This window comes from Xyrauchen texanus, chromosome 47 (assembly GCF_025860055.1).
Source record: "Xyrauchen texanus isolate HMW12.3.18 chromosome 47, RBS_HiC_50CHRs, whole genome shotgun sequence".
NCBI classification, from domain to species: Eukaryota; Metazoa; Chordata; class Actinopteri; order Cypriniformes; family Catostomidae; genus Xyrauchen; species Xyrauchen texanus.
In genome coordinates, this window is record NC_068322.1 from 23,262,054 (window position 1) to 23,499,661 (window position 237,608).

The window sequence follows — 237,608 nt, forward strand, 5'->3', positions numbered from 1 at the left end:
CAATAAAACGCAGTTTGACTTACATTGTGACTGTCTCAACTTGTGTGCGTTACAAAATAACCAACCTCACCGTTGACAGTCACAATGCCCCGCGCTAAGGAGTCGCGCAGCTCACTAGAGCGGAGGTGCACGTCACATTCGGCGCGCGGAGCTACAGTGTGGAGAGATGACCACGCGCTCACGACCCAGGGGCAGCAGGTATGCGCTATTTCTGATTTTTTTTTACCCGGTTTCACCTGTGTCTGCCCCTGAGCCCGTTTACGCATGTCTGGCGCCGTGAACTCTCCACCCCGGAGAGGTTTTATGGCTCTTCGGACGCAGACCAAGGGTTTTCTATGCAAGGCAGCGGTTATGTAACGCATAACCCGCCCTTGACATTATGGAGCCAGCGGCCCGACTATTGGTGTTAGCGTCAGGGAGTCAACCCTTGGAGGTTTTGTGACTGACTTTTGTGCCCTGGCTGACCAGGTGAATTTTGATGAGGTGGCTCTGAAGGACATTTTTCAATGTGGACTGAATGAGCCAACCTCATCATTAATGCCTGGTGGTGCGTTGCTCTCTGAACCTGGCTCAGTTTATTGACCTGCGCCCTACTGTACGCTGGTTCCTCGTTTACTGTGGGGAGGCAGACACTGAACCAGCGCTCCACACCAAGGCCCCGTCTCGAAGCCTACTACGGCCCCGTCTCGAAGCCTTACACGGCCCCGTCTTGAAGCCTTACGCGCCCCCGTCTTGAAGCCTACTACGGCCCCGTCTTGAAGCCTGACATGGCCCCCGTCTTGAAGCCTGACACGGCCCCGTCTTGAAGCCTGACACGGCCCCCGTCTCGAAGCCTTACGGCCCCGTCTCGAAGCCTGGCACGACCAGCGAGCCAGCGCCCATGCCCGCCACGACCAGCGAGCCAGCGCCCATGCCGCCCACGACCAGCGTGCCAGCGCCCATGCCGCCACGACCAGCGAGCCAGCGCCCATGTCCGCCACGGTCAGCGAGCCAGCGCCTGTAGCCTCTACCGCCCCAGAGCCAGCGCCTGTAGCCTCGACCGTCCCCATGGCCACATCCCCTATGGGCGAAGGCGTAGAGAAGGAAGAGGGCCCCTTCTCCCCAGTCTCGTCTTGTGCTCAAGACCGCAGAGGTTCCCCAGAGTCTTCCACGGCTCTGCGGGTTCTGCTCCGCCCCAGAATCTTCCACGGCTCTGCCGGGTTCTGCTCCGCCCCAGAGTCCTCCACGGCTCTGCGGGTTCTGCTCCGCCCTCAGAGTCCTCCACGGCTCTGCGGGTTCTGCTCCGCCCTCAGAGTCCTCCACGGCTCTGCCGGGTTCTGCTCCGCCCTCAGAGTCCTCCACGGCTCTGCCGGGTTCTGCTCCGCCCTCAGAGTCCTCCACGGCTCTGCCGGGTTCTGCTCCGCCCTCAGAGTCCTCCACGGCTCTGCCGGGTTCTGCTCCGCCCTCAGAGTCCTCCACGGCTCTGTCAGCCTCTGCTCGCCCCTCAGAGCCCTCCCGGGCTCCTCCTCTCGAGCCTCCCAGGGCTCCTCCTCATGAGCCTCCCAGGGCTCCTCCTCACGAGCCTCCCAGGGCTCCTCCTCTCGAGCCTCCCAGGGCTCCTCCTCTCGAGCCTCCCAGGGCTCCTCCTCTCCGAGCCTCCCAGGGCTCCTCCTCTCCGAGCCTCCGAGGGCCCCTCCTCCACGAGCCTCCTAGGGCTCCTCCTCCACGAGCCTCCCAGAGTTCTACCCCTCAAGTCCCTCAGGGCTCCGCCCCTAGAGTCTTTCATGGCTCCACCCCTCCAGCCTCTCACGGCTTAGCCTCTCGAGTCTTTCAAGACTCCACCCCTCAAGCCTCTTACGGCTTCGCCTCTCGAGTCTCTCAGGGCTCCTCCGCCTCTCAGGGCTCCGCCCCTCGAGTCTCTCAGGGCTCCTCCCCTCTCAAGCCTCTCAGGGCTCCCCTCTCGAGTCTTTCAGGGCTCCTCCTCCTCTCAAGCCTCTCAGGGCTTCGTCTCTCGAGTCTTGCAAGGCTCCCCCCCTCAAGCCTCTCGAGCCTCCCAGGGCTCGGCCACTAGAGGCTCCTATGACTCTGCCTCCCGAGCCTCCTACGGCTCCCCCTCCAGAGCCTCCTACGGCTCCACCTCCCCAAAGACTCCAGAGCTTCCCAGGGCTCCGCCTCTCGAGCCTTCCACGGCTCCACCACCCGAGCCTCCTACGGCTCTGCTCCCTAAGATGCCAGAGCCTTCTAGAGATTCGCCTCCCGAGCCTCCTGCGGCTCCGCCTCCCAAGCCTCCTACGGCGCCACCTCCCCCGGCTCCGCCTCCAGAGCCTACCAGGGCTTCACTCCTGGAGCCTTCTACGGCGCCACCTCCCACGGCGTCACCTCCCCCGGCTCTGCCTCTAGAGCCTACCCGGGCTTCGCTCCTGGAGCCTTCTACGGCGCCACCTCCCACGGCGTCACCTCCCTCGGCTCTGCCTCCAGAGCCTTCCAGGACCTCACCTCTGGAGCCTCCTACGGCGCCACCTCCATGGGCTCCACTTCCTGAGCCTTCCAGGCCTTCGCCCCTAAAGCCTCCTTCGGCTCCACCTCCAGAGCCTTCCAGGCCTTCGCCCCTAAAGCCTCCTTCGGCTCCACCTCCAGAGCCTTCCAGGCCTTCGCCCCTAAAGCCTCCGTCGGCTCCATCTCCAGAGCCTTCCAGGCCTTAGCCCCTAAAGCCTCCGTCGGCTCCACCTCCAGAGCCAACTCACGGGCCGCCTCTGGCGACTCCGCCTTTCACGGCTCAGCCCGGACTTCCTGACCCTATTCCTGTCCTGTGGTCACCTTCCAGACCCCGGACCCAGTCCCTGTCCTCCAGTGTCCTTCCAGACCTCCTGACCCAGTCTCTGCCCTATGGCTGCCCCTAGATCTCCCGACCACCTGCCTGTCCGCTATGTTCCCCTTGACCTTGCATTGAACTGCCCATTTGACCCCCATGGACTGTTTCATTTTTCCTTTATGCCTTCTGTCCCCATATGGTTTGTGTGTTTTGTGTGTTTCTGTTCCCCATGAGCTCACACGCTCGTTCTGTCCCCTCGAGCTCACACGCTCGTTCTGTCCCCATGAGCTCACACGCTCGTTCTGTTCCCCGCGAGCTCACACGCTCGTTCTGTTCCCCGCGAGCTCACACGCTCGTTCTGTTCCCATGAGCTCACACGCTCGTTCTGTTCCCCTCGGGCTCACTGCGCTCGTTCTGTCCCCTCGGGCTCACACGCTCGTTCTGTCCCCTCGGGCTCACACGCTCGTTCTGTCCCTCGGGCTCACTACGCTCGTTCCGTTCCCTCACGCTCCTCGCAGCCGAGCGGCCGTCAGGAGCCGTCCTATTCAGAGGGGAGTACTGTCACGAACCCCTTTCCTCTGCCCCATCTCAGCTTCCTCACACACGCACACATACACTTCCCGCTCCCTCGCTCCGCCCCTTGAGCTCGTGCGCTCTTTTTTCCTCCCTCGAGCACTTCAGCTCTTTATGCAATTACGAGCTCTCGCTCGTAACTCTCTCCCCTCTGACTCATGTTCAGCATGCACGCTCCGGTGGCCAGAACATTATGACCACCGGCACTTTCTCAATCACCCCTTTATTATGTTCACCTGCACCACTCGTTTGTTCCCCTATATATATCACAACCCTTTCGTTTCACTTCGGGTTGGTTATTGTATTTAGTTTCCGTGCTTTGCCCCCGCTAGTCTCGCCTAGTTCTGAACTCCTCTTGTCTTTCTCTTAGCTTGCCAACTCCTCTTGTTCCCCTGTCTTTAGCTCCCTCTAGTCCCCGTCTTGTTTATATATATACATCCTGTTTATCCCAGCTTTGACCCTCGCTCCCCTCGACTACTCTCCCGGATTTGCCCCCTTTACTCTCCTTGATTCCCCGGCTTTTGACCCTACGCTTCCCTCGACAACGCTTCACTGGATTTGCCCCTTGATTGTACTTTTGCCTGCCTGCAATAAAACGCAGTTTGACTTACATTGTGACTGTCTCAACTTGTGTGCGTTACAGTAGCTTTACAAGTTATTTTTGAATATCTTAAAATGTACATTGAATAGGTGTTATTTTGTGCATGTGTAATGTATATCATTTTCTGTATGACTTGTAATGTCTTATATACACTTAAAAATATCTTATGTATGTTTATAAGACATTGCTTTTGTTACTTTACTTAAAGCATACCTATTATATATATTCAAAATATATTTATAAATCATTATAACTTCTACAGGTATGATTGGATGCTGCTGGTGTTAAAATGCATTATACTCTTAAGGCATACTATGAATAGGTGTAATGTATTAGAATGTAATATAATGTTGGTTACAATTATTTTGTAAGGTGTTTAAACTTTAGACTGGAATTTAGTGCACATATATAATATAACCTATCATTTATTTAATGTATGTTACGTTACGTATAATATATAAAAAGTATATCAATATATACAGTATGTTATATACGGTATAACAATTACCAGTACAAGTTTTTTAAATGAGGTTCAGTCATAAATCGAGATAATTTAAGCATATAATGAAGAGAAGAAAAACGTACATTCAGTTTATGACAAATTAGGTGTGAGATAGTTCTAACTTAATTTAATTAAAAACTGCAGATCCATCACTTTGAAACACGTTCTCATTATTTTCATGATGCGTTTGAAATAGTGTGACATGAAGGAGCACTCGTTCGGTTCATGAACTAATGGTATCTGTTATGTAAGTGTGTATCAGATTTAGTTCCGCATTCATGTCTATTTGTGACACATCATAGCTTGTGCTTGTGGGCAATGACACAAACACTGTTGCTAGAGTGTTTTAACATGCATTTCTTTTTCTCTTTAATGGTGGTGTTTATGACAATGCTAATGGGTGATAACAACATCGGTTTATAATTTAAAAGTACATACTTTAAAAGTAGATGTTAAACTTCAGAAGAACAGGAGAAATGAACTGAAAACAGCTTTTGTTTGTCACACTTGATTTTTCATAATTCTCAAATATATGTGAAAGGACTTTACACTAACAAAAAACAACCATAGTATTTATAGACATGGTGTGATGGGGATACATTGTGTGAATATGTACATTATAGGCAACAAGATAATAAATCATTATTATTATAAATCAATTACTAGTACAAGTGTTTATAAATGCCAGTGTAGTACAAGAGTATATTTAAATAATAATATAAAATACAATAATAAATATAAAACAATATAGTGTTTATCATTAATAAATCTGTACAATATAATTTTAATGTGATTATATAATAACAATAATAATAATATTATGAAATAATAAATAAAACAAATATAGTATTATTATTAATATAATTGTGTGATTACTTAAAACAAATATAAAAAATACTTTTTTATTATTATTGTTATTATATAATCATTATAATTTATATATATATATATATATATATATATATATATATATATATATATATATACAGTGAGGAAAATAAGTATTTGAACACCCTGCTATTTTGCAAGTTCTCCCACTTGGAAATCATGGAGGGTCTGAAATTGTCATCGTAGGTGAGAGACATAATCTAAAAAAAAATCCAGAAATCACAATATATGATTTTTTAACTATTTATTTGTATGATACAGCTGCAAATAAGTATTTGAACACCTGTCTATCAGCTAGAATTCTGACCCTCAAAGACCTGTTAGTCTGCCTTTAAAATGTCCACCTCCACTCCATTTATTATCCTAAATTAGATGCACCTGTTTGAGGTCGTTAGCTGCATAAAGACACCTGTCCACCCCATACAATCAGTAAGAATCCAACTACTAACATGGCCAAGACCAAAGAGCTGTCAAAAGACACTAGAGACAAAATTGTACACCTCCACAAGGCTGGAAAGGGCTACGGGGAAATTGCCAAGCAGCTTGGTGAAAAAAGGTCCACTGTTGGAGCAATCATTAGAAAATGGAAGAAGCTAAACATGACTGTCAATCTCCTTCGGACTGGGGCTCCATGCAAGATCTCACCTCGTGGGGTCTCAATGATCCTAAGAAAGGTGAGAAATCAGCCCAGAACTACACGGGAGGAGCTGGTCAATGACCTGAAAAGAGCTGGGACCACCGTTTCCAAGGTTACTGTTGGTAATACACTAAGACGTCATGGTTTGAAATCATGCATGGCACGGAAGGTTCCCCTGCTTAAACCAGCACATGTCAAGGCCCGTCTTAAGTTTGCCAATGACCATTTGGATGATCCAGAGGAGTCATGGGTGAAAGTCATGTGGTCAGATGAGACAAAAATAGAACTTTTTGGTCATAATTCCACTAACCGTGTTTGGAGGAAGAAGAATGATGAGTACCATCCGAAGAACACCATCCCTACTGTGAAGCATGGGGGTGGTAGCATCATGCTTTGGGGGTGTTTTTCTGCACATGGGACAGGGCGACTGCAATGTATTAAGGAGAGGATGACCGGGGCCATGTATTGCGAGATTTTGGGGAACAACCTCCTTCCCTCAATTAGAGCATTGAAGATGGGTCGAGGCTGGGTCTTCCAACATGACAATGACCCGAAGCACACAGCCAGGATAACCAAGGAGTGGCTCTGTAAGAAGCATATCAAGGTTCTGGCGTGGCCTAGCCAGTCTCCAGACCTAAACCCAATAGAGAATCTTTGGAGGGAGCTCAAACTCCGTGTTTCTCAGCGACAGCCCAGAAACCTGACTGATCTAGAGAAGATCTGTGTGGAGGAGTGGGCCAAAATCCCTCCTGCAGTGTGTGCAAACCTGGTGAAAAACTACAGGAAACGTTTGACCTCTGTAATTGCAAACAAAGGCTACTGTACCAAATATTAACACTGATCTTCTCAGGTGTTCAAATACTTATTTGCAGCTGTATCATACAAATAAATAGTTAAAAAATCATATATTGTGATTTCTGGATTTTTTTTTTTTAGATTATGTCTCTCACAGTGGACATGCACCTACGATGACAATTTCAGACCCCTCCATGATTTCCAAGTGGGAGAACTTGCAAAATAGCAGGGTGTTCAAATACTTATTTTCCTCACTGTATATATATCTACACACAAAAGTTGTACACTTTTATTTTTATACACTTAAATTATGTACAGCATGTGGTAATAATAATAATAATAAATATAGCTGCAAGCAGCAATGCGGATTCCTCCTCAAAATGGCAAATCATTTAAAATTGATCAGTAGAGGGTTGGGGTTAAACCCTCTCAATGGATGAATCCAAAAACCACGTATTTCTGTCTGAATCCTAAACGAAACATTTTCAGTGTACAGAAAAATCCATCAATACAGACCTTATGGATCCTTGAGGCTTTTTTGTTCCCAATGAGAAATGAGGCATGTACACCAAGTTTCAGAAGAATTAGTTAAATGGCGTGGAAATGGTATCACTTTGAAAATATTTTTTTGGGATGTGGCCTGTAAGCGCCACCTATGGGCAAATGTGGGCCATTCTTGGTTTGTGGGTTCCTGTTGGCCTGTAGTATCAATGTACATAATTAGAAAATATTTGACCAGAAAATGGGACTTTTAGGAATTACCTGTAAGCGCCCCTAGGGGTGAATGTTGGCCATTCTTGGTTTGTGGGTTCCTGTTGACCTGTAGTATCAATGTACCAAATTAGAACATTTTTGACCATAAAATGGGAATTTCAGTGGCCTCTAGTGCCCCCTAAGGGCGAATGTTAGCCATTCTTTGTTTGTGGGTTCCTGTTGGCCAGTAGTATCAATGTACCATATTAGAAAATTTTTGACCAGAAAACAAAATTTTGGGAGTGGCCTGTAAGCCCCCTAATGGCGAATGTGGGCCATACTTGGTTTGTGGGTTCCTGTTGGCCTGTAGTATCAATGTACCAAATTATAACTTTTTGACCAGAAAATGGGAATTTCGGCTTGGCCTCTAAGCGCCACCTAGTGGTGAATGTCGGTCATTCTTGGTTTGTGGATTCCTTTTGGCCTGTACTATTAATGTACCAAATTAGAACATTTTTGACCAGAAAATGGGAATTTCGGCATGGCCTGTAGTGCCCCCTAGAGGCTGAATGTTGGCCATTCTTGGTTTGAGGGTTCCTGTTGACCTGCAGTATCAATGTACCAAATTAGAGCGTTTTTGACCAGAAAGCGAAATTTTGGAGTAGCCTGTAAGCCCCCTAAGGGCAAATGTGGGCCACACTTGGTATGTGGGTTCCTGTTGGCCTGTAGTATCAAAGTACCAAATTAGAAAATTTTTGACCAGAAAATGGGAATTTTGGCTTGTCCTGTAGTGCCCCTAGTGGCTGAATGTCGGTCATTCTTGGTTTGTGGATTCCTGTTGGCCTGTACTACTCTTGTACGAATTAGAACATTTTTGACCAGAAAATGGGAATTTTGGCTTGTCCTGTAGTGCCCCCTAGTGGCGTATGTCGGTCATTCTTGGTTTGTGGATTCCTGTTGGCCTGTACTATTAATTTACCAAATTAGAACATTTTTGACCAGAAAATGGGAATTTTGGCATGGCCATTCTTTGCACAGTACTTCAGAGTGATGTCATCTTTAAGCATGTTAGGTTTGAAAAACCATCAGTCAAAATTACATTTGATTTATTGACACGTATATATTGTTAAAATTTGGACATTTACATAAACACGCCCCTTTCAGCCATTTTGTATCGTATTCATTTCTCCTAAGTAACGTTTTCAAGGATGTCCATTCTACACATGTGTACCAAATTTCAATTGGAGCTACGGTTCAGGAGAAGAAGAGTTTTGTAGGTTTTCAGCAAATTTTCAACGTACTGGGAAAATCCATCATGGCGGAAGTTATGGGTTCTTGAGGCTTTTTGTTCCCCATGAGGAATGAGGCATGTACACCAAATTTCAGAAGATTTGGACAAATGGCGTGAAATTGTATCACTTTGAATTTTGTTTTTTGGGCGTGGCCTGTAAGCCACCTATGGGCGAATGTGGGCCATTCTTGGTTTAGGGGTACCCGTTGGCATGGAGTATCAATGTGCCAATTTAGAAAATTTTTGACCAGTGACTTTTTGAGCTATTGGGGCTCAAGGAGAAGAATAATAATAATAATAATAATAATAATAATAATAATAATAATAATAATAATAATAATAATAATAAAACCATCAATTACAATAGATTCCCTCCTACGGAGGAATCTAATAATAATAATAATAATAATAATAATAATAATTTAACATGTAATAATAAATATAAACTATTTATTATTATTATTATTATTATTATTAATAATAATAAAAGTGTATAATTGAATTATTAGATGATTATATACAAAAAATGATGATGATAACAATAATAATAATAGTTAATTATGTTTTAAATATAAAAAATATTCTATTTTTAATAATATATATGTTTTAATGAAGTGTATAAATTAAATATAGATAATTATTTATTTAAAAAATACAATAAATTAATAATATATTATTATTATGAATGCTGCTATTGTCATTCATACACTGGCACAAAAAGTTCTGAATAATGGACAGATTTTGCTGTTTTGGAAGGTAATTGGTACTTTATTTCACCAAAGTGGCATTCAACTGATAACAAAGTATAGTCAGGACATTACTGATGTAAAAACAGTAATTTGATACTAGAAAATCACTTGACATTATATCAAACACAGTTGAAAGATATTTGGTTCATTAAATGAAGCTTAACATTGTTTTTGTGTTTGTTTTGAGTTAACACAGTGTGGCAGGGCGGAGGGTGGGGCCGGGTCTTGATCATACACACCTGGTCCCGTATTAGGCTAATCAAGCCTCCGAGGTTTAAAGGTCGACTGCAGAGTATCGTGCGGGAGAGAGAGATCGTTTACGGACATGTCCGTCATGTGTGTGTTTATGTGGTCTTTTGAGATTATCATTAAAACTATTATTTATATTGAAAAGCCGGTTCTCGCCTCCTCCTTTCCATTGAATACCTTTACACACAGTGTGCAACAGACTGACATGTCTTAAGATCAATGTTAGGTCAACAATGGCAAAAAAAGGAACAGTTTTCCTAGAAACTCGTCAGTCAATCATTGTTTTGAGGAATGAATGATATACAATTCTTGAAATTGCCAAAAAAAATAAATAAATGAAGATTTCATGCAAAGGTGTACACTACAGTCTTCAAAGACAAAGCACAACTGTCTCTAACAAGAACAGAAAGAGATGTGGAAGACCAGATGCACAACTAAACAAGAGGATAAGTACATCAGAGTCTCTAGTTTGAGAAATAGACGCCTCACATGTACTCCGCTGACAGCTTCATTTAATTCTACCCGCTAAACACCAGTTTCATGTACATCAGTAAAGAGAAGACTCAGGGGTGCAGGACTTATAGGAAGAATTGCAAAGAAAAAGACACTTTTGAAACAGAAAAACAAAAAGAAAAGGTTAGAGTGGAAAAAGAATCACAGATATTGGACAACAGATAATTGGAAAAGAGTGTTATGGATCTTAACTCCATTGAGATTTGTGGGATCAGCTAGACTGTAAGGTGTGTGAGAAGTGCCTGACAAGAAAGACACATCTATGGCAAGTGCTACAGGAAGTGTGGGGTGATGTGTGCACATGAAGGGTTTTTGATGAGAACTTTTTGAAGTTTAAAAGTAACAATTTCTTTCCATAAGAGCAAAATCTGTACATTATTCCAAACTTCCACACCAGTGTACATCTTGCATTAATGACAATAAAAAACATATTAACAAGTACCATAGTAATATCTTGTTTATGGGTATAAGCAATTAAAATGTTCGGATATGCAACATAATAGTACCATTATGTACTCTGGAGATTCAGTATCATGGTATATATCAGAGCACCATGGCATTACTGTCTGATGTCATTGCTGGTTCCACCACGGTACTTTTATATAAGGGTCAAATTAGCCAACACACATAAGCAGTCTTATAAAGACAGTCCTTTTTTATTTTTTATTTTCACTTGTTTGCTGAAATTATGAACAATAAGACCTCCTAATCTTAAAAGGTGATCTTCATTATCTATCTATCTCTCCATCTATCCATCCATGTCTCCAGTGCACAGAGAGGATTCTCACCAGGAAGAACAAGGACCTTTGATTTGTTGGACACACTCATCAAGAGGAAAATCATGCTATTTCTTTTCATAATGCGCTTTCATGCACACATATCTCAATGAAATATTTCACCAAGATTTTTTTATATATATATATATATATATATATATATATATATATATATATATATATATATATATATATTAATCAGTACAATTCTGTTAGTATATGGGTTTGGAACAACATGAGGGTGAGTAAATGATAAAATAATTTTTCATTTTTGTGTGAACTATCCCTTTAACTCAACACGCGGTGCCTGTCTCTTAATTATAATATTATTGAAATCCTGTATACTTCCGTAATCCTTACGAAGTTGAATAACTGGGCTAGTAAGAATGCATTCAATTTGAATATTTAGATTGAAGATAGGGTGACGTGAGAGGGTTTGTAGTTTAGCTGGTTGCTGCAGAGAGATTCCTTACAGAAAAGTGAGTTTCTGCTTATACTAAATTTAGATGAGAGCCCTGTGAAACGGAGACAGCAGCTGGCCTTAAGGTGCTGGATGTAAGGACAAGGGTTTACACCATGTCTGCAGGAGACTGATAAATCTAGAACACTCCCATTATGATTAAGAAAGTAGCCTGCGAGTGCACGATTAGGGCTGATGTAACTGGATGATCATGTGTGGCAGTGAAAGAGTGTCAGGCAAACAGACTCACACACAAACAAACTTATAGTTTGCTACTGTGTTTGCTATGCCAAGAATTACTATTACTGTTGCTCCAACAATTAGCAATTTGAACAAACAAATTTTAACTGAAAGGGTTAACTAAAGCGTGTAACTTGTCTCACGCCATTTGTGTTACGGGCATCAGGTGGTAATACGGAGGTACAGAATGATACATATTCATATACCAAGGTAAATGGGTATCTGACATGATGTCAAGCATTGACCGCATGTTTCTTTAACTTCAGGCACTTTCATGTCACCAGGGATGATTTTTTTCTTTCTTTATTAATTAACAACTGTCCGGGACCCTGTCTCGTCTCCTCAGCACAAAATCTGAATGAGTGGTTGCGAGCCAGCTCCTATATTACCCGTATGTCCAGGGGAGTGGCATGCAAATTGTCAAAGATCAAAGGTGTTTGGGGCTCCCAAGTGCGACCCCTAGTGTCACTACATCGACACAACGTCTCGTTCCCTCCATCAGGGAACGGAGGTTATGACAGTAACCAAGACGTTTACCTTTATTGTGTGGTGAAAATGAGGATCTGCTCTGCCGGTGTCACACAGTCACCATCTGTAAGTTCCTTCAGAAAACAGTGGGTGGCGCATTCGGGCATGTTTATAAAATCTGGTTTAGGTTATTTATGAAAACTTGGACAGATAATGGACAATGTAGCCTTCTGTCATTGCAAACATACAAGTTTCCTGTATTCTAGTTTTTGTGAAACACCAGGGGACCCCCATGGCACATCATGAGGGTCCCTTAACTCTTAAGGGGGTCCGGGACCCCCCTAATCCCCCCTCAATTCGAACAGTGGTACAGTTTATAAAATATCTATTCCTCTTTACAGCATTACAGCCTGTATATCTGAAATCAATCCGCTTCACAACTTGCTTGTGGCGCCCCTCTGTGGACATACTGAAAAAGAAGCTCACACGTGCACACACTCCCAACAATAGTTACTGCTTTGGCCACTGGGGGCAGACTTTCAAATTTCATTACGCACAGACCGAATTCAGCTAAAGAAAATTCAACCTACTGTTTCTGATTTCACTTTGTGATCAGCCTGTACTTACTGTAAATAAGCTCCTAACCCAAACCCTACAGGTGCAATGAAATCTCTAGTCACACTTCAGAAACAAGTAACTACTGTAAGTTACTACAATGCTCCATTGTAACTAAGCACACATCTGTTATAGTACAAGAGCCCACACAAAAGATTGTTTTATCCCATTTGTAAGTCCACTTAAATATTTAATGTCTCCATGTCTGTTTCACAAAAGAGCCACTTACATGCAGTCAATTCAGCTCGGCCATTCATTAGGGATGGGCGATACCACTTATTTTCTTTTCAATCTGATACCAATAATTTCAAGTCTAATATCATCGATACCATTACTGATATTTCTATAAATAATTTTTTATTTTTTTGCGATTCTTGGGATAATAATACCATCCATGGATCCCTGTAACCCTGGAAAAATATTAGTCTTAATTTCTCAGATTAAGAGAAGATACATTTTTCTGTTAAGATGTCCATCCTCAGCCACTCCTGCATGGTTTCATCACTATATTGATCTGTAATAACAAGTGTACACCCTTGCATTACTTCTGCGTTATAATAATGCTGGAAATCCATAATTGATGATGAAAGTCAATAATCACTGTTGTTGATCCCTGTAATGGGAGTTGTTCCTGTGTGTTCAATATCCAGCATTGCTGTGTATCCTCATTAATTCAACACAACATTCACCACGGCTTCCCATGTGTAATAACTGGATATATTCAAAGCCTCTTGTAAATATAGTAATTCAACTTGCCTCATCTATTAATAATGCAGCAAGTCTGAAAAGTAAAACAAAAGTAATGGTACTATGATATACTGTATGCCATGGTACTGAATTATTGCCATATTCATAGTCCATGGTTTTTACATGGTATTCCAAGATACTTCCAACAATACAACAATAAATAAAGGAATGGTACATTGTGTTTGCTTCTTGTTAGCAAATCAGTCTGGCTTCAAAAAAGGACACTCAACAGAGACTGCTCTCTTGTCAGTAGCTGAATCCCTGCGACTGGCAAGAGCTAACTCCAATCATCTGGCCTCATCCTCCTTGACTTCTCTGCTGACTTTGACACAGTGAACCACAAGATCCTCCTGTCCACCCTGTCTGACTTGGGCATCACAGGAACTGCGCTTGGATTATTTGAGCCATATCTCACTGGCAGGTCATTCAAGGTCTCCTGGAAAGGAGAGGTGTCCAAGACACACCAGCCGACCACTGGGGTTCCTCAAGGATCAGTGCTTGGACGACACTTTCAGCTCAACTTTGAACTCCTCATGATCCCAACCAACCCATCTGTTCACCACAACCTCACTATTAATCTTGGTTCAACTACACTAACACCAACCAGAACAGCCCGAAACCTGGGAGTGGTGGTAGATGACCAGCTTAATTTTACTGCACTGGCTACCTGTAGCTGCCCGCATCAAATTCAAGGCTTTGACTCTGGCTTTCAGGACAGCCAATAGAACCACAACCTCTTAATTAATTTAACTTCTTCAGGTCTATGCTTTGTGGTTTATGGACTAGCGGCACCTGGTGGTTCCATCACAAAGAGGCCCAAAGTCTATTTCATGATCGTTCACTTTCTCTGCTCCTCTGTGGTGGAATGAACTTACAACCTCCACAAGTTACTTAACTTGTGCTGTTACCTTCTCAACATTCAAGAACCAGCTGTAAACACATCTGTTCCACAAGCACTGAACCAACCCACACTAATTATACTAACCACTGTACTCAAGATGCACTTAATGTACAAAAAACAAATCCTTATTTGTCTCTTTCTTCTGTGCTAGCATCTTTACTACCCCAGCCACTGTGAGAATTTGGCAGTCCTATACTCCAGAGGTTGTTAAACTTTGTATGACAAATTGCTTGCTATGTGTCTCATTTGAATGTCACTTTGGATAGAAGTTGCTCTTCTAAATGACTAAATGTAAATGTAAATTGTATATGATATGATATATGTTTTGAAATGATGTGATATGATTTTATGTAATAATTTAGGTTTTAGGTATAAATATGTATTTTATAATAATATTTATTTTCATAATGTTTTATTAATTTACAAAGCTAAATATAATAAATAGTACTATCATATAATATATACTATTTTATAATATTATAAAATTAAATAATATAGAGCTGCTTTTTTAAACATTTAACAATATTCATAATAGTATAGTATAATATTTAATAATATTTTAGCCTATAAACACATTATTATTATTATTTATTAATATTCATGAATTTATTAAGGTCTTAAGGTATAATTATTTTATATAATAACATTTTATTTTTAAAATTATGTTTATATATTTTAAAAATGTAGAATATAAAATCTAATATTCTATAATATCAAATTAATTTATATAATAATTATTACATTTGTAAATATTTAACAATATTTATTATTATGCTATATTTCTTATATTTAATAAGAAATAGCCTATAACTTTAATAAAGGGATAATTCACCCAAAAATTAAAATTCTCTCATTTACTCACCCTCATGCCATCCCAGATGCGTGTTTTGCAGAACACAAATTCAGATATTTCAAAGAATATTTCAACTGTAGATATACAATATACAGTGCAAGTGAATGGTGATCAGACAATTTTAGCTCCAAAAATTACATAAAGGAAACCATATGACTCCAGTGGTTAAATCCATATGTTCCGAAGTGATATAATGGGTGTGAGTGAGAAACAGATCAATATTTCAAAAGTCATTTTTTACTGTAAATCTCCACTTTAACTTTCATTTTCAGATGTGAAAGTGAAAACATGCACCACATGTGACTGTCAGATGTAAAAGTGGAGATTTAGAGGGACTAAAAAAGGATTAAAAATGTTGATCTGTTTCTCACCCACACGTTATATTGCTTCTAAAAATATATATTTAACAACTGGAGTCATATGGATTACTTATATGTTCCCTTTATGTGATTTTTGGAGCTACAGATGTCTGATCACCATGTAATGGCATTGTATGGTTGTACAGAATTGAGATATTCTTCTAAAAATCTTAATTTGTGTTCAGCAGAAAAAGAAAGTCATACACGTCTAGGATGGCATGAGGGTGAGTAAATGATCAGACAATCTTTATTTTTGGGTGAAAAGGTAAGAGGATATTAATATTATTATTATTCATGCAATAGTAATAATAATAATCTTTGGGTGTAAAAATATTAAATTATAGAATATATCATTTTGTTGCTTAATTTTTTATTATTATTATGATTATTTGAACTGGTAATATGAACTTCCTGGTATTGTTGTTGTATCTGTCACGGCATTGTCAGTGTTAAATCTGTTTTGAGTCTCACGTGAATTCACAGAAGAATTCGCCAAATATGGCATCATTCCTTCTCCAATGCAGCGCCACACACACACACACACACACACACACACACACACACACACACACACACACACACACACACACACACACACACACACACACACACACACACTACTCTCTCTCTCTCTCTCTCTCTCTCTCTCTCTCTCTCTCTCTCTCTCTCTCTCTCTCTCTCTCTCATGGCGAGCATAGGGGACGCTGTCTCTGTTGTGGACTGACATCAGCTCTGCTTTGCTCCGAACAATTTTTCGCAATCACCCATGAACTGACTGGCGTCAAACGGCGTGAGTCTCCACACTCTTCCGTCTAAACAGGATAAGGAGAGCAAAACAGTATGAACAGCTGCGGCTTCCTGAATATGGCGACGATAGGAGACTTCGACCCGCTCAACGCCACTATTCCAGCCACAAAAGTTGAGATCACAGTCTCATGCAGGTGAGGAAACCTTTACGCACCGCTACACACCTTTACGCATGACGGCATTTTGGCACAACTGGTATACTGTACAGTACAAACACTAATCTGTGTTTCTGAAACATCTGCAGAAAACAATTACTCGTGGCATTTGTTTTTGTTGGGGGGTCATGTTATTTACAGATATGTGTCCGTTTATCCTGTTTATTTGGCCAACATTACCGTGTCTAAGTGTGAATATGCGTTGATTAATACTTTAACCGAGTTGTTAGAGATGTCACTGTATTACGCACCAAAACAACTATTGGACACACGACTGCTCCCACCAGCAGTTAGTCAAATACAGACTAGTCTAGAATAAGTTTTGTGTTGTTACTGGTATAACTGCTTAGTGCTTTTCTGGAATGGATTATAAATTCAGAACTGAAAACAAGATATTGTTTACAAAGAATTCAGCTTGCTTGAAAGTGGCTTATGTCATCATTGTGCTTTGCTTTTGTGTGTGAGTGAATGCATATGGAATATTGATGCTAACACGTTTATATCGTTTATATATATGTATATATAATAATAATAATAATAATAATAATAATAATAATTGATTATGAATGAAACAACCTGACTATGACTACTGACTACTTTTATCAAAAGTCATTCTTAAGGCTTACAGTAAATTGAGTAGAAACAGATCCTTTAAGTAATAATTACAAGTTAACACTTTGTACTGTATATAAACTGTAAATACCTGGGGGGGATCTTACCCCCTTATAGACATCATTTATTCATTTTTTACTTTTTTATTTTATGTATTACCTTTATGAAGTGGGGACAACAAATTGGTCTCCATTTTGTTGCTGATTCCAGATTTGATCTTATTTTCAGGACATTTAATTCAAGCATGCCACTTCAATTTCAAGTTTGGAAGTTGTTTATGGTGATTTTAGGAGACGTCCTTTCAGTTTGACACATTTTCTTCTCATACATACGCTTGCCATAATTTAAAATCGCAATCGTGATGATCTCTTTGGCTAATTTCACATGCATTTTTATTAATAAATCATACGCCTAAGTGCGATTACTAATGATTCACCTTTTCAACTCTCTCTCCCGTAAGTAGCACGACTCTTTAGTCATGAGCCATTTGCAGAACGATTATCTATTTTTTCTTCACATCATGTGGTTGTTGGTGTGCTTGAAATATGTGATGATTTACTTGTAAAGACAAAGAATGTGAAGATTGTCTCTTGCTATGTACAGTATACAGTATACATTTTATGTATAGGAAAATGTATGTTTGTTGCATATTGAAAAATTCTCATATTTATACGATTAGTTCTTTATGCGTAGAAGTTTGTGGTGCATCTGGCTTCGCTCACATAAACAAATGCGAGTGGGCAGGAGCTGTCCGCTCAGCCATTGTGAAGAGATGTTGACGGTGAATTACTATGCTCCATGTCCCCTAGGGCAGGCTTGCACAACAGGGAATACACAAACACACACACATACAAGCACAATCTAGGAGCTCTTTTGCAAGACTGCACCGGGCGGGAAGGAATAGTGGTGGTGCCATGGTTACGATCAGGTGCATTCCTGTGCTACAGAGCCACTATACCACTGTCACCATGGTTATCATTGGAGATAAGCAGAGGAGTGCCTTGTTTTCATAGCATAAAATTAAACTGCATAAAATCAGATTAAAATGAAGCATCCACATGAAGCACAAGTTTTCACTGGTGATTGCACGGTGTTGTTTAAAGACCTGCTTGAACTATGGAGTTAGTTCACCCTAAAATGAAATTCTGTTATTATTTACCCATACTCATGTTGTTCCAAACCCTGTCAACTTTTCATTTTTGGATGAACTTAATTTAAGCAACAGGTGTTTTTTGAAGTTTGTTTGTTGCGGAAATTAGCTGGGGTTATTTTAGCCGTTAATTATGTTTCAGTGCGACCAGAGTTCAATTTTCAGCGTGAGCTGTTTCTTGGCTGTGTAATTATCTGATATAGAGGAGTATGAGGGTGTGAGGTCACTGTAATCACATAAAGAATGGTGAATGGTCACATATTGTCAACCCTGACTGGTTTATGCTTGTTAAATACAGTATTTTCTTTTATTTAACCAGGTTATTTGATTGAGATTTCAATCTCTTTTACAAGAGAGATCTGTCCAAGAAAGGCCGCAACCAGATCTAGATAAATACATAAATCATAATATATGTTGTTTCAAATACATCATTTGAAACAACATATAAAAACACAATCGTTAAAAACAGTTACAATCAAAAGATTGTAATTCATTGGACTTAATAATTATAAAAAGAAAACACATAAAATATTAATAGGTTAACACAATTTGTATGGAATAATAAAAGTAAACTCTCACCCTGGTGCATGTTGGGGCTGCTGTGCCAGGGGAATTTCACAATTTTAGCACTTAAATGTTGTTAAGAGTGTATCACAGTCATTTCCTGTTGCCAGTAGGTGGCGCTATGACTATAACTGAATATTGTCATATAGAAGTGTTCAGGCCGTGAGGTTTGGAGCAGATTGGGCATTGTATGTTTGAGTTATAACAACTTCCTGTTTCATGGCAAAACATCGAAATTTGTCAGACCGTCATGGCCGCGCAGCGAAAACTCAAAAGCTTCGCGATTTAGCATTGCCAAGGCCTTTAGATTAGAATAACCAAAGATGAAGTAGATCTGATGAAATCTCTTGGAGGAGTTCTTTAAAGTACGAGGCCTGGAAATGGCAAAAACTGAGCAAAAATTGAAGAGAAAAAATCTAAATGATTGACTTCCTGTTGAGTTTATGGCATGGGTCTAAGAGACTTTTTTTGTAGGTATTGGCATGTTACACATGTGAACCTAATTTCATAAATGTAGGTGAAACGTAGCGTAAAGCGCACATCATTGAAAGTTTGTAGGTGGCGTTATTGAGCCATTCTGCCACACCTAATTCTGAAAATCATATCAGATGTACATTTTCACCACTTCTGATGTGTGTGCAAAGTTTCATGAAGTTTTGAATATGTTTCGGCCCTCAAAAATGCGATTTGTTTGGGAAATAAATAATAAACGCCTAGAGGAACAATAGGGTCCTCGCACCATCAGTGCCTGGGCCCTAATATAAAACATGATTAATGGCATATTACCAGTTCAAACAGTGAAACATTTTTATACAAGTACTCTCTCCATGTGTTTGTGTGTACGTGTGGACAGACCCCTTTTGAGAAGAAAGTATGCACTTTGTTGAAAAGATGCAGCACCCAGCAGAGCAGGTGGGGGAGCTAGAGAACATTATGGGCTAGGCTAGGGGCAAATCTTTGAAAATTTGAAATATTTTAAGTCAGATTTGATTCATAGATGTACAAAAAACTATTTAAAGTTGCAAAACATCAAAAGCCAAAAATGAAAGGCCATAACTGCTTCTTGCCATTCGGCACAAATTTGACCATTTACAGTTAGACAAGAGATGTAACATTAAATATTAAAACAAAACAAAGAAACCTAAATTTTTTATTTTTTATTTTGATGGTCTTAATAAAGTCACAAAGTTTGGTACGGAAAACTGCATAATTTAAAAGATTATTTACCTGTCGCGGGTCAAAAATGACCTGCAAGCTATAGGAGGATTAGAGCAATACACTTTTCGAAAGTAGAGCCACATGACATTCCACATGTTAAAATGAGACTTGTGTGATAGAATCGCTTATTAACATTGTAATTCAGTGCAATTATACACACTAGAGTATGCAACAATAGCACCAAAGTTTACCGTTTTATGAAAGAACAGAAGTCAGAATGCATTTTACACGTCAAAGAAAGGCCTTTTCCTTGAGTTGAACAATCAGTAAGTAAATGTAATTCAATTGTAAATTAACTTGATTGTAACTCTAGAAAGTAAGCAAGCATGTTTGACCTTCTGTTAACGGCTCTAGTAAAGCTGTAGTGAACCATCTTGGAGACTGTAGATAAGAATCCCCTGTTGAGACTGGTCAACAGAACTGCGGCTCTCCACCCTCCATTCACACAGTAGGGGAAATTCCTGCACAACACTGCACATCTCAGATTTCAATAATGTATCAGACCAAGATGCCTGACTTGTCAATGCTACTTTATACACCAAGAGTCCAGACTGATCTCACAGTGAATTTGGTGAACGGAGGTTGAACGTTCTGATGCTGAAATTGATGTGTATACTGAAATTTAAACCACTGCCCCTAGTGGTTGGAGCTGAAAGTGTTGTTGAGTTAAAATGTCCACAGAGTGGAACCAAAAGTGAGTTGTATTTTTATTTGTAAATAATGTAATACAGTCAATACAGCCAACCTTTTACCAAACGTCAGTGGAGTAAAATGGTCATTTTACAGCAAAAACGATACCTCATAATCGCACTCACCATTGTTTCTGTGAACAGTTACTTCCTGGTTTACCAGAATATTTAGAACTTTATTTTTACTAGAAATTCCTGTCGGGCTGGTTTGAGTATTTCTGGAATTTTCACACACAACAGTCTCTAGAATTTACTCAGAATGGTGCCAAAAACAAAAAACATCCAGTGAGCAGCAGTTCTGCGGATGGAAATGTCTTGTTGATGGGAGAGGTCAACAGAGAATGGTCAGACTGGTTTGAGCTGACAGAAAGGCTACAGTAACTCAGATAACCACTCTGTACAATTGTGTTGAGAAGAATATCATATCAGAATGTTATTCTGAGATGAAGTTAGCGCTGTTTTGGCGTCACGAGGGGAACCTACACTATATTAAGCAGATGGTTTTAATGTTGTGGCTGATCGGTAAGTATATATATATATATACTGTACAGTATAGGTTTATAGTGCATTTTCAGCCTTCAGTGTGGGCTCCATGGTTAAAGCGCAATTTCTCCGCCTCGTCTGTCTTCTCACACCGGCTGCAGCACAGAGCACCGCACGCCTCGCGAGCCCAGTTTAAACTGTAACCTGAAGACACAAGCTGTGTCTGAAAACTGGTAAATGCTGCCTTTAGAGCAAGCCTGTCCTGAAACAGCACAACCCATTTGTGTCAGGACTGTTCGCACATATTCATATCCAACTCATTATTTTTAAGTCACTGAGATTACTTCCAGTCTGCCAATTTGTGACTCTCATGTCTGACATCATTAGTAGATGCTCATTAAGGGACGTGTGTAATAAGCTCCTGCTCAGGTGGGGGTCTGGGGGTCTCATTTACTGTGTAACAGATCTGGAAGGGCAGGAGGGCAGCTGAAGAACCAGCTGAGTCCAGTCTCTCCTGGGGTAGACATCCCAATATTTCTGCTCCACAACGCAGAGTCCTTAGATTACTCTGAATAAAAACCCATCCTTAATTTTATACAGCATTTTTCAGGGAATAACTTCACATCAGAAAGTTCATTCACAGGTTCACTTAGGTTTAGTGGAGGCCGGTTTGGGATTTGTTGCAAACTTAAAGTGATAGTTCTGCCATCATTTTCTCACTCTTATGTCCTCTCAGTTCCGTAGGATTTTCTTTATTCCGTGAAACACTACAGGGGGTATTTTTCAGAATGTCTGAGCTGCTCCTTTCCATTCAAATAAGGTAGACATTAACCAGAGGCCGTCAAGCTCCAAAAAGGACAAAACAATTATATAACTGTAGTCCATATTTGTGCAAGATAATGTCTTTGGACTGGTTTCAGAGGACTTGGTCCTCTGAAACCAGCGCATATGGGCTTGTTTTATGGTGTTATTTTTATGTTTTTTTTTTTTTTTTAAAGAGTTTTCTCAACTTGACCATGTAATTTCAAACGTAAATACTTCAAAAAAGAGAACCTAACTCAATCAAGTAAACCCATGACATTTAACATGCCAAAATAACTAAAATAGAACTCTTTTAGTGATATGCTAGCTAGCAAAAGGAAATGTTATCATGCTAAACACATGCTGGTGGGAAGCAAGTTGTGGGAGTGCAATCTGGTCGTTTTCGCTATGGTTAGCACAGCAATTGCTCAATGGATAAATAAATATGCAGAATTCTCCAACCATTTTGGTCCTCAACCTAGGCTCAAGCTCTACTCTTCACCATGATGATAACCCTGAAAAATACAACACAACAGACATTTTCTAAATCTCAATATAACAAAACATCAGATCTCCCCTTTTGTGTTCACATTTGCACAAAGACACAAAACATGACACTTAATTTAATATTTTGGGCTAATTCCAATCGAAAATGTTCATCCCTATGCCCTACTCACTCCGGACAGAGCTCTTGATGTGGGCATTCTGAAGGGAGCATGATATTACTGTAATTATGTTCCCGTTGCTAACAGACTTTCTGGAAGGGACTTTGCCAAAAAAAATAGATTTTCTTACATTCATTTGGAACGACCCTTCAAGGGCCACCCCCCCTCCAGCAGTGGCTTTCAAGGACACAAAAATACAGTTTGGAAAATGCCCTTTCTCACACTGTCGAGTCCCATGGAAAGCATGCTGGGAACTAGAAATCCTTTGGCCAGTTTTAGTTAACCAAACAAAAATAGTCATGTTTTCCCAATGCAAATGGATAAGTAAAGCTGACAAGACACTTTTTAGTTGAATCAACTCATTTAAGTTCCATTGGTTATATGAACATGGGAGGAGTGAGTAAAACTGACGATAGTGAAAGTTTTTTTGTGTGTAATCTGTGTATTGACGCAGTGTATTGGAATTTGTGTTTGTGCAGAAATGTTTGCAAGTGTGTGTGAGTGCATATACTTTTACATTTATGCATTTGGCAGACGGTCCCCCCGGAGCAACCTGGAGTTAAGTGTCTTGCTCAAGGACACAATTGTGGTGGCTGTGGGGATCAAACCAGCGACCTTCTGATTAACAGTTACGTGCTTTAGCCCACTACGCCACCACCACTCTGAGTGTGCAAATACATTTGGAAGTTTATGCGTAATTTGCAAGATTTCTTTCTTGCATCTGTTGGAATCAAATTTCCACATTGTGGTCACCACAGCATTTCTTAAAATATTTCCATACTTCAGACTTTCCCCTTGCAGAAGAGGTACAGTGGGTTTGGCTAATAACCAGCGTATAATTACTCAAATCTGGCGCTGGGCAAGTATTCATTTTGGTTGCTCGTTGTAAGTCTTCATCGTGGATGGAAATTAAGCTACGGTGTGTTCAGAAAAATCTAACCAATGTGGTTAACAGGTTATCTAGATTTCTTTTCACTGAAGTGTCCATGATAACATAACCTGTATTCATAAAATAAGTATACTGTATTACTGAATACGGCGCATGTCTGTCTGTTTTTCTACAGGAAGATTACCTTACCTGAGATTCATTTATTTTAACCAGTGTGTCCTTATTAGAGGTCGACCGATATTGTTTTTTTCAGGCCGATGCCGATCTTTTGAAATCCGGGCCGGCCGATGGCCGATTATTGCTGCCGATTTATTTTGGTCGATATTTGGCCGATATGTGCTTGTTTTTAACCTCTTATTTGAACACATATAATTACTTAAGATAGACAAAATTTCTCAACAAATACATTTATTGAACACTTGACCAATCTGCACTTGTACACTTAAATTAAAAATGTATAATGTAAAAACATATTTTATAAATAATGTATAACAAATATATTAAATAAACAAAGCAGGTGTTACGAACTGCTCCGAGACACGAAGGTTGATATCCAAATGCAGCTTTAATTAAGGGGCAATCCAGACACGTAATCCAATATTCAGAGCATCCAAGAGAAGCACAGGCATAACTAGGGATGGGTATCGTTAAGGTTTTAATGGTATTACAATCTTACCGATACTGCTTATCGATCCGGTACTTTAACGGTATTCTTAACGGTTCTTTTTGTTATATATATATATATTACACAAAGATAAACGTTATATAGGCACAGTGATTTAATTTCAGTAAGGTCTACTAACATTACTGTTCAGGTGTGGTCTAAAAAGAAATCTAATAATCTAGTAATCAATTGTAAAATAACACTGCATAGTTTATCATAGATAGATTAATGCTTATTAATGCAGAAGTTATTCATTCAAGAGCTGTAAGTGATTTTCTCTTTGCCTTTTGTTGTTTGATTCACAGTAATGGCTCAATCGTCAGCATGTTCATTAGACTGCTTCCCCTTTAAGACAGAGTTCAGATCTAATAGGCTCCTGATGCAGCATATTTTCTCCCAACTATTTCCATAACTATGTCCATTTAAGACATAAACTGTGTTTAAGTGAATCTCCAAGCTGGTCGTTTAGACATATTTTTGTGTATATTTGATCGTTTAGACGCGCACATGAAACCCAAAATAGCCTATGCTTTGCTTGTCTCGTTGTGGTCTGTTTCGGAGCGCGCGCCGCCTTGGGAATGGTATCTCTTGCGCTCTTTTTATTATTAAACGCGTCCCGCAATTTAGCAACAGTAGCATTTTACAACAATCACCGATCCTGCTGATTCTGATGTTAAGTTTGAGTTTTAGGGAGAAATGTCAGTGCACCGCTGTGAAGGGAAGGATGTTGTGCTAGACAGAATGCGGCTTATGTATAAAGATTCTTTTTATAATCTTTGGAAGGCGAAATCTAAAATAAAATCAGACTAATATCACAGATCTAAACCAGGCTACGTTTGAATGTTTAGTTCTGCCACTCATTATGCAGGGCTCATGTTGTGCTCGCTATGGCACCGCGAAAGATCTCTCTCTCTCTCTCTCTCTCTCTCTCTCTCTCTCTCTCTCTCTCTCTCTCTCTGACTGCGAATAGCTAAATTGCATCACAGAAAAATGGTTTCATATTATTATACATAGAAATGGCTGGCAAGATAAAATAACTTTCTCTTTATAGCAATAATAAATGTATTTTCTTAATTTCTCCAGTACTGACAGCAGAACCGATAACGTCCAAGCTTACCAAAGCCAGTCCTTCACTAGCCTATAGTGCGTTGGTATATTTTTTATTACTTATTTCTCTGAATTGAGTGACAACACTCTCAAATATAAGACACACAAACAGAACAAATAAAAGTCTCAGATTCACTGTCTGTAATTGCAAAATTCTTGCTTGCTTATTGTGACATGATAGCAACCCTTCTGCTGTGATAATGCAACTTCAACTACGCTATCAATATCCAAAGTAGCCGAAAGTCATGACGCCTATCGCGTTTTTTCTTGAAGTTGGCAGTAACATATCAAAAGTTTTTAATTAACTATAAAGAAGTTATACAAATTTAATCCTTACCGTTTTCTCCAAGGAACTTAGCTCCTTCCTTGAGGTCTGCTCACTCTGCTGGAAAATGACTCTAGGGGCAGCGTGCGTCGAACACGTGTTCCACAACAACACTAGGCTGCCCACAGATGCGCCTGCCTAATAATCAGCTTGATATACTTGGATATTGGCCGATGCCGATTATGTTAAAAAATGTTTAACATAATCGGTCGACCTCTAGTCCTTATTTTGCTTTTGTAGCTTTATATATTTATTGACATATTTATACTTGTTTGAATGGGAGTTTGGGAAGTGTACTATGGCGTTAACCATCATTCTTGAACTTTCGAACTATATTTGAAGGGTAGCAAATTGCTTTATGAATGCCGTGACATTGCCAGCTTTTTGTCCCCAGACAATGATGAAAGATATCACGCACTTATTGAGACTGCATGAGGAATCATGTCCTCTCTGTTTTTAGAAGTAAGGTCTCTCTCAGAGGTCAGAAGAAGAAGTATGCTTGCATTCAGTGGCTGTTGGACTTATTAGTAGCAGAATACATTAAAATATGTAGATAGAAATGAGAGTAGAATTGAAAATGTTGCTCGGGGGCCAGTCTGTGGGAATCAAAGGGATAGTTCATCTTAAAATTAACCTTCTGTCATCATTTACATTTTTTGAAACAACATGAGGTTCAGTAAATGATGACAGAATTTTCATTCATGGGTGAAATATCCCTTTAACGGCTAGAATTTTGTCTGCGCTCCGTTCCATGTCCCCATTTATATGTAATTGTTTGGTGTGTACACTCTTCAGGATGAGATAGGAGCTGTGTTTATTTGTACGGTAGAATAAACATTGTTTTCTCTGAAGCAGTGGATGATGACCTGCCCAGACGGACTGCGTGATTGGCCCCGACTCAAACGCTCGCTGGGTTTCCTGGAACTTACAGAAGTGGTAAATTCTGGTTGCTATGTGACTCATCGTGGTGGTGAACCTTTCTTGGTCTGTTGCTCCTCAGGCCTGATGGGAGATGTATACGGCACTGGATGACACATTACTGTGCTGCTTTGCTCTTTCTGGCAAGCCGCCCTCTTCAAACCAGAAGTCACCGCTTAAAAAAAAAAGGCAAAGGCTCGAGTAAGAGGCACATCTCCAATAAACTTGAAGGGCTATTCCGGGTTAAATACAACTTTAGCTCTATGTCAGTTTATAAAGTAAATAATTCATTTTGTTACAACAAACAAAAATCTAATGTAGAGCGTTACTATGGAAGTCTTTGGGGCAAGGCATTTTATTGTTTAAAGGAATATTCCGGTCAATACATGTTAAACTCAATAAAATCTGTGGCATGTCGATTACCACATAATTAATTTGGCTCATTCCTTTTTCTTTTTTCTATTTTTGGGGGGTTTTCTCCCCTTTTCTCCCCAATTTTGCATGCCCAATTCCCAATGTGCTTTAAGTCCTCGTGGTGGCGTAGTGACTCGTCTCAATCCGGGTGGTGGCGGACGAATCTCAGTTGCTTCCGTGTCTGAGACCGTCAATACGAGCATCTTATCTTATTGCTTGTTGAGTGCGTTACCACGGAAACATAGCATGTGGAGGCTCACACTATTCTCCACGGCATCCACGCACAACTCACCACGTGCCCCACTGAGAGCTAACAACATTATAGCAACTACAAGGAGGTTAACCAAATATGACTCTACCCTCCCTAGCAACCAGCCAATTGGTTGCTTAGGAAGCCTGACTGGAGTCACTCAGCATGCCCTGGATTTGTAATTGTGACTCCAGGTGTGGTAGTCAGCGTCTTTACTTGCTGAGCTACTCTGCAAGTAGCAAGTAGGAATGAGCCAAATTACCCAATTTGGCTCATTCCTAAAAAAATATGTACAGTCATGCATTTACAATGGAGGTCTATGTGGCAAGTGTTCCGGCAGTTTTCAAAGCATAAATGTGAAATTAGTATTTTGGTTAAAGCACTTGACACATGAATTACTCTGTAAAATAATAATAATAATAATAAAATGTTTTTAATCTGTAAAGCTTTTTATTTATTTATTTCACCATTTAAAACAAACTGTGCCTCATTCTTTTATGCTAAATACATTTTATTCAAAATACATACAAGTTAATTTGTGAATACAAATTCTAAAGATTGAGAATTTATTACCTCTTACCCTAAGAATGAAATCAACATCAACTCATATTTTATGCCATAACATACATACATATATATATATATATACATATAACTGGGACAATAATAGAATATTAAGGACTATGTCAGATGTTACAAATAAAAAACAACATACAAATTAATTACGAAGGTGTAACAGATGTAAATATGAACATAATTAAATATGTGCAAAAATTATAAATACATTATATAATTTTTGAAATGTGTAACCAATGTACAAATAAGAAATGAACTTAACTGTAATCTAATTACAATGTAATTGTATTGCCTAAAAAGTAATTAGATTACAGTAAATTATTACTTTGTAATAGTGATGTGCAATGTGATGTTTTGTCATGTTAAACTGCTACATGTTGGAAAATCAGCTTGAACTGAAGAAGCTGCACTGCTTTGAAAACAGCTGAGCTACTGTCACACAACTGAAGCTACATTAGTAGCATCGCTATTAATAGTTAGCTATGCCCCAAAACTGACGTAACGATGTTACTGATGCAAATCTGACCTCCTTTAATAAAGTGATTTTAAATGACGCTTTCCAGATACATTTTAAAGATTTGTGGTATTTCATCAACAAAAACATTTGAAAGCTCCTTTGTTTTTAGCCGCAGTGCTAACATGTCGTTAAATGTGAAACAATGTGCGCTTGAATTGCGGTATGGACGAGACTGCTCTGCGCTGAACGCACTGTGATATTTTTGGCACCGTGATCTGTCACAACAGCAGGAAGCCGCTCCATTGACCTTTAAGGCCATAAAGATCACATAATGGGTCGCATTGAGCAAAATGAAAAGTGTGTCTGAGTGTATTGAGCAGTGACAAGAAACCCGCTGTGCTGGAGCTCAATACGCTCTAAAAAGAAGACTCAAAAGCAGCCTGTACAGCAGAGAGCAGAACACTGCAATACAAACTACTGACAGTATTCAATCAATGTACATTTTCCTCATTGGTTTCGGGCCAAATGCTTTTGGAAGGGCAAACTGCAGTTTACTGTCTTAGATGCAGAGGCCAGCCTCTAGTTTGGGCTTTATCGGTGTGCTTATATATCTGATAAAAACAGAGTGCATGATGGGAACATTCATCAAGTAGCACAATCATAATGGTCAAACATTGCCACATATTCTGTGACCTACTGTATAGTGATTTATACACCTAATGAAATTCCTTTAAACTGTTTAAAAGAATGTTTTGGGTTCAACACAAGTTAGTTCAATCAACAGCATTTGTGGCATAATGTTGATTAGTACAAAAAATTATTTTGACTCTTATTTTAAAAAAAAAAGGAGAAGGAAAAATGGTAGTTACAGTGAGCCACTTACAGTGGAAGTGAATGGGGCAAGTCCATAAACATGTAAATACACACTGTTAATGTAAATCACAAAAGTACATGATAAAATCGATTACTAATCTTATCTGTATAAAAGTATACCCACTATTACAAGTTCATTGCCATGATGATGTGACACTGTAAACCCTGCAATCGGGAACATACTGTACCGGCAGTAAATACCTGACTTCATCACACTGAAATCTTGTTTTTGTAAACCCACACAATGTTTATGTTTTAAGATAGTGCCTTACTGTAAATGCAGTTTTTACTTTTTAAAAGAAAGGAAACTATTTTTGATGGTAATCAACAAAAATCCCACAAATGCTGCCGAGTGAGTGTAACTTGTAAACCTGGAACATTCTTGTAAAACAAGTGTTAAGGAAGCTACTGTAGTTTACCCAGCTAATTTACATTAGATCAACTAGCGTCAAGCTACACTTAAGTAACAACTAGAGTTAAAAAAAGGTTAGCTACACTACTTTATATGCAACTTCCAAAAATTATGTTTTGTCTTTGATAATTATTACATGATAACTGTAAAATGTATATATTTTTCTATATATAATGTATAAATTATATATATATACATTCTGAATCATAAATGTTAGTAGAAAGCTTTAGTTTCTGAATCAGAAAATTAAAGACAAGCATTAAAGACCACATGAAACACATTTGCACCACTTTTAACTTCCATAATGTGACATAATGTGAGTGCAACAGGAAGTTTAATGAAAAACAAAAACATTTTTATCCTGATTTCATCTATTTTGAACTATAATGTTCATGGTCTTGAAAACTCCATTGTCTTTCAGCAGTGTTTTTGGATTAATAAGCCGAATATAGAATAATAGGTAAGCGTGACATTTTATTTTTAAAAAGCTTGTTAAGTGAAGTCAGACAATAATGTTTCATACTGCAAAATATATTTTTCTTAAACATCTTTGGATCTATGAAAATGTCTATGATTGTTGAGAAGCAAAATGCCATAAGTAAGGTTAGATTTAAAAATGCCAATAGGGGAAGAATAATGTACTTAGCCAATATTCAATATATATTCTCTAAAAACATGATTTTAATGTCTTACAAAATAATGTCGATCTTGTCTGAAGGATGTTTAGATATTTTATTCTAAAACAATATAAGATTAAGAAATCATTTGAAGCAGCATCTATCTTCTAGGCACATGTGACATTTACTGTATTATCATCTGTTTTCTCTATGGATGAAACAGTATGCATATGGAAAATATATGCAGATGAGGTTATGCATAATAAAAAACAGGCAATATAAGCAGTGGTCGATCGGTAAAAATAAATTCAAACATTCTTTTTTTGTAGGTAGGCATCACACAAAGATCATCAGTGGCCTCGCGATTGTTATTGTTTTCATTTAATGCATGTTTAACCATGACAACCCATATGCATCATTAGTGCACTCCAGCTTTGATGTTTCGCCACAGTTTTACTATGTCAATTTGGTGGTATATAAGCAAAGAAGTTAATATATTAATGTGCTGAAATTATGCCGCTGTAGGCAGTCACTTGCACACTATATTAGGGAGTTGTTTACAGTTTTGTAATCAATAAATTCAGAACTCAGCTTGAATGCACGTGCTTTATAACTCTGAAATAACCATATGTGGAGCTTACGACATGGGGAGGAGCTGAGGGGATATGTGAGGGGGTGCCATCCCTCTTGTTGAAAGAAATTGAAAAACCAACCCCCATCTTCAAACCACCATGCCCCTCTTACCATCGCCTTTAAATCAATTGTGTCAAGTATTAATCTTAAAACTAATCCTGCAAGTATAATATTTACAAATGTTTATAATTTTTTTTAATAAAAGACACCCAGACGGTCAAAACATGTAAGAAATGCTACACGTCATATCTGTGCTGGATCACACTTGTCTGCCCACAGTGTGAAAGTCCAACACTTTTCCTGGATGCGTCATGTTGCTGTAACCTGTAAAATAGACCGAAGGTGTCTTACAAACATTACTTCAGAGTTAAAAAATCAATGAGAGCTGAAACCTGTTTGACATGCATAGCATGTGTGATGCAACCGTAGCAAAGAAATCACGCTTTGGAACAAAGACATTTATCAGATACAGGGAAGTTATCTTGGCAAACAACTTTATTATGTTGGATCATTATATAGGTCAGTCATATTGAAATAAGAGCATGTTGGCAAAACATTGCACATCTTTACTACATCTTATCTGCAAGATAAATATGTAAAAAGGTCAGGCACAATAAGCAAAGGCTTCAGCCTACACCTTTTTGGTTATTATGTATGTTTTCATTTATTATGAAAAATTGTATTTGAGGACCGAAATACATTTTTGAAATTGAAAAAAAAAATCTGTGCATTCTTTTGGGTTCGAGTCCACCTTAGTCAAGTCCGAGTCTTTAAACAATCGAGTCTGAGTTGAGTCCGTGTCCAAAAGGGGTCGAGTTGGACTCAAGATCATGTCCATAACAGGCCGAGTTTAAATGAATCTGTTCATGAATCTGAATTACAATTTTAACCGTAAACTCAACATCAGTGTTTTAAGGTTATTTTAAACTTCACAACTAAGAAAAACTGTTTGTCAATATATATATATGTAACAAAAACACCTCTGTTGCATTACATGTATACATTTATGATTAATATCCTGCTGAACAAACTTCAAACTCTGTCATCGAATAATACATTTATTTTAGTCTATAATTAAATTAATTATCAAAACATTTCACTGCCCAAAATATCCTAATATTTCATTATGCATGGTTGAATGTTATGAATGGTGGACGAATGCTGTAAAAGAATGTATTTTAAGCAGCTCGTCAATGCTTTGAAAATAGTCAATCAATAATACATTGTTCATCTGTTTAGAGTTGCAGTCTGCTTTAGCATTAATGCTTTTATTCCCAGTTAATTCATCAAGATATTATGGACCAGTTCAAGCTGACAAAACTGTGTGGACCACAAGAGACTACAGAAGCCTACATATGCCTAAAAAGACTGAATATCCAATATTAATACTATTTTTATGTATATGTATATATGTATGAGAGACATGATGTGGGTGACTTGACTCAATTAAGTTCTTGATTTAAGTTTTTAACCACGATGAATCCGCAATGCGAGCAAGTCTTGGCTGCACAAACATCACATGCAATTTTACCAGTCCCATGTCATGTGAAACTGCCTTGTTTAGTTTCTATTACATTGGATATATACCCGTCTTTATGTTTTCGACGTGGCAGCCAACTCGGTAGTCGATGTTATACAGTAGTCTCTATAGTAACATTCAAGCATATTGGTTGACTGATGAGTGTGCCTGTGCAAATGCATATGTGTGTGTGTGTGTTTGCTTAGATGTAGACACAGTTGTTTCACTGTGTTTATGACTACAGGGGCTAATACAGTGGCATGCAGACAGAGACATGTTCATTTATTTCTGTTTTATTTTGTATTCATTGCGTCCCAAATGCCATAGTTCCAAAGGCTCGAGTCCGAGTCAAGTTAGAGTAATAATACATCCGAGTCCATGCATCCATTAAAACTGGACTTGTGACTCGGACTCGAGTCCGAGTCCAAACTGGAGTACCGCAACTCTACTGTGAATAAATGAAGTTGTGTCCTTATGTTACTTTAAAAGTGCTTCGCTAACAGATTGGTGTGAGTCATGTTGACTGTTAAATAAATTAATACATTTTGCATATCATGTAACAGAGCATGTAACGGAAATATGAACCCATTCTCACTCCTGAAGACCTTATTCACGCTAGCGCCATCTCTGAGTTTTAGTAGGAATGACAACGAGGCTGTGAAGGATAGACTTACAGTCTCTTCAATTGGCTGTAGTGCAATTTAAAGTGTTTTTGGATCCGTTCCGTGGTCAAAACAATGATAAAATATCAGTCCAAGAACATTCAGTATACAAAGAACTCCAGACAACATGTTGTGGAAAATCAGATGTGATCTAGGAGCTTTATACAGCTTTATACCGTGCGTGCCATTGAAGACATGGTGTATGTTTTTGTTGGAAACACATCTTTTTCTCTACATTTTTGCCTTCTGTTCACACTGAGACACCATTTTTGTTAGTGAAAACTGAGCTTTTCGAAAAGGCTGTCCCTAATGGATACATTTGAAAAAACTAAATATTTAATTTGAATGTGTTCGCATTGTAATGTGGGCTGGGAAAGCAGAGATATTTGAAAACGATTACATATTTGTTGTCATGTGACGCACTGCTCTGTTGAACATTACTATCATAATCCGTTCTTTTAATGAAATGCTAAACATTACTTACTAACTCAAGAGGTTTGAATGAGTCAATTGCGAATGACGAATCCTTCACTTGATGAACTCACTGAATCAGTCAGAGCGGACTGAATTAATATCTGACTCACTGCAGTACCACAATTCTGTACCTGACTCGAAAATGAAGCAAGACCTGTTTTGTACTTAAAGGTTCATGACGTGTAAATCAGTCACTACACTTGTTGATTTGACATAATGTCATTTTTGCTAAATGACGATTGCAACCACGCAACCCTACTTTGCTGTGTGGTCTATTAGGATGTCAAGTCTACTCTTGAAACCTCTAATTGGTTCTTTATAACACTTGCTCTAACCTTGAAGGTGAATGAATCGCCCTCAGGCCATAGATGTCACGCAACCACCAGTATTAGGAAAAAATAGTTGACCTTTTCCGAATGATATTGAGGGAGCTCTGTTTTCAGCCACATTTTAGAGTTAAACTCAAGTTATACTTTCACCGTATCTAATCCAAAGGCCTACTTCAGCACGCAAGTAAAGAAACAAAACAGCAAATGCTTCTAGAACCCCTGAATGCTCTCACAAGGCTAATTACTATCCTCTCGACTGGCCGCGTCAGCAGCACTTACTACAAAGAGCTTTCGCCTGCCCACTGCCCCTCTGTTCCCTCAAAGAGCAACTCCTGTATTGATTTCATCCTCCATTCTTTCTCTCTTAGCGACAAGATCTCCCTCAAATTAACTCAGCTCTCTCCGACCATTTCAAGTCACCGTTTAGTGTGATATACTGACATTTGCGAGTAGGTGAAATTAAAATGTCACTAGATTACGCCATGTGGCGAGGTATTTTTCTGGCACATGTCAAGCCTGCAAATTGCTTGGCATGATTTTCTTCTGGTTATATGTTTTCAGTAATATGATTGAGAAGGGATATGTTGGAGATGTCACTGACCAGTCAAACATCTTACTGAGAGATATTCAATTGTTTGCAAATGTACCTGTTTTCTTGGCAATCTTTGCATTTATTGTGTATCTATTGCATTCATATGTATTGCCATGTTTTTTGGGCATGGTTCTATAGTAATCCTACATTTCTTGGGACATGTGCCATGGATTTCTGGACATGTAACATGGTAATACTTAAGTTCTTTGGACATGTGCTATGGTAACACCAGAGTTTATGTGCATGGGTCATTGCTTTTTTGACATACAATGTTAGGGATGCACCGATACCACTTTCTATTTTCCGATTCCGATATCGGAAATCTCAGTATCGGCCAATACCAATCTGATACCAGTGTTGTTTTTTGCATAATCAGTTTAGAATATCTTTACATTATTGTGTGGATCTAATTGGGTGTGCTCCTTAATATGTAAAGAAACACAAACCTCTAACTACACATTATTTCATATAAATGTATCGCTTATTAAGAAACACTTTATTAACTAGTATACTGGATAATGTAGCAGCAATATTAACAGTAATTCCAGTATAAGTCATCAGTAGAAAAGAAGCCGTTTTTTATTTTTTTTTTGCTAATTTATTTTCAAGTTGTATCTGGACTTTAAAGGATTCAGATCTCTTTTTTTGTTTAATTTAGTTGTAAGATATCAGCTCACTTTTCATTCGCACAGTTATTATTGGAACACATTCAACATAAATATTATTGTCATTTTTAAATTAATGATAATAATAATATATTATAATAGTAATTAAGAGTAATATATTTCAATCGTACACCTTTTGTCACAGATCCACCGGTCTCTCTCTCTTTTTCTTCCTCACTGCAGACACAGTGCTCACTCTCCCCTGAGTTCTGATTACACACACCTGCATATCATCAGTGGCTAATCAAAGACTGCATAAATACCCTTCTTTCACACACACTCTTTGTCTGTTCTCATCGATAGTATCTCTGAGACTCCAGACTGTTCATGTCAAACATATCTGTGTCTTCATTATTGCCTGCAAGTATCATAAGACCGTTGTGAGTTATCTGTTCATCATGTCTATACCCTGTCTGGATATTACTCACCTTTTATTTGACACTCTGCTCAACTGGATTTACTCACAATGTTTACATCACTGTTTCAATCATCCATTCAATAAACCCTGCTACCGAGTTCATATCTTTGCCTCTGTGACACCTTTAACTTTTAAACCCTCATGCTTTTATTTTGACATTCTGAACTCTCCAGGAAGTCCTGTAAGTGTGTCTGTTTGTAGGCAATTTCACAGTAGTTTAATTCGCTTCTTTTTCAAATTCTGGTAAAAATGCATATGAGTAAACCGAACTATTGAGCATTTACATCTGAGATGTTGTTTGTGAGTAGCGCTCAAATATTGCGCAACGCGTGTAGGCTAAAAATAGCCCTGTGTGTGTGTGTGTGTGTGTGTGTGTGTGTGTGTGTGTGTGTGTAAACAGAGCAGCACCATTCACTGACGTGCTGGTGCTGCACATACTATATATTTACTTATTAAACAGCCTTATGTGATTCATAGGGCTATTGCACGTCTTCAAGTGGCTTTGAATAAAATGCACGAGTCACATGAACTACTTTAATTGTCTTTTAATTGTTCTTTTTTCTGTCATTTTTTGAGCTTGCCAGTAACGAACATGACTAACACACAATATCGGATTTGGATCGGGCTCGTCAGACCGATACCTGATCCGTTTAAAAACGTCAGTGGATCGATGCATGCCTATGTTAATGTTAAATGAACATGTACCATGGTATAACAAAGGATTTTGTTTTTACATACTATAGTAATACCATGCTATTTTAAACATTTACCGTGGTTAAAGCTTGTATATTTGGATGCGTGCCATGGTTTTCTGGACATGTACCGTGGTAATTATTTAGTTTTGTGGACATGTGCCATGGTATTATCATAGTTTTTGTGCAAGTGTCATTTTCTTTTTCTTTTTTTTGTTGACATTAACCATGTTTATTTGGACATGTACCATGGTAATACTATGTTTATTGAACATTTGCCATAGTTATACCATGTTTTTGTAAATATAGTACTCTGGTATAATTTGAAGTACATTGGAGTACCATAAAAATACCGCAGCATATTAATGTGGTAATCATTGAGTACATTCAGTATGGTTTGATATATTAGATATGTTCTTGTTTCTCATCTATGCTGTACAGTCAAGCAGGCCCAAGACAGAACGTTTGTGGGCGGGGCATGTGTCCATCACTGTCAGTGTAAATGACGCGCTCGCCGAGAGACTGCCGGAGTGGCAAACATTCACGTCCACAGATGTTTAGCAACCCCTCATAATGTTCACAATGTTTGTGTGTGGAGCTGCCTTGCTGTCTACTGCCTACAAAGGCAGTATACTACATTCTATAGAAGCATCCTAACCGAAATTGGGATAATAAGTGATCTAGAATTCTCTACAGCCACTCTGTGCCACTCTGAGCCTCAACTTACAATTGATTATTACAATTGTAGTTTTATGTTAGAATGTTGCTATTAGCTAAAACTTTAATATGTATAAAAATATACATTGCTCTCAGAAATATTATGTAATATAGTCCATTTTAATTCAGTTAGAACTATTTTGTTTTGATTCTTTTTTTGTTTCTAAGGAAATAATAAGTATATTTTTAATCAATATTCTCTCAACCCTATCCGCCATCTTGTACGATTTGTTCCATTGAGCTCCTCACAGTGTATTCTGTCATTGCCTTATTCAATAAGGATACAGGGATAGAATTTGACCAAAACAAGGTATCTAAGGTATTAAGATAGAAACTCTGTTTTCAGAAACCTCTGTTTTTCAACATTTATGGAAGTCTTCATTTTCAGTTGAGGAAATCGCCATTCTGGTGTGAATGTGAGGCGTACCACGATGTTCTGTCATACTTTGGATTACATAGTAAATACCATGATATATGACCATGGTAAACATTTAGTACTGTGATAACAGGCTACCATGGTACTATTCTGTACATCACTACAGTACCATAATTCTGACTCAGATATACATTAATTCTCTCGTGGACATCTGAACAGTTGTTCCAGCGCTTTGAGTGCCTAGAAAAGCGCTATATAAATGAATTATGGTGCTTAGTAACATCTGGCAGCCATAAAACAGACCAGTGGCCAAATGCTCATTCTCTGTAGCCGGCTTTCCAGGTTCCTTCCTCCCTGTCTGCCATCATAGAGTCAGGAGGAGTGTAGCAAAACAGACAGGGTGGGTGAGAAAGAGCGAGAGAGAGAGCGAGAGAGAGAGAGAGAGAGAGAGAGAGAGAGAGAGAGAGACGGTTCTGATGAAGTCATCCGTTCTCGGGTCACAGATCTGAGCTCTTCAGTATTCCACTGGGCATGCTTGCGGCGTTCCAGAGCTCAGGAATATCCCATCTTGCACTCGCCATCCTCCCCAGGGCTTCTCACCCACGCTGTACAGAGGAAAGCTGGCAAAGTGGAGAGGAGTGTGGGCCTGTTTTTCTCTTTCAATATGTGTACACACTTGTCCGTGGGATGACAGCTCTACGTCTGTTTAAGAGATGTCTTATTTTTGGTTTCTGTATGGATGGCTCTGTTCCAAACCTAGTGTAGAGTGCTACATAGAAGGTAGCTCCCTATGTTGCCAGTCTTACTTATTATCTTACTCCTTATATGAAGTGCATGGGAGAGTCGATCAAAGTCTTTTTCAAGTCAAGCCTGTCCACTCTGCGGCCATTTTGGGAATGCTCCCGGGCAGCTATTTTCTAGGGTTACAAGCAGCAAAATTACAGCTTCTATCTACTTAAATCATCAAAATTGACTTGCATAAATTAACAAGTTTAAAATCAACAGTAAAATCTTAAATTGTGCTTCCTTATCTCTGATCATGCTATAATTTTTTTTTTTTTTTACATTTCAGGCTAGTCCAACTAATGCACGTGTGACGTTCATTTCTGTACTCACCATATTGTACATTCCAATTTCTCTCATTCATGTGGTCCATCTCAGGCTCACTCCACTGACTCGACTCACAATTGATTTCAGTTTGTTGTTAGCATGTTGCTAAGCTAACAACATGACAATATAATGAGCGTAAAAAATAAATAGCACCCACAAATATTGTGCGAAATAGTCCATTTTAATTAGACTGAACTGTTTTTTTATTTATTTATAAAAAACATTTTTTTTTAATATGTTCCAGATTAATTAATTTATTTACCTTTATTTTACCAGGAAATAGTCCCATTGAGATTCAGAATCTCTTTTTCAAGGGAGTCCTGGCCAAGACAGCAGAATAATAGTTCCATATTAAAAAGTACATATACAAACATTAACAAAAACAAGACAAAAAAATAAATAAATAAATAAATACATTTTGGCAATTTAACATACTCTGAACACAATCACCAGCCGCTCTCAGTAACAGCACATGTGCATCTAGTACTCAAACAGTCCATTATCCTCAGTTTAAATCGTGTCATTGTCGGTAAACAGTCAAATTTTAGCTGATTTTGCAATTTATACCAGGAAAACGGTGCAAAAACTTTAAAGGCACTTTCACCGAAGACAGTTTGCGTTCGTGGGATTTCATACATGATTTGCCCATATGATCTAAGATTACTTTTCCTGGTAGTGACTTTAATTGTCAAAAGAGAGCATAAGTAAGAAGGCAGTTTACAAAGGATGGCCTTAAAAAGAAAAATATACCAGTGCTCCAGCCTGCGATTGTGCAGAGATGGCCAACCAACACTCTCATACATGCTACAATGATGAGTACGGAAACTGGAATTAGTTACAAATCTTAGTGCTGCGTGATATACTGAATCCAGCATTTTCAAAGAAGATTTATTTGCATGCATGTATAAAATATCACCATAATCCAGCATTGACATAAATGTTGTTTGTATAAGTGTTTTTCTTGTACTAAAAGAGAAACAACCTTTGTTTCTATAATAGAAACCCAATTTTACTCTTAGTTTTTTTGTTAGACCCTCTATATGCTGTTTGAAGGACAAATTTTCTTCTAAAAGGAAACCAAGATATTTATAGGCTGATACTCGTTCAATTACTTTCTCATCTAGTGTAGCAATTGGACAAGCATCTTCTATTTTCCTTGATTTAGAAAAGCACATCATTTTAGTTTTATCTGAGTTTAGTACAAGTCTCAATTTCTGCAGATTCATCTGAATCATTTTAAAAGCAGATTGCAGGTCCTCAATAGCAATTGTCAAGGCTGGTGCAGAACAATACAAAACAGTATCGTCCGCATAAAAATGACACTTTGCATTTGTTACATTTTGACTCAAGTCATTTATATAAATAGTAAATAAAATAGGACCCAAAATGGACCCCTGGGGACACCATTTTGTATAAGTAATGAGTTTGAGGACACACCATCAACACGAACACTTTGTGTTCTGCCACTCAAATAATTATCAAACCATTTGACTGCTTTTGGAGACATTCCAATATCCACCAATCTCTGAGACAGGACATAGTGGTCAACTGTGTCAAACGCCTTTGAAAGATCTAAAAACAGTGCAGCACAATATTCTTTAGAATCAATAGCACTTATAAAATCATTTAACACTTTCATAGTGGCAGTGACAGTGCTATGTTTTTTACGAAAACCCGACTGTGAATCATTTAAAATATTTTTTGTTAGTAAATAGTCTTTTAACTGGTCACTTATAAGCTCTTCTAAAACCTTGGCTAAAGCAGATAGCTTAGATATTGGCCTATAATTATTTGGGTTTGATCGGTCACCACCCTTTAATAAAGGAGTGACATATGCTGACTTCAAAACACTTGGTATTAATCCAGTTTCAATAGTCAGGTTGAAAATATTCCAGATAAATTATTCAAAAACACATTAAAAATGCAGTTCACTCTAAACAGTCATTTGAATACACTTCTACTATGTGATCATGTTTTCAGTTTCTGTGTTTAGTCATTTTAATATTTTTCTGGAGATTCTGAAGTGTAAATATTTGATATATTGATTAAAATGCTGTCTATGGATGGTTTTGTAACAGAGCTTGAAAATGTGTCTACATACTTGAGCTCATAAATAACAAAGACTTAATGCAGGTCATGGTGTTATTACACTTACTGTTGTTCATAATTGTTCTTCCTTCATGTGTCTTATTTCACTATAAACGAATGATAAACAATAGCCATTTGTCTGAATATCCCCTATGCCAACATTGATAATTCATTGAAATATGTTCTCTTATCATCACTCTTAATGGCATTGCATTCACAATTAAATTAATTAAGATGTAAAAATGCTTAACATCCAGTGCATGTCAGTACATTCCATTCAGAATGGATCATGTAGAGGTGACCGCCGTTGTCACATAACTTCCATAACATGTTATTCCTGTTTTAAAAACAGGTTTAGTTTGATTGAAATATGATATATTATGCACTAAATGTGCACTCAGTTCTAGTGACTGTTATTATGAAACTCAGTTTTTTTTCTTCTGTTATTTCTCTTTAAGTCATTGTCAGCAATTAGAGGTGAGCAGAAAAAACACTACAAATCCCAGCATCTCTCCTCATGAATATTAAACACGGTCTATTTGCTAATGTACTTAGAAACAAACAGTGTGTAATTACCTCTTGCATTTCATTTAGCAGAGTGACTGATCACTATTACAGGAATGCAAGAATGTATTGAGACATTACAGACTGGAATAGGGAAATTGTTTGGGCCGTGCCATGATTTTTGGTACAAGATGTGCTGGTTTGAGTATTTCTGTAACTGCTGATCTGCTGGGATTTTCACACACAACAGTCTCTAGAGTTTACTCAGAATGGTGCCAAAAACAAAAAAAACATCAAGTGGGCGGCAGTTCTGTGGATGGAAATGCCTTATTGATGAGAGATGTCAACATAGAATGGCCAGACTGGTTTGAGCTGACAGAAAGGCTATGGTAGCTCGGATAACCGCTCCGTACAATTGAGGCGAATGTGCTAAAACAGCACAAAACCACGTCAGGTTCCATATCTGTTTGCCAAGAACAGAAGCTGAGCCTGTAGTCGGCATAGGCTCACCAAATCTGGACAGTAAATACTAAAAAGTATAACCTGGTCTGATGAATCTCGATTTCTGCTGAGAAACACTGCAGGGTCAGAATTTGGTGCCAAAAGCATGAATCCATGGACCAAACCTGCCTTTTGCCAATAGTCCAGGCTGGTTGTGGTGGTGTAATGGTGTGGGGAATGTTTTCTTCTCACACTCTGGGCCCGTTAATACCATTCAATCATCACTTGAATGCCACAGCCTATTTGAGTATTGTTGCTGACCATGTGCATCCCTTCATGGCCACTATTTATCCATCTTCTAATGGCTTCATCGAGCATGATAATTGCATGCCACAAAACATGTCACCTCAAACTGGTTTCATGAACATGACAATGAGTTCACTGTTCTTCAGTGGCCTTCCCATTCACCAGATCTGAATGCAATAGAACATATTAGGGATGTGGTAGAACGGGAGATTCACAGCATGAATGTGTAACTGACAAATCTGCTGAAATTGCGTGACGCAAAACATGGACCAGAATCTCAAAGGAATGTTTTCAACATCTTGTGGAATCCATGCCATGAAGGACTGAAGCTGTTTTGAGAGCAAAGGGAGACCCTACCCAGTATTAGTCAACAGAATCACACAGGTTCAACATGCGGCATTTCCCACCAGAATGTTTTGCATCTGTTTCAGAATGTTTAATTTCCCACGTGGCTCGAGAGCGCATTGCGTCAGCAACATGAGAGACCTGGGTTCGTATCCACGCTGAAACCAGGAAGTAATTGCGTTTGCTTAATCAGTGACTTGGAGGTTGCACTTTTCCCCCTAACATTTCATTTTTACTTCACTGATAGTTAGGTTTAGGTTTGTGTTTGTGTTGGGAGATAGAGCATATACTGATTTTTGCTAAAGAAAAGTCGACTTTCTCTTTGATCAGGCTGTACAAGTATAGTGTTCCTAACAAAGTGCTCAGTGAGTGTGTGCACACACACATATATATATATATATGATCAATTAATCTCCATATCATTTAATTAATTTAAATAAGATAATAATAATAATTATAACATATTGACAGCCCTAAACCTAGTCAAAAACCTAGTGTGCTTCATCCTTCGTTCAAGCATTTTAAGGCATGCATTTTAATTATGCTGCCTGCTAAGATACCTCAATTTGGGTAGGCGATCCCAGAATGCACTTTGATGAGCTCGTGGAAATATAATTCCAAGATGGCGGACAAAGCGAGATCATTTTTTATTATAAATATACTTAGATTTTTGTTTGAGTATTGATAAAGAACAGTTACATTTTTTTACCCCAAATGTGTGTGCTGTGCATATTTATGCTCATTAGAGGATCACGTCGTTTATCTCATGTATCACCTGTATTGAAATCAGCGAGTCAAGTCTCCCGTGTGCTGCACGTGTGGGGCGCTGTTTGAATGATACGCATGGCTGCCGCATATGTAGAGCATTTCAAATCGGTCTCTTATAAGGCTCCATTTTAGTTAGGCTGCTGCAGTAGAAGACAGCTGCCTATATAGGCACTAGGCAGCAGACACCAAGGCAGCTCACTAAGTTTTGGAACAGACTAACAGTCTCTTCTGTTTGTGCAGATCGGTTCCAACAGTTTTAAGTGTCTTTGGCTGTTATGTGTGTTTTGTGTTGGCCTCTTAAGTGTAGTCCGCAAAAGAGAGCACAGATGCTAACAGGTTCCAGGCTCTCACAGCCCCCGTCAGATGAAATTAGGGCAGGTCTCTTTGAAAGAGGCACTGAGAATATTCAAGCCATAGCACGGCAGATGTTCACCTCTCCCTGTGTGTGTATGTATGTCCAACTTGTACATGTAAAACTGCACTTATTGCTAAGTATCTTCCGCATTCGTCATGTTTACCTGTGAGTTACATCTCAAACTCTTGTAAACTAAAAAAATCCAACATGTTGCTCAGATTTAAATATTCTGCCTCATGTTTGTGGCATTATTGAAAGTTTTGCATCAATGTATGTGGATAATTCACAGTCTCAGGCACTTTAGTCCAAGTGTTGAACGCTGGAGTGAAGTACTTGTGTTATGAGTGTGAAGGCACCTCTCTCTCACAGCAGTTTGAATCTAGTTCAGTGAGATGCCGTATTCTCAGAGGAGCCGTTATCCAGGTCACTCTACAGGAAAAGCCAAAGCCAAACACAATCGTCTGGGATTTCACAAAGGTCTGAGGACAACCCAGCAGATGGAGAGCAAATGAAAGAGAAGTAGAGTTGTTCTTGCTGCATTTGCGTTTGCTGTGTCACGAACCCTCGGTCACATCGTTGTGACACACTTTCCATTCCATTTGCTAATACATTCATCTTTTTCTTTGCTTTTCATCCTTCTTTCTATGTCTTTGTCAGATACTCTGTCCTCTCTCTCTCTCTCTCTCTCTCTCTCTCTCTCTCTCTCTCTCTCTCTCTCTCTCTCTCTCTCTCTTATTCAGCGCTGGGAAAAGCAAATATTTTATGTGAATCTGTTCTTTCAGACAGTTCATGTAAATTAACTGGTTAACATTAGTGCTTATTTTTTTATATATATATATTTTTTATGGATTTTCTCCCCAATTTGGTATGCCAAATTCCCAATGCACTCTACGTCCTCGTGATGGCGTAGTGACTCACCTCAATCTGGGTGGTGGAGGATGAGTTGCCTCCAAGTCTGAGACAGTCAGTCCATGTATCTCATCATGTGGCTTGTTAAGTGTGTTACCGCGGAGGCCTAGCACGTGTGGAGGCTCAGGTTATTCTCTCTCACTCACCACGCTAAGAAACTTCATCTGAGCATCTTCTTCTGTGATGCAGACAAGACACGAGATGCAGCGCACAAGCGCCCTCTTGCAGTGGATGAATGTTTATAGTAGACAGCCTTATCAACATCTGCTGGCATGATTACTGAAAACATTTGTCCTGAAACTATGACATGGCCGGGCTGGTATGTGCACAGCCGGTGCTGAGACAACTGATCCTGATAGTGTTGTAACCATGACTGTAGTTACCATGGTTTTACTATAGTGATATTGTTGTAATTATCATATCTACCATAGATTTACTATAGTGATAGTGATGGAACCATGATTGTAGTAACCATAGTTTTACTCTAGATATATTGTTGTAACCATGACTGTAGTAACCGTGGTTTTAATATAGTGATATTTTTAGTAACCTTTACTGTAGTTACCATGGTTTTTACTATATAGTAAAAACCATGGTAACTACAGTAATGGTATATATATACACACACACACATATATATATATATATATATATATATATATATATATATATATATATATATATATCAACGGCTGTAGTTATCATGGTTTTACTATAGTGATATTGTAACCATGACTGTAGTTACCATAGTTTTACTATATTAATATGTTTGTAACCATGATCGTAGTTATCATGGTTTTACTATAGTGATATTGTAGTTATGATGACTGCAGTTTCCATGGTTTATTTTGTGGTTACTATAATTTTACATCAAACACCATGGTTAAAATATGGTTACTGTAGTAAAACCATGGTTAATTTTTCTGAGGGAATGTGATACTAATTAAATATACTGTATAGCTAACAGGTGATATTATTGAATTCTAGATTGTAGAAATAAATATCATCCTATTGATGTACTTTATATTTTTTAAAGAGTAGCTTGACTGTAGTTTAAGTAATGAGTAGCTACAGTTTCAAAGCAGCTTCCCCAACACTTCTTTCTTTCCCCTCATTCTGTCCACTCTTTCTGTTTTCCCCTTATTTTCTCCCCTGCTCCTCTCTTCGTCTTTTCCATTCACTCCTCAGTTCTCCACCTCATTTTTTCCTCCTCTGCTCTCCTCAAACAGAATAACGCTTGACCGTAATCCTGAGATTTAAAGCAAAGAAAATCCAAAGCTAAATTGTTTAAGACTTGTCATGTAATTTGTTGATGTATGATTAACTGTTCCGTAGGAGTTTTCTAGCTACTCTCTTTTCACACAGATCCAATTTGTTTCTCAGCCTGGACCTGACGACAGCTAGGTGAGGTCCCGAGGGGCTATCAGAGCCCAGTATGTCGCCAAGGCAACACTGTCATAGGGCTAATCAGAAGAGCAAGTGTGCTATGCTAAGTAATAGGTATTAAAGTGAAATCTAATCAGAAAACAGGTGTAAGAAAGAGAGAAATTAGATCTCAATATTTTCTTATAAGAGATATCACGATCCCTAAGACACTGCATCATCATTCATAGAGGAGGCAGAGCAGGTGTCACTCATAGCAGCAGATGTGGTTATTGGCGGTTAGTTGTCAGGGTAACTGCCTCTAGTCTCAGTGAGGTCCCACAGGGAGTTTTGGCCATGCTGCATATGGCAGACCTGTCACACTCTTTATCTGTCTCTCTGACTTTATCATCCCCCCATCAATTCATCACAGCATTTAAGTGATGCAAGCTACAATAATAAGCCAGCCGTGTTTGTTTTATTCATTTGTTGCTTGAAAACCCCTCTCTATAGAGTGCAACAGTGCCCCGCACACTTACTCAACGTTTGGGTTCCGGAAGTATTTTTTCCATTCATTTTTTGCATAGGCTTTTCATAAAATCTTCCATAAAAGTGTTATTAGCCATGAATCAAATCACCAGTTCTGAGGTGAATCACAACATCACAAACTTGTTTTAAGGCCAAAAAGTCAAAGGTACAAGGCTGTGTACTTACCAGCTTTCACAAGGGTACAAACTACAATTTCATGAAGCATTGCGAATGATGGAATTAAGGAATGAAGGAATATATCAAACTATTGATTTTAGGTTGTTGATTATAAGTATAGAAACAATATATTTTACGTTTATTGCAAGATATTCTGATATGTACTACTTATCTAATTGTACATTTCATTTTTGATAGCGGAATTCCTGGTAATAAATGACACTACCCATGGTACAGCAGAGAACGCTTCAGCATGCAGAGGACCGTGGTATGGGAGTGGGCAGTCGCTCCGAGGCAAATTTTGCAGGCTTCGTTGACCACGGTCCTCTGCATGCTGAAGCGTTCTCTGCTGTACCATGGGTAGTGTCATTTATTACCAGGAATTCCGCTATCAAAAATGATTTGAAATCAATGAAGTTAAAATAACGCAGACATATGGCTTCAACTGAAGGGTGTACTATCAATAAACAACCTCGGAGCTCAAGGAAGGTCTGTCTTGAAATGTTGTCTTGGAAAAGTTGTTGTTGAAAATCAATTAGTCAATGAAAAATGTTATGGGATTTATACTTCTGGAACCAGACTGTTGCACTCTATCACTGTCTGTGACTCTTTCCTTTCTATATCTTTGATTTGTTTGTGATATCCACACCATGTAATTGGCTTTAAAGGAATAGTTACCCAAACTTGAATATTCTGCTATTTTTTACTCTCATTAGTCGTTCCAAACACTGTTATTTTTTTTTAAAAAGCACCATGAAAGTATGACAAAAGTAGTACATAACACTTGTGCATTATATTCCAAGTCTTCTGATGACATCTGGTTTGTGTGAGGAACAGACCAAAATTAGAAACATGTTATTATTCTCTGAAATTCCAGAATTCAAACATCATGTTTGGTTACTACACACAATAAGCAATGCTATTTCAACATAAATGGCATGGACGTGACTTTAAAAATTTTTTTTAATCTGGACATGGAAGCAGGCTGGAAAAATAAATACTTTTTTTTTGGTCTTACACCCAACTGTCACGCCTCCCTCAGTGTTCCACTCATCTATTCCCGACTTCTAATTCACCACACTTGCACACAATCAGCTCACTCATCAAGGACTGCTTAAATAAGTCACCTCCAGTTCACTGTCAAGTCTTAAGTTCTGTGGGCATTATTACCTGGATACTCACCTTGCAGTTCCTTCATCATCCTGAGATGTCTACTTACCGTAACTTACCTGTTTACTCACCTGTGTCATCTCATTTGTGTTTTGATCTCATCATGCATTTCCTGGGTGTTCTCAACGCTCTCGCACCTTGTTTCAAAACCTAATCTTGTGTGGATTGAGTCCGTAACACCAACACTGTTCTCTATGAACTTTTGTACTTCAAAACATTTTACTATTGTGTTTCAATCTAAAATATTGGTTTGGAATCATATGGGGGTGGGTAAAAAAGCTATTCCTTTTAATGAGGGGAATATTTTGGTGATTTGCAATATATACAGTGGGTTCGGAAAGTATTCAGACCCCCTTAAATTTTTCACTCTTTGTTATATTGCAGCCATTTGCTAAAATCATTTAAGTTCATTTTTTTTCCTCATTATTGTACACACAGCACCCCATATTGACAGAAAAACACAGAATTGTTGACATTTTTGCACATTTATTAATAAAGAAAAACTGAAAGGTCATCCCCGTCTACCTGGATGAGGGAGGGGACAAGGGGAGGGAAACAGAAATAATTAAAATAGGGGTGGTACTTCCTGTAACAGTGTAGTACCCCCCCAAAAACCATGTACAATTTTGAAGAGAGGGAAAAGTCCAACGCGGAGTGGCAGTGAGAGAGAGAGAGAGGTGAGAGAGATGAAAAACAAAAACAACTCACCGGTAATCTGATGCATCGTCGCGTGGTCCTCGATCACTCCTCCACCCTCTAAGGCGGATGGCAGGCGCTCCTCCCCGGGTGGACTGGAGTCAGACCTACGACCCCCGGTAGACAGAAGGCCCCTCCGCGTTCCCGGGCTACTCTTGGGGACACTCCTCCGCCCCTGGCAGCGGCCCTACCGCTCCAGGCAGTCGGGGAGTCGCTTCCCTCCTCCCCTCGCAGACGTTGGTTCTCTCGACCCCTCTGTGTTTCTGAGGGATGCTGGGCACTCCTCCGCCCCTGGCAGCAGCTCCATCGCTCCAGGCGGTCGTGGAGTCCAGTCCCCACTTGCCTTGCGGACGGCGGCCGTTCCGGCATCTGGGCGGCCGTGCAACTCCGTCCCCCGGCGGATGGCAGCGGCACTGTCGCGGAGTCCTCGATGAAAGTGTCGAGGACTCCGCGACGGGCATCCCTCCTCCTTCCCGGGATTCGGCACCAGTGTAAAGGGATATATGGGAAAGGAGGAGGCAAGAACCCGCTTGACAATATAAATAATAGTTTATTGAAGAAATAAACAAAAGACACAAACACACACACATGATGGTCAGTTGACTGTAAACAATCTCTCTCTCCTCGCACCACCATCCGCAGGTATCCCTCTCGGAGGCTTAATTAGCCTGATAAGGGACCGGGTGTGTATAATCACGACCCGGCCCTGCCCTCCGCCCTGTCACAGTATATATGTACTGTTTTATTTAAGATTTCTTTTATTAATTATAATAAGTATAATTGGTAAGTCAGACTGTGAAATTGAAGCAGATTTCGTGGCAATTTAGGTGAACAGGTGTATAATGTAGCTTAACTGTAATTGAAAAGTCATTTTAACCTGAAGAAAAATCACAAACGAGATCTGTTTAGCAGCTCAACTGTTTCTCTTAAATGGAGAGCAAATGGAGACATTTGATACTCGGATATTTCTCCTGAGAATAAGTCTAATGAGCTATGAAAGAGCAACATCGGAGCAATACGTCTTTCTTACTTATGTCCAAAAAGATTGGTTGAGGGTTCAGAGACTTATGTGTGATGTATTGGATACTCAAATTTCATTGTGCCCCAGACTCTGTATTTTAGGCGATGGGGCGGTCATCAATATAGGGAATAAACACGTAAAGAATTGGTCATAACCAGTGTTATAATTGCCAGACAAGTGATTTTAAGGGGTCGGAAGTCAGCTGTAGCACCCCCATTTCAGGAGTGGTGCTCGGAGTTGGGGAGAGTGGTGACTTTCGAAGAGGGGTCATATAGAAGACAGGGAATTTGGAGTTAGAGGGAGTTAAATGATGATTCTGTGTATATATCATTGTTCAATGTATTAATTGAGAAAAAAATGTTATCATAAAAAAAATTATTTAAATGACTGGAAACAACCATTGAAATATTGCTGTAATCTTTACAGGTTATTCCTGGACTGTTCAAATTGATCAGCCTTGAACAAAACTGTTTTTATAACTCAGGAGAAAGAGTTCTTCATTACGGTTGTGTTTTGTGTGAAGGCATGCAGGGCGAAACAGGCCGAACGGGCAACAAAACGGTGCCAAAGATGCCAAAGGGGGTAGCAATGTCCAACTTTTTTTTTGGGAGAACTCTCCCTGTAATATCTTAGTCCTGACCTTACTTATAGCCTCAAACCCTAATTTCCAACCCCAAATCTTTATCCTTAAACCACACTCAGTACACACTTAGTACACACAGTTTAGAAAGCTAAACCTAAAGCAGCTTTGCGTGTAGCCCTCAGTGCACTGCTCAACACCTGCATCAAGCATATCCTCGGTAATCCGTGGCAAGCTTAAAAATAACCGAATGAGCCAGTCCCAGGAACTTTTGGAGTCAGACAGTTTGATGTGCTGCATAGCCAGAACAAGTACTTCAGCTGTGCTTCTTGCATCATCAACCAGTAACTAAAGTTTTTATTCAGTTGTATTTTGTGAACCGGCTCGACCGGTTACTTGCTGAGAATCTGCTCTAAAGAACATTCAGTTTGGAGGCAAATGTGAATTTACTGATATTATCAACAATAAAATCTGTAAAATATCTATGTGAGGCTATGGCAGTAGGACTACTGATATTTCTCGTTCATCAGGATCTTAATTATTAAATTAACTTTTTCCATTAAAGTTAATTAGATCTGAACATATTTACAGAGGAGGAAAAATTCACGGGTGTCCAGGCTTTAAAGCTCTTGCTAAATTCTCCTTTGTACTTGCCCTTATGTACAATATACAAACAATAAAACAACTGCCAGAAAAGTGACTTATATTCCCCTAATATACAATATTTAATATAGGTTCATTATAATTATAGTGACATCTATTTAAAATATATTCAATATTTCTGCCAAAGCACCATAGTTTCTGAATCTCTGAAACTGAAATGCAATACAAATGGTGATTGAAAAGAATATAATTACCATTGTGAATGGCACAATGTTTTCCTGTTTACCTCGTCCCTGCTGTTTAGAATTTTGGGGTTGTTTAATCTGGGTTCAAAGAGCGTTGCCTTTACAGTGCCTTTAAGATCTTCAAATCTCGCGCTGTATTTACCATGGTACTGCACGGTGTGAGCGCAGAGCATGTTCGTCAGCACTGAGCGGGAGGGCCGGTTCGGCTCAGCTCGTGTGCAGGGGGCAGTGCATGCATTGCGCGGGAGGGTTGCACCTGCTCTGCTCTTGAACAGCGTGGTTTAATTGGGTAGCTGCGTTTCTTCATACTTTTGGAGTATTTGGGGTTTTCTATGCACAGCAGTAAGTGGCAGCCCTTATTAGTTGGCTGATGAATCGGCCCAGTAATCAACTGGCCCACCTGAAAAAGTCCCAGTGCGCCAGACAGCCAGATCATCACTGTGCAAGAATGAATTAATGAATCTGTCAAGCATGAAAGTGGGAGGTGTGCACAGTACACTTGTATTTGGAAAGAGGAAAAAAGTGCCGATTGCTTTGATACATGAATTGCAGAAGATATAAGAGGACTCGTTTGCATTAAGGCCTCAGGATGTTCTTGGGAAATTTTACATTTAAATTTGGTCTCAGGAACCTCTGGAACAATCTCTTCAAAAAGCTTGAAAGTACATGTTGCTTTGTACTCTAAAAGAGTGTCTGTGAAAGTCACTAAAGTTTTAAGTTTGACCTGTCATTGCAAAGATAGACTTTGAAAATATGCAAATTGCCCTTAATCACTGGCTGCCATTTGGAAAGGTTAGCGGCAATGAAGATGAAGTTGAAAGTCCAATGTCATGTAGAAGTCCCTTTACTTAACCCCTAAAGTCAGAGCAAAATGTTTTTACTGGTTACACATGCACATTAGAAAACGACTTATTCTGGGGTTGTAGCAGAAAGCGGCCTTCTGAAATGTCATGGAAATGTGAATGACGTATTCCTTACATCGTTTAAGGGCTTAAGAGACAGCAGTTTAACACCATTTGGTTTCTGCCAGAGGACATGGATTCTGTATCCATGCAAACGCATTAGAGGAGTTTTTAATAGGTTTTACGCACAAGCGTACACATGTGCGTTTGTTTTCAAGTAAGAGTTTGTTTTCAGATTATGATGTAAAAGGGAACTTTGCAGCACAATGCTACTGGCACTTTTACACGGTGCATTTAAACATGAACACTGCTTTCTTTCACAAATAGCTTTCTGGTGTCCTTGTAAATGAGCTATAATAATTTGACATGCATTCTATTCCTGCAGAAGTTATCACTCCACTTCCTTCGTGACGTCATAAACGAAAGCTCTACATTGTTAAACCATGTGGTTCGATCGACGGATGTGCATCATAGTTACTACATTTTTGGAAACAGCTGTGACTTGCTAGTCATAAGTGCTGTAACTATTCTATCTTCCATGAGACTGAGCCTTTGAATTAGCCATGCCCCCTTAATCCAAAAACCTTGCGCTTCAAAGATACCGTTGAGACTGACTCAAGAGGTCTGCAACCTGACCCGGGTCCGAGGGGAACCAAGAACCCTAGGGGTTTCGGGCCAGGTTTGGTCAGTTTTTCAAGTAGGACTTCGGGTTTGGTTCAGGTTTGTAATTCATAAAAAATAAACCGGTTTACCGAACTTGTTTCGCTCTCACTCACGCGCGAATGGACGAGTTAGGGACCATTCACACAGATTTTGCTTTCCCATTGTTTTCCAACGTAAACACATGCTGGACAAATGTCTTTGACATCTGCACCACGTCCCGCTTTTTCTTCAGTGTCTCACGCAGGACCGGCACATTTTAAACACTGTGTTAAGTTAAAAAGAACTTCAGATTTTCAAAAACGCATCTTGAGACCCCTGCGGTCCGTTTCATTCTCTGCGCTGCGTCTAGATTGTTTTTAGCACAGCCGTCACAAAGATTCAATGTTCTGAACAAGATCAGGCTGTAAAGAGGGAACTGTTACATTGTTTCATATTATTCCAGATTGTTCTGCACCAAGCAAAGTTTCAGCGAATAAACAGTAATCAATTCTTTTTTCCCCTTATGCTCTAGTAGACCAGGTTTGGGCTGACAGTATCGTTCGGGCCGGGTAGGGTCAGGCCACACGTTCTTGGGTATGGGTCTGGATCGAGTTTCAAGGCCTGTGGAGACCTCTAACTGACACAGAGCAGATGAGAAACATTAGTGCATGTTCTCCCATTTTGAAAAAACAACAGTTGCAAAATAGTGCCTTAACTGACATCTATTTTGAATAAATTTTTAATTAAGTCACAATGATCTGCTTAAAGTACAACAATATTAGAATGTGCAAAAAGACTAACAGGCAAAAGCATCAAAGACTTGTGTCCTGCGGACACATTTTTGTTTGTCGTTTACAGGGTCTAGAGTGGTCACAGAAGCCATTGAAGACAAATCTCAGGACACATATTACAGTGACATCTTTCAGGGAGTAGGAAGGTTTAATACATACCATTCCATAAAAAATGAGCTTACATTTACATTTACATTTATGCATTTGGCACTTGTTTTTTTTTTTTTTTTTTACTGTTTTACCTCTCTTTAAAATGAAGTGTCAAGAAAGCAGAGCAGGTCCACTGTACTGTGACTGTTCAATAATTAAAAGCTGCTGCTACTCTCTGGTTATTCAAACAGCTGCGACTCTGACGAACCGATTCCCTTGTCGTTCTACTCGCCACTCTCCACACGCTGATTGCAGCACAGCCTTGCCGGTGATTAAAGCATGATGGCTGTCCCAGCTGACCAGCACTAAGTACACTACATTATATTCCCATCAGAATTTGCCCAAGAAAAGTGTCTATCCACTGAGCTTTTCTTTACGTTTATTATGTCTTTGGGAGTTTGAGTAAGACGTGCTCAAGTATCAGTAGTTGGGGTTGGGGCTTGATTAGGGTTGTGATTTGGGATAGGGATAAGACTATGTGTATCAATATTTGACAGCAGGGTCTCATAAAATCACATTATTATACTTAAATTTTTGCAAAGTGACTTTTACATGGACTCATGGTGAAATGAACACTAAAGGTACTACAATGACATTTATTCCCTTTCACACAAATCACTAGTAAAACAGCTTTTCACACTGTTCCACAAACAAGAACATCTACTGACATGTAAAGAAATGTACTATAGCTTGTTTGGTGAAACATTTGAACATTTGCATTACATAAACAACTACAAGCTTGTTTATATTCATTAGATCATTACTATTTTGCCAATTTGGATGTGTACCTGGATCAACACCTTTCGTAACCCTAACTTGACGTAAATGTGCCACTCATCATTTTCACATGCAAATGAGCTTTGCAGCAGACTGTTTATTGTCGCCAAAGGTTTACTCCATGTTCACCAGTACAAGTGAAGAAATGTTCTGGCACAAATTAATGAGCATTCAAGTTTTTCAGACATCTCATTTTTTTTTGTAAGGGTGGTTTTGGAAGAACACTGTCAAATAAACATAGTTCTAACCGTATCCTTAACCATAAACATTAACTACAACTAAAGTCATAAGGAAACAAAAGCCCCTAAATGGAGGTTTCTATTTTCTGAGCCGTATTTAACCTGACTAACATCATAACAATTGCAGGTTACCACTTTTACAGTTTATGATCCAACCTGTGACAGAAAGGTTAAGATTTTAAATCATGCTCAGATTCATAGTAAGTATATGTTTGTGTAGTGCAGATTAGACCTACTTGACCTGGACCAGCAAGGATGTTAATCCTGGCATGTGTCCCACTTGCTAAATCACGTTTAATATGGTATTGATTATCGCTGTCCTGTGTTATCAATGAAAGATAAAGCCAGTTCTTCAGAGGCATGAAAATGAAGATGTTGGGATGATGATTGTTGCTGACAATTATATTTTTTATGACCGTTCCCAACGTACTGTGCTGAATTGAACTTCTGGTCTTGTTGAAGCCACACTGAAAGACTGCACAGACTGAATACTTGGCGGTTATTAGAAAATACTTGTTTTCTGGTAGAGCGAGAGAGTGGGTGGGTGTGAACTGCCAGGGAGTGTCATATTTTTCTCTGTGTTTTTTACACAGGGATTCCTAACATGTGACAAGCAGCATCTCTCTCCCACTTTCACGTTCAGCTTTCATGTCTCTCTGGCACTCCTCACTTGAGCTCTGAGGGGCTGCATCTGTCTCCATGCTGTCAGCAGATGAAATAGATGATGGTCGCACAGTGAGCTCTATTATCCTCCTACTCTCTCTTGCCCTGTTATTTACACTCTGGCTTGAGTTTACTCTGCACTTTTGACGCTCCCATGAACTGCAGGTTTAAGCTGACCGATCTATAGACAGTTTATTCTGTGCAGCTAAAAGACACTGGGATGCCACACTCTGTCTTGCTCTGTTAAAAAAAACTAGCATTGTAGCTAACTGCCTTCATAGTTAGCTTCTCAGTTAGCATCCTAACTGAAACTGAAAGTGACTGATTTGGAATGCTCAACATAAGCAGAAACTTTGTGCACCATACAAATAGTGCTGCTCACTAGAGATTCGAAGATTCAGGAGAGTTTGATGTTAGCTTGTTGCTATGCTAATAAGGGCTGCATGATGATGACAGCACTGAAAGAATGCTCCAGGTTCAATACAAGTCAAGGTCAATCGACAGTATTTTGGGGCAATAATATTGATTACCACCAAAAATTAATTTTGAGTTGTCCCTTGTTTATTACAAAAATGAACAAAAAAAAAAAATAATATTGCTGTTGCAATAATGCACTTACAATGGAAGTGAATGGGGCCAGCCCTTAAGTGTCAAAATACACAGCGTTTCAAAAGTACAGCAAGGAAACCAAAAAATGCTACATGCTAACATGATTTTAGCACTTACTAACCTTATTTGTGTAAACGTATGGCATTCACTAAAGTACAGGGGTTTCAGTACAGTGGCGCACAAGGGGCGTGGCCATGACATAAAACAAATTTCAGGTCAGCGCACATGCGCATTATAGTGCCTTCTTTCCGCGGGCGTTTCATATTTTCATCGCGGGCTTTTCATAACAGCGACAGCAAACTGATGGAACAGCCATGGAGAATCTAAGACAAAATAGGGAAATCGGTAAATGTTTTTGTTGATGCAAATTTTGAATTAGGAGAACGCCTACACTACCACGTCACATTTTTACGCTGTACTGAAACCCCTGGAAATAAGTGACTGCCGTAAACGTATATCCAATACTGGGAATATGGGGTTTCATTGTTGACATGTTATATATGTACATTTACACATAATGTTAGTATGTGATTTTATCACACTAAAATCATGTTAACATGTATTATGTTTACATCTTGTGGCTATACTTTTGAAACAATATGTATTTTAGCCTTTATGGACTGGCCCCATTCACGTCCACTGTAAGTGCCTATAGGTGAAAGGAAGTGATGAGTTAAAATAATTTTTATTTGTAGACATTAGCATTCTGCTACAATGCTATTAATTGTGTTTAAGATGTATTGAACCCGGAAAGTTCCTTTAATTGTTGACTCCTTACCTTAATATATTAATCATAATTATCACTGTTGATTAGTAAAATGTACATTACACATTCTCTCCTCGTCTTGTCCTTGAGGTCTTTCCCCTCTGTCAGCTTGCCAGGAAAATTCACTCTACCACATTACAGCTAAGAGAAAGAGCTGCTTTTATTAATTTATCATCCTTTTCCTCTGAAAACTCCTTCAAGCATGTGTCTATTTTATTAGCATGTCAGGTGAAGCCCTTTTTGAGAGCACTGGACCCTGCAAGCTCTGGAAACCCAAGGTGATGTAGCCCCCTGTGTGTAGCTGCCAAGAATTAAAGATTAAAGCAACATTCTGGACTATTTTCAATTGAATGTCCATTTAATGCTTCTCTGGCATATTTAAACAAATATGAAACACATTTACAGCACTACACTCATAATGGAAGCCCAGCAGGCAGTTGTCCTGGTGATTTTAATGCTGCAATAGTAACCTGAAAGTTCTTCAGCAATAGTAGGTTAAAAGTTCTTCATCTGAAATTGGTCTGTATGCACCAAAAGTTTAACCACTGCCCCCAGTGGCTAAAGCTGAACGTGTTGTTGACTGTATTGGCACATGTGAGTTTCTGTTTCTGGGTGAAATATCTACAAAGAGTTACAAAAAGCACCACAGGAAAAGGTAAACTCCGATAACCCCACCCCTAGGCACGCAATAGCAAAACAATCTGTAATTGAACACTTTACATGGCAAACAGACAGCTCACTCTGTTTAATTGGCTGATTCTTGGTCAGTTTAAGCAACAATATGACCCAGATCTTTTGCCATAGTCAAATGTTTTGCTACATGAGACTACTTGAGCTGTACATTTTTCTGAATTATTCTTTTGAAGTGGCACTACTTTTCTAAATGGAAGTTTTTTTTTTAGCTTAATCTAAGGCAAAGAAGCACAATTTAGGATACCAGCGTTTTCAGATTTACTTCTGTTTTACTGCTGATTTGAAATATGTTTTATGATCGTAATCCTGACCTAACGTTTTGGAGATTTTAGTCTTTCCCTTTAAATAGGTAGGAGGTGCACTATTGTGATTGTAAATAGCATTCCGAGAGCATTCAAAAGATTGCTGACAGTGGACTGACTTGCTAGAATTACTTTAGCATTAAGTCATTCCTGTGGTGCTTCATGTGAATAGATGCCATGGTCAGAATGGAATACTACCACACTGCTTTCCTCATTATCTTGCAGGCTAAATTCAGCAAGTGGCGTCCCTGTATCTCAGAAATAAAAATTAGTTAATTTCCATTTTGAATCCAATTATGCTACAGTCTACTTGGACTCTGATGTGTTAAGATTACAGTCATGAGCAATCTCTCCACACTGATAGCGGGACCGCTGCACAATGCGGCACAATCATAGCAGAACTTACTGAATTTTATTTTTAATGTAGAGTTATGAAGAGCGGGATTTGGGATAAATGAGAGTTTGGGCCTGGTGACATCACAGAAATAGAAATTAAGTGATTAGCTAATGCCTTGTCACTTGTTGCTTGTCACGGCTTGTTTGAAGAAAAAAAAACCTGGTTAACATGAATGGTATACCTTTTATTGTTTTTTTGCTTTATTGCATTACATCTGTTTAGGACTCTGTATAATTCTGTGGCACTATTAAAACATTGCTGTGTATGCAAAGCAACATTGGTGGGACTATCTGATTGTACAATCAATGGAAGAAAGTGGGAGATTTCTGGAATCTTTTGGAAAACAGTGATTATTATTGAAAATCGGTTTGGTATGCTTTAAGAGAATACACAGAGAATGGAAGAGATAGAGAGAGAACACGCAAGACATGCAAGACACTAAAAGTCCCTGACAATCCCAGAGATTTGTCCTGCTTGTCAGGGGATATACAAAGCTTTTCCTCATAATGGCACTGTTGTGTGTAAGCTTTACATCAGAATGACTTTACTTTCAATCCCTTACAATGACTTCACCCACTTGGAACAGGAAACCTCCACCGTTAACTCAAGATAACTATATGTTAGAGGACAGAACAGACTTTCATAACACACCAGTGACTCAATTACTCCCCTCACATCTTGGTATAATGTGCACATGTTGATCACCTTTATATGCTTTTATATTAATTATTTTCCCCCCTTGAAGTACGCCCAATGCTAGTCAAGTTTTCTTACACCAAAAATCTTTCTACTTTCCTTCTGAACCTTAAGCCTGCAACAAGTTTGGTACCTAAAAGCGATTGTAATCACATCCTTGCATTGAGTATGTTTCTGGTCTGAAGTCTGTTTTTCTACTGTACCATCCCCATATGTCCTGACTTTTGGTCATAGTTAAACAAGATCACACAGGAAATCAACATGCTGCTTCTGAATGTTCATGTACCCTGAAATCGACCGCATTCTGCCAAAGTTCTGACAAGCGGAATCCCCCTTGAGACATTTTCACATCAATTAAAATGTGTTCACCTCTCCCTGTGGTGCTACTGATAGCGCATTGAGTACGCAATCTGTGCAATACGGCTTCTGTTCCCATGAAAACCACCAGAAAGTAATCCTGTTCATTCCAAAGGGTTTTGGTCCTATGGAAACCAGAAAGTAATCACGTTGAGTCCGATGTACAGATTCTGGCACAGTGGAAACCAGGAAGTAGTCGCATTCACTCTGAGAAACAGGTTCTGGTCCTGTTGAAATCAGGGAGTAGTTGCCTTATCTCCAAACATGTGTTCTGTTCTTGTGTAAACCAGGAAGTAGTTGCGATCTCTCCGAGACCTAAGTTCTGGTCCTGTGGAAACCAGGAATTAGTCGCCTTTACTCCAAGACATGTGTTCTGTTCTTGTGGAAACCAGGAAGTAGTCGAGCTCACCCTGAAACATGGGTTCTGGTACTGTAGAAGCTGGGAAGTAGTCACATTTACTCTGAGACATGGGTTCTGGTCCCTATAATAAGAATGCAATTGTGATCACTCCAAGATAAAGGTTATGGTCTTGCGGATACCAGGAAGTAATCGTATTCAATCTGAGACACGGGTTCAGGTCCTGTGGAAACTAATCGGTTACCTAACGTAACCTCGGTTCTCTCTAGATGAGGGAACGAGTATTGCGTAAGCTAGCTTACGCTACGGGAAAGATTCATCTTTTCTGAGATATTGAAGCCAAAAAATTATCCTTAATTTTGTATCCATTGTCAACGCAGTAGATACAGCTCCCATCGTCACTTCCCGCTGATACCATTCGGCCACTGCCCAGGGCTGCAGAGCTGAGATAGAGGTCTGAGTCACTCTGATCGGCTGGCGGCCTGTGGCCCAAGCCCGGCGAGACGCGCGGGTGTTTAGCCAATGCTGAAGCGGGCGTATGCACAGTAAACCCAGCTGAAGTACTGCTGCGGCTGAGGCCATGTAACCTAGCATTCTCTGAAATTTTTTCAGAGGCGGGAGGCTGTTCATCTGAAAGGACGCAGCTAGTCGCTGAACACGGCGGCGCGCGCTGTGTAGATAAGCGAGCCGTCATCGCCATGGAGTCTAGTTCTATTCCAAGGAAGGAAATTGCCTGACTGGGCTGTAGTGAGCTCTTGGTCCAATTGACTGCAAGACCCAAACTGTTCAGATGACTGAGGAGAACTCTCCTGTGAGACAGAAGCTCCGTATGTGACTGTGCCAAAATCAGCCAATCGTCCAAATAGTTCAGAATTCACAAGCCCTGACTCCGCAGGGGTGCGAGCGCCGCATCCATGCACTTCGTGAAAGTACAGGGTGTTAAGGACAGGCCGAACGGAAGGACGGTGTATTTATAAACCTGGCCGTCGAAGGCGAATCTCAAGAATGGCCTGTGACGGGGATTTATCTGAATCTGAAAGTAGGCATCTTTCAGATCGAGAGAAATAAACCAGTCCCCCTGGCGCACATGCGCGAGGAGTTTCCTGATTGTAAGCATTTTGAACGGTCTTTTTGCGAGCACCTTGTTCAAAACCCTGAGATCTAATATTGGTCTGAGGCCGCCGTCTTTCTTGGGGACAAGAAAATAACGGCTGTAAAACCCCGACTCGCTCAGAGAAGGTGGCACTCTCTCATGGCCCTTTTGCACAGAAGGTTTGTTATTTCTGAACGAAGCATGCAGGCTGCTTCCGTGTTCACAGTATTTTCGAGCCAGCTCTGAAGCGGGGAGGGCGGCGATCGAACTGTAGCAAATAGCCCTGTTTTATTGTGCTTAACACCCATTTGGGTATCCCTGGGATAGCTTTCCACGCTTTGAAGCGTAACGCTAGAGGGTGAATGGCCAAGTCGCCCTGATTGCCGCACACAGCGAGCTGAACAGAATGTGTGAGCGCGCTTACTGTGCTTATGCATGACTGCTCGCAGACAGCAGGGACAGGCTGTTCTGTGAGTGACTTCCCGATTGAGGTGAATGGGAAAGAGTCACATCTGTGAAGTGATGCGCGAGCATAGTCATGGGCATGGGACTTACATACAGAGAGGTGTTTGCTGGCCGTGTGACAGAGCGGGCAGAGAAGGGGCGCGCGCATGGATTCGTGGGCGCGTTTATTGACTCTAACACTCGAGCTGGCTGTGCCCGCTTTATGTGAGTGGGCTCTGATAGGGACATGGGAAGTGTAATGCTTGTGTGTAGGGGTGAACACTGGATTGTGGGCACATTTTCTACACATAAGGCATGTTTGCTTTTTACAAGATTTCTTTGGGTCGCCGTGAAAACGGCATTTGAGTGCAGGCAAGCGGGCAGTATCACCGGCTTGTTGGCTGCTGAATCCACCACTGCAGTAGCCTGAGAGAAGGGGACTGACAGGGGGCGAAGCTTTGACGGTGGTCCGGCCGCGGTGGGACTGAGCCGTCGTTTCCTCAACAAAGCTAGGAGGACTTCGGTTGCTCAGGTTTCAGCGCAATATTAGGCCGAGGCCCGCGGGGCGGCGGTCTGCGGCGGCTGTCTGAGCGCGTTCTAGGGCGGCCGCCCTGTCGACGCTGAGAAGTCTGGCTTTGGTGAGCTGGGCGCTGTGAAGAGGCTCGTGCAGGAGGCTGGTCACGTGGGCGGCCTGCAGAGGAGCTTAGCGACGAGGCAGGAAGAGATTCATGGCTTGGGTGGCTTTCTGGACTTCCGAGAACGGTCAACAATGCCACTCACCGCGGAACCGAAGAGACCGGACGGAGAGAGCGGCGCGTTGAGGAACGTGGAGCGTTCAGCTTCTCCCATGTCGGCTAGCATTAGCCATAGGTGTCTCTCGGTCACAGTCAGCGCGGCCATGCACTTCCCTAGGGCTTGAGCTGCAGCTTTGGTGGCGCGAAGGGCGAGATCCGTCGCGCTCCTTAGATCTGAAACGGCCTCTGGGTGCCTGCCTTTCTCATCCCACTCTCGAAGAAGGTCCGCTTGGAGGATCTGTAAAACGGCCATGGAATGCAGAGCAGATGCGGCTTGGCCGGCGGCGGCATAGGCGCGGCCAACACAGTTCTGCAGGCCTTAGACGGGAGCACTGGCTTAGACCGCCATCTCGCGGAGGGCGGGCAAAGGTGTGCTGCTACCGAATCCTCGACCGGGGGATGGAAGAGTAGCCCCTCTCGGTGGCGCCGTCCACCGAAGCGAGAGAGGTGGAGACATGGGATCGGTTCCTGGCCGAGAGAGGCATGCTCCACGATTTAGAGAGCTCGGCGTGGAGTTCCGGCAGGAAGGGAGCAGCCCGGGCTGCGGGCGCCGCGCGGCGACGGCTCTGAAGAAAGCAGCCGTCGAGTCTGTTGGGAGCCTGCTCGGAGGGCGGTGACCACTCGAGCCCGAGGCGGACAACGGCCTGTGTGAGGAGGCGCGTTAGTTCTTCCTCAACTCCGGCGCGGGTCCTGCTGGATTCCTGGGCCGAGGAGGAGGCTTGGGAGCCTGACCACTCCTCGCTGTCCGAAGCCATGATGGAACAGCAGCCCTTATCCTCCGCCTTGTCATCCGCGTGCGGCCGCTCGGCGGCAACTGCGCGTCCCGGGGGGGCGGGGAGGGTGAAAGCGAGGCTCGAGGGAGAGGCTCCGGCAAGGTAGTCGCTTCTAACACCGGTTCCGGCAGCCTTTGGGAGCGGCACTTCTTTCTGCGTGGCGAAACGAAAGGCAGTGCGGCGGCTTCGGTTTTGAGTGCTTCGAGTCGAGCCCGCTGGGTCGACATCGGAAGCTCCTCGCAGAGGTCGCATCCGACGTCAGCGAGGGCGAGCTCTGCATGTTCCAGTCCCAGGCAGAGAGCGCAGATGAGGTGGCGGTCTCCGGCGCTGAGAGGGGCGCGGCATGAGGCGCAGGTGGTGCGAGGCATCTTTAAAAAGACGCTCGTTGCTCTTTTTGTGAAGTTCGCTGAGGAACTAGCTTGCTCTAAAAAGGATACGTCGCCGGATGGCGTAGCTCGCAGGATAGCTGAAGGTGGCGAAGACGGCCGGCTTCTTCGAGCGCTGTCCAAGCTTGCTAGATGCCCCTCGAACGGCGACGCGGCTTCTGCAGTTCAGAGATGCGAAGAGCTTCGCTGAATAGATGAAAATCAGGGTTCCAGCCTACTGAACTTACGCTTATATGCACTCTAGCCACGCCCATTCTGGCGGGCTTTGATACAGTGACGGCGCTGGCTTCGTCATTGGACGCGAGTTCACTCAAGTTGGTCTATAGGCTGCAGCAGTTGCCGCAGAGCAACCAATGAGCTCGCTAGCTAGCCCGCTCAAGGTATGCAGCTGCTGCACTGCGCTGACAATGGATACAAAATTAAGGATAATTTTTTGGCTTCAATATCTCAGAAAAGATTAATCTTTCCCATAGCGTAAGCTAGCTTACGCAATACGAGAGAACCTCTCGTAAGAGAACTAAGAAGTAGTCGCGTTCACCTAAACAATGGTAAGCATGAGTCAGAGGTTGCATTGTTGCTCTAAAATTAGATTTGTACTCCACTGACAGTTGCGTTGAGGGTTGGGCTTTAAGTTATGGAGTAGGGTTGATAAAATACACATTACTTTACATGATATATAACTAAAAGAACAACTCTCTTTTGGCTCCACCCTGTGGACATTTCACTTCAACAATGTTTCTAGGTTCTACCACTTAACCAAGGTCATGGGTTCAATTTTCTGGGGATACAAACTAGAATCCTTTTTATTTATTTTGGTCACACATTATACACACAGTTTTTTGCATATATACAGTGAAATTGATTAGTTTTCACATATCCCAGCTAAGCTGGGGTCAGAGTGCAGGGTCAGCCATGATACAGCGCCCCTGGAGCAGATAGGGTTAAGTGCCTTGCTCAATGGCCCAACAGTGGCATCTTGGTGGTGCTGGGGCTTGAACCCCCAACCTTCTGGTCAGTAACCCTGAGCCTCAACCACTGAGCCACCACTGCCCCCAAACTGATATAATTTATACTTGAATGTAGTGATGCACAAAGGTATCGGCCAATTCTTCGGACCATCAATTACTTGTCAATCAAAAGGGAGCGTAAAAACGCATCAGACAATCATGCTACAGCTTGTGTCGTGTGCGAAATAAATCTTTTTTTTTTTTTTTTTTTTTTTATTACTTTCAATTAGTTGACAATAACAGCAGTTTATGTTAATGAATTTAGAATGTTATTGTGAATTAACACAATATGTGTTTTTTTTCAGTGTTTTGTTTATAACTGTGATAAATTCCAACAAAGTTCTTTTTTACACCATACTCTCTCATCTATTATATCTTCTTTGAGTTCAAGTTTGTGCGTTGATTCAATTGGCACACATCATATATTGAGGTGATGATTCATACACAGATATATATTTATTTTACTTTATTGAATATTGGGGAAACACAAATGTTTCAAAAATGCGTAAGTGCCGAAACGTCTGTTTCCCCCAATATGTAATAACGTCAAATAAATGTATCCTCTGTGTGGATCATCACCTCAATATTTACAGTATATATGGTTAATAACTGAGACCAGTTATTCTTAACTGTTTTTTAGAGAATAAAGTTTTTATTTAAACTTTCAAAATTATGCAATTAATTATCTGTGATTTTAAACAAGGCAGCATAAAAAAGCAGAACTGAAACACCAAACTATTGCTATTGACAGATGTTGATCTAAATAATCAAATATCTGTATCGGTACGCACATTTTATATGGTGTATCCCTCGTTAATGCGTTGAAAGTTGATTTGGATAAAAGCTTTTGCTAAATATATAAAAGAATGCAGAAATGGTCATCAGTAACATCATTGTTGCCACTAATTTCACAAACACCTATTTCTCATCACAGTCTTTATTTATAACCACATTTCATTTTCCTTTACAGAAAACTGCTCGACATGGACACGTTTTCCAAATCAGATCCAAGTAAGATTGTCTTTATACTTCTTATGCTTTCATAACTGTTGCTCAATGTAAAATGATTGCCATGAAAATTGTTGTCTCATCATTTATTATATGGAATACCCTCACGTACGACAAGTATGATCTACTGCTGTTAGCCTTGTTAAGAGGGGACTATTATTCGTTTGAAAGCTTACACAATCACATGACTCATTGCTTTGTGTTTGCGTTTTCTTACACCGATTGTGTGATGAAAGCCTCAAGCTACAGATCTGCATGTGGCACAGCCTGCAGATATAGAAACAATGTGGGCGGCCATGCTTATTCTAACATTTGCCGTCAACTCCACGAAATCCTTCTGAGCGAAGACTAAATGTCACATGCTCAGCCTTCAATATCACAGTAATCCATATTCCAAAGTGCAGGTGAGGAGAGATGTCTGAGAGATCATACCCAAAGCTTTTAACCTACAGTACTGTTGGTGATTTTTCTGAAACATTACAAGTAAATTAATATATTTATAGAGAGTTTTTGAATGTCAATTAAAAAATAAAAACATTTTATTGGCAGTATTAAAGTGAGCGATACGCATGATTTTTATAATGTATATTCCAAAAGCATGAAGGATTTCATCAAAGCTTTAACAATGATTCTGGTGCTCAGCCTCAAATTGTCCTTTCTTCCTCATGTAGTCACTCATCCACTCACTCTTTCAATTGCAAATCTGCTCGATCATTTACTCATTCAATTACTCACTCATACATGTATTACTAATTGACTCATTAATTTATTCTTTCACTAACGCATTCATTCTCTACGTCACTCACTCATTAATTTTCTTAGTCATTTGCTCATTCATCCATTCACTGACTCATTCACTCAGCCATTCACTTATTAATTCAATCATGCACCGACTTCATCATTTACTCTCGTTTATTCACTCTGTCATTTGCTCACTCACTCATTAATCGACTCACTGACTCATTCACTCACGCATTCGCTCACTCATTTATTCACCTTCACTCTGTCACCCACTCACTTACCAACTCAATCAATTGTGCACCTTCTCAATCATTTGCTCATTCATTCACTCACACATTCACTTAAAAATGTATTCACTTTTATTCTCTCTCACTCTTTCACTCATTTGCTCACTCATACATTCACAAACTCACTCATTCATTTACTTATTATTATTATTATTATTATTCACAATCATTTAATCGCTAATTTATTCACTTATTTATTCACTCACTCTCACTTTCATGTGCTAATCGACTCACCTGCACTCACTCATTTCTTCACTACTTTACTCATTTCTCACTCATTTACTCACTCACTCATATACATCCACTCACTGACTCATTCACTCTCACATTTGCTCAATAATCCACTCACACATTCAATCACACACCTGCTTAATTTACTCATTCATTCACTAAGTTGCTCATACATTCATATACTCACTTTCACACTAACTCATTCATTCAATCTCCTACTAACACACTCACTTACTCACTCACTTACTCATGCACCAACCCATTCCTTCACTTAATCATTTTCTCAATCATTCATTAATTTATTTGCTCACTAACAGTGAATTAATCCATTCACTGACTCATTCACTCACTCATTCATTTAATCATACACCGTCTCACTCTCACTTATCCTTTCACTTATTCATTTATTCACTTGCTCATCCACTAACTCACTCATTCCTCAATCATTCATTCATTTATTCACTCGCTCATCCACTAACTCACTCATTTATTCACTCGCTCATCCACTAACTCACTCATTCCTCAATCACTCACTCATTTATTCACTCGCTCATCCACTAACTCACTCATTCCTCAATCACTCACTCATTTATTCACTCGCTCATCCACTAACTCACTCATTCCTCAATCACTCGTTCATCCACTAACTCACTCATTCCTCAATCACTCACTCATTTATTCACTTGCTCATCCACTAACTCACTCATTCCTCAATCATTCACTCATTTATTCACTCGCTCATCCACTAACTCACTCATTTATTCACTCGCTCATCCACTAACTCACTCATTCCTCAATCACTCACTCATTTATTCACTCGCTCATCCACTAACTCACTCATTCCTCAATCACTCACTCATTTATTCACTCGCTCATCCACTAACTCACTCATTCCTCAATCACTCGTTCATCCACTAACTCACTCATTCCTCAATCACTCACTCATTTATTCACTCGCTCATCCACTAACTCACTCATTCCTCAATCACTCACTCATTCATTCATTCACTCGCTCATTATTAATATACTTTTCTTTTATTAATTTATTTGCATGCTACATATTGTTGGGTGTCACACAAACCAACCCTTAAATCTTTTAACAAATACTCTGCATTTATTGATCAGATGTGTTTATCTCCAGAAAAAAGACAGAACTGAGTTATTGTAAATGAAGAGTTCTTTGCACACAAGAACAATGATCACTAGATGCCAGTAATGATTTCTGTTGTGCTTTGTGTATGTACATACAACAGTAATGAAGCGGAAACAGCTCTGCTATTAATCACTCCACTCTAATTGCCATTGACTGTATTGATTTCTTCACTTCTGTTACTTGTTCTTGTCTTTCTGTCCTGCTTCATTTTTCCTTGCCTATGCTTTCTTTTCTTTCAGGCTGTTTGTCCACATTTCTGCCTCTTTTGCTTTTATGCATAGCAGTAGCTATGTCTGATTGTTTGTAAGTGTCTTTATGTTGTTTTTTGATTGTTTTTATATTATTTGTAGCACTGTCTATCTAATGGTTTAGTAAGCGTGATTACTAAATCACGCTTACTATAAAATAAAATGAAAATAAAATAAAATAAAATGCATAAAAACACTTGTTTTATGATGAAACTGACTTGTACGTAAATTCAGTAATTAGTCATTTTTCTACAATCAGAGCAATTTAACCTTGAAGGACAACCTTCATGTTTTTGCGAGTTCACATTCAGCAGGGGGCGGTCAGCACAGCTCCAGTTCTACAGGCAATGCAGCTTGCCAAACCACATTTGGCAAGATTGTTTAGGATCCATTAACTCGCTAACTAACCAACTTACTGGACGTAGTGCATTTGGGATTTGTAGACACATTTTTTAAAGATTTAGGCTATCTTTATCTTGACACAACATTTTAAAAATGTGCCATTTATGGTACAGATTGTGCAGCGAGGGATATTTATTTATATAATTAATTTTGATTCATTTGATTAATGACTTGTCCTATTAAATAATTCATTCATTACAATTTATTTTATCGATTGACTGCCCTAAGAATTAGTTTTTTGCTTGTCTTGGTCTGAACAGACGTCAGCTCTTCTAGGATCCATACATCTATGCAAGCAGGCACTTGTGCTGAGCCGCAGTCTTTGTAATGCTGAGTGCTGCAGCCCAGTCTCTTAATGTTAATGCTTTTGGTGGGAGCACCTTATGACACACATACAGTAATAAGACACGTTTCGGTAGCTCTGCCCTAGGTTTATATTTTATTATTTCACATTTACAGACTGTACGAATACAGTAGCATATGTACCTCAGAGTTTTGTAGGTCATTTCTGCCTGTTCACACAGCTGGATGGAACTGATTTGCTTGACACAAATCCCAATTAACTTGTTTTTAGCACCACTCTGCGGACATTTCACCTGAAACCTGAAGTTCGCATGTATCAATACTTTTAAAACAACACTTCCTACTTTGGCCTCTGGGGGTGGTGCTTGAAATTTCAGTAAGCACAGACTGAGGTTCGCTCAAGAGAAGTCAACCTACTGTTTCCGATTTCACTGTGAGATCAGTCTGCAAACTTATAATTACAAGTTATAAACTTTGTTACAATTTTATGAAATCTCTGACTTCCACTTGACCAAAAGTGCAACCTCTTCACCGATTTGTTTAATAAAACATTTTTATAATAGTTACTATATAGTAGTACTTTTTGTGTACATCAATGTTTTGGAAGAGGTGTAATGATGTAATGACTTTGCTGTCATTAACAACAAAGCTGCATATTGATTCATTTTGGAGTTTGAGGCTATGAACACCTCACAGAAGAATCTCAATGTCATACCATTACAATAACTTTTACCAACTTGAACTGAGTAAAAGTCATTAGTGTTTAGCTGGTCATGGGATCTGAACATGGCGGCCACCATGCAGGAGTACCACAGCTGTTAGCACAAAAATTCTGATTACCGTGTTATCGCATTTAGTTACACAGTGTTGGGTGCAAGTCTAAGGACCTATTAAGTCATAAGAGCGAAGTCAGTGGGCATAGCCATCAAGTTTGTGTTTTTTTGTGCAAGCATGCATTAAGTCTAGGCACAAGTGAGTTTGGCAAAATCACGTGCACAGCACGCTAATGGGCTGGGTCAAGTGCATTTTAATTCTGAGGTTTTTCTCCGGTTATTGCAGAATCTGCATCCTATTATGTAGCCATTCCCTCAAGCTCCAGCAATATATAAACAAAAATAGCACGTTCATTAGACGTTGGTAGTTTAAATGGACTGAATGCATTGAAGTAGAAATATGGAAATGGTCCTTTTATATGCTTAGAAAATGTTCTCGTCAGGATTTGGATGTATGCTCCGTTACATTATAGAGAATGTACTGTAAGTATTATTAATCATTTTAATCAACTGACACACAAATCATGGCTAGTATAATAGTGATTGTATTGGCACGCACTTTACTTCTACCAGTCGATTTTGAACAATTAAACGTAGTTATTGAAATGAAAAAATTTAACCAAACATATTTCTAAATTTAAATTACACTTCAAACAAAATATATATATATATATATATATATATATATAAAACTAAATGCACATTTAATGGTTTGTTGCAATCTGAAATAATGTTAAATACAATTTATCTGCTGAAAGGGATGTGTATTCCTGCCATTTTACAATAGCTTTGCGGCTCATCCAATGTGATTTTAGAGTTGGACCTATCTGTTTTACAAAATGCATTTCTAATGCATCTGGTTCTAATCTGTTCCTCTCAAACAATAGATGTCAAGATGACACTACAAATCTAAAGCTCTCTGTATCAGCTGCCATTTGAGAAATATGTGCCTTTGTGTAACACAGTCTCTCTGTCTCTTCATCTTCACAGTCTGTGTGCTGTACACCCAAGGCATCAGCAACAAAGAGTGGCGAGAGGTGAGCGCAACAATCTGGCCCAATCGTGCCGACCCCTTGAAGGGCCCGGCAGACCCTTGGTCACATAAATATTCATACATGGAAATGTCGGGTTGAATTTTTCTTCTAATAATAATCTAAATTATTCATGGAGCTCTATTTTCTGTCTCTATCAGTTCTCCTCTTCACAGTTGTGCCTTCTCAGCTAATCATAGGAAATATCAGGCTCTCCAAAGCACCATTACGAGGGTCGTGTATTTATTAACTTCAATCACTAGCTGCTGAAATACGATAAGCCACCCAGAGGATGTAATAACACTCTCAAACACTCATATCCTGACAACTCAAGCACCAATTTTCAAGTTGACTCATGAAATGTTAAAGGAATTGTTAACCCAGGAATGAAAAGTCTGTCCTCATTTACTCACTCTCATGTTATTCATATGACTTTCTCTCCTTTGTGGAACACAAAAGTAGGTGTTAACCAGAATGGTAAGCTCAGGCACCATTCATTTTCATTGCATCCTTTTTTCCATAAAATGAAAATGAATGGTGACTAAGGCTGAGAAGGGGGTTACTTTCTAGCTTTGCACTTTGCTCCATAGAGTATTTATAGTGTAGTACAAAAGTTATGTAGCTTGCTGTATCCTAACCCTGAAATGAATTAATCCAGTCTTCTTGCGTTTGACCTTTGACACATTACTCTTTCAGTTTGGGAGGACGGAAGTCATCGATAACACCTTGAACCCCGACTTTGTCCGCAAATTCTTACTGGACTACTTCTTCGAGGAAAGACAAAACCTAAAATTTGATGTGTAAGTATTATTGCATGCTCTGTTGGCTTTACATTTACATTGTGAACAAATTCTGATTTTACAATGTGTCTAATTACAATGTCTAATTTTCACCACATTTATACTCCCAACACATTTTGATTTTGTAGTGTCGTCTTATTCAGATTCAGATTTTCACAGCATTTTTATACTTCAACAAATTCAGATTTTTCATTGATTTACACTAACTCATTCTTATTGTAGTTGTAATTACACAGAGAACCAATTCAGATTTTTCCCAAGTAATGCTGTCAACCAATTCAGATTTTTCCCAAGTAATGCTGTCAACCAATTCAGATTTTTCCCAAGTAATGCTGTCAACCAATTCAGATTTTTTTCATTGATTTCTAGTACAGATCTGAGATATTGGTATGCATGACATGTTAACTAATCAGATTATCCCATTTGGGCTACTTGTGATTCTAAATTCAATACGTACTGTATCTGGCATTTGTCGAATTTATTGGCAAATTTGATACAATAGCAATAAATAATAATATGTATTTAGTAGTGCTGTCTGTACGTTAACATTTTTAATCGTGATTAGTTTAATGTAGTTAGTCGCACATTTAGAAAATGCTGAAATTTGACACTATATATTTATTTTCCTGTCAAAATGCATTTATTTCCATTTTAGGAAAGAGAGCAAAACAATGCATAACAATATGATGTTTATTAAAATTTTCCAAACAAAGCCTTTCACAGTATAAAGATAGAAATGCTGTAAAATACACCAATTTAAGAAACATTAAACATTTCCCAAAGTCTAAGTTGGAGTTTGACTTATTGAAAGAACTAGTGCCCACATAGGCTGCATATTCATTGCAATGGGCTTTAAATCACTTAACCTCTAGAGGTCTTCACGGGTCAACCCAGGACCCAACCCAGGACCCATTCGGACCCATATTTTAAATGCAATGACTTTACCAATTGACGATTGGCTCTTTTATTTAGAAGGCGGGACTTATTCCGACATATTGGTGTTTGACAGATGACGTAAACCGAAGTGCATTTTTGAGATATTGTGTTAGAGTTCGTTCGCTTTGTATATCTAAAATCTATGGTCAGACACGTCTCAGGGAGCACAGATGACAGCAAATTAGGGATGCTAACATCAGCGGCCGTGGCACTGAACGAGCAATCGTTGTTATATTTCAAAAGGGCAAACAGTGGAAGTTATCGTATTATGCAAGATACCAAAAAGCTGCAAAGTCGCGTTTGTCATCCGCCACCGTGACCACAATTGGACTTTTGAAGCTGAAATAATGAGTGGATTATACATGCTCTTTCAATCAGCAAGAGAGGAACAACGCTGATGTTATTATACCAACTTTCTTGGCAAGGAGGTTGGATTGTATGCGTCATGGTTAGGTACAGGAAAGAAGGTTACTAACGTTACATTAGGTAAGATACAAAGTTTTATTTTCACAACTTGTAAATGAGCACAGCAATTAGCTGTGGGATCTGTGCCGATCGGGTTCAGTCGGGTCTGTGTGTCCCGTCCGGGTCCAGATTTCAAATATTAGATGGATCCGAGTCTGTTCCTGGTAGTACATTTATGGCATTTCTCGGTTCTGCACGGGTCCGGGTCCAAACTTACAAATAATAGATGTGTCGGTTCCGGATAGCACATTTCCGGGTCTCTTCAGGTTCGAGCACACATTTTTGGACCCGTGAAGATATGTGGCTATCCATTTTCCTACAGCAACTGTGAAGCTGCATTCATTCAGTTAAATGTCGCTTTGAACTCCTCGCTTGCAGACAAAAACATCTCATTCTGCATTTTGGTAACAGTTAAGATTGATGGCTTCTGTGGTACAGTAATTAAAACACACCTTACATAGGTCTCATCTCTTTGTACATCAAATAGCCTTAAGAGTTCCATTCTCCATCTCCATCATTTCAAGAAAGTGCTGTTGTGTGTTTTTGGTGTGTCCGTCAGTTTAATGCCTCCAGACAGACACATTACAATGGTTCCACCCTTCCATGAAGTGTTGGTTAATGCTGTATTAACGGTAAATGTGTTAATCGCGATTAAGAAAAATAAATATGTTAAACTATTTTAATTAATCGCATGCGTTAATGCCGACTGCACTAGTATTTAGTTGTGTATTATAAAAATTAATTCACATTTGCATATCAAATGTATTATTACATTGATCCACCCTTGTAGTTACAGAGCCAGTTTTATTGTCATTATGAGCTGTATGGGAAGTCAAAGGTTCCAAAAGAGCGATGAATCTGCCCTACTCAACTGAATCGCGTACTGCTGAACAATATCCACACAACCCACTGGAATGTGAAAGCGGATTAATTAGTTTGCACGACCCAGAGATAGTGAGGCGCACATTTAACCGTGCCGCATAGGTCAATTTGATCAGAGCACTTGGCTAAAAGCAATGTCTTTAAATCTTTTAAGTGAATGTAAACAGACAGGACAAAAAAATTGGATGTATGCATCACAACATTGACTCTTTGCTCTTGCAGTGTAAATCCGGCCTATGTGTGCGTGTATATGTATGTGAATGTGTGAATATCCTGATATTTATTTTTGTGCTGATCTAAATCTATTTGTATGTGTATATTTAGGTATTAATCTGTGTATTTTAGAACAAGTATGAGTCATTCTGTATCCTTTGGCCGAGTGTGTGTGGCTGTAGGCTTTAGCATGAGTGTGTATGTCTGTAGGCAGAGTGTGTGTGTGTTTTCGCTGCAGATCGGTGTCCCCGCTCGACGGCCTGTCACACCGGGTATGTAAATCTGCGGCAGACATAAGAGGGGTTATGAGGTTGTATGGGTAGTGCCTTCGAGACGTGAATGAAACCCTAGTGCCACTGATGAGGATGACGTGGCATGTCGCCATGACAACGAGGGGGTTAAGCTCCGCAAAGGAAGGAAAGAGATACAGAAAGAGATGCGATAGAGATGTTTAAAAATATTAGAGCTGTCAAAATAAACCCTTAATTCATGCGATTAATTTTAATTGTTAAATTTTCTTTAACCAGATTAATGCATTTACAAATTCACATGATTTTTACTCCACTCTGTGTGAGTTCTAAACACTGGCTCGAATAGGGTGGAACATTTGCAATGTGTCCTGGGACATTACACTGTTTGAATTTTGGTAGTAAAAATGCACACGGTATGAATTAAAGTGTCTGTGTACCTTCACTAAGGAATTTTATAATGGAATTGGCCGTATTTGACCACCATTATAAGAAGGATAAATGACAAAGAATTTGATTATTTGTCTGAATAAAATTCTCCACCATTAATATTAATATGTTGTCGACCACTCGTTGAATATGCTCACAATTTATATTTTAAGGAATTAGCTTTAATAAGGGAATTATGATTAATTCACTAACTGGAGTAATAATATTATCATGGCTTATTGAAAATAATATCACAAATATGTTTAGATATGGTTCGAGCTTTGGTGGGCAAATCTTTGAAAAATCAAGTGACGAGATTATTCGTCAAAATATAATCACAGTCAAATTAAGTTTGAATACAAAAAAGACTTTATTGCTAATCTAATATAAAACTAACACATATACAAACATGAAAAACAGGTTGTGAGTGAACTGTAACAGAGTAATGTGAATGAAAATGATGTACACAGAGAAAATGAACTTTTATGCAGTCGATAGACAATGCCTTGAGAACCATTGATACTTAATTCAGTCTAATTCGATTTGCAATAAGGTAACTCGAATTTCATTAGAGAGACACCAATACTTTCAGCAAAGTCTGGAGATATACTTGCGTTTCCTTGTGTTGCTTGGTTCTTTGGATTTTTGTAGAAAGTTCTGGTTGTTTTGTTGATGTTTTGGACCTCTGTTAAGATGTCAGGTTGTTGCTGGAATTATGAAGTGGATTTTTCACATAAGGCTGTCATTTATGTGGATTTCTAATAGATATCTTAAAAAAAATTGGTTTAGAGCTCAAGACCCCTTGGGCAATGGCCCAATTAGCCCAGTGGGTAATCTGTGCCTGACTGACTGCACTAATATATACACATACGTATATATATATATATATATTAGGGCTGTCGATTTAACGCGTTAATAACGTTCGATTAATTTTACATAAAATAACACGTTAATAAAAATTACGCAATTAATCGCAATGCTTTCCTGAGAAATTCCTGAGAAATGCAAGCTTTAGTTCCACCTGTTTACTCCAGAGGGCAGTAAGTGAAATTTCAGCTGTGTGAGTAACTGTTATGAATGGAGGCAGCGAAGCAGACGAGGAGATGCGGATCCAAAAGCAGTTTAAACTTTATTAGAAAAATAAACAAGGCGGGTACACAAAACACGGGAACAAAGGAAAAACCCTCAATGGGGAAATAAAACATAAAACTAGAAAACACGGGCAGGGAACACATACCAGGCTAACAACAACATTCAACGAACGACAAGGAGTGAACAAAAAGCAGGGCTTAAATACACAGTGAGTGATGACTGAATAAGACACAGGTGAGAACAATGAACAAAATGGCAGTGATGATGGCAGGTGGATTCTGGGAAGTGTAGTTCTTTAACAATGACAAGTGAACACGAAGGCTAACAAAGAGACTAAGGGGCTACACAAGGGACAAAAGTGAAAACTAAGGAATGCAAAGGTGACAAAAATGGCAGACAGAGGGCAACAGTGCAGAGATGGGACCAAGTCACACATGTGCAAGTCTCAAGTAAGTCTCAAGTCTTAACCTTCAAGTCTCAAGTAAGTCCCAAGTATTTTTTTCTTGGGCAAGTCAAGTCTAAGTCAAGTCACAGGCTATGTCAAGTCAAGTCCAAGTCAAGTCACAGGCTATGTCAAGTCAAGTCCAAGTCAAGTCACCTTATTATTGTAATTTTACCTGCAGAATCTGATCATAATAAAGTGAAAAGACAAGATATAAGTAACTGTCAGTAAATTACAATACTCATGTTCAGTAAAATACATCATGGAATCAAACAAAATTGTAACTTCATACAATTATTTATTTTTCACTTCTGCCAACAGTGTTTGAAATGTTTGAAATTTTCAACATTGAGTCCATAAAACATATAACAGCTTAACATCCAACAGACTCCTCTCTGAACACCTCCCTCTCTCTCTCTCAAACACAGTTACATACATTAAACTTTGTTACATTTCTCCTCTCTCTCTCTCACACACACTCTCTCTCTCTCTCACACACTCTCTCTCTCTCTCTCACACACTCTCTCTCTCTCACACACACACTCACTCACTCACTCACTCTCGCGCTCACACACACACACTCACTCTCTCACACACTCTCACTCCCACTCGCTCACACACACACACACACACACACACACACACACACACACACACACACACACACACACACACACACACACACACACACACAGAGTATATCCATAAGCCTATTTTTGCAATGTCTGTGAGTGGGAAACGTTGAGGTACCAGCGCGCGTGAACGTCATGGCAACGTACAAAACAAAGTACCTCGCGCGGGAACCACTTAAATGCGCGTAACTGTAAATCAAGCAGGCTAGTATGCAGCATAAGCCACGAAGTGTTGGCGAAATAAAAAATTAATGGACAGATTTTTTTTTTCCAGAAAACTTCTTGCACAAAATAAATTCAAGCACTTTCAAGGACCTGTATCTATGTATGTTTATTTTCAAGAACTTTCCAGGGCCTTGAATTTTATTTTTCAGATTCACAAACTTTCAAGGATTTCAAGGACCCGTGGGAACCCTGCTATTATTACATTAGCTAACTACCAACTAACCAGATAAAATTAACATATTGACAAGCACTTACTGGGCAGAATGGCTCTTCAAATGGCGGACTGAAATTGGAGGTTGTCGTCTGTCCGCGATCTTAACGTTGCATGTCTTGCAAAGCTGTTCGTCTTTTACCATCTTGATAATAATTTTGAAGCCGAAAACGATGACCCTCGGTAACGTTACCCCTCCGGCTGACATGTTGATGTTATCTGATCTAAGTGGGCGTGGTGTGTGTAAGGTACGAGAGGGCATGGCTGATGATAGCCTATAGTGTCGTGATCCAGTCATGACAAAACTATTCTCAGCCTGCGCTCCAGCTGGATCAACTTATATTTTATATTCAAACTGAAAACATGATGTGATTAACACTCAAGTCATTCAAGTCTTCGTCTCTCAAGTCAAGTCAAGTCCCGAGTCTTTAACTTCCAAGTCCGAGTCAAGTCTCAAGTATTTTATTTTTTGTCAAGTCAAGTCACAAGTCATAAAAATAGCGACTCGAGTCGACTCGAGTCCAAGTCACCAAGTCACAAGTCCCCATGTCTGCAACAGTGAAACAAGACAAGGAATTCCTAACAGCAACGCACAGTTTATACAGTGAAGAAAATATTAACAACCCTTCAGCGGACACACAACATAAACATGCGTTACGTTCTTGCGTTCAAAACACTTGAAGGAGCACAAATGTGATCTAAGGGATCTCAAGATATGTTTAAAGATTGAGTATTAAACTATATTTTACTTCACACAGTGACCTAAACATTTTACTTTTATGATACAACACACCCGAGACGCTACACAAGCATGTCTGACGCAGGTCGTATGGTCATTACCTCACAAATATTTAATTACCAACAACTGTTTTAGGTCAGGAGATGTCCTTTAAACTGTTACACCGTTTTTACCCAGTCAATCTTTATTTAAGAAACATGCTGCCTGAAATAGATGCACTTTGCTCCTTCTGTAATGCTGTAGATGAATTTGCCCTCACCTTTTTTGGGAATGTGTCCACGCTGTAGTATTTTGGAGAAACTTTTGTTTGTACGTACCTCTATTTTAACTAGTTTTTCTTTGCTTTATAGAGATGTTTTATTTGGTTTTCACAGTTTTGTTAACTTAAGTTCATATTTTCTGATTAATCTGTTTATTTATCTTGCCAAGTTTTTTTATACACAAGTATAAATTTATGTCTATAAAGCCCCTATTTGCACTTTTTTGTAAAGACTTGAAATATTATTTAAATACTCTTTGTACCTCCAACAACTCCAAAGCATTGAAAACCATTGCACTATGTAATGAATATAATGTCTTGGCATTATTGTAAAATATATCTGTAGTATTGTGCACTATGTGGCTTGTTTCTGAAAAAATAAAAAAAATATCTGACACAGTTGTTCATTGACGGGTCCTTAAACAAAACCTCATAATAAATCTCCAACTGATTGACAAATTCTCTTGTGAAATGGATTGGTGTAAACTGTATGCCAATGACTGACTTATGATCAATAATATGGTAGTAAACAATACATTGTATTCTAAAGCCGCTTTTTGTATTGTCTTATTAATGAATAACTCTTCTGCCACAAGAATGTAATGCATTTTAATTATCTGATTATTTTTTTATTTATATATATATATAGGCCTATATCAAAAAAAATTATATTTAAAGATAACTATGTATCATTATTTAATAATTATATATTGAATTATTGTTATATGAGGGGCTTTCTCAGCAAATATTTGTATATGCGATTAATCGCGATTAATGTAATTAATTCTATTAAAATGTTTAATTGATTGAGAGCCCTAATATATATATGTATATATTCTGGCAGCCAAAATTTGGAATAATGTACAGATTTTGTTGTTTCGGAAGGAAATCGGGACTTCAATTCACCAAAGTGGCATTCAACTTATCACAAAGTATAGTCAGGACATTACTGATGTAAAAAACAGCACATCACTATTTGAAAAAAGTAATTTTTTTATCAAATCTAGACAGACCCCATTTCCATCACTCCAACACCTTAACCTTGAAGGCTACATAATGCTTGAAATTTCCAAAAAACTGAAGATATCATACTAAGATGTAGTCTTCAAAGGCAAAGGACAACTGGCTCTAACAAGGACAGAAAGAGATGTGGAAGACCAGATGTACAACTAAACAAGAGGATAAGTACATCAGAGTCTCTAGTTTGAGAAATAGACGCCTCACATGTCCTCAGCTGACAGCTTCATTGAATTCTACCCGCTCAACACCAGTTTCATGTACATCAGTAAAGAGAAGACTCAGGGGTGCAGGACTTAATTGCAAAGAAATAGCCACTTTTGAAACAGAAAAACAAAAAGAAAAGGTTAGAGTGGACAAAGAAACACAGATATTGGACAACAGATTATTGGAAAAGAGTGTTATGGATCTTAAAGTTCTGAAAAGAAAATTTAAATTGTAATAGTAATTGTTCACATTTTTAATGTCCTGACTATACATTGTGATCAGTTGAATGCCACTTTGCTGAAATAAGTACCAATTTAAGTAGCATTGCCTTTAAATTGTTTAACTTGGGTCAAATATTTTGGGAAGACTTCCACAAGCTTCTCACAATAAGTTGCTGGAATTTTGGCCCATTCCTCCAGACAGAACTGGTGTAACTGAGTCAGGTTTGTCGGCCTCCTTTTTTGCACATGCTTTTTCAGTTCTGCCCACAAATTTCAGATTTGAGGTCAGGGCTTTGTGATGCCACTCCAATACTTTGACTTTGTTGTCCTTAAGACGTTTTGCCACAACTTTGGAGGTATGCTTGAAGAACCATTTGCGACCAAGCTTTAAATTCCTGGCTGATGTCTTGAGATTTTGCTTCAATATATCCACATCATTTCCTTCCTCATGATGCCATCTATTTTGTGAAGTGCACCAGTCCCTTCTTCAGCTTGCAAGTCTCACCCTTTTTCCTCCAAACATAACAATGGTCATTATGGCCAAACAGTTACATTTTTGTTTCATCAGACCAGAGGACATTTCTCCAAAAAGTAAGATCTTTGTCCCCATGTGCACTTGCAAACTGTAGTCTGGCTTTTTTATGGTGGTTTTGGAGCAGTGGCTTCTTCCTTGCTGAGCAGCCTTTCAGGTTCTTTAAACATGACAGTAATTCTCATGCCTGGTGGTGCAATGCCAAAGCTTTGTGCAAGACATTACATTGCATAGTGCCTAGAGTCTAACAGAGCTGTAGGACTAACTGTAGTGAGCCACATTCAAACACTATTCACTCTGTTATCATGGTGTGTCCCATTTAGACCAGACATGGGGGCATGCTGGTGATTTAGTGGGGGGAGGGTGTAGTTTGGGTCATTGTTTGCTTTGTGAATCAGTTGGAATTTATTAAAAGCTTAGTGTGTTTTGACTTTGAACATTCAAAGAACAATTGATCTTGAATATTGTAGGGAAAAGAAAAAGGAGGCTTAAATACTTTTGAACTTTTCAAGAAAAGATAAGGCAATAATATTTTAGATTTAATATCTCAATTGTTATATTTGGGCTGAATTTATATACACAAATTTTTTTTATTAATAAATTGTTAATAAATATTGTTAATTGTTACAAATCTCTCTAGTGTTTAAATTAGAGGGTTATAAATACAAAGAACACACAAGACAAAAAAGGAGAGTTTATTATTTTACTGAGAAAGAAAAAAATATATTATACATGTAGTTTTTTCTTAAATGGAGGCACTGTGCTAATTTAATTGAATTTAAAATCTGAATTTTCCCAGTAGTAAGATTGCAGAGAAAAATCCAGCTAGTTCCCCAGCAAAATACAGTACATGAACAATAGCATACTTACCTGTCACCAGAGGGTTACATTAGTACTGCACATGTCCAGCTGTCTCGCTCCATTGCAGCAATTCATGCGTCCATTTGCTGTTGCTCTTTCTACAATCTAAACACTTTAATTTCCATTAGTCCAGGCATCCAGGGAATATCCAGCCGCCGAACAACATGGTCCAAATTTTTATAATGATATTATATTACAATCGTATTAATGTTAGTAACGTTAATGGTGTTAAAGTCACTATGAATGAAGTGCCTCCCGCTGTTGTTTTCAGTGAGTTTGACATCTAGAAGGAAATGTTCAAGGGACAAAGATGTCACTTCCTTAAACCGACCGTCCTTGTAATGGTCTATAAGCCAAGTTACAAATATTTTCAATAGAAATTGTGTACATTGTAGTTTGACATGTTTCTATGTGTAAGTGACTGACAGCATCTGCCATTGCAATAGTAGAATGACCCATGTAACTCTTTGGTAACCCATTTAACCCTGCGATTTGAAGATCCATCAATATTTGTGCTCTCGTCCTCTGGCTCTCTTTCTGTCTTTATCTGTCTGTGGCGCTGTGACAGGGCAGAAGAGAATGATTCATGATGTCTGTGTTTTAATGATGTTGTTCTTCTACCTTAATGAGAAACAGACAGGCATGTACTACACTCATGAGTCCGTAATCTAATTATAGCCCTGCTAAAATTCTGCCAGCACTCTCTGAACAAATCTCCCTCTATTCTTTTTATTGTAATCTTTCCTAAGAAAGCATCACTATTACTATTTATCATATTTAGGGATTGGGATTGGGATGGGATTGGATTGGATTGATTTGAACAAATCTCTGGGAAAAAGTATTTAATTCAACATGTAGCTTTTCTCACACTGTTTGTGCTACAGATATGAATGATACACTACAAAATCATGTGGCTTGTTGAGTGGATGTATGCTATTACTTTTCATAGAAATCATAGATGAACCCCTATAGACTCGCTTAAAAGGAGGGACAAGAGCTTTATCTAGAGACCCGAATAGAGACTTGAAGGAAGTCTGATTTTGATTTGATCCACTAAGCAGCCACCCAGAACACCCTAGCTACACCTAATTACCACCCAGAATACCCTAGCAACACCCCTGAAACCTCTTAGTATAGCATAGCAATGCCCTTACAACCCCCCCTAGAACCCTAGAAAGCACATAGTAGCACCCTAACAGCCTAGCAACCAACTAGCAATGCACAACAAACTGGTTAGAACATCATAGCAACTCCATAGCAGCAAGCTAAAGACCACTCTGAACACCTTAGCAACTGCAGAGCAACACCCTAGCAACCCCCCAGAGCAACTCCATAGCAACAACACAGAAATTCCTTAACAACCTGCTGGAACACCCTAGCAACAAACTAGCAGTGCCCAAGCAACTAATTTGAACATGCTAGCATCTGCAAAGCAACAAGCTGAAAACCTCTCAGAAAAAACATGTACATTTTATTGCAAGGCCCAAGCAACCAACCAGAATACCCTAGGAACAAAATAGCAACACATTATAGACCACTCGGAACACTTTACTAACCATATAGCAACACCTTAGAAACCACATAGCAAATACGTAGCAACACGCTTGAAACTGCCACACGAGATCCCACTCTCTTCAGTTGGAGGTCTGACACACTTGCTGATTAAGAATAGTGGAGGGTTGACAAACATACCAGCTCACCACAGCTCTCTCTCTCTCTCTGATTCACTGTTACTTGGAGCTCGGCAAAATAACAAAAAGAGTACCGCGTGAGCATAAACAATTGTAAAAGAGTGATTTAGAATGTGATTCATGGAGTAACTTTACCTTGTGAAAGTGTGTGATTGTGTATTTATCTCCTTGAGGCTGGCTGTAGGACACACATGTCCATATGCAGCTTTCAGTTAGTAAAGAAATCTACTTACTGGTTTCATTAGTCATTTTATTGTAGGAGAATTATGCAGGAAAAACGCTTGGTGACAGAATCACTCTGGATTTCAATCAGCATTTGTGATGATATGCAGATGACTGTGATCACCGATAAAAATGTCCAAATCAGCTTGACATCTTGTCAGTTCTCCAATAAGAAGAAGCTTATTGTTCACTAGACCAGAACACAAGAGCTCGCCTAGGCAACAGAATGATTTTTCAAGCAAGCCTGAAGTGCTTTTTCAGTTTTTGAAGCTATTCACTGAGCAGGGAGTCACGACGGTCAAATGATTAACGACCTTCCGGTGGCAGATACTAATGCACGCTTCATGCCCCTCTGCATTGGCAGCGATTATGTAAATGAAGCTTACACCTGAAAGTCCCTGGAAAAATCTGCTAGTGTGGCGCCAGTTATAGCAATGGGAGAGTAACAGTAAAGAGCTAGCAACTATAGTGAAATGCCTGCTGTTGCAACAATCCAGGACATACTAGCAACAGTACAGCAACGAACTATAGAACACTCATAACACTGTACCAGCCACATATTAAAAGCTTAGCAACCACCTAGCAAATACATAGCAACACCTTAGCAACTGCACAGCAATGAGCTAAAAACCACTCTGAGAAACCTAGCATCCACCTAGCATTACAATGTCTTAGTAACAAAACCTCAGAACACCATAACGACTGCACTCTGACAAGTACCCTCAACACCCTAACATCATGGTAGTTACTTTTGCACGGGCATACACCAGTCAGTTTTTCTACAGAAAATGTAAAAATCATGTTTTTCTTTTAATCTGTCCACAAATACAATCCTACAATGCAACCAACAAGTTTGTCTTTATTTGTCTTGATGTCTCAGGTTCATTTTGTAAGTTCTAATGCTAGCATGTTACGCACATGTCATTATCTGGATAAACAGTTAGCAGAACGTGTCATATCAGCGCTGGCGAGCCGTAACATGCTCACTGAAATATGCATGCATTTGTGTTTTAGACTAACAGATTCACATCAGTGCATGTGCTGCTATAAATAGTGTTTGGAGAGAGAAGCCTAATGCGGTTTAGTCAGAGTGTGTAAATGGAACTGTGTATGGATGTGTGTGTGTCATTTCAGGGACTGTTGAGTGTGTGGGCAGACAGCAGACCAAGCTACTATCCACTGTAATGGATGTATTGAATGTTGTTACTTAAACTATTTATTCACCATAACATCTTTTGTCTTATGTCTCTCATTGTAGAGATAGCAAAAGTGGATGTTTGTTTTTTGTGATTTTTTTTTTGTTTTTTTTGTTTTGTGTTTTTAGCAGATTCCAATAGTAAATAATTTGATCAAATTGGTGTGAAATGGCACTGACAGACATTCATTGTATTGCAGATCACATTATAAGACACTTTGGCAGTAGGTCTGTTCCAAAACTAAGTGAGCTGCTGACATTGATGACATTTTAAGGCCTTTGGCAAGGCTGTTTCTTAAAGGTAGACAGCAACATCTGGCCCTAGCTGAGCCTGGTTTCTCCCAAGTTTTTTTTTATTTTTTATTTTTATTTTGGGTACCTTGCCAGAGTTGCCGTTGGCTTGTTCTCTGAAGGCCTTTAGACAAATCATTTTTAAGGCATGATTTCAATGACAATTTTTCATGAAACCGCTCAATGAGGACTTTAAGACATTTAAGGCATTGCAGAAGTTACAGAATAATTTTCTGGAAAGCTGCTTTGAAATGATGAATATTGTGAAAAGTGCACACAAATAAAAATGACTTGACATGCCAACTTTTAAAATGCTTCATTTTGGTCAAATTTTATTGCTAGAATTTTAGAAGAATGGCAGCGTTTTAAGACATCATACTGTAGTTCGCACTCACAAATGAAGCTAGTTCAATAAAAAATGTTATGCTTATTACTGTATCACAGCCATTATCTTAGCAACATGCTAATGCCAAACCAGATCCTTCTATTAGTCGAGCCCACAAACTTAGCCTAAATTAGCATAACGAGGCACTCCCATAGACATTCTATGGAGGTACACTGGCAAGGAGACAAGAGGCTGTTCTTATTGAATGGTTGTCTATGGAGGAGATGTTTCAGTGTGCTGAATAAATTGCTTTTGTGAGGAAACGGCTAATAACTTAATGAACTGTCCACTAATTAAATGTTTTAAATTAAACAATCCTTTTTGAATTAACTATGTGTAGTTTACTGTGATAAATTGCTGTTTTATAAGAGAAGTCACAGAGGAATTTGCAACAGGTTGGTGTAACTTTATGGCTCTCCCCATTAATTTGTATGGTATCTGCAAATGGTGACTTACTGTCATAACACTCTGGTTGACCGTTACGCTCACTTCTATTGTAGAGCTGTGAAGGTTGTTATCTCAATAGAAATAAAAGAATCTCTGGCCAAACTATTGAAATCAGGTGTGAGGCCGAGCACTATTGGTATGCCACACAGAGTTGTTGTTCATTTAGAGTGTTACAAATCTGTTACTTATAACGCTCCATTTTGAGTATTGCATTGTTAGCTTAGCAACATGCTAATGTCAAAATCTAATGGAAACTGCTTTTAGTTGCATATTTAATTCGCTTCATGTGAGAACTGCTATTTGTGATTTGTGCAGATTTTCTGCCTATGTAGAGTGTTCCAAATCTACCACTTTGAACTTTTATTTCAGATAGGATGCTATTTTAGAAGGAAACTGCCTGTGAAGGTCTATGAGCAGACCTTCAAATTATGTGATATTTAGGAGAACTCAGGAGGAGTTTCTTATTAATAGTTTTGGAATTGAGTCTTGAGGTTTGAACATCACTGTCGGGTCACAAATTCTGTTTATTTGTCCAATGACTGAGGCTTTGCGTTTGACTGCTTGTACAAAGAGCCTTTTCAAGTCCATTTGGACAGTACTGGGATGGAAATTTCCAAGCCCAGAGCGTACCAAAAGACAGTGCTTAAAAAATGCAGGGTGAATTAGGGTAACCCAGAAAAAATATGGTAATGCTAACATAGATTTGCCTTTTCACACCAGATCTTAGGTGTCACACATTACCAAAGGTATCTATATTATATTTCAACATATTTATTCCACATCTGACTTTTCTTGTGTTACTCAAAGCACAGGCATATTTATTGTTGCCAAATGTCAACATCAGCATTGCCAACTGTCCCGTATTAGCTGGGATGTCCTGTATTTCGGCCGATTGATGATGTTCCGTATGGGACGCATGTTGTCCCATATTTAAGGGAGGGGAATACCTCTGCCTAAAATTCTTGAGCACACGAAATAATCTCAGATGTTTTAGAGGAGTGAACAGTTGACAAACCTATTCAACACAAAGAATATACTGTATTTTTATATATTTATAATATTATTAAATAAAATTAATAAAAGGGTTAGGGGTTAATTAAAATAAATACAATTTATTTACCAAAAAAAAAAGAAAAATTACAAATAAAGTTAGTATATAATATAAATAGAACATTTTAATATACTAAATATAAGGCTATGTATAGTTGAAGTCTATATACATTTAGTTTATATACATTTAGGTTGAAGTCATTAAAACAAATTTTTTAACCACTCCACAGATTTAATATTAGCAAACTATAGATTTGACAATCGTTTAGAACTACTTATATCTACTTTGTGCCTGACACAAGTGATTTTTCCAAAAATGGTTCACAGACCGATTGTTTCACTATTAATTGACTATATCACAATTCCAGTGGTTCAGAAATGTTCATACATTAAGTTAACGGTGTCTTTAAGCAGCTTGGAAAATTCCAGAAAATTATGTCATGCCTTTGGACAATTTGCCAATTAGCTTCTGATAAGAGGTGTACTGAATTGGAGGTGCACCTGTGGATGTATTTAAGGCCTACCTTCATATTCAGTGCCTCTTTACTTGACATCAGGGGACAATCAAAAGAAATCAGCCAATACCTCAGAAAAACAATTGTGGACCTCCGCAAGTCTGGCTCATGCTTGGGAACAATTTTCAAATGCCTGAAGGTACCACATTCATCTGTACAAACAATAAGTATAAACACCATGGGACTCTGGTCTGATGAACCAAACATTGAACTGTTTGGCCATAATGACCATTGTTATGTTTGGAGGAAAAAGGGTGAGACTTGCAAGACGAAGAACACAATCCAAACCATGAAGCATGGGGAGGCAGCATCATGTTGTGGGGGTGCTTTGCTGCAGGAGGGACTGGTGTACTTCACAAAATAGATGGCATCATGTGGAAGGAAAGTTATGTGGAAATATTGAAGCAACATCTCAAGACATCAGCCAGGAAGTTAAAGCTTGGCCGTAAATGGGTCTACCAAATGGACAATGACCCCAAGCATACCTCCAAAGTTGTGACAAAATGTCTTAAGGACAACAAAGTCAAATTATTGGAGTGGTATCACAAAGCCCTGACCTCATTTTGATAGAACATTTGTGGGCAGAACTGAAAAAGCATGTGCAAAAAAGGTGGCCTACAAACCTGACTCAGTTACACCAGTTCTGTCTGGAGGAATGGGCCAAAATTCCAGCAACTTATTGTGAGAAGCTTGTGGAAGTCTTCCCAAAATATTTGACCCAAGTTAAACAATTGAAAGGCAATGCTACCAAATACTAACAAAGTGTGTGTAAACTTCTGACCCACTGGGAATGTGATGAAAGAAAATAAAAGCGGAAATAAATAATTCTCTCTACAATTATTCTGATATTTCACATTCTTAAAATAAAGTCGTGATCCTAACTGACCTAAAACAGGCAATGTTTTCTACTATTAAATGTCAGGAATTGTAAAAAACTGAGTTTAAATGTATTTGGCTAAGGTGTATGTAAACTTCTGACTTCAACTGTAATAACAGTGTACAAACAAAATGTACTACATATTTTGAGAAAGTTATGAAATTAATAATTTTTATTTAAGCATCTGTTGCATGTCAATTGCATCTGAAATAACCAGCTGTCTTCTCCAAGTCACACAACTGTTTAACAAGTCTCATAACTGCTTAAGTTCACCGGTATGAATAAATGCTCCTGTGTCCCAGAGCATCCCGTTTAGTGCATCAGGACATAATAGACCAAGTCGAACAAACCAGGTCAAGAATGTAAGATCATTTCCAAGGCAATGACTATGCCTGAAAGTATAGTGATATCTATTGTAAAAAAGTAAAATTTGGTACAGACTCAAGTCTATTTGATTTTTGAGTTTGGTTTGTTCGGTTGGTGTGAAGTTTATTATTAAAATATTATTTATGTTGTTTAGCCGGTTCTCGCCTCCTCCTTTCCATTGAACTGTGTTACAATTATGTATATGATAAGTTGCTTAAGTAGTTGAGTTAAAAGCACCTGTCACAGGACAGATCCAACCTCGTCTCATAGAATCAAGCTGCTATACCAAAAGTCTAACAAAATTATTTTTCTGGGATGTCAGAAGGGTGAGCAAATTATGAGAGAATTTTCATTTTGGGGTCAACTATCCCTTTAAACACCTCATCTGTTTGGTAGAAAATTCTACTTGCTTTTAACTCCACACCGTGAACATTTCACCTCGGAACTGCTGCGATACGTGTTATGAACCATATAACAGAAGAGCCAAACTAATCGACCAAGACCGGAGAGGTCAGAGTCTAGGCCGAGACCGAGATCAGTAAAGGCTGTGTCTAAGACCAGAGTTTTTTAATGTATTAAATGTATAATTTAAAGAACTATCGATTCTAGGCGATTCTATGTTAATTAAACAGTATTACCAGTTGAGAATACAAATTTAATAAATGACATGTCCTAGGTTAAGTGATTAAATTGGTATTACAATTACGACATGTCAATGTTAACAAAATGTCAGTGAAAAACTTAAATTAAAGGTTCAAAGTGCATGTGTGGCTCAGCATGGCAATACAAACTACCAGCTTCTGTGTACTACAGTTTTGTATTCCATTCAAGTCAAGTAAACATTTCTGCTTTACAAAATACAGTATTTAGATTTAGAAGCCTTTATTGCGTCGAAATATAACACAATTTCAGAAACTGCTCAGCAGTGCTACAATACATACACCACCATGTAAACCACACAATCACATTCCATTCATAAACCTAAATGCAGCAGGTAAATAAAAAAAATGGAAGTTAAGGGTTTCAAATAGTTATTGTGCAGTCCACAGTGAGTGTCATATATATATAAATAGTGCAAGATCGCCCTTAGTTTTGGGACTGGATGGCTTTTGGATAGAAACTATTCAAGAATCTGGCAGTGCACGCTTTAATTGCCCTGTATCACCTTCCTGAGGGCAGGAGGGCAAACAGGTGGTGGCAGTGGTGAGAAGAGTCCTTAACAATGGTTTTTGCTTTGGATAGGTCGCTGGTGTTTGCAGTGTCCTGTAGTAAGGAGAGAGAGAGCAGCCAGTGATGTTTTGCGCTGTGTTTCTAACCCTTTGTAGAGCTTTTTTGTCAGCTTCTGAGCAGCCCCCATACCACACTGTGAGACAGTATGTTAAAACACTCTCTATAGCAGAGCGGTAGAACGCCACCAGTAGCTTTGTACGCAGATGTTTTTTCTTTAGGACTCGCAGGAAATGCAGGCGCTGCTGAGCCTTTTAAACAGCAGCTGTCGTGTTTGTGGACCAGGAGAGACTGTCAGATATATGGATTCCCAGGAATTTAAAACTGCGGACTCTTTCCACACAGTCTCCATTTATAAATATGGGAGGGGGCTCAGCTCTGCACTTCCTGAAGTCCAAGATGAGTTCTTTAGTTTTCTTTGTGTTTAGCGACAGGTTGTTTTCAGAGCACCACAACGTCTGTTTTCAGACCTCGTCATGATAGGCAGACTCATCGCCTCCAGAAATGAGTCCAATCACTGTAGTGTCATCTGCGGAATGTATAATGTGATTGGAGGAGTTTGTGGAGATACAGCTTTGTGTATAGAGACAGTATAATAGTGGACTCAGCACACATGCCTGTGGGGAACCGGTGCTGAGAGTGAGGGTAGAGGACCGAGCCTAACAGACTGAGGGCGGTTAGTAAGAAAATCCATAATCCAGGTGCAGAGGTTAGCAGAGAGTCCCAGGTGGAGGAGTTTCCTGTTGAGTATGTGAGGTATGGTAGTATTGAAAGCAGAACTATAATCGATGAAGAGCATCCGGACGTATGTGCCTCTGTGTCCCAGGTGCTCCTGAGCCTTGTGGAGGGCTGTGGCAGTGGCATCCTCTGTAGACCTGTTGGCCCTGTAAGCAAATTGATGGGGGTCAAAAGTGGGAGGGAGGCTAGCTTTAATATGCCTCAATACTAGTCTCTCTAGACACTTTTGTGATAATAGAAGTAAGAGCAATGGGTCTATATTCATTTAAACTGTATACAGTAGGCTTCTTCGGGGCTGGGATGATAATGGCTGATTTAAGGCAGGGTGGGATGATGGCTTGTGACAGGGACAGATTGAAAATGTTTGTTAAGACAGCAGCAAGTTTGTAGGCACAAGCCCTGATTACCTTTCCAAGCACTGGCCTGCAGCCCTGACTTGAACACATGTCTCACCTTGTGTTCCTGTACAGTCAGTGTCTGGGCTCCTGTATTAGGAGGAGATGTATGTTGGAGTCCTGTATCAGGAGGAGATTTATCCAGGGTTTCTGGTTTGGAAATACCCCGATGCGCTTCTCTTTAGTGACTGTGTCAGTACAGCTGGCAACATGGAACAGAACAGTTTGTGTATATTCTGCCAGGCCTTGGTGTTTAAATATGTCCCATTCAGTCCTTGCAAAGCAATCTTGTAGTTGGAATAGTGCTCCCTCAGGCCAGGTTTTGATTGTTTTAGTGGTTGGCTTTATCTGTTTCCTGAGGGGAGAATATGCTGGGACAAGGAACAGTGAGACATGGTCAGATAGACTCAGATGTAGGAGGGGCACAGCTCTATAGCAGTCTATTACTGTACTATAACTAAAATGGGCCTAAAAACCAAACAGTCATTTATTAAATGTGATAATGTTTTATGCAGAAAGTGAATATAAACATTTACATTCAATTTGTTAACAATTTCCTTCATTCTAAGTCAAGTAAGCATTTCTGCTCACTTCTGCCTGCAAGATTTCATGTCTGGGTATGCACAGAAAACTTTCAGAATCAATGCAATTCTATGGAAGCCCTGAACTGCAAGGTGAAAAAAAAAATTGTGTCTCAGTTTGTTCCTGAGCTCTTTTCTCTATAAAAAAATTAGTTTTTTTCACTCTTCAAAAACTAATTGTTTTTTCTCTCTTAATTTTTTTTTTCTCTCTTCCAAAAATCTTTTTTAAGACTTGGGCTCAGGAACAAACTTTTTATTTTCACAGTTTTTTTTTTTTTCCACGTTTGTTTTTTTTTTTTATCTTGCTGTTCAGGGCTTCTGTACAATTCTGATGACATTGAGAGAAGTATTTTAAAATTTTCTTCAGCATGTGAAGCATTCATGTAACTAATGGCTGAAGACTAGAGGCAGTTCAGACCAACGCAGTGCAATAAACTCAGATAGCACATGTGCATCTCTGATATGTCTGTTTTAGATCTTTTCATCTGGAAAGTATCAAACATATGCTAAACATCTTAAAAAGATCAGATTTACAATCATTATAAATCAGAAATGTCTCAAAGACATTTGCGAAATGTCTTCTTGACATCCAAGACATATTTATGGTCACATCTTATAGACATATTGCAGAAGAGCAAACAATGTAAAATTGACATCTTCCAGATGTCAATCTCATCAAATAGATGTCTGGGTGTTGTATGTGTGCTATCAGGGAAAAGAGAATAACACAGGTGTCTCGAGACACATTGTTAGCAGTTGATCAAAGTTACCTCTCAATAAAGCAATCTTTTGTTGACTGTAGGTAAATATGCACTTTATCCAACGATTAGTTTGTTTTCTGTTTTCTAAAATGCTGTTTTAATGAAAGAAGCTGCTGCAAATTATTTTGTGAGATAACAGTCCGAGCTAGACTGAAGAGCAAAACGATTCAGACCTTTTTACTAACCTGTTTGGCCAATTCTCTGAAAAGAAAAAAACTGACTCAATAGAATAATTTATTCGTGAATCGGGCATCACTAGTTCGGATTCGACGCAGCAGATTAAAATATGGGAGAAACGTCAAGCTGTCTGATATTGTCAGTCAAAAATGTTTGTCAGATAAATCACTTTCACTGTATATTTTTTTAAAAGACTCGACTGGACTCGGGGTTAAGACGATACGATAAGACCAAGCCCATGAAAATATGTCCGGTCTCAAGTTCTACAATAGTGCCATATAATATATATATATAAAAAACATTTTTTCAGAAATGCCACTATTTTCAGGCAAGTTTCATGAGATCAGGCTGTGATCATAGTCTAAGAGACCCATTTTCAGTCATAACTCCGTTATGTTGGAACTGTGTGAATGTTAAGTTTGGTAGTTAAACCAAAGGAGTATACAAATACATTTATAAAGGTATCCATTTTTGGCCTCTTCTCCCCATGAGTCGTTACCTGGCTACTGTCCTAAACATCCTGTGCTAGTACTCATGGTGGTACTCAACGTACTTTAGACCCTCAGCATTGCCCAGAGGCTTGTCAATTTGACGTAGACCAACACATCACACTAGAAAAAACCTTCATGCTAGAGTGAACCAGGGTGGTTCACGCTTTGGGGATTTTCCTCAGCGGCAGGATCTTGGAAAACTTCAAGATAGAAGGAAAAATGTAATGGTGCTAAGTACAAGAAACTCCTGAGGGGAAACCTGCTGCAGTATGCAAGAGGATAGGGGCTTAGAGTGCAGTTCACACCCACAGGACGATGACCCCACACATACCGCCTAACATTAAAAAGAGCCACACTGTAGTGCCTTAACCACAAATGTCGATGTCCAGGAGTGCTCCACTCAAAGCCCAGACGTCAATCTAGATAAGCATTTGTAGAATGAGTCAAAACTGCCGTTTACACAAGTCAAATTTATTTGTATAGCACTTTTCACAACAGACATCGTTTTAAATAGAATGCTAATAGTTAGATAGAATAGCTAATAGCTAATAGCTAATAGTTAAATAGAACTATTAGTGGTTTAAATGAGTAAACTATGTTAGTGTTGTGAGTCAATGATTAAACAAAATGATTTAGTATGAACTATAACTTTTAGTGTTATAGTCCTTGAAGTCATCCCAAATTAACTGAGGAAATACACGTAGATGCATTTTCCTTTGAATTTGGCTGAAAAGGCTTTTGTTATTGGTTAATTCATTTTCTATGGAGTTTAAGATAGTGTTGTCCCTCCTTTGACCAAGATGATACAGGTATCATTCTGGTAATTTTGGTGAACTCCATCCTGAGCCCATGTTTCAGACAGTGGCACATGGTGAATCCCATGTCTTTGAGTCTTAGTAGACTGAAGTGAAGTCTGGCTGGAACAGGCTGATGTTGGTCATCATCACTTGGTGACATATATCAGTGGGAGTCAGACATCAGGCAGGACCGGAGATGGATCTGGCAGGCTCTGATAACCTCGGGATATAATCCAGCAGTTTAGACAGGGAAAGAAATAGAATAAAATGAGCGTAGATGCCATTCACTTTAAAGCAGGGTTAAAGAAAAAGAGAAGTGTTTCTGGTTCCAGCAGACATAACTAAAGCATAACTGAATTGAGGGATAAATGAGATGTATGCCTGGCTGAATAGATGAGTCTTTAGTCTAGACTTAAACTGAGAGAGTGTGTGTGAGTTCCGAACACTGCTAGGAAGACTATTCCATAGTTAAGGAGCCAAATATGAAAATGATCTCCCTCCTTTTGTGGATTTTAATATTCTGTGTATTTTTAACAGGCTGGAGTTTGCTATCGTTGTGAGAATGATAGATTGATAGAAGATCACCTAAGTACTGCGGAGCTAGACCATTCAAAGATTTGTATGTAGTTAACAGAATTTTAAAATTAATATGGAATTTAACAGTTAGCCAATGTAATGATGATAAAATGGGGCTAATATGATCATATATCTTGGATCTCGTCAGCACTCTGGCTGCTGCATTTTGAACCAATTGAAGTTTATTTATTGAACTTGCTGGACATCCTCCCAGTAATGCATTACAATAATCTAGTCTTGAGGTCATGAACACATTAATTAGTTTTTCAGCATCAGAAACAGATAGCTTGTGTTGTAACTTAGCAATATTTCTGAGGTGGAAGAACGCAGTTCTGCAAATATTGTAAATTAGATTTTCAAATGTAAAATTGCTATCATATATAACACCTACATTTTTTGCTGTAGAATTTGACGTTACAGTACATCCATCAAGAGTCAAATTATATTTTAGCAGCTGAAAAGTCAATTTAGAGGTGGAAAAAAGTTATTTTTTATTTGAAAAACAAACTTGCATTTTATTTAGACTCTTTTAAAGATATTAAAGGAATGATACAGATTCAATACAAGTTAAACTCAATCGACAGCATTTGTGGCATAATGTTGATTTCCACAAAAAATATTTTGACTCGTCAATCCCTTTCTTTAAAAAATAAAAATAAAATAAAATTGAGGTTACATTGAGGCTCTTACAATGGAGAGTTTATAGGCAGAAATGTGAAGCTTGTCATTTTAGAAACGCACATACATTAATTGTTCTGTTAAATGTATTATTTGAGCTGTAAAGTTGTTTAAATCTTAATTTTACTGGGATTACAAGGTTTATAACGTTATGTCATAAAATTGGATATAACTTTACATAGAAAAGGTTAAGCAAATTTTGTCACACTAAAATCATGTGAACATGCATATTATGTTTTTACGTCTTGTGGCCAAACTGTTGAAACAGTGAGTATTTTAACATTTACGGACTGGCCCCATTCACTTGCATTACAAGTTCCACAATTTTATTTTTTATCATTCTTTTTTTCTTCTTTTTTTTTTTTAAAAGAAGGGCAGGGACAAGTCAATATTATTTGTGGTGGTAATCAACATTATGCCACAAATGCTATCGATTGCACTTAACTTGTATTGAACCTGGAATATTCCTTTAAATAGGGAAAGTAAATCTCCATAGACTTTCACAGACAGAGAGACAAAACCATATTTAGACATCAGGGAGAAAAGACCCTTCCGAGACTACATCCTGCCCAGGCTGGGGAGGTCACATGTGGCAAATACGTCACATGGGTTAAAGCGCACGGGTTCACCTCAGAAAAGGCGAAAAGGCGCTGTGTGCAAGCGGTACACCCGGTCAGCTGTCCCGTGTTACCGAGTTCTACATGCTCAGACTTGAAGAAACATGGGCCAGGACCGACTCAACTCTCAGAGGTTATTGATCTCACAAAGGTATTGGGTGTTGCCCGCTGCTCTGCCAATGTCTGCTAGAGAGGCGCCGTTGGCCGGTGCCCACGAGAATGCCGCACTCCTCATAGAACCCGCAAGGGCTCAGTCATGGCCGGGGAGCCGTAGGAACCTTGGCCACGTGAGCGTCTGCCGGACCGGGGCTCCAGGCAAGTGTCGCTGGCACTGGGTGCTTGCAGGTCCCCGACCCTCTTGATGGAAGCGAGAAGAATCAGGAGGGCCATCTTCAGTGGAGGGCATACAGCTCGACTGAGTCTAGCGGCTCGAAGGGGGTTCTCCTGAGGGCACACGGGGGCACAGAGAGACCCCGTGAGGGGAACAGGCATGGCCTGGGAGGTTTAATCCTCTGGGCACCTCTTAAGGGACCTGATGATCAGGTCATGCTCCCGGTCCACTGCATCGTGCTGGGCCGGTATAGTGGCTACAACACCTTCAAGGTGGAGGGGGACAGCTGCCCCTCAGGTCAGGTCAGTTGCTGAGCGCAGTTCCTGCAGCACGTCGGGATCAGGACTACCCAAGTGCAGATCTTATAGCGCCTTGGCCTGGTGAACTTGCAGGAGGGCCATTACATGTAGGGAGGAGGAGGCCTGTCCAGTGGCACCATAGGCTTTCGCCATCAGGGATGATATCGTTCTGCATGCCTTGGAGGGGATTGACGGGCGATCCCGCCAGATGGCCGTGTACCCGTGGGCCGCCCTGCCGTCAAGGGTAGTGAGAGTAGATGAGCGATGAGGTCAGATTTGGGCAGTAAAAGGTGCCCTCCTCAACGGCAGATGTGTTACTCTTTTAGAGAAATTATTGCTCTTTTAGAGGATTTATGCTCTTTCAGAAGTGCTGCCGAAGAAGTGGAACAGTCCTGAAACAACCGTTCAGCTCCAAAGGAAAAATCTGACCAAACAGATGCACGATTCCCTCCTTTTATACCCGTATGTCCGGGGGGGCGACATGCAAATTCTGTTCGCCAATTCTCATTGGCCTTTTCTCAAAGCTCAGAGGCAACTGAGGCTCTCAAGTGAGACCCCTAGTGTCACTTCACCAACAAAATTTTAAAAAGTTAGAGTGGTCAATATAATCTGTAGGTATTTCAGCTAGTTTGCATCTCTGTTGAGACCCCCTCATCCCTGATAATTATTCCACCTCTCAGAACTTCCCTCGGTTGTTGACTTCCTCTCCAGTCCTCGTTCCCTAGAGGGAGAGAGTAAAACTCACTTAAATCACGTCTGACTATGTGTGCTTTTGTTTATTTGAGTTTGAAAGTGTGCCATTATGTGTGTATATTCACGGGGGTTATCCTGTGTTAATTTTAGGGCTGCAACTAACAATCATTTTGATAATTGATTAATCTAACAATTATTAGAATGATTATTTGGCTATTATTGCAACGATTAATCATTAGCCCTTAACCGATTATTCAGCTTATGCCCTGACTGAAAAGGTTGTATTAAACGTGCTTACTAACAATAAAGAGGGCAAAAAATAACTCTAAATGACATTCACTGAATTAAAGGAAAAACTATACTTTTAACATTTAATTCAGTAAAACAATTCATTGCAAAAAATCCTATTGTTATCAAGTGTTTTTGTCTTGTGTTCCATTTAAAATTGTCTAAAAATCCTTAAAACTAGTTAAATTTACTTGAGAAGCAACAGATCAGATATTTAGACTTGCTTTAAGTGAATGTCTCTTAAATATACAGTAAATGTATTTTTTCACTTGGTTATACTTCTGCAAGTGCAGTAAAGACAAAATATACTAATATTCAATAATTATTCTCTAAAAGCAAGTCTAAATATCTTATATGCTGCTTCTCAGGTGAATGCATCTTTTTTTAAAGGATTTTTAGATATTTTAAAATATTTGTATTGTATAAGGTGTTTTAGATATTTTTGTATATTGGAAAACAAGCCAAAACAAAAAATGTATTTTGTTGCAGTGTATAATGGGGCAAAGACTTCCTCTCTCACCTTTCTGTTCACTTCAATCCATCTTTGACTCTCAAAAACAAACTCTCTTATAAATAAACCGTGCCAGAGTGTTCATCAGTCGGATCCAGTTTCAATCTCTCCCCCTTTATATCGTGTTACTTCACGCGACTCATAGAAGCAGCACTGACTGCACAAAGAAATGCCAGTTTCGGAGTTTGTAGTTATTTACATGACCTCCGTCCATTTTATTTGAACTTTCTTAAAGCTGTAACGTCGACTAATCATTTCAGCCCTAGTGAATGTATGTGGTTGTTCTGCTCTGGGGTCATGCAGTATTTATGAATGTGAAGATATATACAGTAGCTTTATAGGGCATCAGAGTCTCCTTAGGACTTCTTATGTAACAAATTCATCTTATTTAAACTTTAAAAACACTCATAAATACACATCAGCTCAGACCTTTTGAGGGAGAATGTGAAGAATCCCATTTCGAAATTTGTCTGAAAAGAAAAGTGAGTTATTCTACTGAAAAGGACAGTTCACTCAAAAATTCTGAACCCTATGAACCCTGCAGAATTGATGCTTTTATGGTGCTTTTGCATCCTTTTCAAACTTTGAATACTATTTGAATACAATTGAATACCCATTCTGGTTTTGTCTTCTCAACATTTCTTCTAACCTTCTATTTTGTTTCTCAGGTACGATGTTGACTCCAAGAGCAGCAATCTCTCAAAACACGTAAGTCTTTGAAACTGCCCCATTTTTACTCTCAGCTTCTTTAGAAACACTCACTCTGATGAACTACTGTAGGTCAAGGAGTTTAGGGCACCATCATACACACTCATCCCAGAGTGAAACCCTCTTACCCTGCTTGTAATCAGTAAGAAAGTTTATATAAAGAGAATAAAGGGGTAAAAGTGGGTAAATAGATGCATGTGATTAGTACAGATCTAACAGAGCTGGTGGCGTGATTGAAGTTGTGTTTTGGAGCTCAGGCGGGTCCCTGAGGTGTCATCTCAATCGCTCATGATGGGTTTGGAGTAAAATATGTAAATTGTGGTCCCATCTGTGCCAGCATGGGACAGGAATGTAATCATTTATCTGATTTCACAAGATGTCTTTATTGCTCAATTCATCAATCAATCAATCAATCAATCAATCAATCAATCAATCAATCAATCAATCAGGGTTATCCATCCATCTAGGGCGATCACGATTATGACATTTGTCTGTCGATTAATTGTCAAACAAACAATTGCAATTAATACTATTAATTGTCTCTTTTAGATCTTTCACGATTAATTGTCATATTTTTTAAGTTGCATGTGTGCTTCATACACCTTAAGAAGTCATGTTTACATGTTTAACTTCACATATAGAAATCAAATAACAGAATAGGGATATATGATTTTCTTTTAAGGCTTTAAAGGCTTATGAATGACATGAAACATAATTGCTTAAAATATGTCTCTATATATATTTTATTATGATTCTCGACCACCATTTCTCATTACACGATAATTAAATTAAACTGAAACTGGAGCGCTTTGTTCACTATCAAAGGTTAGATTTGAGCCTCTTCTGATGGTACATGCATCAGTGTGCTTGAAGCACTGTACACACACTTCCAGACATGAGCTGCTCTGGTGATTGACGTCCGAGGTGCAGCTCAGTGACGCTTGGAGTTCAACTGAATGACACATATCCACGCCGTTCATAGCATTTACACTCACCAAGCACTTGTTTTATTAGGAACACTATATTAATACTGGGTAGGGTCTCCCTTTTCTCTCAAAACAGCTTCAATCCTTCATGGAATGGATTCCACAAGATGTTGAAAACATTCCTTTGAGATTCTGGTCCATGTTTTGCATCACGCAATTTCAGCAGATTTGTCAGTTACACATTCATGCTGTGAATCTCCCGTTCTACCACATCCCTAATGTGTTCTATTGGATTCAGATCTGCTGAATGGGAAGGCCACTGAAGAACAGTGAACTCATTGTCATGTTCATGAAACCAGTTTGAGATTACCTTTGTTTTGTGACATGGTGCATTATCATGCTGGATGAAGCCATTAGAAATTGTGGCCATGAAGGTATGCACATGTTCAGCAACAATACTCAAATAGGCTGTGGCTTTCAAGTGATGATTGATATTAACGGGCCCAAAATGTGCCAAGAAAACATTCCCCACACCACCACCACCAGCCTGGACTATTGACACAAGGCAGATTGGGTCCATGGATTCATGCTGTTGGCACCAAATTCTGACCCTATCATCTATGTGCCTCAGCAGAAATCGAGATTTATCAGACCAGGCTATGCTTTTCTTCTTTTGGTGAGCCTATGCCCACCACAGCCTCAGCTTTCTGTTCTTGGCTGACAAATATGAAACCCGATATGGTCTTTTGCTGTTGTAACCTATCCACTTCAAGGTTCGACATGTTTTGCATTCTGAGATGCTATTCTGCTCACTACAATTGTTCATAGTGGTTACCTGAGTTACAGTAGCCTTTCAGTCAGCTCTAATCAGTCTGGCCATTCTCCATTGACCTCTCTCATCAGCAAGGTGTTTCCGTCTGCAGAACTCAATGTTTTTTGTTTTTGGCACCATTCGGAGTTAATTCTAGAGACTGTTGTGTGTGAAAAGCTCAGAAATACTCAAACCAGCCCATCTGGCACCAACAAGCCTGCCACAGTCAAAATCACTGAGATACATTTTTTCCCCATTCTGATGGATGATGTGAATATTAACTGAAGCTCCTGACCCGTATCTGCATGATTTTATGTATTGCACTTCTTCCACTCGATCGACTGATTAGATAATCACAGGAATAAATAGGTGCACAGGTGTTCCTAATAAAGTGTTCAGTGAGTGTATACAGTATTCGCTTAAAATTCCCTTAATCGGGCATTAAATGTTATTGGAATTTGAAGTACCCTATAATCACAGTTATCTAAAATAGCCATAGTTAGATCAAATAACCACGATCCATCCATCCATTCATTCATCTATCCTAAATAGATAATGTTAGGGGTACAGTACATAACATCCTGAGCTCCTACAACCCATGATGCACTGTTGAATAGAGGTGGAACACCTAACTGTTTTTTGTTTTTTAAGTGTTCTTGATTTTTCATTGTAGGCTTTTTTAATCAGTGCATTGGTTTCTGGGTTATTTGAGGCACCAGAACATGGTTTCCTAAATAACTAGAGTATAAGGAGGTGTAACATTGCCTGTAGGTGTGAGTGAGAGTGTGACTGTGTTTGCCTGTCTGTGTCGCCCTGTGGTGGACTGGCCTTCTGTCCAGGGTGTTTCCCTGCCTTCGGCTCGAGACAGCTGGGATAGGCTCCAGCAATACCTGCGGCCCTACATAGGACAAGTGGCTATAGCAAATGGATGGATGGCTGGATAAAGAGGTGTGGCACTTTAAAAGGTTCTCCTATGGCATTATTCCACAAATTCATTTTGGTAATAATTGGAACTTTATTCCGAGTTCAAAACAAGCTCAATCGACAGCATTTGTGGGTCGAGGTAATTGAGGTTATAGTGAAACACTTGCAATGTAAGTGAATGGGGCAATTTTTGGAAGGTTTAATGGTGAAGAAATAGGAAGCTTCTAAATTTATAAAAGCACTTACATTCATTCTTTTGTTCAATTTGAGTATTATTTGAGTTGTGTCTAGAAGGTAAACCTCTCATGTCACGCACTTGCGCTTTTGTTTTGTTCTATTTGTTGTGTTGTTTGTACAACTGGTAATGTTAATCCAGTTCAGTTGCAGTAATATTAAAATGTTAAAGTTGTAGTCTATCTCTTAGGTGCTGTTATGGTGCTTTGTTTCTCTTACTGTTTTATTACCCATTTCCAATAGCTTTTTAACAAGCCTGAGACTCAAACCACCCCGTCTGGCACTAACATCATGTATGTATGATGTATTATGTATTTTATTATAACATCAGCCTGCCCAGGGACTACGGGTGGAAATTAGCTCTTGAGCTAAAACCTGGTACTATGCATCATTCCCCTTGAGGTTAATGTTTATTGTACGCTGTCCCTGTTTCTCTAAATAAAAAAATAAAAAAATAATAAAATAAAACAGTCATGCCACGGTCCAAATCAGTATGATCACATTTTTACCCATTCTAATGGTTGATGTGAACATTAACTGAAGCACCTGACCTGTATCTACATGATTGTATGCACTGCTGCCACACGATTGGCTGATTTGATAATCACAAGGATGATTTTCTAACAGTCCTCTTAGACTGATTTTACTCATAGTGGGGCAAAAAACAAAAAACATCCAGTAAGCATCAGTTCTGCGGACAGAAACGACATGTTGATGAGAGAGGTGAACAGAGAATGGCCAGACTGTGTCGAACTGACAAAGTCTACAGTAACTCAGATATCCGCTCTGTACAATTGTACAATGCAATTTTTTTCCATTTAGAGGTCATGTGTGAACAGGACCTGTTGTGAAATATCAGTAAATCAGCTCTGTCATAACATTAACGTACAAGTGCAGTTTGATGATATGTGTGAACAAAGATGTAAGATTAACGGTTTGAGCGCATACAAGGTCAGGATGAAAGAAGTCTGCTTTGGGTCAGTCGAAATGTGGACAGATAGTGAAGTGCTTCTGTCAACATTTTGCAGGAACAGTAATTGATTACGTTACTTATAATAAAATAACTAGCATTTTGGGAACAAGGTATTCACAGGACCAAAGTGTGATCAGGTGATCAGATTAAAGGCGCAGTATGACAGATTCAGAATCCCTTGTTATTAGTGACACCTGTGGCCGTTAAGTGAACTGCAGCAGCTGCCTGTTGCTCGTGCTCGTGCACACACTCCATAGGGACACGTGCATCGATCAAAACAATTACGTAATGTAAGAGACTGAACGTGATTCACTAGCATCATGCTGACAGATGAGGTAGCATAATTAAAATTAAACAGTTATGATTGTTTTAATATAAACTTTGAGAATGTATATTATATTTGACTCTCCAGTGCTGGAACATGGCTAAAACAAAGTGAGGATATAGTTCTGACTATGCGAGACTGTAGTTTGTATAAGTAATTACTTTTCTTTGTCTGATACATTGACTGCATTTATATGATAGCCTATGTCGGTGTTAGCTAGCTAGCCAGCTTTAGCTGTTTAGCTGTTAGCTAAATTTGGTGGATGATGACAGTAGCGGTTTATAAAATAGTCTGTACATTATAAATATGTTGACACAGTTCAGTCATTTTGATTATATCGATGCGCTATTTTTTTAATAATAATTGAATGTATATATTTTATGTATAACCAAGTTACATGATACTAATGAATGGAGCTTCAATGTGTTATGTGTTAATAATTACAGATTAACTTTGACATTAATCTGACTTTTAGTATAAAGAGAAGATCGTTGAAATTATTTGAAAGTTACGAAGCAAGGTAGCTGGCAATTCATCAGCGTTAGCAGGAAAGATCAAGTTAGCTAAAATGACACAGATCAATCATTATGGCTCTATATTTCACATGCTTTGCAGTTATGTAAGTTTACCTGTCCAATAAGAAGAATGCCAATTTAGGGTCAGATTTGATCCCCAAAACCGAATGAAGGTCCCTCCAGGAAACAAATGCCCTGCCGATGTTCACTCTAGTTTATGCTCCACCATGATCACGTTCCCGCTTAGACAGATGGGATTCAGTAGATCCATTTCTTTTTTGGCTTACTCTTGAGTTTGTGTTGGAGTCGGTGTTGTGCTGGGAGCTAGACGTTTTCTAGATTCCATCTCTAAGATAATGTTACCTAGTGTTGCAGTTTGTTGTCGCTGTTGAATAGCAGAAGAGAAGCACTAAGGCAAGGCTCGCGGGAGCACGCATGAACGTCACATCCTTTGGATATTCCCGGCAAAAGCGAACCGCTCCCTTCGCATGAAAATCAGTCTACAGACTTTAATAGGCAACCTAGGAAGTCCGGGAAGGGCTTTTTAAATTGCATTACAAGCTGTTCACATTCACACATTGAAAAAAAAAAGATGAATATTACATGAAAATTGTCACATATTGCACCTTTAACAGTTTAAAAGTCATTTTGGCAAATGGGATCACACAGTTTAATGGCATATAGATGCTCACTTGTGAAGACCGTTCTTAGAAAAAGTATAGCATCATTGTTTTCAAGTGACACTTGCTGTGATATTTTGTTATTTAATGCAAAGAAAGTAATACATTTCATAAATAATTCATAGATAATGTTTTCTAAGTGTATAAAAGTGTCCAAATACTTTTTAGCACTACTGTATTTATTGTCATTATATCGACCATATGTCACCCTGTTCTTTAGATAACATTATTGGCCATTGAAAAATCCTTACCGGTCATCCACTAGATCTCTTTTTTTGTCTCCTTTCCTTTAATCTTTCACTCTCCATTGCTGCACTTTTATTCCACTGATGCATATTTTTTATTTATACAAAATACAGTCAATGATTTCAGATCTGTCATTTTCAGCACACAGACTTCATCACACGCAGTCTCACCTACCCACAAGAAAAGTGTTTTTGTGGAGTTCAGTGCGGCGGAACTTCAAAGCTTTGCCAAGAACATAATTTACTTTCGAATGGCTTTTCAAATCCAAATAGTGAGCTTCATTTCAGATCATTTATCAAATCGGTGGCAACTTTTCAGCATGTGTGAGAGCTGTTTGAACAAAGTTGACTTTGATTATATTGTGAAAACAAAAAATGATCATCCTTTGAGTTTCTCTTCACTCTTGTGCTGTTCAACAAGTGTATTTTACTACAACATGTTGTATACAGTAGGTAGTTGACATTATATAGTTTGGGGAATTTTTCTCCAGTATGACCTGTTATACTTCATCTGAAACCATTTTAAAGATGTCAAGTGTGTAATTCTTTGACATTAATATACGTTCTCCTGTACCAGCGACATTGTCTTGACCAATTGCAGGAGTTTGGGGTGGGACTATCTTGTTTATCTGACCAGTGGTGGTGGAGATTTCAAAAAAATTTGAAAAAATGTCTTTATTTTTGCAATTCCCTGGGTCTGAAATGTCACACTTCATTTTGCAGCATTTTTCTGTTTTACTTATTAAAAGAGACCACTTAATGAGCAAGTGAAGCAAAAACTGATTAAAAATGCTTAAAAACTTCTAAGAAATGGACATAAAACTGTGCCGTCAACTACCCACATTTGTAAATAAATCAAACCGTATATACACCGGCGGACAAACATTTGGATTAATGTACATATTTTGCTCTTATGGAAAAAAATTGGTACTTTGATTCACCAAAGTGACATTCAACTGATCACAATGTATATTCAGGACATTAATAACGTGAAAAATTACTATTACAATTTGAAAAAAAATTCAGAACTTCTTAAACTACTTCAAAGAGTTCTCATAAAAAATCCTGCATGTGCAGCAATAACAGCTTTGTAGATCCTTTTTTTGTTGTTGTAATAATTTTTTTTTATTAATTCTTACAATAATAAAGAAAAGCAAAAACATACACTACCGGTCAAAAGTTTTGAAACACTTACTCATTCTTTATTATAATTATTATTTTTTTTTTTTTCACATTTTAGAAAAAAACTAATGTCATCAAAACTATGGAATAACATAAATGGAACCATAGAAATCATCTTTTGACTAAACAAAATCCGTTATATTTTAGCATCTTCAAATGCTTTTTATTGAAAGGAGTTCCCATCTATGTTGGGCACTTATTGGCTTCTTTTCTTTATTTGGTCCAAGACATCAATTTCAAAAAAATATTTTTTTATAAAAGTTTAGTTTTATAGTTAAATGAATGGTGGCACAATTATGTTTTTGTCTACAAAACAAATTTTAAACATTTAAGAATACGATCAGATCAAAAGATCAAAAGCCTACAATGAAATCAAGTATTTCAAAACTTTTGACCGGTAGTGTATATACATACAATCAAAATTTAAAACCCACAACCTCAACCCCGCCCCAACAAACCTCCCCGTGGTCACACATGAGTAAATTACACACTAAAAAAGCCAACACACACACTATATATATATATATATATATATATCATACTCAATTTAAACAATACTACTCTATATTCCCTTCCAACTCCATGAGTTCTCATGCTTTGGTATTTTGGGTAAATGAGGCACACTGTATGAGCCGGCCCTTAAGAACCTCTTTAAGTGCCTCCCAGCCAGGCCTACAGAGGATACTGAGGCCAGTTGGTCTCCATATAAACATTGATTTCAGCCTTTAACATTTGTTGGAAAACAGGATTTTGCAAAAGGGATACATTAAAGCACCAAATATATGATTTCTTTTACTCCATTTGTGGCAACACCTTAAAACTCACCAGGGTGTGATCTGAGACTAAAATGTTTCCAATTGAGCAATCAACAATAGATGAAATGAGGGATTAAAAAAAATCTATTCTATAATATATCTTATGGACTGATGAAAAGAATGTATAGTCCCTACCAGATGGGTTCAAAAGTCTCCAAATATCTGTAAGACCAAGATTTTTACACATCCTCTGAAGCGTCATATTTGCTCTAGGGGGTTTACACACTTATGCTTCACTATGATCAAGGACTGAGTCCATCAATAGATTAAAGTCTCCTCCCTATATTATATCATGAGGGGTGCCAACGGCTTGCAACATCCCTTCAAGATCTATAAAAAAGCCCTGGTCATCAGAGTTAGGTGCGTACATATTAGCCAAAATCAACCTTTGAATTTCTGCTAAAACAATAATGACTCTTCCAAATGTATCTTTACTCTGTTTGAGACTTTTTAATTGTAGATGTTTACTGTAATGTAATGACACCCCTGCTCTTACTTGAGCTAGCACTAAAGAAAACATGTCCACCCCCATATCTTCCCAAATTTTTCAGCTTCTTGCGGGGAAAGATGCGTTTCCTGAAGAAACACTGTCATATTTCTTATGTTTAAGAAAATAAATAACCTTCCTTCTTTTTATGGGGTGGCCCAAACACTTCACATTTCACGTGGAGAGTGACAATCCACTCATATTAACATTTGACATTTTGACATATTAGAAAAAATATACTGTGTGACAAAAACAAATTATAAAGACCACATTCCAACATAAGAGCAACAAGCAATCCCCCAACTTCCCCTCAGAACCAAACAAACAGAAAAAGAAAAACGTGCACATTAACCCTGCACATGACAGCGCCAACCGGCATCCATCCCTCTAAACTCAAACAGTCCATGTACGCCCACGAGAGCCCCCACAACTGTCGGATTGCCCAAGTCCTGTGCTTTTATACAAATTTTGTGAGACAGAATTACACAGCAAAAGACAATCTATAGAACAAACTCTTGCCAATAGGCAGAATAATCACAAAAACGTGTAGATTCATGTTCATACTTTCCTGAAGGTATGAAAAAGCTGTTCAGTGTCCTTGGACAGTCAATAAATGTTCAGTGAGCCGGCTTCATGAGTGCTGCAGATTACCTAATCCTTCCAATGTCCTACAACAAATACTCCACAAAACAACTTCAGCAAATAGGAAGCATAAACACTAAGAATGTCCAGATTTACCCTCATACTGATTCAAAGGAGTGTTATTCCACAAATTAAACTCCAGCCGTGAGGCGGACCCAACACAAAAGAAACAAAACAGGCGCCCAGTTTCCTTGAACAGTCAGGTGAATGTTCTGTGAGTCAGGTCCACTAGGCTGCTAAGCTAGCTCCCCACAATGACTTACTCATTCCACTGACTTTATGAAGGACATCACCTGTTGGGGACAAGTAGATACTTTGCGGCCATCCTTAGCATCTATTCTCAACTTGGCCAGCAACTTCAATGCAAAAGCGACCCTCCGTCAATGCAAAAGTTTCTTGAAGGAGTGTTATTCCACAAAAAAAACTCCAGCCGCTAGGCAGGACAGCTCAACTTGAATTAAAGAAGGTGCTCAATTTCCTCGGACAGTCAAGTGAATGTTCAGTGAGTCAGGCCCACTCGGCTGCAAAGTGAGCGTCACACAATGATTTACTCATTTCATTGACTTTCTGAATGCTTGCTGTGGGCATGTAAATATTTTGCGGCCATCCTTCGTATCTATTCTCAATTTGGCCGTGATCATCAGTGCAAAAGCAAACTTCCATTGCTGTAAGAGTTCCTGGCATTCCTTAAATCAATCACATTTCTCTATTGTTGAATTCGCAAAGTCTGGGAACAAGAAAAATGCCCATCTAGGAATTTCACCATAACTTGGCCCTTTTCATTCTCAGGAATTCCAACAATTCCGACATTGTTTTGCCAGTTACTATTCTCAAGATCTTCCAATTTTCCCAAATGCATTCCAAATCTTAGTCGTTAAAGTTGAATGACACTTTGGTGAATTCAAGTACCAATTTCCTTCCAAAACAGCAAAATCTGTACATTATTCCAAACTTATATATATATATATATATAGATGGGTGTTTCTGCAACTACGGGCACTTTTAAATCCCAGCAGTGAAATTTTAGATTTATGTTAAAATTTGTCATTTGATGTTTTATAAATATATTCACAGTGCCATTACACACCTTGACAAAAAATATAATTACTGATTAATGTGATTAAATATAATATTATGAAGCATTTATTGCTCAAAACACCATTTTTGTTAATGTCCCACACCTGTGGTCTCAATGTTGAGATACATAAAATAAGCTAATTTAATTACAATTTGACATTATTTCAAATGGAATTGTTTAATATACAGATTCATTTACAGCATCTTAAAATTCTTTGTATTATTTACTGATAATTTTTATGATTTCTTTAACTAAATGTGCCTGTCCCACACTTTTGAGTCCTTACCGCAACAATGAAAAAAAGCTTTTATTATGAAATTTTATCGAACACTAACAAGTCTAGTTTGTATGGAAACAGAAATTATCTCTTGAGCACATTGCTGACAGACTAGGCCACCACACTACCTCACTCACAAGATACCAAAAAAATAAGGTAAACATCATCTTTTCTGCTCTAGTATTTATTGTGCGTCCTTACCATTCAGCTTAATAATTGTGTATTTTGAACTACATTTTAAAAAATAATTTATTTTACTGTTGAATTCATGTATATTAAGATGCTAAGAGTCAAAACTAATGTGGTAGCCCTTGCTAACTGCCAATTAGCTAAAATATTAGCAAAAATGATCATTTCATGAACATGTCTTTACCGCAGCAAATTTAGGTGTTATGGTAAAGACCTTGTGTTATGGTAGAGACAAATTCAAGGTTTACTGTATATTAAATTACAAATATTCAGTATATTATTAGTACTGAAGTATATATTAGTATATATATTAGTATATATATAAACATGCCATTTTTTAACCCTAAAATTTATCAACAATATGATCAAAAAAATGCAGAGAGGAAATGAAAAAAGACCCAGAGAGATATGCAGACTATCTGCAGAAGGAAAAAGAGCGCTACAAAAAGAGAAAGGAAAGTGGGCAGATAAAAACTGTCTCCCAGCTAACAAAAAGAGAGAAAAACCTGAAAAGAAGTCAGTGGAGGATAAATAAACAAAACTAGAGGGCAAAACAAAAAGTACTGAATGCCTCAAATAAGTTTGTATCAACAAACACACCACCAATATCCCCATCTGATGAGGACTTACTTGCTGCTCCACTAGAACCTTCACCTAATGTGGAAGCTGCTTTTAAGAGGGGGCGTAAAAAAGTAAAAAAAGTGTCAATCAAAGATGTACTGTGAACTCAGAGATGCAAAGTACAAGCTAAAGAAGTCAGTGGTCTCAGTTGAAAAATACAGGAAGCGTTGTTTCAGGCTTTCAAAAAAACTGTCCCCAACAGATTCACCCCAAACCAAAGTTCGCCACCAGATTCGCACATCCCAGCACCAAATTAAACGGGTCTTACTGTTTCATAATGTCATTATGTCAGAGCTAAAAGAGGGTAACAAGTCACTGACCAACCCCAAGGAGAAGCAGATCCTTTCAAAAGTGATTGCAGGAAAGATCATTAAGAAATATCGGCTCGGGAAATATGCACACCAAGAGTTTGGGTTTTCACAAAAGATGATGAGAGCCAATCAAAAGAGGCCAAACTCTCTGGAATATCACAGGAAACAACAATCAAATGTGATCACCAATGCAGATGAAATAACATTGGCACATTTTCTTGAAAGGGATGACAACAGCAGGGCCACCACAAGTAAATGGGATACAATAACTAGGAAGCAACTGAAAATGCAGAAGCGCCTACTCTCTGATTCACTTAAGAATCTACACCTAAAGTTCAAAGCAGAGAACCCAAACATCAAAATCTCCTACACTGAATTTTGCAAGAGAAAACCATTTTGGGTTGTACATCCATCATTCAAAGACAGGGAAACATGTCTCTGTAAACTGTGTGAAAATGCACAGTTCATGGCGGACAGGCTATTCCAGCAAAGTGTATTCTACCAAGTATCCAAAATACTATATTTTTCAGATCCACACATCAGTCTCTGGGCAAATCATGTGGAGAGTGCTGAGCTGCTTCTGCAGAAACCCAGATCCATGCACCTGCTTCAGCCCACAGTGCGTCACCTTTGCTTGTGCATCTGAGCCTTCCACAGGAGTCCTCCATCAGCATCATCCGTCATTCCAGGAAGTCAATGCGATAAAAAACATTTCTGATGTAAACGAGGGGCTGATTGGTAAATGGTGTGTAATTGTGTATGACAATGACCCCATATCCAGGCATCATCCAAGATGTTGATACTCAAAGTTGTGCTTTCGTCAAAACAATGCACAGGGTTGGAGCCAATAGGTTTTTTTGGCCAATGAAGGATGATGTGATCTGGTACACTCATAAGAATGTTGTTGGGCTTGTGCCAGAACCACAACCAGTGACATCAAGACACATGAAGCTTACCGACTCAGTTTGGAAGGAACTCTGTTCTCGTTTTAATTAGTTACCTGTACATGTACCAAAAGCCTAAATGTTGAGATTACTTCTCAGTCTGAAATGAGAAATATTTGGGTATGGTACAAAAATGTAATGTTATGGTGAGATGCGGTTAGTGTTATGGGTTTGTGTTAGTTTAGTATATTATTAATGTTCGTGCAACATCAACTTTAGGAGACAATATTTTTGAAGCAGTTAAAAGAGTAAGAGTTAATTAAAATATTATTTACTGCAAAACTGCTACTATCTTTTACACATGCAATACCTTTTGTTTTCTGGTTCTTTTACTGTTGTTCTCTACAGTAGCCTGTTTTTGATTTCGTGGCAGTTTAACATTGTGTCCTTACCGACAACAAGATGTCATTACCAAGCAGCACTGCTCTATTTTCATTTTTTCACATTTTCATTTGCAAAAAACATTTTTTACACTTAAGCTGAGATGATTAACACATTGAAATTGCAACATCTGTCATAAAAAGTTAAATATGTTATCTTTTGTGTGTATGGAAACAATTGACATCTAAGGTTACTGTAATTTTTTACATGGCATAGAAAAAACATGAAATTCCCTATTTTGTATATAATTTTTTTATATCAGTATTTACAAAACTGCATCAAATTTGAAAAAGCTATTTAAATATATTAATTTTTTAATAGAAATTACTAAAGAAAAATGTATAAAATGAATGTTATTGTAACGCTATGGTAAGGACACTTTTTAAGAAGATGACCGAAAAACACAAAAAATAAACATGTTCCAGATAAAAATCTTAACGACTACATTCTATTTTGTGTACATTTTTATATGTATTACAGACCGTGATGGTTAAAATTGAAATTCATAGAGGTTGATTTTTTTAAATTGGGATAGTCAAAAGTGCCTGTAGTTGCAGAAACACCCATATATATATATATATATATATATATATATATATATATATATATATATATATATATATACACACCCTGATCAAGTGATCACCTCATACACACTATAAATACAGTAGATCATGCTAGACAGTGAAACAACTTGGAATAGGGACCTTTCATATTCCCATTGTGGAAAATGCCACATATTCCCTTTCCTCATATTCTTAATCTCTTTCACTGCAGGATTTCCTGGGCCAGGCCTTCTATACATTGGGAGAGGTGGTGGGTTCGCTAGGCAGTCGTATGGAGAAGCCTCTTGGGTAAGAATTGTTCTGTTTGCTCTACATTTTCAAATCAGCTCACATCCATCCAGGCTATGATAGACTGTTTTCCTTCTTTGAGTCGATGAATGTATCATTTAACAATTCAGTCAATGAACTCTGGCAGTAATTTACTGTACAAGGATGTTTCAATAATAAAAGTAATATGATTCTCTCATGCTAGTAAGCTTACATATTTAACTGAAATATCCCACCAGGCCAGATTAGGTAGAGGGCTACTTTGATTTTGGTTGTGCAGCCAGACTGCACACCAATTTAGTCATAATGCCACATTAGTTACAAGATGGTTGGACTTGTGTAAACACAAAACCGATCCCAGGGGAAATCAGGTTGTTAAAACTGACCAAACTCTGACTTTGTGTCTTGCTTGCGAAAGTGTGCATATATTTTACTTCAGCCACTGGGGGGCAGTTCAGAAATTCAGAAAGCATAGAGTAATTTTAGCAGACAATAATTTCCATATCCTTTTGCAGGTGTCCTGGAAGGTAAGTCTTGGTAACATGGTTAAACCATTAGATACATATTTGGACGTTGTGATTGATACGTCTGAACAGTCTGGCTGTAAATAAAGTCGTTATAACTAGGTAACAGCTCATACAATAAAACTCATTAAGGAAGAGCTAGTCCCTGGATTTACCAAAGTTTGACAGGTCAGTGACATCAAACCTCTAGAAGATACTCAAAGTTTTGTTTGAAGCATTTTTGTATATAAACAAGGTATCCACAAGCAGAATTGTATTACTATTTGTGAAAATTGTTGGTTATAGCACTTCATTCTACTATTCTGGTTTTGGTGTATTCGTTGTTCATTAAATGTTCTATTCCAAGTCAGATAATTGCAGTATAAACGTCACCTGATACTCTTAAGTAGCTTTCATTCAAGTTATAGTTTGTAATTTGTAATTATAATTATTTTGGATTCATTAGGTGTTACGGCACATTTTTATTAAACAAACAGATTTAAACTTTTTTCTTTGTGGTATATGAGGGTCTTATTTAAACTGAATTGGAAACTTTTTAATAATTAATATTAATTAATATTCAAATAACTTTTTTTTTTATAGATTTTTTAGCCTTGTACCAGACCCAGTTTTTAAATGTTAATCTATGAAAATCCCTTCTAAAAATACTAATTTTTACATGTTTAAAACTATGATATTCTAAACAAATAGTGAAATAAACAATAAAAGCAACCATCTCAAAATGTGAAAATGTGTGAAAATGATTTCTAACCATTTTTATAAAATTTATTTTGTCCTAAAGTTGCGCTGTATTTTCCACCTCACTAAACATTTTTGCCCCTAATAATTTTTTTTTTCAATAGTTAGTGTTCCTAAAGCAAGTCAACAAAAGTGTCAGTGAAGATAATGCTTGAAATGAATTATGAAACAAGTGATGTTTGAAGAAATCAAATAAAAATCAAGTTAAATATCACCTGTAGGCAGAATTTTTTTATTGGGTCTCACTTCAATTTATTAATGCCAAATTAGGTGAAAAGTATGAAACTATTCAGTTGTATGTATTTAAGATACATAAAATATTAGTGAAGTTAGCTTTAGCAAGACAAAGAAGTCTGTCAATTTATAATTGTTTTTCTTTCAAAATCGTATATATCGTAAATATTTAATTTCCATCAGCGTCATTTTCAGCACAGAATTCCATTAAACATAATACATAATTTGAGATGTGCTGGAAATGACATTGTGGTGGGAATTGCCATGATTATCAGAAGAAATTACATAAATCTCCAGTACATGGCTTCAGTACATGGTGAATCATGATTGTCAATTAGGCAATGTCAAGGTAACGAATCGGTTACTTAATGTAACCTCGGTTCTCTCTAGAAGAGGGAACGAGTATTGCGTAAGCTAGCTTACGCTACGGGAAAGATTCATCTTTTCTGAGATATTGAAGCCAAAAAATTATCCTTAATTTTGTATCCATTGTCAACGCAGTGCAGCATCTGCATACCTTGAGCGGGCTATCTAGCGAGCTCATTGGTTACTCTGCGGCAACTGCTGCAGCCTATAGACGAACTTGAGTGAACTTGCATCCAATGACAGGCGCCCGCGCCGTCACTGTATCAAAGCCCGCCAGAATGGGCGTGGCTAGAGTGCATATAAGTGTAAGTTTGTAGGCTGGAACCCTGGTTTTCATTGAATGAAGCTGAAAATCGCTGCGTGGCGCTGAAGCACGGCCGGCTACGCAATACTGCTCCCTCTTCTAGAGAGAACCGAGGTTACGTTAAGTAACCGGTTCGTTCTCTTACGAGAGGTTCTCTCGTATTATGTAAGCTAGCTTACGCTACGGGAACCCATTGTCAACGCCGTGCGCGCCAAGCATCCACTGCATGAGCCCCGGGGTTGGGGGGACCCGGGGGAGTCCTTGTGAGTAATAAATATTTTTTTGAGTAATCAAAATAATATTTGGCCGGCAAGAGTGCGGGCCAGTGTGTGTGTAATACATAAGCACATAGTGGGAAGGGACAGACAGAGCGGTGGTGCCGGTCTGTGTGGAATGTGTCCCATCAGTGCAGCTCACCAGGGGAGCTGTAGCTTGTTAAACCGCTAGTAGTTTTGCCTGCAGGGCGGGCACTTCCAGATTGTAAAATCTGACAAAGGTGGAGGGGGAAGCCCAGCCCGCTGCCACACATATGTCGTGAATTGAAATCCCGCTGGACCATGCCCACGAGGAGGCCATGCCTCTAGTGGAGTGAGCCCTAATGCCTAACGGGCATGGTAGGTCTTTTGACGCGAACGCGGCAGCAATAGCGTCCACTATCCATCTAGACAGTGTCTGTTTCGAGGCGGCGAAACCTTTGGTGTGCCCTCCGAACGAAACGAAAAGCTGCTCAGAGCGTCTGAAAGAGGCGGAGCGCGCAGTATACAATCTCAGTGCTCTGACTGGGCAAAGGAGATTTGCGTCGCGCTCGCTATCGGATGCTGGCAGCGCCGATAGGGAAATGATTTGTGCTCTGAAAGGAGTACCGATCACCTTGGGGACGTAGCCGTGTCTAGGCTTTAAAATTACCTTGGAGTCACTTGGTCCAAACTCAAGACACGCAGCACTGACAGACAGCGTGTGAAGGTCTCCCACAGGGCAGTTAGAAAAACGGTTTGAGTAAAAGGTATTTCAAATCCACGGATTGAAGCGGTTCGAAAGGGGGGGCTTTCATAGCTTCGAGAACTACGGAAAGATCCGAGATAGGAACCGATGGGGGGCGCGGGGTGTTCATCCTTCTAGCTCCCCTGAGGAAGCGGATGACCAGCTCGTTTTTTCCCAGTTACTGGCCGTGCAGGGGTTCAGCGAACGCCGCGACGGCCGCCACGTACACTTTGAGCGTGGATGGGGATCTGCCCTTATCTATCAGCTCTTGTAAAACACGAGCAGCGACGACACCCCACATGTCCGTGGGTCCAGGTCTCTGTCGGTGCACCATTTTGAAAACACAGACCATTTGGAAGCATAGAGTCTTCTCGTGGAAGGGGCTCTAGCGTGTATGATAGTGTTTATTACTCCTGGCAAAACGACGGGTAGTCGTTGATCACCCACGCATGCAGCGCCCAGCGCTCTGAGTGGGGATGCCAGATGGTGCTGCGAGCTTGTGAGAGGATCTGCTCTCACTGGAATGGGCCACGGGGCTGTCATTGACAGCTGCGTAAGCTCCGGGAACCATGTCTGATTCTCCCAGCGTGGGGCTATGAGGAGCACCGAGTGACGCGTTTCCCTGATCCTCTGCATTACCTGTGGCAATAGCGAGACGGGAGGGAAGGCGTAAAGCGGGCGGTTGGGCCAGTCCTGGGCCAGCGTGTCCTCGCTTTTCGAGAAAAATACTGGGCAGTGAGAGTTCTCTTCTGACGCTAAAGAGGTCTATCTCTGCTCTGCCGAATATGCTCCATAACTTCTGGACTGTTTGAGCGTGCAGGGACCATTCCCCTGGGGAAATATTGTCTCTGGACAGTCTGTCTGGGCCGTCGCTCAGGTGGCCTGGCACGTGCGTCGCCCTCAGCGAGCGCAGGTGGCACTGGGACCAACTCAGTATGCGTTTTGTCAGATGGAATAGGTTCCTGGATCTGACACCGCCCTGACGGTTTAGATAGGATACCACAGATCTGTTGTTCGAACGGACCAGGACGTGGTGACCCTGAATGACCGGGAGGAAGCGCACGAGCGCGTACTCGACCGCTATCATTTCCAGACAATTTATGTGAAGGAGCTTTTCCTGAACTGACCATAGGCCAAAAACCGGAGAGCCCTCGCAGACCGCGCCCCAACCCGTGTTGGACGCGTCTGTCAAGATGACTTTTCGGCGAGATACAGCTCCCATCGTCACTCCCCGCTGATACCATTTGGCCACTGCCCAGGGCTGCAGAGCTGAGATACAGGTCTGAGTCACTCTGATCGGCTGGCGGCAAGTGGCCCAAGCCCGGCGAGACGCTCGGGTGTTTAGCCAATGCTGAAGCGGGCGCATGCACAGTAAACCCAGCTGAAGTACTGCTGCGGCTGAGGCCATATAACCTAGCATTCTCTGAAATTTTTTCAGAGGTGTGAGGCTGTTCATCTGAAAGGACGCGGCTAGTCGCTGAACACGGCGCTGGCTGTGTAGATAAGCGAGCCGTCATCGCCATGGAGTCTAGTTCTATTCCAAGGAAGGAAATTGCCTGACTGGGCTGTAGTGAGCTCTTGGTCCAATTGACTGCAAGACCCAAACTGTTCAGATGACTGAGGAGAACTGTCCTGAGACGGAAGCTCCGTATGTGACTGTGCCAAAATCAGCCAATCATCCAAATAGTTCAGAATTCGCAAACCCTGACTCCGCAGGGGTGCGAGCGCCACATCCATGCACTTCGTGAAAGTATGGGGTGCTAAAGACAGGCCGAACGGAAGGACGGTGTATTGATAAACCTGGCTGTCGAAGGCGAATCTCAAGAATGGCCTGTGACGGGATTTATCTGAATCTGAAAGTAGGCATCTTTCAGATCGAGAGAAATAAACCAGTCCCCCTGGCGCACATGCGCGAGGAGTTTCCTGATTGTAAGCATTTTGAACGGTCTTTTTGCGAGCACCTTGTTCAAAACCCTGAGATCTAATATTGGTCTGAGGCCGCCGTCTTTCTTGGGGACAAGAAAATAACGGCTGTAAAACCCCGACTCGCTCAGAGAAGGTGGCACTCTCTCTATGGCCCTTTTGCACAGAAGGTTTGCTATTTCTGAACGAAGCATGCAGGCTGCTTCCGTGTTCACAGTAGTTTCGAGCCGTGCTCTGAAGTGGGGAGGGCGGCGATCGAACTGTAGCAAATAGCCCTTTTTATTGTGCTTAACACCTATTTGGATATCCCTGGGATAGCTTTCCACGCTTTGAAGCGTAACGCTAGAGGGTGAATGGCCAAGTCGCCCTGATTGCTGCACACAGCGAGCTGAACAGAATGTGTGAGCGCGCTTACTGTGCTTATGCATGACTGCTCGCAGACAGCAGGGACAGGCTGTTCTGTGAGTGACTTTCCGATTGAGGTGAATGGGGAAAGAGTCACATCTGTGAAGTGATGCGCGAGCATAGTCACGGGCATGGGACTTACATACAGAGAGGTGTTTGCTGGCCGTGTGACAGAGCGGGCAGAGAAGGGGCGCGCGACGGATTCGTGGGCGCGTTTATTGACTCTAACACTCGAGCTGGCTGTGCCCGCTTTATGTGAGTGGGCTCTGATAGGGACACGGGAAGTGTAATGCTTGTGTGTAGGGGTGAACACTGGATTGTGGGCACATTTTCTACACATAAGGCATGTTTGCTTTTCACAAGATTTCTTTGGGTCACCGTGAAAATGGCATTTGAGTGCAGGCAAGCGGGCAGTATCACCGGCTTGTTGGCTGCTGAATCCACCACTGCAGTAGCCTGAGAGAAGGAGACTGACAGGGGTGAAGCTTTGACGGTGGTCCGGCCGCGGCGGGACTGAACCGTCGTTTCCTTAACAAAGCTAGGAGGACTTCGGTTGCTCAGGTTTCAGCGCAATCTTAGGTCGAGGCCCGCAGGGGGCGGCGGTCTGCGGCGGCTGTCTGAGCGCGTTCTAGGGCGGCCGCCCTGTCGACGCTGAGAAGTCTGGCTTTGGTGAGCTGGGCGCTGTGAAGAGGCTCGTGCAGGAGGCTGGTCACGTGGGGGGCCTGCAGAGGAGCTAGCGCGACGAGGCAGGAAGAGATTCATGGCTTGGGTGGCTTTCTGGACTTCCGAGAAACGGTCAACAATGCCACTCACCGCGGAACCGAAGAGACCGGACGGAGAGAGCGGCGCGTTGAGGAACGTGGAGCGTTCAGCTTCTCCCATGTCGGCTAGCGTTAGCCATAGGTGTCTCTCGGTCACAGTCAGCGCGGCCATGCACTTCCCTAGGGCTTGAGCTGCAGCTTTGGTGGCGCGAAGGGCGAGATCCATCGCGCTCCTTAGATCTGAAACAGCCTCTGGGTGCCTGCCTTTCTCATCCCACTCTCGAAGAAGGTCCGCTTGGAGGATCTGTAAAACGGCCATGGAATGCAGAGCAGATGCGGCATGGCTGGCAGCGGCATAGGCGCGACCAACACAGGCGGAAGTAGTTCTGCAGGCCTTAGACGGGAGCACTGGCTTAGACCGCCATCTCGCGGAGGGTGGGCAAAGGTGTGCTGCTACCGAATCCTCGACCGGGGGGATGGAAGAGTAACCCCTCTCGGTGGCGCCGTCCACCGAAGCAAGAGAGGTGGAGACATGGGATCAGTTCCTGGCCGAGAGAGGCGCGTTCCACGATTTAGAGAGCTCGGCGTGGAGTTCCGGCAGGAAGGGAGCGGTCCGGGCCGCCGCGCGGCAACGGATCTGAAGAAAGCAGCCGTCGAGTCTGTTGGGAGCCTGCTCAGAGGGCAGTGACCACTCGAGCCCGAGGCGGTCGACGGCCTGTGTGAGGAGGCGCGTTAGTTCTTCCTCGACTCCGGCGCGGGTCCTGCAGGATTCCTGGGCCGAGGAGGAGGCTTGGGAGCCTGACCACTCCTCGCTATCCGAAGCCATGATGGAACAGCAGCCCTTATCCTCTGCCTCGTCATCCGAGATGGCAACAGTGCGGCCGCTCGGCGGCAACTGCGCGTCCCGGGGGGGCGGGGAGGGTGAAAGCGAGGCTCGAGGGAGAGGCTCCGGCGAGGTAGTCGCTTCTAACACCGGTTCCGGCAGCCTTTGGGAGCGGCGCTTCTTTCTGCGCGGCGAAACGAAAGGCGGCGTGGCGGCTTCGGTTTTGAGTGCTTCGAGTCGAGCCCGCAGGGTCGACATCGGGAAGCTCCTCGCAGAGGTTGCATCCGCCGTCAGCGAGGGCGAGCTCTACATGTTCCAGTCCCAGGCAGAGAGCGCATATGAGGTGGCGGTCTCCGGCGCTGAGAGGGGCGCGGCATGAGGTGCAGGTGGTGCAAGGCATCTTTAAAAAGCCGCTCGTTGCTCTTTTTGTGAAGTTCGCTGAGGAACTAGCTTGCTCTAAAAAGGATACGTCGCCGGATGGCTGAAGGTGGCGAAGATGGCCGGCTTCTTCGAGTGCTGTCCAAGCTTGCTAGATGCCCCTCGAACGGCGACGCGGCTTCTGCAGTTCAGAGATGCGAAGAGCTTCGCTGAATAGATGAAAATCAGGGTTCCAGCCTACGAACTTACGCTTATATGCACTCTAGCCACGCCCATTCTGGCGGGCTTTGATACAGTGACGGTGTGGGCACCTGTCATTGGACGCAAGTTCACTCAAGTTCGTCTATAGGCTGCAGCAGTTGCCGCAGAGCAACCAATGAGCTCGCTAGATAGCCCGCTCAAGGTATGCAGATGCTGCACTGCGTTGACAATGGATACAAAATTAAGGATAATTTTTTGGCTTCAATATCTCAGAAAAGATGAATCTTTCCCGTAGCGTAAGCTAGCTTACGCAATACGAGAGAACCTCTCGTAAGAGAACTCAATTGTTTCTAGGTAGCTGGCAAAGTTCAATATGATGAGGTTGATATTAAATGTATGTTTGGTGTATATTCATGATTTTATGATGATGGTTTAACTAGTATAGTACAAATAGTTTTTCTACACCCCCTTTTCATCAGGGAGGTAGATTATGCTAGGTAGCTCATTCAAACTCATATATTACAGTATATCATTATATTTCTTGGATAATATTTTGTCAATAAATGTCCATTTCAGCTAGTCTGGGAACTTTTACCTTTCTACTTGTTCATGTCCATTGGCATGCACAATCATTCAGCAAGTGATGGTTAGCTTCTAGCCTTTTCGCTTTGCTTACCCTTTTTGCAATATCTTTTCCTGTACTTTTAAAAACCAGGGGAAAAAGCAGTCCTAAAAACTGGATTATGCAATCATCCTGCATAGCACACTCGCTCCAATATTTACTTCTCACGCCATTGCCAGCTGACATATTGGTTATGTGCATTCAAAAACCACAGTGGAAAATGAAACCGTAACATGTTTTCAGCCTTATGGTGGAAAAGTGGCTATAGGGATATTGGTTGGTCCGTTGGGTTGGATTGCATTCTGATTGTTTTCTTGCGGATCTGAGTGCAATTGCCGCTTGAGTTTCACTATGAGTAAAAACAACCTAATGCATGTGTATGTGCATGGTTGAGGGTATGCAGTTCACATTCACTAATGAGCTGTTGCTGACTACTGTGGCCCTTTAGTCTGACTTCACTCGTTAAGGTCTTTATTCAACCTCGTTTGTACAAATACCCCCCCCCCCCCCATCTCTTTCTGTCTGTCTTTCTTCAGTGTTAAATCATTTTATCGCTAATTATCTGTCCTGAAATCAGTTAGCTTTTTTATTACTGCCTTTCTGTGAGAAATACGTTTATGATCTGAGATCTGCTGTATTAAACTTGATCCTTGGATGTTTCTCCTGACGGGAGGTAAAGGTTTGTCTCACATACATTTCCTATCTGTCTCGGTTATCAAAGCAGGCTCATTAGATTCTCTGCAGGAGTTCAGTGTCTCACTGTGTCTGGGGTTCCTGCACTGTTGTTCCTTTAGCTAAGCTGAACTGCACACTAGCACGCTAATTATGCCCAGCTAAAGACAGACAAGAAGGCACCAGTTCGAAAAGGTAGTAGGCTGGGTGAGTGGGGTCCAGAGTGATTTAACCAGCCCTTTTCCTCTCTTTTGATTTATACAGTTCTTGAAGGGAGGGCAAGGGGCAACCATAAATCTGCTCAGCAGTCCAAACAGTCCTTTTTAGTATTCTGATGTCCGATTTCATACCTGAACCAAACCAGACAGTTATTGAAGTGCAGAGGACAGACTCAATGACTGCTGAGTAGAACCGTTTCAGCAGCACCTGTGGCAGGTTGAACTTCCTCAACTGGTGAAGGAAGTACAACCTCTGCTGGGCCTTTTTTCACAATGGAGTCAATGTGAGTCTCCCACTTCAGGTCCTGTGAGATGGCAGTGCCCAGGAACCTGAATGACTCCACTGCTGCTACAGTGCTTTTCAGAATAGTGAGGGGGGTCAATGTTGGAGTGTTCCTCCTAAAGTCCACAATCATCTCCACTTTTTTGTGTGTTGATCTCCAGGTTGCTATGACTGCACCAGTGAACCAACAGTTTAACCTCCCTTCTGTATGAAGACTCATCGTCATCTTGGATGAGTCTGATGACAGTAGGGTCTTCTGCAAACTTCAGGAGCTTGACAGAGAGGTCCTTGGCAGTGCAGTCATTGGTATACAGGGAGAAGAGTAGTGGGGAGAGCACACATCTCTGGGGGGAACCAGTGCTGATCATACATGTGCTGGAAGTGAATTTCCTCACTAGCTGCTGCCTGTCCATCAGAAAGCTGGTGTTCCACTGACAGATAGACATGGGAACAGAGAGCTGGATAAATGTATTCCATAGGAGAGCTGGGATGATGATTTAAAGCCAGACTGAAGTCCACATAAAGGATCCTTGCTTATGTCCATGGTCTGTCCATATGCTGCAGGATATGATGCAATCCCATATTGACTGCATCATCCACAGGCCTGTTTGCTCTATAAGCAAATTGAAGGGGATCTAGAAAGTTTCCAGTGATGTCACTCAGGTTAGCCTGGAGAACATAGAGGATTGGTGGTGTTGGTGTTTGTGTGAAGTAAAGGTCAGATCGGGTGTGGGGTGTGAGACTTGGCTTTTCAAATCTACAGTAAAACACATTCAAGTCATCAGCCAGTTGATAGTTCCGTAAAGTGTTGGGGGATGGTGTCTTGAAGTTAGTAATGTCAGCTAGTAATGAGTAGCTTATTTTAGCCACTTTAATTTTCTTAGTCAGTGTTTTTTCTCTTTACAGTCCTTTTACAGTTTCTGCCTGTAGATCGGAAGATGAACCAGACAGTGATCAGTGAGTCCCAAAGCTGCTCTAGGGACAGAGCGATATGCATCCTTTAATGTTGTGTAGCTTGGTCCAGTATGTGCTGTCTGAATTTTGGTAGTTCACAGGTTAGGTTAGCTTTGTTCAAATCGCTGAGAATAATAAGTTAGTCCAGGTATTGTAGTTCCATGTCTGTGATCTGATCAGCCAGCTGTTGCAGTGTTACATTCACGCATGTGTGTGGAGGAATAGACCAGAAAAAATTAGGAAAACTCCCCCAGCAAATAGAAAGGCTTACAGTTAATAAAAAGCATTTCCATATTAGGACAGCATATATCTTCTTTAACGTTGTTACATCTGTACACAAAACTTTCATTGATGTAAAAGCATGCTCTACCGCCTCTCATTTTCCTGATTATCACTGGAATGCAATCCACTTTGATCAGCTGAAAGCCTGGCAAATAAAATGCGCTGTCCGGAATGGCTTCACTCAGCCAGGTTTCTGTGAAGCACAAGGCAGCAGAGTTTGAAAAGTCCTTGTTTGTACGGGTGAGGAGATGTAGTTCATCCATTTTGTTAGGGAGAGAGCAGAGATTCGCTAGATGAATACTTCAAAAGCCTCACTGTCGTAACTTGACCAGGGTGCTGGTTTGCTTCATTCAACTGCTTCTCAAAGTGCGCTTAAACAACACAGCTTCGCCTCCGACTAAAATGTCCAGCAAAACATCAGAATGGTCAAAAACAGGGAAAAGATTGTCTGGTATGTGCTGCTGAATGTTCAGCAGTTCGTTCCTGGTAAAACTGACTAGAATAAAATTTACTAAACACAGCACAAACAAACAAAAACCAAAATAAATATTGGAGAGCTCCACACCGAGGCAGCCATGTGCGGCACCATCATCAGATAACATCATCAGAAAATTCATATGAAAAAAAAAGCATAATATGAAAATAGGGCTGTTGGTTTAACATGTTAATTTAGTGTGATTAATTATAAACATGTAAAAAAATTGAATGCAATAACTCACATCCCCAGACTATTAGGAAGTACCATCAGAGCAATTCAAGCTTGAAGTACTACCTGTTTTCACCAGGGGTCAGTAGGCACAACTCCAGCTGCAGAAGCAACGAGCAGTTGTACTGACAACAAACCACACTCAGGCTTGCTTGACACCAGCAACTGCACAAGATGAGAAACACAGCTAGACGGAGCACAATTCTTAATGCAAATCTTGCCACTTTTTTGTATTGTATTATCAATAAAAAAAATTATCAATAAAAAGTATTTTATTTTTAGAATATTTAATTATATAATTATTAAATATTGAACTGTAGTTATCTGAGGGCTTTTTTTATTATATATTTGATTAATTATGATTTATTTGATTAATTATTCAGCATATCATGTAATTAATTTGATTACAATTTTTTATGGATTGACAGCCCTTAAAAATTGACAGAATATGGAGAAAGCTAAATCGGTCAATAAAGTGAGTAAAAAACTACCATATTTTCTGGGATATAATATATATATATATATATATATATATATATATATATATATATATATATATATATATATATATATATATACACTTCGAGGCTCCTGGAGGTTCTGGTTCCATGAAAACCAGAAGGAGATCATGTTCACTATGAGACACAGTTTCTGTTTCCATGGAAACCAGAAAGTAATTAGGTTCTGGTCCCATGAAAACCAGGAGGCAATCAGGTTCTGATTCCATGGAAACCAGGAGGTAATCATGTTCACTCTGAGACACAGGTTCTGGTCCCATGAAAACCAGGAGGCAATCAGGTTCTGGTTCCATGAAAACCAGGAATTAATCATTTTCGCTCCGAGACACAGGTCGGTTACATGGAAACTAGAAGGTAATCATATTCACTCCGAGACACAGGTTCTGGTTCCATGAAGAGATCATACTCACTCTGAGACACAGGTTCTGCTCCCATAAAAACCAGGAGGCAATCAGGTTCTGATTCCACGAAAACCAGGAGGTTATCATATTCACTCTGAGACACAGGGTCTGGTCCAATGGAAACCAGGAGGCAATCAGGTTCTGGTTCCATGAAAACCGGGAAGTAATCATGTTCACTCCGAGACACAGGTTCTGGTTCCATGAAAACCAGGAGGAAATCATGTTCTGGTTCCATGAAAACTAGGAGGTAATCATGTTTGATCCAAAACACAGGTTCTGGTCCCAAGGAAACCAGGAGGTAATCATGTTCTGGTTCCATGAAAACTAGGAGAATCATGAATCATGAATCATGTTTGATCTAAAACACAGGTTCTGGTTCCATTAATTAGTTAATAATGTTAGCTCCGAGACACGGGTTGTAATCCCATGGAAACCAGGAAGTAATCATGTTAGGTCTGAATCACAGGTTCTGGTACCATGGAAACCAGGAGGTAATCAGGTTTTGGTTCCATGAAAACCAGGAGTTAATAATGTTCGCTCCGAGACACGGGTTGTAATCCCATGGAAACTAGGAAGTAATCATTTTCTCTCCAAAACACAGGTTCTGATCATGTGGTCCTGGACAGGACAAAATTATGTTTTCTCTGAGACATTGGTTCTGGTCCCACTGAAACCAGGAAGTAATTGCATTTACTCTGAGACACGGATTCTGGTCTTGTGGTCACCAGGTAGTAATTGCGTTCAGTCCAAGACACTGGTTTCCTGGTCCTAAGGAACCCAGGAAATAATCGTGTTCACACAAACAATGGTAAATTAAAATATGCATTCCTGTTAGCTCATAAGCACAACTCTCTTTTAGTGCCAACCTGTGGACATTTCATCTCGGGGGCCATGGTCCGAATTTCAGTAAGCACAGATCAATTCCAACATCAGAACTTTCAGCCTGCTGTCACCGAATTCAAAGTGTGATCATAAAAACAAAAAAAGTGCAGCAAACATTTTTTGGCAGAATATTCAGGCTGCTCTTTTTCAGACAATGAAAGTATACAGTGACCAGTGGCCAAAAGGGGCAAAAAATAAATAAAAAAGCACCAAAAATTATCATAAAATTGTCTATGTGGTTTGTGCACTATATTACAGGTCTGCTGAATCTATATGATGCACATTTCCAAACCTTAAACACAAAAAACCATTGGTTGTTGCATGTTGAGTAACTAATCACAAAGCTGAAACATTGAATATGCGCAATCGCAAATAGGTTTTGAGAGCTACTGTGGAAAGGGAAGACTTTCCATGAATAATGGCATAATCTACTGTCTGTTCCACAGAAGAAAGTTATGCGGGTTTGGAACGTGAGGGAGTATATAAATTATTTCATTTATTGGTTGAACTATTTCTTTAAGTGCTCAGTGCTTTCTTGCCATTTTCCTGTCAAGCCCTTTTACTAGATTCTCCATGAAAACTCCACAAAAAGACTTTCCCCCGTCACCAGTAGAAGTATCTCTCCTGTCCTATCAGAGCACTTACACCTTTACAAAGTGGAAAGTGATGTCCTCGGGATTTTTCAGCCTCCCTTTCTTTTTGCTTATGCCCAACAGTGTACATTGTTAAAGTTCAAGAATGAGACAGAATAGTCCATTTGGGGTGAACGGCTCCTTCTAGAATTACTTGGCTTACAGTTGGATGTAGCTGTACTATGACAAGTGTTACCGAAGCTGTTTTGGAGGCACTAAAATATGGCAAAACCCCACACCTGCACCCAAGGCCTGACAGGGGGGACCTTTAACAACCATAATGACTGTTAATTTCAGCTAATTACACAGCTCAATCACCCCTCCAATCGCATATGGAGGGCGCTGCATGGAGGGAAAAGGCGGTGTTGCTATTTTGAGCGTGGTTCGTGGATACAGAGAGCACATAGGTTTGTGTCGACATTTATGCTATTCATTCTGCATGTTTGAATAGTCTAATGAATGACTATTGAGTATGTGTATGTCTGTCAGAATGACTGTTATGTGTCTTCACTGATGTATGTGCATGTGTGTGTGAGACAAGTATTTCTTGAGAGCAATATACGGTATGTGTGCATGGGTGTGCAAACTAACAAATGCAGTTGCGAAAGCCTGATCTCAAGTTAATATTTTTGCTAAATAATACAAATCTAAAAATGTTTGGAGTTTAAAATGAGATTGGAGAGCAAATGGAGGCTTTTGCTTAAACTTCCCAAGAAGTGGTTTTATTTGTAGTTTCTTTTTCTTTTGACATATGTAATAATGAAACACAAAACAGAGGCAATTCATTGATTTTTGGCTTTGGATCTTTCTCATCTCAAGTCTTTTTCTCAGCATGCTCGCAATCTCTCATATGCCACTCTCAAGTTTCGCTAAACTGAAAACACACTAAAGAGAGACTGCTGTCTCATTTCCAATGACTGAAGCTCTGAGGACTCTACAACGTTGAATTAAAGTACTCTTAACGCCTGTGCTGAAGTGCTATCATTAAAGCCAAATCGACCATGCTCCCTGCAACTCATTGTAAGCTGGATGGTTTTCCATGTGAATTGTGGTTATATCAGAGCAAACATTTGAGACCTTCTCAAGTCTATATAAACGGACCTCTCGGACCTCTCTTGGATTCCTGAGTTTGGAAAACTAACAATTTATTAGGGCATTTCCATGTTTATTTATTTTTTACCTTTCTCTAATGGAAATGTTTCACATTTTGTTTTACAAGGAAACACAAAATTGTTTTCTTGGGAGTAATAATAATTTATAATTGCTAATAATTTTAGCGTTTTTTTTCTGTGTCCTCTAAAACTCTTTCCATGTTAGTCATGGACACCCTTTAATGGTAACACTTTAGGGTTGTTTGTTAAAATTAGTTAAGAACATTAGTTATGGAGAATTAAAATGCCTTTCTGTCTGTGTATATTTCCAGGTTGCGGTTGTTACCTCTCCGCCTCTGACTGCCACTATCACTGCCTCACGTGTCTGGGCTACAGCCACGCCGAGACAGCGTTCGTGTATGGCTCATGCTCTCACTAAGAGAACATGACCATGGCAACGTTGCGGTCATGGATTTCGTTCTTAAGGGGGAAAGCCACTCCCCGCCCCAGTCCTTCTACCTACGGGTATGAAGCTGTGACGGTTAGCACTGGGGGTAGTGGTCGAGATGGAGGCCGACAAGGTACGCTTCCTTGATGCCCCATCTTCCTGACCTATAATAGGCTGACCTATTCAGCTACATTGTTGAAGGCTTAGCCCAGCAGATTTCGGCGGTCAAGAAGCAGACAGAGGCTATTTAACTCATCCTGCCTTGGCATGGCTCAAGGTCCCGCACCCCGTCTGCTCGTCTCCAAGGGCGTTCCCCTGCGGTGTCAACACCAGCTCTGCTGCAGCCTGGGCCGACTGCCTGGCCCTGGCGTAGAGCCACCACGCAGGAAGCTGACGTGGCAGCGGCAAGAACCCTTGGAAGGCTTTGAAGCACCCCTGAGACCCAGGGATAAGGAGACCCGCTGTGAGTTTGGAAGTGGTGGACAGACCACTCAATCCCCGGTGGAGGGCCGGGAGGAGAATCTTTTATTAGCTTTGAATTTGATTTCGCAGCACGCCTAATGGGCTGCAACACCCACATTTTCAAAGAAGAGTGATTTCCTCATTTCTTGGGTAACACAGCCAGTGTTTATGGCCGTCGTTATCACAACAGCCGGACACCGAACGTTCACGGCAGGCAAGGCACTACGGACCGGGTTCTCGACCTTCACACGCCAAGCTGTGGCACAAACACACCCACGCTTAGGCGGTTGTGACGAGTCACAAGGACGTTCACCCTCCTCCCCCGTCGCTGACCAGTCCTGTGGTGGGCACGCAGAGCAAGGTTAGTGTTTTGACCTTTCAGCACAGCCACAACCTCGAGACGTGAGGCTCCCCAACTCCTGCTCTGCCTAGCAACGAGGCCCCACCTACAGGTACGTCAGATGCGATTATCCACTTGGTGCCCCTCGCTTAGAGCTTGGAGGCATGGCTAGCGCTCTCCAACCCATCACGCTGGCTGGCCAGGATGATCCGACATTAGTAATAGCATTCAGTTCGCCAGGCGCCAGCCCATGTTCAGCACCATCCGCTTCACCTTGCCGCTGCCCTACATGTGGAGTTCACGATCCTTCTGCAGAATAGAGCCTGTAGCGAATAGAGCCTGTCCCTCCAGCTGAGATAAAGAAGGTGTTCTACAGCCCCTACTTCATCATGCCAAAGAACGGTGGTGGGTTGCGTCCAATCTTTGACCTGCTAGTACTGAACCGGGCTTTGCACAGACTCCCGTTCAAGATGCTGACGCAGAAGTGCATTCTGTTGTGTGTCCGGCATCAAGATTGGTTTGAGGTGGTAGACCTGAAGGTCGCGTACTTCCACATCTCTGTTTTACCTCAGCACAGACCCTTTCTCTGGTTTGCCTTCGAGGGCCAGGCGTATCAGCACAAGGTCCTCCCCTTTGGTCTGTCCCTGTCACCTCACATCTTTATGAAAGTCAGCCCTTTGCAAAGGGAAGTGGGCATTTATGTCCTCAATTATTTCCACTCGCCTTTTCTCAAAGATCAGTGGTGTTTTGGGCTCCCAAGAACGACCTCTAGTGTCACTACATCGACGCAACATCTCGATCCCTCCATCAGGGAACAGAGGTTAAGACAGTAACAACGATTTCTTCATCAAAACATCTTTGTGTACCACAGAAGAAAGTCATACAAGTTTGAGATGGCATAAGTAAATTATGATATAAACTATTCCTTTCATTACAATTTTTATATTGTTTAGTAAAATAGAGAATTAATAGCATTACTTTCTACACAAAAATAAAATTATGGGATTCATCTTCTTTTTTTTTTTTTTTAGGAAAACAATAGCATAACCATGAGCAAGTTTTCTGTGGCATTAGTTTGTGGTTCAAAATTTCAAGTTAACACTTTATATAGACCCTCAGTTCCTCACTGAGCAAAAACTTTAGATCTTTATTTACATCCTATTAGGCATCCTGTTAATTGTCATGCCACTGTGTAAATAATCTAGTTATATAAAGTGGAAGTGCCTGAGGTTGGCCAATGCACATTTTAAAAGTCTGGTATACCCTTTTTATAGAAATACTTAAATATCAACACATTCATATAATCTTTTTAAAAGCTACAGCGCTCGAAATGTAATGCATAACAGAAATGATAATTTCTAAGAACAACGGTAAGTGAAAAGAACTGGCACATCTTAGGTATGATTTTAATAATACTTGTTATTTCATTCAGGTCTCTCTCGACCGAGGGGAGATAATTGCACCCGCACAGCCAGAAAAAACAACCATTCCACTGCTGTGTCGCCAGTACTTAATTACCTTGTGCACTCCAGACACTGATTGCAAATGCATGCATCTTGATTAGGACTTACAGGAGGGACTGAATGTAGAAAAACAAGGTGGCAGAAAACAGTTTTGTGTGTGAAGGGAGGGTGGGGGGACTGGCCTTCAAGGATAATCAATCCTTAAAGTACATTGTGGGCCAGGCAATGGTCCACAGGAGGAAAACAACATATAAAACATAAATATAAAGAAATAAACAAGTATTTTAAAAAAATATATATGTATAATAAATAGAAATGTCGATACATTAATTATTGATCAGCACTTAATTTTATTAAGATGTTTTTGAAGCATCGATATATTAACATTAGCCAACTTTTCAATTAATTTAAGAAGCATAATAAATTGTGTGCTTTCCAATTCACTTGTTAGTTGGCCTTCCATTTATTGCAGTCTGGAGTAATAGCTTTGGGAAACCACAAGGTGGTGATATAACATTTACTCTACTTAATACTGAAGCTGGTCGAACACCGGACAAGAATTGCCAGCAGAAATGAAGAGCTCTTGGGCCAAGTCGTGGGTAGGACAAGGCACATGTATCACACAAGGCACGTCAATGTGTTGCACGTGGCTCTCCAAAGTTGTGAATCTAGTCACCATACACAAAAGTCATGAAGGTTTTTGTACTACTTCAAGAATGAATGAAGTGGCGTTGATGAGTTTGGAGGTTGTGCAGTTACATCAGTTTTGTATGAAACTGTTGTAACTGCACAAACTGAACAATTAAAAGTGGTGACATTTATTATGCAAGGCTCTGTATGTACAGTAGCCTTGAATATGTTTAATTCAAGCTGTCAAACCACAAAAATACATATTTGTAGCCGAAAGCTACATGAAAGATACATATACACAATGTATCATCAGTGATGGCTAGAGAAAATAATCTATTTCCTTTGATTATGTTTCGGGTTGCATTTAATGGAAAACTATGCAAGTTGTGCTGAGTGGTGCATCAGAATTTTGAGCCGCCTCCAGAGTCATCGCTGGAGAACTTGCATGTAATAACAAATAACCAAAAGTTATTAAAAAAATTATTTGTGGCAAGTATTTGGTAGCATTGCCTTTAAATTGTTTAACTTGTGTCAAATGTTTTGGGGAGCCTTCCACAAGCTTCTCACAATAAGTTGCTGGAATTTTGGCCCATTCCTCCAGACAGAACTGGTGTAACTGAGTCAGGTTTGTTGACTTCCTTGCTCGCACACACTTTTTCAGTTCTGCCCACAAATCAGATTGAGGTCAGGGCTTTGTTTTGGCCACTCCAATAACTTGACTTTGTTATCCTGAAGCCATTTTGCCACAACTTTGGCGGTATGCCTAGTTATTGTCCATTTTGAAGACCCATTTGTGACAGAGCTTTAACGTCCTGGCTCATGTCTTGAGATCTTGCTTCAATATATCCACATAATTTTCCTTTATGATGCCATCTATTTTGTGAAGTTCACCATTCCCCCCGCAGCAAAATGTAGAAATAAATTACTAAACAGAAATCAGGAAAAATGCTATCTATCATTTAAAATACAGTCTTATTTTTTAAAGATAATTTTTTACAGTTTTGTGTGAAATTGAATAAATATATTGCAAAGTAAGAGTTTATAAATTTTTTAGCAATGTTGATGTTTATGTTATTTTCTATATTAAATTGTGTGATGTATCGGCATTGTATTGACCTATCGGCCACCTTGCTTTCTGGATATCGGCATCATCGGCCATTAAAAACCCATATTGGTTGACCACTAATGTATTATAGTTTTTCTGTGCTCTTAAAATATCTAATTTAGATAATGCTCGTGTACTGCAAAAACTTGCTCACAAAACATAGCGAGGTCCAAATCTTTAAGCAAATTGTTCTTTTGCATCAGTTCTTGTCAATGAATACGTCTGAATGATTCATTAGCGAATCATTTTGAATGAAAATTATTTTAAAAAATAAAAAATGATGGAGGGAACAAGACGTTGTGTTGCTGAGTTGACACTAGGGGTCGCTCCTGCGGAGCATGGCCATCTCTGATTTTGAGAAAAGGCCAATGAGAATTGGCGTGTGGAATTTGCATGCCACTCCCCTGGACATACGGGTATAAAAGGAGTGACACTGCAAATACACATCAGGTATCGCATTGAGGAGCTGAGCCAAAGACCCGGCGCTTTCAGCGGATGGTTCAGTATTGTGGCTAGAGGGAACACAACGTCTCGTTCCCTCCATCAGGGAACGGAGGTTACGTCAGTAACCGAGACGTTCCCCGTCTGTCACCTGGTCGACGTTGTGTTGCTGAGTTGACACTAGGGGTCCCATGGAAAATGCCACAGAGCTGAACCGAGTTACGCAGACAAGCAGTGCGAGACGGGCAAACCTCCGTGTGCCTCGTAGCCAGCGCAGCAAGCCGTCGCATAACTACCCCCAACACACTGGCAGGCATGAAGCGGTCCCCTGCACCTAGGGGGAACAGCTAACTGCTCAGAAGTATAAGGACTGGCTGGCCCAGCCGGGGCCTTCTCTCTATTTTTCTCCCCTGTAAAAGAAACGCAATCATTCGGCTAGGGGCCAAATATAAATGGTCCAAGCTGGGGGGTGTCCCTCCAAAGAGGAGGACACCGCGGAGACCACACCCGGCCCCAAGAGGGGGTGGGGTTTAGGTGGAATACACACACGGTCTTACCGGCTAGCAGCGGAAGCACATCGTGTGGAACGGCACCGTGGTAGACCTTACCCAAAGGTGGGGAGGGGTTACTACAAACACGGCGACCCAGGGCAGAGGACCCTTTGTCCAAGGAAGACGCGGTTTGCCGGTAGGGAAACCATTTTGCGGGATATACATCACACGGGGTTGGCGAAGGGGGCAACCAGCACATGTGGAGCACTTACCTCAGTACGGGGGCCTAGTGACGCCCGTACCAGGGCGGCAGTGAGCCTCTCCGAAGACTCACCGGCCGCTAGGCTAGGGAGGAAGAACGTCCAGGGTTCACACTTCCTGCGAACGCAACTGGGGAAAAGAGCGCACGTCTTCACTTCAAGGGAGGGGAAAGGTGCTATGCACAAGCGATACACCCGGCCAGCTGACCCGAACTTACCTGTTTGTGTCACCTGATAACACATGGGACAAAACTGGCTCAACCCTGAGGTTATAGAACCTCGCAAAGGTGTTAGGTGTTGCCCAACCCATGGCTCTACATATGTCTGCTAGAGAGGCGCCATGGGACAACGCCCATGAAGCCCAATGCCCCTGGTAGAATGGGCTCGTAGGCCAGCAGGCGGCGGCACGTGCTGGGCGTGGTATGCCATCGTGATGGCATCGACGACCCAGTGGGCGATCCTCTGTTTGGAGACAGTGCTTCCCTTCCGCTGTCCGCCAAAGCAAACAAAGAGCTGCTCGGAGCTTCTAAAGCTCTGCGTGCGGTCCAAGTAGATGCGAAGAGCACGCACCGGACACAGCAACGTAAAGGTTGGGTCTGCCTCCTCCAGGGGCAGCGCTTTCAGGTTCACCACTTGATCCCTAAAGGGGGTTGTGGTAACCTTGGGCACATAGCCCGGTCGGGGTCTCAGGATGACGTGAGAGTAAGCCGGACCGAACTCTAGGCATAGTTCGCTAACAGAGAACGCCTGCAGGTCCCCTACCCTCTTGATGGAGGTGAGCGCCGTCAGGAGGGCAGTCTTCAGAGAGAGCGCCTTTAGCTCTGCTGACTCAAGGGGCTCAAAGGGAGCTCCCCGAAGGCCCTGAAGGACCACGGAGAGGTCCCACGAGGGAACGAGGCATGGCCTGGGGGGGTTTAACCTCCTCCCGCCCCTCAGGAACCTGATGATCAAATCGTGCTTCCCTAAATACTTACCTTCCACTGCATCGTGATGTGCCGATATAGCGGCTACATACACCTTCAAGGTGGAGGGGGACAGTCGTCCCTCCAACCTTTCCTGCAGAAAGGAAAGCACTGATCCAACTGCGCATCTCTGGGGGTCTTCACCACGGGAAGTACACCACTGAGCAAACAGACGCCACTTCAGGCCGTAAAGACACCTCGTTGAGGGGGCTCTCGCCTGAGTGATCGTGTCTACCACCGCAGGTGGTAGGCCACCTAAGTCTACCGCGTCCCGTCCAAGGGCCAAACATGGAGATTCTGAGGTCCCCATATCGACCCCAGCGCTAGCCGACACCGTCTCATACCCGTAGGTAGAAGGACCGAGTCGGGGAGCGGCTGGGGTGCCCCGCGCTCTTACGAGTGCGAGGCGCGACCGCAGCGTAGCCATGGGCATGCTCTCGCAGTGAGAGCATGAACCATCCACGAACGCTGACTCTGCGTGGGTAGCACCCAGGCACAAGAGGCAACGATCGTGGCCATCAGATGGGGAGAGAGAACGACCGCAACCAGGAAACACACACAAATGGAAAGACATCTTGAAAAAGACGCTTCACCGTTTGTGCCACACTTTTAATGTTTTGTTTGGTTTTATATATATATATATATATATATATATATATATATATATATATATATATATATATATATATATATGTATCAGAGTATAAATGTATATATAAACGAAGTTATTCACTCCATAACTCTTTTATCAACTGCTGAAGCGCCCAGGGGTGTATGCTCAGCACAACGTAGTATGCGAGGGGGAGGACCGCTGGAAAGCGCCGTAAAGCCAACAGCTTGCAGAGATGACTGGAACAGCAGAGGAATTCAGCTCTATGACTGCTCTCTCGGCTCCGAAAAAGATATCTGATGTATATTTGCAGCGTCACTCCTTTTATACCCGTATGTCCGGGGGAGTGGCATGCAAATTCCACATGCCAATTCTCATTGGCCTTTTCTCAAAATCAGAGATGGCCGTGCTCCGCAGGAGCGACCCCTAGTGTCAACTCAGCGACACAACGTCGACTGAGTGACAGACGGGGAACAATGTTTTCACATAGTTCATCACACATTTCTGTTGCTAAGAGACTGTTAAAGAAGAAACTTTGTAAAGTGCCTAAATATTTATTTTATTGCAGCGGGGGAAAAATGGAATGTCATCATTATATCTTTCGAATACAGAAATAGATCACTGGAACTCGTTTAACACAAGTTCTGTTTGATTTATGCTCACCACTGAAGCGTGCAATATTCTCGTCTTTTAAATCTTCTACATTTCCAATTGAAATAAAATGTTCCACTTTTTTTGGAATACAAAATTTTTCATGTCTAAATTATTCTACTGAAATATGCATGAGGCAAAATCTTAGTCATATTTATTGGATATATCCACTGGGTTCCTGCGCTCAGCGCATGGGTTTGGGGTTGTCATGGAGACGGTGATGTTTCTCGCACTTTATATTTCCCTCCCATTTGACGGGTCAACTTATGCATGCTCTAAAGTTTTGAATTTTTGTACAGCTATAACACATTTTCTCTCTGTCAGCTATCATCACCACCCTCATAAAATACTAAGTGTAGGGTGTAATTGCTGTAGCACGCTTGGGAGGTTGATTTGACGTTTGAAGATTTTCATGGTTGACTCTTTAAAGTGTTGTTGGAGTTAATTGTTATCCTGAAACTGGATTTCTTGTGCCTCTTTAATTCAATGTAGTATGAATATATAGCATCCCATGTTCATTTGTGCATTTGGCAGACATTTTGATTCAAAACAACTTACAGAGCATTCCAGGAATACATTTTATCATTATGGCCCTGATTTACTAAGTTCCCAAATAATGGGTTCTAATTTTCTTGTGCAATCGATTAAACTGCGTGAAGCTTATGCGTGTGATAATTGTACCAAATATAACATACTGCTCACTTACGGCTCTCACTAAACACCATTTTAGTTGGTTTAATTTGAGATATTGTATCAGTAATTGTTACATTGCTTCTTATGGAGACCAGAACAAGAAAACATTCCAGTGGCAATCAGAATCATTATGGAAGCAACCAGTTGTTGTTCAGGAAAACTAAGCGTGGCGCTATGCCATAAGTGATGTATGGAAAGTCATTGGACATGGCCAACAAGTTGTGGTATTTTCGTGCTAGCATGTGCAAGTCTTGGCGTAAGAAGGTTTGGCGAATTTGGGCATGCAAACTGCTAATGTAAAATGTATCCAAAATGTAAGATGGCGCCAGTGTGTTCGTCGGCTTGCCGTCTACTCTTTCTGATTTTTAATTTTTTATCTGCTGTTTTATTTGTTAGATCTATGTTTGCCTTGTCTGTGTTATGCATATTGACGCTTTTGAGTAGTGTTGAACCGGTGATGACTTATGACCGGCAAACTTTAATCCAGATCAAATACTCTATGGAAACTCATCTCCTTGAGTACCCTGCTCTACACGATCACCACAATTTTAAATTCCTTCATCCCTCTGTGGAGTCTATACATCGGCCTCCTTGGTGCATTCTCCTCCAAAGGAAACGCCGCAGGAAGAGGGGAAATCGTGGTGGTATTCGCGTGAGGATTAGGAGGGCAGTGAGTGTTTCACTACTGCAAACTTCGACGGACCCTCCATTGCATAAAACAGTTTATGGGGTCTTCATTTGACCCGTCGTTCCCTGGATTTTAGATACTCATGCCATCTGTTCTCTCTGCTCCTCCACGGCCACGTATGCAAGGTGGAGGAATACATCTGTCAAATATTCGTCCACTTGAGTTTGTGCGTTGGCATCAAGCTCCGGTGCCTCATTCCCGTTTAAAGCTGGCGCTGGTAAATGCCAGGTCGGCATCCAATAAGACTTTCATTTTAAATGACTTTTTTGTCAGTCGGGATTTGGACTTTCTATTCCTGACGGAGACGTGGGCTTCTCCTGGTGAGTCAGCAATTTTTGATGAACTTTGTCCATCTGATTGCTGTTTTATAAGTACCCCTAGGAGTGTTGGAAAGGGTGGCGGTGTGGCTGTGGTTTTTAAGAACTTGTGTAAACTCCAAACAGTTTCTGTCAGGTCATTCTCTACTTTCGAGCTGGAGTGTGTTCTAATGGAGTCTGCCTCTACATCTATTTTCTGTGCTCTGGTCTACAGACCTCCTGAGCTGGACAAGGACTTCATAGTAGAATTCTCTGAATTCTTATCTCTTATAGTCCCACTGTATGACCATATGTTGTTGCTGGGGGATTTTAATATTCACTTGTGTTGTCCCGGTAGACCTTTGGTTACCGAATTTAATAATGTTTTGGACTGCTTTGGTTTAACCAGCATATAACGAGCCCCACTCATGTTCTTGGACATACTCTTGATCTTATTTTGTCTTATGGAATTCCCGTTGGTAATATTGTTATAGAAGATGCATGTTTTTCAGATCATAAGCCCATTGTTTTCAATATTACTGCTTACAGCCCTCTATCTACTGTCAAGCCTGTTGGCCATTATTCCCGTTTTATTAATTCTTCCACGATTACACATTTTTCTGACAGCTATCAGGAACATGCTTTTGAAACGTTATTTTTAACTACTTCTCAAACCACATCTAGCCCTGATGAGTTAATTGTATTATTTTATTCATTCTGCTTAACGATATTAGATTGTATTGCACCTCTGAAATACAAACAATCAAAAACAAAAAATGAACATACCCGGTCTTTGAGGCAGACCTGCCGTAGAGCTGAGAGGAAATGGAAGAAAGATCGCCTTACTGTTTCTTATGAGATTTATAAAGATTGTTTAAAGATCTTTCAGAACGCGTCTAAGTTGGCAAGAACAAATTACCTTTCAAATGTAATTAATACACATTCTAATAGACCAAAAATTTTATTTTCAACTATGAATTTGGCAATAAATCCAAACTGTCATTATAATGTTGCTCCCTCTAACACCGTGTCCTAACTACACGCGACGCGACACCGCGACACGCGATAAAAGGTATCTTTTCCATGTTAATCAGAGTTTTTGTCCTAACCAGACGCGACGGCGACACGCGAAGTTTCTAATTTAGAAACGGTTCCTATTTCTGCGACGTCGTGGCTGACAGATCCGCCCACACAGAGATCTCATTGGATGGAAGTTCTGCGTGTCATGAATATTTAATCATCAAACATGGACGACGAGGAACTGATTGTCGAAGTTCAAAGGCATTCAATTCTCTACGATAAATGTCACAAATTGCACAAAGTCATCAGGAAAAAGGATTCCGTCTGGAGAAGTATAGCTGAAGCATTGAATACACATGGTAAGTTAAGTTTAGACTTTCATCTACAGCGAATGAATGAATGAATGTAGCATTTAGCTATAGTAGGCTACTAATGACGCATCAACCTGTGTAAAACAAATTCCGCTTTATTTTCAATGTAAAGTAGAGTGAATAGGCATGACGATTTGTGTCCCTGTATCCAGGGGTGTCATTCCAGACAATCTACTGAAATACAGGCAGGGTGGGGAGTCACAATGACAATGACAGTAGTCCGAGCTGTGCACACTCGGCGCGCGCAAGGCAGATCTTACCCATTTCCAATGCGAGTGCGGGCCAGCAGTGCGCTTTCACAGAGAGACTCCGCCCACACGCTGTTCTGAATGGCTGTGATTTTTGATTGACGTGTGGCGTCTCACAGTCGCGTCGCGTCTAGTGTGGACAGACACACTTGCTGTTGCTGGAATTTTATCGCGTCGCGTGTAGTTAGGACACGGTGTTAGGCAATCTGTGATAAATTCATGACTTTTTTCCAAGAGAAAATTAATACCATTAGCTTGTCTTTCACCAATACTCTATCAGGTATTGTATTTAATTCGGTTACTGGTTCTGCTGCTTTCTCTACGGTTGACTCTGGGAAAAGTGCTGTATTAATTCTGTTAGACCTTACTGCTGCTTTTGATACAGTGGATCATAGCATTCTCCTTTCGAGGTTGGAACACTGGGCTGGTATAAAGAGCACAGCACTAGAGTGGTTTAAATCTTATCTTACAGATAGGGGTTTTTATGTTAATATGGATCAGTTCTCTTCATCTGTAGCTCCTGTAGGATCCATTCTGGGGCCAGTTCATTTTAATTTGTATATGCTCCCTCTTGGAAATATTATTAGGAGACATAATATTTTGTTTCATTTTTACGCTTATGATACACAACTTTATCTGCCTTTGAAATCAGGTGATTCTGTTCAACACCTCTTGGAATGTATTGAAGACATAAAAAAGTGGTTATCGAGTAACTTTCTCCAGTTAAACAATGATAAGACTGAAATGATTATTTTTGTTCTGCTGAATCTAGAAGCGCTCTTGCTTACAAGCTTGGCCAATACTTCCCCAATGTTAACTTGCATGTGAGGAATCTTGGTGTCATTATAGATTCTGACTTGGGCTTAATCCGACAAATAAATTCAGTAGTGAAAAATAGTTTTTATCAGTTATGAATGATTTCTAATTTTAAATCAGTTTTATCTTTTCAAGACCTGGAGACTGTTATACATGCCTTTATCACCTCTCGATTGGATTATTGTAATTCTCTTTATGTTGGTCTTCCTCAATCCTCTCTTTTCCGTCTTCAACTGGTTCAAAATGCTGCAGCCAGATTTTTGACATCATCTAAAAAAAGGGATCATATTACACCAATCCTGGCCTCGCTGCACTGGCTTCCTGTTTATTTTAGGATTCAATTTAAAATACTGTTGTTTGTTTTTAAGGCTCTTAATAACCAGGCCCCGTCATATATTAGGGATTTAATACAGCCATAATTACCAACTAGGTCTTTAAGATCTGAAGACAAAATGTTATTGCATATTCCTCGGTCACGTTGTATACGCAAGGGTGATAGAGCATTTGCAGTTGCTGCCCCTAGGCTATGGAATCAGCTACCACTTGACATTAGACAAGCTTCATCACTGTATACTTTTAAACGTAGGCTTAAAACGCATTTTTATTCTCGAGCATTTTGCAGTATTAAATGAGATTGTCTTTTTATTTTTTTTTTTTATTTATTTTTAATTTTTTTATGACGTGTTTGTTTTATGAATGTATTGTATATTCATATGTACTTGGTGCATTTGTTTTATTTTAATGTATTGTATATTCATCTGTACAGCACTTCGGTCAGCTTTGCTGTGTTTGAGTGTGCTTTAGAAATAAATTTTACTTACTTTTACTTACTTTAATGGGCTGGGTCAAGTGCAATTTAATTCTGAGGTTCTGTTCTGGCTATTGCATCATCAGTGTGCTACTACTGTATATAGTCCATTCGTTGTCAAGCATCAGCGATATAAACCAAGACAGCATTGGTTGTATTCAAGTTGGTAGTGTAAATGGCATATTTCTATGACAATGACTCCATTTATACGCATGGAAAATGTGATTCTCATCAGAATTTAGATGAAAGCTCTGTTTAATTACAAGGGAATGTAAGTATTATTAAACATTTTCATCTGCTGACACACAAATCAAGGCTATTATTAGTAGTGATTGTATTGGCGAGCACTTCACTTCAATATTGAACAATTTAATTAATTTATTGAAACAAAAACTGAAACCAAATCCAATTATTTTCCCCCTCTAACTTCTTTCAGCAGCTCCTTTTTCAGTGACTTAAATGTTTTCTGGAAAAGATTGCACACCCAAGCTTTAAATACCACTAAGACAACAGGTGGAAAAATATCAATACAAATTAGATCATAATTACAATTGTTAAAATATAAACATAATAATTGAAAAATAAACTATGACCTATAGATAGTTTTACATCTATCTCATATTTCTGGGTTTCAAATAACTGATTGTCAGATGTTTGGAGTCTGGACATTAACTTTTTACCAGCTGAAAGCAGACATGGTTCTGAAATGTTTTGGTACAATGACCTATTTTCAGGAAAATAGAAAATTGCACTTTGCGTTTACATACTACACACCCACAGTTTGCGCCCATACACCCACAGATAGTGCAAACACTCCCACCCACTGGGATTTGCACTTAGAATTAGCACTTAGAATTAGCAATCGTTTAAGACGTAGCGCATGGTTTTTGTGCATAGCACTGCACTTTGTGCACTCACGAAAATAGAGCCCTTTAATCTGAATTACAACATATATTGTCACCATGGTTCAAAACTGATGCAGAGCGCAGTGCTCTGATGATATAAGTGCATGAGAAAGACACGGTAAGAAGAAAGAGAGCCACCAGTTAAAATCTGTTTTTAAAACATTGGAGTTATGTGATCATCAATTATATTTTTGTGTTCTTAAATCATTAATACATTTCTCATTTAAAAATAAATAAAAATTCTGTTGTTACATTGTGCATGTCCTCAATAGGTGTACTCTGTATTCTCCATTGTCAAAGTCTCTGTTGCACCACAATGACAGCATGATGCACAGCATGAATCAGATTAATACCTGCCTTTCATATTAATTTGCTCTCTCAGTTTCCATTTCTGAAATACTTTCTGCCATTATAACCTTTCAAAAAAAATTTGATTTCTTTATCCTGCTGCAATTTTGCCACTCATTAATTTCTCATGCAAATGAGCTTGCGATTTGCTGCAAATGCTTGCCAGAAGTTTGCAGCTCTTCACCGGAAGTGGTGAACCTGCAGGAAACCTTTGGCAAAAATTGACAATTTGTCTGGCAAACACTTGTGGCAAACCCATGTCAACAATGAAGAGTTTGCAGCAAAGCACATTTGAAATCCCTTTGCCGGTGCAATTAAACCCATTTGCATAAACACTGCCCTTTATTTTGCATATGCTGGAGGCACACCTCTTAACTGCAAATTAATTTAATTATCAAACCCATGATCACAACATTGCTAGCACGATGCTCTGCCATTTGATGAACACTAATGTGGATATGTACACAACACACATTTAAAGTTACAATATATGGCTGCCACAGGGTTCCTATGGGGTTCCTTAGGTGTTTTAAATTGTTGTTAGCACATTGCTATGAAGTTTCTAGGGTGTACCGAGTGGTTGCTTGCTTCAGCAATTGCGTTTTTCATCTCACATTTGATTTATTACTCTGTTGTTTAGGTTTGAGGTTTAGGTTATGGGGTTAGGCTTTGTCCATTTAAAACTCAAAGCATTAATCTTAAGAACTTCCAGTGTTGTATAAAGTATCCATCATACTTAAGTAAAAGTAAAGATACCCTCATGAAAACTGACACAAGTAAAAGTTAAAGTAGCTTGTGAGAAAACTTCTCTAGTAAATGGATTAAAGTATCTGAATTAAAATTTACTTAAATATCAAAAGAATAAGTAAATCACATACATTATGAAACAGCTAATTAAACCCATTGCAACTTGTTTAGTTTCCGGTGCTCATCATTAACTCTCATGCCATCTCTGATGTGTATGATTTTTAGAAGAATATTTCAGCTCTGTAGGTGCATACAATGCAAGTGAATAGTGACCAGAACTTTGGAGCTCCAAAACAACATTAAAGTAATCCATACGACTTCAGTGGTTTAATCAATGTCTTCTGAAGAGATCCAGTTGCATTAGGGTGAGATCAGACCTAAATACAACTCCTTTTGCACTGTACATTGTAGTCACTTGGCACGATCAGGATTTCTAGCTCGATTACACTTCCTAGTGCTTGACACATGTGCAGAGCACTAGTTGGTGCTATAGGAAGTGTAATCAAACTTGAAGTCATGGAGCAAGGAGATTGCTGTCAAGACGTACATTGAAAAAGGAGTTATATTTTGGTCTGTTCTCACCCAAAAACAACTGGATTGCTTCAGAAGATATTGATTAAACCACTGGAGTCATATAGATTACGGATTATGCACCCTTAATTTGCTTTTCAGAGCTTCAAATGTCTGGCCACCATTCATTTACATTGAAAGGACCTACAGAGCTATTTAGTGTTTAGTGACCAGCATAGAGACCATTTGGGCCAATAAGCCACCACCCAGAACAACCTGGCAACTGCACAGATATGTGCTAAAACACCATTGAAACAACTTAACAACAGCATAGCAATAACCTGAGAACCACCTAGACACCCTAGTAACTGTAGAGCAATTTGCTACAAACACAGAAAACAACTTAGCAACAGCATAGTAACAACCTGGCAACCATATACTGTAGCAATGCGCAATAACACACAGCAGATCAGCATGACAACTGCATAGCATGCCCCAGCAACCATCCAGAATACCCTAGTAAACACAAACTCTAGCATCAATGTGCTAAAAAGCAAAGAGAACACTTTAGCAACCACCCAGAATACCGTAGTTTATAAAATAAATATTGCTAGACATTTCTATGAGCACTGGTAATTATCCATACACATCGCACCTTGGTTAAATATAAAAGGTAAACATGTTTGATTGACTTAATATGTATAGGTTTACAGGAAAGGTGTGAGACTGATAACACATACTGTAACATTTCTTCACAGCTTTCATAATTTTTAAGCCTAAACTTTTTAAATGAATTCACCATAAATCTAATTTAAACTTACATGAGCGGTTTCTTGTTTTCCCAAGTGGAGACAGACAGAACACACGTTATGTGGCATGTGCTTAGCTTGTGACTTTGATTCAGATTTGTGATTTGCGAAACAAATCATTCAGAGCACTTTTTGAAACTTTTTGATCGGTTCAAAGGAATCAAATTTAAACGATTTGCCTCAAATGATTCTTTCACGAATCAGACATTACTATCTCCGATCTGCATACATTTTTGCATGTACAGTTTGTTGTTGTTTGCTGTGTTCAGTCACAAAAGTAACGGAAAGGTCTGGAGAAAAAATCTGAGTAAAAGTATCAATTTTCAAAAGTCCAAAGAAATATTTATACTCAAGTACATATATTGAAAAACTGTAGTTAAGTAAAGTAACAAAGTAATTGTACTTTGTAATTATACACCTCTGAAAACTTCATATTTTTAACATTGTTACATTGTTTATTGTTTAAAAGAAAATGATATATATATGAAGTTGCACAAACAACATCAAGTTTGCTCAACACGTTTCAGATGAAGAGTGGAGGAGATTAATTTTCTAATGAAGATATATAGACAGTATTAAATGAACCTGTTACTTCATTAAAAATGTGTGAGATTTTTAATCAGACACAAAATGTAGCCTAAAAATAGCATTAGGGAAAATTTGCAACGTGTCTGAATAGACGTACAGGATAATTTGTCTTCCTGTCACTGTATTAAAAGCCTCACTTCATTTAATATTTTGAGGTGTTTGTAGTTGATTGAATACTTCTGAATGAATATGAAATCAAATCCCTATATACTTTCTTTTTAAGCGTTTCTGGTGTTATTGTGCATGATTTATTGGTGCTTGTTATTCTGAAGAAAAAAAATGCCTTTCATCGATGTAATAGCTTGCTCCGCCTCTGAAATGACTTTTCTGCTGATTCAGTTTTAAGCTACTGTAGATGCAACCTTTCCAAAAATACAATAGTAAACACAGTCATTTAATTTCAGTTCAGTCATGACAACTCTTAGAATACATTTAAGGTGTTAAAATGGACATGACCATTTGTTAAAAAAGACTTTCTGCTGCTTAAAAATGCTCAGACATGCTGCTGTACAGTTCCATACAGTGCCCCTATAGACAAGTGGTGCTGAAGAGGAGGAGGGTTTTAGAGAGAAAATTATACTTCCTGGTCAAAAAGACTCCTCAAAAGTGGGTGCATTCTGGTTTGAAATGCTGCTTTTCGCAATTTTGTCAATTTGTAATTTGTTAAACTATTTCCCCCATAGCGCTACACTTTTTTTCTCATTGAATATCCTGATTCACTTGGAAATATGTCACATTATTGAAGTCAAATTTTACGTTGAAACTTAATGAAATTAAAATTTGAGTTTTGCTACTTTTAGTTAATGTCGGTTAGCTTTAAGATCATCCATTTGTTAGTGTTCACCTAAAAGATGACAAAAGAAACTTTTAACAGATATATTCATTTAAAATGAACAGTCCTTTTCTTTTGGGAAAATGGACCAAAGATATTGATGAATAGATTGTAAACTGTCGTTATTCTCTGTTAATCTTGAGAATGAGATATCAGAATGTTCTGCCCCACAGGAAATACATTAACACACACAAAAAAGGAAATTGTGTTTGTCAACCTGTAAAGAAAGAGAGAATTTGGCTTTTTTTTTCTTTTCTTTTTTTACTATCTGCCTATTCCCGAATGTCCTGTTTGTGCATTTTTCTACTTTGAATGTCTTGGTCTTCAGTTCAAATCTAAAGTGAACACATTTTCTGTACTTATTTATGTATTTTTTTTAATAAGCATCGTTTCACAGCTGGCACTGTGTAAAAGTAATTGGCCCATGGTTTAATTAACCCAATGAAACTACTTCAGCTTGGAAATGTTATATAGTCCTAGTCTAGCTTGGTTACAGTCCACACTGTTATAAATAAACATCAGGTCTCAATTTTAGTTTGACATTTACCCTCAAAGTCAATTCAGCAACACAAAGATTTAACAATAATATGTCAGAATAATCAGAAAATATTTTTTATAATTATCTGGATATACTTGTAATTCAAAATGGCAAGATAATGGTGGTGCAATGTTTTCAACAGGGGTAATACAGTAAATATTGGAAAATGTATTAAATAAAAGAAAGGTGTTATTTTCAACTGGGTTCTTGTAATCTAATATTATGTTTTGTCCAATAATGGAAAGCCATTCAGTGTGATAAATAATCAAAGAAAACATCAAAGACAGAACCTTTTTATAGTTCAGTAAGAGAGTGAAATGTACAGCCTATAGTCATATTGATGAATCAAGATGCCATTTACACATGTGAAAGCTCTTAAAAGGAAAGTACAGTGGGCCATTTGGGTAATGATGGTAAATCTCATTTCACTTAAAGGGACATTTTACCTAAAAATGACAAATCTGTAACTATATCTCATTTCTTATGTCATTGTCTTTCCAAACCCGAAAAAAAAACCAATACAATTCTTCCATGGAACACAGAAGGAGATAGTGGAAATGTAAATTCTAACACTTCCTGTAAAGCTGCTTTGAATTGAACGATGTGTGTTGTGAAAAGCGCTATACAATAAAAATGACTTGACTCATGACCGATCATCATTGATGTCAATGCTGCCATATTTGATTTGAGAGCTAATATTTATATTTTTTGGAGCTTGACAGCCACATTCCTTTGGAAATGATCAGCCAGGGTATTCTTAAAAAAAAAAAAAAAACTATTCCACAGAAGAAAGTGATACAGATTTGTAACAACATGAGGGTTGTCCATGGTCAAATATGGTTTAATATACTGTAGATTTAATATTCTTTTGTTTTTAATTGAATGGGATGCCAGTGGCAGATCTTGAACCACTAACTGTAATAGAACCCAGAATTATGGCTAAAAGCTCTGAATCCACAATGAAGGTTCACCAGTTAGTGCCACAAGAAATGTACCTTTCTCTACGGTATATACATAACAGAGGTCAAAATAGATAAGGAGAAGCAGGGCAGGATTAGATTTCTCAGAGGACTCCATGAGTTAGCAGAAAACAATGAGTAATTTGCTCTATAATTTTTTGTGAGGTTGCGTGAGAAAAACATGGACTTTTTCCCATCAAACAAGATTCAAATCACAAAGTACATCAGTGAAACATGGATTTACTTAAACTCCTCAGGGAAAATAGTCCTGTCCAAATAGGGTTTAGGCGATACTGGCTGTGTTACATGACTTTAGATCAGTCCTGCCCACAGCACAATAGCACAGCCGCAGTCCAATTACACTCACTGTACTCATGAGAGAGCTTTCATAAACTTTAATCAAGACTTCATCCACTGAGCTCAATTCATTACATGACCACCAGTAGAAGAATCCAACTGAGAGGCAGGTGATCTACAGGAAGGCCATCACAACGCTAGGAAACGTCTGAGGAGAGATTTTGATATCTCGGTCTTAATTTCACTTGGGACTCAGAGAAGAATTTCGATTTGAAATAGATCTTTAATATGAAGCTGGATACTGTGTAGCCTTTGATATTGAAGCATCATTTGTAAGGAAAGCATAAGCTACTTCTGTTTGTGATAGTGACAGAGTGTTAAACTCATCCTTTGACCTCACTAAACGATCTGAAGTTATCAGGTGAATATAAAACCTTTGTTGCTTCTCAATTCTTAAATTGTGCATTCTCGTTTCCTCACTCCTCCATCCTAGAGCCTGTGACCCGGAAACTGATCAAAGTCCGGCGTCGTAAAGGAAGGATCAGTGCTTTAAATGCACCACAAGGAATTGAGGATGGAGTACAGAGGAAGCTTACCGAGGACGCTTGAGCGAGGAAACACAGGAGCTTCCTATGCGGAAGACTTTTTGGTCGAAGCCCCTGATGCACACATAAATTCTCCTCCCCTTTCACATCTGACAATAGTTTTAATTCATGTTCCCTTTCGGTGAACTCGAGCTGCGTATGATCGCTATGGGACACCGTCCGAGTGTCACGTGGTCTGAAACCCTTATACAATCACGGCAATTTATTGGCTGATGGCGCTTAAGCGGCACCCCCAGGGAGCTGTCACGGGGCTCCATAAAGGCGCTCTCTTTCGCGCCATCGAGTTAGATTTTCTGTTCTTTAGTACACAAATGTGCTTATCAATGAGTAGACATTCTCTTGTTTCTTGCAATATGCGCGGGGTACGTAGGCTAAGACCTTTTCACCCCATATGCATTGCTCCGTTCGAACCTGTGACAGCAGTTACTGATAAGTTGTTTGACTCAAGACGGCACTGCTAGTGGCATTGGCATTGTTTAAGAGAGTCGTGATTTGCATGCCCTGTTGGTCAATCATTTGTGTATGGAATTTGCACCAGGGTTTTCAAAAGTTGTGTTAAGACCACGTTTGTGCTATTTGCCCAAGGTTATTTCTACATCGTTTCACTCACAGACCATTCATTTTCAGGCTTTCTCTCCTCCCCAATTTGAGTCGGAGGTGCATGAAAGTTGACTGTATGAGCCAGTGACATAAGTCAGAACAGTTGTTTGTGTGCTTTGGTTCGCAACAGAGTTGTCTCATTGGCCTATTGATGCAATTTTGTGTGCTTACGAAGCGTGCCGTTTACCTTCGCCTTGTTTAAATGTTGTTTCAATTTGTTTTGTTTTTGTTTTTTTGTTTTTTGCTTTGTTTCAATTTTGTTTTGTTTGTGTTAGGTTGTTTTGCTTCATTTAATTTTGTTTTGCTTTTTTGTCTTTTGTTTCATTTTGTTTTGTTTCTTCTTCTCAGATAAGTTCAGAAAATAGCACTTATAGTGCGCATGTACACTCATGTACACTCACTATCTACATTGCAAAAGTACCAAAATGTGGCAATATTTGTATTTTTTTTTTTTTTTTTAAATATTAGGGTATTAGGGTTGTATAATCACATTCCTGGGAGTATAATGTAAATACTCTCATATATAAATATGAAAAGTATTCAGTACAATGGTATTACCATAATATGTACCATCACTGTACCATGGTTGTGTAGCAGTATTTTTTGTAAGGGTGATGTGAAGGTTGTGAAAAATGTATGTCAATTTATATGATGACAGTTCTACACAACACAAATAGACACATGTATTCCACTAATTATCTCTTTTTCTCATACACAGAGGGATTCCTGGTAAGCAATGTGGTACAATTATTGTGAAGGCAGAAGAGCTTAACAACTGCAGGGTAAGAGCTAATATTGATCATTTGAAGTTCTTCAATCTGTGCCCCACATTTGTTACATTTGTTTTTGCACAACTGAGCTTAGCCACTATCACTCTGTTCCAAAACCTAGTGAGCTGTCTTCCTAGACAGAATGTTAAGCCATCATAGGAACACTCCTGATGCAAAGAGTGTTCCAAAAGCTATAAATACAGTATATTCATGACACACACACACACAAACACACAAACACACTTAGAAATACCTCCATGTTGCTTGTAATTGTTTTATCTTTGACAACAGGGATCAATATAGACCGTATCCCATTCCTTGCTGGAGCATTGAATCTCCCAGTGTGTGTGTGTGTGTGTGTGTGTGTGTGTCTTCTGAAGTCATGAGGAACAAACTGAAATTTAAGTCATTATTTACTGAAAATCTTTTGATATCTGCCCTAGCCTACACCTAGCCAAGCCATTTTTCCATAATGTCGTCCACCTAAACCCCAAATGGCCAAAGAATCTGCTTATTTGTCTTTTAAGTGCACTAAATCCACATGTACACTCATGTTTTTGCCCTAATAACCTGCTTTTTTATTTTTAAATATTTTCTCCCTGCAGGAGTCTGTGATGATGCAATTTTGTGGCAACAAACTCGACAAGAAGGACTTCTTTGGCAAATCTGACCCTTTCCTAGTTTTTTTCCGCAGCAATGAGGATGGAACGTGAGTAACACACTCACCTATACACACACTGCTCACAACATCAATATCAGACTCTGTTGGGGAAATAGCTTTTTATTGAATTCCTTTAGGTAAATACCAATGATCCTTTGCCCCTAGATCAGCTGGAAGAATCCCCTCTACTTATCTGACTGCTTCTTGTTCTCAATACTTTCACATTCCTACACTCAGAGACAAGTAATCAGATACACAGTTTTGATAAGATATTTCAGAATGTCTTCATTTCTGCTCAGTTATGGGAATTTCCGCAGCTGCTAAACACACACACACACACACACACACACACACACACACATATATATATATATATATATATATATATATATATATATATATATATATATATATATATATATATATATAAAATATTAAAATATACAGATTATTTATGATCAACCTGATACAGAATCATTGGTGCTTTTGACATCACTACAAGATGATAAAAACATTTGATGCTTAAGCCCTGTTAGCCCACCCCTAGCACCGCCTATGGCTCTTGAGCAGTGGAGCTTCACCTTTTTTACTCCAAGGCACTTCTGCTGTAATGATGACTGCTAGTTTTTGTATTATTATTATTCTTAACTGAAACCAGGAGTGTCAATAGATTTAAAATAATTAGTCATTACTATACAACTGTTAGTTATGGTCCACGCTATGAGTGCTGATATTGGGTATAACAGCACTGGGAATGATTCACTATACGTACCACTCTGCTTGTCTGTGTTCACGGATTCCAAACAGTGGTAGGGATTTTAAATAAGCCTTTTTAATCCCTTCACAAAAGAGAGTCGTTCTCTGGCCATTTCTGCAGATTACATCTTAATGCCAATAAGTGGCGACAAAGGAGTGTCTTTTATGTAGAAGAAATGTACTGTACCAATTACTGGACAATTTTTAACTGACAGGTATGTTATTTAATTTTTTTTTACTTGTCTCTTGAACTGTTGTATAAAAGCAATATAATATAATAAAGAAAATGTTGAGAAATATTTGAATTCATATTGAAATCTCTGGCCTTTGATTGTAGGCTTTGGTATCTTGGCAAGTCTGAGCACAGCTCATCTGAAGGTCATTACTTTTGACTAGGGCTGTCGATTTTACATGTTAATTCAGAGTGATTAATTACATAAAAAATAACACGTTTAAAACATTCCGCAACAAATCATGTCCCCAAACCGTAACAAGGAATATTCTTAACATCTGAGAAATCGATGCTTGAAGACCCACATGATTTCAGCAGGGGGCAGTAAGCAAAACTCAAGCTGTGTAGCCAACAGGCAGATGTACAGAGAACAAACCACACTTTTAGGCTTGCTTGACATTGTCTGCATCCGAAACCAAAGGTAGCTGTCTTGTTGCCATGCTGCCCTATCAGTCAGTGACTCAACAGACTGCATTTGCGTATGACGGTACCTCCAGAAACTGGTTCTGGACAGGCTACTTTGGCACTGTAACTCACCTCGTTGCTAGGATACCAGCAACTTATTAACACCATCTGCTGCCCACTAAAGGTAACGCATCTGCTTCAGTCTTCCAACCAAACCACAATGATCAACTAATCTAGAACAAAATCAAGAGTTTTGACGATAGCCATGTGTATATTTCATAACTACAATACTCATTACTTGCAAGAAATGAAATCAAAAGTTTGAAAAAACTTTCGAGGCGATCAACTGCCTCTTCGGCCACCTTTTTTTCTTCAGCTCAACCACTGTGTATCTTCACGCACAGGATTGTGGTATTTCATAGGCAGCGAAGGATACATCTGTGCTGCCTTCAATAATCGATCAGATGAAGGTATCTCAGTACAGGATGTGGCACGAACATTGGATTTGGACGTGCCTTGATCCCTTCCTACCTCCGTGTACAGCCTCTGGAGGCAGCATTTTCCTGGTTTCGGATGCAGCCAATATAACATGTTCTAGCATTCAAACACAGCTAGACGGAGACAATTCGGAATGCAGGGATCATGAGATGTGTTTTTATGTATTAAATGGTTTCATTTGACACATTGACCTACTTAAAACACTGTGTTTATGACGAGACATAACCCAAAGTGGGATGCAATTCCATTGCAAAATCGATTGATGTGGACTGTAGGCCAATGATTGGCTTATGTTCTATAATATGAATTAAACAGTATTTTGCCCTTTAAAGCCACTTTTTATACTTTGTATTAACTGTAACACATGTGGGGAACCCGGAACAGAAGCACTGAAGCCCCAGTGCACATGTACACTCACTATCTACGGCAAGCCACGAGGGAAAAATGTACTGCTCACACACATATACACAGTACAGTGTAAAGGCACTCAATGCTAAAACAATTAAACTAAATTCAAAACGAAGTATGTTACACCATTTATAAGTATTTAATCATTAAATATTGAATTATTATAATTTGATGGCCTTGCTCAACAATTAATTTATTGTTCAATTCATCTCATAATTGAATTGAATTAATCCTATATCATGTAATTAATTAGATTAAAAATTTTCATCAATTGACAGCCCTACTTTGGAGTTTTTCGTCAGTGTTTCGTGTGGAACTTTTTTTATTCCAGCTGACATAAGCAAAAATATTTTATTGTATGCAATATTATGTAAGTCATGTTGTCATATAACATTCCCTTAAAAAAGAATTGCAGAGATGTTTTTATTGAAAAAGAGTCATTATTAATGCTGTCTGGCTACCAGGCAGGGTCATTACTTGCCATGTTGTTTCTGTACCATGGTGGCCCCTCACAGCAAAGAATGACATTTTTAAGATCAATTTGAGCAACACTAAAACTGCACATACACACTGTGTGTGTGTGTGTGTGTGTGTGTGTGTGTGTGTGTGTGTGTGTGTGTGTGTGTGTGTGTGTGTGAGTATGAGTGAGAGAGAGTAAATAGAAAAAAGCCTGTATTGAGCTGTGTGTTGAGCCCATAATTGAGCAATCTATTCATGGCTGTCCTTTTAAAAACTGTCTTTTTTAAAAAGAATACAGTGCAGTTGAGGGATGTTTAGCTCAAGGGCTAGTGTCTAAAAGTCAAACCAAATATGTCAAATATTTCTTCAGTTTCTGAAACAGCCCAGTTGATACTGAGCCATATGAATTATTAACCAGTTTGCCGTTTCCAGTCATTTTTTACAGAAATAATTTTTCATAACTCAGTTTACTATAGATTACTGTAATGTCTTTTAATGTTTTCTTGATGTCTTACAGATTTACCATTTGTCATAAGACAGAGGTGGTGAAGAACACACTGAACCCTGTATGGCAGGCCTTCAAAATCCCTGTTAGAGCCCTCTGCAATGGTGATTATGACAGGTATGGACTGAAGTCATGGGTTGACAGAAATATTTAGGTTATGTATGCAACCCTAGGTCCCTGAGTAAGAATGAGCCGTTGCGTCTTATGGGGATCACGTAAGTGGCCACATGGTGTGAAGCCAATATATGCCAATTTATTGGCTGATGGCGCTTAAGCAACGCCCCCAAGGAGCAACATCATGGGCTCCTTATAAGCACTCGCTCAAACGTCATCACTCAGTTTTTCTGCAAGAGGCATGAGCCTGTGCAGCAATTATTGAGTATGGCCAGCTACACAACGTCTCGTTCCAACTCAGGGAACCAGGGTTACATACATAATCGAGATGTTCCCTTTCGTAGATCACTCAGCATTAAGTGGTCTGACGCAGTTTGGAACAATATACCATAACTCCATGTAAACAGTAGCTGCCATTGTTTCAGCCCATGTGGCAGGCATATAGACTTAAGTATATAAAAACTATAAGGTCACACCTGTTCCAATGGAGAGAACCCGGGAAGCAGGAGTCAAACCGTCATCCAGATTATAAAATCTGATAATAGAATGCAGAGAAGACCAACACGCCGACATACAAATGTCCTCCAAGGACACATCTCTAGCCTAAGCCCACGAGTATGTCACGCTGCTTGTAGAATGATCCCAAATGCCTAAAGATGAAGTCAAACAGTGCACCTCAAAACCACCCGAAATTGCATCCACAATCCAATGACACCACCACTGCTTAGTGACCGAAAAACATCTGTTGTAGGTAAAAATGCCAAACCATACACGCGAAATCGCGCAAAATCCATACACGACGGATTAACCAACTGGCCATGCAAATCACTAACCCTCTTAAATGCTGCTAATGCAAACAGCAGGGCAGTTTTAAGAGTTAGTAACTTGCCTATGGGTCAGAGCACCTGAGAGCACCTCTAACACCACTGATAAATCCCGTGAAGGGATGCAGAGAGGACAAAAAGGTCTTAGCCCATGCACTTTTCACAAAAATAGCAGCAACATAAATTTTAAGCATTGCTGGGGCAACCTTGGCCCTTAAACGCTCTCTTAAATACTCCAACACTGAGCCTCTATGGTAGTGAATGGAGTCCTCACTTCGTGCCGAACACCAGGAGGCAAAATGCAGCACTTAAGCGAATATAGCCTTCTCGTCGATGGAGCTCTAGCATTAATAAAGGTATCAACCACAGTGGGAGATAAACCATTATTCCAAAGAGCACCCTGTTGATGGGCTAAACTCATAACCAGTGTTGAAGTCAAGACCACCTAAACCGAGACCAAGTCAAGACCAAGACCAGAGTGTATCGAGACCGAGACAAGATCAAGACTTTGAGCGGCTGAGACCAAGTCAATACCAAGAACAAGGCAGGGCGAGATCAAGTCAAGACCAAGACCAGACCAGTGTGAGTCCCACACTGCATGACACACTTACGATAAAATGTGGAACATGCAAACTGTAGGCACTCCTCAAATTGATCTGAAAGATCCACAGTCGCATAAAAACACCTACAGAAAACAAATGTAAATTCTTCTTCATTCACCTCTTTTATTGCCATATATATCTCCACCTAAAACAATAAAAATTTTGTGCAAGCACCGCATCAGGTTTTCAGGATGACTCTTCCCCTAGAAACCATCATTAAGTACAGAATTTATCAAACAATTATTCAATACTTCAGTCTTTTCTTAAACAACATAGTATGTTTTTTTTAACCAACAACAAGCCTTGTATAAATGTGTGCAATTTGCTAACCACATAGCTAACTCTAGAAAATAGAACAAAGACTACCAAACATAAGCAAAGCAGCCTATTTAAAATGAAAAATGTTGTGGTTACTCCGTCTCCACTCTCTGATGTCACATTTTTAGCTCTCTCACCCACGTGAGGGAGTGCTACCGTGGCGTTACATTACATTAACATTAGCGAACGTTGATGTAATGTAAGTTTATACATTACCTACATAGCTTTATGTTGCCTGTCTCATCATTGTTTATCACAAGCAAAAAGGTAACTTGGGAACAACAATTTGTCACTACATGCCCTGTCCCCTCAATCTGTCTCAAAGTTAACATTGCATTAGCTACATCCCTAGGTACCCCTATTATGTAGCTTGCGCATCTAGCTAGGTGGCAAATCGCTGGCAAGCAACTGAAACTAGTGCCCTAGTAGTAAAAAAAAAAAGTAAATTCATAGGTAATATGTATAGCTAATACTCGCTAAATCTCTTTGGGTGAGGGGTGAAGATGAGTTTAGGTACACATGCTGCTTTCCATTCAAATCGGATGTGGGATATTCCACTTGATATCTCCAACTAACGGCCAGATGCTCGGAAGGTGACGTTAAAGGAAACAAAACTACAAAGCTTCCGTTAGCTTAGCAGGTTTGATTGTCACCAGAGATGTCTCATAGCAACCCAATTCATAAACAATCTGCAATGCTAGCATTTGTGCTATGTGTACGATTATCAAAAGCGAGTATAATTTACCATGTTTTGAATACCTGCGAGTCTGCTAACGTTTGTTAAACAAGCTTTATTATCATGTAATGAAGGAACTTTTAGTCATTTATCAATATTATTTAATAATATTGAATGTTTATAACTTCATGGTTGCGTGACGTCGTGCACCTGCATCTCAGCGAATCGGAGTTTAAAATTTCCACACGACTTTCCAAGTTGGCATTACGAATTCTAGTGGCATTCCATATTCTAGTGGCATTCCATTGCACTTTCCCCAGTAGGATGTTGGAAAATCCGACTTTCCGTGTTGAATGGAATGCAGCAAGAGGCAGATTGCTAATGTTAGCTTGCTAGCTTTGCTAGCATCACTTACACTTAGCTTACGTTTCTTAAGTGCTGATATAAGTTTGACATGGTCCCAGCCGTCTTGGTAAACATTGCATTGCAGAATTTACATACTGCTGTGTGTTTTCTTTTGGACTCTTTTTTGCAGATGAACTCTTCGTAGTTTAGGTCAGTGTCATGGCTTAGGTCATGGCTTACTTTTTCGATTAAAAAATCCCATAGCACTCCACTATCCAACATAACCATCATCGATAGTTTTCCTTTTCAAGAACTTGCCCATGTTTTCTGTCTGTTTTAGTAGCGTGAGCTCGTAATGTTTGAAATTCAGCTATGAAAATAAGTAATATAGGTACGCTATATAATGAGGTCTCAGATGCAAAGAGTGCTAATTGGATAATGAAAAACCAACACATTTGTGTCTTTTCCAATTTCTAGAAATGTTCATGCAAATTCATTATTTTTTGCAAATTATTTTTTTTATTATTATTTACTGTATTTTCCGGAAATAAAGTCACACCTGACTAAAAGTCACACCGGGTCAAAATCGCATTGTTGATAGAGAGAGAAAAAACGCAGAAGTTACACTGACAGAGGTTGAATCCAGCAGGCACTAGGACTTGAGAGCAGCCGCCCGGCCTCCATTCACAGGTTCTGACTGGTTATAGGAATTTGTGTTTTAATTTAGTTGTGGGAGTTTGGTGTTTTATTTTTGATTGGTTGTGAAAATGTATTTTTTTTAATTGCTACAGTAATCTGTGTGTAGGGTCGTGCACCAGGCAAACATTGAATGAATAAATTGTGCTCTGTGTTTAATACCATTAAGCCAAATTTTCAAGCAACTGCAGGTGTTTGCAAAAGCTTTTCATTATCCGCTATTCAGTCTTCAGACAAATTATTCAAACTAAAATCAGACTTCAATTGTAAATGCTTTACTGTAATCAAAATCAAAACAGAGACTCTTACTGTGTGGCGATAAAGCGGAAGCTTCCACACAGTAGCAGTTTTCTCGCTGATGAGCATCGATTTGTGCCGTAGCGATCTCTCCCATACAATGCTGTTGCTTTATCTGTGATTGAACATTTTAAAAACGAAAAAGAGAGGGACGGACAGAGAGGAAGAGCACTAAGCGTCCACGGGAGTCTGGGACGTGAGATAAGCCAGCACACACTCGCTGATAAGGAAGCACGGAGTGTCTCGCTGATGATAATACTGAGAATGGGTGCTAAGGGATGTTATGGGGATTGGGATATATTTGAACTCTGAAAACTCATCACAAGCCTGTCATGACACAGACAGCAGAACTTGTAATTATTTTCCGTCAAAACACACTAATCCAGCCCACCAACCTGAGGATGTGAAAGGGTTTTTTTAATTATCCTTCCTTAAAAAGAAAGTGCCATGGAAGGAGGAAACTGAATTTAAAGGCACAGTAGAAATCCAGTTATAAAATGGAGAGTTTGGTCTTTAAAATCTGATTGGATAATCCATGTTCAAAAGCTGGTGAAAAATGCTGATATTTGCACACCTGCGATTTTACCTAAAGTTAAATTCTGTATTTACACGGCAAGTTGCTTGTCAACCATAAATGGCCGACAGCTGCACTAATGAACTGTATTTCATACAAATGATTTATTAGTGGTGTTTGCCAAGGCAAGAACCACTTTTACTATTACTCATAAATAGAAACTGTCATTAAACTGTCATTTAAACAAACCCTACAGACAAACCAGAATTATGAACTTTGATCCCACATCATTTGTGCTACAGACATTAGTGATGCCTCAAATCATGTGGTTTGATGAGGAGAGGTGTGCTATAACTTGTCTAAGAGATCAGATTTATAATTTTCACATGGTTAGATTATATAATGGGCAAAAACATTCAGAAGACCTACAGTACATGGAAGTATGGAGCCGAACCATATCTAGAGACACCGCATCTTGATGTGGATTTTTATCACTCACATGTGACATAGGTCTTGAATATGACATTTTAAAATCCAATCTGGTCCACTTTCATATGTGGAATAAATTGGATATATATCTGGTTTATTTTTATTTGTTTTATTTGTCTGCTGTGTGAACAGCCAGGTAAGATTTGATGTGATTTTTTGAGTCTAACTCAACATTCATCAATTGCTCGCTTGATTTACACCATATATAGGCCTGTTATGGCTTAAAGCATTTAATTGTGAGACATATCTTAACATCCAGTTCCTTTTTAAGGAAAGAAAAAAAAATTACAGGCATCAAGAGGTATCAAGCAATTCTTTTGGATTACATGTACATAGTAAAATGTATGCAGATTTTGGGATATTGCATAAAAAAAGCTGGATGGAAACGCCAATATGTTAATGAAGTTTCTAAAGTGCACATTAAAAATTTTTTAAAAAAAATATTCAGTGAGGAGACGTGCAAAAACTACAATGGAAACACATTTACCAAATACTGATTAGCCAAACCAATATGACCACCTGCCTAATATGCTGTTGGTCCTCCGCGTGCCACCAAAACAGCGCCCACTGAGGCATGGGCTCTACAAGACCCCTGAAGGTGTCCTATGGTATCTGGCACCAAGACATTTGCAGCAGATACTTTAAGTCCTGTAAGTTGCAAGGTGGAGCTGCCATGGATCAGACTTGTTGGTCCAGCAGATCCCAAAGATGGTCAATCTGATTGAGATCAGGGAAATTTGCAGGCCAGGGCAACACATGGATCTTTTTATCATGTTCCTCAAACAACATTCCCGAACAATGTGTGCATTTTCCTGCTGAAAGAGGCCACTGCCATCAGGGAATACCATTGACATGAATGGGTGTACCTGGTTTGCAATGATGTTTAGGTAGGTGGCACATATCAAATTGACATCCACATGAATGGCCAGTCCCAGAGTTTCCCCCAGTAAAATTGCCCAGAGCATCACACTCCCTCCACTGGCTTGTCGTCTTTCCACAGTACATCCTGGTGCCAACACTTCCCCATGTAAACGGCACACACGTACACGGCCGTCCACGTGATGTAAAAGAAAACAGGACTCATTGGACCAAGCAACATTCTTCCACTGCTCCAAGGTCCAGTTCCGATGCTCGCATGCCCATTGTAGGTGCTTTCGGTGGTGGACAGGGACCAGTGGCACTCTGACTGGACTGCAGCTACACAGCCCCATACGCAGCAGCGTGCAATGCACAGTGTGTTGTGACACATTCCTCCCGTAACCATCATTAACATTTTCTGTGACTTGCCACAGTAGACATTCTGTTGGTTTGGCCAAGACGGGAAAGCCTTTGTTGCCCTCACACATCGATGAGCCTTGGGCGCCCAACATCCGGTCGCCGGTTTGTCCCGCCTAGGACCACTGTTAGTATGTACTCGCGTCTGGCAATAACAATTTGGCCATTGTCAAAGGCAAAGGTCTTTTAATCCTGCCCATTTCTCCTACATTCAACACATTGATTATGAGAACTGATAATTCGCTTACCATCAAATCTACACAGACCTTCACATGTGGACTTTTTAGGAAATGATCAATGTTATTCACTTCACCTGTGAGTGGTCATAAGGTTTTGGCTCATCAGTGTATATCTCTGTAGCAATCATATATAAATGCAGATGTGCATCAAAAAGGTCATGTGAATGTATAAGTTGCTTAAAGTATATCACCAATATTAGCGCATAGCATCTCAAATGTTTCTCTGGTTATTCTGAAATGTCAACGTCTGTCATTACAATGATTGTCTACTATTACCTCCCAGAACTGTGTGACATGCTTTCGCTCCCAAACATAGGGCATCTGTCGCTGAACGCAAACATGAAGTTTGTCAGAGCGTTTTGTCTGTGCACTCTAAACCACAAGCAATTCATTCAATTTAACAAAAGAGCCACAGAGGCTTCAACTTCCATTTTAATTTCTCTTTTGAGCCCATTTCCTTAAAAGGGATGATTTTGTTCTCTTAAACACATAGGATGGAAATTCTGCTTTATTCTCATTGTTTTTACGATATTCGGATTTCTCGCATAAATTGAATTTGCAACTTAGATGGAAACTGCTATTCTCATCAATGGGAGATTAATCTTAAATGATTAAAAAAGGATGACGCTTAAAGAAAAACAATTAGATAGCACACCTACAATTATTTACAAAATAAAGTTGAATCCTTTAACACCATAATATTTGAGGAATATCAATACAGAATTGCCTTGCAAACACTTTAAAAAGAAACCAAAAGAAAAAAAAGAAAGCAATTATCTAAAATAATCCACACTTTCTCATGATATGGGAGCAAATACATTTTTTTTTTACTTTCCATCATATAGACACATGCTCTTTATCTTTCTATAATTAATGAAAAACACTTATGAATTACTATAGGGTTAAAATAACATTCATTATAGATACAAATATATATATATATATATATATATATATATATATATATATATATATATATATATATATATATATATATATATATATATATATATATATATTTCATCTGCTGATATTTGATTGGACCCATAACGTACAAAGTCTGCACTTGAACTCAAACAATGTGTTCAATATGGACCTGCTCTCTGAACAATTCATTCACTTTCTGTCTCTCACTTACAGAACGATCAAAGTTGAAGTGTACGACTGGGATCGTGATGGCAGGTAATGAGCTGTAAATAATCAGAATTAGCACACCTCAATACTCACTGTTTCTAACATGCATTAATTCATCATCAGTGTAATGATAGCTCAAGTGTTCTCTGTGTGATACAGAGAAAACTCTCTGTGGCCAAAATGAACTGTAGTGATTTCTAGTATGGTATTCACAAGTGTATTGGCAAAAATGTATAATATGTCTATGATGCTTGAGGTGAGAATCTGACAATGGTAAAAAAATATATATATATATATATATATATATATATATACACACTGATGTACTGACTGTACATGTACACTGGCAAGTTTGGAATAATGTACATATTTTGCAGTTTCGGAAGGGAATTGGCATTCAACTGATCGCCAAGTGTAAAAAACAGCACCATCACTATTTGAAAAAAGTCATTTTTTTAATCAAATCTGGACTGGCCCCATTTCCAGCAGCCATCACCCCAACACCTTATCCTTGAGTAATCATGCTAAATTGATAATTTGGTACTAGAAAATCACTTGCCATTATATCAAAAACAGCTGAAAGCTATTTGGCTCATTAAATTATGCTTAACATTTTCTTTGTTTTTGAGTTGCCACAGTAGACTGGCATGTCTTAAGGGCGCTGTGAATCAGGTGGTAGAACGGGTTGTCCACTAATCGCATGGTTGGCGGTTCGATTCCTGGCCCACACGACTCCACATGCCGAAGTGTCCTTGGGCAAGACACTGAACCCCAAGTTGCTCCCAATGGCAGGCTAGCGGCTTGCATGGCAGCTCTGCTGTCATTGGTGTGTGAGTGAATGGGTGAATGAGTCACAGTGTAAAGCGCTTTGAAAACCGATATGGTTAAAAAAGCACTATATACTGTAAGTGCTGAACATTTACCATCTTAAGGAAAATATTAGGTCAAAAATGGCAAAAAAGAAACCGCTTTCTCTAGAAACTCGTCAGTCAATCATTGTTTTTAGGAAAGAAGGCTATACAATTCTTGAAATTGCCAAAAACCTGAAGATTTCATACAAAGATGTACACTAAAGTCTTCAAAGATTAAGCACAACTGGCTCTAACAAGGACAGAAAGAGAAGTGGAAGACCAGATGTACAACTAAACAAGAGGATAAGATCATCAGTGTCTCTAGTTTGAGAAATAGACGCCTCACATGTCCTCAGCTGACAGCTTCATTGAATTCTACCCGCTCAACACCAGTTTCATGTACATCAGTAAAGAGAAGACTCAGGGGTGCAGGTTTTATGGGAAGAATTGCAAAGACCAAGACACTTTTGAAACAGAAAAACAAAAAGAAAAGGTTAGAGTGGACAAAGAAACACAGACATTAAACAACAGATAATTGGAAAAGAGTGTTATGGATCTTAACCCCATTGAGATTTTGTGGGATCAGTTGGACTGCAAGGTGTGTGAGAAGTGCCCGAAAAGACAGTCACATCTATGGCAAGTGCTACTGTGACGAAGGCAGGCAGATAATGTGAATCTAAGTGCAGCTTTTATGAATAAAAACAGGAAAACTCAGGACAAAGAAAAACAAAGGAAACCTGGCACAGAGCATAATGACACATGCAAGAACTAACACTGAAAACAGGGAAACCAAGGACTTAAATTCATAAAAGGAACAAACAAGGGAATGAGGAACATCTGGGGAAAAAAATCAGGGAAGGAGAACTAATCAGGGGAATACCAATCATAAAATGAAACTACAAAAGGACTACAAAAACCAACCAGGAAACAGGAACTAAACTAAACTTCAACATAAAAGCACAAAAACAAAAGACAACAGAGAACATGACAGGGCCCCCGCTTTAGGGAGCGGATTCCAGACGCTCCAAAAAGAAAAAAAAAGAAAAACAAAAAACTAATTGTCCAAGGGGGCACAAGGAGCAAACAGACAGTCCAAGGGGGCACAAGGGGCAAACAGGCAGTCCAACAGACGGGGTCTGGGGACTGGGAGTCCAATGGACGGGGGCCTGGGAGGCGGCCACAAGATGGGGACTGGGTCAGGAGGCCTGGGAGGAGGCCACAGGATGGGAACAGGGTCAGGGGGCCTGGGAGGAGGCCACAGTACAGGGTCAGGGGGTCTGGGAGGAGGCCACAGGACAGGGACCGGGTCAGGGGGCCTGGGAGGAGGCCACAGGAGGGGATCCGGGGGCCTGGGAGGAGGCCACAGGACAGGGACCGGGTCAGGAGGCCTGGGAGGTGGCCACAGGATGGGAACTGGGTCAGGAGGCCTGGGAGGAGGCCACGGACGGGAAAAGGGTCAGGGGGCCTGGGAGGAGGCCACAGGACAGGGATGGGGTCAGGGGGCCTGGGAGGTGGCCACAGGACAGGGACGGGGTCAGGGGGCCTGGGAGGTGGCCACAGGACAGGGACCGGGTCAGGGGGCCTGGGAGGTGGCCACAGGACAGGGACCGGGTCAGGGGGCCTGGGAGGTGGCCACAGGACAGGGACCGGGTCAGGGGGCCTGGGAGGTGGCCACAGGACGGGAACAGGGTCAGGGGGCCTGGGAGGAGACCACAGGACGGGAACAGGGTCAGGAGGCCTGGGAGGCGGCCACAGGACGGGAACAGGGTCCGGAGGCCTGGGAGGAGGCCACAGGACGGGAACAGGGTCCGGAGGCCTGGGAGGAGGCCACAGGACAGGGACTGGGTCGGGAGGCGGAGCCATGGATGGCAGTGCTGTGGAAGGCGGAGCCCTGGGAGGCCCGGAAGACGGAGCCCTGGGAGGCTCGAGAGGCGGAACCCTGGGAGGCAGAGCTGTGGAAGGCTCTGGGGGCGGAGCCGTGTAAGGCCCGGGAAAGGGAGCCATGGAAGGCAGTGCTGTGGAAGGCTCAGGGGGCAGAGCCGTGGAAGGCAGATTCTTGGAAAGCTGTGTGGGCGGAGTGGTGGAAGGCCTGGGAGACGAAGCCATGGAAGGCGGAGCTGTGGAAGGCTCTGGGGGCGGAGTGTTGGAAGGTGGAGCCCTGAGAAGCTCAGGAGGTGGAGCCCTGGTAGGGGGAGCCCTGGGAGGCTCGGGAGGCGGAGCCCTGGGAGGCGGAGCCATGGAGAACTTTGGGGGCAGAGCCGTGGAAGGCTCTGGGGGCAGAGTGTTGGAAGGTGGAGCCCTGGGAAGCACGGGAGGTGGAGCCCTGGTAGGCAGAGCCCTGGGAGGCTCGAGAGGTGCTCGCTCTGGGACGGTTGAGGCTACAGGTGCTGGCTCGCTGACCGTGGCAGGCGCGGGCTCTGGCTCGCTTACTGTGGCAGGCGTGGGCTCTGGCTCGCTGACCGTGGCAGGCGGGGGATCTGGCTCACTGACTGTGGCAGGCGGAGACTGGGGAGCAGAAGCCTTTCCTCTTCTCCTCCTCCTCCGGGCGGACGAAGCTGGCAACTCGTTGGCCGTGGCAGGCGTGGGCTCGTTGAGAGTACCCTCAGAAGCAAACCTCTCCAATATCATATCCACGTACTCCATCCAAGTGTACTCACCAGTCTCCGGCAACTCCTCCCATCCATGGGGAAGGAGGCCGATCTGGTAGATGGACTTTTAGGTGTCGGTCCGCATATCCAGTGCATCTGGCAATGGTGCAAAACATACGTGAGTATTCAATTAAAGGGAGATTCGCTCGGCTCAACTGGAGGACGATTGCTGCTAGATCCATCTGAGGTTAGTTCTTCTGTGATGAAGGCAGGCAGAGAATGTGGATCTAAGTGCAGATTTTATTAATAAAAACAGGAAAACTCAGGACAAAGAAAAACAAAGGAAACCTGGCCCAGAGCATAATGACACATGCAAGAACTAACACTGAAAAGAGGGAAACCAAGGACTTAAATACATAAAGGAACAAACAAGGGAATGAGGAACACCTGGGGAAACAATCAGGGAATGAGAACTAATCAGGGGAAAACCAATCATAAAATGAAACTACAAAAACCAAACAGGAAACAGGAACTAAACTAAACTTCAACCTAAAAGCACAAAAACAAAAGACACCAGTGAACATGACAGCTACAGAAAGTGTGGGGTGAATTGTCACCTGAGTATCTGAACAAACTGACTGCTAGAATGCCAAGGATCTGCAAAGCTGTTATTGCTGCACATGGAGGATTTTTAGATGAGAACTCATGAGAAGTAGATGAGAAGTAGTTTAAGAAGTTCTGAATTTATTTTATCAAATTATTAATGTCCTGACTATACAATGTGATCAGTTCAATGCCACTTTGGTGAATAAAAGTACCAGTTTCTTCCAAAAGAGCAAAATATATATATTGGCGGCCAAAAGTTTGGAATATATATATATATATATATATATATATATATATATATATATATATATGACACTTCCTATCCTGTCTATGTTTTGAGTTATGTCTTTTTGTCAGCACACTTCTCTAAATGTGTTTTTGGAACAGAGATATAGTCCGGTCAGTCTATCACTAGACATACTGCAAGTAATTCATTTAGATAAATCATCTAAGTGATTTTAGAGGGTTATTACAGTTAATCCAAGATAATTAAAAGCACTTGAAATGCTTAAGAAAGAGCTTTGTAAGTACATTATAACACAAATTCGATTGTCATGTAGTGGAGTGAAAATAAAACAGCTGTTGTTCGTTGTGGGTTTAATGTGATAGAATGTTCTCCATGCTGAACAGCATGTGTATGTGTGTTTAAACAGTCATGACTTCATTGGAGAATTCAGCACAAGCTTTAGAGAACTGTCAAGGGGCCAGTCACAATTCAACGTATATGAGGTAAGCTGTCTTGAACACTGACTAGATTTTCTGTGTTACAAACATTGTGTTTTCCAGAAGAAAAGTTTCATAGTATAAGAAATACACAACATAAAAGTGATAGTTGACCCAAAAATGACAATTCTTCATCATTCACTCAGAGTCCTGAAGTGCACGAGAGTCAACACATGAAACAAAAGTGTCATAGAAGCACCAAAATATTGGCTTAGTTACTTTAGCAGTTGCGTTTTTCATCTTGCATTTGCTTTTCATGACTCAGTTAGGTTTAGGTTCAAGGATTAGGGTAGGTATGAAGGAAACTCAATAGAGCATTAGCCTTAAACCTCATCTGTATGGGAGAACATTTAATTAGCTTTTAGCGCCAAACAGTGGACATTTAATTTGAAAATAATGCGATATATGCAATGAACCTTGTAATATCATTTTGCAAAAATGTCAACACCATCATTTCATTCTCGTGAAATCAGGCTGAATAAATCATACGGGTTTGGAACAACCCATTAAAAAAAGAAGTTGCGCTCAGTTGCACGTGGTATAAAACGTTTGGTTACGTATGTAACCTCCATTCCCCGAGGGAGGGAACGACACGTTGTGTCGGAGAAGCGACACTAGGGGTCTCTCTTGAGCGCCGATATTCACCTCTGACCTATTGAAAAGGGCCAATGAGAGTTGGCAGTCAGTATTTGCATACCCCGCCCCCGCATACAGGTATTTAAGCGGGGCAAATACGGAAGTTTAGTCAGGAGGAGCCGGAAATGGTCCAGCCACAACAGTGGCTCGGTTCAGCGACATGGCGGAGGAAAGACACAACGTGTCGTTCCCAGCCTCGGGGAACGGAGGTTACATACGTAACCAAACGTTCCCCTTCTGTCGCTCTCTCCACGTTGTGTCGGAGAAGTGACACTAGGGGACCCATTCCAATCTTGCCATACGCTGAACCTTGTACGTGAACCGCCAATACAGAGGTGGGCAGGGATTTCATCCAGTGCCGCGCATCGTCTGTACCTGGCTGCACGTACCCTTCCCCAATGCCCCATAAGAACATTGGAATCCTTCTAGTTGCCCTAGGGGGGGAACAAGTCGATGTTTGCCAACATGGGAACGGGCCAGCCTGGCTGGGCCTCTTTTCTCTCTATGTTTCTCGCATAGAGCAATCACAGCCGGGGCCCTTACACGCATATAGGGAAGGGGGTCTTACCCACACCCTGCGGAGACCACACCTGCCCTTTTTCTCGGGGAGGAAAGTGGTAGACACGTCACACGGCCGTCTTGGGGCTCGTGTGGAAAGTATGGTGCGGTGGTAGATCCAGCCTCGAAAGGGGGGAGTTGCTACAGCACGGCGACCGGGGAAGCTGTAACTGCCTAAGGAGACAGAACCGTGGAATTACACACAGGGGGAGTCTGAGCAGGAGGCCTTACCTGTGGAGCACCTATACCAGTACAGGGTAGCCATCAGGGTACCCGCAATGGCTTGGGTCGGCGAGTTCCTCCGCTGACCAGGAGACGACTCGGAGTGGGGCACCCTGGGAAGAAGGCGCACTACTTTACCTTGACGTCAGGAAAAGGGTGCTGGGTGCAAGCGTTCCACCCGGCCGGTCGGTCTACGTGTTACCGAGTTCTACGGGCTCGGACCTGACAAAACACGAGACGCAACCGACTCAACGCGGAGGTTGTAAAACCTCGCGAAGGTGTTGGGTGTTGCCCAACCCGCGGCTCTACAGATGTCTGCTAGGGAGGTGCCCTTGGCCAGTGCCCACGAGGACGCAACACCCCTTGTTGAGTGAGCTCAGACCCGCAAGGGTAGGGGCACGGCCTGGGTGTGATAAGCCAGCGTGATGGCGTCGACAACCCAGTGGGCGAGCCTCTGTTTGGAGACGGCATTTCCCAACCGAAAGCCACGCTTCCCAGCTCTGCGCTAGGGGCATCAAAGGGACGAGTATTTTGGACGTACCCAGCAGGGCCTCGCAGCGGGGCGGAACAGGTAGTGCAGCATCGGGTGGCTTCATTGCAGCCTGAGGCTGAGGTGCTGAGAATAGACTCAAAGCACGTACCTTGCTCCGCGCACCCGGCAGGGGGCAGGTTCGTGACTGAGGAGGAGGTCTGATGCTGGCGTCCTCTGGACTCGTCTGAACCGGCCAGCCAGTGGACAGTTGTGGGCAGGCGGAAGGCGGGATCGCCGCGTCCGGTGTACCGGGACTGTCGTAATCTGAAAGCAGATTGCCGTGAGAACGGCATTTGTGGGCCAGGTGACCCAGAGGCAAAGGAAATAGCTCTTTTATTGAGAATGTGGGTACCAAAGCCCCCGTCAGGGGGTGTGGCAAATGAAAAAACAAAGGATTCTCCTCCCGGCCCTCCACCGGGGGACGGAGCGGTCTTACCACCTCCGGAGCTAACGTCTTCGGCTCTGGGTCGGCTGTCTCAGGAACGCTCTGGAGCCTTCCGGGTCCTAGAGGGGGCATGCGCCGCCTGCTGGGTGCTCGACGCTGGGGCTGAGAGCTGGGCCCGGGTTGAGGCAGAGCAGGAGCTGGTTTCTTCGCAGGGGGACACCCACGGCGGGCAGACGGGGCAGGGCCCGTAGCGGCAGGTCTGCGGCGGGGCATGATGTGACTGATGGCCTCCGTCTGCTTCTTCACCGCGGAGAACTGTTGGGCGAAGTCCTCGACGGTGTTGCCGAAAAGGCCAATCTGGGAGTCAGGTGCGTCCAGGAAGCGGTTCTTATCAGCCTCACACATCTCGACCAGGTTGAGCCAAAGATGGCGTTCCTGGACCACTAGGGTGGCCATCGTCTGTCCGAGTGCCTGCGCTGTGGCCTTGCGTCGCTCTCAGGGCGAGGTCAGTCACTGAGCGCAGTTCCTGCAGCACATCAGGATAAGGTCCACCCCCGTGCATGTTTCTGAGAGCTTTGGCCTGGTGGACTTGCAGGAGGTCCATCGCATGCGAGGCCGCGAACGGCGCGCTGCCCCCAGGAACCACTCATCCAACCGCGAAGGCTGTGGTGAGGACGGAGGGTTCCAGTCCAACCCCACGCTCGCGGCTGCCCGGGAAAGCATGCGGACATCTGAGCGTCGGCCTCAGCCTGGGCCTGCTGGCCCGAAGGCGGCAGTCCAGGGGAGTCCTCGGCATCAGACACCGCACTCTCCGATGCAGCGGCGAGCTCATCTGCTTCGGACTCGGGAGGATAGACGGCCAGGCCGTGAGGCGAGCCGCTATCGCCACGAGCTTGGACGGGGACCAGCGAGCGTGTCGGGGAACGGGAGGTTCGCGGGGGGCTACCCAGCGAAACCGCACCCTCTGCCGCCCCCAAATCGCCCCCAGCGCCAACCGCATCGTCCTCAATCCCGTGGGAAGAAGGAGCAATGCGGGGTGCAGCTGGGGTGGCTTGCCTTCTGTTGAAAGCAAGCTGCGACCGCAACGTGGTCATGGTCATGTTCTCGCAGTGAGAACATGAACCATCCACAAATGCTGCCTCGGTGTGATCGCGGTCCAAACACACGAGACAGCGCCTGTGGCCGTCTGAAGCAGAGAGGCTTCTACCGTATCCAGGAATGACACAGGGGCGGAAGGGCATCTTGAAAAAGACGCGTCCTGAAAAGGACGTTCAACGCCGCTGTGTTTGCTCTTTTAGAGAAATTTGCTCTTTTAGGGAAATTTGCTCTTTTAATACACAGTGTGTGTGTGTGTGTGTGTGTGTGTGTCTGCGCTGTCGAAGCGCTCAGGGGCAACAATGCACGCCGTGCAAAGTAGGAGAAAGCCGCTGTTGTGCGCCGTCAAATCCAACAGCAGGCAGATCGTCAGAGAAACAGGAACGTTCAGGCATCTGTATTCTCGCAGCAGACTGCAAACAGACCATCGGCTCCGAAGAAATTTTCTGACTAAACTTCCGTATTTGCCCCGCTTAAATACCCGTATGCGGGGCGGGGTATGCAAATACTGACTGCCAACTCTCATTGGCCCTTTTCAATAGGTCAGAGGTGAATATCGGCGCTCAAGAGAGACCCCTAGTGTCGCTTCTCTGACACATCGTGGAGAGAGCGACAGAAGGGGAACTGCTTCTTATTACTAATCAGTTTTATTAGACACTAAATGCCCTTAAATAGCACAGGACTGTGAATATTTAAAGAAAGTCATTGTCGTTCTTTTCTGTTCTAATATGCCACCTTATTATGTTAATTAGACTATTTATATAATATTCACTTATACAGAAAAGGCAGCGCTATTTTTTATTGCTTCCTGCTGAAAGCATGTGGTAAACATAATTTGAATATTATTATTATTATTATTTTTATTTTTGTGATATGCTGTACATTTTCTTGTGGTCACGGCAACAGTGATTCATTGAATGATAGAGATATATCCAGTTGCACTTTTTGTATGTCAAAGAGTCAATTCATGTGTCTGAATTGGGCGCTATAACAATGCACACAGCGTGAGTAAATTTAATTCTAAGTCGATTACCCCCCTTATTGTGTGGATACCAGGATCAATTTAGGAACTATATATCTACTATACAATCAAGACTTATCTGAGAAGCACAAAAAGAAAACGGCAGATATCCATCTAGTGTAGGTGGATTCTACAACACAATCAATTTTGACAGCTAGCATATTTTTCCACTTAAGTAGATGAAGTTGTTCTGGATTTGACAAACAAGTGCTATTTGAGTCTAGAACATCTATTATGGACATCAAACTCAGCATGTATATGAAAACCTTATTAAAATGGTCATATTTCATCTTCATCTTCCCCTGATGTCCATTTACAATGTTAATCGAGGTTTCTTGCACCAAATACAGTCCGAATTTAGTTTTATGACCATTTTGCACCCCCTCTTTAAACCTTGACATTAAACAGTGTGTTATGGCTGCTGTATAGGTTGGGCCAAGAATGTGTAATAATAAAAAAAAAAATCCTGGATACAATATACAGTATAAATAGTCATATATGATACCGTTTGTGAACTTAGAATATAAACTTTACATATAACTCAATTACTTTTGATTTATTTATTTTTTTACATAAAACAAATGAGCACCACATTGTGGTAATTATGTAGAGATATTAATATGAATGAAAAAGCTTTTCAGATAGCACAACATAATCATATATTTAGTCATATATCAAATGAAAGCTCAAAGTGACTATGTAGTTTATTTTGTGACCGTAACATCACAGTTGGAATGATTATCAAAAGAATCACTAAATATAATATCTATAAGGCAACAAAGACAAAGGTCTCATGTATGTTACAATAACTGCCACTGTAAGTCCCAAGTAGCCACAAACTCTTTATCAGCTCTTCCCTCGCGTTACTTCCTTCAAAATGAACCATTTTATACTTGTTTGTGAGCTTGTTTGGGTAAATAATCCAATGTTATGTCTAAGATCTCCAGAACAAATACGACATCCTACAGAAAAAGCATGATGAACAAATATTTAGCAAAATATGTTCTTGATTATTGAAATGTTGTACATAGCCAGAAATCTGAGGATCTCATCTTTCCAACAACACCTAATTTAAGGTTCTAGTCCACTCAGTGGCCAAGAGATTTCATGAAACAGGGGACGGTGTTTGGGATAACAAAATAGTAGAGCACATGGCGATTGCTCAGCTGCATTAAAGCCCCACCTGCATTTCAGATCTGTATATTGCGATGGAAGGTGATTGAGGAAAATAGATTTTTGCTTCTAGTGGAACCAACAAACACATTTTTGCTTGTACATAGAGCAAACAGGGCCTGAATTACAGGCTTTCAAAGACAGAATTAAAAAAAATATGTTCGTAAGATTGTTAAAATATTAATATTAATTGTGGGAATCTTTTAGGGGGGTCTTTGATATGAGACCAATATTTTGCAATTAGTCCACTGTTCGTGGATAAGATTAGCTTTTGTATTAAAAAATGTAGGCAGCAGCCATAATATGCAGCAGAGCTTTAGGGGTTAAGACTTCTATGTGAATGATTTGTTTAACTATTGGCTAACCTCCTTGCATATGAGATTAGTATCAAAACTTACATAAAGGTTTGCTGTGAGGTTCTATGTAAGTGCAGCAGACCCATTCTTTAATAACAGCCCACTTTGTGACAAATGACATTTATATTGTGACACAATCCACATTGAAATGATCCACTCAAAATGTTAAGATCTGGGTGGGACAAGTTACTTGTAAATATGAGTGGTCGTGTTAATGTATTTAAATGTTTGATTTTAGAAAATCTAAGAATTTGGAAGTGGGAACAGGTCGTTTTTTCTGTTAACTGTAGTTTAGATAAGTGCCCTTCTAGACGGAGGAATTTGAGTTGAAGTTTTGAGTTCACCTGTTATCAATGTTGAAATAACGTAATAACCAAGTTTTATTTGGTTATATATTAGGTTTCGATCTCAGATAGCATCCTGGCTTGAAATTTCGGCCCTATCAAATCTAAATAACAAACTGACACATCTCTAGAATATTAAACCGTTTTTGATGAAGGGGTGAGATTGAAAGTGTCGGGGTGGAATAACAATCAGAAACAGCTTGTGTTATCTCAATTAGAGCAAGTGATTTCACGCTGTCGTTTAAAAGAAAAACACAGTAAGGGGAAGATTTAAAGTCACATATCTCCAGAGATGTTGGCAAGCGTTCTCTCACACAGGCACTGACTATGTGTTCTTCACAACTCATTCAGAATTAATGAGTGGGAGGAAGAGGAATTTTACTGTAAATATAACCAGAGAGCAGAAATATGGTGTGTGTGTGTGTGTGTGTGTGTGTGTGTGTGTGTGTGTGTGTGTGTGTGTGTGTGTGTGTGTGTGTGTGTGTGTCGCTTAAAAAACATATTAAACTAGGTTTTATTGAAAATTTCAAAATGCAGCAAGTATTCTGTGAGGGTTAGATTTAGGGGATATAATCTATAGTTTGTACAGTATAAAAATCATTATGTCTATAAAGAGTCCTCATAATAATACTGCACCTGTGTGTGTGTGTGTGTGTGTGTGTGTGTGTGTGTGTGTGTGTGTGTGTGTGTGTGTGTGTGTGTGTGTGTGTGTGTGTGTGTGTGTGTGTGTGTGTGTGTTGGCGAATCTACGAAGCCATATGTTTTCAGAATGGACCTTGAAATTCACCTATTTATATTAAATAGCAAACATTATCTCTTGCCTGCAAACAAATAAGCCTGCAAATAAAAGCTTTACTTCAAGCCGACATGTAATAAAAATCAATGTTTTTGTTACTCTTTTGATATCGTTAGTTAGAACTAATATTCAGAGCTCAAAACTTCCTCATCAGTTCACCCAGACATTATTTGAACTAAACTGCAGAAACGACTCATTTATAATTTTTCATGGTTATGACATCACAAACACAATCTGATTATATGACCACCACATTCTCATATCGACACATATATAGTAAGTTAAAAGTGTAAACTATTCCAGTATGCAGAGCCTAGCAAGAGCTCAATTACAAAAAGGAGGACTTTAAGACATTATGGCATTATTTATTCTGAATCTTCTTTAAAACTCTGTGTGTTGAGAAAAGCGCAATTAAAAAAGGTCTTAAAGGTACAGTAGCAAATATTCTGCTGGTTTAATTCTAAAGGTCATAGAGAGGGTGGAAAATGGTCATGAAAATCTAAATTACAACTCTTTTTGTTGCAAGAAACATTATAAGTGGAGAGATATATAATACTGGATGTTCCCCTAATACGTTATGTTCACAACTTGAATATATATATATATATATATATATATATATATATATATATATATATATATATATATATATATATATATATATATATATGTACTGTATATTTTGGTTCTTTGTCTAAAAGGGCCTATATCCTGTATATGTGACTTGTATAATGTAATTCAGTATTGCAATATGAACTAAACTGCTTCAACTCCTGAAGAAGATTAATTTCTAAATTTAAAGTTAATTTCAAAGTCTATAAAATCTGTTGTAAAATGTCATAAATACATTACATGCTTCAAAATGATGTAGAGTATTATGTAAAGAAGTATATGAAATTTATGAGTGCAATTTTTTACATTTTCCAATATCCCTTAAGCAATTATAATCACTCATTCTCTCCAAACAGGTCATAAACCCCAAGAAGAAAGGAAAGAAGAAAAAATACCTCAACTCTGGAACAGTAAGCGGAGCCATTTTTCATGCTAGCATGTGATTTTGTACTTTTTCCAACTAGCAGTCGTGTTGCATTACAAAACGATAGAGCACTGTTTTTCACTGATTAGTTTTGAACCCGGTCCGATGGGAGTTTTTTTTTTTTTTTAAAGATTATTCATTTCAATGTGATGGAAATTTGTTATGGAATTTAAATGCATACACTTTAAAAAATATGCTAATATAACCTTTTTAGTGTCTGTTGCACTGGGTCTAGACTTTTTAGTGTTCGTGTCACAAAAGTGTTGCCATTCTTAAAAAGTTCAGGTTGCAAAGGGTCACCAACCCAAACCCCCCCAATTTTGTATTTTTATTTTGTTAAAGATTATTCAATTCAATTTGATGGAAAAAAAAAAAGTGTTGAGTTAATTAAACAATGTATGCGTTTAAGTTCTTTTTAATTAACACAGTGTCCAAAAAAACAACCTAGACTCTAGAACGAACATTATTATAACAAAATTTTTGCAAACTGACTTTTACATGCCACATTCTACATTTTGTCCGTTTCCTGGTGAAATTCACAATAGAGGCGCTAAAACAACTGTGTGTTTTATTCACTCAAATCACAATATGACTTTATAAGTTCTTATTTTCACACTATTTCTCACACACTGCTATCTTATGATATCAAAACACTTTTACTCTAATGCATCATTTGAAGAACGACACTTGTATTATAGACCCACCTACATTTACACTCTTATTCCAGTGTGATTAGCTTGTGTGTCATAGAAGACGAGGTTGCTTCAGAAAATGTGCGTTTCATTTCTCTTATTGTTTTTGGACAATATCGATTAGGTGTGTGTGTAAGGGAAGGATGTCCATTTATTTCACCTCTCATTTGATTTTAGATCACTATTGGTTAGGTTTAGGTTAAAGTTTTAGGTATGGGAGGTACGTTTTACTCATTAAAGCATCCATCGACACCATTTCACTTGCTTTTGGCAACTCTGCTGGACATATCACTGGGAGCAAAATGTGTAATGAGGCACGTGATTTAGTTTTGCAAAAATGTTGCTATGGTTACGTAATGTTAATGAGACCAGGTTACAAAAAAAGATGGTGGTTCTGACTGAGATGCTGAAAAACAAGGAGACATGGCGCAATGGTCAAAGACATCCGTCCACCACGTGTTTACAAAGAAAACCATAGAAACCCATCGGGCTCAGGTTTGATAGCACATATTTTATCATAGTGCTCTTGCAGTTTGAATAAAACATAATTTAAGCAACTCGAGTCCATGTGTAATTACCTGGTAAAATCACTGTAAGCCTGTGGTGCCTTACTGCTTTAGTTACAGTACATACTGCTGTTTATCTCTGTTTTATGTTCAATTATATTAATTTGAATGTTTCTAGTTTTATTAGTTGTATTTGGTGTAATTTTGTCTTTTTACATTTAATGCTGTTGCTGTAATTGAGATTTTTATTATTTTTGTGTCAGATAAATACTGCTCTGATTGCCACAATTTGATTATCTGTTATAATTTAATAATGACAACCATAAGTAGCTCCAGTGTAATTTGCAACTGTTTGTTAGTAGCTTGTAGTGTAGCTAACTACTCTTTTAAATGTATAGCTTACTATAGTATTACTGAATTACTATAAATGATAAGCAGGTTGTAGCTTGGTAAGCCACAGTTTCAAAGGAGATGTTGTGGCATGTACCAAAGCTACTAGTTTCCCCTTTGCTTAAATAAGAAGCAATTTCACTCTGTAAATCCAATTAGTTGTGGATTTAGCAACATTGACAGCACACAGAATCATCATGAGATTTTCTGACTTCCTGTTATCTCACAGGTGACACTGCTGTCATTTCTCATTGATACTGAAGCCACCTTCCTGGACTACATCAAGGGCGGGTGAGTGATGTTTTGCTCATTTGCAAACGTCTTCCTTCCGTTACGATCAGCCACTGAGGGAAACAAGGTCTTTTTATGCAACAAATGTCAAAGCAAAGTGACTTGTTGTTTGTCTTAGCAAGCACCTTGACTATTGTTCAACCTAGTCTCATAGAATAAACGTTACTATAACTACATTTTTGCAAACTGACTTTTATGTGCGCGTTCTATGTTTCGATGCAGTTTCCTGCTAAATAAATTGTTCATTTTAGTTTGAATTACTCATTAAAACATCCATCTAATATTCATCTTAAAAACCTCATCTGATTACGACACCATTTCACTTGCTTTTGCTGCCCCCAGCTGGACATTTCACTGGGAAACTGCAGCCAAACGTTTAATAAGGCCCGTCATTCGCCTATAAAAAATGTGGTGATGGTCATGTAATTGTCATGTGATATGGCTGCTATTGTTCAAACCCTTAACCCTACTTTTTTCAACTTTGGTGGGTAACTCGTCTGGCACTGTTTGTGCTGCTTGTTGAGGAGGATCAAACGTTGATGCATGCCAGCTGAATGACATGTAATTATTAAAAATAATATTTCCTTTATTAATAAAGCTGCTCATTGCACTGGACATGACAGGTTTATCATTACTTTGGACATCATCTTAAACCAATGAGGAACGTTTTTAATCAATTTCCATAAAAAATGACAAAAAATGTACAAATTATTAAAATATTAAGTTTTGCTTATACCAATCACTCCAATAACAGAATATCATAGGCTCTTTTGACCAGTAAGGATCCACCTATCAACCACCCACAACATCCTAGCATCGAGGAAGTGGATTTTGCACGGATAAGCACCACTTACACTTTCTGAAGAAAGTCTCGAAGTCTAGTTGCATTTAAATTGACATTACTAGTGGCAACAACACAGCTGTATTTGGAAACCTTGGGGGTACTTACACTTGATCACTTCATGTGTTTTTACTAATTGGATACCCAGATGATCAATCCGAGTAATCAAATTGATCAAGATGCATGAAGTGACTAAGCGTAAATAGATACTTTCATGCCAAAGCATCCTCAGTAACAGTTCTTGGAGTTGTCTACAGCTCCTTGTGAAGGCTTTTTGTAGTGTTTCTGGGTGTTTACACAGGCAGGAAAATTGTGGGACTTAATACGATCTAGTCGGACACCTCGCGTCATGTAGTCCATTCATGGCAGATGATAGACGAGGTTTGGTTGCTAATCTTAGTGCAGGTGTTTGAGCGTGTCCATATGTGTGTGTGTGATTTAAAGGCGAGCTCTGCTGCCTGTCATTCTCTGAGGGCTAGGCAAGGTGCATCCATGCATGGCTGATCGCACACCCACGTCGAGTGACGCTTTTCATTATGGAGACAAGAGGGGGGCTGCAGTAACCTCTGCTCTGACACAGCATCGCCAGGCATCCTTTTTATTGGCAACTCTGTCTTTTTAGCTTGAGATATTTTGGGGCGAAATGTCAAAGCACTTGAGCTGAATTTGTCCACTCATAGGCGATACGGTGTGCATGTGTCTCTCACACCCAGCTCATCATTTATTGATATTGTCCAGTAAGAAGTAGAAATCATAGAGATGTGAAGAACCAACTGACAATGGTGGGTTAAGCATGTAAATAGACAAACACATGCATACACATATCACATCATAATATAATACAATACAATACAATATGGCCATATATTGGCAGATTAATTGGCCTGGCCATTATATTATATTATAATTATATTATATTATTATCAAGAACCAGTTAATAAGGGATGGCATAATGGATTAAGCATGCAAATAGATGCCCTATTTTAGTTTTTTTAATAGGTAACCTCCAAAGCGATGCTTCTCGGCTGTAATGGCTGCTGTTTTTTTGATGCATGTCATTGTGTGAATTGCTAGAGTGGAAAGTTATGTAGGCTGTAAATGGATTTTGTCAGGAACTCTCTGGCATTACGTAATCACAGCCTTGTTTTCGCTTTCCCTATTTATGCACATTTTTCCTGCGCCGTGATAAAAGCTTCTCTTCTGCACCTGTTGGCTGTGGCAGTGTGAAACACTTTTAGTGTAATGCTGCATGACAGTGCCTACAGCAGCTACTGTAACTTTGAGGCAAGTACCGGTTTAGAGCAAAAGTTGGTAATGTTACAGCGACAAGAGATTTAAAGTTTGAAAAGTTGTACTTGGTACAGCAGTTAATATTATATTAATAAATGAATTATCAATTAAATAAACCTGAGAGGTCCGGCTCTACATTCAAATTGGATGAGCTAAATTTAAAGCCAAGTTGCGTGACAAATGCCTTTATAATTGTGGTAAATGTAATACCATAATTATAAAGTTATTCCATGTCAAATCCACCAAATTTCAGAAACTTCCCTGGGTAAAATGTCGATTTTGTAAAAGCTTTTTTCTTAAGAAAGATAAACATAAATGATGATGAAAGACGCTTTTCTTAAATGCCATGGATCAATTACAATTTCCGCCTACGATTTTGGAGAAAAACTATAGGTAAAAAAAAATGTATCTTAAAAAAAAAAAGGTGGCAGAGTCTTTATTATTGAATTTTTACACAGATAGGTAGGTCTATTACTAAAATCAGTCGACTTCAGAACCCCATGTTGCATTAAATGCCAATGGTGAGTCCAAAAAATGGGGGAATTACTTTTTTTTTTTTTAAGTTTGGTTTTTCCAAAGTTGGAGTGCATGTAACTCCAGAAGTATTAAAGATATCTTAATACCGTTTAAAATTCTGGTTTAGAACAAACTTTCCTTTTGGTGTCTTCCTTTTTAAGACCCTATATGGCCGTTGTCTTGCACCCCCTTGTTTTGAGCACATGTCTAAAAAGCGACATATTCCAAATCCAATGGCTGTAGTTCATCACTCCACTGTATTAGAGGCCTGCTTTAGGTGTCTTTTCAAAGTAATAGGACAACAGTGTGTTGTCCAAAAGACAGAATTTATAAAAGTCATGAAGAAAACTTGTTAGAAAAGCTCACATTTATTTTAAAGTGATTTTCCCCATAACATATGACACAGACATGGTAGATCCATAGAAACACAATTTAGCTAAAGCCACATCTCTGATAGTGTTCTAATTAAAATTTTAGGATGATAACTTCAAAGACTGTCATGTGGTTTTATAGCATTAACTATTAGCATTAGCGCCATGAATTACAAATGACATATTATCTACTGCATATATCTTCCAATCATAATTGAGTTGTCATAGCAGTGTATTTTACTGATTAGATAAGATTCAACTTTATTGTCATTGTGCAAAATACAAGTACAGAGCCAATGAAATGCAGTTAGCATCTAATCAGAAGTGCAAATAGCAATATGTATATATAGTATGTGTATATATATATATATATAGAGAGAGAGAGAGAGAGAGAGAGAGAGAGAAATATGTAAGTATATACAATATACAATATGGCTTTTTGAGTGCAATGTTATGATGTAGAGAAGCAGAGACCAGCTCAATGCAAATCATTTCATTCCTGAATGAGGCAGAAATCAGATTATTTGTGGAATATCCAGCGTGCAGATGTGCAGTTTCAGTTGATTAATTTCCATTATGTGTTGACAATATGTGTTGCTATAGATAAGAACTACTGCAGTTTTCCATTTCGTCAGGCACGTTCACTCACATGCTTGTTGTGGTATTTGTTGTCCTTGTCTAGCAACTCATTAGCCACATACATTTTTTAAAGCAAAGTAGATTCAGAATTCATGTTTGAGGTATGACTGTTTGTAAATTACATTGTAGAACAAAACATTCAAGTATCTTCATGTAATTTTTACCACCAAACTTTTTGACTTATTTATTAAACAAAATAAGTTTGGAAATTCCAAAGGAAACCTATGCCGAATTAGCCTTCTGGGTTCACCAACAAATTGACATCACGGCTGAGCACCTATATTAACATATAAAAATACCAGAGACTGCATGGAAATTATAGACAAACCAAATATTTGTATAATTGTCTATTTATTTACAACATGTCTCATCTGTGAATTAATGAGTTTTATGCTTTATATGGTGTTTATAAGGCTAATATCCTAATATGCAAAGGTATGCGGAAGTACCTGTCATGTGGGCACTGAGGTAGGCATTTCTTTTTCTATGACCATATTTAGATTGAGAAATGAACTTGAGCGCCTTGTGCACATCTAGCTTCTTGGGTGAATGAAACTCACACCATTTGAGAGTATTAGAAGGATTCAGCGCTTCATATAGCATTTAGTGGAAAAGGAAGAATAATTATTTTCTAAATATTTGAGAATCCATCAATATTTCTGTAAATGTGCCCACTTTTGGATTAAATATTATATTGGATGTTGTTCACTGAAGTCTGCTAGGGACAAATCAAAGGGAGTTTATGTCACTAAATAGGCATGTGCTTCTTTATAATGGTTTAATTTTCATAACTCTCGCATTCATGTTTTGATATGTTGACATACATTAAGGTAGCATTTATATTGTGATACAGTGGCTAACTATCAAAGCTGGAGTGGGTTTTTATAGTTTATCACAATTAAATGAGAATTGTAGTAATTAATTGTAGTAATTAATTGTAGTAATTAATTGTGGTTAATACTTGCAGTTAAAATAAACAGTACCGATTGTAAAGCTGCTAGCGATCCCTTTGTGAGAAGGGTTTTAAATCCCAGATAATTTCTCAAATTGTAAAATTGTACCAATTTTCAATGGTCGAAAACCAAATGTGGGTCACATAGTATGAAGCTAGATTTTCTTGTCTGCTTTATATGATTGTGTTGGCATGACAAAGCTAACATACCATTATTCTATAGACATGGTTATGTTTTTTTTTGTTTTTTTTTAAATCCCTAAACCAAAACTCCTGACGAAGTCGCCCTAGAGCAGGGGTGCCCAATACGTCGATCGCGATCTACCAGTCGATCGCAAAGGCAATGCTGGTAGATCGCACAAAATTGAAATGTACTTTCGTTAAATTAATAAATAAATAAATATAATGTCTTTCCTTCTTTTAGTTTCTGTCTGACTTGCACTTGATCGAGTAAATATTGACCAGGCGAGGTTTTGTTTATTCAGTTGCCATGACAACTATTTATGCATAAGTGCTTTCCAAGGACTTCTGAGAACAGAGCTGAATGAGATGCTACTGCCGGATTAGGCAAAACTTTCTGATTCCATGCAGTCGCATCGCAATTTCGCGCTCTGTTCTCAAAAGTCCTGGGAAGGCGATTGCGCAAACCTAGTTGTCATGGCAACTGAATAAACAACCTTGCCTGGTCAATATTTACTCGTCATCAGAATAAGGTAAATGCCCTGGCTATTGTAATCTATTGTGCTGTAGGTGTTTTGGGTTTAGTTTTAAAACTGAATGATATCAACATTGAACATTATTATATATTTTTTTTTTATTAATTAGAAGATGAATTCCATGTAGGGATACATGCAGTAGTCCCAACAAGCATTTTCTTATTTTAAATGAAACTGTGTTTTTTTAGTTGGTAGATCTTATTGAGTTGCTCATTTAAAAGTAGATCATTACACAAAAAAGTGTGGGCACCCCTGCCCTAGAGCTTTCAAGCTAAATCCACCAAACGCGGCACAGATCTTCAGACTGTTCTGACTCAGGCTGCAATGACTTTCTAACTGATCAGACTTGCGGTTTTCCCTTAGCGAACAATAGCAACTCGGAAAAATCACATAAACTTATGTTGCGTAGCCGGCTGGTAAGTGATAGCTGTTCAGTGTGTAAACCTCACTCTCTTGGCCTTAAGAGACGCACTAGTGACCAAAGGCTAGAAGTCATGACATTTCTAGCCTCATTGTTTGCGCATCCGATTCCCACACCACGTAATGCTGGTTCGAATCCCGCTCGGGGTGGGTCAAGTAGGACCGTTGACTCTTACATTGACGGAATGCTCAAACAAGTCAACGGAATGTTTGTGAATTCAAACACCAGCTCTCAAAAATGTAAATGTAAAAAAAAAATCACAAACCCTTTAATCTGCATTAATTTAGTTTTAAATATCATAACATTGCATATTATTGGATCATACATGCTCCCAGTAGTAATGTAGTTTACTGTTAAGCCTGTTTGGGATACAATGCCTTTTATAATTGGCAGTTATTTCACATGGTATAACATACACTCTAAATTTCTTCACTGAGATAAGCAGCTTTTACCTTAACTTCCCCCTCTTTTCTCGTCGTATCTTGGTCATCATCCCTCTATCATGTGTTTTTCTGTGGCATCCCTGAGTAGTGATTGACACTAGTCTGGAGAGCACCTCATTAGCTGCGTGAGCTGAAGAGTTCAGGCTCCTAGAGATGCAGTCACTGTGATGAAGAACAATCCAATCAGTTAATTGGTATTAGGAAGCCCTCAAGAGACGAACACTGCGAGCATCTGCAGTGCTAAATTACAGCACATTGTGTGTGGAGTTATCTCCAAGGACAGCTGTTGTCAGCCATGTTTCTGTGTTTTGCAGAGGATTTAGCATCTTGGATTGAGTCACGCTAACAGCTTTCTTTACACATCATAGGGAAAAGCGCCACACATCCAGCGTTCATTAGCTGTGCGCTGCTGTCGCATGTTAACTTGTCTCTTTCGTGCATCTTATTTGTGCTTATTGTAAGGGATTGAAACTGACTAAATGAGTTCAGTATTACAGTCATTAGTGTCTGTTCGATTATTACTGTAGCTAACAGACACATTGGTTTCAATCTGCAATTGCTAATTTGGCTAAAACATCTTGAACAGTTCACCCGTTTGCAGCAGTTTGGTTGTTTTTATCAGCAGAATCCACCTTTAAAGGGGACATATGGTAGAAAATAGCATGTGACATATTGTGGAAAATAGGATTTTTCATGCTCTTTTGAAATAAAACAGTTGGATATACTATGTAGCCGTATGGTAATGTTCACAAGTCAAAGCTCCTTCCCCTGTCCACCAAGACCATTAATTGAAACTCAGCTGCAAAAGAAGGTTAGTAAACATTGTGGTCATGACATCACAACCATTAGCACATTAAAGTCAGCATGGAATCCAAATTGATCTCAAAAGACGTTTCTTGTCTTGTGCACACGAGTCATCTGTGCAAGTAATTTCAAGTTAAAATCCAGGACAGGAAAGTTTTACGCAGTTGTGAAAATGTTTTATAGTGAGGATTTTCTAAAATATAATGCCATGAATAATTTTTATTTATCAATTAACCTCATACAAATTACAGTAAACATTAAAAAACTAAAGCAATATTGGGTGTAAGTTGCCTATGCATTTAAAGGCATAGGTTCAATACATGTATTTGTATTGTGTTTTTTTGTTTAGAAGGGCCTATGTCCTGTATGCAGTTTGTGGCTTGTAGGATGTATGCTGTAGTTAAGTAATACAGAATTTTTTTAATTGCTTCATCCCCTGAAGTCCCTCGTTTCCAGATGGACAGTGTCACCTCACCTCCAGTCAACAACATATGTCGTTTCCCATGCTTGTGTCACAAGACATTTCTCCAGTCACCAGCTCATGCATATACAACACCTCATCATCTTTCAGGAGGCCTTGGAAAAAGAAGGAAAACTCAACTTGTATTAATCATTCCATCACCCAGAATAATAAAGCTGTCTTAATTGGATGGCTTTTGTACATTTTAATCCATCTATGTCCTTGTTCACAAGTCTCAAGTCAGTATGGTCACTGGGTCTCATTCACTAACCGTTTGTGTTCCATGGGCGGTGCCAGGATTTTTTCACGCGGGGGCTGAGCAGGGTATCTTGATCAGTCTGGGGTGGCACCGAAATTCCGCAGTAGGGGCACACGTGGGGGGGGGGTTTGGGGTCTTCTGTCCTGTGTGTGAACGTTTTCACACACAAATTATGATTCAACAGTAAATTTTTTCTAAATTCAGTGCACTAACTCTAGGCACAAGCAGGATTGGCAAATTGTGCATGCAAAGTTCTAATGGGCTGGGTCAAGTGCAATTTAATTCTAAGGTTCTTCTTTGGTTATTGCACAGTCTGCATCATATATATATTCCCTGTCATTGGTAGTGTAAATTGACTGTATGAAATTGATAAGCAGAATAGAAATATAGAGATATGACGGGGGCCTGGGTAGCTCAGCAAGCAAAGTCGCTAAAGGTAAGTGCTTTGAGCTCCCCCTCAGCACAGCCGCCTCGGGTCGAAGCAACACTTCCCGACGCGATGTCGACTGCTCCTCCCCGCCGCGAGGCCCCACCCCAGGTACGTCAGATGCGATCGTCCCCCTACTGATCCTCGCCTGGAGCTTGGACGTGTGGCTACCGCTTTCCAACCCGTCACGGTGGCTGACCAGGACCATCTGACCATACGCTTCTCTTCGGTGCAGTGCGAAAATGCCACCACCCTGCATGCGGAGATCTTAGCGCACCTTCTTCGCAAGGGTGCCATAGAGCTTGTCCCTCCAGCTGAGATGGGGAAAAGGTTCTACAGCCCTTACTTCATCATGCCAAAGAAAGGCAGTTGGTTGAGGCCAATCTTGGACCTGAGAGTTCTGAACCAGGCCTTACACAGAATCCCATTCAAGATGCTGATGCAGCACCACATTTTCTGTGTCCAGTGCATGCTTTGCGCACCTACTTTAGACGCTCTGAGCAGCTCTTTGTCTGTTTTGGTGGATAGCAGAAAGGGAAGCTGTCTCTAAACAGAGGCTTGCCCACTGGATTGTGGATGCCATTGCATTGGACCCAGGCTGTGCCAGCCCCCTTGCGGGTTTCTGCAGAGCAGCTGGCTGGGCAACACCCAATACCTTCGAGATTTTACAATCTTCGGGTTGAGCCGGTTTCGTCCTGTGTTCTTTCAGGTATGAATAGGTAGAGTTTGGTAATACGGAACAGCTGGCCGGGTGTTTCACTTGCGTATAGTGCCTTTCCCCTCCCCTGAGGTGCCCTGTTGACTTCCCAAAGTTGTGGACCCTGGATGACATTCCTCCCTTGCCCTATGGTTCATTAACTCGGACGGAGGAGTTCACAGCCAGCCCCACTACAGAGTCTAATATGCCCTGTACTGGGATAGGTGCTCCACAGGTGCCGATTACTCCAGTAACCCATTTGATTTATATTCCCTGTCGGTGGAGCCGCATTTCCCTTGGGGGGAGATCTCTCTGCCCCCGGTCACTGTATTGCCACATGTTGACCTCCCCTTTTGGGCAGGATGTGGTCTCCATGGGGTCTTTTCCCCCTGAAAGAATAGGAAAAGAAAAGAACACTTTCCCCGATGTGTATGATAGCGTTAGATAGCCCCAGCAGAATCTATTACTCTGTGGAGAGAAAACATAGAGAGAAAAGGCCTTCTATTTACTGTGTCCTAGTTGAATGTCAGGCTCAGGCATATTGCTATGACAGTGACACTGTGACAGGGCGGGGCCTGGTCGTGATTATTAAGCCTCATAGAGGGATAAAGGGCGATTGCCGATCTAAGTATTATTAATCATAAGTGACTCACATATTCTGACTAGTATTAACAGTGATTCTATTGGCTTTTCAGGATAGACTCTGGATCTTTGCACACACTTCTACCGATCGATTTTGCTTGAAAAATGTAATACATTTATTAAAACGCACAAAACATTTACACTTCAAACGAAACAAACATTTTATCAAAACATTGAAGTGGTCAAAATTAATTATGTACTGTATAACCCCCACCTGAACAAATACAAACATTTTACCCTCTCCAACTTTCAACAGCCCCTCATGCTGCCTTAAAAGACAACAGGTGAAAAAATGCCAAGATAAATTTGATTATAAATACAGTTGTAGACAGAGCCTAAACATAATAATAATAATAATTTAAAAATAAACCATGACTTCTAGAAAGTTTAACACAAATCTCATAAATATTGGTTTCATAAGACTGCTATGATCTGATTGTTAGGGACATCATTTGATGGTTCACTATATTTTCATTGGACATGAACTTTATAATCAACTGCTGGTGGAATCTCTAAACTGCAAATGCAGGAACTGTGTTAAGACTTGGCACAGAAAATAGAGTTGTTTCTGAAACGTCTTAAAAATTTGCCGCAATTACTTGTTTCTCAGGAAAATAGCAAATTGCGCTTTGCACCACTTCATTAACATAGACCAGTGTTTGAATGGATTCACCCACAGCTTTAGCCAGGAGTGTAGCCTGGGCCCACCCACAATATTAGAGATTATACTTCGACTTCAAATATATATTTATAAAATAGTTTAAAAAAATGCATACATTCTGATTTCTTAAAGTGTGAAAGAATGGTTTGTATGTGCCACCTCCTGGTTAAGGAAAATTTGGTAAAAAAAAGAATGTGGGTGAAAAGTTGGCCCATCCATTTTTATTGAGACATACCCAAAAGTAATTTCCTGGCTATACTTGATTGAAGAGGTAAGTTTATCCCTCACAGCCTCATTTTCATTCTCATTATGGTGCTACTGTGAATAGGACCTATTTCCAATTGAAACATGTTATTTTTATATTATGAATAGAGAAAAAACAAGAAGCACCTGGAAAATTTCATAATAAATTGCCTGTTTTTATGTTAGAAGTAACACCTGGAACATGGCAAAATGGCAACATCTGCTCACGCCAAATATTGAAGTTGTTTAAAACTTACCCACTCTTCACATAATGATGATATTACAGAATATGTTAATAGTGGAATAAGTGTAAACTGTGGTAAAAAACTGACAGCACTATCTGCACCACAGTGTAAATATTAACATACAATATTTGCATTTTGTCAAGCAATCATAAAATTGCCAGGGATATTTACACCCCGCACAAATACAGTAGGTCCATAGAAGTAAACTAATGTGATTTGCTGATTAAAAAATTGTGCTTAATATTTTATCCAATATATTAAAACATATTTGTTGGAGACGCGAAAACTGTATAGTAGGAATGACCTAGCTGCTCTGTTATATCATACACTGTACTGTACTTCACTGTTAATTTGATATGATGGATACATTTTTAATATGCAGTATATGAAGTTACAAATCTCCATAATACTTCATTTCATTTTATTTAGCTTATAGCCCATAACATTCACCTTTAACCACAATCCTAGAAGCAGGTGTCTTGGGGATTTAGGCAAATAATGAAACCAGATATTCCTGTGGATATTCTCTAAAGAATCGGAGTCCCATCTGCAGCTGATGCAGCCCTCATCTTCCAGCTCTTATTTTCTCAGACGGCGAGTTTCACACCTGCATTCACACATAACCACCCCCTTTACAAACACTTAGATTGAAGACACGACAATAGGTTCCCACTGTCACAAAGCCCTGATTTATGAAGCTGTCATCTGTTATTGTACGGAAAGGATATTGTGTTTTGGGACTGCAGGACTGATCTTTTTCCCTTTAACCTTCTGATGGAAGCTTTTGTCCATGGGCCTCTCCATTCCAAACTGAATTGGTGGTCATGTTCCACACTCATCGGTACAGATTGTTTTCTGGCTTGTTTCTGGAAGCATTTGGGATGCCAAGGAATCCCTGAGGGACAGCAGAATGAAACAAGATGTTTTGCTATATTGTGTGAGTGTGATAATGGTTTTATTTTCTGTGAATCAAAATCAGAATGAGCTTTATTGCCAAGTATGCTTACACACACTTACACACACACACACACACACACAAGGAATTTGTCTTGGTGACAGAAGCTTCCAGTGAACAAACAATACAACAACAAGACAGAGGGGGAAAAAAATAGAATACACTATGGAAGTGTACAGTTGAAGGGAGGGCAAGGGGGCCACCAATAATACACTCAGCAGTCCGAACTGTCCTTTTTAGTATTCTGATATCCGATTTCGTGCCTGAACCAAACCAGACAGTTATTGAAGTGCAGAGGAAAGACTCTATGACTGCTGAGTAGAACTGTGTCAGCAGAGGCTGTGGGAAGTTGAACTTCCTCAACTGGTGAAGGAAGTACAACCTCTGCTGGGCCTTTTTTCACAGTGGAGTCAATGTGGGTCTCCTACTTCAGGTCCTGTGAGATGGCAGTGCCCAGGAACCTGAATGACTCCACTGCTGCTACAGTGCTGTTCAGAATAGTGAGGGGGGTCAATGTTGGGATGTTCCTTCTAAAGTCCACAATCATCTCCCGCTGTTTTGAGCATGTTCAGCTCCAGGTTGTTTTGACTGCACCAGACAAGCCAGCCATTTAACCTCCCTTATTTATGCAGACTCATCATCATCCTGGATGAGGCTGATGACAGTTGTATTGTCTGCAAACTACAGGAGCTTGACAGAATGGTCCTTTGCAGTGCAGTCATTGGTGTACACGGAGAAGAGTAGTGTGGAAAGCACACATCCCTTGGGGGGAACCAGTGCTGATCATACATGTGCTGGAAGTGAATTTTCTCAGTCTCACTAGCTGCTGCCTGTCCGTCAGAAAGCTGGTGGTCCACTGACAGATAGACATGGGAATAGAGAGTTGGTGTAATTTAGTCCGGAGAGTAGCTGGGATGATGGTGTTGAAAGCTGAACCGAAGATATGTCCCAGATCTATCCAGATGTTACAGGATATGATGCAATCCCATGTTGACTGCATCATCCAAAGACTGGTTTGCTTGATAAACAAATTGAATAAATGTTTTATTCCTTATTAGTTTGAATTGGCAGTAGGAGTGGGAATCAGCAGTGACGTGGTGATACAATATTATTTTGACATTTGTGTCATGCGAGTTTTAGTGTTACGTTTTTAGATTCAAAACTGTGATAGATTTTGAACTTTCAGTCAAACAAGTTTGTTTTATCTGTAACTATTTAAATAGTTAGAATACATATCAATCAAACTTCATAAGCCTATGATTCAGGCTTTATTTGACAGCCTTCATTTAACTTCTTTATCACGTACCTGACATACAGGTGTACATCCTATCGTACCTTTCAGGTTCCACATCTGTTATATCAGAGAACATTGCAACTGATATATCGACCTGGAGGACTATTCATCACCTCGTTCTCAGCCTCGACAAAACCAACCTTCTCTTCCTTCCAGCTGAGAGTTGTCACCCCCTGCTTCATTAAAACTTTAAGTCACCCCAGAAGACCACCTCTTTGGCCTTTGTGGACAGCTTCACAGCTACTGTCTTGTCTGTTCATATCAAGCACCAAAACATAAAGAAAATAAGGCTCTTCCTGGACCCCAACTCTGGTCCACTTCTTGCTTAGTGTCTTGTCATTTCACAACTAGACTACTGTAGTTCACTCTGCCTGTATCTGCCACAAATCCCCTCTAGTGCTTCCAGGATGTAGCTGCTTTGTTTGAAATACCTTTGGAAATACTGTCATGTTCACCTCAAGCTCAAGTGTCCATTATGAGCACTACCTGCCAGAATCAAATTCTGTCTCTGGCCAGCCATACTACCAATGGCCTGAGGGATCTTTTATGAAATTGTACAGTACATGTCAGCCTAGATTTTGCAATAGGTGACTGGTTAGCTAGTCACAGTCCACCCTCAGCCTGCCTTGTTAACTAGCCCCAAACTGTCCATCTCTGACAATAAAAAAAATATCCCTAGGAGAGAAGTGTCTGGTAATCGCTTGGATTGAATTTCTTGCATAACTAACAGTTCCTCTAACCTGTGCTACAATCAAGAAATCTTATAAGTAAGTTGTATGGGTCGTCTTTCTGTACCTGTTTCACACCTGATGGTATGTAAAGGGCATGTTCTCTTTTCTCTGAGATTTCTCTGAGATTTCCCAGGTTCAGTGTTGGGAGGATTACTTTTGAAATGTATTCCACTACAGATTACAGAATACATGCTGTAAAATGTCATTTTAGATTACTCAAGATCAGTAACGTATTGTAAATACTTCTTCAGCTCTGGTAGATTTTTTTCACTTGTTCTGACAATAAAAACTCAGTAACACAAAATACACATGTTAAAAATACATTCTCTGAAAATCCTAAATATCTTATGCAGTGTTGTTTCTAAAACAAGATCAATCAAACTGATCTTATTTTATGGATTTTTAGATATTTTTACAGGAAAACAATACAAAAATGATTAGTAAGAATATGATTTTTGCCCTAATATCAAAGGTCTTACTAGAAAAAAAGAAATGATGATCTAACGTGAATTTTCTTGATAATAATAGGATCGTGTCTGGTAACGTGCATATAAAATGGCTAGAAATAGCATTTTAGCTTAGCATAAAGCTAACAGTTTACACAAGGTTTATTTCTATTTCTTCTGCTTCAAACTTACTCCAAACGTACTTCTCTGTCTGCTCGTATGAATGTAACACATCATAAGAAAGTGTTTCAGTGCTGTTCAAATGCACTTTGGATCACATCATTTATATGTACAAATGTTTTCAATCTGAAAGGACTAAATATGAAATTAAACAAATGACAATAAAATGCAAAGTAATCTCTTCAGTAATCAAATACTTTTTGAATGTAACTGTATTCTAATTACAAATTATTTAAATTGTATCTGTAGTGGAATATAGTTACTTTATATTTTGTATTTTAAATACGTAATCCCATTACATGCATTGCGTTACTCCCCAACCCTGCCCAGGTTCAAGTATTATCCTAAAAGATGGCAGCAATAGACCAAGCAATGTAAAATGTATTTTGTGTAAGATCGAATATCTTTACTCAACTGTTTTAACACAGTGTGCCGTCTTCATGAATTCCCAACATTTGAAACACATTTCCAACAGTCATTTGGTGTGTGATGGCCTGTTTTTATCTGTAAGTGTTTCAAAGTCGGTAAATATGTGAAGCCTAGTATTTGAAATAATGTTCAGATTTTAAAAGTCATGTAGTGTTATCCAGCCTTAACACGTATTGTGCAGTTCTGAGGTGAAATGTCCACTTTGTGGTACTTAAAGCAAATTTTCTGTTTTCTGACAAGTTGATTTTTATTTTTTTTTCTCAGTTATTTTTATTACCATTTTCCAACAGTTTTTTACAAATCACTTACATATATACAGTTTGTATATGTATGAATGTAAACACAAAAAAAAAAACAAAAAAAAAAACCCTGCACACACTTGAAGTATTAAATAAAAATATATCAAATCAGGCATTAGGAGAGCTGTCCAAATGTACTTATTATAATAATTAATAAAAGGCTGCCAAATTGAGTAAAATGTTTGTTCTTCCTTCCTTAAAGAATATTTAATATTTTCCAATTGTAAATATTGCATTACGTCTCTAAGAAGGTTTTGATGAGTAGAAGGAATTTTATTTTTCCAGTTTAGTAAAACTAGACGTCTGGCTAGCAACATCACAAAACACAATATATTAATTTGTGAGCTGTTCCAATGTATATCTGTGGGTACAACACCAAATAGTGACTTGCTGACAAAGTCTAAATTATTTTAGACCAATAGAGGGTGATGTGGGGACAGTTCCAGAATGTATGTGCCAATGAAGCAGGGGCATAGCCACAACGTTCACAAGAGGCGTCCACTCCCGGAAACATCCTGGACAGTCTTTGTTTGGAAAGGTGCAATCGGTGCAGGATTTTAAACTGCAGTAGACCGTGCCTGATACAAACTGAAGAGGAGTGGACTCGTTCTTGAGCTTCGATCCATTGGTCGTCTGTGATGTTTATTCCTAAGTCTTCCCTCCAAGCATCTTTTATATGATCAAGTGTAGTTGCACAATCTATCTGTGAAAGGTAATTATATATTCTAGAAACAGATCCTTTTTTGAGTGGGTTGCTCATTAATACATTGTTCATAGGACCTACTTCAGGCTGATTGGGAAAAGAGGGAAATGTTACTTTAGTAGCATAAAGTTGCGTATTTGCAAGTATTTAAAAAAGTCTTTGTTATCAATATTAAATTTATGTATTAATTGTTCAAATGTTGGAAATATTTTGTCAATGAAGAGGTCTATAATTGTGTGCACTCCTTTAAGGTCCCATTGTTGAAATGTTTGACCCGAAAACAGCTTATGTGCTTGATTACCAGTTATTGGTGTAAGGACTGAACATTGATTCCACTGAAAATGTCGTCTGATCTGAGACCAGATTTTTAGTGAGTGAGACACAACCGGATTCTGAGCCTTAAATTTAGAAAGATCAGAGGTATAATGTATCAATGATCTCAATGTATTAGGAGAAAAAGCTTGATTTTCCATCTGTTCCCAATCAGGTTTGAGAGATCCATTCCAAAATGACATACATCGAATATTACAGGCCCGATAATAGAGCCGGAAACTGGGTAATCCCATTCCTCCTATGGGTTTGGGTCTTTGTAAAAAGGATTTTTTAATTCTTGGTGTCTTTTTATTCCAAATAAAGGACCCAACTAAAGAATCTATATTTGGTAAAAAAAATTCTTATTAATCAAAATTGGAACACACTGAAATAAAAAGGAATATTTCGGTAAAACATTCATCCTGATAATATTAATTCGGCCAGCGAGAGAGATCGGGAGATTAGACCACCTCTCGATCTGTTGCTCCGTTTGTTTATATAGGTTCACAAAGTTTTTGCTGAAGAGGCCAGATATTTCCCGCGTGATATTTATTCCGAGATATTTAAAACAGTCTGAAACAGCGAAGGGAAAAGGGGTGAGCGTATGTACTTGATCTTTTGCCTTAGAGCTGATCGGAAACAATATGCTTTTTGACAGGTTAATTTCATATCCTGATACTTTACCGAAGTTCGATAGCATGGTCATAATTTTTGGTAGAGACCGAGATGGATCTGAAATGTATAGAAGCAGATTGTCCGCATATAAGGACACTTTATGTTCCTTATCTCCTCTTACAATCCCCTTATAGTCCCCTGTGGAGCGCAGCAAAACAGCAAGAGGTTCTATGGCCAGCACGAACAACAAGGGGGATAAAGGGCAGCCTTGTCGTGTTGAACGGTGAAGAGGAACAGGGCAAGAGTCCATATTATTTGTGTGAACATATGCTTTAGGTTGAGCATAAAGCAGCTGAATTAAAGAAATGTAGTAGGGGCCAAAACCAAACCTTGACAGGGCCGAGAAGAGAAAATCCCACTCGACCCTGTCGAAGGCCTTCTCAGCATCTAGTGAGACCAATATTTCGGATATTTATTTATTTGGATTTTGAGTGTAGATAATGTTGAACAGTCGCCTTATGTTAAAAAACAACTGCCTGTCTTTAACAAATCCAGTTTGGTCTGGTGACACAACAGTTGGAAGGACCTTTTCCAAACGCATGGCTAAGATCTTTGCTAAAATTTTGTTGTCTACATTCAAAAGGCTTATAGGTCTATATGAGCCTGGTTCTAGAGGGTCTTTGCCAGATTTATGAATTAAACAAATGCGTGCATCATATAACGTTGGAGGCAGAGAACCTGTAGTCAATGCTTCATTATAGACACTTAAAAGAAGTGTTGAGATTTGATCTATAAAAGCCTTGTAAAATTCAACACTGTAACCAGCAGGGCCAGGGCACTTAGAGTTTTGCATACATTGTATAGCTTGTTTTATTTCTGAGTTTGAAATAGGTTGTTCTAATAATTTTTTGTTTTCTAGATTTATAGTGGGTATCTGAAGGTTATCAAAAAATTGTTCTATTAAGTTTGAATCTTTTTTGGATACTGAAGAGTACAATTTAGAATAGAAATTCTTGAATGTGTCATTTATTATTTTGGGATTGGTTGTTGTCTGACCAGAATCTGTTCGTATCTCTGTAATTAACCTTGACGCGGTTTCTTCTTTAATTTGCTGGGCTAATAGTTTACCTGTTTTTTCCCCATATTCATAATTTTTGTGTCTCAATTGTGTCAAGAATTTAGTCGTTTCTGCTGTGTATAGTAAATTGAGTTCAGTCTGCAATGACTGCTTTCTTTTATAAAGGTCTGGTGTGGGGGAATTAGCATAAACTCAATTTCCTTAAGTTCTTGGGTCATTTTCAACTCCTTTCCCCTTCGCTGTTTATTTTTCATGCTATTCAAGCAAATAATCTGGCCCCTTATGTATGCTTTAAATGTTTCCCACAAGGTGGATCTTTTGATCTCTGGATCATCATTTGTATGTAAAAATATATCAATTTGTTTTTGCAGTTCTTCTATTATTCTATCATCCGATAAAAGAGCATTGTTAAACCGCCATTTTTTGGTTGTCGGGTCATGTCCCGCCTCTATGTGGAATGATACTGGACTATGGTCCGACAACACAATTGCTTCGTAATCACAGTGTTTGATGTTTGTTAAATATGCATAATCAATTAAGAAGAAATCTATTCTAGAAAACGAATGATGAACCGGAGAGAAATAAGAATATTTCCTTGTGTTGGGAGATAGAACTCTAAATGGATCAAATAATTTATAGGTATTCATGAGTGTATGAATGGCTTTAGCAGATTTTGATATGTTGGATGGTTTTTGTGATGACCTATCAATTGTTGGGTCTAACACCAGATTAAAATCTCCTCCAATAATCAATTTATGAGAGTCCATATTATGTAATGCTGTAAAGAAAGAGATAATAAAAGCCTCATCATCCACATTGGGGGCGTATACACTAGCTAGAGTAACTGGTTTATTGTATAATTTTCCTGTAACAATAACATATCGTCCTCGAGAATCAGATATTATTTTTGATGCTAAGAAGGGAATTGTCTTTCTAATAATTATAGCTGCACCTCTGTTTTTTACTGAGAAATTAGAATGAAATACCTGTCCAATCCATTTAGTTCGTAACCGTTTATGATCCTGATCTCTCAAGTGTGTCTCTTGCAAAAACCCGATATCCATCTCTAATTTTTTTAAGGTGGGTCAATACATTTCCACGTTTAATAGGTCCATTGAGTCCTTTACAATTCCAGGAAATAATTTTGACCAAGTTTTTGTCACTAGATGAGTCTAAAATATTGTTTTTAGCCATAACTGTTTAGTTGGAAAAATAAAAATTACTCAGTTTAGGTTTTTTGGAACGGTCTCCAGTAAAAATCAAAGTTATATTAAATTGTAGTGCAGGTAAAAACACAGAACAAATCAAAACCCCTGAATCTAACAAACCCTGCTCCCCCCCCCTGAACTAGCAGCTCTGTCAGAACTACAGAGGAACCGCATATTCCCAAAAGAAAGGTTGTTTATACCCTCAGAGAGGTGTGTGAACATTTGACTTAACACTAAGTTCCTAAAAAAAAAAAAAAAATTAAACCAATTTTGTTTTCCAGACCTTCTTAACTATATTTTGGCCAGTTTCTATGTCTAATGTAACCCAGAGTTCCCTAAATTTGAAGCAAATAGATGTAAAGATGTAAAAATAAAAATAAATAAATAAATAAAACAGTAATAATAAAAATTAAAAATATATATATATATATACATATATACCCACACATACACATATCTATACTATAGTAAAGAAATGTAAGAACAATTAAGTAAAAATAAAATGAATAAATAAATGGTAAAAGGGTTCACATCTTTTTTGGGAACATGGTTGAGAGTCCGTTACTCAGTTCGTGTAGGTCATAGCATTATCACACTCAAGTGACCAAATTAGTGTTCTTACGTTCAATGCTCCTCCAGTGATGATGACTTGTTGCGGTCAATAAACCTTTCCACTGCCCGTGGGTCGGTGAAAGACATTTTAGAACCATCGACTGTAATCTCCAGTTTGGCAGGGAAAAACATTCTGTACTGGATTCCAGCGTCACGTAGTTTGACTTTTACTTGATTAAAGGCTGCTCATTTTCGTCCTACCTCTGGGCTCATATCGGGGAAGATATGAACCTGTGCTCCCTCGAAGGACAGCTTGCTTTTGTTCCGGGACAACGACATGATCTTTTCTTTATCCGAGTAGTAATGAAGGCGGGCGATTATGGGTCGGGGCCGCTCACCATTATGTGGTTTTGGGGCAAGGCTTCTGTGGGCACAATCAACGAGGATGGGGCCGTCAAAGTTTTCTTCACCATGCACTTTAGACAGAAACTTGGCCACAAACGCGGTCGGCGTGTTGTTTTCAGACCCCTCTGGGATGTTTAGTATCCTGATGTTTTGGCGGCGGCTCTTGTTCTCCAAATCGATGCATTTTTCCTGAAGTTTCTTATGATCAGCAGCAAGAGATTGCCAAGAATTCTCTAGAGCCGTGAGCCTGTCAGAAGTGTCGCTGAGGGACTGCTCCATGCCCGTCTGTATGTTAGCTGCTTCTGCCTGCATTGAAAACAGTCTCTCAACTTTTTCCGTTAGTTCGTCCCGAATAATTTTCATGTCCGCTTTGGTTGTCTCCCGTAAGGATGAGATCTCGTCGCGTATTTCTTTGCCAAGACCCTCTATTTCTGTTTTAAGAAATGATCGCATGGTGTCACCGTACGATTTGAATTCTGATCTCAGCTCGGCACGCAAACTGCCTAGTGAAATTGGGCCTTCTTCTGTTAGCCCCGCGGCTCCGCTAGCTTTAGCACCTTCACTTTTTCCTGCGGTGTCGGCGTGAGACTCAACCTCTAGAGTGGTCTGTGTGTATTGTCTGCCCTTCCTTTGAGACATTTTAATATCACGGACGTTGTGGCTCAGTTTGTTTGAAATTAGGTGGTCTGGAAAATAAAATGTAAAACAATTTTCACGGAGCTGGTCTCTTGCTCTGCTCACGCCATGCGACCGGAAGCGGAAGTGACAAATAGATTTTTAAATTGAATAATCTATTTGGTTTAAAATCAGCAAAATGTACCTCCCTGACCTAAACCTATTCAAAAGTGTCATAAAATGAAATGTGAGAAGAACATTTTTGAATGCTGACGCTTTTGGCTAATGTGTCTATTTGCATGCTATTCAGGACTCATGCCCCAGTCCTTTGCATCGCCAGTGCAATGCTCATTCAGTTGAGCCACACATGACCAGGTTTTTTTAAAAAGTAGATCGAAAAATTCACTAAAGAAACATTTAGTGAATTCAGACTGGTTGATACCATGTATAAAAATATCTGAAAAAAAGTGAAAAAAGGAAAACATGAATATGAAAATCTGTCCTATCTACTGTACATAAAATGCTGGGTGTATGGTGTGCCTCTGAGAGTTCTCCAGCTGTAAGCATTATCATAACAGATGTTATCACTGGCCAAGGCTCATCGGTACATGTAGAATATCTTTATCCAACTGTAACATCACTACAGTAGGTTATGGCACCATATAAACAAGACTTGAGCCTCTCAAGGATTTTAGGCCCCATTTACGCCTGATTTTAGCATCCATCTCAGGTGAAACTGGTCAGTTGTGACACATTACCGTTAATTATGACTTAAATGATGTCTGTTCCACATACAAAGCCATCATATGTCTTCTATGAATTCTTCATGGTGCTTCTTTTCAATTTGGATCTTAACAGCCCCAATCCTCATTTAAATTTACTATATGGAAAATAGTGACCTGGATGTTCTTCAAAAGTTGTAGTTCATATAATTTAGAATGGCATAAGAGTGAGTAAATGGGGAAAGAAACCCTCTTATGTTTATCATTGACTATACTTCTCACTGGATTCAAACATGTTTGTATGGTGTCATAAACACAAATCTGGGCAAAGTTGGGGTTACATTTAATGTTCCATTTTTTTAGGGATTTATAAAGGTGTTCATTAATGACCAATAGCTCTTTTACAAATGCATTATAAATCATTGATATGCAGTTATAACAACATGAATAAAAATATTAAATAGTGAGCCATTTTACCGCACATATTATAAATGCTCAATATCTCTAAGGAAAGTACAAAAATGTACCTTAATGTAAAGTGGACACATATGAAGAATTTTTTGAGTTTCCAACATTAAAAACCTATGTACATAATGTTCAGTATGGTTTGTTGGTCATCTGGCTTTATTATATTAAATACTATATGTTGTGAATCAGCATGAAGTTCTGAAAGTGTTTTTGCAGAGGACTTTAGGCAACTAGGAATAGGTAAGTTGGGACACCTCTCAGAGTAGCACCATTCTCACTGCATACATGTTTTACTGCATTGTGACATAAATCATGAATTATGTTTTTTTGTTACACCTTTACAATAATGTTCCATTTGATAACATTAGTAAACAACATTAGTTATCATGAAGTAACAAAGAACATTACTTTTAAAGCATTAATTAATATTGGTTAATGTTAACCAATATTGGTATATATTACCAATACATGTCATTATATACTAAAACATTTTTAAATCAAAAGATGTGTTTGCTTTCACATTAGTTAATGCACTATAAACAAACATGAACTTACAATGACATTTTTTTTAACTAACATTAATAAAGATTGATAAATTCTGTAAAAAAATATATTAAGTGTTACCTTTTTTTATTAGAACGAATACGTTTAATTATTAAACATTTATAACAAGTAAAATGTATTACATAAAAATAAAATAAATAATTTATGTTGTTATAATTGCATATCAATGACTTATAATGCATTTGTAAATGAGTTATTCATCATTAATGAACCCCATACCCTTAACAAAGGGAACAGTGTTACCAGGAATTTAAACATTCTGATTTGGATGGAACACAGCATGACTATACTGTAAAAGGTTTTGGATTAATGTGTTTGCTAAATTACTTTTCACATGACATTTATTATTTATTCTCATTATTCTTCACTTACAGACAGGCAAACTTTTTATAATGTTTATGGTGTTATTTTAATTTTATTATGTTGGATATATGATATTTTTGGTTTGTTAGAGGCATGTTGGGATGTTTTAGTTAGGAGGGGTTAAGTGTAAATGCAACAGTGCTCACACACATTTTAAAAGTGTGTGTTACTGTAGTTTGGGGACATTAGTGTGTATGTAACTGCAGCTGTAACGTTGGTAATGTGTGTTGTCTTATAAGGGAAGACAGATCGTCTCGGGTTACTTAACTGTAACCCCTGTTCCCTGATAAAAGCTGAACGAGATCCTGCACTGATTTAGCGCTTTGGGGAACGTCTTGAGGCGTGACCAACTGTGAATATGTGTGCAACACGTCAATGAAATTGACTACAATTTATAGCCTCCCCCGGTGACATCATAGGATGCACATGTAGCAGGGCTATAAATGGATGCGCCACAGGTGCATTGTCAGGTATTTTGTCTGAAGAGCAGTCCTGGGGCATCCTCAATGCGGCATTGAAGCGCAGCATCTCGCAGCAAGCCGCCGCACTGTGGGTGGCAGGTAGTCAGGATGAGGGAGCAATATTGCTTTAGCCATTCCTGGGGCAAAATCTAAGCAGGATGGCAAGACGGACAGTGCCTGCTGATCCCCAATTCTTTTTAGAGAAGTAATTGATAATTATAAGTAATAAGAAAAACCATCTTGAGAGTCAGAAGTTTATCAGATGCTGACTCTAGAGGTTCAAAGGGGGTCTAAACCAGACCCTCAAGGACTATTGCTAAGTCCCATGAAGGGATCCTGGTCCTAGCAGGAGGTCTCAAACGCATGGCTCCACGAACGAAGTGAGTGAGCAGGGGATGTTTCCCCAAAGGCATCCCGTCAATCAAGGCTTGGCAAGCCAATAGAGCGGCCACATAAACCCTGAGAGTGGCGGGGCATGTGCCTGCAGAAAGTCCAGAACTGAAGCAATCTGGCAGTTAACTGGATCTGCATTATGTGCACTGCACCATCTTTCAAAGACACCCCATTTATTGACATAACTTCTTCTAGTAGAGGGAGCCCTAGCACAGGGGCCAAACATGAAGTTTCCACAGCTCAGGCCGGGGATGAAATATTGTCCCCTGCACCTGAGACAGAAGGTCCCTCCTGTCCGGAATCGCCCAAGGCTAGCCGTCGAGGAGAGACATTATCTCAGAGAACCATACCCTGATCGGCCAACGCAGTGCTATCAGTAAGAGGCAGGACCCTTGCTGGCGAAGACTCTCAGGAGTAAAGAAACCAGAGGAAATGCAAACAGGCACATTCTGGGCCATCTATGTGCCATTGCATCCAGACCCAGGGGGGCTGGGTGACTCAGAGAAGTAGAGGGGACATTGTGCTGTCTGTTGGGAGGTGAAGAGGTCCACTTCTGCTCTGTAAAATATCAACCAGATTTGTTCCACTACCTTGGGGTGGAGTTTCCACTCCCCCGTTGGTATTTTCTGTCTGGACAATAAATCTGCTCCCACATTCAGGCATCCAGGGATATAAGCTGCTCTGCTCTGGCCCAAAGGAGAATCTACCGTGCCAGTCTGTTCAGCTGGCGTGAACGTAGACCTCCTTGATGGTTTATTAAGAGGCTACCGTTGAGTTGTCCACCCACACCAAGACATGGCAGCCTCTGGAGGAAGTATTTCAGGGCCAGAAATACAGCCATCAACTCGAGACGGTTGATGTAACAATCGAGCTGACGACCCTCCCATTGCCCTTGAGCTGGACGACCACTTAAGACTGCTCCCCAGCCCGTCAGGGAGGCGTCTGTCATTAGCAACCTGCGACGGCAAGACGCACTTTTAGTGGGACCCAAACCGGGGTCTGAACCACATAGAAAGGGTATAACCCTTATCAGCCTTAGGGGACTGGCCCTTGGATGAAATCCCCTGGCTTTGAGCCACAACTGAAACGGTCTCATGTGCAAAAGGCCCAAAGTGATCACAGAGGACGCAGTTGCCATAAGACCTAGGAGTCGTTGATACTGTCTAACAGTGCAACCTTGGCCTAGCCTGACTTTGCTCAGGGTGTTCTGAATTGACTCAATCGAGCGGGAGACAATTGTGCCCGCATTGTGATCGAATTCCATACGATCCCCAGATAGGTAGTTTTCTGAGTGGGAGAGAGGACGCTTTTCTTGGCGTTGAGCCTCAACCCCAGAGAAATCAGATGAACTAAGACGATATCCCTGTGCTGTAATGCCAGTTCTTGTGACTGTGCAAGTATCAGCCAGTCGTCTATGTAATTCAGAATGCGGATGCCCCGGAGTCGCAAAGGAGCCAGTGCTGTATCCATGCATTCCGTGAATGTGATGGGTGATAAGTCTAGACCGAATGGAAGAACCCGATATTGGAAAGCTTCGCCCCCGAAAGCGAACCTCAGGAACTTCCTGTGTTGTGGCAGACTTTCTAAATGAAAGTGCACATCCATGAGATTGATCGTGACCAACCAATCGCGATGTTGGATTTGAGACATGACCGTCTTGAAGGATAGCAACGAGAAAGCTCGTTATGGAGGTCATCGAAGAAAGGAATATACTGATATAGTGTTCCATCCCTTTTTTCTTTTTTGGGCCACCTGACCAAAATCTGTCTTCTAGTTTAGAGTATTTGGGGGTCTCTTGATCGCGTGGCCAGTCTAACTGTAGCCTGGCCACAGCCCGAGTAACCACCTCGAGTAATTCCTCAGCCAATTTGTTATTGTGCGTGGAATGTTCAGAGATGGGTAACTCAAAGTCTGCAGACTCAAGAGATTCAGCATCCCCCTCGTGAACCGAAGAGGCGCAGAAGCAGGCTTAAGCCTCACGAGAAGGACCAGCTAGATCTGGGGAGAGAGCGAGCGATAGGTACGGACCTGTCTCTCGCTCCTCAGCCAGATCAATGCGAGAGCCCCACGATGAAAGAGTGGGCACTGGCTCTTGGAAGTAAGCGAGACAAGTGCGAAGCACTTTGTCTGTAAACAGATTGCAATGCTTGCACCCGCCCCGCGGGTGCAAGCATTGCTTCCACAAATAAAACTGGTGTGTTTCCGTTTCAGCCATAGAGCGTAAAAACGGGAACACACACTGCTTGCTTTGCTTCACACTCATTCTTGGAAAGGAGAAAAGGTTTTCTGCGCACTGCCTAACAAATTCTAACTCCTAACAGAGGAAAAGAAAGTTATGACAGCTTGAGAAGCACAACTCACACAGAGTGGTCTGAAGACAAAAGACCTGATGATGCACCTGTGGTGCATCTATTTATAGCCCTGCTACAGGTGCATCCTATGATGTCACCGACGGAGGCTATAAATTCTAGTCAATTTCATTGACGTGTTGCACACATATTCACAGCTGGTCACTCCTAAAGACGTTCCCCAAAGTGCTAAATCAGCGCAACATCAAAGTGTAGCTTTTTGATTAAGCATTAGTATTGCTTCATGTCCCAGCAAACATACACAAACGTCCCTTATAATAAAAAACACACATAAAAGAATACATACACATTCATGAATAAAAACTACTCCATGTCTGGTGCATTCAATACATGCGCCATTCCTACAGTTTGACAAAATTAAGTGCCAAATTATCAGGTTTATATAATAAAGGAGGTTTTTCAATGTCACTTGACTTTTCCAAAGGTTTTGTATCAGAACATGGCACGAATAAATGATTTTATCTTAAAATTTTAGGTATACAGAAAATGTTAAAATGAAGACCAATGATGGCTCAATTTCTTCATGTCCTGCTGCTTTTCTGAAGAGGCTGTATTTATCTCCATGCCTATTTTCTAATGAATTGATTTTTGTTGTGCCAACAGCTTTTTAATGTCCAGAAGATTGAAATATGTCTGAAATAACCATTACCTTTCTCCATCTCTTTCTTGTGCAGGACTCAGATTAATTTCACAGTGGCGATTGATTTCACAGCGTCTAACGGTGAGTACCAGCGCCAACAGAGGGCTGCAGGAAATTATTGAAATGTATTCAGATGAGGCATGAAAAGAGGCCAGTAATAATGGTCCTCCATCATAATAAGTGAGATTTAATGTGATAAAGAGCCCTGATCTGTGTGATTATATTGAACGGCTTGCCTTTTACATTCATTTGCTGATGCTAAGGGAATACCACATATCCCATTTGAATTACAGGGCCATTCTTATCAAATCTATTTTTATACATTGCTATCTTTCATCATTTGTGCTTCTGGATTCATTATATAACTTTCTCTGGGCACATGAAGATAAGAGAGTAAAGTACTTTTTTAAGCATAACACTTCTGAACTTTCTAGTTTCGCAATAAAGGAGTTGCCATTTAAGATTTGCTGTACTCAAACATTCAGCAAGTGAATATGTCAAATATACATTTGCGTAGACGGTACTAGTTGGAAAATTCTGATTTATAAAACCGTCCATACACAGAACCTGCACATAGTTCCCTTAATAAATCCCAGCTTGCAGAAGATTGGTCTTACATGCACATGATTCATTCCCCACCCCATCTCCTCCCCAAAATAACCATTTATGGAGTGTACAACGCCTGTTTTTATTATGCATATCCTCATCTGCATACAATTACCATATGCATTTCACCATCCAGACACGTGACTACTGTTTTTAACTGTAAGAGAAACTGTATTATAGGAAATAAGACTGTAGACATGTGCCCAAAGTTTAGATGCTGCACCATGAAGAAACATTATTTATTAAGATACAAACTTCTTTTCAGAGAATTTACTGTATTATGCCCCCTGGCACTATGTATTCTGTTATAATAGCAATGTTTAACTCATTTGACACAATAATGTAATGTCTTTGAAATTGTCTTTTCTGAATTAATATATGTATTATATTAATAATTGTATTATTTTAATTTGATTTTTAGATTAGATTTTCAATTTTATAATTATATATTGATTTTCGCACCCTTCTTAGCAAATATTGGTTATTTGCGATTAATTGTGATTCATGCAAGTTATTAATCTCATGTAATTAATTTTATTTTAAAAAAGCAATCAATTGACAGTCCTATAATTTTTTGGAACTGTTAAAATTATTGATGAACAGTATAGAATATTAAAATTGCTTTCATAAAGCATTATTCCTTTATAATGCATAATTCATTTGAGCTTCATAAAACCTGTTGACATGTTTTTTTCTCTGTCAGATGGTTAAGTTGTAATAACATTTACTTTCACATGGTTTCCAGGCAACCCAGCCCAGCCCACCTCTCTCCATTACATGAGTCCATATCAGCTCAACACCTACGCCATGGCGCTCAAAGCCGTGGGGGAGATCATACAGGACTACGACAGCGACAAGATGTTCCCTGCACTGGGATTCGGAGCCAAACTGCCTCCTGATGGCAGAGTATCCCATGAGTTTGCTCTGGTAAGCAGCCCTAAAAACAAGATATATATATTACAAATGTATATAATAAATTTTAACTTCTGCAGATTAAATTGGATGCTGCTGGTTTTATAATGCATTATTCTCTAAGGTATAACTATGAATATTTAAGTGTTATAATGTATTATAATTGTGGTTACAATTATTTATGAGAAGTTATATCATATTATAAAGTGTATTATGAGACATTACTAATGTTTTGTAAAGACATTATAACGCATTAGTAATGTCTCATAATACGGATTTCATAGAAAGTGTTACCGTAATAACTTCTGCAAATATGAAATTATAAAAGCTCATTTACACATACACCAGAAAGCCGTTTAACGCAAGAAAGCGGCTGAAGATGGAAAAGCGGCATGCACTTTGTAATGTGACAGATACATACACTGTAATAGTGGGTTTGACCTCTGCATCAGGCTTTGGGGTTCCCCCGATGCACTTGAGCACATAGACTACCGGTTAAAAGTTTTGAAACACTCATTCTTTATTATATATATATATATATATTTTTACACCTTCAGATCAAAAGATACAAGTGCACCCTCAAAAACATATAAACGCCTTTTATCCCTTAAACAACTGCATTAATTTTTAAACGATGTTTCAGAACGACACTTTCTGCAAAACCACGGAATAAATCGTTTTCTTAAATGCATGCAAATGCTATCAAAGTGTTGACTGAATGAAAGATATATATTGAATGAAAGATATAGAAGCCTCCACAAGTGAAAGGATGTCCACACAGCAAACTAACAAGGAGGTATGTTTCTAACCACAGGTAAAGAGCTTTCCTAAAAACGCAGTTCCAACAAACATTTGCAAACAGCATTGCACAATTGAGTGGTTGGAACTACAGTTCGGGAAACCCCAAATCGTTACTTAGTTGCAACCATGGTTGGCTAACGATGCTTTTGGGAAATGTGAGACTAAAGTTGATTGTGTCCAAGTCAAAACCGAGACCAGAAGAGTCAGAGACAAGACTCCTATAGGCCTAATTCAATCTTAATGAATGTGTTAATTTTATAGTATTAACTAAATTGACTTTAGCCTCACACTGTATATCAAAAATATGCCTCATATTTCATTTACTTTGATAAAAAAAGAAGTAAAAGCCACATCCTAGGATAACACAATTTTATTACAACTATGACATTTTTTAGTCAAAAACTCAAATTAAAGGTTCAAGGTTAAAAATAAAGGTTCTTTATTAGCATGTATGGTTCCATGAAGAACTTTGAACATCCATGGAACTTTCCCATTAAACAAAAGGTTACTGTAGCAGGAAAAGGTTCTTTAGTCTGCAAAAAAAGTTCTTTAAAATGGTTCTTTTTTTAAGTACCTTTGACTGAAAGGTTCTTTGGGGAACCGAAAATGGTTCTTCTGTGGCATCGCTGCGGAACACCCTTTTTGGAACCATTATTTTTAAGTGTGGTTAGCATGGCAATGCAAAGTACCAGCTTCTGTGTACTATTCTATTGTATTCATTGAAATTAACAAACTTTACTGCCATACAAAATACAGTATTACTGGACAATATCTAAAATGAAAATAATAAAGTTAATCTAACCCTTTTATTTCAATTTGTTATCAATTTCCTTAATTGCACCTCTATATTTCATTCATTGTAAGTCACTGTCTGCAGGATTTCTTCTCACGGTACGCACAGAAACCTTTTCTTCAGTATGTGTAGCATTCATGTGTCTATTACCTAAAGTCTTTAAATATTTAGAGGGCGTTCATACTGAACAGATTCTTGTGCTAAAAGCATATATTTTTGCAAGAAATGGATCAGAACACAGTTTAATTTTGTAATATATTTTATTAATTTTGTATACTTTTAACTTGACACAATAGTTTGAAAAAATAGTGTAGCTCCTGCGCGAGACACTGAAAACACAGCGATACACGGCATAATGGTCAAAGACATCCGTCTAGCACGTTAACATGGGAAAACAATTGAAAAAACAGCGTAAACGGACGCAAAAACAGGTTCGATGTGAATGTCTCCATATTCACACAACACAGCACTAGTTGAAGTTTCTCAAAGTTACCTCTCAAAGATGTACCCTTTTGTTTCAAGTTACTGTAGGTAGATATCCTCATCAGCCAGCGCTCTGTTTGTTGTCTGTGTTCTTAAGTATCCCCATACTGTGAGGAACCGCTCCAAATAATCCATTGAGAAAGTGGTCCGAATGAATCAAACTGAATTGTGAATCGCTTGATTAATTCATGAATTTGAATCACTAGTTCTGATTCTACACAGGGACACGTCATGCTCGTCTTGTCATGACGTAAACACATTGCATATTAGCATTATTTTGTTTCCAGAAATGTAGTTCCAACATTTTGGCCTAAAATCCAGTTCCAGGGGGAATTACCTAGTGTTTTTTGACAAACACCAAGGTTGTGTGGTAATTGAATTCCTCTCTGAATCCACATCTCTGAGTTTAAAAGCAGGAATTAATCAAAAACTTGTTTCGGAAATCATTTTTTACCACTGCCAAGTGCCTTAGAGTGACTATTTGACATGTCCCACTGCATGGTAATGTGTATATGAGTATTTTTGATAATATAGAGGCTTTTATCAAAGAAATGTCAGAAATGATTCACATTTATAAAGTTATGATGATGTTCTACCACAGTCAGTGGGAGCTCTGAAGTCGAAAAAAAAAAGCAAGAGAGACAAATTGTGTTAACTTTTGAAATATGCTATTTTTTATGGCAGCAACAGGTAATGACATTGTAGTTAATCATATTTTACATATAAACTTAGATTATGTGTTTTTATATTTATATACATCTATTTTTATACATATTTTATCATATACATTTCTGCTATTATTATGTTTAAATGTGGTAAAAGAAATTACACAATTAATGCAGTATGGGTTTTTGGTTTTTTTTTACTTCCTGAAACTTCACACTATAGGAGAAAGATGTCGTGAGATATTCCTGGCAGGCTACTCATCCTTACAGCCTCTGATTAGGGTGGGGGCGGGGTTAGGGCATCTGCTGCCTTCAAGGAACAAACCCAGGCACTTTTGTACAATGAACAAAACTTCACCTAGGTTTTACGCCACTTTCTGTGGCAAAGATACATTTTCAGGAGGTGCACACTCGACTACTGGTTGTGTAGAGCAGTGCATGTTATTCATTACTCGCGATGCATGTCCCGGGCATAATAAACACAGGAGAGGATTTACGTATGAGACTTCACCCGCAAGCGGTGTTCCAGGTGTGTGAGAAATATGGGCAAGCTGCTGAAACTTTTTGCATCACACGAAATGCTCAGTCATTTTCATCTGAACCAGTTTAAAAAGTGAATACGTAAAAGAGAGACCCAGCGTTTGCACGATAGAAACTGAAGGATCTGGCCTTTCAGCAAGCTGCAGACAGGTGCACTTCAAGAGACTGAACGGCAGCCAGAGAAAATAATAGTTTTGAGATTTTAAACTTAAGCATTCAGTATGTTTTATATCTGTATGTATAGTTTTTAATAATGTATTGGCAATTTACACTTCTTGCTAATAAAGTTTGAATTGAATCTGCCCATTTGATCCTATTATTAAAAATAGTCCACTGGAAAATGGCAGAAGATTTTGCCCACATTGTAATTATAACACGTCCACTGATTTTATGGAATTTATACATAGTCTTTTTATCAAAGATTAATACCTGTAAAAATGTGTCTAATTAATTATCCAAAAAAAGAAGAAAAAAAATGTGCATATTTAAATAATTAAAATAAATAATGAATAACCGATTTACCGAAGTTCTTTAAAACAAAATACAAAATATGTGTACTGTATTTCTGATGATTTTTTAATGTGTGTTGTAATGTATCATGTAACATAATTGAATCACGATTAATCATGATTAATCACAGAAAATGGGCAATTAATTAGTAAAACATTTTATTGATTCACAGTCCTAATATATCCTCATGAGACCCCGCGTTTGGCTTCGCTATAGGTCTTGCCATTAAAGTGTTAAACTTTCAGCACACCGAGTCATGTGACAAAATAACATGGTGCCAATCTCAGCCGAGTTTGTCTTTCGGAGGAATGGCAAAAAACTACATATGGTAAGAAACCAGCTTAAGTTTTCACATTAAAACCTGTTTCAGTCAAAAGAGTTTCTAGTTTGAACAGATATGACATTTTAAAAATTGCATCAATTTATCGTGAAACGGCATGCTGTTAAACACAATGTCCTCATGCATGGACAATAGAACTAACTTTCCATAAAAATCCAATAATCGCTGTGCCTTATCACTGGATGTATCCAAAGGCAGGAAAATGTTTGACTCAACATGTTTGGCAGACATGGGACAAAAATATTCAGTGCATAGTTTCAGAATTGTATAATGCAAATTGTGTTTTAACATGGTTGGCAGTGATTTGATGATGCTGGCCATTACCATTACTAAGCCTTTATAGAAAATCAGCTGTAATATTTGTAATGTCTTAAAGACATGAATAACCAACACTCCTGGACACATAATAAACTATTTGATGAAATAGTTTGATGAAACTTTCTATAGGTTGAAATGACTTACAATTTCACAACTTAATCCCGCTGTTTCACAAACTATTTGCTCTAGAAATGTATTTATTTTTTGCTTGTTTATTAGGTGCTAAAAATCGCATTTTATATTAATTAGCCCCTCATATAACAACAATTCAATATATAATGATGAAATAGTGAAAAAACATAGTTATCTTTATATAAAATTTCAATATTCAATATATCAAATTTCAGTATATAAAATACAAATATTCAGATAATTAAAATGCATTACATTCTTGTGGCAGAAGAGTAAATCATTGATAAGACGATACAAAAAAGCGGCTTTAGAATACAATGTATTGTTTACTACCATATTATTGATCACAAGTCAATCATTGGCACACAGTTCACAGCAATCCATTTCAGGGCTTTTTTAAGGACCCGTCAATTTCAACAAGCATCAGACATGCATGTGTAGCGTCTCGGGTGCATCGCATCATAAACATAAAATGTTTTAGGTCACTGTGTAAATTTAAATATAGTTTATTACATAGAACACATCTTGAGATCCCTTAGATCTGATTTGCGCTCGATCAAGTGTTTTGAACGCAAGAACGTAATGCATGTTTGTATTGTGTTGTCGCGAAGGGTTGTTTTGTTCACTGTCTAAACTGTGTGTTGCCATACTGCTAGAGTTTCACTTACTGCCCTCTGGAGTAAACAGGTGGTACTGCAAGCTTGCATTTCTCAGGAACCTTCCTTATTATGGTGCGATTAATTGTGTTATTTTTTTTTTTTTTTTTGCAGATTTATTAACTTATGTATTTGTTCTGTTTGCCTGCAGAATGGAAACCCTCAGAACCCGTATTGCAATCGCATTGATGGAGTGATGGAGGCATATTATCAGAGTCTCAAATCTGTCGAGCTCTTCGGTCCCACAAACTTCTCACCTGTCATCAACCATGTAGCCAGGTTAAACTTTAGATGTTTTTACTTCTATATATCAGTCCAGCAGTTTGGATAATAAAAAAGTCATTTTTTGTCATCTAATACTATTATAATCATACGTAAATTATTGTTATTTAGCTGAAGTGACTGCGTGATCTCATTAGTATCTGTAGATATCCACATACAGCATCTGAAACCTAATCCCTTTTACGAATATGAACCACTTTAAAGACATACTTTATCAATTTTACAAATCCTTAGTCTCAGCGATTCCAGCGATTTCAGCATTTTAAGTGTCAAGTTGTACACATATAAAAGTGTTTACATTAGACTGTCAAAATGTATTGCATGTTTCAGTGTGCACGCACACCGTGTATTAATTACTATGAATATTCATTGAGAGTTGTGGCACAATTATCATTAAGCAAACACAAAGCCAAAGTAGATTACACCTATTTCCAGTGAGTTGCAACATCTAAACATTCCCAACTCCAAGGTGCATCATCCAAGCAATATCTGTGACACTTAAATGGAGATAATCCAATACGAAATGGCCTCAAAGGCAAGTGTGACCTTTAAATCGCTTGAAATGAGCTGAGGTACAACTTTCACAGGCAAAACTTGATTCGATCATATACAGTTCCAAACAAGATCATAAGTCACCAGATCTGTATCTCTTGCTGATGTAATAAGAGGGAAATGTTAACAGCTCATAATAAAGGTGTGACATAATGGTTTGGAAATTTGATCAGTGTCATAATGATCACACAATTAGTACATACACAAGAGATTTAAGTGTTATGGTATCCCATGGATTTCAAAGATCTCAGACAGTTTATTTCAGAATCTGGGATGTTAATCTATTGGACTAGGCACTAATTGTAAGTTTTTCTTCTTGAGAAGTGTTAACTTATGAAGTCTTTACCAATAAGTTGACCTCTACTGAGATCTGTGGCATTACAGAAATGTCTTAAACCTACATTCTGTTTAGTAACCAATACATTAAATTTAGAAGGTAGAACTTTTAACTTAAGACATAGGCCATGTCCACACATGTCCACTATGGAAGCCATGAACCGCAAGGTGGAAAAAACAAATAACGGTGAAAAAAATTTATAAATAGTGTCTCGGTTCCTTCCTGAGCCTAAAGTCAAAAATTCTCACTTCCTAAAATGTTTTTCTCTCTTCAAATACGAGTGTTTAGAAAGACCAACAATTTCAAAATAAAAATAACTCCAGTTGTTACACGACAACTAATGCCTAATATCAAACATATGTAACCTGATTTTGTATTGATTAAGGTTTGCAAATCTTTAAATAAATAATAAATGTATTATTCAACTATATAGCAACAGAGAAAGCATTAAAAGCATAAGATTCCATATTTACTGATATTGGCACCTGGTGGCCAAGGTTGGTACTGCATGCATTTCTTTGAAGAGAGAGAAAGACTTGGTCTCAGGAAGGAACTGAGACACTATTTATTTTTATTTTTTTCACCGTTATTTTTTTCCACCTTACGTTTCAGGGCTTCCGTATTGTAGGCAATTTTTCCCAGAAAACCATTTAAAATCTAAAAATTAAAAGAAAATTGACAGATATTATTCTGACAATTTAAATCGATGAAAAAAAAGATGTCGTTATGTTGAACAGTTCATCAAATAAACAGATGAAACGCTCTGTATTATAGTCTAGAGATACTTTACCTTAAACAAAGAGTATTTCACACTGGTTAATATCAGAATAAAAATGCTTATAGGGATTATTTATGTTGTTCTGATTTTTATTTATGTATTTTTTCGTCCATGAAACATTCTACATAACGTCTCCTTTTGAGTTCCTTGGCAGGAAGAATGTCATACAGGTTTGTAATTACATGAGGGTGAGTAAATGAAAACACAATTAGTTTTATTTTTTTAATTTTTTTCTGGGGGGGAGGGGACCTTGAGGGTTGTTGTTACCAGCTTGTGGGTGTGTGAGCACCTGTGATGGAAGATTTGATTCATTATGCTTCAATCGTAGCACAAAATTGTTTAAGTGCATTTCAGCATTCACATAATAACCATTCCTTCTGTGCTGGAACATAAATTGGCATTCGCCGCTCAGTAATACAATAAGCAGTTCAACAATTTGCTTGTTGCCAGGCAATATTATCTTGCTGTTTGGTGCGGAGATGCTAATGAAGAAGGCAATACAGTTCCCCATCATACAAAGATTTGTTTCTCCAATTTTTGTTCATTATGATTACATTCAGTGTTTATGTAGGAATCCATTCAGTTTTATATTCATTAACAGAGAAAGTACTACGAACTAATGACCACGATCCTTCAAGACCCCATGAGTTGAGTGCCTTCTAGTTCATGTCTGTTAGCTTTGAGGCCATCTATTTGCTAGTGTTCTCCTAAAAGTAAAAAAAAAACTTTTAGGAGACACATTTAAAATTTAGTTTTACTCTCTGACTTGGTCAACAGACCAAAAATATTGAGAACACAGTGTCCCTCCCAAACATTCACATTCTACCATCTATCAATAGCAAATAGCAAATCATGGTTCACAACTTTGATGTAAACTAAATGCCATTGGCTATTTTAAACACACACACACACACACACTTATATATATAGAAATGCCATGCTAAGTGTAATTGCAGCAAAAGAGCTCAACAGCGCTCAAAATTCGTTATTTATGTTTAGAACTATTAGTGGTTTAAATGAGTAAACTATGTTAGTGTAACTAAAGCAGCATAACTATGAATTGAGGGATAAATGAGATGTATGCCTGGCTGAATAGACGAGTCTTTAGTCTAGACTTAAACTGAGAGAGTGTGTGTGAGTTCTGAACACTGCTAGGAAGACTATTCCATAGTTAAGGAGCCAAATATGAAAATGATCTCCCTCCTTTTGTGGATTTTAATATTCTGTGTATTGTTAACAGGCTGGAGTTTGCGATCGTTGTGAGAATGATGGATTGATAGAATGTCACTTAAGTACTGCGGAGCTAGACCATTCAAAGCTTTGTATGTAGTTAACAGAATTTTAAAATTAATACGAAATTTAACAGGTAGCCAATGTAATGATGATAAAATGGGGCTAATATGATCATATTTCTTGGTTCTAGTCAGCACTCTATTTTAGAATTTGGTTCTAATAGCCAAATTCTCTGTGGAAAAAATACACTACCCATAATTCTGAATCAAGATCCACCATTCAGAGATGTCACTGTTACCATGGGAACTAATTGCAGCAAAAGAGCTTAACAGTGCCCTCACTGCTATTGTCAGGTGCTGCAAACAATGTAATGTCAATGAGTCAGTCCCTTAGTCTTCTAATACTAATTTTATACTTCAGGATCAATCAATGTCTTGCAGTCAACAATTATACATATATATATTTTATACAACCGTTTCAATTCAATTCAACATTCACAATGCTTGATGGGATGAGAAGATATTCCCTTATAAAATGCATACACAGTCTTGTATTTTTGTCTTTTTTCAGGTTTTAAAATACCTTCATGCAATGAATCAAATGTTATAGTGTTGTGATAATGCAGCTGGTTGGTTTGGGTTTTACTATATTTTATTATATACTTTATTATTATTATTATGTACGTAAAATAAACAGAAGGAAAAAGTGCTTCCGGAACAATACCAATACCAATACCAATTAAAGGTCGACAGACACTGTTACACATGGCCAGTTCGATTCTTCAAATGAATCGATTGAAAGATTCCTTGAATAATCGAGCGACTTTATACATTGTACCTGTAGTTTATGCCTGTGTTCTGTTAGCTTTGATAGTCATACACTTTAATACATGTGTTATGATATTATTAAATTGACTCTTATTTATGGCAGCATGTTGTACACCTGAACATGTTTCTAAAACTCATTATGTTTTGTTATTAGACTTGAGACCTCTCTATTCGCACAAATCCCATGTTAAATTCACACTAATTAATGGTTAACGAGAGCCACAGTCAGTGGATTGACGTGTCCTCACACTGTGTATCTAATTATACTGCTAGTCCATTTCATGGATTTTTTTAAGAAGCAAAGAACAGTCCATCAAGTCATTATAATCCAACTATTCCACACACACACACACACACACACACACACACACACACACACACTGCGGTGTCCACTCTTGAGTGCTGGCGACAGATCTGTCACATTGCACTGCTCTAATCTCTATGTGTGTATCTGCCGTAGGTCGCGCCCACGCGGTTTAATAATAAACCACTTTTATATTGCTCTCTCAGAGCTAACATTTATAACTGAGCAGTTTGCCTGGATCTTCTTCTTTGCTCATTTTTCTGGTTTTGTTACTGGTGAGATTGAAAAATTGTTGCTAGATTCTTTGTCAACTCAACTATTAAAGGTGCAGTATGACATTTCTGTCACTGGCACCAAAGCGGAAAAACTATGACTGTTTGAAAAAGGTTTCCGAACACTCTGCCCATCTGCTATTGGTTGGTCAACAGATAGTCCCACACCAGACAAGTCTAAAGTTGACATGATGCACCACTCATTCTTCATCCTTTAATATTGCACATATCGGTATCTACCCAAACAAAAGAAAGTATGTGTGCTAGTACTACACTTTAAGTACAAGAACTAAGATGTTTCAAAATAGATTTCGTAAGCTCACCCTTGATAATGGAAACTAGGCTTTTTATGCACACATTACACTTGATGTACAAATGCCTACAAATACTTCTGATATCACGCAGTATTTAAGTGTGACCCTGAAGGGGTTTATTTTGCGACAACATCCAGTTGATTGTACATTATCCTGCTTATTACATTGCCACTAAATTTATACATGGACATGAAGTATTGATTTGCGTTGAACTTATGTAATTTGAGAAGAAAGAAATCGCTAAACAGCTGAAATCATCCTCCGGTTTGCGTCAGAGTTCTGTCTGTGTTTATTTTGTGACAATGACGGTCTGACTACTTGCCAAATAATTAAATGCACATGAAACGTTGATTTGAGTTTAAATTATTTTATTAGCTTACTTGTAGAGATCGCACAGTGATCCGAGAAGCAGGAGAGACGGATAGCAGAATCAGCTTAATCCTCGAATGAGTGGTTGTTACAGAACATTATCTGACCACTGGATGGCGCCATTGACCAATCAGAATCGAGTATTCGAGAGAGCCATGTAATAAGCACAAGTATTGCATGCAGTATGCGGTAAACTGTGACTCAAGTGAACTTTGATGAACTGTGCATGTTTGCGTCCCTCTAAAATACAGTTTCAAATGTTCTTTGTTTCCCTCATAAGCTTATAATAATAATCGTGAAGCCGGAATGGCAGAGTAATTATACACAGTGAAATCTTTTTACAATCCAGAGGTTTATGTGCAAATACCGCAGTAATGAGAGGTGTAATGATGAATATAATGTGTGCTCTCTTCTGCAGATATGCTGCCTCAGTAAAGGATGGCTCACAGTACTTCATCCTGCTCATCATTACAGATGGAGTGATATCAGATATGGCCCAGACCAAGGAGTCTATTGTTAATGTGGGTGTCCAATCATCACTGCAGTCCTCCATAGATGATACTAGAGTTTTCACTTTCAGCCATCTGAACCATAGATTGAACTTAACGACCGCAATCTTAAAAATAATGTTTCTTCAAAAATATATATATTTTTTTTTAAATTGGCACCTGAAAATTCCTCATCTTATCAAGCACCTTTTTAGCTGTGTAGTGTTCTTGAGATGACTGTATGGCTCTTTGGATATTATGTAACATTATAGTTTGTCCAGGTTAGGGAAAAGTGAAGCTTGGGTTCTTTAAAACACCAGTAAATAATAATAAAAAATCTTTTAAGAACTTAAAAGGTTCTCCTATTGCATCATAGGAACTTACAATGGTTATCCATCCCTTCCATCAAAGGAACATAAAATAGTATCCTATGACATTATAGGGACTTCTGTGACATCATAGGACCAAAACATGATGTTCTATTACCACTTCAAATGTACTAATTAGTTCTCTAAAATTGTAATCAGATTACTGTACTGATTACTTCGTGGTCAAATTAATCAAATGACTAATTGTGTTACCTTTAATTGATTTTCTAAAGCACTTTTCACAAAAAAAAAAAATTATATTTCCGTATTAAAATGAAAAAATGTCTATTCCCTCCCTGTCATTGTCACACACCCTGTAACTGTCACAGAAACACACAAACGTACATATGCCATCCTTTGAAATCATTGGGATTTTTTTCTTCACATTTAGTTAATAAGCCATCAACTTTTTCATATTCACAGTTTGAGGGACTATATGAGCATGCATATTAATGGAAAGTTAATATTTTATATATTTGTTTCCATTTCAGGCTGCATGTCTTCCCATGTCAATTATTATCGTTGGAGTTGGACCAGCCGAGTTTGACGGTGAGACCTCATCTATTCTTGGAATTCATATTGCTAATTTTTTTCATTCTTATTTTTGTGTTCCACTCTGTTATTTTACATCTGGTGGTATGCACATCCATCTCAGCCACTAGATGCTTTGCTTTATATTGATATATGGACCTGAGCTTATAGTGGATAAAAGGATTGTGTGCTGGAGAGTAAATGAGCACGTAATGTGACTGCGCTTCCCCGCACGCACTGACACTAATGCAGATGGGTTTAGTAATAATGAAACGATACTGAAATACTCACACACACACACAGACACACTCAAACAAATCTACACAGATTGTCAAACACACATCTTGCACGTAGTTTCCATGTCACGACTCATACGTGTCTCTCATGTGTCTTTTCTCAGCCATGATCGAGCTGGACGGAGATGAAGTCAGGATTTCATCGAGGGGCAGATACGCCGAGAGAGACATAGTGCAGGTATTATAACACATGTGAATTATTCAGCCAGTACAAATGCATGTTGCAGAAAACTTTTAGGTACATTGGCTTAAATATGTCAGTATATACACTCACCTAAAGGATTATTAGGAACACTTGTTTAATTTCTCATTAATGCAATTATCTAATCAACCAATCACATGGCAGTTGCTTCAATGCATTTAGGGGTGTGGTCCTGGTCAAGACAATCTCCTAAACTTCAAACTGAATGTCAGAATGGGAAAGAAAGGTGATTTAAGCAATTTTGAGCGTGGCATGGTTGTTGTGCCAGACGGGCCGGTCTGAGTATTTCACAATCTGCTCAGTTACTGGGATTTTCACGCACAACCATTTCTAGGGTTTACAAAGAATGGTGTGAAAAGGGAAAAACATCCAGTATGCGGCAGTCCTGTGGGCGAAAATGCCTTGTTGATGCTAGAGGTCAGAGGAGAATGGGCCGACTGATTCAAGCTGATAGAAGAGCAACTTTGCCTGAAATAACCACTCGTTACAACCGAGGTATGCAGCAAAGCATTTGTGAAGCCACAACACGCACAACCTTGAGGCGGATGGGCTACAACAGCAGAAGACCCCACCGGGTACCACTCATTTCCACTACAAATAGGAAAAAGAGGCTACAATTTGCAAGACCTCACCAAATTTGGACAGTTGAAGACTGGAAAAATGTTGCCTGGTCTGATGAGTCTCGATTTCTGTTGAGACATTCAGATGGTAGAGTCAGAAATTGGCGTAAACAGAATGAGAACATGGATCCATCATGCCTTGTTACCACTGTGCAGGCTGGTGGTGGTGGTGTAATGGTGTGGTGGATGTTTTCTTGGCACACTTTAGGCCCCTTAGTGCCAATTGGGCATCGTTTAAATGCCACGGCCTACCTGAGCATTGTTTCTGACCATGTCCATCCCTTTATGGCCACCATGTACCCATCCTCTGATGGCTACTTCCAGCAGGATAATGCACCATGTCACAAAGCTCGAATCATTTCAAATTGGTTTCTTGAACATGACAATGAGTTCACTGTACTAAAATGGCCCCCACAGTCACCAGATCTCAACCCAGTAGAGCATCTTTGGGATGTGGTGGAACGGGAGCTTCGTGCCCTGGATGTGCATCCCACAAATCTCCATCAACTGCAAGATGCTATCCTATCAATATGGGCCAACATTTCTAAAGAATGCTTTCAGCACTTTGTTGAATCAATGCCACGTAGAATTAAGGCAGTTCTGAAGGCGAAAGGGGGTCAAACACAGTATTAGTATGGTGTTCCTAATAATCCTTTAGGTGAGTGTATATAAAAAAAAAAAAAAAAAAAGGTACACACTAAACTGCTTATTCACAAGATGTGCAGTTCTTATTCTGTGGCTGCGCTGCTTGTGAGGTTTATTGACGCAGCTTGTAAAAACAGATGTATTTATGGAAATGATGTACGTGTAAGGGCACAATTAATTGTGTCATTTTTTAATGCGTTATTTTTTAAATAATTAAAGGTGCTGAAAGTGATTTTGTTCATGTAAAAGTATGCAAAAGAAATTCATTCTCCCTTAAAGATATGAATTAAATCAATGTCCTGAGATATCTCACCAGTCTCTGTGACAGCTGTAGAGTTTGTAAACAGCAAACAAAGATGTGTCCATGAACCACGGATATTGACGGTTTTCAACTGTCAATCATTTTGCTTGCGCTATTGTGCCACTGTTGAATTTGACAGCCACAGGAACAAATAATGCTGCTCTTTTGCTCGGTTTTGGTCTCAAAATAATTTTTGGAGGGTGGGGTTTTGGAATGAGGGGTGTGGCTAATTCTATGTCATGTGAAAGCTTCAGGATGCTAAAAACATTTACAGCTCCTTTAATAACACTAAATTAATGAGTTAAATCGACAGCGCTAAAATATATATAAAATATTTACTGCTTAATTAATAAAAGGGTCAACATTCCTCAATGTAGCGCTGTTGTTTCAGTGATTACATTTGACTGCTATTTGATTAAGAAGCAATGTCGAAGTTGACTAAATCAAGTAAAACACATGAAAATTATGATTTGACTCAATAAGTGCCTGAGAAAAAACATATGTGTATTGTTTCATGTCTAGCTCAATGTGTTTGACAGCCAGTTGCGTCTCATAAATTTAAATGTGGAAGTAACGCATCTCGTCTTATGAGTTGTCACATCTTCTTTTTTATGTATTGTATTGCAAAATATATACTATTCTATTATGTTCTAATTGTCTTTATATTTTTACACTCTCTGGGCAGTTTATAGATCCACTTGTGATAGATTTACATGTCGGGTCGCTAAAGACCAGAGATATGTAATGTTTGGTGAAACACCCATGCATTTAGGGTTGATTGTGAAGAGTAAATTATAGTGTGAATCTAATTAAGTTACATTTCACATCAAAATATATATAAAAATTACTTTTATAAATGAGGAATTATTCAAGTGAAATGAGGCATATTTTTATGACCATTAAGATGTTATATATATATATATATATATATATATATATATATATATATATATATATATATATATATATATATTAGGGCTGTCAATCGATTAACATTTTTAATCAAATTAATTACACGGTGTCCCGATTAATTAATCGCGATTAATCACATATACAAATATTTGCTGAGAAAGCCCCTCATTTAACAATAATTCAATATATAATGATTATACATATTTATATCAATATATAATTATACATAGTTATCTTTAAATATTACAAATTATATATATATATATATATATATATATATATATATATATATATATATATATATATAAAAATATTCAGATAATTAAAATGCATTACATTCTTAATCATTGATAAGTCAATACAAAAAGCAGTTTAGAATACAATGTATTGTTTACTACCATATTATTGATCATAATCCAATCATTGGCACACAGTTTACAGCAATCCATTTGACTTTTTTTTTTAAGCGTTATTTTTTGTAAAATTAATCGCATTGAATTAACGCGTTAAATCGACAGCCCTAATATATATATATATATATATATATATATATATATATATATAGGAGAATATAATGCCTTCTTTTGCTATATCATAGCTTTTAAAGTCCTGTGTGGATTCTTATTTCAGTGTAGTTACAGTTTTCAGTGTCATAAGTATTTAGATCGTTAGTTCTGTACAGCAGTACCGCCGCTCTCTAAATGGGCACCAACCCTGATCGTGGAACACTTGCTGTGTCTGAAACTGCCCCTATAGTGCACTATTTGGAGTTTTCGCTATTTTGTAGGAGTGTCTGAATTCTGAGCGAGCCACTCGTTCCCTACTTTTTTTCACTCATTCTTGCCCACAATGCACTCTAATTTCAAGTGTACATTTCAAGTACACTTGATGGTGGTTAATTTCCCACAATCCACCACGGGAAAGACGTACGAGCTGGGAGTTTATTGCTTCCTTCACTCGTGCAATGTTTTATTTTATTCTGAATGTAGTAAATTACTTTTTGACAAATCATTACTGGATTAAAATAACATAAAAACATATAGAGAGACAAACCATACAGATACATTTTAAAATATACTCTTTATTTGATCAAATGTGTTTACTCTTAATATTAACACACAGTATATATTAAAAATGACAAACAGAATGAAGATTTATTGTATTAATATATTATTTAATAAGAATAACTAATAAGGATCAAGCATTTTAAAAATTTCATATGTGACGTTGTTTGTGCACCAGCCCCAGAGCCTTACTGCTGAGATATAGTGCACTAAATGCCATTCACTATATAGGAAACAGTGAATGAGTGAACGATTGTGAACACAGCCACTCTCGTCGCGACAATTGCCTTGTGCACATCACACGCCCCGCGCACCTCGCTGTCCACGTGCATAAATGATGTCAGTTTGCGCTCCAGTTGTCGATCACACGAATGGCAGTGATTTACACTTAACTTGGATGTTTACATGGATTTATACAGTTAATCCGACCTGAAGTAGCTGCAATAGTTTCCAGTATCCCCACGAAAACACGGAGTAAATGCGTAAATACTGCTTATGACATGCGGGACAAAGCACACTGATACATTGCTGCACTCATTTAAAAATGTATACTTCAAAACTGATGTCAAAAGTTACAGAATCACCCTGAAAATGACCGTCTCATTACACAGAAAAGCCTGTGTTAGAATTAGAGCCAAAATTTACCTCAGCGTGCTGCCTGAAGTTGGTGCTGTGACTTTAATCTTGAAATATCCGCTTGTCTTGGTGTTAAAATAAGGAATTGCATGATGGAACTATTCTTTTTTCACTGTGTAGAGGGAAGAAAGTGTTTCACTTTGAAGAGTTTGATGCTGCTGCACTGATGACTTGAGTGACAGTCTGTTAGAGCGTCTCATCGCACAACTGAGAACTTCTGCTCTCGTAAAAGTCCCATTCAATAATCTCTCAATAAATTACACATTAATTCAAATTAAACCCAGTAATGTATGACAGGAATGCCACCCATTGTACTTCAGTGAGAGTAAAAAGTACCCACTTCTAAACCTATTTTCCCCAAAATGTTACTTAAATGTAACAAGTTATTACCCACCTCTGATAGCATCTTTTTTACAAAACAAACATTATTTTTAAGATTCTATGTGCTGACCTTTGTGGGCAAAGCACGGTTTGTTTTTTTTGTTTATTTACAGTGAGTGTGTTGATGTCTTTTTCCCTCTCCCAGCCATGAAATGCCCCGACCAATCAAATTTGAGCTTTCGATCACGTGTCAAGAGCGCTCCAGGTACCAAAATCCAGAGTGATCCCACTGAAATTGGAAAGAGTAGGTTAACTTTACTTTAGCTAAAATCGGTCTATGCTTACTTACACTGCCCCCGAAGGCCAAAGCGGTAAGCATTGTTGGGCGTTTTTCCAGTTGTTTTCAGCTGTACAAGCTGTAATGCAGTGAAGAGGAATGCATATATATTTAACATGTAAAAATAAAATGTTTATAAAAATAAAATAGAAAGTACAAATGTAATGTAAGAGGAAAAAATGCAACCTCCGAATCGCCTTGTCACTGATTATGCAAACGCAATTACATCCTGGTTTCCCATGCTGCTAACGCAATGCACTAGCGCCACGGGAAAGTAAACACGTTGGAGCTTATTCAAATATGTCTGATAGGAGATGGCACTTGTCGGTGAGTTGGCATAATATGGCCAATCCTTGGGTACCGGATCATGCCGACTTTCTGTGTGATCATGTTGCAGAAGCAGAGCAATTGGTGGCGCAAAAGCACAGAAAGCTACTTTGCCCACCGACATTAAACGCTTGAGGAAGAAATCGTAAATCAGCAGGAAGGATGTGTATTTTATTTGCATTAACAACAAAAACGTATTTTCTCCCATGGGTTCTCTTAACATTTCTCTTAACTTTGCCATTGTATCACTTTTTAATAAACATTTCAGATCTTACGTGGCTTTTCTTTATGAAATGTATTAATACTATTGCCATAAGCTATTAGTGCACCCTATACCCATGTAACAGGAGCCAGCTGGTATATGAAAACTGTGCGGTGTGTTTAAACCTCACTCCCCTGGCCTAGGTTGTAGCCTTTAGCCTCCTAGTTAGCGCACCCACCCCCCATGCCAACTGACCACGGTTCGAATCCCGATTCGAATTTGTTATCAAAGTGATTGTCTATACCAAAAATGCATCAATATACATTTTCTTTGATTGTCTTTTTTTGATCAGCTCACGAGAGAACTCTTTCGTTCTGTAACTTCCTTGGTTGTTTTGCAAACGTTGCACCTCTAACTGTACTAGAGTACCACTGACTGTCGATCAGCACCACCTATAGTAAAAGCATGAATGCTTTAAAAATCGAATATTTGTGTCGCTTTTGGTGTGAATGGGCAATTTGTCTGCAGTTTGTCTCGCTTTATCATGTCCCATCCGGTGTGAAAGGGCCTTTAACGTTGTATGACCCATTGCAGTTAATGAGAATTATGGGGGGGTTTCTATTAAGTGTCTATTAAGACTGGCCAGAGTCAACTTGTTCTCACATGTAACTCTTTTCATTTGCAGTTTGTTCCCTTCAGAGACTACATTGACCGCACTGGAAACCACATCCTCAGCATGGCCCGCCTGGCTAAAGACGTTCTGGCTGAGATCCCAGACCAGTTCCTGTCCTACATGAGGACCAGAGGCATCAAACCGTCGCCCGCTCCCCCTCCGTACACACCCCCAGGACACCCGCTGCAAACTCAGATCTGAAGAGGGCCGAGGAGTGAACCTTGCATTATCTCAGCAGCTCTTTCTCAATCACTCAGTGATGTGGAGGTTCCCTCGGCTCTCAGCTCTCTCTGTCTCTTTCTCTTTGCACTAAGGGAGGCTGTAGATGGACGCCATAGTTGGACAGGGTTCTGAGAAATTTTACTTCCATTACAGGCGTTCTCTGTCAGGATGTCTCTCACTTTCTCTCTCTCTCTGCCTCTCAATACCTGGCTAGTTTGAATCTTAGGGCAATGGTAGAAATAACCTTTCGTTTGTGAAATAAAGGATAAACGAAGAGGTCGAACGACTAAACGACAGTGTTGCGCACTGTCTCAGCACAGCAGAGCAACTCACTCTTCCTCCTCAGACCGGGAAAAGTCTAACCAATCACCAGTCGAAAATTGACTGTTGTAAATACGTTTTGAAGTAGATTTCTTCCGTCATTTCTTATCTCTTCCTCTTCTCTGAGCTCTCACTCAATGTTTACATGTTAATGATTTTCTTACTATCGAATCAAACTTTTATAAGCGTAAAATCTTCGACATGAACTTTGCCGTACGACTCCTCGCAGCGTGTTATCTTTGCCATGCCTGTCAGGTTGCAGTGGCCGTCGTCGTCATGGAAAACCACATTTCTTGCATGGAAATGGTGTGCTCAGGCATGCGATACATGTGTTGCAACGTTCACATTATTTGGCCTTTTTCTCTTTCTGCTCACTCACTTTCTTTTACCTTTTTTTTTTTTGCCCTGGCACAAGCGTGAAAGTCAGGCACCTGATTCTGTATAGAGAACCTTATATGATTCAACATGCTTCATTGGATTTTAACCAGAGCAGCTGCTCTTAAATAAGAGCCCAGTGGTCAAAAACACAGATGCCATTATTATGTCCATATTTTTGTAGTCATTGCATTTGTTATGATACATTATATGTATGGTTTGTCATTTTCTTCCATTGATTTGATGCTGTTTTATGTTTTTCAGTAATGTACAATCATACATCCTATTTGATCATAACCTGGTAGAGTTGCCCAAAGATAGTGTTGAATAAGCACAAGCTAATTATAAAATCCTCTTTGAAGGATTTTATTGTGAATATTACAGCCTTTTTTTCCCTTGAGTGTTGAATTATTAGCCTAATTTACACAAAAAACCTTTCTAGAGATATTTTTGATCCCGTTATTTGAGACATTTGTTGCTGTTATCAGGAATTTCATTCCAGGTGTTGACATAGTCATATGTTTTTTTTCTCTTTACCACACAAAGACAAAAACTGGAATACCATCTGAAACAGCACAGAGCTCCACTGAAAAAATATTTTCTGGATTTTTCCAGTTAAATATCTGATCCTAAAAACAAGATTTACTTGATAACAGTGTTGGGTTAGTTACTGAAAAATACTTCTCTAAATGTGTAATCAAATTACTATACAGTTTACTTAATGGAAAAGTAATCACATTACAAATAGCGTTACTTTTAAGTTACTTTCTTATTTTTTGTTTTTTCAGCAGTCACAGAAACACAAACACATATATATATTAACATAATTCTTTTTTTAAATGCATTCTACATAAATATTATTTAGGAATTTGTGTTACCCAAGTAATGTTCTTAAAAGTAATTAACATAATTGAGTCAGTAACTGTTATATGATTATAAGAATTTAAATTGTAATGCATTACACTACTCTTGCCTTCTTAAACAAGTAATCAGATTACAGTAACTAAGCACTTTGTAATCAGATTACACCCCAACACAGAACCATAATTGTGTAAGATTGTGGTTTAAACAAAGCCCCACAAAATGCTCTTTTGATTACATGCTTAAAACAAGAAATATACATTTGCAAATGAGAAACAAAAAAAATAATATATATAAAATAATCTTTTTTTTATCCTGCACAATTTTTCTTCTCGGTTAAATAAATCTTTTTTAAAGGGGTATTTTCGGGGTTTTTCCTGGGAAACAAAGAAACAATACTAAAGAAGAAAGTATTTCACAGTGTCTGTGATCAATTTTAGTAACTTTTTTCTCTCCAGAAAATAAATGAAGTGAATTATATTGAATCTTGCTTCATTATGATCCACTTCATTAGTAGAGCTCTTTAGTTTTGTACTGGACATCATTGGTTTGTTAATCTCCTTCATTGTTATCATTGTAAAACACTATGAGAACACTTATTTTTGTGCTAAAGTATCCCACACATAGCAAATGTGAATCCTTTTGTATGTAGCAACTAAAACGGGAAATATGGAGGGGGAACAAACAACAACTGTAACAAAACTCAGAAATGATATTTTCCTGTCACACCACAAGCATGGTGAAATATTTTAGGTGACAGGCTCATGTTGATGAGAAACATTGCCTTTGTCTGACTGCCTTTGGGGAATTCTTGATTGACGTTCCTATTTGTGCTGCTTTTTCACACAGAGCCTATAGAATATTTATGAGACATTAACACACACAGTGACCTCAAAAAGAATAGTTGAGGGATAGTTGGGGTTAAGGGATAGTTGACCAAAAATGTACTCAACCTCATGATATCCCAGGTGTGTATGACTTTCTTCAGCAGAACACATTTGAAGAAAAATAGAAAAATCTCTCAGCTCAGTAGGTCCTTACAATGCAATGGATGGTGATCAGACTTTTAAAGCTCCAAAAATAACAGACAATCAGCATAAACGTCATCCATACGACTCCAGAGGATAAATTGATGTCTTCTAAAGTGTCACGGTCACTTTTGGTGTGTAAAAGATCATTTTTTTTGTATGTTTTAACTGTTAAGCAGAGGTTAAATTGGGCCGGAGCGCACCGGAGCGCAGCTCCGCCTCCTCAGGTCCACAACACACCCTGACGGAGCTCAGCTCCGTCTCCTTCAGAGGCGGCGGCAGCCGATTTTGAATGTTTTGAGTGTAGCCCCGAATGAATTTTGAAAAGTTGACTGACAAATATGAAACCGGACAAAAGCCTATGTAAACCCCCGAAATCATAAGTTGCCTTATTTCATTGTGTTTTGGCTTTGCACATACTGCATACAGCCTGTAAAAATAGACATAGGCATAATCTAGCCTATAGAATAAGTTCCTTTGCTGTCGGTAGCCTATGGGCGACTCCGTTTATTCCTCTCTGTTGAATATGCAGCAGGTAGGGGAGGAGCTGACATCAACTTACTTTACTTAGTGGCGAGTTAACAGCAGTTAGCTGGAAAGACAGCAAAAATGAAGCAAATGAGGCTTGTAAAATTTCCGAAAGAAGTCAGTGGGTAAGAATTCACATTTGTTTTTGTCCTTAAAGTCTAAAAATCATCATCTAGCTGGCTTTCACCCACAGTAGGCTAAACCTCAAGACATCCACTACCGCCTACTATAATATGTTATAGCCTCTGGCCTCGTGGTTTGTTCAATCTCTTCTCACGCCGGAGACCGCGGTCCGAGTCCCATTCGTAGCATAATTTTCTTGTTTATCAGGTGTTGTTTTCGCTAAGGATAACCAATAAGCATTAACATAAAATGTATGTGTGACTTGTTTTGTGATATTAGTTTGTAGTAAATATACACTTTGAGGGTAGCAAAGATGTGCCAGAATCAGGCATGGAAACTGGCAATTAATCAGTCACTTTACTTTAGAGAAAGTTAAAAGTGAAACATTGTTTATCTCAATGATCCTAATGAAAGGATTTTGACAGATGAACATGGAGAATTATATACAGTTCGATACCATGGTGTGTCAATGAACTTAGACTAAAGTCATTCATGTATTGCTTTAACTTAGGATCTTATACATCATTTTGACTATTTATGTCAAAAAATATAAATTATTTATATAAAAAAAATTTTTTTGCTTCACTTTTCTCACTATAATATAACTCTTTTGTGATGACTTTATGTTAATGTACATGAAAATTCAAGAATCATGATAGATCTAAGGGCAATTCCACTGATCTGCTCTTCTTCAATGGTATTGGTGTACAATTTGACATATGTAGCACTTGATGAATTAGTTGTTTGAAGCTGATTTGCAGTAAGTTATGTGCTGTATCTGTTCTTTTGCATCACAGATGATTCAGGGAGGAGAGAGGATGTTGAGGATAGTATAAAGTGGAAGGTTTAGGAACTGTAGAAACAGGCCCAGCCAGAGCAAAACTCAAAGAATACCCTCTCACCAGCTTTGGACTACAGAGAAGTGGTTGCTAGTGTGAAAATAAAATGGTCTGGGCTAAGCCCCGGATGTCCTTCAATGCTGGAAACGCCTCTGTGTCGTCCTGCCATAGATTAAACATAACCTGTATTTAATGTATCCTGGGTTGCATTTCCTTTTATGTTGCATAGATTTGTTCATGGTTTTCCGGTACAAGGACATGCATCATGTGACATTATTTTTGTTGTTGATGTCAAAATCTACAGAAACTGTACTTAATATGGGCCCATTATTATCTCATTTATTACATAATATTACATATTTATACACATATTACACAGAAGGAAAGGCTCCTCATTACCATGGTTAGGTCAGTGTGCTATAGTCTTAAATAATAATAATAAATTAATGTATTTATGAAAAATAAATACTAGCTGAAACACATCTTGAAACTTTAAACGGCCACTGTTGATGTCTAATAATAATTCTAATAATTCTACCTTTAGATTATTTCATATGAAACTGAAACATTTTACTTTTACTCGTGTAAAATCCTGAAACAAATTTGTAAAGGTGATGTGTGTAATTATTAATATTTTTAACTATTTTGTTAAAGGGGCCACATCAGGCTTTAAGTAGTGCATGGGGGCCACATTGTAATGCTTTTGAGATACAATGTTATGCATTGATTTGGTTTTTGTAACTTTTAAGCCAATAAATAGTTGTGTACTCAATTTTCTGAAGTGTATCTGTGACTAGTGAGACTATTCTGCAATTGCCTAAAGTATTATATTGCTCTCAAAGATAGATACTTTTCTATCAGGCATTACAAAACTCAATAAAGGCGGAGACTATACATTTATTTTGCCATCTCTACTTCCCTGTTCATTTATTATTCAGTTTTAATAATAATAAAAATAAAAAAATGTATAGAACGACTAATGTTTGTCGCAAAGCGGACGAGTTTACTCTTTTTTTTTTTTTTTTCTTTCTAAAACTTGTCATGATGCGTTTCTCCTCGATGGTTTTTCAACACTCAACAGAATAACACAGGCAGCATGAATATGATAAATAATTACTGCAAGAGTTACATTAACATACAGGTGCGAAGGGACTTCAACGTTTCTAAATTGCACAAATAAAAAATAATAATAAAATAAGTGAATTGTAAAGTATTTGTCTTTGTTTGAATAACTACTCAACCCTAACTTGCACATTAATACTGGAAAAAGAGCCCCTTTGGTGTAAAAACACATTAAGTCATTTTACGGCGGGATTTTAAATGATGACCATTCACCGTAAATAAGGGCTCCCCCTCCCTACAAAAGCCAATTTAACCACTGCTGTTAAGCATTACTTCCGGTCAGCAGCAGTATGCACGTGTGACAAAATCGCTTTGGCATGTTCACATGGAAACTGACGAACATGCGCCACACCCGGAAGAGCAGTGCTGTTTACATCTTAGTAGGAGGAATGCTGTACAGAAGCTTTGTTTATTTTGGTTTAGATCTGTATTTGTATCTATATGTTTTTCACAATTGTGCATTTGTTTGAAAAATGTGAGATTACGTCCATAACGTGCCAATGCAAACCGCATTGATCTCGTGAATGTGTATACTGCTGCTGAACAGAAGTGACGGTTTATAGATAATAAGTACTTAAATATTGATCTTTTCCGCACCAAGTGCAATCATATCACTTTAGAAAACATTCATTTAACCGCTAGAGTCGTATGAATGACCTTTATGCTGACTGTCTGTGATTTTTGGAGCTTCAAAGTCCGATCACCATCCACTTGTATTTTAAGGACCCACTGAGCTGAGACAATTTTATTCAAATGTGTTCTAAGAAGAAAATAAAAAGTCATACACATCGGGGATATCATGTGGTGAGTAAATGATGAGGTCATTTTCATTGGGGTGATCTATTCCTTTAAAGCAGGGGTTTTCAAAGTCTTGGACAGTATGCAAAATGGACACTTTCTGGTTGTCAAAAAATTGTGGAACATGTCCATATAATGTGCTGACCAATCCCAGTGTTTGCTCTGCTAGCCTAGGACACCTGTGTAAATTAATAAGTAAAAGTAATAACTTTTCAACAAAAATGGCAAATTCTTCATAAATTAGAATTAACCAAGATTTGTAAATGCAAAAAAATATTGTTATTATGAAAGTATTCGGTCACACTTTATATTAGGTGGCCTTAACTACGATGTACTAACATGAAATACATACAAGACTATGTATTAACTGTGTAACTACATGTTGTCTTACTGAGGTTGATGTATGGGTAGGATTAGGAGTAAGGGTTGGGTTTGGGATAAGGTTAACAATGTAACTTTAAATGTAATTAAATGCAACAACGTGTTTGTACATAATATGTACATTGTATCAAATGATTAAGTACATAGTAGTTAAGGCCAGCTAATATAAACTGTGACCAAGTATTATAAATAAATTATATACAGAGTTTGGTTAATTACTCGAAAAAAATAATTCACTACAAATTACTAATTACTATTCAAAAAGTGTAAACCGATTATTCAAAAAATTTGAAAAAAGTAATCACATTAAGAATAACTTTTAAGTTACTTTCAAAATATTTACATTTCAATAATTTAATTAAAACTAATGTCAATCATGTAAGAAGCCTTCTGATAAATTGTGTCCAAACGTTTGACTGCCAGTATACCTAGTACTCATAATTATGTAGCATTAAAAACAATTATTATAATAATTTAGCTTTCTAAATTTGTTATTTATTTTATTTACAGTTGCTTTCAATATTTTGCAGTCAATCAAATTGTGTTTTTATTTTTTTACTTTGGCAAGCGTGAACGGCACAGTTTGATGATTGAAGAAAGCTGTATGTGTGAAAAAGCAGCGCTTGACATCGCTGGTCATTTGACAGCAGTTTCTACACTGCAAATGTTTGCTCTCAACAGTTGCTGTGATGCATTGACTCGCCCGCAGCCCTCTTTCTCTCTGCATTGCTGCTGCCACGGCAACTGCCACTTTGGCAAGCCCATCCACCTGTGAGCGTGCACCTGTGTGTGTGTGTGTGTGTGTGTGTGTGTGTATGTGTGCGTGTGTGGGTGCCAGCTCGGCAAGCATCATCAAATGTTTTTAAATTTGTGACTCGACTCATATGAAGTTTGTTTACTGAAGATATCCAAATATTATATTGTATGCTCTTCATATCTAATTTTACGTGCACTATGTTTGCATGTACAGATTCACCAGTTCTTTTGTTATTGTTAAGAGTGTTTTTGAGTAAAAAGAAAAAAAAAACAGGAAAATAACTGTACAAATGGCCTTAATCTCTCACTGAATTCTTGGAATTGTGCGATGCCTTCAGGTATGAATTGATATATATTTTGTGTCAGTGTATGTTTGCTTTCTAGTGTATCATTTCTTTGCACAACTCATGTATGAAAAATATATTATATTGTAATTTTTGGAATCAGTGATTAATCAGAGAAAGCATGACTGGAGTTCTGATTGTCTAGTAAATCCATATGATGAAATTAATATTTCTGTATCAAGTACTAATTTTGGAATAAACATTCGTAATATACACATGGCTGTAAGTGTCTGGATGATATTGATGGGCTAGATGTTTTTCTTCTTTATCATAATGTGAATACTGCTTGCTATTGCTTGCTAGGGTGTTGTGGTGGTCACTAGGGCATTGTCAGTTTGTTCTGTGGATGCTGACTGGCCCAAAAGAGCCCATCTTCAAGTCTCTATGACTTTCTGGTCTCTAGATATGACTCAGGATCCTCCAATGCATTTTTGATGTTTTATTTTTTTGTCCAGCTTTTCATCTGTAGTGCAAACACTGTAGCCTGATCACTCTAATTTCAAAGCACATTTCTCCTTAACAAACCAAACAACTGCAGGTATCATTAATGCCCGCAGTATGAAAGGAGCAGGATTCAGCCTGATCTCACGAAAATTACGTGACTGTCCCAAACTTTTTGCAAAATTATTTAATGTGGTTCGTTACACGTATTGGGTCAGTTCCAAGGTGAAATGTGCACTGTGAGGTGCAAATAGAGAGTAACATTTTCACCTAAACAGATTTTGATTTTTAAGTTAATGCTATATTGAGATTTAAATCAACAAAACCTACCTCCCTACCTTAAACCTAAACCTTACCGATAGTGTCATAAAAGCAAATGCGAGATGAAAAGTAGCTTTAAGAAGTCTGATTCATTTTAGCGAATTGGTTCATTCGGTGTGTTTCATTAAACAGGTTAAAAAACAATTCACAACCGAGTCATCATTCAAAAGGGTGTAAAGGTATCAATGGAAAGGAGGAGGCGAGAACCGGCTTGACGATATAAATAATATTTTAATGAGAAACTGAAAAGACACAAACACACACACATGACGGACATGTCCGTAAACGATCTCTCTCTCCTGCACGATCCCCTGCAGTCAGCCTTTAACCCTCTCGAAGGCTTGATTAGCCTAATACGGGACCGGGTGTGTAGGATCACGACCGCACCCTCCGCCCTGCCACAAAGGGTTTTATTTCTTTTTTTGTAGTAAAAAATATCTGCTTTTATAGATTAGAAAGGTTCCAGGAAATGTTCTGGAAGTATTTTGCCCATTAATTTTTTGCATAAGCTTTTAGTGAAATCTTCCATCAAAGAGTTGTGAGCCATGAACCAAGCCAACCAGCTCTGAGGTGATTAACAACATTACAAACTGGGATTTGAGGCAAAAAAGTATTTGAAAATCTGAAAAAGTCAAAGGTACAAGACTGTGTACTTACTGTCTTTTACAAGGGCACGAACTACAATCCCATGAAGCATTGCCAATGATCTAATTGAACAAAGAACAATGGGAATATATAAAACTATTGATTTTACATAGTTGATTATAAGCATAGAAACAATATATTTTACGTTTATTGCAAAATACTCAAATATGTAGAAACATATAAGTAGTTTAAGGGTGAAGGGTGACTGACTTAGTTATGTCATTCACAGTGCGTCATTGGAGTGGGCGTCGCTCCAAGGCACATTTCGCAGGCTTTGTTGGTCGTTGTTCTCTGATTGGTGACGCTTTCTCTGCTGGATCATGGGTAATGTAGTTGTTTACCAGGAATTCCGCTATCAAACATGATTTTTAAACAATGAAGTGGAAATAACACAGACTGATGTCTTCAATGGAAGCATATACCATCGATGATCAACCTCACCCCACCCTAAACCTAACCAATAATGTCATAAAAGCAAGTATGAGATGAAAAACACAAACTGAAGAAACCACTTCATTTTGTGGTGCTTCTTTCTCATGTGAAGAATTGTGTGCTCTTCTGGACTCGTACCCTGGTCTTTTGCATCGCAACTGCCACTCTCTAGCAGTTGAGCTACTGTGCAGTTTCATCACATGTAAACAAGCTAGCAATAGATAACCTTACAAGTCATGTGCTATAGTAAAAGTGTTTAGAAGTCATAAGCTAGCATTGTGTGTGGAACAGCACAAAAAAGTAAGTGTTTATGAACTTAAAGTTTTTTATGATTGGTGTGCAAGTGAATGAAAGTCATTAATGTTGTGGCGCCTCTAGTGTATTGATGTTTCCCTATTCCCTCTCTCTATGTCTGTCGCTCTCTTTCTCTCTCTAACTAGAGACCTATTAGGAATAATAACTGTTTTTAATATTGGTGTGACACTCTAATTGCAGAATGAGCACATTGGCTGGTTGGTAAGTTCCAATTATATGAGGTTGCAGAGGCGTTTGGTCCTGTCGAAGACCATGAACTGGTCAGCTTACCCTTCTAAATTTAAACTTGATCTAAAGTGCACATAACGACATGGTCTCTACTGATGGTCCGAGCATCCTGTCATGCGATTGGCTCCTACGCATCTAACTTTGTGTCTAGTAGCCTCCCACACTGATATACAGCTTTACAGCCTGCAGTTAATGTGAAAAACATGAGCCACCCATCATCGCATTAATTCCCATGACATTGTGTAACACAGTGGCCTTTAAGTCTATTTCTATAACGTGACAGAGCAGCCAATTAGTTCTATCTTACCGTGTGCTTGATACTCACATGGACATCTTTGCGTTTGCTTGTGAAGCAGAGTTGGTGACTTCACAGTATCGACTGTACTGAATGTTATGAGTTTAATTTAGAGGTTATAGAGCTGTTGCTGGCATGAAAGTAGATTATCTTTTCATGTTTGGAAAAGAATAATGGCCTTTCACTACTGCCATGAAGTGTATAGTGCAAGCAAAAGATCTTTTTATAGGTTGGTCACACAGTGACTGCCAATTTGAGCGCTGTGCTAGATCCATATCAACCAAAAGCATAAAGAGTTTATGTTTGCTTTTGCTTTTATTGTTTACACCGTTCTCCTGACATTTCTGCTGTTGTGGTGTTATAGAGATAAATAATGTACTTTAGAGGGACCAGGATGTTGATTCATTAGGATGCTCACTGTAAAAAGCTGCAACCTGCAATTGTTAACTTAAGGCATTAAAGGGATAGTTCACCCAAAAATGAAAATTCTCTCATCATTTACTCATTAATCATTTGCCATCCCAGATATGCATGACTGACTTTCTTCTGCAGAACACAAAGATTTTTAGAAGAATATTTCAGCTCTGTTGGTCCATTCAATGCAAGTGAATGGTGACCAGAACTGAAAAACGAAATAAAGGCAGCACAAAATTAATCCATAAGACTGCGGTCGTTAAATCCATGTCTTCAGAAGTGATATGGTCAAAATCAAGTTCTTAAAAGCATGTCCTTGTTTTCACTATAAATTATCTTCCCTGCCCAGTAGGTGGCAATGTGTATGAAGAATGTGAATTGCCAAAACGTTAAAAGAAGAATGTGAAAATGAAGATTTATAGTACAAAAATACTTATTTATTTGTTTCCCACCCCACACCTATTGTATCACTTCTGGAGATATATATTTAAACACTGGATTACTATTATGTTTCCTGTGATATTTGGAGCTACAAAGGTCTGATCACCATTCACTTGCATTTTATGGACCTACAGCTGAAATATTCTTTTAAAAATCCTCATTTGTGTTTTGCTGAAGAAAGAAAGTCATACACATCTGGGATGCAATGAGGGTGAGTAAATGATGAGAGAATTAAACATTTTGGGTGAACTATCTCTTTAAGGGTTTTCTAGTATATTATTGTACCCAAACTGTATTTTAGTGCTCAAAATAAAAGCTTCATATTGAGCTTTATATGGTGCCTTTACAGTTGCCTCTGCATCTGAGACCATCATTCCGCACATCTTATCACGTGGCTTGTTGAGCACATTACCACAGAAACATTCCATGTCAGCTTCACGCTATTCTCCGCAGTATCCGCACAACTCACCATATGCCCCACCGAGAGCAAGAACCACATTATAGCGACCACAAGGAGGGTATGTGACTCTATGTGACACTACCCCCCTAGCAACCGGGCCAATTTGGTTGCTTGGGAGACCTGGCCGGAGTCACTCAGCATGCCCTGGATTCAAACTCACTACTTAAGGGGTGGTAGTCAGCGTCTTGACTTGCTGAGCTACCCAGGCCCCCATAATTTTAATTTAACTAAATACAATATGGCAAAGACATTTGTGCATTGTGAAGCGGAGTATTGTATAACTCTCTAAGGTATAGTGTTGCCTCCAGGCAACATAACAAAATTTGGCTTGCTGTGTCAAAATAAAACTCCAGATTCTTGAGTCCTTAATCTTTGTGTTGTGGCTTACTTTTCTGTGTTGTGAACCTCACGGTCTCAGAGGCAGTAGATGTCCTAATCCTGCCCCCATTCTTATTTTAACCATTTGGAGCCGGTAAGGCAGAGTAGCCTGGCAGGAACAACGTATGGCACCATTCACCCATGGCAGTAATCTGAGTTAAGACTCCCAATTTATAATACCAGTATTTGTGGAACGATACGCCCCTCCCGTTGATCATCTTTGCCCATGGTGACTTTCCCCCATTTGGTGGCCTGTGATGGGGCTCATCTGAAATCAATGAAGAGCCTCATCACTGCTGCCTTTAAGCATTGAGCCTGCCTCTCCTTACGAGACCGGACTCTAACTGCTGGCGTCTTTGCAGGTCCAGGAACAGAGCAGGGAGGGTCTGGTGCAAGTTAGATGCATTGCCGGACCCTTACCCCAGAACCCGGTATGGAGCACACATAGCAGCCAATGCACCAGGATTCCCCTCAAGTGCCGAGACCCAGAGGTGAAGCCGCCACCCCAAGACAGTGTTGTCAGATTTGACTGCTTATTTTAAATGTTCTTTTATCACATTCGGTCTTTCCCCAATCAAGCAGATAGGAGTTGCACTTTCATGATGCTTTTTTACATAGAAAAATAGCTGCTCAAACTGCTCAAGCGTGTTCCAAAGACGGCTGCCAATTGGATTGATCTATCTATCTAATTATCTATCTATCTATCTATCTATCTATCTATCTATCTATCTATCTATCTATCTATCTATCTATCTATCTATCTATCTATCTGTCTATCAGTCTATCTATCAGTCTATCTGTCTATCAGTCTATCTGTCTGTCTGTCTGTCTGTCTGTCTGTCTATCTGTCTGTCTGTCTGTCTGTCTATCAGTCTATCTATCAGTCTATCTGTCTGTCTGTCTAACTGTCTGTTTGTTTGTCTGTCTGTCTATCTATCTATCTATCTGTCTGTCTTTCTGTTTGTCTGTCTATATATCTGTCTGTCTGTCTGTCTTTCTGTCTGTCTGTCTACTGTATATACAGAATATAAAACAGATATGATTTCAAGTTTTAATTAGGGAGGTCAGACCCCTAACGTCTGTCTGTCTCTTACTGTCTCTCTGTCTGTCTGTTTGCCTGTCTGTCTTTTCGGTCTCTCTTCGCAACTGAGGGTTCTTTACTAATGTGGGAAATGGCATAGAACAGCATAAATCTTGTGAAATACTTAAAGATCTCACATTTTCCCATGTGCACCACCTCCTACATAAAGCTCATTATATACATATTACATTGCACACATGGCCGCCTCTTACATTCTATAAACAGCTTTGTGTGACTAGGGACTAAACCAAGAATAATTAAGTAGTTATTGTTAATCACTCATGTCTTAAAGCTTTGTGCGTGACATTGGTATCTAAGTTATAGTTTAACAAAGTTAGTCTGGCTGTAAACGGAACACAAGATTTGACAAATCAATTAAAGCTCAATTTTGTCTTATTAGTTTGGAGGAAATGTGGTCCTCTCTATGTTTTCCAATCAAATCTTTTGAATCAGGCCATGAAACGATCCGTTCCTCAGAGAGGCAGATTTTGTTGGATTTGTAGCCTCCATCAGGAAATCGACATGAGACTAAATTACCCAACACAATACAGTACTTTCACACCTCTAAATTACAGTTAATCCCATCTTTACATTTTCCAATGCTCCCACTCATAAATCAAGGCACATAAAGCCCTTGTAATCGCATTTTAAGTCTCAGCAGTGAGGGTGTCAAATCAAACTGTGTTATTTACAACACCAGTTAACGTGAATCAGTGTTCGCTGTTCAACAGCTGAATCTACATCGCGGCAGCAATGGGGAAAAATGGGGTGTTTAGATTTTGGTGTTTATTTTGCCCTGTTAACAGACTGATGTCACAAAAAATAGGCAGCAGGAGGTTTTTTAAACCTTAAAAACCAAAAAATTTAAATTCTCTCATCCTTTACTCACCCTCATGCCATCTAGAATGTGTATGACTTTCATTTTTCTGCAGAACATAAAGATTTTTGAAGAATATTTCAGCTCTTTTGGTCGATTCAATGCAAGTCCACTCATCCACTCCTATCACAGCACTTCTGAAGATATGGATTAAAACACTGGAGTTTTATGGATTTCTTTTATGCTGCCTTTATGTGCTTTTTGGAGTGTCCCTTTAGGACAAGAAAAGCAAACAATATGTAACAATAATGTTTTATTAACATTTTACAAAATATGTCACCAATTCTTGTAAGGGGGGGATATGTACAGTCAGCCGGTTGTTATCGCAAATTAAACCCTGACAGGGTGATCAGAACCACAACATGAGGCAGGGTTTATTTTGCCTTAATAACCGGCTGACTGTATATTATCCTGCTTACTACACGACTATTAGGCAAATAAACAAACATATGTACATAAAATACTGATTTAGGTTGAAATTATGAAATTACTGAACAGATCAAATCCAGCTCCTGTTTGCGTCAGAATTCTGTTGGTGTTTATTTTGGGCAAATGACTGTCTGACTGTTCATTATTCAGCCTTTTACAAGACTACTTGCCAGATAAATGCACACAAAACATTGATTTGAGTTGAATTATTTTATTAGCTTACTTGTGGAGATCACACAGTGACCTGAGAAGCACGAAAGATGTCTCGTAATACCCGGATGACCAGTCTGATATGGCAGTGCGGTTGATACTCAGAAATATCAGACCGCTAGATGGCGCCATTGACTATTCAAAATTGAGGATTCCAGAGCGCCATGTAATAAGTAACATTAAACGTTTCAAAGTGGGAAGTTCATTGAAAGAACTGTTCCCCACAGGTTGATTCATTACAATAAACATTAAATCTCTAAAACCCTCATCTTCCATAATATTAACCAGCCAGACGACTGTGGCTATCCACTTTGCTACAGCAGTCATTAAGTCGCTGCTCTAAATGAGACCAAAAATCACTACAGAGAATGTCTTGTTTTGCTTTTAGCACTGGCACAATTATAAATACTCATTGTGAATTGTCCGGTGATCATTGGTTGATGCTTCGAAAGCTCAGTGAGAACACAGTCAAAGTTGAAATTATTTGAACTTAAAGCAGCACAACTACGGGGGAAAACACTGATGCTTCACTTCAGCGTGTGACGTGAATGCAGCTTTAGTTAGCTGCACATCTGATTGTCAACAGACCTTCGATGGACACATTACAAAAAGCTAGCCAGCTGCAGCGGTCCTTCAGCAGTGCCATGTAATATGTGTTTGGATTTTAGGTAATAGTTAAGACTTGAAGTGCTTCTGCGGTAATTAAATTCCACCTTACAAAGGCTGCAAAGTATGTGTGTGGTGTGTATGTCAGTGTAGTGATGTCTGACACATCGCAAATGTTCCACCCTATTCCAACCAGTGTTCAGAACTCACACAGAGCTGAATAAAATGTCAGAATCGAATGTCCAATTGGTACGTTCATTAATCGCGTTAAAGAACAATGAACATGTCAAACATTTTAAATGAATTGCATGCCTTAATTTCAACAGCTATAATAATAATGCAAGTCATTTTTATGATAAAGATTTATTTGAACAAACCTCGAATTATATTTCAGTGTGTAATTCATCCCACAATGGTTGTGTTATGGACATAAATGTTACCTCAAATCATGCAGTTTGGTAGATGAAAAATGGGTGAAAAATCCCAAAGAGAGGCCATGTCCACACTAAAAAGGCATTCATTTCCTTAGGGTTACGCCTCTCATCCACACTAGAATGACATTTTCCTCGATCAAAAAAGGGCGAAAACACACCATAACTGCATACCTTGGAAAATAATGGCGTTAGGAAACTGAAAACAGAGTTTTCAAACTTCAGACTTGCCTAACATTGCAGGAGGGACACGATCCATATCTAGAGTAGAGACTAGAATATCATAGAGTTGGTGATGGGCTCTTGGGACTTGGGCCAGGAAGCAACCAATCAGAACACCTTGGCAGCTACGCAGAGCACCTTAGCAACTGCAGAGCAGTGCCCAGACAACCACCCACAACACCATGGCATCCTGGAATTTTTCATAGGCAAGCACCACTCACATTTTCTGAAGATGATGTAAAAATCAAGTTCATTTTGCATTCCATTGAAGAACAATGTGCTATGTCTTTCTTGAAGTGTTTAGAATACTTTAAATAGATTACGACACTAGATACCCCTGCAGTGAATGTAAAATGTTTGTAATACAGCTAATTATTTGCAAGGCAGACCACAGTATCACTGCATCTCACGTGTAACCAACCAACCTCTAATGAAGGACACGAGGAGACCAGAGCCCCCTGTCCAAACCCCGAGCAAGGACACCAAATCCCCTGTCACCAGGAAGGTGTGTGTGTGTGGTTATGTATGCTCGTTTGTTTGTGTGTGTGTGTGTGTGTGTGTGTGTGTGTGTGTGTGTGTGTGTGTGTGTGTGTGTGTGTGTGTGTGTGTGTGTGTGTGTGTGTGTTTGGGTGGTTTACGAGGACTTCTTTTTTAGTTTACAAACTGGTAATTACAAGGACATTATGCTATAAATGTGTTTTTTGAGGAAATGTTTTGTGTCCCCATAATTCAAATAGCTTAAAAACATATTAAACAATGTTTTATTGAAAATGTAAAAATGCAGAAAGTTTTCTGTGAGGTTTAGGTTTAGGGGTAGGGTTAGGTTTAGTGGATAGAATCTATAGTTTGTACAGTATAAAAATCCTTATGTCTATGGAGAGTCCTCACTATGATAGCTGCACCAATGTGTGTGTGTGTGCGTGTGTGCATGCGTGCGTGCGTGCGTGTGTTTGTGTGTGTGTGTGCGTGCGTGCATGCAGTTTTGCTCCATCAGGTGAGCATGGGCAGCAGTGAAACTATTTATAGTAAAAAGGGACTTAAATATTGATCTGTTTCTCACCCACACCAATTATATCACTTCAGAAGACATGGATTTAACCACTGGAGTCATATGGATTACTTTTATGCTGCCTTTATATGATTTTGAACTTCAAAGTATTGGAACCTGTTGACTTGCATTGAATGGACCTCCAGAATTGAAATGTTCATGGAAAATCGTTTATTTTTGTTTTGCAGAAGAAAAAAGTCATGCACATCTGGCATGAGGGTGAGTAAATGATGAGAGAATTTTCATTTTTGTGTTGAACTATACCTTAATCTATTTGTCTGATAGAATATTTACAAACTTTCTATATTATATACTCTAATATTTGAAATGGAAAACATCCATTTTTCATTGAATGGCAATGGCCCTGTTTGTATCATAGTACATGTCGTTATTACATCATTGTACAAGTCATTTGGACATTTTTACATCACATATAAGCCCCATATTCACTCTGAAGTGTTCAGCCAAGTGTGACCGACCCACAGGTGACAGAATTAACACACAAACAAAGACATGCCTCTCTACAACATAATTACACAGTAAGTTCATGTAGTCCATTGGTATTAATCCATAGCTACCTATGTAAATGCACAGTAACATGAGCAATGAAAAATAAAGAGTAAACACATTTTTTTGCAAGAGGGAGCAACACCAGTGTACCCACTTTTGATTTGCATGAGTTTTTCACAACGTGGGCTGAATGATTAACATGTCAAAGTAACTTGAATTGCTGTGGACACAGTCTCCACCCACTGCCTTTATACTGAGTTGTCTTATTTAATTGGTTTGCAGGAAAAGTTTTTACATAGGAGGGACAATGTCATGATGTCATAAATGTGCATGCCCTTCACAGATTATAGTTGAATGTCTGTCAAGTCTGCCTTTGACATCCATATAACTCTAATTATTAAAGGGGGGGTTGGCAGGCAGTAATTATAAAAAAAAAAGTAATGTGTTATCATCATCTGTGTATTTAATATGAATGGTTATAAACAAGTTTTTTGAACGATGAGAAAAAGTACATTACCACCCCTGATATCTTGGGTATCTGTACTGGTTAAAAGCATTTAGTACATGGCAACTCCACTGGTCACTTCATTCACAGTCAGTCCATTCTAATCCTTACCACAGATTGGTACAAACCGGCATGGCAACCGGGAACTGTTCGGCATGATGTTACATTTGTATACATTATAAACACAAAGATTTTTTAAAGAATATTTCAGCTCTGTGGTTCCATACAATGCAAGTGAATGGGTGCCAAAATGATGACGATCCAAAAAGCACAAAGACAGCAATTTGATAAGTGTTGGTGTGAAACAGATCAATATTTAAGTCATTTTTTTATCATAAATTCTTCTCCCTGTCCAGTAGGAGGCAATGTGCATGAAGAGTGTGAATCGCCAAAAAGATGTGAATGTGAAAGTGAAAGTGGAGATTGAC

General features: G+C 39.4%; 1 protein-coding gene across 1 annotated transcript; it reads left to right on the forward strand.

Annotated features, from left to right (window-relative positions):
- The first annotated feature begins 16,394 nt into the window (after positions 1-16,394).
- LOC127638672 (copine-8) lies at positions 16,395-227,102 on the forward strand. The gene is made up of 20 exons (XM_052120293.1): positions 16,395-16,642; positions 64,442-64,482; positions 69,608-69,654; positions 70,345-70,448; positions 96,927-96,966; positions 110,304-110,380; positions 146,518-146,581; positions 147,175-147,278; positions 150,506-150,610; positions 158,023-158,064; positions 162,715-162,790; positions 170,871-170,924; positions 172,756-172,817; positions 199,281-199,327; positions 200,598-200,779; positions 206,154-206,281; positions 211,689-211,791; positions 212,618-212,675; positions 213,058-213,131; positions 219,206-227,102. The coding sequence occupies exons 1-20, from the start codon at positions 16,542-16,544 to the stop codon at positions 219,392-219,394; spliced, it is 1,698 nt and encodes a 565-aa protein (XP_051976253.1). The 5' UTR covers positions 16,395-16,541; the 3' UTR covers positions 219,395-227,102.
- The last annotated feature ends 10,506 nt before the right edge of the window (positions 227,103-237,608 follow it).

What these genes read in the sequence shown, in the direction of transcription:
- LOC127638672 (XM_052120293.1), top strand. Translation starts at nt 16,542, where the DNA reads ATGAACAGCTGCGGCTTCCTGAATATGGCGACGATAGGAGACTTCGAC. An exon ending in CAAAACCTAAAATTTGATGT is followed by an intron (nt 70,449 to 96,926) that starts GTAAGTATTATT and finishes TTTGTTTCTCAG; the next exon opens with GTACGATGTTGACTCCAAGA. An exon ending in GCAGCAATCTCTCAAAACAC is followed by an intron (nt 96,967 to 110,303) that starts GTAAGTCTTTGA and finishes CTTTCACTGCAG; the next exon opens with GATTTCCTGGGCCAGGCCTT.